The 262,875-nt window shown below is 37.8% G+C and overlaps 13 protein-coding genes, 1 long non-coding RNA gene and 1 pseudogene across 70 annotated transcripts; 8 read left to right on the forward strand and 7 right to left on the reverse strand.

The window, feature by feature from the left end:
• Positions 1-124: 124 nt before the first annotated feature.
• On the reverse strand, positions 125-9,413 carry synpo2la (synaptopodin 2-like a). The gene is made up of 4 exons (XM_011484281.4): positions 8,958-9,413; positions 6,053-6,204; positions 5,204-5,913; positions 125-4,084 (listed from the first exon to the last, which is right to left on the reverse strand). The coding sequence occupies exons 1-4, from the start codon at positions 9,057-9,059 to the stop codon at positions 1,494-1,496; spliced, it is 3,555 nt and encodes a 1,184-aa protein (XP_011482583.1). The 5' UTR covers positions 9,060-9,413; the 3' UTR covers positions 125-1,493.
• Positions 9,414-12,261: 2,848 nt separating this feature from the next.
• On the forward strand, positions 12,262-13,963 carry LOC111948836 (uncharacterized). The gene is made up of 4 exons (XR_002874823.2): positions 12,262-12,403; positions 13,141-13,369; positions 13,498-13,657; positions 13,754-13,963. It is a non-coding gene; the product is annotated as an uncharacterized LOC111948836 (long non-coding RNA).
• Positions 13,964-22,508: 8,545 nt separating this feature from the next.
• LOC101156275 (arylsulfatase I) lies at positions 22,509-26,801 on the forward strand. Its single transcript, XM_004077286.5, has 3 exons — positions 22,509-23,005; positions 23,513-23,845; positions 23,928-26,801. Exons 1-3 carry the CDS (start codon positions 22,698-22,700, stop codon positions 25,009-25,011), a joined length of 1,725 nt encoding a protein of 574 aa, XP_004077334.2. The 5' UTR covers positions 22,509-22,697; the 3' UTR covers positions 25,012-26,801.
• A 6,266-nt stretch (positions 26,802-33,067) lies between these two features.
• On the forward strand, positions 33,068-88,273 carry camk2g2 (calcium/calmodulin-dependent protein kinase (CaM kinase) II gamma 2). 31 transcript variants are annotated; one of them, XM_023963757.2, is made up of 22 exons: positions 33,068-33,276; positions 34,219-34,313; positions 57,470-57,529; positions 60,439-60,493; positions 61,049-61,114; positions 62,534-62,606; positions 66,297-66,399; positions 67,304-67,387; positions 67,851-67,945; positions 70,431-70,553; positions 70,734-70,817; positions 70,888-70,930; positions 71,535-71,594; positions 73,973-74,013; positions 74,597-74,629; positions 76,478-76,549; positions 78,345-78,389; positions 78,879-78,933; positions 82,925-83,000; positions 83,135-83,229; positions 83,524-83,775; positions 85,094-88,273. In XM_023963757.2, the coding sequence occupies exons 1-21, from the start codon at positions 33,212-33,214 to the stop codon at positions 83,754-83,756; spliced, it is 1,656 nt and encodes a 551-aa protein (XP_023819525.1). In that variant the 5' UTR covers positions 33,068-33,211; the 3' UTR covers positions 83,757-83,775; positions 85,094-88,273. The 31 variants fall into 31 exon arrangements, with proteins under 31 accessions (XP_023819525.1, XP_023819526.1, XP_078788188.1 ...); XM_023963758.2 differs by having other exon boundaries at positions 78,879-78,924; XM_078932062.1 differs by lacking the exon at positions 85,094-88,273 and adding an exon at positions 84,766-84,822.
• A 1,223-nt stretch (positions 88,274-89,496) lies between these two features.
• Positions 89,497-135,218, reverse strand: ccdc88ab (coiled-coil and HOOK domain protein 88ab). 23 transcript variants are annotated; one of them, XR_002874696.2, is made up of 39 exons: positions 134,530-135,218; positions 134,334-134,434; positions 127,470-127,578; positions 118,232-118,301; positions 114,136-114,194; positions 113,318-113,401; positions 113,079-113,219; positions 112,285-112,457; positions 109,859-109,940; positions 109,312-109,470; positions 108,898-109,044; positions 108,676-108,820; positions 107,961-108,139; positions 106,903-107,040; positions 106,053-106,236; positions 105,829-105,959; positions 105,405-105,698; positions 104,905-105,087; positions 104,173-104,451; positions 103,870-103,994; positions 103,322-103,460; positions 102,742-102,918; positions 102,487-102,648; positions 101,559-101,836; positions 101,335-101,478; positions 100,823-101,009; positions 100,596-100,741; positions 100,365-100,457; positions 100,085-100,287; positions 99,859-99,906; positions 97,503-97,580; positions 95,914-96,150; positions 95,750-95,803; positions 94,877-94,963; positions 93,717-93,806; positions 93,165-93,442; positions 92,607-93,060; positions 91,015-91,121; positions 89,497-90,492 (listed from the first exon to the last, which is right to left on the reverse strand). XR_002874696.2 is itself a non-coding variant. In XM_023963111.2 (38 exons), exons 1-38 carry the CDS (start codon positions 134,590-134,592, stop codon positions 90,446-90,448), a joined length of 5,748 nt encoding a protein of 1,915 aa, XP_023818879.1. In that variant the 5' UTR covers positions 134,593-135,218; the 3' UTR covers positions 89,497-90,445. The 23 variants fall into 23 exon arrangements, 17 of the variants coding, with proteins under 17 accessions (XP_023818879.1, XP_078788187.1, XP_078788178.1 ...); XR_013647844.1 differs by lacking the exon at positions 93,717-93,806; XM_023963111.2 differs by lacking the exon at positions 91,015-91,121.
• An 8,347-nt stretch (positions 135,219-143,565) lies between these two features.
• On the forward strand, positions 143,566-152,321 carry pnpt1 (polyribonucleotide nucleotidyltransferase 1). Its single transcript, XM_004077043.4, has 28 exons — positions 143,566-143,866; positions 144,038-144,098; positions 144,512-144,586; positions 144,831-144,936; positions 145,024-145,073; positions 145,157-145,220; positions 145,303-145,350; positions 145,796-145,909; positions 146,711-146,897; positions 147,273-147,324; positions 147,424-147,481; positions 147,555-147,651; positions 147,749-147,851; positions 148,029-148,099; positions 149,063-149,099; positions 149,197-149,263; positions 149,341-149,430; positions 149,559-149,612; positions 149,964-150,073; positions 150,185-150,256; positions 150,460-150,523; positions 150,595-150,678; positions 150,750-150,833; positions 150,910-151,016; positions 151,147-151,202; positions 151,277-151,355; positions 151,559-151,606; positions 151,687-152,321. Exons 1-28 carry the CDS (start codon positions 143,664-143,666, stop codon positions 151,834-151,836), a joined length of 2,391 nt encoding a protein of 796 aa, XP_004077091.1. The 5' UTR covers positions 143,566-143,663; the 3' UTR covers positions 151,837-152,321.
• A 173-nt stretch (positions 152,322-152,494) lies between these two features.
• ppp4r3b (protein phosphatase 4, regulatory subunit 3B) lies at positions 152,495-161,374 on the forward strand. 2 transcript variants are annotated; one of them, XM_020709436.3, is made up of 16 exons: positions 152,495-152,950; positions 153,471-153,526; positions 154,141-154,239; positions 154,634-155,257; positions 156,335-156,412; positions 156,783-156,899; positions 156,986-157,102; positions 157,469-157,600; positions 157,943-158,045; positions 158,111-158,167; positions 158,910-159,068; positions 159,170-159,339; positions 159,415-159,554; positions 159,688-159,833; positions 159,918-160,054; positions 160,138-161,374. In XM_020709436.3, the coding sequence occupies exons 1-16, from the start codon at positions 152,809-152,811 to the stop codon at positions 160,243-160,245; spliced, it is 2,385 nt and encodes a 794-aa protein (XP_020565095.1). In that variant the 5' UTR covers positions 152,495-152,808; the 3' UTR covers positions 160,246-161,374. The 2 variants fall into 2 exon arrangements, with proteins under 2 accessions (XP_020565095.1, XP_004077092.1); XM_004077044.5 differs by having other exon boundaries at positions 158,126-158,167.
• A 719-nt stretch (positions 161,375-162,093) lies between these two features.
• Positions 162,094-173,089, reverse strand: cfap36 (cilia and flagella associated protein 36). Of its 2 annotated transcripts, XM_011484301.4 has the most exons (11): positions 172,732-173,089; positions 172,342-172,406; positions 172,105-172,206; positions 169,406-169,520; positions 169,235-169,322; positions 164,543-164,702; positions 164,163-164,250; positions 163,888-164,066; positions 163,465-163,623; positions 163,120-163,233; positions 162,094-162,871 (listed from the first exon to the last, which is right to left on the reverse strand). In XM_011484301.4, the coding sequence occupies exons 1-11, from the start codon at positions 172,919-172,921 to the stop codon at positions 162,788-162,790; spliced, it is 1,344 nt and encodes a 447-aa protein (XP_011482603.1). In that variant the 5' UTR covers positions 172,922-173,089; the 3' UTR covers positions 162,094-162,787. The 2 variants fall into 2 exon arrangements, with proteins under 2 accessions (XP_011482603.1, XP_004077093.1); XM_004077045.5 differs by lacking the exon at positions 163,120-163,233.
• A 556-nt stretch (positions 173,090-173,645) lies between these two features.
• Positions 173,646-237,303, reverse strand: LOC101156763 (inactive phospholipase D5). Of its 2 annotated transcripts, none has more exons than XM_078931893.1 (10): positions 237,051-237,303; positions 194,260-194,396; positions 185,123-185,309; positions 182,985-183,093; positions 182,654-182,781; positions 180,937-181,134; positions 179,973-180,109; positions 179,667-179,832; positions 179,483-179,573; positions 173,646-177,299 (listed from the first exon to the last, which is right to left on the reverse strand). In XM_078931893.1, the coding sequence occupies exons 1-10, from the start codon at positions 237,204-237,206 to the stop codon at positions 176,755-176,757; spliced, it is 1,854 nt and encodes a 617-aa protein (XP_078788019.1). In that variant the 5' UTR covers positions 237,207-237,303; the 3' UTR covers positions 173,646-176,754. The 2 variants fall into 2 exon arrangements, with proteins under 2 accessions (XP_078788019.1, XP_011482606.1); XM_011484304.4 differs by lacking the exon at positions 237,051-237,303 and adding an exon at positions 226,021-226,424.
• Positions 217,502-220,843, reverse strand: LOC111948783 (uncharacterized). The gene is made up of 4 exons (XM_023963365.2): positions 220,683-220,843; positions 219,468-219,623; positions 218,256-218,552; positions 217,502-217,935 (listed from the first exon to the last, which is right to left on the reverse strand). Exons 1-4 carry the CDS (start codon positions 220,699-220,701, stop codon positions 217,619-217,621), a joined length of 789 nt encoding a protein of 262 aa, XP_023819133.1. The 5' UTR covers positions 220,702-220,843; the 3' UTR covers positions 217,502-217,618.
• Positions 220,976-223,573, forward strand: LOC111948782 (uncharacterized). Its single transcript, XM_023963364.2, has 4 exons — positions 220,976-221,354; positions 222,172-222,285; positions 222,589-222,796; positions 222,906-223,573. The coding sequence occupies exons 1-4, from the start codon at positions 221,173-221,175 to the stop codon at positions 223,377-223,379; spliced, it is 978 nt and encodes a 325-aa protein (XP_023819132.1). The 5' UTR covers positions 220,976-221,172; the 3' UTR covers positions 223,380-223,573.
• A 9,287-nt stretch (positions 237,304-246,590) lies between the features above and the next one.
• LOC110016510 (SLC35A4 upstream open reading frame protein-like) lies at positions 246,591-250,925 on the forward strand. The gene is made up of 3 exons (XM_023963077.2): positions 246,591-246,728; positions 248,674-248,772; positions 248,867-250,925. The coding sequence occupies exons 1-3, from the start codon at positions 246,714-246,716 to the stop codon at positions 249,059-249,061; spliced, it is 309 nt and encodes a 102-aa protein (XP_023818845.1). The 5' UTR covers positions 246,591-246,713; the 3' UTR covers positions 249,062-250,925.
• On the reverse strand, positions 250,748-254,075 carry LOC111946286 (HLA class II histocompatibility antigen gamma chain). The gene is made up of 8 exons (XM_023963076.2): positions 253,977-254,075; positions 253,799-253,902; positions 252,365-252,534; positions 252,140-252,210; positions 251,798-251,828; positions 251,482-251,685; positions 251,232-251,273; positions 250,748-251,101 (listed from the first exon to the last, which is right to left on the reverse strand). The coding sequence occupies exons 2-7, from the start codon at positions 253,879-253,881 to the stop codon at positions 251,233-251,235; spliced, it is 600 nt and encodes a 199-aa protein (XP_023818844.1). The 5' UTR covers positions 253,882-253,902; positions 253,977-254,075; the 3' UTR covers positions 250,748-251,101; position 251,232.
• A 451-nt stretch (positions 254,076-254,526) lies between these two features.
• LOC111948737 (SLC35A4 upstream open reading frame protein-like) lies at positions 254,527-256,786 on the forward strand (annotated as a pseudogene). Its single transcript, XR_002874692.2, has 2 exons — positions 254,527-254,637; positions 254,732-256,786. The product of XR_002874692.2 is annotated as an SLC35A4 upstream open reading frame protein-like (transcript).
• Positions 256,609-260,093, reverse strand: LOC101160435 (HLA class II histocompatibility antigen gamma chain). Its single transcript, XM_004077049.5, has 8 exons — positions 259,838-260,093; positions 259,660-259,763; positions 258,226-258,395; positions 258,001-258,071; positions 257,659-257,689; positions 257,343-257,546; positions 257,093-257,134; positions 256,609-256,962 (listed from the first exon to the last, which is right to left on the reverse strand). The coding sequence occupies exons 2-7, from the start codon at positions 259,740-259,742 to the stop codon at positions 257,094-257,096; spliced, it is 600 nt and encodes a 199-aa protein (XP_004077097.1). The 5' UTR covers positions 259,743-259,763; positions 259,838-260,093; the 3' UTR covers positions 256,609-256,962; position 257,093.
• Positions 260,094-262,875: the final 2,782 nt, after the last annotated feature.

Consider the following 262,875-nt stretch of genomic DNA (forward strand, 5'->3'; position numbering starts at 1 on the left):
GCAAAATTGCTCTTGTAAAATCAAATATTTTCTTAAATGAGAGAAGGAAGTTCTGCCAAAAGAAATGTGTGTTCATTTAATGACCAACAGGGGGGAGTATTAAATCAGGATTCTCACAACTGAAGGGCTTTCAACTGTATTTTATTTCCTTAAAAACAATCTTTTTGCTCTAGTCAGTAAAAACTACTATTCTGCAAAAAATTACAAACTTTTCGCATTTATTGTTTAAATTAACTTGTATATCTGGTTACATAATACTAGAAATCTACAGTTTCTGTGCAATTTGTTGTTTAAGCCAATAAAACAAACAAGCTTGAAGACAAAAAAAAAACCTTCTTTAATTCTTAACCAATCATTTACAGATGAAAGTAGCATTCAGTTAATTTCTTGTTACTTTTTCTCATTAACATTCCCATCTTTCAATATACAGTTCTATGATACCCCTCCATATTTTCTTCACAAACCATTGTGAATGAACAGACACTAAACTACAAATCTCCCTTCCAATAACATTTCTAGCTTTTATACAAGTTCCACTAATCAAAACCTTTCTTGACCATTCTTAAGTAATATCCACAGGCTGTGGGAATTAAACTTGTCATTCATAGCTTCATAACATGTTATCACAGATATGATTAAAAAGGGGATGTTCAAATAGGGCAGAAACCTTACCATCATAAAAGAGGCCGGCATATATCATCTTCCCTTCACAGAAACGTTCATTCCTTGTGCCTTATTTACAGTCATTCAACTTCCTGTTACAACCAAAACACAATTTAAGCAAACAAAATACACATCCTTCATCTGTATTATGCGTTTAATAACAAAAATGTACATGTATTTGCAGCATTCACACTGGACATAGAAAAACCGTGTGACACTAAAAAGCAACTGGAAGAGGAAATATTAAGTGACAAGCCGGGTATAGCTTTAGTGACAGTTAAGTCACTTGTCAAATGTGACTCGTGTGAGAAAATAGCATTTTGCTGTAGCTATTATGAGCATAGGTATTTGGCTCAACCTTAATGACCCCACCCTTTAAAAATCTTGTCTTCACTCAAGATTCAAGCCAATCTGAGGTGCTTAAAAACATCCATTTTGTTCTCACCTATAGACATGCAGACAAATTCATATTACATTCTTATGAAAATGGAACAGCAATAACATGTAAAACAAGCTTTGCTTCAGTACTTGATCAAACATATCCAGAATCCCGTCAAAATAACACATCTTCAAACATAAGGTATCTAAGAATGTTAACTGGAGGTCATTTAGTTGGCCACAGGTGTCTGTCTCTATGTGTAACCTATAGCGGGGCAATACTTTCTGCAAACAATAATTTCTCAAACTGAATTTTTTTTCCTGTATAGAAATGCCATTTTTTTTAAATACCCTTAAGTTTAAAGTTTCTGGTGATTTGTTTAATTTGAACATTACCCACCTTCATCTTATTAACAAAGCATTTTCTATATCATTAATATGCTTTCTGTTGTTCAGATTGCCCCTGGCTTCCAAACACGTGGTTGTACGCCTCCCTTGGTGGCAACAAAATGTGGTTTTGGTGCCTGAACTGGGTTGGGTTTGAGTGGAGGTAAAGATGCAAGGATGCTGAGTTCAGGAGCACTCTGAAACTGCTTTGCTGTCCGGAGTCCGGTGGTGTGTGACACTGGAGTATAAGGTGTGGGGACTGCGGGGGGCAGAGGGTGGGAAATGGGCGTAGAAGAGAATTTTGGGAGGCTTGGCAGCTTTGATGGTTGGGGTTGGGATGATAGTGTGTTTGGAGGGTTCACTGCTTCTGGAGTTGGAGCGTAAGAGGGCGGAGGTGGGGATGTCATGCCAGAATGACTCAGACGTTCTCCAAGGGTTGTAGCTGAGCGCGGTGCAATGACTTTTGGTGCCAGAGTGGGAGCTGACATGGGCGTTGGTGTGGAGAATCGCTTGATTTCATAGACACGGGCTGTTTTGAGAGGAATCTGCCGAGGTGTTGTTAATGAACTTCCCACCATTGTTGAGTAGTTACCTTGCTGGGCCTGATAAGAAGGCATAGCCGACAAATTACTAACACTGCCTCCATAGTTGAACATGGCAGAGTTTAGCTGATAAGGCTGCCGTCGCATAAAATCCAGAGCCTTGATCCCCTCTTTTTGGGAGCCCCCTTTCCCCTTGCTATCTGACTTGTTTGCATCCCTCTGAGGCCCTGTTGGAATAGAGGGGGCCATAAGTGGATTGTACCCAATAGGTGGAGGTGCACGTACATTTGGAGAGTATTTCCATTGAGAGGGAAATGAGGTTCCTTCATAGACCTGTTGTGTATTTTCAAAGCTCACATTTCTCTGGGAAGGGATTTCAGGTGGTGTGTCCACAACATACCTTCCCATGCGGCTCTGCCTTTTGGCAAACAATTGGGCCCCCTTCCCTCCTGCTTGAAGAGTCTGTGGGTTCTCATGGATTACGCGAGGTTTTGGTGCAACTGGAGGGGGAATCCTTTCTGTGTCCGCCTCCCCACTCCTCTCCTCTTCCTCACCATCATAGTCTTCTTCAGTAAATGACTGGCCATGCTTGTGTCTGCTGGATCTGTCATCCAGGTTCTGCACCATTGACAACAGCTCTGGATTGGGGGAGTTCTTTTTGGCATCTGGTATGTTGAACATAGGCTTGGGTTTTCCACCACGCCGACGAGCCTCCAGTAAGATACCAGTGCGTCCAGTAGGTGCTGCTGAAGCTACAGCTTCAGGGTTGGAGGCCACAGGCATTTGAGCCACTGGAGGTTCACAGAACTGTGGTGGTGCATGAGCTACTGGCACTTGAATCGTAGGTTCTGACACAGTTGGGTTAGTTGATCCAGGAAATTGAGAAAAAGGAGGACCAGGGATTGGACCCAGTGTTGCTTGAGGAGGCGCTGGCACTGATACTGGATTAACAATTGAAAATCTAGCCTTTTGAGCACCAGTGACAGTTGGGGAAGACTGCATTTTCTCTGCAAAGGTAGAAAGGGCTGGAGGATGAGAGGTAGCCAGGCTCTCTGGTGATTGGACCATAGAGCTTTGAGGGACAGAGTATGGTGTTGTGAGCATTGCTGGTGGATCAGGTGGTTGATAGAAACTAACTGATGGAGCAATAACGGGTTGTTCTGGGGCAGAGGAGACTTGTGGTGGTGGTGCCACAGCTGCTGATGCAGGACGTTGGGATCTTTTTGTGACTGTAGGTCGGAAGGTTACAGGGGCTGTTGCTGCTCGAATGCTGATAAAGCCAGGCGTGAAAGGGCGTGCTGTTCGGTTTAGAACGTTACTCACAGGTTGTTCAGGTTGAGGTGTTTCAGCAGGTGGTGCAGGACTTGTCAGAAATGTCACAGAGGCATTGACTGGTTTAGATGACACAGGTGGAGGGGACATTACCATACTTACTGTGCTAACTGCTGTGTAGGATAGGTCCCCGTTAATCATTCCATGTCCTTCACTAGCCACTGGAGCTTGAGTTTGAGATATTAACGGCAGTGTGGATGTTGGGCCAGGTGGCAGAACTTGCTGAAACTGAGGGTTTGGTTGAACTTGGATCTGCATTCCTTGATGCACTTGAGACATCTGAGAATGCTCCTGTGCTTGAGATTGTGGAGGAGGTTGAGGTTGAGCTATCTCCACCTTTTTGGTATGCTCAGCTACCCTTTTTCTCTGCTGCTCAAACAACTGTGCACCCTTGCCCACAGTGTCACTTAAACCAGGACTCGTAGCATCCCCTACTTCATTCCCACGTCCTTCTGTGCCTGCTGTAGCTCTCTTCTCCAGCTTATCCAAGTAATCGCTATCCCAGGTTGGGTCTGGAACAGCCGAGAAGCCTTCTTCATCAAATTCTGATTCACTTCCCTGAAAAACTCCATCTTCCTCTTGTGAGTCCTGACACTTGTCCTCATCAACACTACCAAAGCTAGTAAGAGTGTACTTCTTAGAGCGTTGTCTTCTTTTCTTGAACATCAGCACCCCCTTGGAATGAGGGTTTGGGGCATCTGTTAACAGAGATGCAATAGTTCGGCACTTGCTCTTGGCTTCCTTTACATGTTTGTCTTGAAGTGTGTCTCCACGGTTCAGTTCTGCAGACAGAAAAAGATGTAAGCATTAGAAATTTATTCCTGAGTATAACATGAGTAGGTTTAGAGCCTCTTGAAAAAATTAAGGTGAGTAAATAACCTATTTTATAATGATAAGTTTAATCCATGAAATTACATTGACATGCATGGTTAAAATTCTCTGAGAAGCTTAAGAAAAGTGATGCTACATAGTCTTGCTTTAAATACATCCAACATATTTCTTATTTTGTTACAGTTTTGACTTTATCACGAAGAAAAAATGCTAGTTGGTGGGAGTTGTTAATGTTGTCATGATGAAATCCTAGAGAAGGATGCTAGATTGTTCTACAGTGATTTAATTGATTTTTTTATCTTCTGTCAATACTTCGTTAAAAAAACATTTACGTGAAATATTACCAAACATTTATCTTCTTTTGATATTTTATTCACAAAGACAATGCTTAACTGTTTTTAAAGTAACTAATAACTTAAGTGACTAACCACATTTTCAAGCTCAGTGCAGCATCCTTATAGCTTGTTCACCTTCCATCAGGAAGACAAAAGGCACATCTATATTTGGTATGAGCCTCAATTAATGTAATAAGGAGTGTTAAGAAACAAATTATGTGAATCAGAAAGAAGACTGAGCAAAAAGAGAAATATATATTTTTTCCATTTAGTTCACAGTGCAGCGTAAAAGTCCAAAAATAATGCATTGCCAATTGACTCCTATAAGCAGCTCCATTGCTCACTGTTTAATCACAGCATTATTTTTATGAACATCTACAGTAAGCATCATAAGGATGTATACTTTCCAAGTAGATGTTTCCATTTCCAGAAAGCCTTGTTAAAATTTAGTAGCAAGAAATCTTATTCAGAGATTGAAAGTATAATGAGTTTGGTCGTGAAATTTTGGAGCCTAAATTTAAAAAGTTGGTCTTTGGTAGTCTTTATAAAATATTTCAGAACAGTGTCTTGTATTTTGTGATTGCAACAGTATTCATTTATTTCTCTTGTGATTATGGTGCAGCCAAGATGTTGTTAAAGTGAAGATTCTGATATCCCTGTCATAAATACTCAAAATAAATCAGTGTTGTGCTAAGCACTGTCCTTTTCAGGAACCAGGTCATGAGTGGTACTTACTGGCTTGTTTGGCCTTTTCCATGTATGTTGTTGTCAGTTCCTCATCAATGGGTTTATCCACAGGACCCACCATGGGCACAAGTTGGTTGCGGGAGCCAAGCAATAGAGCTTCCTTTGCTTTCTCAGGGGATACCAGTGGCACATTGGCCCGCTCTAAAAAACCACTGTCTTCTTCTTGTACTGCATCTCGTGGCCCTTGGTCATCTGCTGAGGAGATGATGGAGGAAGTCTCAGTCGATGTCTGGGAGGACCACATTCCTGGACCAGGAGGTTTGTAAATGACCTCCTTTCTTGCAACCCCTGGTAGACCCCCTCCTCCTTCTCTGTTTCTATCTAAAATGCGTGGCAAAATTTGCGCATCAGGAGCACTGTCATAGCCGCTCATCTCTGATGTCTCCCCGCCCTCAGGAGATGCGCGCCCTGCTGGTTTTCCAGGATTGGAATTGCTAGGACTCCTTCTTTTCTGGCGTCGCTGCCTCTCATAACCAGCAACATCTGCATCACTGTCTGTCTCTCCATAATAGGCCTCACTCCCAGGCGGCGATGTCAAGCCACTGGTCAGGGAGGAGCGACTGCGGTGTACCTCACGGACAGGTGCATGGTGGGTTTGGGTTGGTGATATTGCCTTCAGGACTGCTCGATACTCCTTGTCAATACGAGGAGATGGTGCTCGGGCAACAAGCACTATAGAATGAAAAGCAGCTGGTGCCCTGAAGAAAGTTAAAGAATTTAGAGTTTTGACATTAGAACTTGACATGTCATTCTCTAAAGCAGCAAAACCAAAAGCATTATCTCAAAATTATTGTTGTTTATGTGTCAAAGCAAAACAATTTTTTCTGTGCCTCTGACCTTTTAACACGGATATCTAATATCCCAGGAGAGCTATCTATAAGGTTCATGGCCTGGGCATGGGATAGCAATCCACATGGTTGATCATTGATGGATACCAGTTCGTCAGCCTCGCGCAGTCCAGCCCTGCATGCTTTGCTGCGTTTTCGTACCTGGAAAGAAAAAAAGTTTCCCTTGTTGTTAGTCGTGGTGGGTTATTAAAAAAATCCACTTTTTGACTGATGAGAGACAACTGTGTTCTTTCTAGGGATTTAAGGACAAACATATTTTGAGTTTTTTGACATTTTTAATATTTTATTAATTCATTTTGAAAGTTTAGTGATTCAAAATTTGAATTTTGTCACATTCACCATAGCCTTAACAAATCAACATTTAGTTTCCACAGCTTTGGAATTTGTTTATCTTTTGGAACCACATAGATGAAAATCATAAGCCTGAAAGAGCTTCACAGCTGCCCAGTCTTTGGCATAATGATTTTATCTTGATGTGTACATTTAATTTTACAGCTCAAACACTTTGGTGTTACACACTTTAACAGGTACATACTGTAATAACTTGTGACCATTTTCTATGATTAGCTATATGTGCCCAAGATCTTTTAGGACTTTGGCAAGTCTGTTTAAAGACTGGCAAAATAATTTGTTGTCAATTTGGGCTCTGGAAGTTTTTAAAGACCAAACTGCAGCCCTAATTGCTCTGCATACAGTAGGTTTTGCATGAAACTGCAATATATGTCGGAGTTAAGAACTTGTTGCATGAGTTGCCTTTACTAGTTATCCTTTCAGCTATTCTGGTTTGCCTGTAATGAAATCCCATGTCCCCATTTAACTAAGCCTTTGAAAGCGGCCTGTGGTTGCTTGTGACACAGGATGTCAAGTTATGTGTTCAGTCAGTCACCCCGTGGTTGCAAATCAAAACTGTTATAATGTCTTTACATGCTTGCTCACATACAGGGCATGGACTGATGCAGAAATAAATCACTGAAGTCACATAAATATACTTAAAACAATCACATGAAAGCTTGCAGGCAGAAAGTTAGACTTCTGTTCTACAAGATACCCCCAACTGCTCCTTCAGTAAGAAATTGACTTGATTTAACAAATCCTCTTTAGCATGAAGACAGAAACGGTGACCAGTGGTCAACTTGCATTGCACAGGTAAAAATTTTATTATCATTAAATGAACAGCACTGCAATGCTAAATATTGTTTGTTAATCATTCTTCTATGAGCAGCTGTGTATTGATTTTTCAGATAAAAACGCGAGATAAACACCAATCTTTAAGCCTTCAACTGCCTGTTCAGAAAATTGCAGTGCCTTGAGTGCATTACTCACTCAAGGCACTAAGAAAGGTTAAAAAAAATTAATTGAATTTATTTATTCGGTTTACTTTTCAAACAATTAAAAATGTTTACATTTTACTTGTGCTCTCCATTCTTTGACCATCCATTACCATTTTTTTTTTTTTTGCTCGGGGTCACAGGGATTGTGGAGTCTCCATCCTGCCATTGGGTAAAGGCGCTTTGGACAGGCCATAGATATAGAGAGCTACCCACTGAGAAAGGAACCTAAACTTTCCAATTAACCTCTCAGGCATTTCTTTTGGGAATGCGGGTGAAAGCTGGAGTTGACATGCATGTAAAGCTAGGTCCTTCAAAGTCCACAGAAATACACCAACCAGAACTCTAACAAATGTATTTTGCACTGCATTGTCCCACTCTTTTTAAAAGAAACTTGAAGACATATTTTGACAAAATTTTAGAAGAAAAAGTGGTCAAAGTTTTGTCTCATTCTTACAGAAGACCGGTATAACCAGGCTTGCATGTGATTTTAACATAATTTCATTACAAGATCTTTTTTTTCTGAGATTCTGCCTAATCATATAAAAGCAAGCTTACTGTGAGGCAGCACACAATGATTGTTGTGGATTTGTTTGGGCATCAAACAAAAATTCTTCTGGATTGCAAAGCCAGAATAAAACTATTAGATTCATAAAAAATAAATAAAATTGATTATTTGAATCAAATTATTATTTACTTAGAAAATGCAGTATTATATTTTTCTTATGAATGAATCCTTTATCTTTTAAAGTATTTTTTGTATTTTCTTCTAACAAACTAAATAGCTTCTCTATGAGTTTTATTACAAAAATGTAAATTTTGTCTAACAGTGTTCAGTTTAAATCACATACAAATTGTTTTTCTAACCAAATAAAGTTGATTTTGGAGCTAGGATTTTCAAAAACAACTTGATATTTGTTGAAATTGTGTTGAATCAAACCAGATGCATTTCTGAATTTTTGAATTGAAATCATGGTTCATTAATTTGTCCTTGATACCCAGCTCTAATCTTTATGACACTAGAGGGTCAAATCAAAAAAGAATTCCAAAAACTAATGGTGCTATCTAAATGTGGGGTTCCTCTTGTCACTATGAAATACCCTTGTCATTAAAAGGTACACAACTTTAACAGGTTTAACAACATGCATGCAAACAAAGAAAATAAAAGAGTGTGAGTATGAGTTATGGGTTGGTTTACTGAAACCCGAAGTGATCTTTATGGATTTTTTGTGTGAAAAAAATCATCTAAAATTAGATATATTTTGACATTCATCACCAACTAACTAGACATCAAGCTTCAAGTTCATCTAATCAATCATCAGTAAACCTTAAATATGTTTCTCTCTCTGGATTATGACTCACATGCAGGCCTTCAACTAACTTGAACAGCAGCCACTATTACGTCTCAGTTATGTTCACAGCGCCTTACATTTCCACTTAATATATCTCAGCTAATGTTTCGTTCCTTAAAATGAAGCAGTTGATTCTAAAACAGTTTTTTGTTTCCCTCTGATCACCTATGATTCTATTCAGTATTGGCTTCTGTCCCATGAAAGAAATATTTACCTTAGCCACCTGGAGTGGCTTCTGATGTTCCACCCCTCCCTGGAGACGAAATCCCCATGGCGCTCCACCAGACAGTGTAATGACGACTTCCTCTGCAACCATTCTTCTTTGTAGGTCGTCTTTTTTTTCTTGCTTGTTTTCTGTAGTTTTATTTGAGCTGAGGGTTCACCCCTCAGTGCATTGTCTCCATGATCAGCAGTCAGGGCACCTCACAGAGCTCTGACCTGCTCTCAGCCTTCTACGCTGTCCGGGCTCAGTCTTCCATCTGAGCTCCCAGTCCAGTCCTCACATCTGCACAAACACATGCACACACACGCCCCCACTGTCCTGCCACCCGTGCCCAGAGCAGGACGGCCATCACAGCCAAAAGAAAAAGCGAGGGAAAGAGTAATATTAAGGTACAGAGGGAGGGGAGCTCTGTGTCAGCTTACACTGAGGAATGTCTGCCCCAAACGGGCAAGAGGAAGGTCCAGCTGAACACTTGTCCCGTCACTCAGCTACATGTCACTGGGTTGCTGATAGCTCCTCCAAAAATAGGTCACTACCATCATCTTTATGGCTTTGCTTGCTCTTCTGCAAACCAATGCAGGGTTAGCATTTAGAACATCCTCACTGCAGTATTTCACATTTGACATTAAAGAAGTAACAGTTGTTGCTGCAAAGAAATTCCATGTATTTACGTAAGATCACTTGTTGAAGTCCACTGAAAGTTGCTGATAGAAATGACATTAGGGACAACAAAAAGACTGATTTTAGCAATGGTTGATCCTGCAAACCGCCCTGGATATCATGACATTCTAGACTTTGCCATAGGGCCTTCTGTGTAAAACTGATGCATTCTTTCGAGAACTACAGTCCACTTTGTTGGCCATTGCAATATTTAAAAATAAAGTCAAAGCTGCTACTAAATCTCAAAGAAGATACTGATTGAAGGAAAGGATCAGACAAGCTAGAAAAAAAAAACAATTTATAAGGTCAAAAGTAAGTACACTATTATTTGTGCACTCAGTGCTAGAATGCCCCAACTGACATTAAAATGCAGGCAAGTGCAATTCTTATATTTATTTGTCAAGTGAATAAAACGTGATAGTATATGTTTTCTTTTTTTTTTTTTGGCATTTTTTAGTAATCTTGGATTAACGTTCTTCACCCATGTCCTCTCCTAGACTTCTACTTGAGTTAAAAATTAAAGAGCAGTATAATATGAAAACTCCAAATCATAAAAAGTGTCAGTCTCAAGTAAATTGTCTTTTCACTTTAGTAAATGACAGACCTTTAAAGCTTTTTGTTATGGCCACACTGCTATTATCAAGGCTGCAGGAGGGTAGCGATGATAGCTGTGCGCTTTGGCAGCTTTGCTCTGCAGCTGTCTCTGGAACTCATGATAGCTGAGATCAGTCTTCAGTCAGACACCTTGAAAAAAAAATCTTTCTCTTTCTGAGGATGATGATATATAAACAGATTGTTTAAAATAGACAAACACAGAGTAAATTTTTATTTATTTAATGTAAAATCGCACTGGGACACTAAAAAATAATTCTCTAATCAAACATGCACTATCCCTTTTAAAAAATTACTCCCCCTAGTGTTTAAAATTAGTCTGATTTTTAACCTTCAGTGACTTTCACGTTGTTCTTCTTTTCTTGAATATTTTATTTCTTACAGGCAGACAAAACTGTCTTTAAAAATAAAAACTTTTCTTTTCACTAGGTAGCAGCGAGGTGAAGTAAAGGGGTGCAATGTGCATTTCAAAAAATCCTGTGGATTGTTGCCCTAATTTAGGAAATTAAAAGGGAGTTTTTCCTTCAAACTAGAAACTCGAAAGGCAGGAATACTATTTTGTCCTTTTAGCTTTTCTCCTATTAAGTAGTTAATATGTGAATATTTCTTCCTTTAAAGTTTTCTAATAAACAACATTACTGTAAGTCTAATTTCTCCTTAAAATTCCTGCTCTCCTCCGCTCTGCATACTTAGAGAAAAGGTTTTGGAGCAATGTGTTGAGTATTTTTAGTCATATGTCGTGACATCTGTGTCAGTGAGTTGACTATTGTTAATCTACCCTGAATATCACAGTCCAAAATTTTTTACTAATCTTCTAAACCTGCTTACCCATAGCAAAGCAAAACTGAAGATGAGATCTCGTTTCTGTCACATTTACGTCTCCTAGACATAAATGAGAACTGTTTGAGACTAAATTGCTTTTCTCATTCTTCTCAAACATTTCTCCTGAGAAATAAGTCTCACAGTGAGCACTGTTTGAGATCTCAAAATTCTCTCACAACTGTCTCTTCTCCAGATCTCAATTGAGAGAAAAATGAGCCATATTATGTTGCGCTCAAGTATGTCTCAATTTGATATCCTTACTTCCAATTCCTATCTCATTTACGTCTCAGTGAAAGACATCAATGGTTCTGTCTCTCGTTGCTCAATAATTTAGATCTTGTTTTAGCCTATTTTTTTATTGTCTCAGCAAAAAGAAAAATGAGAGTAGTACAAGCCCTAAAATGAGTCTTATGATGACACCATTACAGTTCATCTCGAGAAAATAATATTTTTTATTTTATTTATGTTCAACCTAAAAAAGTTGTTTATTGCTTACATATTTATATAACTTAATTACAATTTCAAGAAAAAAAAGTTAAATCATTAAGACGGTCATGTCCTCAAAAGACATATTTTTGAAACTTTTTAAAAAACATGAAATTTCAAGACAACGTTGCAGTGTCGATTTAAAAAACTTTTTTTTTGACTGCTTAGATAAACATAAATGAACAAGAATGTATGTTGGGTTAATGATGCTAGGTTTAGTTAAACACAAACACACGCATGCACTGGCACACATGCATGCACGCACAAGTGCATATACGCACACTTATATGTTGGTGGGTATAAAACATTTAACACATTGATGTCTGAACTAAATAAAGGACATTTGGGATCATATTTGGATCACCTTAAAGTGAACAAAAAATAGATTTTACATTTGAAACAAACAAATAAAATACACAAATAAAAATAATCAAATAAATAAATCAACTTTAGGGTGGTACAGATTTATGGGGTTCAGTTTGAGTTAATTTATCTTTGTCTTTAACAATCCCCCTTCATGCAGCCTTACAAGCTGAAAATATTTTCTGTTTTCTTGATTTTAGTCTGCATCATATTGAACAAACAGAAGCCTGGAGTAACCCGATTTGAATTTTAAACTGTATCACAGCCTCACTTGACACAGATTTCTGATTGGTTGATCACAGTGGGAGGGAAAAGTCTGTGGTTGACGTCACCAACGGGCCGGAATCTGCAAGCGGGAGAAGTGCAGAGAACGAGAGACTTCTGACGAGCGCTTGTCGTATTTTTTCTGCGTTTTAACAATCCGTGGGATGAATCTCCAACATTTTTTTTGCTTGTCTGGAAAAGATTCAAGTAAAATGTTTGAAGTTTGCACGGTAAGTTTGCGATTTCTTTCCTCCAACTCTGAACTCAGTTGAATGCTAAAGATGTTTTAAGCTAGCTCCGCCAGTAATGCAGACGTCTGGGCTACTCGCGGTGGCTTTGGCTGTATAAGTAATTATTACATTTTACAAAGGTTTACTTGTGCTTTTTGTAATAAAAAATAGAGACATTGAAGAGTTATTTGCAGTGCAGAGTTTACAGAATGAGTCTCGATATTTTTCCAAACGCGTGAGTGCTCAGTAACTGTTGGAAGACATTTTGCTCTTCAGTTAAGGGTCTGCAGGGTTCATCCCATTCAGTGTGACGACACTACAAACCATTTCCATTATTGCTAACTTCAAAATGTGCAGTTTCACTGTATGTTCAATTTTTACGCTGTAAAATGCTTTTATCTTGTTTAAAAGATCATCTTGCAGACGTTTGGCCTGTCATGTCATCTTTTGAAACTGGTTATGGACATGTGTTTAAATAAAGTCATCATTAACTGCTCACATGTCTAGAAAGCATAATCTGAAAATTTAAGTATGTACTGTATAGGAAAACATGTTCTCAGCCCTCTGTGGTGGAGATGTTTAGAGAGCACAGATGTAGCCAAGCCAACAAATGTCAACACTGATATGTACGAGGATTTTAGTGAATCATAAATCATATTTAAAAACCTTTCCAGATCTTACTTTGTGCTGTATAAAATGTGTGTACATCATGTTTTTTTTCCCCTCTCTGATTCAAGGTGATCTAAATTCTACACGTGAAAATGAGTGAATCAGAACCCATGTTCCTCCACACTGCCATTATGGAGGTCCTACCAGAGCCACAAAAGACATCCTGGAAGAACACTTGCAGTCCATTGGAATAAATGGAGTTGTATGAGGATCTACGATTCATAGAAGAGGCTGACTTGCTGCCAGCTTTGAGACCTCTTCAAGCCCGGAAACGTCTTGCTCTCTGGAAATTGAAATGTGAGTCTCAAACATTACAAATGAGTTTTTGTAATGCACAGAAGTGGATATGAATATGAATGGGTAACACACTGACAGTACAGTGTAAACTTAATACACTTATACTGTTTGTTTGTTTTTTGTTGCAGACCAAACGCCAGAGAACAGCACATCGTCATCTGTTGAGACCTCACCAACACAATCACCATCACTTTTGTTATTGTCACCGAGGAGTTTGTCATCCACATCTTCCAGAAGCCAAGGACTGTACATACATTGACTGGGAGGACAGCTTTGAAATTCCATGGAGTAAGTTTTCTGAGGAATTTGTGCAGTCTTTGGAGAGTCTTTGGAAAGAGACCTGGCCCAAGACAAGGAAGGAAATGGTTTGCACTCTTGTTGCAGAAATGATGAAAGCAAGACGTTTTTCCAAACTCTAAAAGGCTGCAGATGATGCGGGGAGAGCAGAGTGGCTGCTCAGAAGAGATGAGATGTTAAAGAGATGCGCTTTCTTCTGCTCTGCTACTTTAATGAGGAGGATGCCATGTTCTTGTAGAAGATGCAGACGAGGTCCAACTGCAGCAGGTGCCGTTGACTCCAACTGTTATTTATGTGGTAAGTAAAGTTTCAAATGCTAAATTATTCTAAAGGTTTTGTCTTTGTACACTGTACATGAGTGACATGTTTACTTTATCCATTGTTCTGTCTTTAGGACAGTCTTGCTTTTCCCCAAGGAGGTTCATGCTGAGTTGGAACTGCTCCATTGTACACAACAACATTGCAGCTCTGTGCCTGATGTTCAGAAGCTACTTCTGCTTTAACAGTCATTATCCAACTGAGCTGGCTTCAACCCTGGAGTTTCTGCAAAGGTACATATTTATGAGTGCTGTCATGCGATTCATTTTTGGGTGTGGTTAGTTAATCATGACCTGCAGTTAATTATTCTAATTAATCTTTTATTAATCTAACTCTGGGCTGCTCATCCCTGGTCCTTGAGATCTACCAGCCTGCCTGTTTTCCAACTCTCCCTGAATTGCTTGCTGCTGATTACCTGGACCAGGTGTGTTCATTCAGTCAGAATGTGGAGACATCTGGTTGAGCTGATCAACAGCTAGCAGGGCTTGGAGATCTGGAAAACAGGCAGGGTGGTAGATCCCAAGGACCAGGAATGAGCAGCCCTGGCTAACCTAAAATTTAGCTTTGAAAATCCTTATTTTGGGGTAATTTGATTTAAATAGCAAGATTGTGTCACAGTAAAAGAAATAAAATACAATTTAAAGGGTGGCTTTATGAAGTTTTCTAAGTATAACAGACTTTTTTCCAATCTTTACTTTTGTAACACTAAGGGATAATTCTTCAGTCTCAAACAGAACAAAGACCTAAGCCAAAGTGCTCTCATTTAAAAAACTAATGGAAATATTCTGAACAATCCAAAAAATATTGACCACAAAATTCTTAATCATAGCATAATATATATTCGTTGAAATATCTTATTCCACAGTTTGCTGTCTGACACTATCAGCCCTCAGCGTCCCAATTAAGACATGGGTATTATTTTTCCCTTGTTAAGAGCCAACCATGCAAAATGAGACTTGATCATTTCTTAAATGTTTGATCTGGACTGTATCATGAAAAATGAAATGAAACAGATTTGAACCTTATTTGTTAAATAGTTAATGCCCATAGTATGCTGCATTTCAATTATTTTAACTGAAACAGATGTCCTCTCTAGCGACGTGTGGCTGCTTTAAGGGATGACAGAAACGTAATCTTATGGTAGCATTATGCAGCTGCTTTTATAAAACTACAGTTTGCTTCTAGCTTGAAGTGTTATCTTTGTTTGTTATGTGCGGTCTATTATCAATTTACTCATGCCAGATTTTAATGTTCTTGTCTTACAGCTGATGTCCTAAGATGTGCCACTCTACCTGGTTGGGAACAAATTGAAGAGGCCAAGCTCAAGAAAGCCTTTGTCAGCAAATGTAGGGCAGAGCAGGTTCTAAGGCTACTGCTATGATCTACAGTATGCGGACTGGTTTCTCTTCCATCTTTTTTCTTATTTTTAATCTTAATTTGGTTCTCAAGTTGGTTCATGGATTTGATAGTCTGCAAGTTTCAGAGAATGTTTTTATGTTTATGTTTTTATAATGTTTTTTTTTTCAGTGTCTTGTTTAAAATCTGGAAGTATTCATGACCAGCGTGTCAACCAGATGGAGTACGCCACAGTTCATGTACTTAATGCATTTAATATTTTAAAAAATGTGTAATACTGCTACCACAATTCAAATGCTGTACTGATGATGGTGCTGCCCAAATAAAGTGTAAAGCATTTACATTTCTAGTATTGTTTTTACTGTTACTGTATATCAGTGGTCTCCCATCCTGGTCCTTGAAGGTCACTGTTCTGGATGTTTTAGCTGTTTTCCTGCTCCAACAGATCTGCTGCAGTGGTTGAATTGCCTCCTCAAGTTCTGCAGGAGGTGGTTAATCACCTGTTGATTCACATCTGGGGAGCAAAGAAACATCTAAACCCTACTGGATGGTGGCCCTTGAGGACCAGGATTGGTGACCACTGCTATAAAAATAAATGATCTTTTCTTTCTCAAATACATCTCAAATATCATTCTCATTAACGGCTTTGGTTAGACATTCAAGAGAAATGATTAAGACATGAAAGAGACATCAGACAGACAACGATGAGATCTCTTTTAGGACTCATTCTTCTCAGATTTGTCTCATGAGCGTCTTAGGTTCGTCTCTCCCACTTCTCATTTATTGCTCTAACAGTTGTCTCAACTCAACCTCATTTGTCTCAGTGATGTCTTTTCTCATTATAGCTTAACTCTTGCTCCTAAGGGACCCTTAGGAGCAAGAGTTAAGAAGCAAATGATCACAGAATGATACGAATATGAGACGCTCAAACTGATCTCAAGAGACGAGATCAAGCAACATATGAGCAACAGATTTTTCCTATGGGTAGTCCTGAGCAGAGACTGTAGGAGGAAGCCAGAAAATAACCCACACATGCACAGGAAGAATTTACAAACTTCATACAGATTAGACCCATTCAGGGTTTGAACCAGGATCTTCTTAATGTAAGACAATGGTGAATCACCAAGGACTGTTCTTCAGGAAAAAACTCAGAAAACTTTGCAACTTCTGTGCCGTTCTAGTTTCCAGTGCAGGCACGTGCACACATATAGGGCCCTAGGGGTGCTTGAGCACCTGCCCTTTTTGCCTTGTATTGAAAAGCGTCCCACTGGCCTTTTTTATTTTATTTTATTTGTATTAGCATTAATAACCTTGTGACAGACTGGCGACCTGTCCAGGGTGTCGCCTGCCTTCGCCCACAAGTTGCCGGGATAGGCTCCGGCAGCCCCGAGACCCCGAAAGGGACTAAACGGAATAGAAAATGAATGAATGAATGAATGAATTAGCATTAATAAATTTCTGTTAAAGATTCAAGAAAAAGATTATGCTGAACCCCTCCCCTCAACATAAAACACCTGGGGAATTTTCAAAATACATGAACAGTATTTATGGCGAGTAAATAACTTCCTCACTACCAGTCTGACACAAAATGTTTCATTCTTTCTGATTAGAAACACCATCGTTAAACATTTAATAAATTAACTTGAACGTGACAAAAACCGTAGAAAAACAAAAAGCAGATGAGCGGACAATGTAGAACTTTATACACTTCTACTAACTGAAGACAATTAACAGAAAAGAAGACAACTGTGGATAATTCGCATGAACTTGGAGTGACTGATGGAGGACAGAACATGACCAAAAACACCACTGAAAAACTGATCTACATTGCAAAATCCTCAAACAAACAGTATGATAACAATAAATATGACCAGTTTCAGAACTCTGGGGATTAAAGTTGTAGGATGTCTGTATTTAAAATAGTACGACCTGTGTTAAACTTGATTCTAAAATCCTGTGTAATTCCCTGTTCTAGAGTGAATAGCAGAACCTTTAGTTATTGCATTTAAAAATAGATCCCTTCAAGTGTTTATTTAAAAGAAAAAAATTCAATAGACAGATCACAGATCCCAGGACTTTTTGAAATTCAAATTCTAAAAAAATCAAAGATTGAAATCAGATTGAAGAAAGACTGTTCTAAATCTTAGCCTACAAGCTTCTAGCATGGTCATGCAAGGCTGGCACATTCTCCACTTCTGCAAAAAGCATGAAAGTTTACTTCATTGCACTTCATTTTAATGTACAGATTTTATTGAACTGCAACTGTTCTTATTCAGTTTCATTTAGTGTCTCTTTGTAATTTTCTTTTGAGTGTTGTTAATTGCTTATTGGTTTGGACCTTTATTACTTCCAACCCCTGTATGTTTACACTAGAGTTGGAAAAGAGCTTTACAAATAAAAAATGGAGTTAAGTCAATTGTGCTTTAGATTCAATTCATTTATATGCAATTTTAAAAAAGTACCGTACTCTTCTTTTCCTTTGGACTGTATTTTTAATGGGTTTCATTTAGAATGAAAGATGCTGTAACATCAAATAATTTTTGTTAGGTTGCATGCACACCTTGTATGCACAAAATATCTTATGTTGGTGTAATGTGTTAATTTAGAGTTATTAAGCCCACATTGTGCAATTTGAAATCTATTTGCAAGGCTTGCCTTAAACTGAACTTCAACCCTGTAGTAATGCTGCACTCTATTTTCAGTTGTTGTGTTTCTACCCAAAGTGTGCAACACTTAGCCTCCGGGATTTTTTTCAGGATATTAAATAATTGATTCAGGTCCTGGGTGCTTGTGCTTCTGTTGCAGTCTAAAGTCTCTCATAGAAAAGGTCAAATGACAGACTAACTGCTTTCCTGAGAAGTATCTGATCTGTCATACACAGAAAGAAGCAGTGATGGCACTATGAAAAAGAAGCAGCTGTAACAACTGCAACAGTCTCACAATTCAGCTCAAGCCTTTACGGTTGTTTTAAACATGGTTTTATTGCACAGTACTACACTGACTGCTGTGTATCAGTCAGGACTTTCTAGCTTTGCCCTAATATTTTCATAAAACCCTCTGGTTCTTCAAACATATTGATGCTTCAATTGCAAATTTGAGTCATTTTCCTTTGCAAAAAACTGCCTCTTTAGTGAGTTTGCCCACCCCTCTCCTATATGCTGACCTTCTGATCCTACTTTCTGACACACCCCAGGCCTCCCACTGTCCTGCAAGATATGATCCCTGAGTCATCTGCTGCATGACACAGATGCGGCATTGCGCCAGGTGGCCTCTCTTATCCTCCATGTGCTGTCACCACTGAGTCAGGCACACGGACACACACCTTTAAACTCTTACAAAACAATGCTCCCGACCATCTGCCGAAAAAAATATGTTACACAACAGGTCACTGTAACCACACTCTGATTGGTCAAACTGCACTAGGAGTTAACATTTTTTTCCCTGTTGCTGTGCTGGTTGTGATGAGATTCCTTGCTGCTTACAAAATTGGAATTGAGACAACCCAAACATTTTCTTGGTATTCCTTAATGCCTACTTTTTTGCTGTTGAAGTATGTACATTTATCAGTGGCACTATAGCTCAATGTTAACCATAACCATTCACTGAGTAAATACTCACAGATATGAGGAAAAATTGCTTTTATTGTTTTATTTTGGGGACATTGTTTGCTGCTTTTTTTTAATCTGACAGTTTCAGATATAAATATGGGTCGAACTGCTAAGACGGCTCAAATAAATGTTAGCATTTTAACAGTTTAGTCTGGTAAGCATGATTGAATAAAAAAATCCTTTCAAAGACATGTGAAAGGCAGCTTAATCTTTGGAACCTGTTCATTTTAGTTTTTAACATTTGTTTCAAATAAAGATTTAATTCCAGATGTACTGCTTAATAGCTTTAATGTTTGAGTCATCTTTTTCAGTTAGCCACACATCTTAAGTTACATCCCAGTATTTTATCACAATGACTCAACCTACTCCTTGAAAAGGAGAATTTCATTTTTACATGCACTACTCTCTTGGTCCTCATGATGGCACCTTCTACTGAGTTTGTCACCACACACCAAAGCACTGAAGCCTCTGAAATACAATTCATGTTGTAGGAGCCAAACAAGCCTTTCCTGTTCAATGGAAAAAATCAAATCAGAGGGGACTGCTTTAGCGGGGAGGTTTTGTCAAGACAACTACTGCTATGCAAAGTTTACCCAAAAGTTTGTCAACATGACACAAGACAGCCAGCATCTCCTGTGAGAGCTGTGTGTAACCTGCTCCCTCTTCCTCACCACGCCTGTCCATCATGACAGTTTAAAAGAAACAGGAGCAAATTGACTTTTTGCCTGTTGAAGGATGGCTTCCAAGTATTTGGGCTATGGTTTCTGTCAGCATCACCTTCAAATCCCAGTGGAGGTGGTGATATATGTTTGATGTCTTAGAGTTCAGTATCTGTCAGAGAAGAGGTTCACATAACTTTGGACTATCTTGTCTTAGATTACTCTGTGTATGTTTTAAATTGTTTGTAGCATAAAGTAAATGATTAAGTTAGTTCAAAATGTATTCTCAAAGGAATTCATACATTTAGTATACACTTCTGTGAACATGCAAAACTATTTTTAACATACTGTTCAGAGAAAATGTTTGCTTTATAATGCAATCATGCACGCTCTGGTTATTGAAACCAGCTTGGATGCTCCAATAATTTTCCTTTTTGTCAACATCTTTTTAGAATCTTTAGTTAAATGGCAGCACCTTTTTTAAATCTATATTCCATACCAACAAAAACATTAAGTTCTCACACTCCCTTTCAGTCTTCAAGCTCCCACATCAGATTCCAAGTATACAGTATCACGGATCAATGCTTGAAATTAATTTCATATTTAGTGTGGATCCCAAAAACAAAAAACAACAATTTTATTATAAGTGAAGAAGCTGACTGTTATGGTTTATCACCTGAAAGCATTGTTGAGACTCACACAGCCACAAAGACACTTAGCCCAACAGTGACTTCACATGGTGAGTCACCTCATTCGTCGTCATGAATAAATCACTCCCCCTACTTTTCCTTTATGCTCCACAGTACTGGCTCTTCTGAACCACACAAACGAATTACACACCATGACCACACGGTGGGACGTCGTCTTTCACACAAACGTTAAAGAATTCTCTCTGTGTTTTAACAAAAAAATGTATTTCTTAAGATTTGGTATTTTATGCAGATGTCTGCCGCATGGTCTCAAAATAACACAGTGAGTACCTCAAACAAGTTGAGTTTTCTTAAGATCACTGTTTTCTGTTAAAAATTAAATCTGAAACCAGACTTGTGTTTGAAAGCATTTAAAATGCAGAGGACCCCAAGCATCAAAACTGTGAGTTGAAGCTCTGCTTCATTTGTTATCCTTTCTCCCTGAGTTCTCTCAGTCAGCTGAAAAAGGAGCAAAATTGCTCCCCATGCTCTTCAAGAAGACATTTGTCACTTTCCATTTCTGCTGCCTTCTTCCCCTCTCTATTCTCCCCTCCTCTTTGCGGTAAAACAGAGTTCACGTCGCCCTGCATTTCCCTGAGGCACACTGATGTCTATGCCCACAGACCCCGACGCCTACACAAAAACAAGACAAAGTGACTGCTCCTCTTATGGCACTTTGTTTGTGTTGCACTCCCTCTCGTCTTGGACAATAAAGCTTTCAATTTCCCCATTGGTTATCTCCTTTTGCTCTCTTTTTCCAACGACAATTTTTCTTGATGTCAACTGATCTTTTATACTTTCCTGTTTCCAATCAATTCCCCTGCACCTTACTCCACCTCCTCAATCAATCACTCTCTATTAAGGGAAAAAAAGCAAGTAAAATATCCCAAAGGAGGATCCAACATGAGTTTGGAATGGATTTGTGTCTAAAGCATTGATTTCCTGGGAGGATTATGGGAGGTAGATGGCCATGAGGTGAAGGCTGAGAAACCCCAGCTGCTAATTCACATTTTAATCACAAAGCTGGATGTTTCAGATGCCTAAAATAAGTGGTAAATAAAAGTGAATCCACGTAATCATTATTATGATGCTCTTGAACAGCTGTTGGCTGTAAAGACTGATTTCAAACATGTGATTCAGTTTTTTGGTTATAGCAAACAAAAAACACAGGTTGCATCTACAAGTGTTTCACGTATACAGACTGCAAAAATTTTAGAGATTTCTAGTCATTGGCTGTAAAAGCACGGCACAGTCTGCACTTTTGCTTTATATTTAAACTGTAGTTCCTCGTTTTATTCCCGTCTTTTTTACTGTTTCAGAATAGCAAAAAAGGAGAAGGTCACAAACAAATGTTTTAGACTCTCACTCTGTAACCCTCCTACAGGAAAATTTCACCCTGATTAAACTCTCTGGTTCATATTTGCATGAACAATTTCTAATGTTTTCTTCCAGGTATTACCAGACTCAGTTTAGTTTCTTGCAATGCAGCACAAATACAAAAGAAGTTCAATTATAGATGGCCTGCAATGGCACGTGGAGTTGTGTTTAGCTGTTGTAATTTAACCATACCAGCACTTCTGTATGTCCAGTAGCTTTCAAAAATACCAAAGTTGCTAGTTGCCAAAAGAAATTTGGCAGGTTCCCACAAGTTAAGTTTACTTCAAAATAATGATTTAAAGTTTTTATAACTTATAGCAAACTAAGATTTAAGATGACATTGAATGATTGTTTCTGCTTACGAACCAGTATACAACAGAAACCATTTCATTTATAAATTTTCCAAAATTAAAAGTAGTCTCTCTGTGATGAACCTTCCAAAGGTACTTCTCTGAATTATGACACAGAAAAATCCTTTTACTCATAAATATAAAATAAAATATCAAATAATCTAATAACTGACTTGCAAATTTATGGGTTGTTTTTTTTGGTTTCGTTTTGGATTTTTTTTAGTAATACATGCCAACTTACAACACTCTCTAAAAAAGTCTGTTAGTGTTACAATTCCCATTGCCTTATTCAGATCTAATGTTTTGATAAGGATTTTAGACAAGTTTTTTACCTATGAATCTATGTGATTGGATATGAACAGGATACACTTTTCTGTTGTAGAAATTTTGTTTCTTAGGACTTTTTCTCTGAGGTGTGTGGGAGTTTGTAGGAATGTAGCAACCTACTGCAAAAAGGGAAAGCTCCCCATCTCTCCTCAACATTCACCACAGTCAACTTGATGTTCCTCAAAGAGCCACTGATTTTTTCTTCACCCTCCAGTCCAGCTTAAACCCACGACACCAAGAATATAAAGAGAAAGAGACCCCCCTTGGCTTGGATGGAAAAAATAGGAAAAGTGGGCAAACTCCAAATTCTTTAGAAGTTAAACTGAACGAGATATTTGATCGTTTTTATGAAGATGAAAGGAGACATCAGCTCTGAGCTTTTCCTGCTGGTGGGTATGATCCTGCTCAATGGTTTTGGTTCCTTGTGTGAATGCAAGTCAATAAATGGAAGTCTGGACCCAAAGGAGGCAGGAAAATTCAAGCCTCATCTCATCTTTATTATGGTGGACGACCAAGGGTATGCAGACATTGGATATCATGGCTCAGACGTCCACACTCCTGTGTTGGACCAGCTGGCAGCAGAAGGAGTCAAACTTGAGAATTACTATGTCCAACCCATCTGTTCACCTTCTCGCAGTCAACTCATGACAGGGCGGTGAGTTTCAAACTCTTATTTTTTTTAAATATCATTAAACACACATGATTTTGCAATCATGTGACTGCAGTGTTTTGGTTTTCAGTCATTTTTATAAACATTTGGATACTTAATTATATTTTATGTGTTTGTCATGTATGACATTATATTAAATCTTCTTCAAATAAATTACAAAATGGAAAAGATGATGGCAGCTTTGACTGATATTTGCAACCATCTATTTGATAATTTTTAATACTATACCTTAAGGAGTGCTTCATTCAATAAAGTCACCCAACACTGCAGCATTTACATTTCCTGTCTGTGGCTTCTTGACTGAAATTTTGCAAGTTACTTGAAAAAAAATACAAAGAAATGAATAATTGTCTTGATGTGATAACTTTTTAACTAAATACTTTGACATGATACTGTAACAATAGGTGAACTTCACAACTTTGTTTTTGGATTAGATTTTCCTTCAGAGTTTAAATAAACTGTAATTTAAATATCACTCCTGTTTGATGACAGCTACCAAATTCACACTGGACTTCAACATTCAATCATTCGACCGCGCCAGCCTCTCTGTCTGCCTCCAGACATCCCCACCCTACCTGAGTGTTTGCTTAAAGCTGGATATCACACACACATGGTAGGTAAATGGCACCTGGGATTCTGCAGGCCAAGCTGCCTGCCCACGAGGCGTGGTTTCCAGAGTTTCTTTGGAACTTTGACCGGCAGTGGAGACCACTTCTCCTATCAGAGCTGTGATGGTGCTGAAGCTTGTGGATTTGACTTGCATGATGGTAGCAGACCTGCCTGGGAAATGAGAGGGAACTACTCCACTCTGCTCTATATAGAGAGGTAAGAGATGTGTTAATCATGTACACTGATAAAACAAACAAAACCACTCAAAGCTCAATATATTTTCCTTTTGTTGAACCAGAGTGAAGCAGATCCTGAGGAACCATGACCCAAACACACCGCTTTTCCTCTATCTGTCCCTTCAGGCTGCCCACACCCCACTTCAGGTACCTGCTCATTTCCTGAACCCATATAAGTCCCAAAACAATCGCCATAGGCGCCACTATGCAGCCATGTTGAGCTGCCTGGATGATGGAGTTGCACAGGTTGTCAAGGAATTGAAGACTACTGGAATTTACGATAACTCTATACTGATTTATTCATCTGACAACGGTGGGCAGCCACTGTCAGGAGGAAGCAACTGGCCTCTCAGAGGAGGAAAAGGATCCTACTGGGAAGGGGGCATCAGAGCTGTTGGTTTTGTGCACAGTCCTCTACTGAAGAAGAAAGGTGTCATCAGCAAAGAAATGATTCATGTCTCTGACTGGTATCCCACATTATTGGGACTTGCTGGTGCCTTGCAGTCCCACAATGGTCTTGATGGACATGATGTCTGGGAAAGTATCAGTGAGGGCTCACCCAGTCCTCGCAGTGAGATCCTGTTTAATATTGACCCAGTTTCAAGGAGACCTGGGGAGCCTTATGAAAAAGCACTGGTTCTCAATGGCTTTGGAATCTGGGACACAGCTGTAAGGGCTGCATTAAGAGTTGGCGATTGGAACCTTCTGACAGGAAATGTTGGCGATGGTGACTGGATACCACTGCAGTCGCTTACAGGTGGTCCAGAACGATGGCAGAAACTCGAAAAGCGACGCAACAAGATGGGGAAGTCAGTTTGGCTCTTTAATGTCAGTGGAGACCCCTACGAGAGGTCTGACCTTGCAGAGCTTCATCCAGAGGTGGTAAAACATCTGCTCACTAGGCTGGCAGAATACAACCAGACAGCGATGATAGCCAACAACCCTCCAGATGATCCAATGGCTGACCCAGAGCTTCATGGAGGGGTGTGGAGTCCCTGGCTAGGTCTGGAGGGGCAAGAGGGAAATAAAGAAGAAAGCAGTCCAAGGAAAGAAAAGGCAACGAAGATTAAACACTGCAAACTGTGCAAATTAAAAGCCCTCTTTAAGAAAGTGGGGTCTCGTCTGCAGAGGAACAATCTATTCTAAATTTTCCTTGTTGCAGCATAATTGCACTGAAGGCTGTGGGAAGCTTCAAGTGTACAGAATGCTGTCTGTATTTTTAAGCTATTTTGACTGCTGCACTCAAATACACAAAACAGTTAAAAAACAAGATAACATGGCAGAACAGACAGTTGTTCAGGTATTTGGTAGTCATGTTGTAAGTCTGTGCAAATAAAGGAACATTTTTTTCATTTGTCAAACAAGACTGACAGAAAATATGCTTATGCATTTCTGAGGATTGGTATCTAAACAAGCAGCCAGAAAGACAAAGCAGTGGCAGACTGACTCACTTCCTGTCCTGTGGTCAAAATTCAGCACAAAGATTGTTTGTCACTACTGTACTAAGCAGGGAACCATCTATATGTTACTGTCTGCTCGTGCTTGCACACAGCAAAAACAATATGGCAGCAAGGCCTGAAGTGAGATTTCAGTGTCTCATCTTGTCATCATTCAACATGACCCTTTCAGGATGGAACATAGACCCCCACTGGGAGTCCAATGTCATCTTACCCATTCCACCCCTTTGCCCTATCTCTGACCAACACACAACGTCCCCACCCTGGAGCGCTGACAAACCAGGCAAGGATTTTGTAGCTAAGTTTTTTTTTTGTGTTTCCTGGACATCTACAGGTTGCCATGCTGTTACTTAAAGCCCAAACATGTGTTTAAATTAATAAAATGATAAATTGCTGCAGTCGCTGTTGTGATATTATTAATGGATCTGAGCTCAAAAACAGAGGTCATTCAATTTGAAAATAAAACAAGTATCTTCCAGACATCTATGGAAACAATCAATTGATGATAAGGTTACTTTTGTAACAAGCAAAATTACCTCAAGTGCTGTAAAATTTGTAAATTAGGTCATCAAAAATGAAAAGACAATAAATTTGTCAGCAGAAAATATCATTAAAGGGTTCGAGGGGTTCGAATCCGGGCTGCTCCCTGTTCCCTTCTCTGCTTCTGTGCCGGTCCCAAGCGCGGATAAATTGAGAGGGTTGCGTCAGGAAGGGCATCTGGCGTAAAACATTGCCAAGTTAACCATGCGACTCCTCCGCGAAAGAGAGGTTGTTTAGCTGTGGCGACCCCTGATGGGACAAGCCGAAAGAAAAAGAAGATAAGGATATATGTCTAGATGTTTGAATTTTGAACACTTGTAAAATTAGGTTTGATTCACTTTTTACAAGCTTAACCCAAAGATAGCTAAAGGTGTCAGCCTGCAACATGACTATAATTATGAGGAAGTGGATGTAGGGACTTGATGCCTCCCACAGTTCGCATTAAATGAAATAAAGGCATAACCTGAAAATAACTCTCCCTGATTCAGTCTGCCAAAAAAAAGGTTATAGCCACCCTTTTGTTATTCTAAAACACAAACATTGGAGGGGATATTTCAGTTTAAAGAAAAAGATGCTATTTTATGACAGAAATTTACAGCCAAAAGATGTTTTTAGACCCTATAAATAAAGCAATATTAGTATTATGGAGTTGGTTTTAACGACGTTATCTCTCATAAATGAAATTTTTTAAAATAGAAAAACATTTTCTTTTAACTACTGGTATCATAAATGCTTTACAGTAACTGAGTTGAAGGTTAATTCTGGGTTTGAAGTTGTGACCGTTTAAACTAATTCTTGTTTGCGGTTTTAATTTAAATGTGTAATTTAAATCTACATTTTGTGTAAAGCAGACTCAAGCTCATCCATGGCTTCCATTCTGGTTTACAAAAATATCTGTTTGTGACTTTCTGTTTCTATAAAAACATAACCTCCAGTGGACGTGTCTGTGGATGTCATTCTGATGGTTTTGGACCTGTGGCCCTCCCTGCTGTACTATGATGTAACTTGATCAGAGGTGGTCCTGTTGATCTCAAGCAGCATGTACAATATCTCAGTAAACAACTTTAACATTGTTAGTGTGTGGCAGCTCAGTGAGAGGGGTTCAGCCACCAGGTGTGTTTCTTAACCAGATCGTCTTTCTTAACTAGATTGCATGTGGAGATTTGGAAGATTTTCTAGGTGTGGATGTGTTAGGCAGTCCCACACATAAGTGCATGTTTTTTTTCCCAGTGGGGTGATAATGAATATTCAGCTGTCCTTCTCCAACATCTCCTCTCCCTCTGGTCACTTCTAGCACCATCCTCCTCCCCCATCTATCCCTCCCTGTGTTTTTTTTCTTTTTCCTTTCATCCCTCAGCTCTGAGCTTGTTCCCCTTGCAAACCATCCTCCTCATTTTTCTCACTTTGCTCTGCATCCTACTCACTTGTTTGTGCTCATTTAGAATATGGAGTTTGAAGGATCAGTGGAGTTTTGCTCTGAGCTCTGCGGCATGTGATTAAATAGGAAGAGTGGAGGAGGGAAGAGAAAGCTCCTTGGAGGCTGGAGGAGGCTGTTCTGTCTTGAAGTGCTTGTAGATCAGATTAAAACATCTTCTTTTGCAAAGAAAAAAAAAATCTCCCCTGCAAATACTAGTCGCAGCTCACAGCAGATTAAAACAACAGGATAGAACATGTTTTATACGTTACTGTCTGAGGTTCTTAGATCTAAAGGTAATTGGTTTCTGTTTTTTTCATCAGTGCTTTTAAATGCTTCCAAAAGTTTAATTGTTTTACAAAAGGTTGAACAATTTAACATTCAAACTGAGAAGTGTAAATTTACAGAAACATAAATCTCCTGAAAAATAACAGTGTTTGTCTTGTTGATGAATAAATATAATGAACGTCAATGAACAAAAACAGAACTTCGTTTAAAGCGCTAATCGATCAGAAATACCATTAAATTATAACTCATATAAATTTTTATTTTAGAATCATTTGATAACAATATTAGTATCTGTTTATATAACATTATTGTTAATATGTTTCTATGACTGAAAACATCTGGTATGATGGTGATGGAAAGCATCACTATTATTTTTTGCAAAAATGTTGTTTGAGGTTTTAGTATTTTTTGGTTTAGTCACTTGGAAATTACTGGTTTCTTTTATATTTGTGTGTGCTTTTCTGTAAACAGCTGAAATGTGATTTGTGTTGGTAATTACAAATCAAAACCATTTGCAAACGTAAAAGAAAGCTGTAAAACTGAATAAAATTGGCATAATTGGCACAATATTCATTCACACTGTGTTATCTATTTTTGCGATTTCTTTTAAGTGTTTACGTTTTTGATTCTATTAAGCTCATTGTCAGCATTTTAGCCGAGGAGACCAGCAGATGGAAGAGGACCCATGGTGTAACTTTAGAAAATTGAGATTCAGCCTCAACAGTACCATGACATCAATGGTAAAATGTGAAAATACATGTGTGGTGATTACAGGTACTAACACGTCTGCAGCAGCAGCAAGAAAAAATGTTTTACAGAAAACAATAACTGTCAATACAAGTTGTACAAACGTTTCATAGAAAGTTGTGAAAGCGTGTAAGGCAGCTGCAGGTTTTATGACACTACATCTAGCAACGCAGCAAGACTAAAAAAAGGTGAGAATTGCCAACAAAAAAAAAGCACAAATCAAATATTAGTTAGAGAGCTTATTTTTTTATTGACATTTGAATTTACACTGAAATTATAAAATATTCCAAAGATAGTCTTTACACATCCAATTCCCAGTGAATGGTGATGAGGCATGAAAAGATGGTACTGCCAAATCCTGTTTAATGTGTCACTTCAGCATTCTCATGCTAGCATACACTGCTATCCACAGTGTAGGAGGAAGCTTTCATATTCACTGTTGCATAATTAGTAGAATAAGAGGCTACAGCTGCAGATCTTAAGATCCTCTGTTCCATTTTTTTTTTTAGTTAAAGGTTTGTCATGAATCTGTCTTACATATTAGTTGAGCTGTTATTTTCAGGTCCCATACTGAACATAAGTGCTGTCCTTTCTGGGCAATAATACTGTGTGAGAGTGTCAAGACCATTGGAAAATGCTAAAAAGGAGCCTCTGGCACCATTACCCAGCTCCCATTAGGAGTCACTACCACACTATTAAATACTTTCTTGGGACAATGTGATGACCTGGTAATTCCCAGAGAAAGGTAATAGATTCACTTTAATGGGATGTCCATGACAGACTGATCCCAGCGTAGCTTTAAAAGTTAAAAGATTAACTGACTGCCAACAAATGTTCTCAGTATACAGACTGGCAGCAGCCACAAAGGTTTGACTTCAGGGTGTTTGTGGACACATAAATGCTTTAAAGCCATGAAAGTCTTGCGATGCTACAGCGTGAGGGAGGAGAGATATGAGAACCCTGCGCCAAGTTGGAAACATTCTTGTCCAATGAGTCAACGCTTTTTGGCCTCAGTGACTCCACAACAGTGCTGCTACAGTTCTTTGACTCTGGAGGAGTTACTGGAGCTGAAACTGACACTGAAAGGCGACTTTTTAACACTTTCTGTTCTCAGGTGGCAAGGCTTTGACCGCACGACTGCATAAATATATTAACCAATTCTTTCAAAGGTTTAATGGGCACTGGCTTTGTCCTGTTAAAAAGAAATCCATTTATTCGATTAATTCCATGCCCTAATTTGTAATATTTATGATATAGAAGACTTACAATTTGCTCAGAAACTGCCAGGATTCTGGCTAAAAATGGCATAACAATAGTTAAAAGACCACTTTTACTGATCAAAATATGACTGGACTAAAGGTTCTGTCCTTATTTTACAAATGTCAGGCCTGAAACACTCATGTAACAAATTCAGAAATCCAACTACTCCATCTCATTTATGAATGTACCAATTTTTTGGTCTTAGTTAAGGTTTGGTGATAGAGACAATGCTATAATTAAAGGCCCGTACACACCGGGACGAATATTCGCCAGGCGTTTTTCGCCACGTTTTTTGTGTTCACACCCAGGCGATTTTCGCTGACGATGAGTGGAGTGAACATGCAATTTCATTCCCTGACGTTAGATGGCGCTTAATGTAAAACAGAAATACTCCTGTACACAAGGTGGCGCTGCGCAACTTTACGCTTCTTAAAGTCGCTTTTCACTCAGAAGAAGAGAGCAAGTATTTACACGCTTGTCAGAATCAAACAAAGAAAACATCAATATTTCAAGCACCAGTAGCTCCAACTGGTGCTTGGTTCGGGGATGTTTTAGAATGTCCGTCATTATTGCTTCGCGGCTGTGTAGACGCTACTTGGCGTCTATCTTCTTCGCTGGTATGTGTGCTCAGCAAGGCAGTTTTGTGTTTGAGCGCCCCCAAGTTGTGTTTTACTGTAACTTCAGAAGCTCCAGACACGTGAGCAAAAGCGCCGTTCTCATTGGTCGAGTAGATTTCGACGCGACGCGTCGAAAAAAAAAAACGAACCCGAGGCGTTTTTTTTTTTTTTGACGCTTTAACGCCTGGCGTTTTTTCGCGTCGGTGTGCACACTCTCGTTGGTGCCCTTTGTTTAGTCACGAGGCGTTAAACGTCGGCGAAAATCGCCGGCGAAATTCGTCCCGGTGTGAACAGGCCTTAAGAAGATAACAAAATTAAAGGAGTAATGTCTAATATTATGAGTGACCATGTCTTTCACTTATTTTTTTTCTAATGTCCATCACTTGGGTGCAGGTCTCCTAGCTGGAAGTTAAGTCTCACAAATTTTGACATTAACTTTTCCATATTTGTATTTTTACCACAGTGCTAGTTAGTTTTTATATTGTTCACGCATTCTCTCACTTGGCAGTCATAGAGCAGGGGCAAAAACTTCAGATTACGTTTCTGTAAATTATCAAGATAATTCTTTTATTGGGACATTTAGGCATTGAATAACTAAATTGTTATTTATTTATTATTTGTTCTTTTTATTTTTATTTAGTCTGTGGAAGTGCAGGCGATGTAAAGACTCTTCTAAGCACTCGCAACTGTTTTTTTTTTCTTTTTTAAGCAAAAAAAAAAAAAAAAACTGCTCCTGGAACAAAGAATGTACAGAAAATTGAGAAAAAGTGAGTTATCTTTTTAAATGAGAGGACCAGAAGCGTGTACATTTTTAAAAGGCAAAAATGGAAAATAAAAAATAAAATATAGATTAACAGCAATTTTGGAATATAAAGCAAAGTGAGGGGTGGGGTTAGTTTGAAGATAAGGACTGACGTGGCAGCTGGACTAAGCAACTTAGTATTGGCAGAGACGACATCACGTGAAATGCATGCAATCAGTTTTATAACCAACAAAACACATACTGTAAGCCTGTAGGATTGATGGACACATTCCACAGCTCTGTACAAATGACTGCCTTCAGTCTTGTGCTGGACTTTTGATTTACTGCTCAGCTTTCAGGACTGTTTCCCATTTTGGCAATTCTGTCCATTCTATTACTCACTTGCTAAATCAATTCTACACCCCTTGACCTCCTCTCCACCCTCAAAGTTCCAGTGCTATCTGTTATTAAAAATCAACCTGGCGCTGCTTTCCAGAGGTTGCAGAGGGCAGTATTTTAAGAACTGCAAACCCTGGAACTCCTGCTCAATGTGGGTTTGTGTTTTGCTACACTTACATTTAGAATAATTAAAAAATTAAGGGCCCCTCTTGAGATATTTATGACAATTCTCTTGATACCCCCCAAAAAGCTCCTAAAGGATCTTATAAATTCTTCATCTCTTGTTCAGTGCTTAAGCTGGTAGGTAGATTTGTGGCTATAATTTACTTATATTTTCCTATTTTTAGCACAACATCATTTTTTTAAAGTAAAAGAAAACCTGAAAAAATGTGTGTTGAACAGACTGATTGACTAAAACATCTACTGAATCTAATGTTACAAAAATGTTTGGGCACTACTTCTTTTTTAAACATGGGAAAAATGTTTTAAAAAAAAGGTTCAATGACAATTTCATTTAGGATTTAGAAAAAGCAAGAATTGAAACATCATAAATGGATTTCTGTTTAAGAGACAGGAATTTGCCATTCACTCATAAAAACTAAAGTGTAAAATATGTAATATAGATAAAACTGAAGGAAAAAAAGAAAGAAAAACTGAGTCAACTTTATTAAACAACAAGCTTTTGCTTGCAGAAGAGTCTGAGCTAAAATGCTGTTTTTACAACGTTGAAAGGATCATATGGAATCATATAGAATGTCTGCTTTTTATGGAAAAAGTTTGTCAAAAATCTATTTTGTGGTCATAGTCAGGGAAATAATTAAATAAAAAAACATTGCAGCAGTATATCTGAATGCATGCTTGATGCGTTCAATTGCTGTTTTGGTGTCAAATTTTCCTCGGAACAATTTTAGTTTGAGCTGGAAAGGGTAGATTTCCAGACTGAGCCTCTATGGAGTTAATTCAGTCTCAATAATCAGACTGAATTAACTCCATAAGCCTCGATCTGCGGATCTTGGTTCATCAGAGAAGATCTCGCGCGGTTTATGTCGCACCTATATGGCTTAGATCAGAGATCGAAAAACAAAAACGACATCTCACTTCTCTACCTTAGTGCAAGATTTTTCGTTTGGCAGTTGAAATTTAAACAAATCTAATCATTTTACAATAAAACCAGTTCAAGACATAAAATGTATATCAAGTCACCAGTACTTTACTAATAAGTTGGGATGATTATTAACATTTTCAAGAACATTTTTAAATCAAACTTTAATGTGTTATTTCATTTTTCATTTGTCTAATTCAGAAGCTTGATTTTTATATTTATGCTTTTACATTACATTACAATAGCTATATATTTGCATAAGTTTATTAACTGTGTTGGGGTTATGGATAAATACACAACAGCTTTAAAAACATGAAAAAATCAGTATTTTTCCCTGAGCATATTAGGTAATTTATTTAGACACGTTTTTTAACCAGATTACAAAATTATTTTTTAAATGTGTCTTTCTCAGCTTACTTGAGCAATGTGAGGATGATAGTGTAGGTGTGGTTAATATTATTGATTGCGAATAAAACCCGAAAAAGGTTTTCTTGATGAGCTACACTGTACATTTTTGATTATAAGTTCCCTCCTCTTTTTATCCGGCATTAAAATGTTTTAGTCAGAAACGTAGTTAATTTTGGTTAACACTTCACTTCCGCTTTAAAAAAATGCATGGGGTGAGTACTCTTACACAGAGAAGATCTTTGTTACTACAGCTACTCCTGTCAGTGCTCCCTCCCCTCCAATTCCCTGCTCCTGTCTGAGCGCGAGCCTGTCTTTCCCCTCTGAACCTTCACGAGTTCTCCCGACACCCGCGCGCCCCCTTCTCCAGTCAACATGGCTACAGTTGTAACCTCGACACGATTCACGGACGAGTATCAGCTGTACGAGGAGCTCGGAAAGTAAGCGACCGTCAACAGCCGCCGCTTTCTGGTTGCTTCAGTCTTCGTGTGTGTATTATTCCTGTGTCGGCGTGTGTGTGTGCACGCTTGCCTTTTTTTGTTCCTTCTCTTTTTCCGCGCTGCCATTGTGTGCGTTTACTTCAGTGTTGACAAGCCTGGAGAGGGGCTGTCAAAAAAGCAGGGAAGACGAGGCAGCGTCCAGTGGAACAAGAATAAGCTGTCAGCAGGTTCATGTTAGCGCTAGTAAGGCTTGTGTTTAGTGAAATTAATCCGAAAGGCGCGTGTTTAAAGCTACAACGCACTATTGTATTATTATTGTTCTTATTTTATCGCCCAAAAGGTGAGAGACATCCGCCTCTTGGACCAACGTGTTTGTTGTTTTTTTCCAGGTGTCTGTGTCCACATCTAGTTTGCATTTACCCGCTTCGGAGCGGCGCCTGTTTGGTGTCCGTTTCTGAGCGGACTGCAGCTCTGCTGTCAAAATAAAAGCGGCCATGAGGCTTTGCTTTTGGACTCGACTTTTGTTTTTCTTTTCTTTTCTATCAAATGCTGGCTTGAAAGAGGACACGTGTGCCTCTACAAAGCCACTTTGTAACGTCTTATCTCCGCGTGTGGCTAATAAAGCTGCCCCACCTACCACCCCCGTGCAAAAACTGCAGCCCATCTCACTGGATACAATGTTCATTCTACCCTAGTGCCTTCATTGTTGTGCATCCCCTCTGCTGCCAGCTAATGACTGGCTGCTTCCACTATACCCCCCCTTCTCCTGTCATGCACTTGTAGACAGGACCTATTTTTATGCAAGACTGTATTAATTATGCATGGAATTTCTCTGTAAGGGTATGTGATTTGTGTGTGCATCATGAGACAGCCATGTTTACATCTCGCTGACTCTAATGTGCTGACTGATGTATAATTGTTTGTCATTCTTTACTGCGTCAGGGGTGCCTTCTCTGTGGTTCGACGGTGTGTCAAGAAGTCCACCAGCCAGGAGTATGCTGCAAAAATTATCAACACAAAGAAGCTATCAGCTAGAGGTAAGTCCAGCAGGTAGCTGTTGCTTGTGGTTTCCCGCGGTGTGGCATGATTCTAAGTGAAAGCTGCCAACAGGTAGCTGTTGTAGCTCATTGGAGTTGTCTCACTTCCTTAAGAGCAGTGAGCCTGGCACTCTGTCCTATCCTTGTCACTTCAGATCCCTGAAAAGCTGGAAGCCAATTGGCAAAGCTGAGCTGCTGCAGACCAAGCCGTACAGAGGGGTTCATTGGGCTTTGGCTGTACTGTATAACCATCTTTGGTTTGTTACTGTTGGTCTCTAAAGGACTGTGCACACTCTGTCTCAGGCCTCAAATATTCTCAGCAGTTACAGCACTTTTGCTGGATTAAATAAACTTTGGTTTACTGTGATACCCTTCGAATAGGGAACACATTTGTTTGAACAATACCTGGCATCCTTTGATCAAAGACTGATGTCTTCAACAATCAAAGATCTGCACTTTGGCTGACCGGGCCTATCAAGCTGTGCCTGTAGGATGCTTTCCCAGAGTCACTGAGGGTATTACAGAGTATTTCAGAAAGCATCTGAAAACATTATTGTATTACGTTGCGTGAATTGTTTTTTAAATTGCAGTTTTTAATTATTTCATTTGCTAATCATACTTTTTGATTGCTATTTTAGGTATTAGAGGATTTTGGATGCTGTAGCCCTTTAGAGCAGTGGTTCCCAACCTTTTTCAGGCCCCAGACTGGTATAATGTCAGACAATATTTTCATGGACCGGCCTCTACTAGGCTAAAGTGGGCTTCCAATTTTTTTAAGCTTACAGTTTCACTCAACTTTAGAGGGTAAAGTTTATCTTCATCCTCTGTAAAATATCTGCAGCTGGCACAATAGATTTAATTTAGGAACCTTTAAAATGTGAAATAGATTTCCCCTAAGCCCTAATTGTCAAAGTGGAAGCTAAAAAAAACGGAGGCCAACGTTGGCCTTGTCCAACTTTTTTGGTGCAACAGATAACATGCATTTAAAAAAACAGACACTAAAACTGGTAATTTCTTAACATAATAATAAAGGTGAATGGAAGGTTTGAGCAACTTTCTTTGCAGCATCTTAGTAACATTCAACAGCCTATTTGCAGTTGTGGGAACAACTGTTGCAATAAATCCTAATTTCGAGTCAAGACTCCTGGTTTTTGTCTGTTAAGTGCAGTTTTCTTTTTTTTTTTTTAAGTCAAAGGGTAGTCTTCTGAAACTTTCCAAATCCAAAAAGTTTGTTTTTTGTGAACTCCGCTAGTTTGGGGTTTCAATATAGTGGTCAGTGGAGCCACTTTAAGGAAGTAGTGGATAGATTTTAAATATGTGACTGAGCGACTTAACATGCATCAAGAATCCGTTGGATGTGGTTGAGTGAATCCAGTAGTTTTCCAACGTAAAACTTCATTTAGAATCAGATTATAAATGAAATGAAAAAAATGTAAGTCGTTTTTTTTTTTCTTTTTCATCTGCGGCTCGGTACCTACTGTCCCACAGACTGGCACTCGTCCGCGCCCTGGCGGTTAGCGACTACTGCTTTAGAGGTTTCAATGTAAAGATCATCATAAATAAAATCAATTATTAATTTATGATGGTGGTTAGAAGTCTGTTTATTCTTTATCCAAATAAAGAGCAGTGTGAGCATCGGACACTCAGTTGTGAGTTCACTGCTTTTCCTTTGAGGACCTGTGGCTTTAGGAAGGTAAACCAACGTCTCATGTTTGCTGTGTTTCTGCAAACTAGAACGTTTTAGAATTCTGGCTTGTGCGTTTCATCGTCTGCCTGTTTAGCGCGGTGTGTTTTGGGATTTACTCTGCCGTGTAGCTGAGTCGAGCCTGTTTTGTTTGAGCTTCTGTGGTTACCGTATATATTTGCAGATGTATTATATTGAGCCCCCTCATGTCCTGTATGCATGTTGAATGTTCCTCCTTGTAAACCATAGATCAGGTTGACTCTTGATGTGAGTGCTGGATCAGTACCATTCTTAACTGTGTAGGCTGCTCTATTTTTAAAAACTGAAGACTGGATTGCTCTTTTTATTCCCATATCTTATTTTATTTTTCTTCATTTCTGTACAAAGATCTTAAAATCTTCTCTGACCAGCGGATTTGGATCAGGGTCGTGTGTATGTCTCAGCAATGGTGTGGAGCTTGTAGCCCAGCAACAGCAGGGGTGAAACTCTTCATCCGATAGGCTGTCTGGCTGTGAAAACGATGACTGCGTGGCTGAGTGTCATTGTGGTCACAGTTCACACCCTTACACACATACAGATGATGTCTCTTTTCTCATTTGCAATACAGTTGCACTTGCAGGGGGGCAAAACAGTATTCGATAATATTCAATAAGTGTTTGCTGATTCTGCAAGTTGTCTCTCTTGAAAAAGATTAGTTTGATCTGTAATGTTCATCATATGTCTCACTTCAACTGTAAGAAAGAAAGAAAGTCCCACTTTCTGTCACACACCTAGGTGTGCGAAATTTGTTCTCTGCATTTGACCCATCCCCTGCGGGAACGGTGAGCTGCTGACGAGCCACGCTCGGGAGGCAGTAGCGTTAAGGTCTTGCCCAAGGGCCCTCACTGGGTGGTGCTAATTGCTCGCCATTGATATGGTAATTGCCCCATTACAATTGTTCATTCTTCTCCGGGAATCAAACCCTTGATACGTTACAAAAAAAAAACAAAACAACAAGAATCCAGGAAATCATGTTATGATTAAAAAAAAAATCATTTGTATGGTGGTACAAAAAAACAAGTACCGTATTTAACTTTAAGAAGCAAAAAATTTTTTTCCTCAGAGACCAGCATCTTCTTTAAGAAGTTCTTCTATTCTCTACTTGTTACCTGTATTAGCAGCACCTGTTGGAATTGGTAATTTGTATAAAAGACACCTGTCCACTCCCTTAAGCTGCGTTCCCACTGAACGCGTGGCTAATTTGTGTCGGCCGCCTCTTTTTCACTGTGCGGCACATTGCTCTGCTTGCCGCCTGCCAAAAAATGTGTTCCTGAGTTTGACGCCTAAGCTTGACAGTAGACCATTAAAATTCAAGAGAAAACTTTATCAGATTAGTTGACATTTAAATAATCTACGGGTAAGATACTAAAATTTGTTAGCAGTAGCCTACAGAAATGTATAGATCTGATTGATCAGACCCATCAAACACCGGAGAATTGCATTGAATCAGATTAGTTCTACTGGGCCCGCCATTCCACTGTGCAGTGAGCCTCTTTGGTTTTATCTTTTCTACATGTCGTGGCCCAGAACTTTCAATTTTACATATGAAACATCATACTTTTTGAGTAAAAATATTGTTAATATCATAATTTATGTTTTAAGACACGAGTCATAAGCTACTAGCAGTTAAAATCTATTTTTATTATCAAGAAGTTTTCAGTCAATTACAACTTTCACTGATATCATTATAAAAATACATAAGAAGGCACAAGTACTGTTTCATGTTTTTTGTCAGGAAAGTGAGGGAACAGAGAAGAGAAAAACCAACCATCGGAGCAGTTTTAAGTTCCAATTCTACAGTATGGAAGATACTTAACTTTCTTCCATCAGCTGAAACTGCTAACTAAACAACTGGTCACTGCATCAAATTAGCCGTGGATGAACGAGCTCGACCAGTTTCTGAGCAAACAGTAACAAAAATCCAAACAAATATCCTCTTCAGACTTAAAAAAACAGGATTACTTCTGATCCCTATCACTATTTATGGAAAGTAAAATGAGTCATTTGAGGCATTCATGTAAAAACATTTTATAACATTTGCTAACTGGCTAATTCATATGTCAAAGTCTGTACGTCAAAAACAAAAAAAGTGTAGCTTTAAGGTAATGTAAAATTGATATTTTCTAGTAAGTGGTTTCATAATTCTTTACATTGTATAATAATGAATTGGATTTATCTGCGCTTTTCCAGACGTTTAAAGTGCTTACAATGTGTCCATTATTCATTCACTCCTATTTCAAACTTGGTGATGGTAACTACTGATGTAGCCACAGCTGCCCTGGGGCAGACTGACAGAGGCGTGGCAGCCAGTTTGCGCCTACTATCACCAGGACATTCATGCACATTCACATACCAGTGAGGCAACACTAGAGGCAGGGAAGTTTTGGTGTCTTGCCCAAGGACACAACAACAGATGACTGGGGGAGCGGGGATCAAACCACAGACCCTTCGATCATTGGAAGACGTGCTCAACCTCCTGAGCCACTGCTGCTGTAGGTACCATAACCGTTCGGCCTGGAACTTCCGTTCGGGGTCCTTCGGGGTTCTTGGACTAATGCTGACGTCACATTATGTGATTGTCTGTCCGTTGGTCAGATGAGGTGTCAGTTAGTGATTGGTCTGGACAAATTATGATACTACCATAGAAGAAAATATTATGAAGTCTGTTGTAAACAAACAGAGCTCCGATTATGATTATTATTGAATGCATGTTCGCTTATAGTTTTTTAATCCGTGCGCCCAGTGCTTTATTATTGGTAGAACGGACCCTGTAGAACAACATTTAGCTGTGCTAGCAACATTTTCAGCCACGGCTGAACTTAAAAACTGGAATAACAAGCGGATTGTGGCTAAATCTCTTTATAAAAATTACAACGAACATTGTCAGACACAATTTATGAGGGAAAATAACTTTAGGTTACAAACAGGAACGTGAAATGAGAATTTGTAGAGCCCCAGCAGATCTCGAACCTACGTAGTTTGTCCAAGTGGGGTTACCGTAGTGTGACGTTACCTTCAGTCGAAAGGACCCCGAACGGAAGTTCAAGGCCGAACGGTTATGGTACCTACACCGCCCAATAGTAATTCAGAAAATGTTTATTCTTCATATTCTTTGGAAAAAAAGAGAGAAGTGTCTGTCAGTGGAAACCTGTTGACGAGCGTTGAGAATCATTTATTAGACAATAAACAGAAGAACATACAATACATGGTGAATGTGTCAGTCTTGAGTTCACTGAACGTGGGAGACTAGGCCTTTCTATTTCTTTCGAACAAAACTCTTCATAAATGTTCATTTTAGCTTTTGAGTTAAACCTTCAAACCTTTAGCATGATGACACTTGGTAACACTTCATAGTACTGTGAAAAACATGAAAGAATAACTAAGCTTTCATGTGAAAGTGTCACAGTTAAAGCAAACAAGGCAGACATGATCTACAGGTGGTACCAAAATAACCTTTTTTTTAGGAAAGGCTCTGATCCCATTGGTATGACTCTCTATGAAAGATTCAGTCAAATACAGAATCAAATGTAGGTCGCCTGCATTTCAGTACCACTTGCAGCCTTCTACTACTATACATGATGGGGTAAAATGTAACAAGAAGGGTGTCCTAAAATCTGCCTGAGGTCACCTTATCAAGATTAGCAAAACATCTGTCATTTTGAGTCGGAAAGACACACTTAAGAAACTAATGCAAATGCTATTCAGAGTCAAATCCAAATCACGAAGAATGGTGTTATTTTTAGCTACAGTAATGTGCCGTGTTTTGTGTTGAACTGCAAAGTGAGAATATTTTTACACTGGTATTAGGTAAGGCGTTTTGATGTGACTGAAAAGAAGGGCAGAAAGGGAGAGACTGGCAGCGCTTGTCCTTCTGCTGAATTATTGAGGCACAAGGCAGCTTCCTTCTTACCCAGCACAGACGAGAGCCTAAGATTGGCCCCTATACTCCTTTCTCCACTTCCGCTTTTCATCTCTTCTCAGGCGTCTTATCTTTTGGTCTACATTTTTGTTTATTCCCCTTCCTTTTCTCCAGAACTCCTGTGCTTTCCCTCTTTTGTACGTGGGTGCCACATCGAAAGCCACGCACTGCAGGCAAACTGTTTTTTTTTTAAACCTTTTGGTGGGATTCTGGTATGTTCGCTGTAGGCTGGTTGGCGAGGGACAGATAAACGTAGCTGCGCTGTGTGGTGAATGTTTAATGGGACCAACTGTGAATATTTAATGTGAGGAAGAATGAGGGAGTCGTATGTGAAAACAGAAACATAAAGATATGTAAACAGAGTGAAACTATCAGGATTGTACCCTAATAAACGGTTGTAGCTATGGTCTCGTCACAGTGTGTGCTTTTTCATTTTATCAAGTCTGCAAGCATTGTACATGAATTTGTGGGTCTTTTTATCTTGCCCTCTTTTTCACTGTTGTTCGTTTCTGTCTGAATGACATATGGCTAAATTGGAGGCCAAATTGAATCAAATTTTTATATACCAACAGGGTTAGCCAAAAGGGGGATCCTTACTCTGAAGAACGTATGATGTAAATTTGTCGCCAGGACGTGAGACAAAATTGTTTTCATTTATAGTAATAACTTTTGACCCAGGTGAGTAGTATGTTCAGTCAGTAATACAATGGTTGGTTTTTATTGTTTTGTTTGCCATAATGTTAAAAAAAGTAAAAAAAAATAAAAATAAAATGTAATCCATGTTGTATATTTAAAGGTAAAATAAAAAAACTGGTTTCCATCTATTAAATTGTTTGGTAGGGCAGAATCAAAAAACATTTCTTTAGCAGAATTGTGTGCGGTTCCTCTTCTTAAAAAAACATTGACAACATTAGGTGTCTTGGACACTTGAGCTCACTGATGCAAAGGTTGTTCTGAAAAATAGGCAAAAAGCTTAAAAACAAGTTAAAATATTTTTCCCATGTTACCCAGAAATGGTTTAAGCCGATTTAGAAAACATTTTCGGAACCTTTTTTTTTTTTTCCAGTTTTAATGGATAAATGATTTAATTGTTTTCTGTCAGTTAAAATGAAGCCCCCATCATGTCCTCTTAATTTTACAGTATTCAGTGTTGAGATCAAAAGTCAGTGCCTGAGGACTGATGCGCTCCTAGTGATTATTTGGTGAATTTCCTTCAGTTCCTTTTGTTTTCCAATGAGCCTTAGTTCTGAAGTCAGTTAGTTACCACTTAAAGACTCACCCATCCTAAAATGACCCAATTATTGGATGCTAAGCCAAAGTTGGGTTTTAGCTGCGTTCTATTTTTTAAGATTAAAATTTGACTCAAGTGTCAACCTTAAATCATTAATTACTTGTGCTCTACTGCAGGAGCAATTCGAAAGTTTCTATAGTTAATTTACTGTGTTAAAACTTTGTTTTGAATGTTTTTTTCATTCAGGACATTTTATTAAGTAAAATATGTTTGGATGTAGATACTTATTCCATGCTGGGGAAAATCGAGGAGAGATGGAGAGGTCTGTCATTTTGTCATCTCTGTAGTTTTTTGTCTGCTGACAGCGATACTAAGTTTAACACACTTAGGTGTGTTACAATTATTCTACATTTATTAAGGTGCTTACACTGTAAAAAAAATAAAAATAAAAAAATAAAGGTCGAGGGGCTAAATCTTTAGGTTTTACAACTCAACTTAGTTTTACCATACCCTAATTTTTTCAGAAATTTTTGTTCAAGAAAATTTGGTCACAGAAAATATTAATAAAAAAAACACTTGAAATGAATAAAACTGAAGGAGAAAAATAAAAAACAATAACTATTGCATAATATTGGCTGCATACTCTAGAGCACAAAGTTAAAGTTGCAAAACCTGGATTTTTTAAAATCAGTATTTTTATCAGCTTTTAAATATAAAAACATATCCTGGATTCTTTTGGGAGGTATATGGTAAGGAAGTTGGTCATTTGTCAAACATAACCCTTTGAAGGACACTAATGTTTAAGGGGTTTAAAATCAATGACTGAATTTGTTTGTTTTAGTGGCTGAAATAAGGTGGAGGAAGTAAATGTTTTTAGGGCGTGGAATAAATCTTTCTGTGAGGTTAGTTGGAGTTGTTATTTACTTCAAAATGTAGTTAATGGAGATAATGCAACTGGTATTAGACTGTTGGGACTGTTGAGGCTTTCAGCCACGAAGGATGAGTTTGTTTTGCAGGGAGAAAATATGGAGATTTGCTGCCTTGAGAAGTTTCATAATTAAATTTGATGCAAAACATTTAAATTAAACAATGTTTTTTCTAAACAAAGCAGCAATAGGCTGCATGACTTCTAATGTAGAGGAGTAAATATGAAATACACCACAAGGTTTCTAATAAAACCAAAAACATAGTCTCTGCGTTTGGTGCTGGTTGGTGATTTGAATACAAGTTACTGTGAGGTTGAAATAGTTGCTAAAAATAGAAACGCTGTTTGTATTGGCTTTCTGTTTTTATCCTTGTTTATTTTTAGTTGTGTGTGTGTGTGGGTGCACGTCGGTGACCTCATGGTTTGTGTTGCTGCTGCTGACATAAAACCTTACGGACTTACAAACATAATTTACTAAGGTCTATATCCCAAATAGCGATTCACATAAATGCACGCTAAAATATGGCTGATTGTGATTCTTTTGCTCAGATTTATCTGTTTATAATATACATTTAAAAATATTTTGCTTTATAATTTTATATCTGTCATCATAAACTGAAGTCATTTAAGAGGATGTTTCAAACATGGACTTCCTAACACAGCTTGCATTCAAGTTAAAATAGTTCCTGGACTCAGTTTCCATTGCCAAAGAATGCAAATAAATGTTCTCACCTTGATTTAGTCTTTGTTTGCTTCTATACACAGTAATCTCTGTAACAGAGATGGAAGCAGACCAAAAAGCTAGAAAAGAAATCCCTCACTCTTTTGGTAGTGACAACACTTTTGTAAGAAACATCTAACTTGGTCGGATAGATCAGGTGTGCTGTTTCCATCCTTCCATTTCCTTGAGCACCTAAGGTCAAGTTAGAGTCACAGGATTGCTTTAGCCTGGCCAGCTACTGATGGGCAAAGACATTTTCTGTCTTCTTTTTTTTTACTTCTGTTATGTTAGGGTTGTAAATTTGTGCTCGCCAACAAATTACCTGTAGCAGGTATAGCTGCCACATTGCAAATGGATGTTTGCACCGAATTTGTCTTGTTTCTTAGCCCTCCTTTTGGTGAATTTCTTTAATGGTCCTCTTCTGCCATCCAAACGCTAGGTACACAAGCACACACAATACGAGAACACTACCCCTTATTTCACTTCTGTTAATTTTAATAATATTTCTTTATGTTAAATGTAGATCAGACTAAACCAGCCATCATTAGCTGGAGAAAACCAGAAAGTTCAACGGAAAGAGTCTATTTGGAGATAGCAATGTCCTAAGACACTGGGTACTCTGATTCTGGTGCCATGCTGAAGAGCTGTTCTGTGTGTCCCCAGTATGCTAAAGCAGCGGTCTCCAACCTTTTTTGCACAACATACTGGTTTATTGTCTGACCATATTTTCCAGGATAAATACAACACAATCAAATACAACTTTCAGAAAAACTGGTATTTTCTAATTATGGTAATAGTCATAGTCTCACTGACTAGTTTACGTCTTTCTGATCCAGTATTGATGTATGAACAGGATTAGAACAAGTTGATGTTTTACTGTTTCCCTTAGGAATCGAAATCCAAACCACACGACCAATTTTAATGGGCATTTCTGGCCATTTAAGGATGTGCTGATTGTACATTTAAACAGGAGCTTTAAACTACACCAGAGGTAGTTTTACTTTAAATTTTTTTTACCCTTGTGACCTATAAAAAATCATTTCCTTTTTGTCTTATCTTTTCTCAAACCAGTTTTAGGAATAGCAGAACAAAAAGGAATCGTGTTACGAAAACACCTGAGACTTTTGCTTCATTTTATTGTGAAAAGTTGCTTTTACAGTGTTGTTCACATCATTTCAAAATAGTTTTTTTAGAGTTGCACTTTACATTATCATTTAAGTAAAAAAAAAAAAGAAAAGGGGTTATTAAATATGTTTGGGATTTTTACAGTAAAAAAAACAATTTCAACTCAGTTACATTTTTTGTGTGACTTTTGGCTTTGGATGGTTTGACAATAGCTTATTGGCCATCTTTGCGCTGGACCAATTTAACTCATTAGTGTGACTTTTTTAAACATAATTTCTGTGTCACTTCAGGTTAGACCCATGGATTTATTATGGATCTAAAGTCTGTTTTCCCACAGTGGTTAAGCCTAGACTTTATTTCATTGCATATTTGATTGCCAAATCTAAAAGTTTCAAGTGAAGTCATGACTTTGAAAGTCTTGCTGAAGAAAGATGAATCAGATTCAAAGAGTGTCAGTTTGATAAAGAACTTTGGCTGCTTTGTGGACACAAATGCTAGATGTTACGTTAACACTGGGCATGTGTGGGTTCAATAACGCACTAAGTGCGCGGTTTCATAAACATGCTTTTAGCATACGGTGTTCACACGGGACAAGCAGGGAGGGGGTTCTTCTTCTTTGTTTTTTCATTGTTTACTAGCCACCTACAGTTGGACTAGGCTTGGTCAAAACGGTGCAAATCTTGCCAATCTTGCTCCAGGCTTCTACTAAATGCGACTCCCTGATTCGTGAAAGTTCCGCTGTTCAGCGTTCAAGCAGTGACAAGTTCAACTGGTTGAACAGACTGAAAACAGACTTAAACAATTGCATAGCAATGCATGGATTCGACAATTTGGAATGCAGAAGCCAGAAACGCAGGTTTACAGGCGTTTACATAGACTTTTCATTGGAAGGACTCTGTCGAACACCAGTTGCAAAGGTCGGTGTGAACATAGCTTAAGACATACCAGTATTGTCGAATTATTATTGTTGTTGTTTTTGCTTCTTAAATCCCTTCTTCTGCATCAGTCCAATCATATTTGCCCTTTACTCCGTAATGTCTGTCTCCTAGTTGGCTAATATTAGTCCAGTTATGAGAAAGTTCAGCTTAAAGAATGACACTTTGCATGTTGCAACATCTACACAGTGTGTGCTTTTGATTGATTATTTTACAGCATGCAAAGCTGGTTTCATTGAAAAACGCCGCTTGCATGGTGGTAATTACATGGAAGTGCAAATTCGCACACGCATTCACATAAAACGCCTTGATCTCTTTAAATATTTGTTCACCTTTTGTCCATACAAGGGTTCTGGGTGCAAGGCTACAGTTTTCCCAGATGCAGGATGTTTGATAAGCAGATAAAAACTCTACTAGAGGTGACCAGTTTTGCTGATTGTTGTCCTGTTTTTTTTGCTTGCTTTTCTTCCTTTGCTACATCAGTGTAATGATAGCAACTGGTGCTTGCCTTCTGGCTGTTGGTCAAGTTAAAGTCATTTGATAATCTCACTTAAATCTGCTTTGTAGCATTAACACAAGACTGGAGGACTCCTGAGAGAATGCTCAGCACAGTTTGGTTTGGTTGAAGTGTGCATTCCCACCAACTGGCTCACTACCAGAACAGTTGGTGGATTTGTGTCTGCTTCCAAGGTTGCAATCCAAACATCCCTTCATAATAAAAGTCTGCTCACTGTGAAAGTGCTAGTCAAGGCTTTTGGGTTTGACGTACTGATCTTGTCTGCTTGCGATGGACGTTTTTTAGACCATCTAATAGATTGTTATTACAGTATACCATAGAAGGAATTGTAGTTATCTGGAATACATTTAACATATTTTTATACATTTAACAGTTCATTTTTTATTGTTTGATCCAAAAACTTTTTATGTCCCTTAATTCTTTTGAAATTCAATTTCCTGGATTGATGCTTAATTCTATTAATACTCTAAACTATTTTTGATTCTTTACGAAGCTACTCTCTATATATTATAGTCATGTTACTCTGGGACTAAGAGAATGGGAGTAAATACAGACTAAGGTGTGACCACGCATTGTTTAACATTACTGTTTACAGTTAGTTTTTAACAAGCTGCTTTTACAAACATATTGAACAAGGCTTTATAGCTGTTGCTTTTAACACTTTAAAAAAAAAAAAAAACTGGTCACATTTTTACAATAACACAGAGAGTGCATTTGACTCAGTCTATATTTTACAAATGAGGCTGATGTCTCCTCTATAATAGAATACAAGAAAGACACAGTAAGTCACAGTTGTGAGTGTGAGGTCTGATCTGTCAGATGTGACACATGTCCCTTTGGAATGAATAACTTCTCATGTGTGATTAGCTATCGCCAAGCAAGTATCAAGGCTGCACATCAATTCTGGGGACCTTGGCAGTGATAAGTGCTGACATAAATCTTTCCAACAGCTGTAGCTGAATGTATTTGCTGTAGTGGTTGTCCATCACCCATTTGGGACTCTTTTTAGTAACATTTCTCATAATAAAAATATTGTACAAATGCATTTTTTTAAGTTCAATATTTAAATTAAATGTAATTACTGTCATTTTAGCATTTATTAAACACCTTTCACCCAGCAGAAACCTGCTAAATAGCCCATAACATTAATATTGAAACCTGGCATTCTGTCATTTTATTTTTCTGTGGCTGTTAACTCACTAGTTTAGCAAACTGCTTTGTTTTAAACCCTTAAGTTAAGCTTGTTATTTCCTGCTGAAGAGTATTGTAGACCTTTAAAGTGGATTAGACCTGTGACGAAAGGAACAACCACATTCTATACTGATTACAGCAAATGGATTGGGTATGTCTGAAAAAAATCAGATATTAAATGGATGAATGAGATTGCAAGTTGCCTTTACTCAGTGTGAGGAAAATGTGCTTATTGTAGATGAAATCCTGCACATACAACTTAAATGCTTATAAGCAGGTCAGGGTACAGTTCATCCCAACTAGACAGAGTAGTTTTAAAACTATAAATGTTTTGACCTCATGTGCATTGATCAGCTGCATCAGAGTTGTTGTGACTTTAACATCAGACATGTTACTGAGAATCATTTTGAATGAACTTATTGGTACTTCTGCAGAAGGTTCTATGTCAGTATACTTATCTTCCACTGTTGAAAAGACCTTTAAGTCTTAACTTGCTGAATGGCCTTTAACTCCAATTTATTATTTGAAAAGATAAGTGACTATAAGAACATTAGTTTGGGTTCATTGGACAAAAATGATGAGATGATGATGCAGCACTAACGCTGAGGATTTTCTCTGTTCAAATCAAATGAAACACGAAGGTTGAAAAAGGTTTACATTCAGTGCTGGTTAGGGCTGCACGATATGAGGAAAACTCACGATATGCGATATTGGTAATTAATATTGCGATAACGATATAAATTGCGGTATATAAACAAATAGCAAAAAAAACAAAAACATAATTTCCATTTCACTGCAACAGTTTAAAAATTATACTCCAAATGACCCTTGTCGACGTAGGAGGCAAACATCAAACATAAAAGGGCTCATCTGATTGATCAAAAACGTAAACGGGTCCTTCTGATTGGTTAAATGCTTAAAGGGCTTTATTTCATTTGTTCAATATTTCAAGCTGCCATGAGTTTGTTTTAGCACATTTAAGGTAATCATTTATTGCGATTTTTGCCGTCTTTTGCGGTATGCATATTGTACAGCTTGATTTCGCGATAACGATAAATTTGCGGTATATTGTGCAGGCCTAGTGCTGGTAGGCATTTACACAAGATTGAGAAGGGAATTTATATATATAAACACATATATAATAAATTCCACTGATTCCATAAGAGAAAAGCAAATGCACAACATGTAATGATTAAAGAAAAATGCGGATGACCTTTTTATTAAATCTTCAAAATGGAACACAACCCTACAGGGTACAAAAGACAGAATTCCAATTCATTTATAAACCGGAATAAAAACAACAAACATAATTGTGGAGATTTTTGTTGCAATGAATGGCTTTATGCTATATACTTCCAGATGTCACAAAAGTTGTGTTCCAATTTAGTCTCTGAGTAAGTCTTTTCAGAATATGTAAATTTAACCAAAGCTACCCTGAAGTTGAGCATTTAAATTTACACACTCAAAGCAGCAAACTTTGCATTACTCTGTATAATTGCCAGTGGGGTGATGATGGTGTGCTGATGCTAAAGTGAATTTTAGACATCGCAGAGTGAAGTTTAAACACAACTAACACAACTATTATAGCTAAAATTTTGGCTATTTTAAGTAATTTCATTTGGTTCCACTGGTTGAGTTGTGACTATGATCCAGCCAGGTCTGTCTATTGGATCTTCCCTTCAGATCCAAGTGTTGCTAGCCACCATTTAGTAGACTGCTAAATAATAAAATACTTAATCAGAGTGATAGAAGATAAGGGATTTTAAAGTCTTGGTTTGATTTCATTGTACATGCACATCTGAAAAAGAGGTAATTGCAAAAGAAATACCAGGTTACTACTGTTTGGTCGGCAGATATAACCAATAAATTCAATTTTTATTACCTTTTTTATGATTTTATGTGCCATCCATCTTTTACTTCTCCATTTCTTCTTGTTTTATTTACACCATTGCTTTTTTGGCCTGTGCACCAACGTGACACTTGCCTCCTCACATCCATACACAGTTTGCTTGTGCTCAGCACTTTTGTGGAATCTAATAAATTCCACAAAAACATTGCTCAAATTTTGCTTCCATCTTCTGTCTTCCATCACCATCTTTAATCGCCCTGTGTTTCTGTGGGCTTGTATTGTGTCATTGTTTTTCTGTCTCTGCTTGATGATGCAGGCCGAGCCAGGCCAATGTGATTCAGGGTTGTAAGCCGGTTGAGGATTGGTTCTATTTATAGTCCTGTCTGCTCTGTGTCACATTGACCCTTAGTCTGTCTCTTTTTCTCTTTTGTTGTGCTTGTTGATTTTTTTTGTCAGTCTGCCACTCATATAGCTCATTATCTGAGAGCTGTTACCCTAAAATGTTTTTCATGCTTGGCGTCTCAGTAATTGCAATTTCTTTGACATGATCTCACTTTAATTAGTTCATTCTGTCTCAAAAATGTTTTTTTCCTTGAAATTAGGTTGTAAACTAAATAAACTTTTCCTTAAAAAAATGTAAACCAGCTATTTAAGGTAATCAAAAATACTAGCAAAGTCACTAAGAAGGACAATGCTTGTATTTCATGAATGATAGTATTAAGATTGATCATTTTTACGAATAACCATACTTTTTGATACTTTTTGATAATTTAAGAGAACATATTGCATAGCCTTTGTCTACTTGCATGCTGCGGGCAACGAGTTGCAGCTAACACTTGTACAACACACAAGTATGAGTCAAATAGGTGAGATGTTCTCCTGCTATGCACATTTTTCTATGTATTTTTTTTACTCCCCCACCCTCAATCCCGCCGACTGTACAAGGGGCCCGTAAGTCCTGTTGACATGATAAGTGAATACTCCTTGCAGGCCCTGTACAGGTTTGCCCCTTTGTATCCACAGATAGCCCATATCTGGCTGTAAGAGCAGTTGTGACTAATGGTTTATTAACAACTCACTAGAGTGTGTTGTAAGGGCACCATACCACAGCATCACCTGTGAGTCATAAGTGTGTGCAACTTACATTAGTCTTACAGCTACCTTATGATACACTTACCAAGTTTCATTTTCAGCAAGCTTTAAGGAAACTGCCAGACACATCTGCAAGAGACACCTGTGCTGCTCTTGTCTATAACCCTCCACAGGCTTGGTTAACCCAAAAACCCACAGCACCCGTACAGGTGCATGTGATTTATGTATTTAAAGTGACCTTTAAGCACGTACCTTGAGTTGTCTTTTGCTTTTGTTTTTCAGCTGATTTTTTTGTTTCGTTTTTAAGAAAAATATAGAAAAACAAGTTATAGGTGTTGTATGAGATGGTAAAGAAAGCTCATTCAGTGATTTGTGGTTTAAGTGTTGGCTACTCAATTAGGAAATGCTAACCATTATCCTAAAAAACATGCTGAATATGATTTATTTTACAGCTTTGAGTCAGCAGATAGACTAGTAACTCCACGCTTTCAATTTGGCTTTGTTGGTTTTTTTAATACTTAGTGGTCTAAAATATTTCTTATTAAACTGTGGCTCAACTATAACACGTTTGTTTCTTTAAGGTGGAAACCTGAGCACCTAGCATAACTTGACAAGTGTGTGTCAAAGGTATGTAGAAACTAAAGAACCTTGGTGCCCTTAAAATGACAGAATGGGTGGAGGGACTGAAAGGTAAACAAAGTCATCACTTGGACCCAATTTTTGTATTCATGCCAAAATAAACACTTTGTGGAGGGTGTTGCATTCCAAAATTTTGTAATTATTTTAGTGCCGTTGGTTGTCATGTGCTTTACTAAAGTCATGTCCCTTAATTTTCTCAAGCTTTATTTTTTTCTTAAAAACCTGTTAATATATATTGTGTATGTTTTTTTGCATGATTTGGTAGTAAATTTAAAAATAAAAATATTTGAGTCCAGTTAATGGTTTAGTGTAGAAAATGTCTTTAAATTGTGTTCCTGCCATCATTCCTGTGCATTTATATTGTTTTCATCATGTATATATCAGAATTACATTTTATACATTCTTCTGCATGCACCTTGTACTATGTATTCTTTACCATCAGAATAGCTTGTAGTGCCTGATCCCTTTGTTAACAGCTCTTTTTTAATTACAACACAAGTTTGTTTTTCTGGAATTTTGGCACAAGCAGCATGTTTTTTAGTCGGAGGCACACCCAGTAGTCTCCAATGGGTTTGTTTAAAGGAAAGTCCTGTGTAATTACTAAGTGGTCTGAAGCAACAATGCTATGAGCTATGCTTTTAGCTGAGTGCCCATGGTGTTTTCAGTGTTTTGAACGCTGCATTGCTAAAAGTTTAAGATGGAAGCCGTTTACAATCTAATGGCATTTCCGAAAGGAAATCATGTTTATGACATTACTTGAACTGACCCAACATTATGTATTTCTACTTGTTTAGTTTACTATTTAGTTTTGCCTTTTTCCTGCCTTTAATATGACAGTTTTTTTAAAAGCATATGAGTAATAAAATAAATCAAACCGCTATCTTCAAACAGCAATCTTTTGTTTTTAAGGATTTTCCTCAAAAAATACATGAAGTAAACGGCAGAGGTGGTTCTGCATGCATTTATGTGTTTAATCAGTGAGTGTATTATCATGGTGATACTCAACTATGCTCACGTTTGCTCAGATCTGCAGGTAAAATCGGTCCATGGCAACTGCTGTCTGCATTGGCTTCAGCTGCTCAGTTCATGACATGTGCTTAAACATTTGTGTCTGTGTGCGTACACTGCAGTCACTACTGTAATATAACAAGACAAAATATTTGCATTTATTTAAAACATTTTTTTTTGTTATCTCTGTGCATATATTTTGCAAAGATGGAGAGCTCTGTCCATCCCATACCACAAATGTTTTTCTTAAACATTTTTGAACCTTCATTTTTACCAAGAAGGTACATTGAAAGTGAAAACTCAATTTTAAGGAAGCTCTGTTCACGTTTGCACAGTTCCTAATTCATACTATGTTCAGTCCAACCACAGATCAACCTGTGGTCATTGAGCAGCTCCAATGGAGCACCTTAGCCACCACAGTGCTGTAAAAGGTTTAATCCTGACTGTGTTGGAACTTGTTTTAGGTTTTTATGCAGCTAAAGAGTGTGAAGTGTGAAGACCACAGGTCACAAAATATTATTAAATGGTGCAAACCCGACCTTTAAGATCTGGAAGGACCTGATTTTGTTATGATTGACCAAGATGCTGGTGCCTTTCTTAAGAGAGAAACAAAAATGAAACAATCACACCACGTGAAGATCCTCCCCAACCTGCCCAGTTGAAAGTGTATATATTTACTAACTCTAACTATAAAGTTATAAATTCCTCAAATCAGTAATTCAAAGTTTTTACCTCTAATACGTTGGAAATTCAGCCTTGAACAAAAAGCTCTGACCTCTGTAAAATGAATCCCCAGTGTGACTTTTTTTACCACCAGCTTGCAAGGAATAAAACTGATTTTACTCATTTCAGAATCCTGACAATAATCATCCCCTACATTCCCTCAGACTGGAACCAAAGAGTCATTAATCATAATAGTTCCTTTTTTAAGTCCAAACATGCCAAAATTGACCAAAATGCCCCACCCTAAGGTATAGATTGAGACCCTATAGGCGTATTGTTCTGAATAAATGTAGATTTACTAATTGTATTTATTTACCTTAATATGGATAAGATCTCTCCAAAACCAACATTAGAGTTACTCTTTTCCATTAAAATAGCAAGTGCATAAAAGCTGCCACTGCTGTCACGCTGTGGCAGCTTGTGCTTGTTTTTCAAATTCAGACATGAGGCACCTTCAAAGTGTTTTAACTTCAGTAGTTATGCTACATGTTAGATCAAATATATATCAGTTAATGTCCATTAAAAGCTCCGTCCTCGTACTGTTGTAAGTCTCTTTTTCAAGGCCACAGCTACATATGGATTATGAACAAAAATGTCTGTCATTGGCAGAAAACTAAAAAGTGCAGTGGTTACTTTGACACCAAAGGTTTAAAGCCATCTAATTACTAAAGTTTTGGAAAGGCATCACTTTCCTTTAAAGCTGGCATAAACTCTGTTTTGCTGTCAAACTGTGTGATATGAAGGAGCAGAGGTACTTTATGGGCACACCAATACTCGTGCTTGACCCTTTTGCATATCTATTTTTATTCCTTACCTTTCCAGTAAGGAAAGAAAATCTGCATGGATTATTTATTTATGTTTTGCACTTACAGTTCAGCGCCTACTGCTCTATTGTTCACCCTTGAAAAACACCATGGTGGGTTGTTGTTGTGAGCACGCAGCTGTCCAACTGCAATAGTAGAAGACTTAAATAAAGGTTTAACTGATACTTAACCTAAACATGGACCACATAGAGAGATTTAAGGTAAACTTTGAGCAACTGTCACAGCTGCCTACATAAATGGTTAGAGCCCAAACAGAGTTTCAAGGAAATAAAGTAAAATATTGTGCAAATTAGAGAACTTTTCCAAGTGATAATTACATAAAATTAATATAAATGTTGAGACTGAAAACTGCCAGAGGAATAAAAATGATTTAGCTAAATATTTGAGGGCTGGAGCTATAAGGTAAAACAAAACCAGAGTTGTCTGATAAAATGTTCTGGTTTGTTATGTAAAAGAAACTTTAGGCAAAAGGCCTGTGGAAACAACACTAAAAGTAAAACAGCTGATGGACCGAATTTAATATTAGCCATATCAATAAAACACTTCATTGATTTAAGTTCAATTTGTAAAAACACAATCAATTTACAGTTTGATCCAATATCAGTGTGTTTTTCTCTTTTAAAAAAAACAAACAATTTTATTTATTATTGAAAAACACTTTTCACCTAACAATTGAGTTAAACTGAAAAAGACAGAAATTGAATTGATAGAAGGATTAATTATTGCAATTAAAACTATCTAAAAGTAACTTTTTGTCAGGAAAAATAAATAAATGCAGTTACAGAGCCAAAAGCTTTAGAACACATCCACATTTTTGTTTTTGTGAGGATTCTGTGGTTTAGTTCCTGACAAATTGAACTCAAACTTGCATGTTTGGTCATCCAGTTTGGCTTCCAAATGATGAGAGAACTATGTATTTTCAAATATTTTTCTAGTTGGGGTGTGCGTTTTGTCAAAACTGTCACCAGTTGTTAGTTTGGAGGTTTTTTTGTGGTTTTAAATAAATTGGGTTTAGTCATTCTACTTTAAAAACTTCAAAACTATCAAAATAGACATGGATATTGTCAAGTTTTATTTTCCTTTTTCATATTAATGTACATTTGAAAGGTTATTTTGTTTGTCCTATCTTGCACATAAAAAACAAGCAATCTGCCTGCAGATTCAAGTTTAATAAAGCTTTTGTCTCAGACCAGCAAATATATCTGACGTCCATACCAGACCGCTGGAGCTCTGAAAATAAGGCTGGAGAATGTCTGCAGTACTACTTTGCTTCTTTATCCACTCAGCACACTGCGCTGAACTAAACAGTCTGAATAAAAGTTTTGGAAAGGGATGCTCTTCTAGAAGCAGATTTGAGCTGTTTAGCATAGCAGGTCATGGGTTGAGGGTCGTTTTAGTTACATGTAAGTTACATGTAACTTCTGTTTTTCAGAAGTTACATGTAACAGAGTTCACCTTCTCCCTATTTAGGCACATTGTTGCAGGACAGTTGAAAAGTTGAAACTGGTTTTTCTCATTTGAATACCAAAATCTTGATTAATAAATGAATAAAGCTAGGAAAGTAAAAATCATTACTGGCTTTTTAGTTTTTGGCTCTTCTTAACTCAAAAGATTTCTGTTAACTGACTTGTCATGCCACTCTGTAATCACACATGGTCATAAATGACAGATTATCATGGTGTTATTATGGGATTGGTTTTACTCAGCTTCAATGGAATATAAAACCATGGTTCTTACTCGTTCTTTATATAAACTCTTCTCCCATCCAACAGGACCATTTGATTGACAGGAAGTTTTGTATTAAGCCCAGCTGGAGGATGGTGTGTTCATTGCAATTTCTGTTTCTCCACAACAGTAGAAACTTGTTGCTTTGTTCTTTTGTCATCTTGTCTTTCACTCATCTTGCCCCTTTTTATGTAGCTTCTGTCTTTATTATTAAAGACGAAAAGTGGACTGTCTCCTCCTTTAAAGACCCAACCAAACACTTTAAAAAAATGTTCCTTACATGTTTAAGATCCTTTTTTTTCTGCATAAAATAACAAGTCTGTTTTCATTTTGTCTGACAAAGTATTTAAATCAGGACTGAAACAATGTTTTTTAAAAGCTTTGCATTCATGTATGGTTATCTTTTTTACAGTTTCTGAATCAAGTCTTTTTAGTTCACAGTGTGGGAAAAATAATTGTGCAGGCCCTCAATCAAAAATGCGCATCACTAAAAGTTGGGATGTTGGTTTTCAGAGTTTTATTTTAGCACTTTATTAATATGATGGCAAATCTACGTTTCATTTTTTTTAAACAAGCCGGCTTTGGCCCATGTTTCTACAAACTATATTAGAGCAGCAACATTTAAGGAGGTCCTAACTTATAAAATATCACTTTTATATTTTGCTGTAAGTTTTCTTTTTTGCATTTAAATTTTCTTAGAATTATATAAGAATAAATCAAGAATCAAAAACAACAGTAGAATAAAAGACTAAGATGTATGTAATCCTAAATTCTTCTGAATTTACTATTCTTTAGTTTTTGGTTTTTTCTTAATATTTAATATTTTCGATAGTGCAGAGGAGGGGTTTAAACAAAATCTAATCTCTAATCGGATGAGTTGAGGACCATACACAGTGGAAGCCTTAAAACACTTTTGTTTCGGGTTTATTCAGACTGGACCCCTATTGGCTCGCTTAAAAAGGAACCAGAGTTCATTTCCCCTGATAATCCAGAACAAATTTTAAGTCTGAATGCACACAAGCGGAACCTGGTCCAGGACCAAGAACCACTCTCGCATCCATCTTTTGAAGTGGTCTTGCTTTATTTCCCATTGAGTTTTTCTCAGTTGGAATAGGCTCTGTGCTCAGAGCTCAACAACTGGACCAGACTACCACCATAGCAATGCATTACAACAGGTGGTAACAGAGTAGGAAAGAGGCAACAATGAGCAACGGACAAATGTAGACCAGCTAATGAGACACAGCAACTCATTGAAATGTGGTCAGATGAATGCAGGCTCATTAAAAGAACTTTGAACGTGACACATTTAGTCTCAGTAGCTTAGCTTTGTAGCCATTGTCTCCTCAGTAACCGCCTTGCAGCATGCCTCCGCCATACAAAAGTAGCATGTAAAAAGTGTTGTACCTGACGTTGATACAGGCCTTTAAAATTGGTCAGCGAAATATAAAGTTTAAATGGTTGAACTATCCCGATAAGCATTACAAAGCTTAGGACTTCCATTATTCTTTCTCTCATTGCTTTGCTCCCGCTCTTGTGATTCCTGGCCAATTCTCGAACAGAATTGTCCGAGTGAAAGCAGTTGGAATACACACCAAGCGCAAGGTCCAGAACTCGTCTACCCGGTTTGGACCAACGGATTTTCCAGGCTGAATACATCCTAGCCCAATGCATCAGGAGATGTGTGATACAGGAAACTGCTTTATACTTTAAGCTGCTTTTGACATTCTAGAAATCTGTTAGAAGCCTTCAGGTTGATCTGATGGAGTGACTTATTCGTTTTGTTTAAAATAATACTTTTTTTCTTATTTTGTTCATTTGAATGTTCAGAATCGATGAGTAGAAAGCAAAAGGGAGTTCAGTAAAATGCTTTTTTCTGCTGAATCATAGAAGAATTTGATAACATGAAACTTGCTGATTATTACGCTAGATTAAGTACGCTGATAGGTGCCTGTGTATTTTATAGAGGAACATTAACCGATGCTAATACTTTTATTTTATCCTTTTGGTTTGAAGAATTTCTGGATTTTACAGAGTAGACAGATGAAGGAAGACTGGAGAAGAGAGATAATCAGATGTTGTGGTTTCATAACCTATTTTTCATCTGAAATGTTTTCATCAGTTTAAATGCCTTATTTAAATTTTAATTCAGGATAAATAAACTAATAAAGTCAACCTGAACAAGGTGACTGATGGGTTTAAGAATGTCCAGTGTCACTTTATTCCTGTCTCACATGCTCAAAAAAGGTCACTTTTGTTGCCAAAATGTGTGGTGCCCATCTGTCTGTGGAAACAGCAGCTGTTTGGTAACAGGACAGGGAGGATGAACACGCCTTCTGCACTGGGGGTCTTGCACTGCATCAGTGTGCATTACCTGTCTTAAAGCCAGTCTGTCAGATGCAAACAGCTGCACGCTCGTGGAGGATGATCTTTTTCTGCCATCAGAATCATAAACAAGACATTGATTACCTTTAGGTAGAAGCTACAGTCTTAATTTCTCTAAGGGCAAAAAGCTTGTGCCTATAGATACATGTGTGTATGAATGCATCACTGTGGTTGTGTGATGGTGTGAACTCACACTAGATCCCTGTCATAGGCTCTTATGTAGTCTGGGTTCTCTTCCATGAATCAATTTAGCCATTTACTGCATCACTAGTTACTTTGGCTGCAAATGTAGTATTTTAGAAAAATGGATGAGTGATGATGAAGAGGGAGGATTTTTTGTTTTTGTTTTAATTCTTAATTTCTCAAGCACTTTTCTCCATCCTTTTTAAACAATCCTATAAATCTGGGAATTGTATTTAAAAAGTTGCTGAAGATGATTGGAAAAGGGTTAAAGTTGTTGGTGAAAGAAGGATAATGTTGCTTATTTTTAGCTTTCCAAGAAATGTGAAGTGATTCTGGCTGCTATTGCTCACATGCTGGTTTTGATAGTAAGATTTTCACTTCCTTATTTTTTCTCAGTGATGTTGAATAATCTTTCTTCAACTCTCTGCTGTCATCTGTCTACAGATCATCAGAAACTGGAGCGGGAAGCCAGAATTTGTCGTCTGCTAAAACATCCAAACATCGGTGAGTCATCCTTGGGAGCCTTCTCAACAATGTGGAAAAGCTTTGATAAATCTAATTATGGCTTTTTTAGTGACTTTGTCTGATGTTTTTCAAAAACCTCAGCTGTTTCTTGATCTACAAAGTAAAAGTTTTTTTCACTTACACCTTAAAGAACTTAAACTTCTTTAACTTAAAGAAAACTGTTTTGTGTCATTCTACTCCATCAGGAAAAAAGGCAGATCCTTAATGAAGGCCTATCACCTTTCTGATCTTTTAACTAAGTGTTTAGTTTGTGTGGTCAAATGTTTAAACATGCTGGTTACCTGATCTTTTATTGTGCAACATATTTGCACGATGCAACGGGACAGCAGCCAAGCAGACGGCGTCCTTCTGAGCTCCAACGCACAGTCAGCTGGTGGTTTTACTCTGTTTACACCTTTTTCTGTATCCATCACTTCTCCATATTATCTACATGGTTGTTAACATTTCATAGGAAGAAGGCACTTCATAATACCAAAAAGGAAGCCTTCTTGTGCTTTTTTGTTGTTTCCAAATGTGTGTTTGAGTTTGAGAGAAGTTGTGACAAAAGGACAAGGCCTCTTATAAGGAAGGAAATGACAAAGTACCTTTGAGGCAGAACTGCTATAGTCTTATCACAGCATGCAGTCCACATTAGGCCTGTTCACACCGGGATGAATTTCGCCGGCGATTTTCGCCGACGTTTAACGCCTCGTGACTAAACAAAGGGCACCAATGAGAGTGTGCACACCGACGCGAAAAAACGCCACGCGCCAAAGCGTCCAAAAAAAAAAACGCCTCGGGTTCGTTTTTTTTTTTCGACGCGTCGCGTCGAAATCTATTCGACCAATGAGAATTGCGCTTTTGCACACGTGTCTGGAGCTTCTGAAGTTACAGTAAAACACAACTTGGGGGCGCTCAAACACAAAACTGCCTTGCTGAGCACACATACCAGCAAAGAAGATAGACGCCGAGTAGCGTCTACACTGCCGCGGAGAAATAATGACGGACATTCTAAAACATCCCCGAACCAAGCACCAGTTGGAGCTACTGGTGCTTGAAATATTCATGTTTTCTTTGTTTGATTCTGACAAGCGCGTAAATACTTGCTCTCTTCTTCTGAGTGAAAAGCGACTTTAAGAATCGTAAAGTTGCGCAGCGCCACCTTGTGTACAGGAGTATTTCTGTTTACATTAAGCGCCATCTAATGTCAGGGAATGAAATTGCATGTTCGCTCGGCTCATCGTCAGCGAAAATCGCCTGGGTGTGAACACAAAAGACGTGGCGAAAAACGCTGGCGAATAACGCCTGGCGAATATTCGTCCCGGTGTGTACGGGCCTTGAGACTCACACACAGTCATGCAGGGCGTGATAAGACCACAGTAAGGAAAGTTTTTTGGTCTCTTTTTTTTCTTTTTTCCTGGTCTTTTCTAGATTCAGGGCGAGACCTTGGTGTGTTCTTCTTTTTAAAATGGGGCTTTTCTAAAAAACAGTCAAATGGCACATTTTCTTTTAGAATTAATCAGATGTTGACATTTGAAACCAAACTTTAACATTAGCAGCTTTTGAATCTGTCTAAGGTTCAAAGATGACGTTGTACAATTTGCCATTTAACTTTAAGCGTGTTAGCCAGACATGTAGGTCATCCTGCTTGTTGAACTAGGAGGGAAGCAATTAAAGAACTGAGCAGATTGACAGTAATTATACTAACATGTTCGGTGTTGGAAAATTTTGTAAAACATTTAGTGTCTGGTTACGAGCTGATATCGATCAGTGACGTCTACTTGCACGTCATTCATGTTTTGTTTTTGGAACTTTATCTCCTCTACAAACTAAAGTATTTCAGTTTTAAGGCAATTGGAGACAATAAAATGCCACTAAGACAGGAACAAAACCGATTTATTCGAGATTTTGAATTCAAAACACGAGAATGAAAATATGAGATGAAGTAAAATATAATGTTGTTAGGTTGGATTTAAAGCTAATACATACCTTTCAGAATATTAGAAAAATGTTATGCTAAAAATGATGGACAAGTGATTTATTTACTGATCATTTTACAGACCCTGTAAAAAGATAACTGTGGCTGAAAAGACGAACTATTTAAAATGATAATCGAATGTAAACACAGTAATGTCATCCGCTACATGACACATAATTACGGTAGTTTGACTCATTTTGTGATTCAGTATTTTATGCAGCAGTACATTTTTATCTGTCATGAACCTATAAAATGTTTTTAGGTTAAAAAACAGTAGTAGATAAAATGCAGTTTTAGGATATAAATGTTCATCATGTTTGTCTATTTATTTTTGCTTTAATTGTCTTATCAAATATATAAAAAGAGGAGCAATGTTGCATTTATAAGAACATGGATTTACCTTAATTACATATTAAGTTAGAGAAAATAATAAACCTTATCGTATGATGACAAATCATTTTGATCACAAAATTCCTTGTGCATTTAATTTGTTTAGTAGTAGCTAGAAAAAAAAGTACATTTTGGGTTTAATAAAATAAAAATGAAATTAAATCCCAATTCAAATTTGTGAATCCTGCTTAATGAAATTGGTAGCTGAAATCCAGATTTACCATAAAGTTCTTTTTACAAAAATGTTCTGACAAAGTAAAAAAAAACCTAACACATTTGTACAAAATCTACCAATTCTTTTTAACAAATGCAGAGCAGGTTCTGCAACCTTAATGTTTTCATGTAACTTTTTCAGATTAAATGAAAACATGTATCTGTAGAAAAATACTTGCAACTGTAATCTACGCTGCAACTGAGTAAAAGGAGAAACCATAGATACTGTGACAGTTTTCATGGGTTTCTGTGCAAAACTTTATTTGTAAAAGCAAAGCTGACCTTGGTGTCTGGTTTTTTAATTGAGGACTTTCTCTGTGTTTCTTAGTACGACTTCATGACAGCATTTCAGAGGAGGGCTTCCATTACCTCGTCTTTGACCTGTGAGTAAATCCCATTAGTGCAGACACATGCGCAGCTGCTTTTCTCTCTCTTAAGTACCAATTAAATAATAATTGTGTAAAGATGTTTAATATTGAGAGGCTTACGTCATTCTGTTTAAAAATCATGGAAAAAAATTGATCCAGGTTTCCCTTATTGGGCTTTAAACAAGCTATGCAAAACAGAAAATTAAAAGAATATTTATTTTTAGCAGTGCTCACTTTGTTGCATTTGTAAATCCTGCTTTATTCAGAGCACTGAAAACATGCAAACATTTGCTGACATTTTGGGTTGTGGTTTTGTTTTGTGCCTTTTCATGTAACAAAGATGTTTATCAGCCAGAGACTTAAAGGGGCCTGCATTATCAACAGCTTGCCAAGTGCCCTCTCAAAGCCCCAGTCTAAACATTTTACACATAACTGGGGGCTTGTCTAAACACAAAAATCACAAAACAAGTGAAGCTTTTTATTTTTTTAAAACCATGTATTTAAAAACCTGTTGTTGGGATGGTTGGAATCAGGAAATCTCTTGAATTTGTCTTTCTTGTTTCTCTGCAGTGTGACTGGAGGGGAGCTGTTTGAAGACATTGTTGCTAGAGAGTACTACAGTGAGGCAGATGCCAGGTAACATCAGGCTTCCTTCCATGTTGTGGCAACACTTAAAATAATAGTATGACCAATGGGTTCACAAATGTAACCTCTATTTTGAAATAAATATATTAGAAATAATTGATTTACTTGAAATTTTACTAGAAATGCACATCAGAAAGCCAGTTGTCAACTTAATTCATACTGTGTAAATACATATTAAACAACATATACCATTTTCTAGAACAAAATCTCATAAACAGCATGACCATTTTTCAACTACAGAAGCAGGGTTTGCTTTTTTTGTTGACAGCCGCTGTTAAGTTTTGTGCTGCCAAAGCAGCAAAGTTGAGTTCTGCCGCTTGCTTTTGCTTTGCTGCAGTTTGTGCTCTTGGTTTCTGTCTCTTCTGGTATTTACCCCCCTTTCCAACCAAATGACTCAGGCCTTTTAAATCTAATTTCATGAATAAGTGATGGCAAATCTGCCCTTGTGCTGAAATCTTATTTTGAGTTTGTTGTCAGATGTTGCGGTGTGGTTTTGCAGTGCATTGCTAACCTGCATAGCTAAAGAATACCCCAAAGTTATTGTAGATCTGTTTTTGTTTTATTAGGTTAAAGACCTTAATAAAGTTATGTAAAATATATTTTAAAGGAAATAAACTGTTTTTGAATAGAGATACAGATTCTCATTACTATTTTCCTAATTGCACAAACAGTGTAAAGTTGCATAGAAGTAAGTAGAGGATGTAGATAAAATGAGTTTAGATTTTCTGTGTGTGTGAGAGAACTGGGAGAGAAATATGCTGAGTGTAGTTTGGAGTCCATTTTTAGCCTAATTTGGGCAGATCACTGAGAGCTTTTTTCTTCCTTTCCTTCCCAAAACATTTTTTCTTTCCTTCTGCTGCTGTCCCGGACTTCAACTTCAAAAAATGTCAAGCTCGATTTAATTTTAAGAGACAATAAATAGCATTTTAATGAGGCATCCGACCTGCAAAGGTACAGATTTGCTAACTCAGGCATAAGCTTACATAAGTTTTTCTCCTGCTCACTCAGCCCTCTTCGATTTCTTTCTCACATTTGTGCCCGAAGCGTTTTACTTCCAAAGTTAATTTTCTATTTATAGTGACAGTTTTAAAGTGTAGCATCCTTACTTTTCTTGTGTTTGGTGATCTTTATAAACTCTTAAATGTCCCAAAAAAAGTTTTATCCTCTTTTACTTTGTTTTCTCTTGTTTTGTCAAAGTGAAATGTTAGAAGCAAAGATTAGAAATTAAAATCGGTTAATTACACAATACCCCATTTCTAATAATTTATCACTGTGATGAGATGCATCTAAGGACCTTTTTTCCATTATTATTTTATGTGATTCCTTTCTGTCAATGCTTAATTGTCCCTTAGCTTGCATCATTTTGTCATCCAGCTGCTGTGTGCTGATGGCTCCCCCTTTGTCTTTCAGCCACTGCATCAGTCAGATCCTGGAGAGCATCAGTCACATCCACCAGCATGATATTGTACACAGAGACCTCAAGGTGAGCAGTTCAAAAAGAAAATTGATCCTAAACACCGTCTCATCTGCAGAAATTGTTTAGTTTGAGTCATGCGGGCCAGTGTGTGCACACCGCTGCACACACGTCATGCTGTGACGTTAAGAACAACTTGTGGGATCAGCGTCATCGCTCTCTTAAGGAGATTTCTGTTCTCCTCCTTTTTTCTGTTCTAATGCCATCTGTTTGTCTACTGTCTTCCTCTTTTTTGTTCTCCCCCGCCCCACCCCAGCCCAGCCGTTTACTCATTGCACCCCCCTTTCCCTCATCTTCGCATGGCTGAGGAATGACGAAAGCAGACCAGATGCTATTAATAGCAGGTTGGCGAGTGAGATGACGGCCAGTGACGAATTTCCTCCTGGCAATCTTGTACGCCCTTAGCAGAACAGAACCTCGCCAGCTGTGTGGTTTTAGTTTTTATGTGGCGGATAAAGGCATCAAGAGAACTTAAAGGGCTCTTTGGCTTTTCCTGAACTCCACAGTCCTCCTAAAGTAGACCAACACAAACAATTGCTTTTGATGTGAGAGTGCACTTATATCCTTATTTTTAAACGATGACAGATGATGAGACCACTAAAGGGAAAGTTTTATTTTAGTCTTAATGCACCACTTTGCATGTGATGCAAGCTGCAGTTGTGCTGCACCATGGCTGTTATCAAATTAAATAAACAGAGTTAAAATAATCATCTATAACGTTTAATTGACCAGCTGTTAAGGCCGGTTTATACTTCATAGGGATTTGTAGTCACTCGGGTCGCATTGGTCACAAGACAATCGAAAGAAAATCACCCCAATCGCTATGAAATGTTACATGAGCTAATTACACTATCTGCCATTGGAATTTTACACCCGTAGTACAGTTGCGTACCGTACCATTTAAACTGAATTTATTTGTCAGCGATTGGAATACACAAAGGCGAATCAAAGTCGATCAAAAATTGCTGTTTCCACATCCTAGGATTTTTAAGACAAGGCTGCTATTACTGGATTTTACATACAAGAAGGGTCAGCATGGCATGGTTGATTTTATTCTGTTTCTAATTCTCAGTTACAAAAAAAGTCAATACAACATTTTCACTGCATATCTACTTTCTAATGCAATTATAACTTTAACTATATTCAATTGAGATATAAGAGCAAGCGACGCATAATTTCAAATTTAACTTTTTTAATGTATTGTTATTTGGTATGTTAAGGCCCGTACCACCTACTCTGTCTGGACCATTAGTTAACCACAAACTTATTCATATAGATGTAAACATCAGCAGAAAAACTTGGCGTATTAAAAAAAAAGCTTTATATAAAAATAAGAAAGAATATCCCAGTATATTGCTGTATATTTGTGAAAGAATGGGCCGCTCTCAGGAGCTCGGTGAATTCCAGCGTGGAACTAGGATGCCACCTGTGCAACAAATCCAGTCGTGAAATTTTCTCGCTCCTAAATATTCCACAGTCAACTGTCAGCTCTATCATAACAAAATTGAATAATTTGGGAACAACAGCAACTCAGCCACAAAGTGGTAGACCACGTAAACTGACGGAGAGGGGTCAGCGGACGCTGAAGGGCATAGTGCAAAGAGGTTGCCGACGTGCTACGCAGTCAATTGCTCCAGAGCTCCAAACTTGATGTGACCTTCAGATTAGCCCAAGTGCAGTACGCAGAGAGCTTCACGGAATGGGTTTCCGATCAGCTGCATCCAAGCCACACATTACCAAGTGTAATGTAAAGCAGCAGATGCGGTGCTGTAAAGCACGCCGCCACTGGACTTTAGAGCTCTATAGCAGTGGAGACGTCTCTGAAGAGGACTTTTCCATCTGGCAATCTGATGGACGAGTCTGGGTTTGGAGGTTGCCAGGAGAACGATACATTTTGGACTGCATTGTGTCAAGTGTGACATTTGGTGGAGGGGGAATCATGGTGTGGGGTTGTTTTTCAGGACTTGGACTTTGCCCCTTAGTTCCAATGAGAGGAACTCTGAATGCGTCAGGATACCAAAACATTTTAGGGTAATTCTATGCTCCTAACCTTGTGGGAACAGTTTGGAGCGGGCCCCTTCCAACATGACACAAAGCAAAGTCCATAAAGACATGGATGTTAGTGGCTGGTGTGGATAAACCTGACTGGCCTGCACAGAGTCCTGACCTGAACCTCATAGATAATTAGAGCAGAGACTAAGAGTCAGGCCTTCTCCACCAACATCAGTGACCTCACCAATTCGCTTTTGGAATAATGGTCCAAAATTCCTATAAACACACACCTCAACATTGTGGACTGCATTCTGAGAAGAGTTGAAGCTGTAATATTTGCAAATGGTGGAGCGACATCATGTTGAACTCTATGGGTTATGGGGTGGCACATCAGTTCATATCAAGGCAGGTGACAGAATACTTTTAGTAATGTAGTGTCGAAAAAGAGGAAAAAGCTGCTTTGTTTTTAGGAGGATTGCATTGAGGTTTTAAGTAACAGGTTGCTGGTTTGATTCAAGTAAGTTTTTGGATCATAACCAATTTAGTCCTTTCCCCCCATCTCACTGTTATTACAAATAAACCTCTGAAGAGGAAGTGGGTTATTAAAAAGTCTTGTCACATTTTGTCACACACAAGTCTTTTGTTTGAAACGTATTACGTAGCTTTAAAACTAAGTCATTCTCACCTCATGATTTGAGGTCTTTGGTGAGTTTTTACAATATTATCTTAAAATGTACAAAAATAAGGCAGAAAATCAAAACTAATTTCATAAGTTCCAACTAAAATAAAGAAATAAAACTCAACAAGATCTGCATGTAAAGTGGGGTCATGGAGACACTAACTATGTAAGCTAAGCGTGCGCTGCAGAAATGACAGCCAGCGCAGGCAGGCCTCATATGCTTTGCCTCTCTTACATCTTAGGAGGGGTACTCTCTGTTGGGAAAACGCAAGAATTATAGGCAAGGAGCTGAGTGCTGGTGGCAGGCGGGGTTGCCACGGCAACAGGAAGGGGGGGGGGAGTCACCCGGCTGCTGCAGTGCCAGTGTAGGGGAGTCATTATGCCAACTCCCATCTATCTATCTCTGTCTGCCTCTGTTGCTCGCGCCACATTTAGTTGTTTTTTTCTATTGTTTGAGCCCTGCATTGTGGGTGGGAGTTGGGGTGGGGGGTGAAGGAGGAAGGAGAAATGTGGCGACATGGCGAAGCATATACATGAAAAGAAAAGTCATGGTTGCAGATCCATCGGCAATCAAGCAGAACGTAGTTGGAGATGACCTGAAACTAATCAGAGTTCCTGAGTTTGAACGAGAGAACGATGGAGATTATGAGACAGTATTTAGTTTTCTGTTATTTATTTGTGGTGCCTTTCTGTTCATTTAACATTCTTTTTTGATTGTTTGTTTGTTTTAAGGTAGACCTGAGAACTGAGATATTTTATAAAACGTTTATGTTATTGTCTTGAAGATGAAAAAAACAATATTAGCAATTTAAAGAAACCTCTGGAGCCACCATATCTAAAGCTGCTGCCAACTAATATCATTTAATGGTTTTGTGTGGAAGTTGACACGCTGTAAAACATTTTTTTCCTTTAGTGACATCCTGTTGTCTGAGGAACTATATTTAGAAAAGATTTACATGGAAAAATATGTATTTATCAATAACAAAAAAATGTGCGTGCTGTGCTGTCAAATTGTTTGTGTTCTCCAGCCTGAGAACCTCCTACTGGCCAGTAAGATGAAGGGAGCAGCAGTGAAGCTAGCAGATTTTGGTCTAGCTATCGAAGTGCAAGGCGACCAACAGGCGTGGTTTGGTAAGATGATCTTTAAATCCTGTTCTCTGAACTTCACTCACATTGGCAGCATAAAAAAAAACACTCGATAAGGGAACTGGGAAGTTACAACTACAGGCTGCACAATGTGTAAGCCTTTATTTTGACAAAATAATTAGACAAAAGCAGAAGCATTTTTTCCATTAAATAGTGTGACACTTGTTTTACTATTCTGAACAACCTTTCTGTAAAACACTGTTTTGAAACGGTCCCGCTTGTTCTGATTTTTTTTTTTTACCATAAGTAGCATTCTACAATACAGCCAAACACTTACCGGTAACTATTATTTTGCGGCTGCACTGGTGTGTGGAAGTGCATGAATGTTCCTGGTGATGGTCAGAGGGGCCGTAAGCGCAAACTGGCAGCCACGCCTCTGTGGGTTTGCCCCAGGGCAGCTGTGGCTACATCCGTGGTTACCATCACCAAGTATGAATGAGGAATGAATGAATAATGGACACATTGTAAGCAATTTGAGCACCAAGAAAAAGCGCAGATAAAACTAATCCATTATTATTATTATTATTATTATTATTATTATTATTATTATTATTATTATTATTATTATTATTATTATTGTTATATCTTACTGACTTGCATCAAATTCACATTCAATTTTGAAGCAAGAACCTGTCTGTGATTGGATTTACTACTTTCATTACTGGCAACTGTTAAATGTTTTCTTTTAGTTGATTATTGATAGTACTATGAAAGGATGGACCATGTAGAATCAAACAGTCCTTGTAAGTACAGGCAAAGTAACCAATTACACTGAGACCCTAAATCACTTTGGTAAATTTAAGAACATGTATGTTTATGCAGTCAAAGTTTCCTTCTTTTATAGCATTAAAAAAAAAGATCTCATAAGGGTGTTTGCGTTTTTTAACAGGTTTTGCTGGAACTCCGGGATATTTGTCCCCAGAGGTGCTGAGGAAGGACCCATATGGAAAGCCAGTAGATATATGGGCGTGTGGTAAGTTTTTCCGTTTTTAGTTTACACAATATTTTCCTGTTATAGAATATTCATTTTTCCCCTATTACTGCTTCATTTTCTGATTAATGCTATCTAATCTTTGTTTATTTGTTATTGATTTTTCTTCTGCAGTTTACCATTTAATTAAGCACAACTATAATAAATAATGCACTCCAATCTGCAATTTATCCACCAGTAATTCCTTTGATGCCACAGCAGTGTAATCGTTTGGTTCACTTGTTGTTTAATGATCCCTTAAATGTCTTGTTGTAAAATCTGTGTGTGTTAAAACTGAGGAGGTCAGCTGACATGTTTATTGATTAGGCTACAAGCGTGACGATGCTGGTTCTAAGTGGTTTTGATGTTTGTTTTGTTTTATTGACATGTTTTTTGGTATTTGGACCTCTAAAACTACACTAAACACTCAGTGTGTATACCTACCTGTTGACTTCTGTGCACATAGGTGTCATCCTGTATATCTTGTTGGTGGGTTACCCCCCATTCTGGGATGAGGACCAACACAAACTGTACCAACAAATCAAAGCTGGTGCATATGATGTAAGTAATTCCTTCTGATATTGAGCTGCTGCTGTGTCTTCGTACCCCCTCCATGTGTGAGCTGTGTGCACACTGCAGCTCCATGCAGTCTGGATCCAGTTTACATAGACTAAGTACCTTCCAGTGATTATTTTTGGAAAACACTGAAGGTCAATATGGCATGGTGGAATGTATTCATATTTACCTGAAGCACATACCTCCCTGTATAATGTTTAGCATTGGTGTGGCGCTCATGTCTGTTCATGCAGGACTCTTCAGATTTTCACATACCTGAAATATCTTTTTACACGACCACTCACGTCTTAACAATAGAAGCTCACACTGCCACAGACCTTCTATTGATTTTATCAAAGCCTGACTAAATACAAGGTTTTCACCAGATTAAAGTGTGAGCTTTGGACTTGTAGCAATCTCTATAAACCCTTTTACATTTACTTACATTTGTAAATGTCCTGAAACTATACAATGCATGTTGTCATCAATAAAGACTCTAGCTTTAGTTTAAATCTTTTTAGAACCAGAAAAAATAATTTTAGAATTGATATTTAATCACTAGGGAACTTTTACCAAAAACGACTTTTAAGTTTTTGCAGTAAAACGCAGTGTGAGATCAGCTGTTTTTCCCAAGGACTCAATCACTGATAAAGGCCAGGATTTGAACCCTTGACAAACTGGCCGTCACAAGCTACGTTCACATCACTCTCGGCAACGCTAGTTCAAGTGACTTTTCCAATGAAAGTCCATGAAAGTCAATGCCTAAAAGGGCATTTCTGGCTCTGCATTTATAACTCTCGTCTTAAGTTTTTGATTTACTTTTTTCCGGCTCTACGTACAAAACGCGTGGCCATTGAACGTGTGTTGCAAGTTAAACTAGTTGAACTTTGACCAATCAGGCACTCGGAATTGGTATTGACGTTTGGATGGCGTCCCCTTTAATTCACAGAAGTGCCAACCGTTTGAAGACTGACCATGGAGGAGAAATTAATAATTGCAGTTTGTAGTCCGGACGGAATTATATAATAGCAAGTCTTTCATATATCTGAATAAAACTGTGAAAGAAAAAGCCTGGAGCAAATTACAAGATTTGACACCTACGCTTGCACTACATGTGCTTGTAAACAGTAAAAAAAGAAAGAAGACAACGCCCCTCCCTGCCTGTCCAGTGGGAACCCCATGGGCTAAAAGCGAATTCAAGAACCCCCATTTAGGGCATGCCCATTGTGTACATAATTAGACAGTTTCTCAAATCCTGTAAGCAATTATTGTTACGTTATTAGTCACAGCACTGAAATGTAAGCTGTCCAACGTTTTAGAGCTATGCATGTGTTGTTTTCTAATGTGTTTTTATTCCTAAAGTTAAAGTGACGCCACAAAAAATCATCAGCCTTAGTTATTCCATCAAACTTCTCTTTGGTCTTTCTCTGAACCCATCTCCTGGTACCGCCGACCTCCTTTTACCAACATAGTTGCTGTCCAAAGCCCGGGAATATCAATTCTGCAAAATGTGCTCAAGATTTTGACAAAAAATGACATCTGTTGGTTAGGTTTAGATTTACTAGTTAAACTTAGAGGCCTTGTGGTAAAGTGTCCGCCCTGAGACTGGAAGGTCTTGAGTTCAAATCCAGACCAAGTCATACCAAAGACTTAAAATGGGACCCAATGCCTCCTTGCTTGACTCTGTATTAAGGGGTTGGATTGGGGAGTTAAAGCACCAAATGTTTCCCAAGCGTGGCTGTGTCTGCAGCCACCTTTGCCCCAGTGGGTTGGGTTAAATGCGGAGAACAAATTTCACACACATTTATGAGCTTGACAGCTAATGAGACTTTAACATTTGAAAGATGCATTTCCTTATAACCATTAAGACCAAAACAGCACTAAGAGAAATGCTTTGAAAAGAGACAGAATTATAATAAATCAACAGGTTTGAGTCTTAGTTTTCAAGGAAAAAGATGCTGCTTTGTCACTAAGCTGCAGCTGCAGAACACTGTTTCTCCATCCAGCAGGGCTTTCTGAAACGCAATCCTGCAGCATTTACTTCAGCGACACTTCAGTGTTAAAACACTTTAAAAAAAAAGTTTTTTTAAAAGCCTATTCTGTGTGGATGACTGTTTCTGACCTCTGGACTCCACTGGATGCTGTAGGAACTCTTGCAAAAATGTCGGCAATTCCCCAAATTCTCCGAAGCACATTTGTGAAGCAGCTCTGTGTGCTGCTCAGCTCAGAAGATCACTGTTGGCTGCTGTTTGTGAGAGCCACATGAGGCTGAGACACATTAAGGCAGACAGAAAGTCATAACATGGGAGTGGCTCGGAGAGTCCAGTCCACTTTCAGAGTAAAACGCCCAACGGAAATGCAGCCCTGGCAGTCTACCCCATCACTTTAATTACATTGGTGGCTCCATAAGCAAAATGACCCGTTAAAAGGTTGTTGATCATCTTGTTGCTAAGCTTTGTATGATTCACACGTTGCCTCTGTCTTCTTTAAGTTTCCTTCTCCTGAGTGGGACACGGTGACCCCTGAAGCCAAGAACCTAATTAATCAGATGTTAACTATCAACCCTGCCAAAAGAATCACTGCTGACCAGGCCCTCAAGCACCCATGGGTCTGCGTAAGTCTTTCTCTCCTTCCTTCTAAATGGCACTTCTCCGGCGTTTTGAATATCAGGGTTTTCAGTCATCTAGGCATTATTCTCACATGACACAATATTAGACAATGTACTAGAAATTATATCTGCAACAATATTCAATGCTCATTGCTTGTTGTCTGAAGTTGTGTTTTCTATGTGCAGCAACGATCCACTGTGGCTTCCATGATGCACCGTCAGGAAACCGTGGAGTGTCTGCGCAAATTCAACGCCAGGCGGAAACTTAAGGTAAGTGCTGACTCAGCTGGATCGGCGCAAATGAGTTCATTTGTGGATTTATGGATTTCCTTCTCACCAGGGAGCTATTCTCACAACAATGCTGGTGTCCAGAAACTTTTCAGGTAAGTTTTGATGGCTTTATAATTATCTAGATAAAAACTTAGTCACTTTAAAGATCCTTCATCCTCTGTCTCCAGTTCTCCGTCTGCTTTCTTTAATGACATAGTTTACATTTCATCATGCATTTTTATTATAATTAGCATTTTAGTCACCTCTGATTAAACGTTCAATTTGAGGGGCTGATACTGGCCCAGCAAGCGGACGCGTTCATGCCTCTGCGTCCACAAGATTTCATGTAAGCAAAGTAGCTTCAGTGGATTACCATTAGGCAATTTGTAGAGTGTAGAGAGCAGACATACCACACCTCTTTACTATTCCATTTTACAAGGAAAAGTGCCCACTAAATGAAGATGACATAATTTGTTTAGGAGGCATTTTAGTGCTGCAAAGATTTTCCATTCGCTTCCTTAGGAAAAAAAAAAGGATGTGGGAGTTACAAGAAGTTTATCTTAGAGGTTCATGAGCAGCTCTTTCACCCACAAAGGGGCCTGGCCTTCCGCAGAAGCACTAAGTCAACTTAAAAAGCAAATAGTAATACAGAAAAGCAGCTTTGCAGGCTTTTTGTCCCCACTTCAGTGGCAAACTGAATCCCTCTCTGTCCAATAGTGGGACGGCAGCATACCAGCCCTGCCGCTACCACCAGCACTGCCGCAATGGCACAGGAAGGTACGTTTGCTGGAGGGGGCGCTGGGAGTCAGGAACTTGCCAAATTCCTACTCATGCTACTGGCATGTGGCCTGTGTTGCTTGACCCCCCCCCCTTTCTCCCTACCTGCTGCCTGCTGCCTGAACACTGATGAGCCTCTTTTAAACGGGTCAGCGTCTGCACTGGGGCATCATGCACACAAAGATAAAAATGGAAAGTGCAGATGAAGCTCAGCTCTTGACCTTTTGGTACGGACGCACCTCTTGATGCTCTAATGAGCGCTCCTCCCTCCCTTTTTGATTTGTTGCTTTAGACTTCAACGGTTGCATTCAGAATGACCGTCTGACCTTTCAACAAGCACAGCATCCACTTGTCAACACTATTCATCTCTGAATCCACAGTACAGTAAAATAATTTAGATATGTCCAGTCATTTACAGATAAATTATAATCTTTTTATTCAGGATGTTGTGTTGTTGTCAGTTTTGCCCCCCTCAGCCAGTTTGTACCAACAGAACTTATGCCTGGCTGTGCTCCCTTCGCATGGCCCTGGCAAAAAAAAAAAAAACCCAGCCACAGCCAAGCATGTCATTGAGCAAACTGTATATATGGCATCCTGCATGGGAAGCTGGATCAACAGAGTCCAGTGTCATTTTGTTAACAAACTCTCTCTGTCCATGTGGTCTTGCTTGCCTTGTTTTTGTGTCAACTTGGACAAAAGATATCAAGTTTAAGGGGTCTTTGTGCTTCAAACAAAGCGCTGGCATGATCATTAAAACATTTTGAGAATTTACCTGGGAGGTGTAAAGCGTTGTTTTGTGTCAGGAAGGCTCATTTTAACTGGCACAGAATCCCACTTTCACATTGAAACTTCTAAACAACAAAACCTCTTTCTAGAGTTAAAAAAAGCAAGAAAAGGAACTCTGATACTCTGATTAATAAGGAAATTGGCTTCAATTAATAATTTGGATCAAAACCTAATTTAGTGGCATAAAGTTCAGAAATCATTCATTTATCAGCAGCTTTTGACACTTGACATTCTCCTCCCATCTATAGATCAATCAGGCTTTTTCTTTTAAACAAGTTTTTACTTCAACGCTGGAGTCTAATCTTTTGAATATTTGTTTGAAGCATACTGAACCTTTCAAGGTGTCGGGGAAACTATACCCTGCTGGTTGAAGGCTCCATGTTCTAGAAATGTCGTTTAATCAAGGCTGTAACCGTTCTCTGCTGCTGTTGAGCGGTTCCTGTGGACACCCTGGCCTATTTGCATGTTGTTTTAAAGGGACGAAGGTGTTTCCACGCTGGTGACGGATGACACTTCAGTTTCATACCTTAAGAATGCATCAAACTTTAACTTTTGAGGAGATACTTTGAAGTTGCATGTAAGATGTTGCTGAAGAGACACATTTGCTGCATGATCACCTCAGTGGAAAAGAATTAAGAATGTCTTTTTGTCTAAAACTCTGCTGGTTTCTGCTCTGAATGTAGTTTTTGTTGAAAAATCACTGCTGTCTTACTTTTTTCATTGCCTTCTTCTCTCTTAAAAATGAAAGGTAAGAACAGACAATGGGAGTTTGATTTCCAAATGTGACTTCCATAAAGAATATATGTTTACCTTTGCTTAACCTAACCCTTTACCCAAAATATACAAAGGTTATTGAAACTTATATGACCTTATGATAACATTATGATCAAATAATAATCAGTGCCTGGTCAGGTTTAAATTTTATACAAATCTATTTTTTTTAATTAAACATTGATTTGTTTTTTAACTGACACCTTAGTTAAGAAGCTCAGTCATGTTATTCTGCAACAAATTCAGGTTTGTGTTCACCTCGGCTCCCTGACCCAAAGGGTTTTCTGAATTTGCTTGTAATTTAGTTGTTTTGTCTCATTGAATTAAAACATATAAAAGGATATTTGATTAATGAGAAACTAAAAAACCTGAAATATTAAAAGCAAGAAAGTCTCAATACAAAAAAGTAGTCTGTTCACCCGTTTAATTGAACTATTTCTGTTTTTTTCCTTTTTTTAAATCTAAGTTTAAGTTTAGATAGTACTCTATAGTCTATACTCATTTTATTTAAAATGTTGACAGCTTGTCAAATATTTTACCTGACCTTTACTTGAATTATATTTGCTTCCTTCTTTTGTCTCTGATCAAATTGTTTACAGGTCTCCTGCAGTGTAGAAAACATTATTGTCTGAGTAAAATTCCTGTAAAGATAGTGGTTGTCTTTGTTCTAACCTCTTTATGAATAAAGAACTTCCTTGAAGATAACCTCAGACCTCAGAGAGACATCAGAGTTTCCTTTTAGCCAGAAATCCATGTTTTATCTTATCTTTTTTCTTTTGTTTTAATCACTCAAATTTCAATGTTCTCTTGTTTTCTTGCAGCATGCAAAACCTTACTAAACAAAAAGTCGGACGGTGTGAAGGTAAGCTTTCTGACCCAACAAGGCTTTAGTTTGTCCTAATACATTTTTTTTTCTGCCATATTAACTGCTCCTTCAAGTTTAACCTCTCTTTACAAGTTTATTGTTTTTAGTTTGTTAAAATATTTTACTATTTAGGGTAAGAAGGGAATTAAAGAACAATTGGGTATTTGCAAATGAATTCACAGGTACAAGCATTTTAAAATAAAGATACAAAGAATTGAATAATAACCCTAAAAATGTTTTGTTTTTTTAAATACTCTGAGGTTTCTTTTGATTGACAGTCGGCTGTGTCAGTGCATGCAGTGAAAGGCTGTGTTCAGCAGGAAACGACACAAACACAGTGATAGAAGTGATAGCACGCATTCACACTGATCTTTATAACTTAACCTCTGGGCTCATTGTCTCCTCCTTGTTTAGCCTTCCTGATGCCGCTTTGTCTCATTTTTGCTTCTGCAGCCGTGTTGCTTTCGTTTCCGGGGATCAAACTGGCAGCTTCACTCTTTTGCTGTTGTGATTAGTTCTTTGTTTTCCGATGACCCTTTATTATAATTTTTTTCTCTTCCTCTTTGTTGCTGTCTGTCAGAAAAGGAAGTCCAGCTCGAGTGTTTGTTTGATGGTGAGACCGGTTTCGTCCTTATCCTTCTCGGTTTTTTATTTTTATCTGTTTTTGTTTTTTTGCGCTACTCTCCTACAATCTACTTTCTTTTCTATTGCTTCTTTGTCTTTTCTTCTTAAAGCAGTGCTGCTTTTTCAACTATTTTGTCTTTCTGCTACATTCAACGCCCCCCCCTCCCTCCGTTTCATGAGCGCCACCAAAACCGTTTCAGCTCTGATAAAGGGCAAATATCCACATCCGTCCTGTTATCCTTCTCTAAGATCTGATTAAGGAAAGGATCAGACTCTTTCATTTCATCCCAACCATCACAGGAGCAGAGGGCATCTTGTTCATTGCATAAGACCTTTTTTTCTCTTTTAACTTGTAAGATATTTATATTATTACTTTTGGTTTGAAGGACCTCAACATTTCTTGAAGTAAATCCATTTTCTTGGCAACATGAAATTTCCAAGACTAGACTACAGCAACTAATCCTAGAATTAAACTCAATAATCTTAACTATTTCTTCTGATACAATTGACCTGCTTTTATCTGAACTACTTTGAACCTATTTGCAAGATTGTTAACCACTGGAAGTCTCTTGGAAGTGTTAGATTTAGGCTGTTACATATTTATTTTTGCTTTTTTGAAATCAAAACAACGATACATGTTGGATGACACATTTTCCAACAATTTTGGCAAAAAAGCACACTTTCAGGTCAGAATTTAGAATAACTTTGTCCTCTAAGATTTTTTGGGGGTAAACTCTCAAAACATTTAAATAAGAAAATTGTCTGTGGGTGGTGCTTTTAATATAAACGTTAAGATTAAATAAAAAATTCTAATAAAAATTCTAATAAATGCTAGTATTTCCTAGCTGGCTGCACTGGATGACAAAACGTATCTTAATGTCATGCTGAGTATTTGTTCATAAAACCTCTCAGAGCTCTGCATTCAACCTTTAAATGAGACAAACTCTTAGTTTCAGCTGAATATTTGCTTTTCCTTTCGCCTCCAGTTAACCCGAGGTTGAAGGAAGAGTTCAGTTTCAAACAAGTGTTTCTGAAACACACTGAGGATCATCTGCAGAAACGTGACCTCTGTTGTTTCCTGGTTCCAATAGACTCTAGAGCAACATCAAACTGTAACCTGATAAAATTGTTTTTAGGAGAATGCAGTCGATGGAATTAAATTTTTGGGATTTAATTGCTGTAAGACTTAAATGCTGTTTAATTTTTCTGCATATTTTTTTTTTCTTTTGTCATTTGTCAAACACGTGTTTTATCACTTAGATCGTAGATTTAATGACAGTTCTGCATGAGTTAAGTGAAAAAGAAACAGTACACACCTCCACAAATATGTGAAAGGCTCTTCTTTCACTGCATGCACAGACTTGGACTGCTGATCATTAGGAATGCTTTGCTTTGAGAATCATCTGTTTTAAACTAGTCTTAAAATGAACGTTTTCTTTTTTTTTACTTAACTAATTTGCATATTTCTCAAACACTAAAAGAAAAGCAAAACAAATGTGAAAATAGGTTATTAAACTACATATGTTAAGCAATCCTTCTGTCTGTTTTTGTGAGATAATTGAATGAATAAAATGAAACATTTACCCATGAGCTGCCTCAGCAGAAGAATTATGCATTTGTCTCTTTACATGCACAAGTTAGTATGGTGCAGGGGAAGTGGACAGATGTGTTCAGATAAATATTTTCTTTCCCACACATGTAACTGTTTTTCTGTGACCAGAATAATTCTAGAAGCCTTGAAATCTCTCTGTTCTTGTTTTAATCTTGGGGTGACGCTTTGAGGGTTTTCCGTTCAGTGGGAGTCACCCTGTGTTTGTTCTTTTTGCCTCGGTTGCAGCCAGACAACAGTAAAAACAGTGTAGTAAGCAGCAGCACCAAAGACAGCAGCATATCATCGTCTGCACTAATGGTACCACATCTGTTTTTGTTTTGTTTTTATCCTGCTTTTTGTGGTGTTTTTTTTTCTAAATTATTCCCACCTCCTCCATGTTTAGTTTTCTTCTCATCTCTTTGTGCCATTCTACACTAAGAAAAGCCATCCATCTCCTTCATCATCTTTCGCTGTTGTTCTCAACACAACTTTATGTTGGCAGTTAATTTGTGGTCAGCTTTAAAGTGGAACGACTGTTCTGCGACTTTGAGAGCTTTTCTTGCCTCCTGGTTTACCCCGCACCTCCTGCAGGCTTATTCAAATGGTACACAACGCTGACAGTTGGATAAATCGCTTTCATTTTGTGGAACAGCGGCAGACACTTCAGTCAAGCTCTGCTCAGCCACCATATAGGTTTCCTTTTTTGTGTTAAACGTCTCCTGAGCCTTGTGGGCGGTTTGTCTTCAAAGTGGATGTTATTGTGATTTAGTCAACTGCAATCTTTTAACTTGTCCCTCATCAAAGTGTACCATTTCACAAAGTCCTGCTGAGGGTTTCTGGGTAAAAAGGAGTGTGAGAGGACAAGTGATGGGTTATAACTGCAAGAGGATGCAGTCCCTTAGAAGTGATGGTGCTACATATTTTAAACAAATGTTGAAAATGTGCTACAATTAATTGTCAAAGCAGTTTAACTTTAATTTTTTTAATTTCCTTCAAAATTGTCCATAGAAATACATGCTGCTGCTGATGATTTTTTTTTATAACGAAAACAGCAGCATCTACTTTATTAATATGTAGAATTAAAAGCAGGAATCGTTTACATCCCATCATATAATCTGCCTGAAAGATGGATTCTAGTTGTTGCACATTTGCTGTCACATATTTTTCTGCTCCATAAAGTCAAATCAATGATAAACTTAATCACAACAATAAATGGGGAACTCTTCTAAGGGTCACATTGACCCTGCTGGAGCCTTCATACATTAAAATGACCAGTCTGATTGACTATTGCACCTTGATTAGCCCATTTTTTGGGGAAGGGGAGTAATTTGTGGTCCCAAATCCCTCTGAAGGGGCTGCATGTTCAGAGGTTGACTCTAACACTTTTGCAGTGAGGTTCCAGTAGAGCACTGTTGGCGTTCTCTTACCTTGTCCGTCTTGAAGTGCTTCATGCCAAACGTTCTGGTGTTGAGGGCTGCGGATGAGGGTTTGGACGCACAAACACACAACAGTGTGCACAAACTAGTGTAATGTTGAGTTGTGCAGATTATAATATCAATAAAGTTTCTGGAGGTTTTTTTTCTCCTGTTTTCTGATGTAGCAGCTTGGGGGTCACAGTCTTAAAAACAAAAAAAAACAGACATTGATGTATTTGCTTAAAAATTACATTATTCATCTAACTGCAATGTTTTTTTCTGTAATTGTCCACAAATACAGGTAAAAGTAAAAAAGTATGCTTTTTTGAGCCTTACAGTGATGCAGATGCTCTTCCAGAAAGGGTGCATGTTGGCATTAGATACATCCTCAGGAGACACCAGAACCCTCCTCCCAGCCCTCGTGGGGTGAATTAGCATTTTCCTTGTGTTCTTGGCTGGTTTTGTGCATTTTGTACATCCTAAAATGACCTCAGTTCCATCTGGGGATGGGGCTCATCTGCTCTGACTTCTTACTATAGAATCTCAGCAGCTCTGTGTTGCAGTACTGTTCTTTGTTGTGGTGTGTGCATACCAGTTTGTTTTGTACCATGAAAAAATATTGCTGTTGGCATCATATGCTGGTGCCCCCCTCATCCCCCCTCTCCCTGCATGGTAAAGTGTCTCCTACCTCCCTCCAGGAAGCCCAGACCACGATTGTACACAACCCAGCTGATGGCACCAAGGTAAGCAGCTCTTTCTCCGCGCTGACGGCAGAAAAAATTCTCAAATCACACGGTTAAACACACGGTGAAGCAACATTTTTCCGTTTGTGTGAAGCCAAGAAACAACTTCCCCACATTAACACGTGGCAAAACCCTTTATATTTACACTTTACCATGACGTTATGCTACTTAAACTAAAGCCTCTCACTTCTCTATAAGTCAAAACTTAAGATTTTACCTCTTCCACATTTTGCTGCTCCTTTCCTCTGATGCGTATCTGGATCTGCGCTCCCATCACTGCTGTTCGGCCTGGTTTGTGCTCCTGGGAGGGAGTCATGCACCCTTTCATCCGTCTGTTAAGTTGACCCTGTGTCTTTGTAATTGATGTGTCTCACCTTCAAACCGGTTTCCAGACGATCTTCCTTTGACCTGTGTCCGAACATTTCCTCCTTTCATCCGGTCTGCATGTGTGTGTCCATGGCTTTTGTCTGAACCCTCTTTGTCTGACAGGGCTCCACAGAGAGCTGCAATAATGCAGAAGAGGAGGAGATGAAAGGTAGGAAAGGTATTTATCCAACTTTCACCTATTTTGCATGCTCACTTAATGTCATTTTCTGTCCAGATCAGACAGAAAATGAAAACAATAATACATTTTATTGAAAAGCGCCTTTCAGGTGACCCAAGGATAAAAAAAATGTGTTGTAAAGAGGAGCAGGAAAAGAGATTTTGAAAAGATGAGTTTTAAGTGTGGAGCACAATAGATTCTGTATTACAGATATCGGGGGGGAATTTCCACACTTCAGTAGCAGCATATGAAGGCTATGATCCTCATTGGGGGGGGGGGGGTTAATGAGATGTCAGGGAAATAGCTGAGAAGGTCGTGAAAATGTTAAAGAATGTAGGGACACAAAAAAACTGTACGTCTGGTTGTGAGGGGCTGTAAGCTAGCGGGAGAGCATGTAAACAAAGAGCTCTCAGCAACAGGAAGGTGAAAGGAGGTGGGGTTGCCCTGAGCCATTGGTCCTGGGCTGCTGCTCAGATGGCAGGTTTTTAGAGGAATACTCAAATACCCCAATACTTTGGGGTTGTTTATAGTGAGGAATGAACATTATAATACACTTAAAAGTTTTTTTGATGTTTATTGATAAAGACCCTTTTATTTATGCATGCCTGCTCTACAGATGTCTTTTTCAGCAAAGAGCTTTAGTGGAAGCATGACGATGTCCATGACAATAGTTGATTTATTTAATAGTAAAACTGTATGTACGGGGAACTGGAATGTTATAGCTGTACCAGCTGGACCATTTTGTTGTCAGAGCCCCACTCTGTCCAGTTTAAAAATCCCCCATAAAATTCATCACCTCCTTCTAATGTTTTACTAAAACAAACATTGCTTAAAAAAATATTTTTTCCAAAAGCAGTTTGATAAAATAAAAGCTAATGAATCTGACTGGATGACAAATCAGCCTCATCCTCTAAATAAAAGTTAATAAATAATAATTAAATAATGATAATTTAGTGGGAAATCACTAATTATGAAGGGCTAATATAGTTTAGTTTGTCTACATGAAGGAAAAAAAAACATGGTCATTATGCAAATGACTGGGATTCACTTCTTTTGGCATTTTTATTTTTTGGTAAATTCTGACTCTAATGTGTTTAATTAAAAACATAAGCGGTCATAATAGCAGTCACCCTGGCAGTTTTTAGCAGGAGGATCTGCTAATGATCCAAAAATGCTGCCTTTTCAAACCACCTTTTCATCTGGAGAAAAGAAAAAGCTGTAAAAGTGTTGATGCTGCAGTTCATTGAGTAGCAACTTCAAGCTTTAATGAAACATTGACAGCCTGTAAATGAAAGAGAGATTTTGTGGTACAGGTGAAGTCACCCATCTGACATACAAAAAAATTTAAAACAGAAAATGTTTATCTGAATTCCATCTGAAAAGCCAGAAAATGAAAACCTTTTGCTGACTGGCTTTGATTTCTTTTACCTAACATTTGGGCAAAAGTACTTAGTAGGAGGATTGCACCAGCAGTTTTTTCCTAAAATCTTGGTTTCATAATTAGTGCGTTTCTGTGGGAATTTGTGCTTGTTCACTCTGAAGAGCATATTTAAATGAGACGAGAAGACTAGTTTTTGGTCTGAAACTCTTCAGTCACATTTTTCTGTGCGCTGCTGCAGAGATGGGCTGCATCAGTCCTTCATGGCATCCTTTTTGGGATGTGAGTTCATAGGAACTTCCTCTGTGTTAGTCAGTGGCGGTTCTACACTAACTTACTCCCTGGGCGAGTAACCCCACCAGCGCCCCCCCCCCCCCCCCCCCCCCCCCCCCGCACACATACAAAATTTGACAACATCCTGTTGTGTTCCCTATCTTCTATTTAGCCATTTTACTCAAAAAATGCATGGATTTTCTAGACTCATATTACAGGGGGGTCAAACTCAGTCACACAGAGGCCTAAGTTAAAAACACGCTTAAGGTTTTGCCTGAAGAAGATAAACATTTACTGAACACACTAAAGCTAAACTTTTAAACCTTTTAAACTGAACTTTTTGAACATAAATATGAATAAAAACAGGAACATTAATCCAGAATAACTCAAGTTAAACCTTAAATAACTTGTAATATTTTGTTCTCCATAGAAATATATTCTGTCAAAATTATACAAATATGAACATGCTGCAGAACAAAACAAAGAAAGCCTGGAAATATTAATAAGAAATTACATATCAAATAATTCCATTTTTATGCTCTTTCATCCTTCTTTAGAGCATTTTTTTAGAGCTGGACTCCTGCTTCATTTTTAGCAATAATTTCTTAATGTGTGACGTCCTGTGTGTGTCTTTGTGAAACATATCAGAGGGATTAGATCTAAAAAATAAAACTTATTGTGATTAATATGTTTAGGTCTTATAAAACATTAAAGACTAAATCTTAGAAATCATCAGTGGGATTACTCCAAAAATATTTGGCATTTCCCTAAATTTGTGCAACACCAACAGTAGAAATCCTCCAAAAAACCTCAATCCATATAAAATGGTCTGCGCTCACCCCCCCCCCCCCCCCCCCCCCTTCCCCTTCCCTCTCACACGCGGCTCCGTCTCTATGACGGGAGGCGCAGCTGCGGCCCAGAGTTGATTGTCAGATAGAAAAAGACTCCCCTCACACCTGTTAGTGTGATTCAGCCAGCCACCGGCGAGTTGCGCTCCCCTCTCGAGTTTTTTTTACTTATGTTCCAAAGACTACCGCAAAGAGGTGTGGCCGCAAGCGTCTTGCAGCAGAGGGCGGTGGTCACGTGCGCATCGGGTCTGCTGTGTCGGAGCAAAGAATTGTGGGAAATAATCCCCATTGCCTGCTTTTGTCGAAATTGGGTTGAGCACGGATGTTTGTTCTGCCTAAATCCTTTTCATGTGCCTGTTTTACATTGTTTCACTCTAAATTATTCTTTTTTTTTTTTTTTTTTTTTTTTTTGCACCATAAGTGTGAAGAGGAAACAGGAGGAAGACATTATTAAGAGTCTGATGTGTCAAAATAAAAGTATTAAGTGTCGGCTGCTGAAGTAATTTCAAATTAAATCTTCAAGCTACCTCTTTGAATATTGTATGTAGCACATTACTCGTCGGACACGGCCAATGCCGCCCCCTATGAAGTGCCGCCCTGGGCGACCGCCCACATCGCCCATATCAAAAACCGCCACTGGTGTTAGTCCCACTTTCCTGGTGAGGGCAGTGACTGCTGTTGAGTCTGCTAAAACAGATCATCTGCCCTCTGACCCCTTTCCATGAGTTTATCTGCTTTTACTCTCTCATATTCCACCTGCAGTGCTGTGAAAATAACGTATAATAATAACACAAAAGGGAACACATCAAGTGTTTTGGCCCGCCCTGTCATTAAGTGCTGCCATCTAGTGGCAGCCTGGCATGTTTGCAGTTCATAGCTACCTGTTGAGATCTTTTGTAAAAAAAAAAAAGAAAACAGTAATCTCTGTTGCATGTGTGGTTTGGATATATATGATCATATATAGTAAAGCTGAGCAGTCGGTCTTGTCATCTTCCTGTATCTGCAGCTAGATGCCTGCAGGAGGCTGTTTATTATCAGATCTGTCTGCCGCCTTTGAGTCGTGTAATCTGTGGTTTTCTGTGCATCCATAAAGTCATCTCTGCTGGTTTGTCTGAAAAGCAAAATATAATCATTCATTGTTTGTGTTATATATTTGGATTTTCTCCACTTCAGGGGTTAATTTTTAAATTTTTTATTGACAATTTTCCATCCCTTGCAAAGTTTGGCATAAATAATAAAAAAAAACTTTAAACAATGCCTGCTTGGTGTTAAACTCTCTGTGATTTCTGTTTTGAGTTGTTTTCAGAGGGTGTGGTGTGTTTTTAAATGCCATGTCACTTCTACCAAAGGCAGTGAGCTCATGAGAGTTAATTTCAAATGTCAAGCAGTACGGCGAGGTGTTGTGTGGGATGTGCACGATCGATCTGCTGATGACTTCTGACAGTTGTAACCTCTCTGGGTCGCCTGTCCCTCCTCTCCTCTCTGTTTTCAGCGCGTAAACAAGAGATAATAAAAATGACGGAGCAGCTGATAGAAGCCATCAACAATGGGGATTTTGAGGCCTACACGTGAGTTAACATTTGAAAGATATTCGTAAAAACTTTTGATCAACTGCATCGAAGTAAATCAATGAATTTAGTGTCTTATTGTCTGGACATTTGTGGACTGCTGGATCATTTGTTGCTGTATTTTCCTCCAACAGGAGAATCTGTGACCCCGGACTGACTTCCTTTGAGCCGGAAGCCCTTGGAAACCTGGTGGAGGGAATGGACTTTCACAAGTTCTATTTTGATAATCGTTAGTACCATTTCTACGTTTCACCTTTCCAAACAGTCACATTTGAGCTCATTGAATCTGGAGACACTTTAACAGTTTTAAGTCACATCAGTGTTGCTTTGGAACCATTTTTCTCTAAACCAACAATCGAAAGATTGTCGTTGACATATTAACTACATATTTAATTAACTAACAGTTAACTGATGCTGCCTCTTTATAAAGTTTCAATGTAAATATTTTACCCTCCTAAATGGTTTTTTCTGATAGCTGGGTATAGTTAACAAGCTAACATGCTAATGATCTTGGTCTCTGTAGTTCTCAGTAAAAACAGCAAACCTGTGCACACCACCATCCTCAACCCTCACGTCCACCTCATCGGCGAGGATGCCGCCTGCATCGCCTACATCCGCCTGACACAGTTCATCGACGGTCAGGGTCGGCCGCGCTCCTGCCAGTCAGAGGAGACGCGTGTGTGGCATCGCCGTGACGCCAAATGGCTGAATGTGCACTTCCACTGTTCAGGATCACCGGCTGCACCCCTGCAGTGAAACAACCACCGAGGCCCAGGTACAGCCGTTTTAAACTCCTCCTGGTTATTTAAGTATCCGTTTTTTCTTTTTGTATGAAACTGTTCTATAGATGCACAATAGAAAACACATCACTGTGAGGCAACAAATGCTATGTCCGAATTCCCACCCTAACCCCTAACTACTAAAAAACTAAATAGTGTGGCACTATATAAAGACCTGAAAGTTAAAAGCAATTCAGACACCATGCTCATTACTTTGTATTTTTATTTTAAACGGCGGATATGACGTCATCAATTTCACAAAGTTAAAATCTAATTGATATGAGCATTTTGTGAAGATTATGAGTCCACTGTCTTCTGAAGATAAAACGTTGATGGTTTATTTATTTGTAAAAATTGTATAAGCGCAATGCATTGTGGTCTATATTTGCTGATGTAATTAGCATTGATGCACACTGGTTTTTCACAGACTTCTGGGAAATTTCCAGGGCACTCAATTTTGGAATTGTAGATTCGGACAGCACTACAAAATGGCAAACGCACTATATAGTACACAATGTAGTGAGTAGTGAAGGAATTCAGACACAACCAAAGTGTTGCCTTTTTGTCTTTGTTTTTTTAAAGGGACAAAAGTCCACATATTTTTTGTAAACTTTTTTCTTCTAACCTGGAGCAGTTCTCTTGGAGGAGCAGCATTTACTTTACTCTTCACATTGTGGATCGTACCACTTCCAGGAGGGACTTTAAAACCAAAGACTTTTGCCTTTGTTTTGCATTTTTAAAATTAAATTTTGAATAAGAAAAAAAATGATTTGCATTTTAAATTGGTGTGAACTTTTTGGTATCATAGTTCAAATAAAAATTCATTTTACAATTCAATATTTAAAAAAATTACTTTCTATTCAAATTTCAAATTTCATTTGAAATTAATTTAAATGTAATGTAAAGTGTTCCCAGTGGCCCTTTAATTATGATGATGCTGTTCTTTTTCTTATAGCCGAAATCAAAAAACCTGTGTTGTTTTCTAGGACATAGTTTCTCCAGACTGCCAGGACTTCATTAGAAGTTCACCTGTGAGTTGTGGGTGGGCTGATGAACATAATTTTTTTTTATGGAGGACTGAATTGTAGTTCTTCCTATTGAATTCTAAATTACTTAATGCATCTTCAGATTGGAAGCCTGAATTGCATATTGAAATGTCGATTGCAAAATGTTTCTTTCAAACTGCATGATCAAATAGCAACTTGAATTGTCAACTAAGAGTTGAGTACAGCTTTTATCTGAACATGACTTAAATTGAAATCCTAGCTGTGTGTGAAGCTCATGTCCAGGACTGATTGTCTTCTCTCTTCACAGGTCTGCCTAAACTGCTGGGAGTGTTTCTTCTCCTCGGTCAGAGTCCAGTCTGAATTTAGCTCGGGAGAAAGCCGTTTGGAAAACACTTAACGTTGGGGAAACCATAAAGCAATTTTCAAAAGTTAGAATACAAAAGAAAAAAAGCATTCTAAAAGAATAAAAATGACCAATCAAGACAAATCCAGTCCATCCTCAGCTCACAGGGGCTTTGCTGACATCAGCCCCTCTTATGGATGGTGCATGCTTTAGACGGCGACACAGGGGGTGATGCTGCCAGCTCCTCTTCTCCCATGGCATTTGTTTGCCCGTCTTTGTTTTGTCTGTCGTGTGGAAAAGTATTATTGTGTTGAAAATATATATAACATTTGAAAAAACAAATAGACTTGACACACAGTGAGTATGACAGACCGGCAGCTGCATCTGGAATTGTGTTGTTTGTCTGGACAGCTGCAGTTGTTTAGTTCATTTTTCAGTTGAGTGGCACATATTAATGTAAGGGTGGGGTTTATTGGGGATGGAGAACTAAAATCAGCTTAATATTAGACTTTAGAGTCAGGTAAGAACATCTAAAAAACCTATTTCAAAGGGATTTAAGCATTGTGGTCTGTTACTGAAGCCACCTTTGCTTTTACCGCCATTTTGTATTTGTCATTAAATGCTTTGTTTTATCTCCTAAATGATAGGATAATATTTTAACGTATTTTGGGTTTTGATTCAAAAGGGGAATTTATTTAAAACTCTATAAAATCTATATATTTATGTGGGGGTAAAAGGGTGAGAGTGGCATGAGCGGGTTTTTGTTTTCTTCCAGACCCTTTCTGTGAGGTCTACAGGTGTAAATATCATAAATTAAAATAATTGCACACGTACTGCATGCACACAAACACACACATTAGCCTGTGCTCTACTTTTGATGGTGGAGACTGGAGCTTCAGACACAAAGTCCAGGCCAGCTCGCCCTGAAGTTGCAGAAGGCTTCAACCTGCCTGGCCTGCAGTGTTTCCAACTAAACACTAGGTGGCAGCAGTCAGTCTAAAGCTCCACACATTCTCACCACCTTCTTCCATGTTCCTGTGTGTGCTGCAGGTGATGCATGATGTACTTGATCTAACGGCCTGTACTGTTTCTGCACAGACACTTGAGACTTGATGCTGTTGTTTGCTCTTCTGGGAGGGAATCTTTCTGCAACTTCAGGTTCTGCTTGCCACCCCCAGCCCTACCTCTATCCCTCTACTTCCATCATTCCTGTTGTCATCGCCTTGCTTTTGTGACGTTTGAAAACCAGTCCCAATTTGGTGTGTGACGATGATGATGTCACCCTTCATCTCTGGTGTCTATACGGTGTTCATGAATTTTTTATGTGGTCCGTCTAAGCTTGCTGTACTTCTGTGTGGAGCCTTGGCGTTATAAAAGCGTGTTAAAAATGAATGCAGCTGATGGGAATGGATGAAAAAAAAAAAAAAAAAAAAAGCACGATGGGAAGAGGGCTACGAGACCTTTTGCGGATGGCAATCAATGCCTTTGGTCCTCCTTTTTATTCACTTTCTGTTGTAAATGTTGTAGCTAAATGTTTAATGTTGATCAGAAAAAGGAACTGGTGAGAGACTGAGATGACGTTCACAGGAGCACCACAGCCAGACCTCCTGACACAAACACGGAAGCACACGGGATCAAAGAGGGGAGGAGGACATGCATATCTGTTGGTGGTGGAACTCTGCAGCACTGTTGTTTCTCTGTCGTATAGCGTCGTGTGCGTGTGTGACCTCGTTCCAACAGAGGGGTGACGCCCTTCTGTTCAAGACTACTTAGGCTGTTGCTGGTGTTTCATCCGACGCTTTGGACCCTCACGTCATCTGTCCATCCTATGATCAGCCTGTGCTCCTAAGTGAAGTGACTCATCTGACATGCCATGAAAACTGTGCCCCCCTCTCCAACTTTGTACCACAATGACCCAAAACTTATCGTGTATCCCAGCACACAAACTGGTTGTTCTTGCTACCATGCTAATAAAATGTATTTCCACACATCCTGTTGACATGGAAACTGAAAACAAAGCTGCAGCAGAGCAGGTGGATTCTGGATAGAAATTCCATCCTTATACTTTTTCTATAATAGATCATGTTCTATAAATTATAATTTCACAAGTGCTGCTTCCCTTACATGATTTTAGCATTAATTACAAGTGACAACAAAAATTGGATTTTTATGTACCATTAAATTATATTTACCATTAGCCAAAGAAGCCAACAGCCAAAAAGAATGATTGGATACGTTAATTTGGCCAAAAACCACGGCTGTGCCCTTAAAGTTAAAATATTTAACTGTCCACTCCCCTGCAAAGAAGACTTAATTACTAAATTGATAATTGTAAAAAAATATATAAGTAGATCAAACTTCACACTTTAAGGATGTGAAAAAACAAAGGTTTTGAAAGAATCATGCTTGAACTTTAGCATTTGTTAGTCTTATTTATTGTGCGAGGTGATGTTTTTAGGGCGCTTTTATTGGACGTACAAAGGTGTCTTGATTTGTGTCGTCAGCCAACACAAAGCCTTTGTGTGGAGGTTTCTTTGTAGTACAACTATCTGAGCAGATTTCTAAAAGGCAACCATTTGTCGAAATATTTGGCACTTTTTTGGTTAGAAAAAGTTCAGACTTCACAGCACAGTTAAGAAATCTAACAAAAAAAATCCCCTCGATTTGATTCTTTCAATATTTCTAAACGAAAGGAACCAACAACAGGAAAAACATGCCTGTGGCTTCAAACTGTAGCAAGAGTTCAAATATGTCAGCAAATATCAGCTTAGATTAGGTCAAAAATGTGAACTGAAATTTGGGGGAAGAGATGTTTAAAAAAAAAAAACACATTTGTACAGTTATTATATATGCAGCTTTACATGTGGATGAAATATGCATGTCTATACTTTCTGGTGTTTTTTCACTGTTTACTTGATAAATGAACATTTACGTTGTTTGCATCCTCTGGGTTAAAGAACTGCCTCAGATGTTTTAAGTTTAAACACATGGAAGATGAGCAAAAGCCTTAGCTTGTACACACCCTTTTAAAAAGGTCAATTTAATGCATTGTACCCTGACAATAAGAGGGGGCTCTATGTCCGAACTCAGTTTGGATGCTGGATTTTTGCATGACCATAAAGTTAATAAAAGTCCTACATTAAACTGTTCTAGTGGATGTATTTTTTTTAAAGGTTTGTTGCTGCAGACTTACCAGTCACACAAGTTCGTTTTTAGGGATAAAAAAATATATTAAATGAAGAGTTAAAGAATATTCAAAATTTTTGTAAGGAGCCAACATTTTATGACTAAAGTAGATGACAAAAGATGAGATACTTGATGAAAGTAAAAAGTTCTTGGGTAAAAAAATGTGGAAACCTGAGAAAATAGCAGAAAAGAAAATTTTTAATTTATAAAATAATATGAATACAATTACATCCATATGAAATTGAATTGAAATAATGTTTCAATTGATCAATTTGAATTCTTAAAACTATTTGAAATTTTGTAATAGCAAATGTTGCAGCTGACGTTTTATGTGTGTCATGACAATAATTACCAGTAGATGGCACTAACACCTTAAAAGTCCTGGAAAAACTTATCCCATGTTGCATTTTACCGAGATTTGAATTACTGTACATTAAATCACGAGTGAGGTAATAGCTTTGTAAACAAAACGACAATGCAAGTAAATCATTACCCTAATCCTTGGCTCCCCTGATGGACTGTAATAATTCCAGTCTGCAGCCGAACTAAAGGGATCTCTAATTTGAATGCTAAGTGGAAACACCTGTGCGCGCACGCAACCAGTGCGCGCACGCGGTCAAAATCAGTTTACTATCAAGACCAAAAAACTAAAATGTACTTTAAAAGAAAAAAAAACTCCAAACGATATTTTTATAATGTATACCGAAACCTAACTCAAATATCCTGTTCATACGCTAAAACAGTTAACCCTTGTGCTATCTAAGATGACCCCACCCTTACATTGACCTGTACTCCCTACCATGACAAAGGTGGATAAAGGTCGAAAGATTTCATGTAATCCATGGACACCAGTGAAGATCACAAATCATTGAAGAAAAAAGGTTCAGCGCACTGTTTAGTGGGTCTAGATGACCCTACTACCAATGTCAAAGTGCCTAGGATAGCACAAGGGTTGACCTAATTGCATTCTGGACAATGAAGTCAATAATAGCAACCGCACTGTTTTCCTTAAAAATCGATCGCAGAGCATATTTTCCCCAAAAAACTTTATTCCAGTCTTGAAATGATATTAAAACAGTTAATTCGTGTAAACATGAATACTATCAGATAAAGGGCCTAAGAATCCTTTGGCCTACTAGTGTTCCCACCAGATTGTGGTGAATAAAGACACACACACACACTAGTGTTGATAACCTTTAATTAGATTAGATGAACTCATGTAAAAGTGGAAAAAGGGGAAAAACACTGGGTCTCATGTTCCACACCATAAATCTGCACTTCCATGTAAGCAGGCAGGTCAAAGGTCACCTATACGTCAGTCAGATTAATGAACAGCACCTCGCAGAAATGACTTCATGGCTTCCTGTTAAAATTGTACAGCAGAGCAGATTGAAACATTAAATGACTATGTGTACCATCTGTTCATTATCTACAACTAGGAAGTGAAGATATGACTGTAAACCGTTGCTTTCTGGGTGACCTGAAGCTCTCTCCTCAGACCACACTCCTGATGGTCAGGCAGTAGATTCCAGTCGCTGAGCTGTCCATGGCTTTTTATCCAAATGCATCTCGTTGAACAAAACAGCAATCCACTTTGATTGTATTAAGACAGTTGAATGATTGCTTCATGCAGATGATCCTTTTAGTCTGTAGCCAGAAGTGTTGTGATGACATGCACTGTGCCTTCTGCCCGTTAAGAAATAATTGATGAGCACAGACAGCATGGGGCAGAAAAAGAAAAAGTCCTTCTGACTTTGCTGTTGTGGGAAAGATCTCACAGGAAGTCATCCGTCTGGTTTAGGACTGCCGTTTTGGCCGTTGTGGAACATTAGCACTTTCATCTTTTTCCACAGAAACTTGTGGGTTTTTGGGGCCGTGCCACACTGAGTCACTAAGCAGCACACTGTGCCACAACAGTTTTTTCAGGATAAGGAAAACTCTATTAAACCAACTTGTGTTTTTACCATTAGTACGTCATTTCCTTGATTCAAGGAAGAAAAACAAAAAATAAAGACTGAAGCCACGTTTCTCCACTGAAGTGTCCCGGATTTTATAATAAAAGATAAGAAAAATTAAAATAATAAAAAGGTGGAATTGGGAAGTACAATCTTTTCTCACTGAAGTCAGTCTTCACTCATTCAGCTTCAGACACAGCTCCAGGGGCCACCTTTCTGAGTCTGATGCAGTCAGGAAGAAGAGGACAGAACAGGAAAGAAAGAAGAAATGTTAGAAAAAAAAGGACATTTGCAAAGAAAGAAGTCTGAAGGTGAGAAGTTGTTTAGGTTAGATATCAAAGGTAAGCATTGGGAAGCGGCTAGCCTGGGTCAATGCTAAAGTAGGAAGGATTTCATTGCGACACCAAAGCCATGCAGGAGGGAGGCTGCAGCCGTCATCAGCGGCAGAGGACACACCATGGAGGGGGAGCCGCGTTTGCTCAGGAAGTCTGGGAGAAAAAACTAATGTGGTCCCATATGTCATGCAGACAGGACTCCTGTCAGGGTCTGAGGAGGTGCTTTGGCACCACAGGAGCAGGGAGGGAGGAGTTGGAGGGCGGTGGGGGAAGCAGGGGGAGCAAGTGCACAGCAGGATGAAAGACATCTGTTACACCACATTTTAGGCTTCCATGGAGGTTAGACCGACACCCCCCCCCCCCCCCCCCCCCCCCCCCCGCTAAAAAACCCCACTTCCTCCTCACTCACCACGCGCTCACAGCACGGAAGCACACAGACGAAAGTGGGAGGGGCGAGGTTTTAGCAGCCGTGCTGCGGCTCGCCGCTCCTGCTTTTAGACTTTCTGCCCTCCACATCTGTAGGACAAAGGCAATGGGCGTGTTACATCTGTACAGGGACGGGAATACCTTCATTTTTGTTAGATTTATATAAGATAGGTACAATAAAGACAGTTCCAAACCATAAAGGAACACAAAAAGTGACAAATAAATAAGGTTTTAGATGCTTTAAAAAAAAAAGCAGTGCTGTGGAACAAACATCCATCAATAAGTGTTGATGCATCAGAAGGATTAAATAGGATTAAACATTAGAAAATACGTTCTCACCCTTAACGGACAAAAGTCTTAAACCAAAGCTGGCTTCCAACACTTTTTGTCTTATAAACTCTCTAAAGCTGCCAAAAACTAATACTAATTGAGTTTGAGACTTAAGACATCTGTGATCGGTTTTTCAGTTTTCCCATCAGATCACCAGCTACAGAGGTCAGCAAAGATTCATCACATCATAAATCAGAATGAACAAAACAAAAAAGAACTACACACATCAACCCAAACAAAAAAGTGACAAACGTGACACTCATCCGGACCGCGGGGATCGAATGAGTGTTTCAGGTCAGACTGACAAAAGCCATGCAAATCAGTCAGCAGTGAAACAGTGAAAAACAATCTGAACATCAGGAACCGGAAACTGAAGGTGAATCTATTATCTGACACTCTGCAGGACTTCAGTGTCACAGAAAAAGCTTTTGTGGGCTTTGATGTTCAACTCAATTATTGAAACCTCCTATAGCTACCTTTACATTTGAAAAGAAATTGGGGGAATCTTCCAAATCAATGTGTTTAAGTACAAGTGTTGTCATCTGAAGTCTGTGCAGCAGATAATAGCATACGCTTGTTCAGTAAAACAATAAGATTTTAACAAAATAAAATTAAAAGCATGACAAAAAGGTGTGAGCAACGTTCCATCAAAGTTCCAATTTGATAACAAATAGAAAAAAATAAAAGTCAGAATTTAGCACCATGTCAGACAGGAAGTGACCCAAACAACAGAAATAATGCGGGAAACTCATGCAGAGAAGGATTTCCCCCGTCAGCGAGTCATTCAACAGGAGAGGAACCTGCTCGCCCGTCACACACAGCCGTACTCAAACCACAGGGACTGGTTGTCCTCTGGACTCGGGTCCAGATCATTCACACCACTGGGATCAGAGCCCTCATCCTTTTTGTTTGCTGAACTGGATCTCATTGGGCCATTGGACTGGCTGGGAGCAGCCTGGTTTTGATTTGAAACAGGAGGGGCGCTCTTATTTGTAACAGGAGGCCCACTGATGTTGCTGACTAGGGTGGGGTTCAGAGACAGGAAGGGGAGAGTACTGCCAGCTGACTCACTAAAGATGGAGTCCATGAACACGGACTCTACAGTGAAGGAGGGACCAAAAAAAGACTCCAGGGTGGAGAAGTCGGAGTCTTCCAGGCTGTGGCAGGGCAAGCTGACTGACTTAGGCATGGGGGCCACTGTGGTGAGGGGTGGCTTTAGGCGGGTGCTGTTGGGGTGGTACTCACTGGGTGTCGGCTGGGACTTGACCCCACCCTTGGGGGAGGCAGAGCAGGAAGAAGCATCCACAGACACTGGCTGGCGGTGGTCCTTGGACAGCAGGTCGTGGATGCTGGTGCGGCGCGTGGTACCCTCCGCTGTGGAGATGACACTGCTGGCCCGTGGCAGCGTGGAGGAGGTGGAGTCCAGGCGTTCAGAAACTGATGTAGCTTTGCTTTGTGAAGACAGGCTGGAGCGGACCGGAGCCGAGCCTTTGACGCGGGTGCTCTCCGCCTTTCTCAGGCTCGGCCGACCCGGTTGCCCGAAGGATTTCGCTGGGCGGTCGGTGCTAACTGGCGCCGCTTTCCCACTGGAGGAGCGCATGATCCCCCGGCCTTTGGTAGAGGTGCGCTCTTTAGGCACACGCTCAGATGAGGTGGAGAGGCGGGGAGAATCCACTGTGAGGTTCTCCTGACTTCCGGACTACAGCAGACATGAGAAAAACACAGTGAGCGAACAGAAAAGCTTTTCCTGGTTGTGTCAGTCACATGATGAAAGCTGGACTCTGCTTGGACCGCCTCGCTCACCTCTGCAGGATCGATCCCCTCATCCAGGAACTGCTGCAGGGAAAGCACCTCACTGGGGGATGCTGTTTTCTTGATCTGCATCTGGCCCAGGCTGCCTCCGGCACTGGGAAGCTCCAGAGACCTGCGCGCCAGCAGGGGGCTCTGGTGGGTGGAGCGGGAGGATGTGGGCTGCTGGACGGGGCTGCTGCCGCTGCTGGACCACACTTCCTGGTCGAGGCTCAGGCTGAACTCCCCGCTGCTCTCACTGTGAGGCCGGCTGAGGCTGCCATTCAGTGTACCTGTGTGTGTGTGTGGGGGGGGGGGGGGGGGGGGGGGGACAGTGAACTCCACACTTATTACTTTAATCTGCAATGTTATATTGATACACTGTGGAGACTAAAATGTTCAGGTTGCTTTGAAAAGGAGGTAAAAAAATGAGCACTAACCCCCACCCCAGAACAAACTGAGTTGATCAAATCACTATGCAGAAAGTTTCAGTGAAAGAATTAAATACAAAGAGAAAAAGAAGTTAGTTAGCAGGAAAGGAAGTGGGAGAAGGGTGGACAAGCATACCTTTGCCCTCCAGAGGAGAGGTGAGGTACAAGTGATTGTGACTATTGCTACTGGTGGTCCTGTTGCTATGAAGACTGGAGGGTCTGGAGGCTGGGTGAAGGGGCAAGAGGGAAGACCAGCAAACATTTGCTGTTAGGTTTCAGAAAGGCTTAAAATATCCACACCAACAAGCACTAACAGCACAACACGCAGGGGCTCGGGAACAGTTGGACGAAGGGTTTCCTGCTGGGGCAGCAGATGGCATGAGGCGGGCCAAGGGGCAGGAAGAGTGGCTCACAGCCAGGCGGTCACACCAACATGTCCATCGTATAAACAGACAGTTAGAGGGGCCTAAATACATGGACGGACTGCCATAAGGGACAAAAGGAAGCTGAAGAAGTTTGTAATGAATCCCAGAAAGTGACAGCGTGTCAGTGAGTTAGTAACAAAACAAAAGAGAAAAGGAGGACAAAGAGCAGACGAGACATGGCAGTGCGACTATGCCCTTTATTGTGTCCACGAAGATCATTTCAACTGGAAACCAGTGACTGTAGAACCGCTCGTGCCTTTGGTTGTCAGAACATTTGTGCCACCAAGTTAGAGGTGCCTTTAAAGCCCCACTCCGATGAAAATTGTGTTTTTAACAAGTTCCTTTTTTTTAACATGCATTACTGAGTATTCCTTTATTTAAATAGTTGTGAATCAGTTTAAAAAAAGTAATGGTTATGTAGAGAATACAGTGGGTTGGTACGTCTTCTTTTTCCTCCTCTAAGCTTGCATTTGGCTCAAACCTGAACAGCCAGATAGCTCCAATATTGCTTACCATTTTTGTTTCGTTTGGGATTGTGAGGGGCTGTATGCTAGTGGGAGAGCATGTAAACAAAGCGCTCCAAGCAACGGGGAGGGGAAGGGTTGTTGCACGCCAAAAATCCGACCCACAGATTTAATATCAGTCTAATATCTAACGAATTACTGCCGCTCTGTAGAAACTATGACCCAAAAACTGCAGTTTTTTTATTTTGCCTAAAAACGTCATAACCAGAATTAAAAGACCACTGTGAGCACTTTTACAATCCATCAAAAGAGGATCGGAGTGGGACTTTAAGGAACTGATAGATGTTATTGGTGTTACATCAAGAAAACCAACCCAGTGGCCCAAAGATGTGGAAATGGTGACTTACTACAGATGCTACAGGGTACTCTGCACAAAACGCTGGGCTCTGCAGGAGAGGGACACAGAGCATGTGCACTGCTGTACCCCTGCAGGCCTGATAAGACACATACACAATGCAGTATATCCACATGTTGGCATGCTTATTAACCCATCACAACCTGGAGAATGTGCACAACCTTCATTACGAATCCTCAGAGGGTAAAATAAGTTTTTATTTCTTACGTCTGACAACACAAAACAGACAGAGTTCATTGATTTCTCATTTTTATAGCCCTAACATTACATCAACATTAGGAGTAATGTCTGCAGTTTGAGTGCAAATGGTAGCCATTATGGGCTACAACAGTAAAATGTCTACGGTATTTCATTTGTAAGTGCATTCTGGAAAATGATCACATGGGTTGGGGGTTCAGACACAGGACTTGAAGCTGTGTCTGTAAAACCACTTTAACTGAAAGCAAAGGGAAACACACTTGACACAATAAGGGGGTCATGAACAATCGTTTTTTTGTTGTTGTTCTTAAAAAGGAAGGAAAAAAATTGATTTGTAAACCAAAAGTACGGACTCCTCTCTGGTGTAAATGTGTGGCAATAACTGTTAAACAAATGGGTCAACTCCATTTGAGCAGCAGACCCAGGAAAAGCGCTGTAGATTATCTTCTTTGGATAAGATCCTAAAGTCTGAATTAGAGTCAGTCCTACTTTCAGTGGAGGCAGATTTATTTCCCCCCTAACTTCACTTAGATGGAAATAGATTAGTGGATCAAATCCGGTTTAAAGTAAAACTGCTGAAGACAGAACCTGGCTCTGCCTTCTAGTTTCTCCTTTCGGTCAAAGAAACTTCCCAACCCTCTGTCCCATGGGCACGTTAATGTCTTACCTTGACTTTTAGGATCATCTGAAGAACCAGCAACATCCTCGCAAGAGATATTACCTAAGGAAGTAAAGAACAAGCTGAACTGAACCCTAAAACACACACATTCACTGCCTCATGCTTACAATATTGTCCCTAAAGTTCTTGAATCACAAAAGCACCAATCTAACCTTTGACCTGAAGCCGGTTCTTGGCTCTGCTGCGTCCTGCAGTGGGCAGGGTCAGGGCAGCGCAGTCGATGGCGTTAGTTGAAAAGGCGAGCTCCTTCATGTGCTTCCCCCCTCTCCTGCTGCTGCTCACTACCCCAGCTTCTGTGGCTTCAGGCCCGTCCAGATTGTCGGTGCTGCCAGGCCACTGTGAACCTGGAGCACCTGCCACTGCCATCGTCTGGAGCAAGTCATTCATGGCTGGATGGGTTTAAAAAAACAAACAAACATACAAGTAGGAACAACATATAAGTTAGACAGCAAGTCTAAATAATATGAAGTTCAATATTTAAAGCTAGTTAAAAAAGAATTTATCTTATTTTTCATTAAGTAATTGGCTTTTCTTTAAGCATCAAAAATGTAAACATAGAATGTAGTTTCTTCTTCTATTTGGGTCAAAACTATAGGGATTTGTTTGGAATATAGTCAGTATGCTGTTTAAGCAGTTAGACGTTTACTAGTATCATGATGCAAATATTGACATATCATGCCATAAATTGATGATTCACACACGTTTATAATGTAATCTGAGAGTCAGAATTGGGATGAAAAACTTTTTTTAAACTAAGGGTCATTGGTTTCAATAGAAGACAGCATGAATCCATGTTTCTTTATGTTTATGTTCAATTCTAATCCTACCATGTTAATGTTGGAGCAGAAATAAAGACACTGTGAGACAAAAGCAATGAAAGAAGCAGGAGAGCATGCAGAGCTGCTCCGAGCAGCAGCAGTGAGCGAGGTGAGTCCATGTCAGCAGAATAAGATCTGAAATGCAGCACGCTGACAAAGCAAGACGGCAAGAGAAGAGACAGAACCAAGGCTCCATTTCAGGTCCTTCATGGTGCGTGAGAGAGAGAGTTACAAACAAGCCGATGGCTGTGGTTCCATTTTTTTTTGGCATGCTGCAAAAACAAAAGTGGAAGCAAACTGTTGCAGGCTTGTGAAAGACAGGACCACAGTGTCTCCTACCATCTCAGCTGAACAGCCAACCTGACAACTTCAAAAAGCCTTTCATTCATTCAAAAAGACAAAATGACCCCACAGATGACACCAAGCGGCACGCTGATTCATGTAGCGACAAAACAGTTTGCTTTGGATACAATGCAAAAAAACAAGACAACACAACACAAAAAAGAATACCATGACTCACATCCATGTCCCTTATACCTACATGTGATTGTTTTTAAATGTTTTATCAATACATTATGACAACGAAGTGAATTTCATTGGTGAAGGCTTATAGGTCTACAGGGAAGGGTGGAGCATAATGCGTTTGGCAGAGGAAGTGATGTAGGCGTGGTCTTTACTAGGAAAGAGTTGAGGAAAAGCAACTGATGTCACCAGGAGCAGCGTGGGGGAACAAAACAAGAGAAATCTACAAACTCTGACCAAACTGTTCAGTCACAGCAGCTGGGAAGGAAACCTGAGCTGCTCTGTTATCATCCCACAATGCTCCCGCCCTGACATCAGCGGCTTCGTCCTCCTTTGTTTCTCGCAGCACACCACAATAGGAGGGAGAGGAAGGCTAGCGTGACGGCTATCGGAGGTCTTACACATGGAGCGCCGGTAGATGGCCTTGACCTTGTCTTTGTCCTTGGATCTGTTCCTCATGAAAGGCAACCTTTTTATAGCTGTCAGAGTGCCGCCAGAGACAGACGGACAGTGAGACGGACAGGGGGAGGGAGAGTGACAGAGCAAGCCCAGGGGAGGTAGAGGAGTAGAAGAAAAAAAATAGAAAAAGAAGGACAGAACAGACGGATGTGGTTAACGTTAGCACATTTGGGGCCAGGGAAGACATGAGCAGAAAAAAGCTGAGTTCTGGACACTCAACTAAACAGACAATACAGACCGATGATCAGATCATTAACTAGGCTTTCCTAAAAACTGTACAGTAATAGGAATTCTATCTTTTATTAATATTCTATTAAAAATAAGGTAAGAAATATACTGAAAAACGGATATAAAATGTTGTTTAGTTAGAGGGAAGTTAAATGGCTTAAAGTCCCCATCATGTGTATTAAATTTTACAACTAAGATTAAAAAAATAATAAAATAAAAACCAATTTGTACATTTCTGTGCAAGTTTCTCAAATAAACAGGAAAGCCTCTGACTAACTAAGTGTAAATGCGGAAAAATACTGAAGAGATGAATATTATACAAAAACATGTCAACAAAAAGAGGAGAAAACAAAAACAAAAGCATGTTGCATGTTATGGGAACACACACTTTCACATTCTATCGGCACAACACTTTCCTTAGGGTAGCGGTTCTAAAATCTGTTTACCGCACCTAAAACTGGTTTCATAAATGACATACTACAAACGACATAACCATACATGAAGAAACCTAGATGAGACATGGACGACAAACCGTATTAAAGGGTGCAATAGGGAGGGAGGGGACCATAAAGAATAAACTGCAGCTAATGCTGCCATTAATTGACTGCTAGGAATGATTCGTGGTACATTTGCACGCCGACCTACTAAACTAAACTAAAAAAAAACTGCAATTCTAAGTACCCCATAAGAAGCTCTGAATGTGAAGAACCTGTTGTGTCAGGATTAAATCTGAGCCACAATGAATTGCACCATTTAATATCTATGATGCTATGGTAACTTATGTCTGTTTTACAGGTGAGCAGCACAGACCAACAGGTCAGTTCATAAGGGCCTCTAAGCTTTTGAAGGTATAACTCAAACAGATGTGGGGCTGAAATACAGCTGTAGAAGTTGATGTTTGAACCACACAGGGTGCTCTTGATTCACGTGATTATTAATTATTAAGCTGAACATAATAAATATCAATATCAAAAGAGAATGTGGTACCTAACCTTCAGTTAAACAATATCATACAGTTGAAAATAATGTTTGAGAATGACAAGAAAAAGGCAATGGAAGATAGACTGACCACTATAAACAAGGTCCCAACTGAATCAGAGGACAAGTTTCTGAGAGTTAACATCTGCGGGAGCCAAATACAGGAGAAAGCTTCAAGCACAGCTCAACTGTGAGCTTTGTTAGCAGATCTCAGATTGAGCTTTGAAGAGAAGGCTCCAGCCTACAGTTCTCTGGTAGAAATACACCTAGAGTTATCAATTATGATAACAGATAGAGCAAAATGATGGTAATCGGTTTAATCTGCAGTCAGAGGGGTTTATAACCAAAATAAGCTTAAAGCACAAAATCTAGCTGCTGTTCAGAGGCCGAGTTAATTGCATTTACACGTAACCTATAATTTTTTTAAAGAAATCTTCAAGTTTATGTTTAATGGTAAAAAAGGATTGCCAGTGCACCATAATGATAGAAAATGCTGTCTGATCTGGCTTTCTTGTATTCTTAATTCAGGTAAATTTTGCTGCGGCAGGAGGATCTTTTCGACTAAGGGTGTATTTTATTTTGAAGGGCTGCTGTCAAAAATAATATTAAAATCATAAAACTATTATAACTCAAGTATTGTAAATCTTTGAAAGCTATAGTCTGTAAAAAAAAAAACAGACCAAATGGCTCTTTTAGAATTAAAGGTTGCAGACAGCCGACTTAGGTCTAAAACTTGATTCCCACATTTCTTTTTCCAACATTTTAGAGTGCATTAAGACATTACTCTACACACTTGCCAGCTGGAATTGAAAACACTGGACTGTTGTAAAACTTTGGACCTGTTGTGTACTTTCACTGACACCAGTGATTTGCTTATTTAGCAATTCTTTGAACACAAATACGACAGCAGGAATCAAGTGCACCCATTCTGTTCAAGGCGATATTTCACCAGTCAACCTTGTTTTTCTGCGCAGCTCAGCTGTAACCTCTATGACTGTCGAGTGACACAGACAATGGACTCACGAAAACATGCCCCCAGAGACATGACAGTCGGATCATAAGCCCCGCCCTCCCTCCCAATCCGCAGCATACCATTGGAGGAACCCTGCCCTTGGGCATGGGACTGCTGCCCTCTCCTCCCTTTTTTGCAGAGAGATAAAGAAGCAAATGAGCAGTTAGGAAGGAAAAGCCTCATGTCAACATTCAGATATACTGTACAAACCCACTAAAGCAGGACAGTTTGACAGCCTGGATGTTTCAAGGGTGCAGAGGAGCCTTTTAATCAGCCTTTTAAACAAAAGCTGCAGTTGGTACTCACTGATGCTACTTTTCTGTTTCAGAGTGTCATCCAGCGAGTTGGAGCCAGAGCCGATAGATGAGCTGTCCTGGCTGTCTATGGGAAGCGTCAGGAAACCGTCACCGCATTCTGAGTGAGATGGAGTCAGCGTGAGGGAACGCATCCTCTCCCGACTCTTCGGCTTTATTAGCTTTTTCATCTTCAGAGTGATCCAGTTACCACGCCTACAAGAAAAATCATGTCATCTCAAACACTGTGTTGACACGTTTCTGTTTGTTTTTCATTTGGAACCCTCAGTTACCTGCGTGGTGGTGAAGGGTCATAAAATTTGTATTGGTCCATGATCTTCTCTTCTAGCTTCTCCTTTTGCCTCCTCAGCTCATTTAATTTGTCGCTAAAAAAATTCAGAGAGGAAATCAAAATCTTAGTATTTGTGTTTCTTCGCCTGAAACCAAAATCTCTCTTGTGATGCATTTAGACAGTTTTTTTTGTTAAAACAGATTCAAAAAAAAAAGTTTTGCTCTGGATTTACATGTATTGTCTTTGCTCAACATGGAACAGGTCCTTGCTCTCCATCGTTTGTTCCAGAAGTGTGCGATTCTGTAACATGAGGGTCTGGATTTGGTCCAACAGATGGCGGTTTTCTTCCTCCAAGTTTCCTTTGAGTTGGCTTAGTAACTAAAATCAGAAAAAAAAGATTGTTTTAGAGGCTGGAAAAAAAATTCATGGAAACATGAAAGAAAATGATGCTCTACTCACTTCACACTGGTTTGTGAGCTTGGTGGAGGTGATGTCCAGCTGCTGGTACTGCTCCTTCAGTTTAGAGAACTCAGCTTCCAGCTTGGTTTGCTCCAGTTTGGCACTGTTCAGCTGGCTTTTTATGCTCTTATGATCCAGCTGAAGATTCTCATTGTCCTTCAACAGCTGACGATAGCTTGAATTCAATCTGAAAAGAGGGACATTTTATCAAATGACAGCAGGATCATTTATTTTTAGATTTAGATTTTCCTCCTGTGCACAAAAAGAGAAAATCTCTAGATTTGAGGATTGTCCTAGCCAAAGACAGGATACTTTCTAGTAAAGGAAAAATAGAATTGTCTTGATGTTGAGGAGTTCTTTAATTTCACAGATGCCATAAGATTTGGCATTAAAGCATGTGTAGGTGGCTCATACACAACAACTTAAGGGACTGTGGGGGTTTTTCATCATGCAAAAGAAAACAGTGCCTATGATTTGTTCACAAAAAGCATTTTGACATAGTTTCCCCTGACCTTTCATTCTCCTCTTTAAGCATTTTGTACTGGTCAGCTGTGGCCTCGTGACTCTCTTTTTCAAGAGCCATTTTATCCTGTTGTCCTCTCAGGTTTTTCTCCAGCTCCTCCAGATCCCCCTTTCTCTGCAAAAGCTGTTTGTACCTGAACACAAACATGCATCAAAACATGTTTTTGACTCAAATAGGATTAAATAAAAGGATTCCCCCTGAGGCAGGACTTACTTGTCTTCTAAGTCCCTGTGTTGTTGCTCCAGGCTCTTGTGCGAGGTCTTCAGGCCACCATGCTTCCCAATTAGAGCTTCATATTCAGCTGCCTGCCTTTCGTGGAGTGCTGCCAACTTCTCGTGATCTCGGAGCAGCAGCTCATAAGTAGCTCTCAGCTCCTCTTTGTCTTTAAGTGCTCCATCTCGCTCTCCCTCCACGCCGCTTTGCTGGCTCTGCAGCTGGGCATTCTGGGCCATGAGAGCTGCACCCTGCGAGCTTAGCGTGGAGTTCTCCACCTACAAAGAAGAACAGACAAGGCAGAAAAGATGAAGGCTTTAGAAAACTAAAACAAATGTAGTTTTCCTTTTTAAATATTAGTAGAGAAAAGAAAAGTAGTTGCAGTTTAGGTCAGCAGGGGGCACTGTTGACCTAAACTGCACAGTTCATTTTTTCTCTCGGTGTGACATTTCCTCTATAAACATGGCAGGAAAATTATTCTTTTCATGTTCTTCTTAAAGTCACAGTAAATTCCCAGACTCAAATCCCTCTTCAGTCATAAATAGTGTGTTTGCTCACACCTTGACACAAAAAACACACACACACAGTCCACATGATGATGCATTTTCTGTGTCTACAAAGGTTTATCCCTGCAGCACACACATAAATAGCTGCACACAGCTCATTTTTACAAAGACAGCAACATACACATTGAACATAGAGCTATATTAGCTGCTACTATGTGGTTACTGTAAACTGCTGAACTTAAGAAGAACTGGAAGACAAAGGCAAACTCCAATGAACAACAAAAGGCTTGTTATTAATATTTAAAAGCTGCTTCTGACCTAAGAATGCAATCATCATATGCTTTATAAATCTGTTTGTGCATACTGAAGTCTTTCAGAAAGTGGTCATACACTGCTACCTGGAGGTAATGAGATTTCTTTACCTGCAGCTTCGCATTCTGGGTCTGTAGAATTGTGTTGTTCTCTTGTAAAGAGGCAGTCTGTCTCTGCAGGGCGACTATCTGAGCTTGCAGGTTGGAGCTCTGAGTTTCCAGTTGTTTGAGCTGGCTCCTCAAAGCCACTTTCTCAGCCTGCAGAGTTGCATTCTAGAGAGAAAAAATAAACGTTTGATAAAAAACAGTCACAAGTGAGATGGAGAAACCCACAGAAGGCATATCAAATAGGCAATATAAACTTACATTCCTCTCCACCTCAATGAGTCTGTCTTTCACTTTCAGCAGCTCTCTGGTGGCTTCATGGCTCTCTTTCGCCCATTTATTGTCAGTTTGTGGGTCTTTGCCTCCTTTAGGGGGGGAGCTGTGAACCATCCTCTCCTCCTCTTCCCTCTGACGCAACGCCTCATAGTTTTTCTTTACCTTGGATGAGACAAGAGCGAAATGAACTCCGAAGTTTGACGATTCCTCAGTAAATTATGATCAACGTAAGCATTATGTAAATCAAAAGAGCAGATAATAGCATAAAGGTATTTATAGAAAAAAAGTTTAATCAAAGGAAGTATTTCTAAACAAAGGTTCATGCGTCTAACTGTACATTTTGTAATGTTTGGATTGCCATCCCATTCAGTTGTTCAGACTTCTGCTGATTCACGAATAGATGACTGAATAATGTATCAGACCGGGAAATTGTTACTAGAATTTTTGTTTTTACTGCAGGAAGGGAATGAAATCATCCACTAAAATCCACACAGTTACAGATTTGAGTCAAGATGCATTTGTTTTGATGCCTGTAGGAAACTGGGTGTTTTGCTGTTTGACTAACTGTTTTCAGTTCCTGCCGCAGTTGCTGGTTGAGGTTGGAGGACTCTTGCAGTCTGGCCTCCAGAGAGGCGATTTTCTCCTCTTTAATCTCCAAAGATGATTTCAGAGTTGACTCCAGTTTACTTTCCAACAACTTAAACCTAAGATAAAAGGCAAAAAATACTTGGATAAAAAGATCACAACAAGAATATCCCAAAAATCATATAAAAGGTTGCTTTTCATGCCGTAGCCTTGCTCATTTATGAAATGTGATCAACTTCAGGAGGAGTTTATCACTCAAGCACCAAGGGCTATTTATTAAACATACTACACTTCTACAATAATCCGAAAAATCAGTTGTACAAAAAAAACAAGATCACTCCTGTTTATCTTGCACCAAAGTCTGCACCAGTGTCTGAAAACAAGCCCAAAATAGACAATCTTTGACATCCTAAATTTTTAGATCACTTTTACTTATGTAGCTCTCAAATAGGAAACAGATTTATGATAAAATAAATAAATAAACATAAATAAACATAGTAGCAATTGTAGTTTTGTAATAAGAGATACCTGTCATCTGAGCTCTCGTCATCAAGCAGCCTATCTTTGGTTAGCCCAATCTTCTCCAACTCGTGCGTCAGTTTCTCTAAATCATTATTAATCTGTTGAGTGCGAAGCTTCTCACTGACAAGCTCCTAAACACACAATCAGTTTTGAACACTTCAAATGTAATAATCCACAAAGACAATTTTTTAAAGAAATAGTTAATCCAAAGTAAATTCAAACAATATTGTTAGTAAAGTTGTGATTGTTACTGTTCACATGAATGTGCATTACTTAAAAAAAAAAAAAAAACATAAATAAAGAGCATACTTCTCTGAGAGTCATCAGTGTCTTCTTATCAATATTGGTCAGTTTGACCAGCTCCTTGTTCTCTTTCTCCAGCTCTTTGACTCTTGTGCAGGAGTCCTTGAAGAAAATCATCTCCTTGCCCATGGTTCGATTCTCTTTTTCAAGAGAGGAGATTCTGTGGTTGCAGTCTTCCAACTTGGAATCCCGGATCTCAGCCTGCTGCCTCAGCCGCTTGTTCTCCTTCTCCAGAAGCTTTTTGTCTTTCTCCAGCTGGGAGCTTTCCTGTTCCAGATTCTTGTTCTGGGGAAGGACGGCATGTAATGAAGCACAGATGGGTAAAACAGCATCGGATGGGATTACTTATGGTCTAAATGGCTTGTACATGGATGTTTGGCTAAAGTGAGCAAGGTTTAAATCAAAAGCCAAAAAACCCCAAAATAATCTGGGATAATCCATCTCTGCAGGGAAAAATTGGCTGTAAAATCATCAAAATGAAGTTAAACTGATTTGCCACTTCTGCTAACACTTCTTAAATATTATCTTCTTAACTTTTTCTTTTGTTTAAGATTTGTTTTTAAATGATCATCAAAGCAGTTTTTAGTCTGTCTCAACTTTAATTACTAAACTGCTCTCATTATCCTCACAATAAAACCATTCAGAAGAAAAAAACAACACAAGTTGTCAAGCAAAACTACATGTTTCCGTAAGGCAGAAGAATAAGACATTTTTTTCCTTTTCTGAACGTAAACTTACCTCTTGTTCGAGCTGCTCAAGTCGTTTGCTGGAGATCTTGAGTTCCTCCAGGTTTCGCTGGAGCGTCTGATTCTCCGTTTCCACGTCTTGCAGTTCAGCCTCCAGCTGCTGGATCTTCTTGCTGCTGTTCTCTAGAGCTTTCTGCAGGCGCTGGTTCTCCGTATCTAGGCCCTGGTAGCTCACCTGGGAGGAGAACAGCCAGATTAGAAAATAAAGTTCTCCATGGTCTACTTGTGCTGGTCCCTAGTGGCCCCATATTCCAGAAGCAGTTTAGTGCTACCTCAGTGGAAATATTTCTAAATGGAAATTTTTCACAATGTTTAGTAGAGAAAATAAACCCTTATTTTGGTAAGCATAACCCAGGAAGACCACAGCATCTCTTTAGACGTATGAATTAGACACACTTTATTTTTAGGCCCCTTTTTGTTATTTACACAGCTGTATTTAAGCAGGTCTGAGGACTCCGTCAGCAAAAGCACCTCTTGTCTGGCTTGGCTTACCTCTAACCTCTCAGTCTTCTTAGAAGAGGCTTTGAGCAGCTCCAAGTTGCGCTTCAGCTGGCTCTTCTCGCTTTCCAGCTCCCTGTTCTCGGCTTCAAGCTGAGCAGCTTTGGCCCCCGCTGACCGCAGGCTCTCAGCTGAGCGCCGGAGCTCCAGGTTTTCCTGTTCCAACTGAGAGTTTTCCTTTTCCAGAGCCTCTAGCTGGAAAGCTACGTTCTTCAGAGCATCCAGTTTCTTTTTGAGACGGCGGCCCTCAGCTTCTAGTTCAGTGTTCTCCTTCTCCAAAGATGATACCTACAAGTACCGGTAATCATCTTCAAGCCAAATAATTTAGACTGCTGAATGATTATATTATAAACTTTTTTTTAATTACTGTCACACATCTAATGACAAAAACAGGAAAAAGAAATATTAAAAACCAGACCTTTTCACAGGTGATTCCAAGGCTGGCAACTTTTTTTAGAAGGCTCTCGTTGTCCCTCTCCAGTTTCTGGATCTGAATCTCCAGCTCCTCTGCTCTTTCACCTTTGTCTTTCATCATTTCAAGATCCTTACCTGCATAAAAAAATGTCTTAGTCTCACAAAACAAAAAAACTGTTTTTGAATTATTGCTGAAAGTATTCCTCAGACAGACTAGATATCACTCACGTAGCTGCTTCCTTTCAAACTCTATTTTATTCAGTTTGGCTGTCGTCTCGCAGATTGACTCATGAAGAACTCGATTTTCTTTCTCAACATCCTTGACCCGGGCCTCCGCTCCGACCTGGGAGCGCTGACGCAGGGATGACATAGTCTGGCTCAGGTGCTTGTTTTCCTGCTCCAAACCCTTCAGCTGGAGAGCAGACAGCAGAGGTTTAAATCATCACCTGAAGCTGTGTTTAAACAAGCAGCTGCGTGTTGAAGGAAACTGATTCACGTGACTACTTGTACTTCATAACACGCACAATGAAAGAGAGCAGAAGGGATTTTTTTTAGATCAGCTTCATAACAATAAACCAGGAGGTTATCTCAGATCTCCATGCGGTGACAACCAGCCTGATGGCAACTCCTGAAGTAATCCGAGAGGGCAGATCTGTTTTCTTTCTCTCTCAAGCTCATCAAAGCCGGATTTAACAAATCAGATGGTTAGACTAATCAAAGGTGTCAGATTTGGGTCTAACAGCTACAAAGTCTCCACAGACACAAAGTGAGCGGCTGCCTCTGGGCCACAGACTGCTTCACAGTCAATAAAACATTAATGACAGCAAACACTAGATAATACGCTGAGCCAAAAGCAAATCAATAACAAGACTTTTCTCAGTTAAACTCAAACTTCAATAAATTACACTGAGCTTTGAGTACAAATGTTTGTATATAATCAGTTATGAAAAAATGAATTTTGGATCATCGTGGAGGGTGTCCTATATTTGGCAAATACTTTTTAAAAAGTACTGATATAATGAGCATAACTTTGATAATCTATGAATTACAATTTCTGAATAAATAGGTGTGTTTGTACCTGTCTCTCAGAGTTTTCTCTTAGAGTTTCTAGAGTCTTCTCTAGTAAAGCTTTCTCCTTCATCAGGTCCATGCTGAGCGTCTCTGCGCTCCGGAGAGACTCTCTATCTGCCATCAGCTCACTCTCCAGTCGCTCCAGCTGTAAACAAAAAAAATAGATAATTTTAAAATAAAGTGAAAAATAAATGAATAAATAAAATAAATAAATTAAAATAAAATGATCAAAATTATAACAGAATTATAACTGTGGAACAGTTGTTTATTTTATTATTAAAGTTGGGAATTGTTTCCTCCAGTTGCAGAAGGCTCAAAGAACCTTAGATGAACTTGCAGAGTCATCTATTTTTCACGGTTTTACAATCTTATAGAAGGAATCAAATTTTAATACAAAAACAGAACCCGTTTCATTATTAAGTCTGCAGGAAATAAAATCTAGATATTTTCAGGATTTAATGAGATCGTTTCTATGCCACGAGTTTCCAGTTAGCTTTCATTCTCTAATTTGCTTCAGCTTGAGTTCAAGTCACTGAGAAATAAATTCCCCACTCTTTGTTGGTGACAAAAACTTCGATTTATTTTGCTCAGGGAACACAGGAGAGTCTTATGTCTCTGAAAATAGCTGGGAGACTTTCTTAGCGAGGGGCGTTTGAGTGTCGAAGACAGGAAAAGAGAAGACAGTGCAGGGGTGACTGGATTTACAGCTTTGCTTTTATCCTCCTATCCCCCTCTCTGTCCTCCCTCTCCTTTCTCCTCTTTTATTGCTGTAGTCAGCGTGAGACAAAGTCTACTGCTAAGAACAGGGAGGATGCAACAAAATACTGGTTCAAAGATTATTACATTTCACACTTTTAGATGCATTTTACTACAGAATTATTGAGTTTATTTATAAATAAACTCAATGAATTTGTAAATTCCAATAGGTATTTCTATATGCCAAGTTAAAGGCAACAAAACCACAGCTTTCATAATAAGCACATTTTATTATCCCATACACCTTATCTCTATAAAAAAAAAGCTGCCAAGACCTGCACAAAGAAACATCTAATCTCAATTTCTTACTTTCTGGTTTAGTTTCTGGTTCTCTTGGTTGACTTTGGCCAGCTTTGATATGGTTTCTGCACTGCCTGCTCCTCTGAGCTCCTCCACAGTCTTCAGTAAAGCCTGATTGTCTTTCTCCAGTTTCAAGAGTCGACTTGAGGTCAGATCCTTCACCTCTTCTCCTAGAGACTTCTGTGGGACTGTGTGAATGTTAACATGTTAGAAAATAATAGATCATTTAGGTAACAGAAGACAATTAAATATTAATACAATATTTCCACCAAACAAAACCCAACAATAAAAAAGAGCATAAGTAATGAGTCCTTTGGTCAAACTCTACATGTCTTACAGCTTGTAAAGCCCCTTTTAACAAACAGCCACCCACACAAAGTCCTTATCCAAATCCTAATTAGTTAAACCTCTTAACACTCCTATGATCCAAACCTACAGCTTAGGTACAGCTTCAGGAGCCACAGAATATTAATTACAGTAGAGGCCTTAGTCAGGTGGAAAGAAAGCACACTGAAGCTGGCAAATCCAGATGGATCCAAGTGGGACCATGCCAAGAATTAGAGACACAGACCAAACCCGAGTCTGCCAGCCATCTGTGGCTTCTAACCTGACCCATTGAGGTGACTGTCAGCTGTTTGACACATTCATTCTAAAAGTTTTTTTCACAGCTTTTTCCCCAATTCTCTGTGTTTATTTTAATCAAACCCCGGGATCGGCAGCTCACCCTCAGTCAGCTCTGGTGTCTTTGACAGTTGCTCTAGCTCCCAGCCCAGGTGCAGGGACTCATCCATGCTCTGTTTCTGGGCCATCTCCAACACAAGATTCTCTTCCAACAGCTCCTCCATACGCTTACGGTCCAGGTCACGCTCCTGAACACAAACAAGTAGATTTTCCAATAATAAACAAAGGCTGAGACAGCAAAGATTCCAATAATCTTCTACCTTACCATCTCCATGTCGTGAATCTTTGATTTAAGCTGCAGATTCTCTTTCTCTAAGAGATGAAGTTTGTCAGACCGGGTTCTGCAACCATCTAGCTGCTCTTCTAGCATGGTCTTGGTCTCAAGCAATATTTGGTTATCCTCCTTTAGCTCCTATTGAAACCCCAATGTTAAAATGAAAAGGCGGTATTAAAAAAGATCATTTCAAGTATCCCCTCTTGGGTAATCTGATTCGATTTAATGTTTAGAATTAGACTTTTTATGTTTTGAATACAGATTTCAGTCAACAGTTTTCACAGTTGACCGTGTCCTTTGTTTCAGTCATATGCTGCTGTTTTATGTTCTCAATATGACCATTAAAACAATGTTGATAAGATTTAAGTTGAATGTGCTTTACAATCAGTTCATACAGTTTTTTACCTCCACTCTGGCCTTGAAGAACTCAATGTCATGGAGTCTCTCCTTATACCGGCAAAGATCGCTCTCCAGTTTGTCGACTCGTATGGCTTTTTCTCTGAGTGCATCCAGCTCATCTCGGTATGCCCGAGCCGACCGCGCGTCTGATAACAGCTGATAGTTCTGCACATATGAAAAACAGCAGAGATACAGAACATTATGTGGACATGTCACTGCGTTTGAGCTTTTAAATGACAATCTTTGAACAACAATGAACCAACTTTCCTGAACAAACTCCAAATGCACACGTGGTCTGTTTTTAATATTCTTACTTTATGCAGTCTGTTTACAGCAGTCTGCCACAGAAATTGCTGCTCGCTTTAAATCAAAAGCCATGTGAGGCTGTTGCTAAAAATAGGACTAATAGCTTGTAATGAGCTAAGTCGCTTGCCATCTCATTAAAGTCAGGCACAGTTGCAGGAACAAAGTCACTGGAAAAATAGGAGGAGAAAGTGGAAGACAGTGGATTGTTGAATGTTTGTGTGAAGGCAACTATAATTTGTGGTCTCACATCCTGCTGGAGTCTCTTAAGTTCCACTTCAACGTTCTCCAACTCCTGTCTGGTGTCCAGAAGCTGCTCACTCTTTTCCTCCCTGAAAAACATTGTTTGAACACTGTAAGCATCCCTGATAATAAGCTTTTAAATTATTAAGGAGATTAGATATGATAAACAGAACACTGTTTTATAAAGTCTAAACTTTTTAAAGTCTTTTGTACTTTGCTGTTTGGAGATGAGTGTTTCAGGTTGATTCTAATGATGCATTTAGCATTAAAACATTGACGTTTGAGTAAGGAAACACATTTCAAAGGTAAAAAATACACCTTTTTGTAATGACTGCTAAATACGCGCCAACCAAGCCTTTGTTCTCACACCACACAACAAAAACAAAACAACAAATGACAAATCTTGTGACTTAATAAAAAGGTTATCATATGCAAATGTGGCCTTGAGGTCATAACTGTTCACATGCTATAACCGTTTAATATTTTACATCTAATGATCATTTCCAAAACCCATTCTGACATTTTAATAATATAGTCACAAAAGTTTTCATCTCCCAAATTTCTTTCAGTTAAAAAAAAAACTTTATTGAAAATGTTTAAAATACAGAACTGCTCCTCATTTAGTTTGATTTCTTGTGTTCTAACCAAACACAAATGGTAATGACATTGCTGACATTGCTAAAATGTTGTGTACGTTAATGTTTCAAATACAGTTTGTAGTATAAAAGGAGAATGTCACAAAGAGTTGAAAGTAAACAACATTCCTGAGATGCTTCCCAGTGTTTGCATGAAATTCCTTCACTTAACATCAGATGGTTTATTTAATCACAGATCTTCTGAGGGTTTTGCTGCATCTCAAGAGAGACAGAATTTGTTTTCTTCTCCTCTCTACAATCCCCCTCCCATTTACTTTCGTAATAATTGCATAAATTAAACATTAATTCTGTGACTTCTTCTCTTCTTTAGTGTTTTTTTCTAAACCATTTCATCACTTGTGCCAAAAGAAAAAATACACACAAATAATCAAGTGCAACTCTTAGCTTCTTAGATGGTTTTGCTGTTTCCATTTGTAAAAATGTACCAAATCTTTTCAAGTTGCAATGTTTATATTTCTTTTTTTTTTTTTACATAAATGTCTTTGCCTATTGCAAAGTTCAACTCAGTTCAATTTTTCTGATTCCTTACAACACTATAGAGAAAAATTGGAAGCTTAGCTCAGATGAGATGAGCGTTTATAGGTTTACCAAATAATTTAAAGACCATATTTAAGATTATGATAATGGTAATATATTTATAATGTTGCTTTTTTGCAATAACAAAACAGGGACATTGGCATAGGTAGCTTATGTATGGCATGCAACAAATTAAAGTCACAAGTACCGGTTCTTAAATAGGGGCACCAACAAGCACTCTATTGTTAAGAGTGGAATATATCCCCCTGATGTTCTTCACTTCAGACCCATTCACACAAAAGAGGTCACAGACAGATGGTGGCAGACTCACAGATCTCAGATCTGTGATCTGCATCGACAGTGAGATTCTGTGCATGCTCCTGTAGTCACAACAAACACCACCCACTCTGTGTATGACTCCAGAAAACAGTCATAAGAGCAGGCTGCAATGACAAAGACATCTTTGAAGGTTTTCTACTTTGTTGTAGCTTTGTCACCTTTTGAAAGAAGCACAACAGAATGAAGTGGACAATGCTTTGCTGGAGTCAGCTGACTGGGACGTTTTAGTCTTGGTCAGAAGGCTATGATTTGGTGTTGGTTTTTATTTGGCCCTTTCATACTTGTTTAGGCAAAAGCGCGACTTCTAAACAGTCCTGCAAAAAAACACTTTTACAACTTTACAAATTAGTTAGTTTTGATGATTAAGCAAGAGAAGAATACTTTCCCTTTAAATATTTCGTTATTTTTGTATGAGGTTTTACAGAAACAACAAGAGACTGAAGGATTCCAAAACACAGTTCTAATGATCAGTTAAGGAACGTCACACGCTTCTTTGAAGCCTGGGACTGAGAGTTTGCTTCTCAGATCACATGAGAAGGTAAAACATTAGCAAAGTTGGAATGTCAGTGTTAATTTGTGCTTACAGATGTTTTTAATCATTATATCAGCTCTTTACTTATTCCTTAATTTTCCAAACTAAAATTCACCAAGAGTGAGTTCTAATTAAACCAGTTTTTATTGACAAAAATTCTTCTTTTCTGCATTTCTTTCTCTGACATTTTCCTGTTTTCTCCTTTAATTTGATTTTTACACAAGTTAAATCTTCACACTGTTCCTGATTGGTTGATAGTAACTAATGATTCCCTGTACAATTTGAGAAAATTTCAATGTTTTTACAATATTGTAATTAAATTTCAAATCTTGAACATTTTGCTTTCTGTTTTTAAATAGGTGCAGCTCTACCAGTGGCTGTGGCACTTACAGTTCCTGCCGTAGGCGTCTGATTTTAGCCTTGGCGTCGGCCAGTTCCACTGAAAGATGCTGTCGACTTTCTGTTCTTCTGATACTCGGGGAGTCTCCAGGAGACTGGGACGTGCAAGAGGCCAGTGGGGATAGCTGTACACAGTCCCTCTCCTGGGTTAATTCCACAATGGTCTGGAGGGAAGGAAACAAAACGAAGGCCAGATGAAGTTTTGCAGAGATGAAACACAACAGTTAAATTTGTGATCCTTCAAAAACTGGGACTCAAACTTAACAGCAAAGAGAAGCTCTACAAGTGCAGACAAACCACTACCAGCTCCCATAAAGCTGTATGCAGAGATAAAAGGTACACAAAAACCCACACACTGCCTATTCTTATCTGGTACCCTCGACAGGAAATAGGATTTTAATTGAGAGCGGCTGTGGAGCTCAGTGATAATCTGGAGGCTATTAGAATACTCCACATTCACACATCAACGGACCACCACACACAATCACACAAAGTAATTCTACTTTATCAGTAATGAAGATCTTCACCCCATGGGTTTGAAATTCCATAAATGACGCATATAGTCAAAGTAAAACACACGCATAAACACAAACTCCTCCATCCATGACAGTTAACAGTTTCAACCATTCCTTCCTGTGGCAGCTCTTTTGTGGTCAAAGGAAAAATTTCCACATAACTATGCCAGAACAGCCTTTGATTTTCATCAGCAAATGCACAAAAGGGAAAGAAAGAAAGAAAGAAAGTTAACTTAAAAAAAAAAAAGTCCAATGAAGTCATTGCGTTACCTCCAGCTGTGTGTCCCTTTCATCCACCAGCCGTTTGAGGTGGAAAGCCAAGTTTCTGGAGAGATTGTCCAAGTCTTCAGGGGGAACGTTTCCGTTTTCCAACCACTGGAGGTCCATCACATTCTCCTGGTTATGAGTCACCTGAGAATCAACATGATTACATTTTTAATACAATTCTGACAGAGTGGTAAACAACAGTTAACCAAAGAAAAAAATACAGAATAAGAGAAAAGAAGCACCTCTTGGATGTGGGATGCTATAGCAGCTTTGGTCTCAAAATCCAGAGTCTGGATCCGCTCAATGTACTCTTCCTTCTTCTCACACTATTAGCAGAAGGTGCAGAAGTGAAAGTTACCATATTTATATTTAAATGCATTCAAAAAGGGTAACATTTTTTTCAGATCTCAAATAATTCTAGATCATCAGGAGGACAGAGGACTGCACACTGAAAGGAGAAGTGGATCAGATAGAAGTTTCCAGGAAGCAGGAAGATAATAACATCTTTAAATGAAAGCTAATCTATGGATCAGGTGAAAATCTCTGAGAACATGAGATTCCACCAGAACAGGAAATCTAGTTGGGATCTCAACTATCTTGCACTGTACGACGATCAAGACAGAAGTGTCCATGGGCTTCATGTAAGACAAAATGAAATTGAAACAAACTGCCAGTTAATGGTCCTGTCAGTAAACCAACTGGGAGTTCATTTGAATTGATTGTTTTTCCAGCCAAAAACACAGATTCCCTTCATTCACTACTCTGTAAACTTTGTGTTAAAGTTGGAGATGGTTTAAGGCCAAAGCAAACAAAAATCTTCATAAAAATAAAGGCTGGGCTATATAAAGCATTACTGTAAAATAATTAATAAAAGAATGAAAGCCAACCAAAGTATCTTGTTCTGTTTTTACATTTAAATGCATCTTTGAAAATAAAAAGGTACAAAATCTTCAAGGAGGACAGTCAGCTCTAACAAAAAGGTCTGATAAGTTTGCATGAAAGCTGAAGGAAATACAAATGTATAGCTATGCAGATGAAATATATAAAAGTGAGCTCCTACCTGTACAGCACAGCCAAGAAGCAGCAACAAAAGTTTTCCCATCTCATCTAGACCTTGTTCTAAAAAAAATAAATAAATAAAAGGAAGTGATGAAGAAAGCTACTTCAGGGAAAGACAAACTGCTTTAGTATGAAACAAGAACAAAATCATTATAGAAAAGAGCAGCTGTTTACAATAAGTCAAATGTTGATGTTTTTATTTACTTGTTTAATACAAGATCACTGTACTACAGAGCCCCTAAAGGGCAATTGTAGTAAAAAAAGTAACGTGTGCGCACCAGTTAGTTTTGGGTGCACACCAGTTACTAGGTAATTTGCACACAGAGAAATGTTCCCAAGTTACCTGGAAATGGCATTACGTGAGCGAATTGAGTTTTACTTTACTTTTTGACTCGTCTACAAAAAGATTGCAGCTTTGCTTGCTTACCGTCACAATTACATCATCTCTGAACGTCATCTTAAACGAGTTTTAAAGTCAATTGATTTGTTTCAAAAAAATGTCCAAATTATATTTGGCATTTGGATTCTTACGGCAAACCAAAGCCATTTGTTATTTGTATTAATGGCTGTTAGTAACTGGTAAAAAATAAATAAATAAATAAATAATAATAAGTGGTGCGCACCCGATACCAACTGGTGCTCACCCATTCGTTTTTATATTTTTATCTTTTTGCTTCAAAAATTTTTTTTTTCTTCAATGGCCCTTTAGGGGCTCCGTACTATTTTATTTTATCTATAAAACAGGCTAAAGCTTTCCCCCTTTGAATCCTAAGACTTTGAAGTGTTAAAACTCCTCTCAAAGGTAATCTAGATAAATGAGAAACAAACAGGTCAATACATTTATGGATAATGGTTAAAGTGCCAGCTGATGTTGTCCAGACAAGATTATAGATTACATCTGATATGTTTTTTAATTGACAATATATACTGGGATATATAGTGGGCAGGCAGATAGAGGTTTTAGGATTCTTTTGATGTTGCGACATCTTGTCAAAAACCCATTAGACAGCTGTTTGCCTGCATGACAGGCTTGAGCTCATCTGAGGGATTTGAGAATGAACACCAGCAAAACAGGTGGCACATGTGTGTCGGTGCGTGTGTGCACGTGTGAGTGTTAGACTATGAAGTGTGACATATGCGCACTCCTCATACTTGTACATTAGATCTGAATTATCTCTCAATGTGAGTGCAAGAATGATAACCATGGTAACAATCAGGCCCAGGGGTTAGCAGGTGGGAACACAGGTCAGCTCTGATGAATTAGTAACGGTTTTCTAAGAGTAAGGTAGCTTGTTTGCCGCAGGTCAAAAAGGGACATTCAAAGGAGCAGAAACCTGCTTTAAAAAATAAAGTACACTGTCGATAAACCTGAACTTTTCTCTTTGTGGAGTTTTTGAAAAATACACATCAATAAAGTCTATATCTATTTTTTTGTTATTAAAATCTTTGAATAGTTTTGAAATTAAAAGTTTTCCTTTCTCAGCAGAAGTCCTGGAAAAAACATTTCACTGACTAACACAGTACTGTTTTTTGCGTTTTACTTTGACTCATATGAATGAGGAGGAGGATTTTTATAAGCCAATTATGGTTTGTTTGGGGTTTTTTTTGTTTGGTTTTTTGCTATCAGACAATTCCCTGCATCCTCCCCAAGTTTAAAAAATTAAATCAATTCCTATTATGCCAGTTTCTGCCAACAATGCAAAAAGATAAAACATCATTAATCATTAGCACCTCCATTCATATCATTCCATTTAATTAAATTCACATTAAAAATGAGCAGATTTAGGTCTACAAGGATGATGACAGGGCTTAAAAACACTCCATTAAAGCCACATAAACCCACTCTACTCAGAATGGAAATTCAGCTGAGCACATTCACTGCTAGAGATAAGGAAGCTCACAGGATGCATAAATTATAAACACAAAAATGGAATAGCAAGAGGACAAAATGTAAGGAGAGACTAGGTAGAAAAAAACAGAAAAGAGGAAAAGCAGTATAAACCTTAAAGAACAAAAAAGAAGGAAATAATTGTGTTACTATGTGAGGCAGAAGCCAGATTTAGAAAAAAAGGTTGAAAGAACTTAAAAATCACACCCTCAGCTTCCTTCCTCTAACTAATAACTTGTATTTTTTAACCAAACTGACAAGTATAGGTTTTCCTTCTTCACATCCTTTTCTCCTATTTGACCCTGTTAGCAGGAAACAAGGTCGGAAGGACTGCGGACAACTGTTTGCAGTGCAGTGCCATTGGTAACAGTAAACAAGGGAAGGCAGCTTTTTCCTTTGACTCAAACTATGGTTCCAGAGTTAAATCCTCCCAAACCTAATGAAATCTGTGGCTATGATACAACTCCTGCATAAAATATGATATTGCAAAGATGGCAAGGAAGACATTAATAAACCAATGACAAGGACTTATATGTAGCTTGTACAGTAGTTTATAATCGAGCAGATAAGATCCTAATTGGTGGCTCCTATCAGTAATTAAATATTAATATCTCTTCTTTTTGATTACATAAAAAGACTTCAACCTGCTCAACTGTTATTGAACTGAAAATGATGTATCTTTAACGCATTCTTCACATTTTTGGCGTAAAAGAGAAGGTTTGTGAACAACATAACAGCTGACAGGCCAGAGATCTGAAGAAACTCCCCGTTTGTGTGTCGTGACATGTAGATACAAACATGGCGACTAAACACACCTTGCATGCATAGGAGGCGGTGCTTCTGTCCATCTCACTGTGCGTGTTTAAGCACAGCAGACTAGGCTGGCTTAGAGCCTGGGGGGGGGGTATTACAGTGCACTCCCACTGTGCACGGCTGTGAAGACACCCTCCCCCCATACGCCAACTGAACACACACGTGCACTTATAAGCAGCGGTGCCCCCCCCTTCTTCCCAATGGGAGCATAATAAAAGCCACATGTCCGATGACTTTCAGCTGGCAGCTTCTGAGCCACGCTCTTCCTCACTGCTGCTTTGACAAGCTGACTGGCTGACTGATTCTCTAACAAGCTAGAGGGTAAAGGGCAAAGAAGTCCTAGAGGTATGCTGTCTAATGCGTTCTGACTGCTCCCAAACACCTACCTGGAGTAGCCATGCAAGCACTGGTTCAATTATATTTTCAGTCAAAATATATTAAGGGTGTAAGGATTTTTTTGACTATAATTCATATCAGAATTTGTGGCTGACAGTACGATTCATAGCACAATCGTGAACACACTCACTATCACGTGAATCATCCTTTTGTTTACCCATGTGAAGCAGAAGACAGTCAAAAGTGCTGAAAGGATGATTACGCTCGTCATTGGTTCAGGGTAGGACAGACATCTATCAACATAATATGCAACTCTGCTCTGCATTCACTTTTAAGAGCTGATGATTGGATGTGTACAGAATATTCACCTCAGAGTGGACAACCTGGTGCATGTTTTCATCACATGGCTCACATTTTAAACCAACAAACCTTTTATTAACAGCAGCTCAGTTGTGCTTTCCAGTGACCACCTGCTGCCAGTTTTGTTCTCTTCTGTGACTACATCCAGGAATATCAAGTAGCATCTGGGGCTACTTGGGTCAAGCTGTTTAAAAGTGTTATAATAAACACTAAAGTCTTCATATACTGGAGCAGTGTAGCTTCCAAGCTGCTCAGACGGATCAGATAGCACGGTCGGGGTTCAGCGGGTCAAAGCTTTCCAGCAAAATGGATGACTGAGTCACCTTATGTGATAAATCACCACACACTCCCTATGGCTTAGTGTTTTAAATGACCAAACAAACACAGTTTGTGAGAGTCAAAATTAAAACGAGTTTTTCCTCAAAACTATAACTATTGCTTATGGGTTTAAATAAAAGCTTAAATGGGCAAATAAAAGGGAAAACGTTTAATCTCTAGCAAACATATAGTAACAAAAGTTATAGTGATTGACAAAAGTTGTAAAATGAGCTTGTCTTTGTATATTGCATGCACACTTAGTGTTGGAGTCAGACGTCTAAACCGTTGATTTGGAGGGCTCAAATGGAAAGTTCTACAGTGCTGTTTGAAGTCAGACATTCTGCAGTCTTGTGGTTGTATCATTTTTAACACTGTAACTTACCAGAGAGAGGGTTTCGCCCCAGCACCAGCACATTTGGCAAAGGCATCATCACCAGCTGCTGGAGGCTCTCCTGCCACACAAACAGATTACATCATAGTGTTTAGAAGAAAGAAAAAGGAGTCTAAGGAGTCATTAACTTAACTGCTCCACATAAAGAATTTTATTCAATGGGGCTTGGGAGCTCAAGATTTTATTGTTAGTCCAAAGTAAAAGAAATATCTGCAGAAAGCCAGTAACTATTAGCAACATAAGGTTGAGAGCAAAACGTAATTTTATCGACCATATCTTTAAAATAATCTAAAGATTAATAGTAATTAACGTTTACACTATGTTAATGATGATGAATACAGTTAAGCCAAGAGACAACTTGCAATAATCACGAACATAGATATAAAAGCATGGCAGTCAAGTTAGGCAAAATGTAAATAAATAATCAAAGCCTTTGATTACAATTTGACGTTTCAAACAGAACCAGATTAATGTTGATCTAAATCCACTGCTTTCCTAACAGTGTAGACATCTACTGTTAATATGTTTAACTTACTGCCAAAAAGGTTTCTTGTTCATTTCTAAGGCAACTAGATCTGAATGGATATGGAAGGATCTTGTTGAGCTGTAGCCACATTAAATTCACTTAAGTTAAATGTTTTGTGTTTAGCTTTACCAGAGTGTAACTGTGGGCCAGTTTAACAGTTCTGAGGATTACACTGAGGTCTTAACAAAGAGGTTTATATTGGTGACAGCTTTTATTGAAGTCTCCCTCCTGCTGTAACCATCTGGCCTGTACATATTGCTGAATGCTGACCTCATCACATGCCGTTCATTTCAAACTTGCTGCACTTTCAATAAGTTGTAGCTTAACAGAATAATCTTAACCCATAAGAACCAAGACCAATTTTTTCTTAATAATAAATTTACCAGTATGTGTATTTTGCCACAAACCAAGTGGACCACAGAACAAATTTCAGTTATTTTTTGGTTACACTGATGTCACCATGGGTTCTTATGGGTTAAATGACTACATCTACCCTTTACTTTTTGAATTTCTGCAAGAATATAATAGTATACAAGTAATATGTTTAAGCAACCACAGTTTACAGGCCAAAAAATTTAATTTAATTTAGATAGAATGGACTATTGAGCGGGATGTTTTTAGACCATTTGCACATTAAAAATATTAAAGTTACCATTTGAGAATAAAAGAATAACAAAATACAGTTTAAAACAGACTTAATATTTCATATTTAGACAACTGTCCTGACACAATTACACAAAAGGTTTTTAAGTTTTGAAACTGATTGTTTGCAGAAATGAAGCTCCAAGCTCAAGAACCTGGTTTCGTGATTTTTCCCTCAGAGGGGAGAAGAGTACTGATCTGGCAAATCTATCTTCCTGACACCTTTGAAAAGCACTTGAGGAAAAAAAAAATCCTGGTCCATTAATATGATTTATTTTGAATGATCCTACAGAATTAAGGAAAAGAAATGTGATAAATGTTAACCTCAATCACAGAAACAGCACTTGTGTTTTTTATTTCAGTGTCTTAAATTGTACAGGGATAAAAATCTGGCAGGAAAGATTAAATATTTAGACGGCTGAGAAAGAAATCACAAAGCTGTCGCTGTTACTAAAGACTGAGACAGATGGTTTCCACAAGTGTCAGACAAAATAGTTGGTGTGGCACCCAAAGACATCTGAGCATAAAGTCGTGTCAGCTTTGGGCAAAATCAGACAAATCCTGTCATGAGGAACTATAATGCAGCTCCAGTTGAGGGGTTGAAACACACTAGCTTTTATGTAGTTATTTCCACATCACAAGGATAACTAGTGGTTGGGTGGTGTGGCAGCCAACATTTAAACAACACATGTAAGAGTGGTGTTTACTGTCACATAAAAAGATAACAGGTTTATAAAGAATCATGCATTTCAGTGACAGCTTGAACTTGCAGTGTTATGTTTTAGAATTTTTGATTTAAAACAATTTAATAAATTTGTTTTCTCAGAGCCTCGGGAACTATAGAGGGATCACATCCCTGATACCTATTTAGTATTTGTTAATGTGTCATATTTTTTATTTGAAAAGAAAACAATAGATTTATGAATTTTAGAAGCCTTGTTTGAGAATCTTTGGAAAAACATCATCAGTCACAAAATCAACAGAAAAGCTCAATTGGTGATTAAAGACCCATTCCAATGAAAATTGTGTTCTTGGTGTTTTGAACATGTTCTTGTAGCATTTGAAAAATCTTGTTACGTAAAAACTAAAACTACAGTCTGCAGAACACAAGCTCCCTGCCATTCCCTTCTGATGCATCCACTTAAAGACAAATAGATCCATTAAGGTCTTCGTTTTCCTTGTCTGAGCTGGCATCTGGCACTAAAACTGTATGGCGGGATAGCTCCGACATTGCTCTACATTTTTGTTATAGCAGTAATGTTGGGGTTGTGAGGGGCTGTAAGCTAGCGGGAGAGAGTGTAAACAGAGGGATCATGGGAAATGAGCGTAGGGTTACTTCCGTGCCAACAGTCACAATTTAGAGGCAAATTTCTAATAAACACCTGCTGCTCTGCAGAAACTATGTCCTAGAAAACGACAGATTTTTTGGTTTTGGCTAAAAACAACATAATCATAATCAAAAGACCACTGGGAATGCTTTACAGTAGAGGATCGGAGTGGGATTTTAATGAGTTTTTAGTTCCAGTAACATTTCATCTTTACATACACCACAAAGGTTTTTGTTTTGTTTTTTGACTTACAAAAAATGTATATAGCAGACAATCCTAAAGATTACATAAATATTTATGGTTTACAATACAGGTAACTGTATTGTAGATAAAGTAAACTGTATACTTACTAATACACAAGGTTTTAGCTGTAATGACAAAATATTTTGACATTCCTTAAGGATTATAGTGAGACGATTAAAGGTAAATCACAGCAGTGTACTCTTGGATTAGCCAGAAGTAGCTGAGCTGTCATAAATAACATGAACAAAACAGGAAGTACACTCAGCAACACCTGTCTGACCAAATCATGGAAATGTATCACAAACACTGTGAGCCATACAAACACAATGCTTTTAAAAAATGACCATGTAAAAAGGGGAACTTTTGACAGTTTTTCCATGTCAATGTCACAAAACAGGAATGTGGAACTGAGGATTTTGAAAATAAATTAAAACATGGTTTAAATAGAAATGATGGAGATGAAGGGAATGAAAGGAAACAAAAGGGTTGCCATTTCAATTCCATTACTCAATACACAGGATGGATATGCCTTTCATGGTGTTTCCTTTTTACCCCATCCCCCTTTCCTGACACTTCATTTATGTGTTATTGATTTCAGCTAGATTTAAGCCCTCAACAGTGGATCCTTTTTCGTCCCACTGAGATGTTTAGTTTTAGTTGACTGAATGAATTGGTGGTTAAAATGGGGTCCACAAGTCTTTCTAAGGTTTCTACTATGAAATACGGCTGGCCAAGAAATCTGAGCTCTGTTTTTATGCAGCTAAATAAAAATAAAAAAACAGTTGCACATGCCATGTGCGCTGAGGCGCCAATTACATGTAAGACAAAAGGTAACTGTATATGTTACCATGAGGAGGCATGTGCAGGAAGTTTAAATGTTTGTGCTGAAGTCATGTCAGCAAAAATAATTCAAAGCCGTAGCATTTATGTTTGACAGGAACTGTCTGTGAACTAGACTTCCCTGACACGCATCTCTCCAAAACCAATTTCCACCCCTCCACCCAAGCACAAGTTCCGCTACTACCCAAGCTTCAACAGGGGGCTAATTGTGCTGTTGCAGAGAGAGTGCCTGTGTGCCTGAACCCTCAAATCCTGAGTCACACCCATTCTGCGGCCATAGAATGTTGCCATAGAAACAGGGAGATGGGTTTATTCTCGCAATGCTCTAGAGCACGACATGACAGTAATGTTTCTCCAAACACACAAACACTCACTCTTGTTGCCCTCTATGGACTTCTGCCAGCCAAAAAACTGCAGAGCCTCTGAGCTAAACTGGTTCATTTACCACCAGTAATAGGAAGGGAAATAGTTCTGCTTTTTCAGATCTTCACACAAAACACACATTCAATCTCTTTCCTTTCAATGTTTTGATTGAATGCAAACAAAGCTAACCCCACTGTTTAGTGATGTAACAAACCTTCAAAAATGCCAAGAGGTTACTGGCCCTGTGATAATAACTACTGAACTTTTTTCAAAAATTGACTTAAACAGTTCAGATGGATATAAGTCAAGTGTGAGGTTAAAAAGCACCATAAGGATGGAATTTTTTTTTAAATCAGCTGCAGAGTTTATTATCATCATCCATCAGTGTTTTGTCGAATGATACTGCAAACATTGGTGAAACATGGGTCATGTGTGTTGTCAATTTTAGCATCTAAGCTTGAAGTATTAATCAAATGTGCACTTGCAGTTTTAAATAATAATATGATTCTCACTTGGATTTAAAACCTGCCTACTTGTAATGTTTCAGCATCAGTTTATAGGGGAAATTATTATTAAAAAAGCATTGTAATGTTATAGCATAAATACAACTGTTGTCAAATACGTCAGAACATATTAAAGATTTGGTTAATTCAAACTTGTCTTTAACAAACTTGTCTTTTTTTAACAAAAAAAAAATACCGTAAACTACAATATGAAGCCTGTCTGAGTTTGAACATTTGAACCAAAATACTGCATCAGATAAAACAATGACAACAGAACAGATGTTTAGTTCATGAAAAAGGAGAACTTGCAGTTTCCCGTTGATACTCTGCAAACACCTAAAAGCAGCTTCCTTTTAGCAAACGAGAAATGGCCGTACTTCACCACTGCCACATATTCCACTTTGGATGTCACAAGTGCAAACAAAGAAACATTGGCCAGTGTGCATGCAGTGGCTTCACAACAAGTAGAACTCTCAGTAGGAGAGCAATGAAAAAAGTAGTTTGGTTTGTTTGAGTTTTGGAATAATTCAGTACTTTAAGTACAGACAGCAGGAACAACTGTTATCTGAACTAAGAACTACAAATATTTAGAACCGTTAGGCTACAAGATACAAAAATGAAAAGAAGGAAACATTTATGGCTGAGGTCTCAAGTGAACTTTGAGTTACTTCCTACATAACATGAACATTAAAGTATATTACTGCATAACGTTTCATGTGTAATCAAGAGAATAAAAAGCCTTTGAGGAACTCTAGCAAAAATAAAATGGGTCAGATAAGGTTTTTGGATAAACAGAGTTCTTTAAAAGGACATCTTGCTGTCCGTATGTTGATTCCTTTACTAGTTTATTTCTTCAAAAGGACACGTTAACCATCAAGCACATTAGTTTTTGTGACAAACACTTAGTCTTATGTCCCAAATAACTGATTTGACCATGACAGATGCAGAGGAGCAGCAAGACAAGTCAGGAATTTCATAACTAATTAGAAAAAAATGAAATATTAATAATACTAATAAGAATAAAGAGACTTTTTTTCCTTCATCTTTTCAGATGTTGTAAATATAATTTATCATTTTGTTGAAAATTCAAAAGATTTTTTTGAATCAGAACAAAGAATTAAGAAAATCTGTTTTAATTATAAATTAAAATACTAAAAAATAATTTGAAAGTAGAGAAGATTCAATGTGAGAAAAATGTGTTAAATATGAATTTAAAATATCTTAGTGCAACTATGGTGAGATTATTTTATCAGAACTTTTTGTAGTCCATAATAAACCAATGAAACATAAAGTGTAGTTCTCAGGCAATGCTCTGAAACCAACCAAGTGTCCTCTCAAAGCTCTGGAGTCTTATACACTCTCCATGAATGGTGGCCTCTGTTACCATTTAAACCGTCAAAACAGGAGTACCAACACTGTGCCACACCCCCAACTTAAGCAGTGGGGGAAGAGAGAGGACCATTTATTTCTAAAAGTACCATCTAGCCTTTTGAGTGCCTAAGACTGTTAAACATAAACCTCAGCCAACTAAAAATGAATATGTGAATAAGAGTTTCAAATTAATGCAGTCAGGTGTGATTTAAATCTCTTTATATAAAGGAATGTCCTTGGAGTGACTTAAACTCTAAGCAACAAATCCATTCTTTATCCAATCAACTTATCAAATAAAAATTCCAAAATAGGTTAAATGTGCCATATATCCATGTATCTCTCTGTAACAGATATAACGTGTCCCTGGAAAAACTCTGCCTGTTGGTATTTCCCCACTAGAAACTGCATTCACAGACAGTTTCTGGTTCTTTCAACTTCATCTGATCATAAGACTCCAAATTCTAAGACCAAAGCTGTCTAGACATCCTCTCACTCAGTCTACCGGTACTTTAACAGAACAATAGCAGGCTCTGAACCAGTATAAGTTGATGTGGAGAAAAATGCCCAAGAGAGCTTGTACCGTCTTATGAAAACCATCACAAAGACATTTGTCAGGTACTACTAAAAACTGTTTTAAACATCTGCCTTTAATGGTTTAATTCTTTTGTTTCCCTCGACAACAGATCATTTGAGAGGCAGCAATGGCTCTGATGTAATAAACTCCTTTAGTTTTCCTCCCAGGCATGAAATATAATGCTCTGACAGAAGGGGGAACATCTGTGGACATATGCAGGAGTGTTTTCCAAAGGCAACATCCCACTGAGTTTGTGTGTGTCTGAATTTCTTTGCATTTCAAGCTTTAAGCTAAACACCATCTTCAATACTACCTGTAAAAATAGTACCGGTAGTCTTTTTCAATTTGGATTCCAGATTACAGCAAATTAAAAGTAGTTATACCATGGTCCGGGTGAATACTCGATTCTGATTGGCTGCTGGGTATGCGTTAAAACCTGATAACCGCATGGTGAAAAAAGAAGTTCCGGTCGGCTAGCTTAAATGATTTGTATCACTGCGCCGGCTTCTGTAAAACAACCTTTTGCTTCATCATCTGGGCAAAAACAAGCGGTAAGCGATTAACTTTCCCTCTGAATTGATGCTTTATTCAACCCATCGGGACGATCAGCATATATCTATCGCCGAATCTTGACTGCAGCGGTGGTGCTGCGCGACGCGGACTATATGTTATATATATGTACTATATGTAACGTGATGCGGCGATTACGCTGTTTATGAGAAAAGTGATCCAAATCGAAAAAAAAACAAGAATAAAGTACTAAAACTGATTGAAAAAAAAATTTTTTTTAAATGACCATGGTATAAGCGGGTTAATGGCCTTCGAAGTGTGCGGTTACTACTTTTTAACGCACTTCGCGGAAGCAACCGTCCGACGCGAAGGCTTCCACGGCGTGCGTTAAAAAGTAGTAACCGCACACTTCGTCGGCCATTAACCCTTACATAAAACACAAGGGTGGGTTTTTTCAAATCTGAAAATGAATATTCCATGCATGTCTTTTATGATGCTTCACAGTAGTAATAAATGAATCTAAATCCTTAGCTTGATTTAGTTTACACTAACTTTAACTATTTGTCGGAAATGTGAAACTTCATGAAGTTCACCAAGAAGAGTGCACATTTGCCTTTGTTTCAGATTTGAAACTGAATTTCAGGTTAAAAATCAAAACTAAGAGAACGGCAAAAGGTTTGGTGTTTCTCACCTCCTGAACATCTCCATCCAACTTTGCTAAAAGAATGACAATGACTACACTGTTTTTCCCAACATAGACTGCTATGCTACAAAGATGTCTCACTCCCTCCCCTTTGTTCACATGCTTGACCAAACACATTATCAATGCTTGTTCCTTTGACCCTCCAAGCAAATAAAAATGTTGTCTTGTCTTTAACATTTACGGTAAATCATAAATAATACCATTTGGTTTTTAACTTTGACCATTACATGAGACATTTTTGAGGAACTATATTTTCCTAAGGGGATATAGAAGCTTTGTTCCAGGAATGCTTTACTAGCTGGTGCAAAAAAACTAGAAAAACGACAACAATGGGGCAGTTGGACACACAGCAAGGGATTTAAACCTGAGGGTGGTCTCCGTCAGGCTGAACCTGCAGACACAAGCTTCTGAACAATAGTGGGACTCAAAGGTCAACAAGGCAAGGCCAAGCACAGAGGAATTAATCAAATGCAACAGATGACCTAGAGTTTCATTGTTGGCTATGTGCACCTAGACCTTAAACCACACCAATTGCACTGTAGAATGTCACCATAGCGACACGAGTTTACCCACATTATGTTTCAAACTTTGTCCCACAGAATCCAATGACTAGTGTTGCCATGATGAATAATCATTTACCTTAATAATCATTTATCATGCAGCTCCAGAACAGGAGAGACTCCTTAAATCAAGCGTGACACAGACATTTTGGTTGCCTAAAAAACCTTACGTGGAGTTCTGATCCAGCAATTCTTGGCAGGTCTCTGCTTACACTGAAAATGTACACAGCTGTCTCACAAATGTTCTAGGTACTACCTTAGACAGACTTATGGTAGCATAATTTGCTAGTACACTGATGTTTTGCTTGTTTTTTTTTATTTTGTTAATTTTTAGCATTATTTTTATTTTATTTTTTTTCCAATATTTACTTGTATTTTATTTATTTTTCATTAGACGTATAAGAAGTGTTGAAGCAGTCTGCTCAAAGCAGGGGTTGTTATTGGTCTATGTTTCACATTGATGAGCTGAGCTCATTGACATTGAATTAAGTTCCTTATTTGTAAACTTAATTCACTTTGAAACTTTTTTAAAGCACTAAGCACGATGCGAATTAAGTTATACGACAAAGTGCTAAAAATCTAAAAACTTTTTATACAACTATACTTTTTTGGACAACTGCAACAAATATTTGTTGGCGGAAAAGGGAAATGGGGGACATCCTGACGTAAGATAAACATAAAACATATCTGATATTTCCACCCCAGTTTGAAACATATTACACCACCACATAAGTGTGTTTTAGATTACTGATATGTTTTTATATTTACTGAGTCATTTAACATATGGATAAGAGCCACAATCCAAAGTCCCACAAAGACACATTTGTCTCTTTTTGAGCAGCTAAAGCCTTAGCCATATGTTTGAACTTAAATAAAAAAACATGCTCAGCCAAGATAAAGCTAAAGGAGGGGGGCAGAAAACTCCACCACCTCAGACATACATTATATGAGTACTTACCTTAAGTACTTTCTATTTCATACAGACATTGCTGTTTTAACGTTTCAACAATGAACAAATGCAAACAGAACTTTTTGAAAAAAACAGTGAAACAAGGAAAAATCTTACCTGGTAATAGGATTTTATCTGTCTGATGAGAATGGAAAGGTTTTGGATGCGCAGTGTGGGGTCATTGTTGACTTTTTTGTTGGTCCTCTGCACAGCAGCTTTAGGGTTTCTGTGAAAAGACAAACCTACTTTTCAACAACAATAACACCTTACACCTTACTTAAACATGCAAGGTCATAAGGTAAAAACACTACTAGATGTGTTCCATAAACACATCTAGTATTGGCTTAAAAGAGTTCTGCTGCAGAATCTCCATACTGCAGGTGATAAAAGTTAATGCATATTTTTTCTTCCATTCAATAATATAGTGCGCTATTGATTGTGGAACATGTCCTTGACTGTCTGTATTGATTTTAAAATCCAGGATTATAAAAACACTGATTTTCCTCACTAACAAAGATGAGCAGGTTTTTTAGGGTTGGGTCCAACAATCTAGGAAAATTTCCATTTTGATGATCCAACTAATTCTTCAGCTTTCATGTGATGAGTTTGTATAGTTTATTTGAGTAATGTAAAAGATAAACCAAAGTACATCACAGTAGTTAAACCTATCATAGGCTAGATTCATTTATAGCGCTTGTTTTCCTGATAACCTAACTACAAAGAACATAAAGTTTATCCACTGACCTACATAAAGGGTCAAACGACAAAACCCTTCTCTATCCTGAGAATAGGGGAAGTAAGAGGGACATTCATAAATGTTAGCATGCAAAATGTAAATTATGCATTAGAGCCAAAAGAGAAAAAACACAGTATAGCTGTACAGATGAATTTGGAGTTTACAAAGCACTTTAACATAAAGTCTAGTACATGATCTTCTGTTAGACGGAAAAGCCCTGTTGGGTTGTATTTTGAGGATATGCCCTTAGTATGCGTGTATTCGATTTTGTTGTAAGAAATATATATACGTTGGGTCACAAAAATCCCAAGGTCATTTTATATTAAAAAAATAGGAACAAAAAAAAGGAACAAATAAATTCTTGTCATCCTGTCACAATGTTTCTGTCTTGAGATTTACAGTCAGCAGATTAGTTAAGATAACTTGTGTTTTGATCAATTTCCATAATAAACACTCAAGAGTTATGACATGAGAGGACACAAAGTTCTTTTATATATCTAAATGAACAACCATGTGACCTTCACTGCTCCCCCTTCTAGACAGACATCCCCATTTAGGGCTCATTGTAGGGGGTCTATTTAACAATTTAATTATAAAACACAAAGGAGGCCATAATCCTATCAGGACAATCGGGGTAATGTGCTAAATGAGGTGTGTGGGGTGGAAAAATGATAAGTCCCCCCACTCAAACATGCCATCCCCATCATAAGCAACAACAACAATAAAAACATGCCACAAAAAAAAGAAACCATAACAATGTTTTCAGATGCTACAAATCCAGGCATGGGAAGAGGTGGGTGCCTTGTAATTCAGAAAGTGAGTAAATATACGCATTAAAACAGCAATGGCTGTAGAAATTTCCCAAATGAATCCTTGCCCGCTACCCCACTAATACACCTAACGCTTTAAAAATCACAGATAGATTAGTAATAAAAAAACAAAGCCAGATCAACACAGTGCAAGACAGACCACTAGTCAGCAAGTTAGCCAGACGGCAAGTCAATAAGCTGGTCCATCGTTGATGTCGATCGGCACTGCAGCCTTAGAGCCTCAGGTCACTCAGCTTCCTACCCCCAATTCCCAGCTTTGATTGGCTGAGTAGGTTATGGAGTCGTGTTAACCCATATATGACAGGCTAAATTACACTCAGCTTGGGCAGCCAGGCACATGCCCATGCAGACGCGCACTGCCACAGAAAACAGCTTCAGTGCCCAAATACAAAGGGCAATATGAAGGCCACGTTTGACCACGTGCTGAAGACGAAGCTTACGAGCTTTACTGGAGAAACAGTAAAAATATGCCTGTACCAACAATCAAAAACACAAACAACCAAGCAAAGTTAACAAACATGTTTAAGTATAATGCAATATTTTGCTAAACACAGCTCATCATAAATTATAATGTAGCACTTTTGCCACCTTTAAGGTCCAATAGGCTTTACAGTAGCAGGCCCATTCATGCACACATTCTTACACTGATGGGGAGAGAAGTGCCATGAAAGGTGCTAGGCAGACCACCAGTAGCAATGTGGAGTTCAGTGTCTGGCTCTAGCACACTTTCTAAGAACCCAAGACAGCATAGATTCTGTCTATTCTTTTTCTACTTATGATCAGATTCATACTGTGATTCTATTGTGATTATTTCCCAAACTGAGTAAAGCCAACTGAGTGAGAATGGCCCAGCCACCATTGGAACAGAAAAGAAGACATGGGTAAATTCTATTGTACTAAAGGGCTTTCCACCAGTTTCAGCCTGTTAGCCTCTCGTTCCCATCAACTCATTTCCTTTTCCTCAGCTTTTCACAGTCATTTCTCCTCTGTCTTTGTTTCTAGTGGCCTTTTCCCATTGCTCACTTGTGCCACAGCATCCACAGGAACAGCAGCTGGACTTCCCGGAACTCCATTCCAGCTGTGTGTGTGTGTGTGTGTGTGTGGGGGGGGGGGGGGGGGGGGGGGTATTTCAGCTTTATAGGACAAAATTCATTCTTCTAAAAATAAAATATAAATAATTTTGTAATGTTTTAAAGTAACTCCCGCAGAGTGCACAATGTCAATTATTGTTATATTTCCATCTATACAGGAATTGCTTGGTACTTGAATAAATTTGTTTTTGTGGATAATGTTTCAACACAAATATTTATTAGTGTTATCATGTTGCAATGATGGGAAATCAACCATTTCTGCTTAATTTGCTCAAACAACAATAGGTAACATGTCCTCAAACCGCTAAAATGTCAGAAACAAAAAACTAAGAGTTGCATTAGCTGCAAAGTCACCAGCAAATACAGAAGAAAAAAGTAAGAAAAAAACCTTGTTTTCCTAAAGTTATGAGTATCTTTTTTTTGCCAGACATTGTCCTTTTTCTTAACAAAAAGAGACTAGTGCACAATGATTATGAGTGTTAAAAGATTTGTTTCCAGCTTCACACTGTGAGCCATCGGGATTGGCTTCCAACCATCACTGAGACATGAATTCAAACAGCGGATCTGCTTGCTGAGAGTCCCCGATCCAGCAGGAATCCCAAGTATGTCAGCAATAACCAGCTCAGGAGAAAACCAACAAAGCCTTGAACATGCTATTTAAGATAAAACAGAAAAAAATGGGAAGAGCAGGTCAGGGGAAACAACAGGGTATACAGGAAAAGAGGAGATATTGAAGACACCTTTGGGAGGATGAAAGACAGAACAAAAGAGTAGAGGCTTCAGTATAAAATGGGACTGAAATTTTGGAAAAAGATCGAACTCAGCAAACTGGATAAAAAAAGGGAAAACCAGCCACTATGTGCTCTGAAACTAGCAAACAAATGTCTATTGTTGGTTATTTTAATACAATAGATAAAACAATGTGGTCTTTGAAAATGCATCACCTGAACAGCTTTCTGACAACTGAAAGAAGGACCTAGACCTAGTATAACAAGAACCAGCACTGACCTTACCATTTAAGTGGGAAAGGATCTGCTAAACAATTAATGTCATTGGGAATTATCTTACTTCCCATCAATAATTTGCTTAATGGTTAATGGATGGGAAGTGGTTAGGACATGTGCCTTCAGGAAACCTTCTAGTGAAAATGTAGACACTTCCCACCTGGGAGAAACTTTAGAGCCGACATATGACCCAATAAAGAGATCATATTTCTTAGACCTGCAAACTTAGAGCAGTTCACTTTTTTTTTGTTTCACCAAAACTTTTTCTCTCAGGGCTCGAAAAAACAGCCATTCCCCCCAAAAAATAGAAGAAGAAAAAAACAACCAAAAAAAGAGTTGGATAAGCCACAAAGGCACTTGGCACTAGTTTTACATAAAACACTCTTCAAGAAGACATCTGTTACACTCTGAGTCATAACATAATGACAGACGTAGAAAGGAGCGAGTTATGAGCAATTGATGTTGAAGTGCATCCTACAGAAAGACAACATATTTCCTAATGTTTTGTTTAAGAAGTTATAATCACTTTCTGAAAGATTCAAGATGTTTTTGTACAGATCACAAGTGGATAGGCAACGTCCTGTTCTTTACGGTCACATAGATTTGAATGCGATGAGTGCACAGACTCAGAGACATGCACAGATGTGCCTAAATATTTGGACCAGCAGAGCATGTGCAGCCACATTCCTCTCACATAAGCTTCCAGTGCTCCACAATTTTGCACCTCAATGAATTGACGAAACATTTGACAGAAAGTCAAGGAAAAAATGGGTAATATAACAATGCATTTAAAACAGAATTTAATTTTAAAAAGAAAAATCGGTTTCCGCAACGACAATGAACCAGCATGTGTCTACACCAACTGGCATAACTTCAGCTGGACAGTTGTCACTCTGACAACTATTCAATTGGCACCCACTCGCTGGGCGGGAAAGATAATCGGTTTGACACAACTATGAGGGCAATCTAATTGGCCAGACAATGTCATTCGCAGAGGGGCAGGGGGAGGAGACATTTGAGTGTCGGTATCCCAACCGTTAGGTAATCCTACCATGCAGCCCTGATGGCAACTGCTGCCAGTCGATCTGGCACCTCTGTTACTGACACTAAACATTTAACTAATATTTTTAAAACATTTATAAAAATTGTATTGTGAGCTTAGCATTATATTTTTAAATGAATTTTCATTTGCAGCTTGTTTTCCTAATTTAAACAAGGGAAATGCTGGATGAATATGAAATATATCTTTTAGCTCATCTATTTCAAGAAAAATCTCAACTCAAGTAAGTTAACTTTAGATTGAAAGAGTCTAGAGCAATAAAAAGTAAAAAATGTTTTATATACAACAAAAAAGTCAAAGAATTATCTATAAACCATGAGATTAAGTTGGAAAATCGATGTGTCCTCAAAGCTTCTTTAAATGAATAAAAGAAGGAGCATGAGACAACAATAAACTTGTATATGGCCTTGGTTGAGTTTTTCTCATTTTAAACTGTAACCTAAGAAAAGAAAGAATTAAAGCTTTTTGCAGCAGCTAAAAAAAAAAAACTTTTGAGCTTGTGACTTTTTTTGTCGTTAAATGAACTGACTCGAGCCAGAACATATTACAAACAAAGGCCAGTTTCACCAACACAAGATCTGACCAATACAGTAAGTCTTTTGTGTGGGAGGCAGGCTAGACAAGACGTCTACCAACAGCTGCCTCAGTCCAAAACCAAATTCACAAGGGGGGAGGGAAAACAAAAAAAATAAAACAGAAAAAGCCCCAAATACACATACTCCCCCGCATGCACAGGAGCTCCGCAGAGAAGCATGCAAACAAACACTGAGTGCCACTGTGACCGACAATCCCTGACATCCTGTCAGGGAGTCTCTAAGCTAGTCACAGTTCATTTGAGCTCAGCTTTGGCCATCATCTCCAGGAGCACTTTAACATCCATATAAATTTTACCATCATTTCCAGTCAGGAATCTCATTCAGTACCCATGCAATGCGGCTTACCTCACTATATTGTGTGCATGTCAATAATCTGTTTTAAATTCGGAAACACTCCTGGCACATGTTTTATCAATGAGTTTTGGCAACTCTCTTTTTCATCACAGTCATTCTTCTAACCCTTCTTCCCCTTTAATACTTCAGTTTGCTTTTCCAAGATCCCAAAGGGAATAGAAATGCTCTGAAAATCCATTTTTGTTGTTCTGTTTTTTTAAAAAGGGCAAAGTACGGAGATGATGATGGCCTTCCTCTGCAGAACCCAAAATGACCTCCCTAGACATTTTTCTGTTTAGAAACCACGGAGTAAGTGGAAACAGCTTGACAAAAATAGGGAAAAAACAAGCCTGGGAGAGTGTGCTAAAGGAACTATCTTACATGTGAGATTAGGCAAAGCTGGAGGAGCGAGAGGTCAAGGACAGTAGAAGAGGGCAGAAAGAAACGAAAAAAGAAAGGCGTTTCTAGTTATCAGATTATGGTCAAATATTCTTTTTCAAAATTATATTATAAATTGCAGTAAATCATTCGATTATCCTTCTGCCAATCAAAAATTGGCACTGAGGCTTTGATGGGATCCCATTATCAGTCAAAGAGTACCCACAAAGAGATGAACCCAATCCCCAGGGAACAGGAATTACAGAAAGCTCTGCAGAGTGGCAAGCTGGGTAAACGCTGACATTGAAGTGCGCAGGATTAGTGGAAAATATTTTTAAATTGCCTATCCAGCAGGAAATGTGCAACAGACAAAGGAATAGAAATGTCTGCAGTCATGACATGTGTAGCAGTCAAAAGACAAACAAATGTGCAAGTTCTTTGTACTTGGGGGCGATCCCAATTCATTCACTGTCTAAAGATCTGTAATCAGAGAGAAAAAAACAAATGGGCTTCTGTGTCTGCTTGCACCACTGGAGAAAAGTTCATATCTAAATTTTGAGCTAGAAACCAATATTTACTTGGGGCTATGGTTCCAAATTAATCTGCAGCACAGCAGAGGCACAGATTCTTATGTTGAGAAAATATTAAAGCAGTGCAAGATTCACCACAGGCGCTATCTGTCTGTAATTTCCACCAGTGCAGCCACTCAGTTTTCCAATGCGTGGTCCCTTTGTGAGTAGCCTACATTCACTTCAATGTCAAAGGCTGGGCAGAGGTTGCAGCTCATCTCACTCATGCAGTGAAGGCCACGCCGAAATCTTCTCACCTAATACAATCATTCAAGTAATAAATGCAGCTGTTTGGATTTCCAGAATTATCTAGTCCAATGGATCCATATCAAGGCCAAAGGTAGGGACACGTGGGGTCGTGGAGGTGTCACACTCACTACTCACATCTCAAGCATGATCTCGTTCAGGTAAATCCCATCCACCAGTTCTATATATTCCGACAATTTGTTGGATTCGCTGGCTTTCAGCTGCCCCACCGTCCTCACCTGAAAACAGACCATAACCGTTAATGGATGAAAAGAAAGAGGCCAGTACTCACTTGAGCTGAAGACACATTTGAATATTTAATTAGGGCGCATACCCAGCAGACCAGAGGCGTGAGCATGAACTGCTCCAGCATTGGGGCGAAAACCTCGTTTTCCATCTTTTCTTTTATTCCCCCGTTTTATTCCAGCAGATGTGTGAGCAGCGGGGGACTTTTCTGTCGGAAAATGGGCTTCCTTGGACTAAAAATCATGTATTGATTAAATCGTTGCGCATTTTCCTATAAGGTCACTGGCAAAACGGGCTCGTGAGACGAAAGGGGGGGGACGGGAAACCACAATCTTCACGACACGGCCCAGCTGTTTCAGATGCCAGCGACTGGGGCTTGGCTACCTCCTGGGAAAGAAATTGATTCACATTTTCCCCCAATTTTTCCAAAACATAAACAACAGGTATAAGGTGATTAGGGGATCCGCTGTTTTAGCTAAAGGCAGACCTGCTGAGCCAGGTAAAGTAAACCGGTGGACCGTTAGTGACACCAGCAGAGTACCCCTCCAATACGACTCAGCGACGAAAAATATCCAAGAAACAGACGCGGCGTCCAGAAATTTTGGGCAAAAACTGGGGAGTTTTCCTTCATGCTTGTCAGAAATCCGCTTCCCCGTCGTGCCGCCCTCTCCACTGCATGCTGTCGTTCAAACGCCGCACACCGCTGTGCGCTGAGAAGCTGGGAGGATGCGCGGAGGGCGCGTGGCACCGCCTCCTGCGCATCTCCCTCCGCCTCCCTCGTGAGGAAATGTAGGGCATTGATCAAAGCATCTCTGTCTGCCGTGATTTCCTCTGAGTCATTATCGGTCATTCTTCTTAGTCAACACTTTGATGAAACAAACATTGAAAGTAAAACATGACTGTGGAAATTTGGCTTTCTATAGATATTGCTTTAACAATAATTTCAATACTAAAAAGTATAGCTTAAATATTTTTCCGCATGCCTTTACCATGTTTTAATAGCAGACAGAGATGCTTCAAAACCAGGCATGGCCTACTACTCTTTGTCTGCACTTTTAGAATGCAGCACATGGGAGGCCACAAGGAAGGTAAGATACTGACACCTGGTGGGGTAATGCACCAAGAAATACTGCAGACCAAAGTTATCCTCACTGCTAAAATGCTGAACTGATCTCATTTGAATTCACGATTGAATCAACAATTTGCCATCATTTGAATAAATATCTTATTTTCTTAATTTCCATTCTAAAATCAAATGTTGTTTCATCATTTAATTTTATTTACCCTACAAGTCATTTAAATTAAACAACGATGACACTTTTATCAAAAAAAAAGAAATATTTTTACATTTCACTTTCACAAATTTTACACTGTTTAGTTGCATGTTTGAAGAAATAACAAACATCTCAAAAAATCAGGAACGAATTGCAGACTTAATTGAAGAGGGAAAAAAAAAACTAATTGGAATGGTAATAGAGTTAAAAAATCATATCGCAGAAAAAGATTCGGAGATTGCACAGCTCAAAGGTCGAGTGTCTGACCTGGAACAGTGTTCCCGCATAAATGATGTTGTTATTAGTGGTCTTGCCATCAAACCGTCTTCCTATGCCAGGGCAGTTAAACCAGCAGATGATGGGGTAGAAACAGAAAGACAGACAGAGCAGGAATCAGTGGAACAACAAGTAGTAGCATTACTAAATAAAAAAGGCATTGCCATCAGCAACGACATGGAAGCCTGTCATCCCCCACCGAGGGAAAATGAAAAATACCCCCCAGCACTAATAATGCGATTTTCAAATGGAAAGCATAAAATTCCTCTCCTAAAGAAAGGAAGAAAACTAAAAGGAACAAACATTCACATGAATAAACATCTAACCAAGACAAATGCTGACACTGAAAGCACGGTTTCTCAGAAAAGAAAAAAAATACAATCAATGTGGACAAAAAACTGCAAAGTTTTCATTAAACTAAACAGCCCACCTGAACAGGCAAGTAATCGCAATCAGAGAAATGGAAGAGCTGGATCAATTTTGATAGAAAACGGCAAAAGTACAGTCCTCTCTAACAAGAATAAACAAACAATACACAACTATGGACTTAGACATTGACCCAGATACCCATTTCTTTGACTTTATGAATAACCACTGCAGTTAATACACAGAAGAGGAATACAATAGAAACACAAATCCTAATCACGAACTCTCAATCATACATTTCAACAGCAGAAGCTTATACGCGAACCACCAAACCATTGAAGAATACTTGGGGCTTACACTTCCAGCTTGAGAACTATGACTTTCACTATGTGAATAGGAAAAATAAGCAAGTGGCTCTTTATACACACAACAGTCTTAAACACAAAGTTGTGGAGACAATGTCGGGCTGTATTGATGATGTCTTGGAATATATATCTGTAGAGATAAGTATGGAGAAACAGAGTAACATCATAGTCAGCTGTGTGTATCGAGCCCCTGCTCCAGACATGGAAACCTTCACAAGTGCTATTGAAAACACGTTTGCTGATATTTCCAAAAAGGTCATATTTCTTTGTGGCGATTTTAACATAGATTTGTTGAACCCAAACAATCACACCAAGACAGAAGATTTCACGCATACAATGTACAGTTTAAGCTTTTATCCACTAATCAACAAACCCAGCAGAATAACAACAAACAGCGCAACTTTGACAGATATATTTTCACAACAGAATAAAAGGCGGACTGCTAATGACAGATATCAGCGACCACCTCCCAGTATTTGCTAACTATGAATGCGTTTTCAGAGAAAAAAAAGAGAAAAAGATAGTTTACAGAAGAAAACTAACAGAGGAATCAATAAATGCATTTAAATCAGAACTACAAGCACAAACCTGGAAAACTCTGTATGAAAGCAAAGATGTCAACGCAGCTTATGAAAGATTTTTTTCAGGAGTTTACATCTTTATATGACAAAAACTGCCCAATTACAAAATCCTGTAATAGAAAACAACATAAAACAACAAAACCCATGGATGACAACTGGACTGAGAAACGCGTGCAAAAAAAAGAACAGCTTATTTAAACAAATCTTAAAAAACAGAACTGTCGAGGCGGAGCAGTTATACAAAAAATATAAAAACAAACCAAACGGTAGCATGAGAACATGCAAAAAAGACTATTACACAGAAATATTAGAAAAAAACAAATCAAACACTAAAGAAATTTGGAAAGTACTGAATAGTGTCATCAGGAAACACAAAGAGAAAACAAATTACCCAGACTCTTTAGTTGGTAAAAATGAGATGTGCAACAATATTCAGGACATGACAAAGGAGTTTAATAAATATTTTGTAAAAATAGGGCCAAAGTTAGCTGACGACATAAACTTTTCAAAAAATATCAGAAAAAGAAACACTCGATCACTCCATAAAAAGAAATCCTAACTCGATCTATTTGAGACCCGCGGAAGCAAAAGGAGTTCTAAACAGCGTCAACGAATTCAAAAACAAAACATCTACAGACTGTAATGGAATTAATATGATGGTGATAAAAATGTCATTGATTCCATTGTTGACCCGCTAACCTATATTTGCAATTTATCCTTTCAAACAGGAACATTTACACAAAAAAGGAAAATAGCTAAAGTAATCCCACTACACAAATCAGGGGACAAACACCAACTAACAAATTGCAGACCAGTGTCTTTACTCTCAAAAATACTCGAAAAAGTGTTCCTCACAAGGCTGGAAAGTTTTATAGAAAAGTACAAACTAATATCCGAACACCAATATGGTTACAGAAAAAACAGATCAACATCCATGGCGATTACGCAACTAACTGAAGAAATTATAAATGGCACTGACAATAAAGAGTTCGTAGTAGGAGTGTTCATTAATCTGAAAAAGGCTTTTGACACAATTGATCATAAAATGTTAGTAAACAAACTGGAAAGATATGGAATACAAGGACCAGCATTAAAATGGTTAAACAGTTACATTAATAACAGGCAGCAGTTTGTCCAACTGGAGGACTGTAAATCATCCCTGCTAAATTTAAACTGTGGAGTTCCACAAGGGTCAATATTAGGTCCCATACTGTTCATCCTTTACATTAATCACATACACTTGGTATCAGATACACTCAAATACTTTTTATATGCTGACAACACAAGTATAGTCTGTACAGGGGAGAATCTCAGGGAAATTGTAAAAATAGTAAATACACAATTAGGGAAACTGAAACAATGGTTTGACAAAAATAAACTGTCACTCAGTGTTAACAAAACTAAATTCATGATTTTCGGAAATCGCCACATTCCTGCAGATTTAGAAATAAAAGTTGCCATTGATAACCATGTTCTGGAAAGACTGTCTGAAATCAAGTTCCTTGGAGTAATTATGGACGACAAAATAAGCTGGAAACCACAAATAAAGCAGGTCAGAGCTAAACTGGCTAAAAGCATAGCAGTGTTGGGAAAAACGCGCCAATACTTACTTCCAATAAATTGACAGCAAATGTTCAAAGACAGAGAAGGGAGTTACAATCTAAGAAAACAACTGAATTTCAAAAAGCAGTGCATTCGAACAACAAAAAAGAAAATGTGTCTATCAAATTGTGGTGTGGATTTATGGAATGGATTGGATGAAGGTTTAAAAAAAAAATCTTACATGTTTTCAAAAAAACCAACAAGAAGTCACTAATAGAACTTTATAAGGCCAGAAATGTGTAATAAAACAAAAATGTCACTTTTGCACAGTTGCCCTGCAGAATTGTACCGTGAATGTTTAGTGTACTGCTATCTGTAAATAGCAGTACGCGTATTGAATACGCACATCATCAGGTTTTGTAAAAAGGGGTGGGGGCAGACAAGATTTCTTGAGCCGCAATTAAATAAGCAAGCCCACCACCAAAAAAAATAATTATACTTTGATAATCAGTTGAAAAGACAACAACAAAGGTGTCTAATCCCCCCCTTTTTTAGGCTAAATTGTAGAATATCCTGGTCTCAACTGATTTTAGTTTGGGAAAATTCTGATCTTCTCTGATACTAGTAAAAAAATTCTAATGAATATATACCAAATATTGTCTGCAATTGTTTTTAAATTCAAATTCAGAAAGGTTATTGTTCGTTCAAGTAAAAACAGACATTTTTCTGTAAAGGGGCTTGAAAAAATCTTGCCATGCTCGCAGCCAATAAATACTGATGAAAGAAATGTAATCAGATAAGAGCAAAGATAAGAGATAAAATCAACAATTGATAAATGGTTTGACGGTGTTAATGCAGATGAAATCAAAGCGCAATCCAAGCCAAGTAAGACAGAATTCTGGACATGATGAAGGTAAGGTCGTTTTAGGAAGTACATGTTGATAATGTTTACTAAAGAAGATGGCTTTTCATTTTCACCTGAAACAGTCAAAGTCTTGGCTCAGATCATGCTGAGATCAGATATTTTTACATTTTCAAAATGTATATAATTGTATTTATATATTATGTTAATTTATAATTAACAACAATCATCTTAATCAAGGCATACATGGCTGTATTATTGTATCCTACTTCTGATTCAACTCAAGAAAAAATAAAGTGCAGCACTAAAACAGTTCGGATATTTTCATTATAAACATGGTTGTGCATTGACAACCATGTTCATAATGAAAATGTGCATTGACAAGTCTAAGCATGTATTTGAATGTATTGCCTTTTGTATTTTAGGGCAAAGTTTTTTCTGCAAAAAAAACTGCTATGTGGCAGTGGTCCTGCTTTTTACTGTAATATGTGATGCAGTTAAGAAATCATTTCAGTTGATTCTAGTTCAACAAGCCCATGACTTTAACTGACTTTAACACATCGACAGATATTTTGAGGAAAAGGAAAATCCATTTAATTGCAAATTCAAAAAAGAACAAAAAGAGCAGCTGAGTTAGGATTTTTGCCATTTTGAGAGTCAATTATAAAGTGGTGGTTTCCACCACATAAACAGGTCTCAGGTAGAAAATGATCACAGGATTGTGGAAAAACACACACTTGACTATTTCAAGTCATACGCCTCTTGGAGGCAAGCCTGTCATTATCCAAGTATATAATTTAAATGGGGGTTAGGAACGAATATTAAAAAACTTTCCACAATGTGCAAATGTTCTAAAAAAATTCTATGAAAGTACTAGAATAAAAACTGTAGTAGAAGGATTCTAAAGACAATAATAAAGAAAGCCTGGAAGAGCTCATGATCAAAATATTCTGTAAAACTTTGCAACACTGTTTGTGACTAGAAAAATACTTAGATAAAATCTGGTGAAGATTTTTTCCTGTAAATTAACATTTAGTAATCAACTGGCCACGTGGCGGACTTTCAACCATCCAGGGTTCAACCTGTTGGCCAAAGGTTCAAATCCTTTGCCCAATTGTGGCTGGGATAGGCTCCAGCAACACTATCACCTCAAATGGTGAAGATGGACAGATGGAATTAACTTGATGTCAGTTTTTGCTGTATGAACAAATATTTAATGCATATCATCAATGCCACAGGTTTCCAAGTTCTGTTAGGCAAATCATCTGTAATTTCATTTTTAAAGGTGTTTTGGATGTGAACTTTCTGACAATGCGCATTCATTTTACAACAATACAAAAAACATTGACAGCAATTACTATGAGTTTCCAAAAGTATTTCCCAACCAGTGAGAACATTTTGTGTATTTAATAGTAAATCTGTTCCTATTTCTCAAACTGAGCTTATAGCTTTTCCCAAACCTCACCACTTAAACACACCATTAAGCAATGCTGCACATAATGAAAACCTCTAAAGGTTGCTGCCTGTTAGCCCACACAGAGTTTGTGTCAGACAATTTCCTGCTCTGTCACAGCGAAAGCAGACTTTGTAGTGTCTTAGTGTATTTGTGCGTGTGTGTCAGCATTTGTTTTCATCTGTGTTAGGTTCATTAACCTGACACTCATCGGAATGTTGTGCCAGTTTTGTTGAAATGGGTTGCTTGGTATGCACTTGAAAGAGTTTATTGCAACTTTCATTTACTGTAATAAAACACTACAGTGTCTCTCATTGTGACAAATAACAATGACGGCAGCAAAACAGCTCATGTGAAAACCCACAACACGTACATGTGTACAGGGTTCATGTGAATGTACCTTTTTGTTGCCGTTAGTGTTCACTGGAATAAAAGTAATTGTTCTGTTAATAAGAAAACAGATGAGCTGCACAGTCTCATGCAGATGTAATCCTTTGCAGCTTCCTGTTATTTATTTCTTTGGAATTTACAAGCTGCCGCAAACGTTTTGGTTTGCAGACCACGGGCTGACTAACTATGGAAATATCTCCTTCTCTGCTGAGGTTTAATTTGTAGTTTGCTCATTAAAGCAACATGACAAAGCAGAAATGTAGCCACTACTGGTCGTTAAAAAGATGAACATTGAAGTTATGCCTACAGGTCATGACAAGTTAATTTTAAATACAACCTACTTCTATTCAATTTTGCATATAGAAGTCCTTATTTGAGCCACATGTTCTAAAACTTAACAAGTAATAATTAAGGGGACATCATGTTTGGATAAGAATATCTAAAAGTTAATCAGCCTGCACATGAAAAATTGCATCACAGAGGACTTATCTGTTCAGTGTGGTTTACAGGCTACACATTGCAACCCATAATAATCTCCAAAATGGAAAAAAAAGAAATAGAAAAAATATATATATATGATATCAAACTTGTATGTGTCTTTGTCAGATGTAAATAATGATTTAAAGATTTTGCATTTTCCTCAAGGTGGAAACATCAGATCATCTTTAACATAAGAATATCTCTGCTTCTCTGTAAAAATGCTGGTATATTACATTCCTTATGGCAGACATAAGAAACATTTGAAGATGACAATTATTTTCATTGTTTTAGAATGAGAGAATTTAGGGGAAAAAAAAGTTGTGTTGGGAATTAATGGTGTCACACCCTAACCAGGTTTATTTAAATCAAAACACCTGCAAAAGGTCTCCTAAACCTTTAATGGTCTTTCAGTATGGATTTGTGAGCGGTGCAATCAGGGTGAAGACTGCTGACTTGTCCAGAAGACAGTTATTGACAACCTTCAAAAAGACAGAAAGCACCAAAAGGCCTGAGCTCATCAACAAGCTGATTATTCCCAGAGTGCTGTATTCAAGCATTTTAGTAGAAAATTGAGCAGAAGGTGAAAAGTGTGGTTTAGGAAAAGAAGCATCATTGACAGCAACAACGGCAGCATTAACTAGACTCTGATAAAAGCCCTTGTGAGCGTCAGAAGGAGGTGACTGAGGGTAGAGTCAGAGCACCATGAGCATCATGAGGCACCGGACACAAACTAATACTAGACATGGGCAAAGAATGTGGTGCGAAACTGGCGTGAAGTATCAACAATTACGATCAGTTAAAAATACTAAAAAAATATTTGGGATGGGATTTTTGTGTGTGACTAATGCCACCTAGTGGTAAAAAGTACAACTGCACTTTTTGTGCATCTACAATCAATAACTACATATAAGCGATATAAAAAGGCCACATTTTAAGGTTTTCTTTAGCAAAGGATTTAAATACCTATTCTATTGTGCCAATAAGTATACTTTCCGTTCTGCATTTATTAAAAATCGATAAAGAGATTTATTGACAATATAGATTCATTAAAAGGAAAAAACCTGAGAGTACCCTATATTATTAAACAGCTGTCAAAAAGTGAATGTATTTTATTTTTAGATAATATGCACATTACTTAACACTTAAATATATAGTTAAACGCATTTAATATATGTTGTGAAATAGGAAGTACAAGAAGACTGCAAAGAGAATAGATTTAAAATACATTTTCACAACACTTTTTTTATGTATTCATTTATTTTATTTTATTTTTGTCAATAGTCAGACATTAATATATCAAACAAGCAAACATTAATGCCAGTAGATATATGAAAGATAATAGAAGCATTCCTTTTCAAAAAGAATTGAAAATAAAATCCAAAAGAATATTATAATGATAAAAATAATATTAAAAAACATAAAAATCATTAAATTATAGATCCAAAAGCCCAAACAAACTCCAAAACATTATGAATGTTTAAACACTTTCAACAGATGTCCCAAACAGGAACATTTTCAGCGGAACCCCTGCGTTGAGGGTGGGACGCTTTACTTGTAACACACATTTTTAATTGGTCCAATCAGAAGTCGCATCTTTCTGACGTCATCTCGTACATGTGACAAACCATCATGGATGCCCTCTGACAGCTTTGGAAACTGTAATGTCCTCGCTGTCCACAGAAGCTTCTCTCTCTGTTTGTGTCGTGAATATTTCAAAATGAGGTATTTGCTTTGTTTGGGCCGCTCCTTTTCCTGTCGCCATGTCCGCTTTTGTCATCAGAGTGTCTACAACAGACACTCGAGCCCACGAAGGATCGGAGTGGATCTTGGAGAGAAGTGAGTCGACTAGTCTCTTCAGCTCCTTTCAGTTTCATTATCTGGGAATGGATGCTGCAGTTTTTGAACATTAACTGTTTACGCACCCGGTGTTACAGTTTTCTTATGATTACTTAAAAGCATTTATCCGCTTTATTAAATAAAAAAGACAATATTGTATTTTTCTCATAGGAAACTGGAAATCTCGTCAGGGAAATTTGCTAGATTTGCTGATGGATCCGCTGTAGCACAGGTACTTAAAGGATTTTTATTTTGTGTACTTTCTTGTGCAAATAACAACAACAACAACATGCCTTTCTTTTTGCTAGTAGATTTTTTTCTTTTCCACATTTTTCTTTCAATTATTGTAACTGCCTAGTATCAAACCAAATAAAATGTATTTTATGTTTTCTTCCTAATCCCGTTTAAACTCAGTTTATGACCTAAAATCCTATCAATTTATCGTTAGCAAAATCACCTTCATGTTATGTGTTTGATTTATAACATGACTTAAACCGATTAATAGATAATACATTGTTGGCCAAAGGTACATGCAGGCACCTATAAACTATTGCTATTAATGCCACATCCTTGGTCATGGGTTAAAATACCCTAAAATTCATTTTAAACTATTCTTGTGACTTTTAATGATACGTCATCTTTCAGCTGGGAGAAACCTCTGTGATGGTGACCGCTGTGAGCAAGACCAAACCCACTTCTTCTCAATTCATGCCTCTTGTGGTAGGTCCTCAACTTTTTGAGCGAGAATTCTTTAGTTTTGAGCTCATTTTGGTCATTTAAAATATTATTTTTACTGTTATTAAATGTTTTATGACTCGTTCTATTTTTGATCCAACCAGAGGTGCTTAATGCTCAGCAGTTGTTAAATAACAGCTGGTAAAAATGGCAATAGGAATTGACTTATGATTCAAATGATAGCGGTAAAAAGTTTCAGCAGTGGAGTAACATTCTCCCCGACTGACAGGTGGATTATAGACAGAAAGCAGCTGCTGCAGGTCGCATCCCCACTAATTATTTGAGGCGAGAGCTTGGTACCACTGACAATGAAATCCTCACCAGCAGACTAATAGGTGAGCTGGGACTAATTTAGCTTCAATGCACCATATCTTTCTAGTTTATTTATTTTTACCACTGCTTTCTTTGTTTCTATTGATCAGATCGGTCCATTCGACCACTTTTCCCACCTGGTTACTTTTACGACACTCAGGTCAGTGAGAGAGTTTTGCATTCTTTAGATTTTTAAATAATCGTGACATCATGTATGCCCCTCTTTACATTATTGTCTTAAAGGTTCTTTGTAACTTGCTTGCTGTTGATGGTGTCAATGATCCAGATGTGCTAGCTATTAATGCAGGTAGGATCAAATGTCAGTCATTTCAGTTTGTACACTTCAGAAAACTCCTATCTTTTTCGAAACACCTTTGGTTTTCTTATAGCCTCTGCAGCTCTGGCCCTGTCTGACATCCCCTGGCATGGACCCATAGGTGAGAAATGCAACAAGCAACGTATCACAGGATTTTTTTTCTCCAGAAAAACTAGACTTTAAAGGTTGGTCAAAGTTTCAGTGCTCATCTAAGTAGTTTTTTTGCTCTGAAGCCTGAAAGAGGTACTTGGATGAGCAGTGAAACATCCTCTAGAAGCTTCCCTTATTCTGAGAACAGAAATCCTGGATTTCAAGATTTTGAAAGGTTTATTGTCATATGCACAGTAAGAAACGGGTTTCCCTGCACAATGAAATTCTTACTCCGAATGGTATACAGGAAACTCAAAATTCATGCAAACATACACACAAAAACACAAGATGTCGTGCAAATTCATGGATGAATGAGAAACAGCACAGACCTAACCAGTCATGTCATTTATTCTCCTAAAATCCTTGTAGTCAGATGATTGTTTTGCGGTTTAAGTAGAGCTTGGATGTGTTTACAGGTGCTGTGCGGGTTGGCATCGTTAATGGAGAAGTGCTCATCAACCCCACTAGAGCAGAAATGGCTTCCAGCACGTTAAACTTAATCATCGCTGGAGCTCCAAGCAGCCAAGTGGGTAAGTTGGTAAAGTTCTTACTGGCCTGAGAAATATAACAGTCTTCAGTGGGTACCGTATTGTGATGACGTGCATTCAATCAAATATACATAGTTGGCGCTTTAACTAACTACATGTTTAATGCCAATGGTTATAATGGAAAAAGCCGACGTAAAATCCAATTTGAAGCTGAATTTTCTTCACAAAGCTTCTATCTCTAGAAGAACTAAAAACTTTAATCTCCACAACTACATGACTGTCTTGGTGAAATAAACTGCCTCCAATGCTGCCTTGTATGTCTTCTGACAGATATTTCAGCTTCGCATAGAGCTGCCTAAACATCCTCCGGATGAAATGTGCCAAATTAAAATGAGTGTTGGGATACACTAACCGTTGTAAAGTCTTATTTTAAAAACAGGGTAGATTTCAATTTAGACTTATAGAACATGTTATTGTAAAACCGTTGTGCATAAACCAACCAACTTTCATTTAATCTTTAAAGTTTTTTAAGTGATAATGCGAAATCTGCAGATATTACAAACTGTAGATGCTCTACATATTTATGAGTTTTCTATCAAAAAAATTCCTTGAAACTTCGATATAAATAGTTTAAAAACCTTTAGAGGAACAACCAAAATGCTATTGAACCCGGAGGAAAATTTGTCATACCGGTAATTTATTTAGGAACTTTAGTAAGAATTCTTTTTGGTTTGTCCAAAATTTCTGACACACACTTGAGCACAGACACATTTGGCTTTCTATACCAGTGTTGTGTTTCTACTCATGCTGGTTGCTAAAGATTGAAATATGACTGATTGTCAGTGATGATTGAGGCGTCTGCTGAGAACGTGCTGCAGCAGGACTTCTGCCACGCGGTGAAGGTGGGAGTCAAACACACCCAGCTCATCATTCACGCCATCCAGCAGCTGGCAAGAGAGCAGAAGGTCACCAAGCGCACGCCCATCAAAATGTTCTTCCCCCCAGCAGAGATGGTGGAACGTGTTCAGAAGTAAGTAGGACTCAGCCATGAGTCTTTTCCAGAACTGAACTAGAAAACCTATAGGGAAAGTTCATTAAAAGGGTTTTATGAGAACTCGATGAAGCTTGAGCTTGTCCTATAGAACAAAAAAGTCAGAGTAAATTGTTTTTTTCCAGATCTATTTATTGTCAAATGTTCAATGTATTTTAAAATGCGGCACAGATGAAATGACTGTCTTCTCAGACCCCAATGCAAACATGCAGAAAATAAATAACAATAAAAAGCATAAAAATAGAACAATAAGTAAAAATGGTAAAAGAAATTAATATATATACTAATAAGAACAATGAATCTTGAATTTTCCAGTTTAACACTTCATTTTTTTTGTCTTTTTTTTCCCACCAGGTTAGCCTCTGAAAAGATCTATGCTGTTTTCACTGATTATAGTCATGATAAGGTAGCGAAAAAAATCCTAATTTTCAAGTTATATCTTCTAGAAATAATCATTATGTTAAAATCTTACATTTTGTCTGAATAAATAACATCCTTAACGCAGATTTCAAGAGATGAAGCCATAAACAAAATACGATTGGAAACTGAAGAAGATCTCAAAGGTATGCAGACATTTAATTTGCATTTTGTAGCTGTAAAGGTTTAGTCAAAATATTTTTATCCTTCTGTGTGTAGATGCGTTTCCTCAGGCGGAGCCCTTTGACGTCATTGAATCTTTTAACATCGTGAGCAAAGAAATCTTCCGTAATTTGGTGCTGAATGAGTACAGGAGGTGAGCGGGATCTGCTCTGCTTTTACAAAGTTAATGTCATGGTGCACAGATCTGGAAAAACTAAAACAGGTGTGTGGATTTCGTCTTTGTGTTAAAGATGTGACGGGAGGGAACTGACCGCTTTAAGAACCATCTCGTGTGAGGTTGATCTGTTTAGGCCTCTGCATGGCTCAGCTCTGTTTCAGAGAGGACAAACACAGGTATGTAAAGAGCTTTAAGCCAATCCAAGTTAAAAGGGGAGACGGTTTGAATATAAGAGATAGAACATATAAATGCTTAAGTTGTATGGATGAATATTCGACTTCCTGCTGTAAAAATGTTCTTGTAGTATTTTTAGCAGGGTAGATGTGAGCCTGGTGTTCTTCTGTTCCCTGTAGGTGTTGTGCAGCGTCACCTTTGACTCCCTGGAGTCCAGCATCAAAACAGATATTATCACAACAGCTTTGAGGTAAGGTGGTTGCTTTGTATAATAAATTAAATGATTAACTTTTCTGGCTACAATGCAGCGTAAAATGATAGAAGCAATATGATCTGTTTCTGTAGAACGGATTGGTGAAAACATTAGGAGTGGAAGAAACTGAAATGCTTTTAAAACTTTAAGCTTTGTGTTCATTGTTCAATTTAAAGATCAAGACAGACTTGCATAACTTTGTGAGTGAAAAAGGTCAACCAATATATTTAATATCTAATTCTGATAATATGATTTATGATGAAAGTAACAGTTGAACAACATTTGAATTAGTATGAGTAAAAAATTAGTTAGTAAAAGTTAGTATGAGCAAAAAATTACTTTGCAATACTTTCACTTTTGTATTCCACTGTTTAATGATGATCATATTTTATATAATTTACTATCCTAAATGGCGTTATGGGTCATTAAAGATTGTCTGACAACACAAGTTAGTTTTCATCTTTTAGAAGTTAAAAAGCAAAATACTTCTGTTTTTTTTTATTATTATTATTATTATATATCTTTGTTCTCTACATCGAATTAATCCAATATCTGTTTATTAATCATACATACTTCCAGGAAACAGTTACACCTGAACTTAAGGATAAAAAGAAAACATTTTTTCAAATTTGACTTTATGTTGTGAGGCTCTAAACACTCATCAGAGCATTAGAATTGTTTTTTGAATAGGGCTGGCATTATCTCCCTTTACCACATTCACATGTACGAGAGTATAAACCGTTACAGAAAAAAAATCTTTATTTAGAAAACTGAATCAATTATTTTGTCTGAAAACTTATTAATAATATGTAACTCCCATTTTCACCCAGAAGTTGTATTATTAAAGAGAAAATGAATAATCCTGTTCCTGATCATATCTGAATGCCTTGTTGAGGTTATTTTGTAGTAAATTTTGAACAAATCTGCATCCCTAAAATGCCCACTCTTTTCTTTCTGAAGTGGTGTCAAAGACAAAAACTTCATGCTTCATTATGAAGTAAGTGGATTTTGATTTTTTTTTCAATCAAATACATAATTCGTGGATTTATAATCTTTAATTTGGTGTCAATTTAATGTGTTCTTTTTATGTTCAGTTTCCTCCGTATGCAACTAATGAGATCGGCAAAATGGGAGGCCTGAACAGGAGAGAGCTTGGACACGGTTGGTTGGGATGTTCCGGTCTCGTATTTGGTTCCTTTTTTAGCAGCTCTCACTGGGGGCGTGGCTTGTGTTTGTAGGAGCTCTGGCTGAGAAGGCGCTGAGACCAGTCATTCCCAAAGACTTCCCTTTCACTATCCGAGTCACATCTGAGGTGTTGGAGTCAAATGGTCAGTTTTTAAGACATTATTTCAGAAATATAAAAAGTTAAAAGGAGGTGTGGAAGCTCTGTTGCTCCTGTTGTAGTGTTCTTTTTAAGGCTGTTTTCCATTGTTTAATAACTGTGTTTGCCTTTTAGGTTCATCATCAATGGCCTCAGCCTGTGGAGGAAGCCTTGCCCTTATGGATGCAGGTACCAAAGCCAGACTAAAAGAATGTGCTAAAACTCTCTTACCAGGTGTATTGAAGCACACATGAATCTTGAGAATATTAATTTGTTCTGTTAAATGATTTTTATTTCCTGTTCTGCAATGTAAATGGTATGTACTCCTATAGCGCTTTACTTTCTTTATTAAAGGCCCAAACCTCTTTACAGCCACAGTCCCATTGACTCATGTAAACACACATTTACACACATGAACACAATAAAAGGTACGACATGTAATTTAGATTTATATGCAAGTGTGGATTGTTGCAATTGAAATATTTTTCTGGCACAAAATTCTTTTTAAAAGAAGAACGTTATAAATGTTGTTTTTTCCAGGTGTTCCCATCTCTTCCGCTGTGGCAGGTGTGGCCATCGGCCTTATTTCCAAAGCAAACCCACAGAAATCTGCTGAGATTGAGGACTACAGAATACTGACGGATATTCTGGTACAAACCATCTCAGTTTAACCTACGACAGACTGTTTGGTTTCTGTAAATAACTTGGTTATTGTCGTTTTTCATTGAACATTTGTGAGTGGATTGCTGTTTTCTTAACAGGGAATAGAGGATTACCTTGGAGACATGGACTTTAAAATGGCAGGAACAAGCAAGGGGATCACTGCTTTACAGGTATTATGTTTGATGACTCAACAGAAAAACCTAGCAACTTTAAACAACATGTATTCGGGGCAATGTGGTTTTTTGACCATCTTTTCAACACACATGAGGATCAAATGTAAAAAAAAAACAGTAAAATAAAGCAAAGTGTGTAAAGTTTTTGATTCCCTCTCTTGTACTAAAGTGATTATTTTTTTCTTTTGTTTGACATTTAGGCTGATGTGAAGATTCCAGGTTTACCTTTGAAGGTGGTTATGGAGGCAATCCAGCAAGCAACGGGTACAGAAATCTAGTATTACTTCAGTATTAGTATTTGTTAGCTTTTTAAAAAAAATCCTTTTGTTTTTCAGTGGCCAAAAGGGAAATCCTTGGAATCATGAACAAATGCATTGCAAAACCAAGAGAGAGCAGGAAAGAGAACGGACCAGTCGTTGGTAAATATTGTAAAGGGATCTACACATCTCTTTGGAAATGTTGTGGTTTAATGAGCGCTGGGTTCTGGTAGAAAATGTGCGGGTGCCTGCATCTCGAAGAGCGCGCTTTGTCGGCCCAGGAGGATATAACCTACGCAAACTGCAAGCTCAGACAGGTATTCTGGTAATCGAGCACTGATTACATTTGGATGTGCAGAAGTGTTTAATTTAGTCTTTTTGTTTCCTCTAAAGGTGTCACTATAAGTCAGGTGGATGAAGAAACGTTCTCTGTGTTTGCTCCAACTCCTGGAGCTATGAATGAAGCCCAGGAGTTCATTAGCGATATCTGCAAAGACGATGTGAGCCAACAACAAAATCCAGAATGCATCTGGTTTATTCATTAATTATCAGTTTGATATTCCAGACTATCACTGAACCTTGCCTATATGTACCTAAAGCTCGAGCATTAATGTTGCTTCCCATTTGCAGCAGGAGCAGCAGTTGGAGTTTGGTGCCGTCTACACTGCCACCATCACAGAAATAAGGTAACCTTATTTACTTTTGAGGGCTGAAAGCGAGCCCTGATCCAGCCACTGATGGACATACCTCTCTGTTTTAGGGACATTGGTGTGATGGTTAAACTATATCCAAACATGACGCCTGTCTTGCTGCACAACTCCCAGCTGGACCACAAACGGGTTTGTAAAACGCACTTTGGTGGACTTTTTTAATCTGTTTTTGTTAAACCACACCATCCAATTTTCTTTTATAGAGCACTTAAATGATCTGTTCTGATCTGAAGTGGTGTACAATCATGTAAACAAAAAAGAAGATAAAAACAATGCACAAGTAAATTGAAAATAATCAATCAAATAAAATGACGAAAATGTATCTCTTGTAGATCAAGCATCCAAGTGCTTTGGGTTTGGATGTAGGACAGGAGATACAGGTTTGTGTCAGCTGTTCAAAGTGACCTGTTTTATTGCCACTGTGGGGTTTCTTTTTTTCTAACAAGTGTTCTCCTGACAGGTGAAGTATTTTGGACGAGATCCAACAGACGGCAGAATGAGGCTTTCACGAAAGGTGTTGCAGTCTCCTGCCGCCACTGTCGTCAAGACGCTAAGTGAGAAACAGAGCATTTCCATGGGTTCAAACATCAGCGAAAGATCCGACTTGTGACAGAATGGCACAGCGCAGAGTTTCCTGACTAATCCACCAACTACAATTCGAAAGGAATATTACTTTTGAAGTAGTAATCCCAAGAAAGATGCAACAGATGTCGTAAACATGGCACTATTGGACAAATGAGGCATCTGGCTGACAAGAACAGAATTGTGTTTTGTTTTTTTTGTGTTTTTTTTTAGGTTTGTCCTTGTTATGTCATGTATCAGCAACAATGCTTCTTGTACTTCCACAAATATTTGTGCCTTATGTGGTGGTATGATTACAAGTTTGCAAAAGTCTAGTACTTGCTATTGTTTAGGATTTTTACATTTCATATCTATTGTCCTCTAATATACTGGTATAGAAACAAAAACAAAGTGGGAGAACTTCACAGCATATGTACTTGTTTTTTTTTATTTATAGTCTATGTAAATACACAAATACATGGCATTTCTTAATCATTTTGGAAATAAATAAAACGTTTTTTTTCTATAATCTAATATTGAAATGTATTGTTTTATGCATTATTTGGTAATTGTTTCAAATATTTATGTGACGAAAACTAAATTATTTTTTTTACTTAAAATGCATGAGGTACTGCAGTTCCTTTCCCAGCCATTAAGTTGCGGAATTCCCAGTTGCCTGAAGGAATAAGCCCCGCCCCACGCACGGCAGTTAGCGCATGATTGACATCCGCGATGAAAAAGAGCACAAGATCGGATTACAAGATGGCGGTCCGTGGACGTTAGCAAGAAGGCCATCAGAGTTGTTTCTTTAAATTTCTCAGTTTGAAATCAGACTGTCTATTTGGATTTATAACCGCAAACGTGATATGTTTGCGAGATATATTCGACTACTACTGTAAACGTCAACCTAGACTGGCATGTTTTGTAACATGCAGGTGGGAACAAAGTTAACAGGTCGAGGAAAGCAGTAAACGGGGTGAGGTGATAGCTTAGCAGCCTGCTAGCTCCGATTCGATTAGCCATGTCGGACACTCGGCGGCGAGTAAAGGTATACACGCTAAATGAAGACAGGCAGTGGGACGATCGGGGTACAGGTCATGTTTCATCTACGTTTGTGGAACGACTGAGGGGAATATCACTGCTAGTTCGAGCCGAATCGGACGGTAAGTTCTCTGTTAGCATTAGCTAACTAGCATGCTATATTTTAAATAGCAAAGCTCTTAGTTTGATAGCATTTCTGACTTGGTGGATGTATTTATGCAGTTGGTGTAGCGTTGTGTGTCACTAAATTAATTGTTTTAGACCAATTGGTATATATTTACTTTGAAAACATGAAGTCAAATGTTTGTTTTTCTTTTTCCGGAGAGTCCTCATTTCCAACGACTAGTTGGTTTGGTTGGTCGTAGTAGCATGGGCCCCCCCTCAAAGTCGCGGCGCACACGTTTACACTTGCTCGTTGTAATAAACTTAATCTATTCATGGATATTGCTCTATTTCTGCTACTATTACGTCAGGCTGTATTAATTTGGTTCATAAACTACTGTATTTATTTTAGCTGTTATTCTGATCTTATTTTGAACTAATCATCATTGTGGTTCATACGTCTATTGTTGGCAAATAGTTAATTGGTTTGTAAATAGTTTCATACCACTCTGAAAATTAAGCAATTCTGTTTTTTATTAGGATCTTTGTTGTTGGAATCAAAGATAAGTCCGAATACTGCATATCAGAAACAACAGGTAAGTATTTAATATTTCAACAATTAAGGAGTTTTATACTTGGTTTAATTGAGTCTTACAATTGAAAAGCTATTGCATAATAGTAAAGTTTTCCTCCTCTGTGGTTATTCTGTTGTAAGAAAGTTGGGAATAGATGATGTGTAATTATGCTAGTATACTAAGCTTTTTTTACTTGAAGACTTTGTAATGTGAAATACTGTTATATTTATCATCAGTACAATTGTTCAACCTTAGGAATAACACAATTGTGGTATTTCATTACCACAAGAAAACATATACATTAAAACAATACTAGACATCTTATGCAGGGGAAATGAAAGGGAGCAGCAATAAGAAAAATATATCTTTCTACCCCTAAAAACATTTAGAAGAGGTACATCTACAACTATGTACACAGAAGTATCTTCTTTTTTTACTTTTCTACACCTGTTCAGTCATTTAAAAACAAAGTCGTTGGTTGTATTTTTGTATGAGTACAATGATTAAGGCACACATTCTGGGTTTAAATTAAGCTTTATTTAAAGTTTTAATGTAAAATATGTTTGAAGACAATTGTTGTTGTTGCTATTTTTGTATTTTTGGTAATAGGAAAAAGTTTCATTCTTTTCTTTCAGGACACACTGATTGTTTGGTCAGAAGCGGATAATTACGATCTTGCTCTAAGCTTCCAGGAAAAGGCTGGCTGTGATGAGATTTGGGAAAGGATCTGTCAGGTAATTACAAATAAAGACAGTTCAGCATGTCCCTCCTTCTTGGTGTCCCTTCTCTTTGATGTTTGAAAAACGTTCCTGTCAGGTGGGACTTTGTAACTGTTACTGTATAACGATTGAAACATGTTAAATAACATATATATTTTTTTATAAATAAAGGGATTGAGGGTTTTGGTCTTTTAACTCGTTAAAGTTTGACATTGTATTTTAGCAAAAAAAATAAGTTTATTTTTAGCTGTGGCTCATACCTGCAAGTATCACATACGTTTAGAATGTATAAGAATGCTGCGAGTTTTGCAGTTTTTACTACCAGTATCCCAAGTAAGGGAGTTCATGATTCTTTACTGTAAATTTTTTTTTTTAAATATGTGATTTTTATTTTATTATTTTTGCTCAGGTACAAGGCAAAGACCCTGCTCTGGACATCACTCAGGATCCCATCGATGAATCAGAGGAGGACCACTTTGAGGAAATTCCAGAGACAAGCCACTTGGTTGAGCTCCCGCCATGTGAACTAGGTCGACTTGAGGAAATCGCTGACCTGGTTACCTCTGTTCTCTCCTCACCCATTCGGCGCGAAAAACTTGCACTGGCTCTAATGAGTGAGGGCTACATAAAGAAACTGCTGGGTCTCTTCAGAGTATGCGAGGACCTGGACAACAGAGAAGGCTTGCATCACCTCTATGAGGTTGTGCGGGGAGTCTTGTTCCTCAACAAAGCTGCCCTTTTTGAGGTGATGTTCTCGGATGACTGTATCATGGATGTGGTAGGTTGCCTTGAGTATGACCCAGCATTGGTTCAGCCTAAAAGACATCGGGAGTTCTTGACCAAGACCGCAAAATTTAAGGAAGTGATCCCGATTACGGACTCTGAGCTGCGGCAGAAAATCCACCAGACCTACAGAGTTCAATACATCCAGGACATAATACTGCCTACACCCTCAGTGTTTGAGGAGAACTTCCTGTCCACCCTCACGTCCTTCATTTTCTTCAACAAAGTGGAGATTGTCAGTATGTTGCAGGTAAGGATCTAAACCAGGCTAAAGTGAGTGTAAGTTTCAGTTTAATGTATTTAACAATGTAAATTAAAATGTTTTCTATTAAAAGGGATTCTTTTAAGATGTAATCAACATTCTGCACATTGACTGTTGGACAGTCTGTATCTTCTGTTGTTCGCTACGTTAATGTACTCTCTCCAGTTTCTAATACAAAAAAATTTATGGCAAAAAAATGAAATTGTGATTTTAAAAATGTGTTCTCTACATAAATAGGAGATAATTGAGAGAAACTGAACAGGATAATACTTGTGCTAGTGTGTTTTGCATTATTTTCTTGAAAAGTTCACTGTAAGTCAAGATATTTGTTTAAAAAAATGACAGCGTTTAGAATGTGCCAAGAGAATGAGTTGTTCTACAAAGCTTCAACCTGCTTTGTCATAATGTGTCCCCCTCTATTGTTTCCATAATAATGTCTTAATACATTTTCACATAAAAGTTTAAGATGATCATTTGAGATTTTCATCATATATCTCAGATTTCTTCTGTTTTTAACTTTTTTTTTAATGTTACCTGATAGTAATAGTTTAGTTGTCTTTTATATATATATTTTAAAAATAACTTCCGGCACTCTTCACTGTTTGTATTGTTTCCATGGTGTAATCAGTTCCAACTGATTTCCTGTTTCTTCCAATCTCTTGCATGATCTCTTCCAGGTTTTTAATTTTGATCTGAAATTGCTCAATTTTTTCACACTTCATTTTATTTATTTATTTACTTGATTTAGCCGGCATAATACCAAGGGAGTCCTGGCAAAGAGACAACCGCAGTTGGTTAAAAATACATTAGAACACTTTAATGAGAACATATGGTGTTTGGATTGAAAAAATGACCGTCTCATTTTTTTTAGTATCAATTTTTTTAGAAATTGTGTGTATAGAGCCAACTCTCTGTAAAGTTTTATTTAATAAACAAAAGGCATAGTCAGTGGGCGACAGTGTGAAAGAGAATTAAATATTTAAACCTTCCAGCTTCTCCTTTGTTTTTGTTTTTTTCTGTCATTCTGTTTGTTTATACCTGAACTGTTTTCCCTGTTTTCCACAGGAGGATGAGAAGTTCCTAACAGAGGTCTTTGCACAGCTTACAGATGAAGCCACAGATGACAGTAAAAGGAGAGAGTTGGTAAGTTAATCATCAACATGCTTCACTAAACCCTTTATTTGTTGTTTAAAATCTATTTGTAAACGGCATGGTTTCAAAGATTACATTCCATTATAGTCGAATGGAAATGTTTAATATTTGTACTATTGTTTTTTTGAAAGCATTAATGGTTGGTCTTTAATTTTGAAGTTTGAGTAAATACTGTCTTAGTTCATTTCCTTATTCAATAGTATAGCATTTGTTGAATTTGAATTGTTTTGTTGGATCAGGTGTAATCATTGACATCCGCTGGAAAAAAGCATTGTAGAACAAGGGAAATTAGGGTTAAATATGTTGGTTTTTTTTACTTACTACGTTTTTCTTTTTGTCCTTTTTTCCCTCTCACTTTTAGGTGAACTTTGTCAAGGAATTCTGTGCTTTTTCCCAAACTTTGCAACCACAAAACAGGGATGCCTTTTTTAAAACCTTGGCAAATTTGGGGATTTTACCTGCTCTGGAAATAGTAATGGTATGTCTGTTTTTTGTTTAAAATGCTGGCTTTTGGATGATTCAGAGGAATGCGTGCATCATCACTTTCCAATTTGTTGTTATCAGGGAATGAATGACCTACAAGTACGGGCAGCAGCTACAGACATCTTCTCTTACCTGGTGGAATTCAGCCCCTCCATGGTCAGAGAGTTTGTCATGCAGGAGCCTCAGCAGACGGATGACGTAAGTTTGGATTCATCTGTCACAAGCAAGCTCTGCTTTGAGTTTAACCTGTATCCACAGTGATATTGATTTATAAATGTACTGATTTTTGAAAGTGTTGTGCTGTTTTTACTTTTATATTGTTGTACAAAATAAATAAATCAAGTGGGTTTTAAGTTGGATAATATGAAACCATATTTCTGAAGTGTTATCAGCAATTAGGGGTTTGTTGCTTTTTTTTTAAACCCCATTTCAATAATCCTTATGAAAGTTCATCTATATGCCGTTTTGATTACTATAAACTCTGTTTACTTACTCTTAGAAACATCACAGTATACGTTTCAGATTTTCTTTCCTCATTGTTTTCCCTTTGTGCTTGTGTGTCAGGATGTTCTGCTGATAAATGTGGTGATCAAGCAGATGATCTGTGACTCAGACCCAGAGTTAGGAGGAGCTGTTCAGCTGATGGGCCTTCTCAGGACTCTCATTGATCCTGAAAACATGCTGGCTTCCACCAATGTAAGCTCCACACAACTACACAGAAAAAAGGATTCCTCTATTTTACATGAATGTAATTATTTTTTTCTGATGTTCATTCTTGAAAACACTTTTGGTTTGGTCGGTTTGAGCTTGTAGCTCATTTCAACATTTTTATGTTAAATAATTAACAGCAAATTGTTACTTTTCAACCTAAAAGCCTCATAGATTCGTTGTGAACTCCAGCTGATTATTGATAGTTGGTCTGAAATCTTGATCGTTGACCTAAAGTAAAAAAAAAAAATACATTTGATGAAAAAAATAAAGCTTGATTGTTGTTTTGATTAAATTTTCATGTCTTTTTCTCCTTTCATGTTTTGATAGAAAACAGAGAAGACTGAGTTTCTGAGTTTCTTCTACAAGTACTGCATGCATGTGCTCACTGCTCCTCTGCTGGCCAACACGGCACATGACAAGACCACGAAAGGTAAACTTGGGACTTTGCTGTTTTTCTTCTGCTGTATGGGAAAAGGTCTTGTTTGATTTATGCAGATATTGATGTTTCAGATCAGCAAGACGGATCCACAAAGATCAACCCTGTCTGTCCAGGTGGGTGTTAATGCAGTAAATGTTCCAGCCTGTGTACAGCACAGTTTCTAGAAACGTTACTACTCAGAGTACACAGGTTCGCTTAAGCCAGTGCTTCTCAAATAGTGGGGCGATGCCAGGGGGGGCCGCGCAGTGGTAGCGGTTTCAGGCACAGGTAATACGGGCAATTGCCTGGGGCGCAAATTTAACGGGGCGCTGTAGTGACAGCGGCTCAGTGCTTGGAATAAAATCTGCGCCACTATTGATTTACTCTTATCTGTTATATGACAGAGTTTATAACAGCCTGAAACCTGTGAACTGCCGTCCCTGCAGCTGCTCCTGTCTGCTGTCACAGACAGCGTGTGTGAGAATGAAAGGGGAGGGGTAGTGCGCTCAGGCTGCAGGTTGAACAGCGCATGCGGAGCGCTAGATTGCGCAACACCAGGATCATCACGTGCCTTTAGATTACTCACCTCATGCTAATAATGTCATTCTTTAAGAACTATTGTAGACATTTTGATGACGTCTCTGTATTTTCCATAAATGTATTCTTTGTCTGCCTGTCGTTTAGTTGGTGTCAGTATTTGACATGAAGACAGCAGGAAAACAGCTGCACTATATGATATCATAAATAATCATTTTGAAAAAAATCAGCATAATGTTTTTTACCTATTTCTTCCTTGCAAAAAACTAATTGTGAAGCACTGCCTCAAGCCTTGGTTTGTTGTGTAAGTAAACATAAGTCGTTTTCTTGTTTCTGTAGACAACTTCCAGACAGCTCAGCTGTTGGCTCTGATCCTGGAGCTGCTCACTTTTTGCGTGGAACACCACACCTACCACATCAAGACTTACATCATGAACAAAGACCTGCTCAGGAGAGTGCTGGTGCTCATGAACTCGAAGCACACCTTTCTTGCTCTTTGTAAGTCCATCCAGGAGCAAATGACCTGCAGCCCAAGCTTCCAGTCTTGTTTTCTTCGAGTGTAATGTTTTTCACAATAATGTATTTGTTTTGTGTTTTAGGTGCCCTGCGTTTCATGCGCAGAATCATTGGTTTGAAAGATGAGTACTACAACCGCTACATCATCAAAGGGAACCTGTTTGAGCCTGTCATAAATGCCCTGCTGGACAACGGCACTCGATACAACCTCCTCAACTCAGCCATCATTGAGCTCTTTGAGTTCATTAAAGTGGTGCGTAAAAGCTCCAACTGCAACATGTGTTTGTGTTTGCAACAAAATTAAGATTTTCTACATGTCTTTTTTTAGGAGGACATCAAATCACTCATCGCTCACATTGTGGATAACTTTTACAAAGCACTTGAACCCATTGAGTATGTTCAGACCTTTAAGGGCCTGAAAGGGCGTTACGAACAGGAAAAAGACAGACAGAGTCAGAGACTCAACAGGTGAGCAGTCTGAGATACAGTCCTTTTATTGATGTGATCTGCATCTTCAAGAATTTATAAAAAAATTCTCTTTTTCACTTTTCTGTTACATAGAAGCTAAACTGTTTGGTAAATCTGTTTTCTTCCCCTGTAGATATCGCAGAGATGCGCGATCGCTGGATGAAGATGAAGAGATGTGGTTCAATGACGATGAGGATGATGAAGATGGAGAGTCAACGGAGAAAAGGATGGAGGATGACTTCTCTGACAGCTACGGCAAGTTCATGGAAACCAAAAAGGGTAAGCTGCACTGGCAGAAATATCCAGAAGAACCTTTTTTATTTTTTGTGGATTGCAACTTTATCAGTATCTTTATATCTGCAGGTGCTGCCAACGGAGCAAATGGTGCCAATAATGGGAAGGCAGCTGCAATCCCTCCTGCTTCTCCGGTCGTCACTCCAAACAGCAGTCCGTCGTCCTCCGTCAAAACAGTTGCTCTGCCTCCTACGTGTGTTGTGAAGGTAATACTTCTTAAAATGTCTTCAAGAAGCCATTGTTATCTTTTACTTAAAGGTTTCCTTTTTCTTTCCATTCTTCCCCTTAGCCCAGTCTTGTCGTAGGTTTGGTGGATTATCCTGATGATGAAGATGAAGAAGATGACGAAGAGGAGGAAGATCAGTCTCCAAGAAAACGACCCCGTTTGAGCTCTTAAAGTCAATTTGCCGTTGTGGATGGACACAAAGTCCCTCCAAACCCTTCTCCTTCGGTCCTCGGTCTGCCTGTGCCATCTGTCGGTCTGGAGGACGAGCACCCGCCTTACCCAGAACTCGGCTGCACTGTTCTCCATCTGTTGGAGTTGTAGGGGAGTTCTCCCCTGGATAGGCAGATCATTGTGATCCTCATGGCTGTTGGTTTTGTTTTTATTTTTTTCTTAATGCTTTTTCTTTTGGCCTTTCCTGGAAGAGCCAACCCTCCTAAAAACTAAAGATTCTGCTTTCTTATACCTCGGGAAAACCTCTTTCTGTTCTCCTTGTTTTCATTTTCCCCTGTTATCCTCCAATTTCTACATACCAACCAGAGGCTGTTGGAAGTCTTTGCCAGAGTGGTTCCCGCTTCCACTGCGTTGCTGTTGCAACCGTGGCGAGGAGTCTGTAGCAGCCAAGGATCACACGGCGGTTCTCATGTGAACTTATCGCTCTCCAGCCACACCAATGAGCTCCAGAGGCACAGGAAGCAACACAACCAGCCAGTGTACAAACCATCGAGCTGGCCAGTCAGGCTAGCAGGACTAGCCATAGTAGAAGTAGAAAGCTTGACTGGCTGAAGCCGTGTGTTTGCTACCCTGCCACAGAACCATTTCTTACTAGTTTTATCAGAAAGATGGGTCTAGGCAGCTTAAAATAATACCGACTAGAGAAAGAAAGTGGAAAAAAACGGCAAACTCCTGGTCTGCTTAGTCCACTGGAGCAGGACTCGAACCTTAAAAGCCATGGCGAAAGTTTCAAGTGAAGGCACACAAGACAAACATCGTCTCACAAGACTGTGTTAGCCAGAAGTCCTGTATTTCATGAGTTTGTCAAAGTACTGTACAGTTCTTTTTCTTCCCCTTTTTAATCATTTATTGCTGTGATTTAGAAAGGGATTAGAGACACCCACCTGCTTGTACTTTTTTTTTTTTTTTTTTTGGTCATTGTGCAAAACGGTGGGGGTCACTTTTCAACTCTCTGTCCAGTGTTTTTTTTTTTTTTTGATTTAATGTAAAATACAGAAAGGTTGCAAATGCTGGTTTTGAAAAAATAACATTAAAACTTACAGTAAAGTCACTTTTGCAACATTCTAAAGGTGTCTGAAGTTTGACTTTGTTGAATTAGCTCTTTTTGCTCCACATTCAATGTTCACCTGGTGGCAGACTTCAGCTGTTCTTTTCCTCCAGGTAGATGATAAATAACCTTGGTTTTATCAGACTCAATTTCAGGTTGAAATATTAATTTAGAGATAAGCAAACATCTGTGCAGTAACTCAATTAAAATATTTGCTCTGTTTGGCTAAATGACCATATTTTAGTTTTGAAATTAGAAATTGCTACCATGAGACTCCTTTGTTTAAATTTAAAGTTCTGATATTAAAAAAAAGGAGGAAAAGCCTTGGTAGTCCTGTGTTATAAACAGACTTGAGAGATGAATTGGTGTCTGCAACTGCAGTAAATAACAGGCTTCATGTAGCAACATTTTTCTATATAACTTCTATTTTTGTTTCTAGAGCTTTCAAAAGAAACCCAACATTTAAGTAACTTTGTTTTTGTTTTTCCTGTGAATTAGTTCAAAACCTAAAACAAAAGGGGTTTGTTCTCAAGGAAAACTGTCACTTTGTGTCTTCCTGTCTGTTGAATTTATGACCAATTTTCCTCTAAAACTTGTATCAAGTGCATCAATCCCTCTACCCATCTTAAACATTTGTATATTTGGTATATTTTGAGATTAAAAACATTTTGAAAGTACTTCATCTAGCAAGTTGTACACCACTACCACCAGCTCTTTACACCAACTGCATGGATTCCAAATCATAAAAAAACAGGTGAATTTATTGAATCATAAAGTATCACTACTAGTCAAAATGGAGCTGCATCAAGTACAGACTCCCAATGGCTTTGAAGGTAAATGGTACAATGCTCATGAAAAGCAGCTCTGTTCCCTCAGCTCCATTACAAAAAGACTTCCTTTAAAGATGCAAACAAGGAAAACAAGGCTGGGAACAGGTCCAGGTCATTGGTACTGGAGAACTTATCGACACCCAGGCCAGATGTGCTCTATGTCATCTGTGAGTGAGAAGAAATGTGCATTGCCAACTGCAAAATTTACACAAGTGAATTAATCATAAGTCTATTGCTTTTTTCAAATCGCAATACTTAAAAGGTACTTTAACTAAAAGGTATTTTTAAAGACAAAAATATAAAAATATTCACTTGCACTGGTAAATTTGGTGTTTTAGGGAACAAAAGTCAGCTGCTTAATGGGCCACTGTCCTTTTTCCTACATTTATATGGGATCTATATCTTACAAATAATATGTATTTTACAATATATACATTTTTGTACTAAAGACACGGATGAAAAAACTGAACAGACATGATGATTGGCTTCTTAAAGTCTTGAGTAAAAAAAAAAAAGATCAGCAGGTGAGGTACTCTGTAGGTCTGTGAGGGAAGTGATTGATTACTGGAGGACATTTTTTTGGGAGGTTTTGCATTGTGAGGGATTATTTTTTAATGACTTCGTCTTTCAGCTTGTCAGCCAGGTGTTTTCTTTTCTGCAGCCTTTTCCTCTCCTCTGCAGACAGCTCCTGCAAAGAAAGACCGCACCAGGTACAGACGTTAGCAATGAAGAGCAGCTTCAAAATAAATGTTGACGGGGAGGAGAAGCAGCAGGGAAGACTATTATGATGCAGCCGGGTATGTGTGTACAGGTGTTTCTGTTTCAAAGAGGAAGCTGAGTGTTAAAGTGGTAGACAAAGCAAGGGGGGAAGACACAAGCAGGGTGTTTTTTTTTTTTTTTAGTGGTGTCACATCAGACAGCTTGTGGTCTGATCACCTTCTGCTTGGAGGAGTTAGCAGATAGTTGTGGTGGAGGAGGAGAAGGAGGAGGAGAAGAAGCAATAGGAGGAAGAGAACTGGTCCCGTTCCTCTGGGACTGCCCGACTGCCTCCTGCCGGACCAGATAATGGAAGAGTGGGAATAGAAAAACATAAAAAAGGGGTCAAAGAAAAAAATGACGATTAGGAGGGTACATGAAGATGAGTTGAATTAATGACATGAGAAGAAGATTTTTAAAGTTCTCTACCAAGTAACTGACTGTCATGATAAAAAGGACATTTTTTTTCATCCCTTAAAATTCGTCATGTATGAATAAAAATGTTACGGAACGGGGTGGATGTACCGGAGTGGGAGATGGCGTGGAGCTGGTTGGCGTTTCTTCTTGTGAGGTCGTCTGATTGGGTTTCTGCAGGTCTTTTTTCAAAGCCTGCAGCTTGTCCCGTTGCTGACGCAGATATGCTGCCCTCTGCTGGAGCTGCTCCTGCTGCAATGCTGATAACTCCTGTGCAGGAGCAGAGATGAAGATTGCACAAGGCATGGAAATGCTACTTCAGTTATTTTTTTATTTCAAGTTCTCTGTATGTGAATGCATAACTATCTGATCCAAACTCACAACATAGTATAAAAGGTTAAGAATAAGAAGCCAACAATATAATTTTAAATAGGCATTTTACTTTTGAACTATTTGCAAATCTCTTGATTCCCACAGATCTGCTGCAGCTGACTCCTTACTTAAACTGTAATTTTGTAGCGAGCTCAGTCTCACCGTGTATCCATTAGAGAAGCCAGCTTCCCTGCATGCCTCCTCCAGGTAAGCCTCAGCTGCAGATGGGCCGCCGCTTGGCTCTACAGCGTGAGTGCCGTTAGTGCTGGAGGGCTCACTAGACCTTCCTGGAACTCTGACTGCTGGAAGCACTCTGGGCTGTGCACTGTTACTGCCACAATCTGCACAAACATGTTCAGTTCGTACTGTTTTGTTGGCTGTGGTAAAAAAATAATAATACTGGAAAAGCGCTCTCTGTTGGAGCGAGCAGATGATACCTGATGTAGGCTTGGAAGCAGAGCTGCTCTTAGCTGCACTTTTCTTTTCGGTTTCCTTACTGTCGTCTCTGGCAGGACTGCTGGTGATCTGAAAAGAAATAAACGTAAGTGAGATGGTCCCAATGGTCCCGCCGACAACTCAGACGTGAATTTCTGATGAACCCCTGCTGCTCTGCAGTAACTATGTCCTGACCTAGAAAACCCTTTTGCACTATTTTCCTTTTTAATTTACGGTGGTTGCGATCTACAGTTTTACCATTAGACATCACTAAAGGGAGCACTTTTTGATGGCTGATGAAAAGGTGAATGAAGTGCAGGCCTTCATTTGGCTGATCAAAGTGCAGACACCTGCATAACACGGAGAAATCGGACTCTCTTACCTTGGAGGCGCTGCCCCTTTGGCTGTGAGCGGATGTGGGGCTCTTGTCTTCATCATGTTCACCCACTGCTTTATCAGAACAGGTGCTGGAAGTGGAACCAACCTCTTCCTCTAATAGCCGCCTCCTGGACATTTCCAATTCATACTCTTCTTTGGACTTTCTAAAGATAAATGATGAGATATAGAAAAAATGTTCATTTGCTACGTTAACGATATTTGATGAAGCATTCTGAGAACACATAATATTCAAGAAAGACAATGATGTCTATATGAAAATCAATGCTCTACTTTTATCACAAACTGGATCTAACATTTATAATAAATCACATTTGTTATTATCCAACATGACTTTAGCAAAGACTTCAGCAAAATATCACTATAGGGAGACAAAACTGAAAGGAGAGAAAAAAGGACACCCCATAAGACACCCGGATCTGGCCGATGTTCCATAACTACCCAACAGTTTTTAGTTATTTTATTTCTTAAAAAATACATAAGTAGTCTGTTACACTCTTGTAGATGTTTTATAAGTAAGTATGGGATAAATACAGGAACTTCTTCTTTTACTATATTTCAAAAATTGATTTTTTTTTTTAAATGTAACCTCTAGTTTTGTTTGAATATTGTAAGAACTGTGAATCAACCTCCAGGATTATCATCATTCAAAGCTATCACGGTAGATCATCTTTTAATAACCTTATTATTCAAATGAGATTAGGAGAACAGCTGCTGTAATGCCAAACCAATGTCAGAAAATAACAGAAGTGCAGCTTTAAAAAGAAACTGTGTTGCTCTATACTGGTGTGTGCTTAGGGGTGACTAAGCCTTCTGAAGTTGATTACGGTATACAGATCATGCTGCAGTAATCTGGAAGGGACTTGAAGCTGGATAACCTAGAGCTGATATTTAGCCAAGGCAACCTAGTAAGACAAACTGGATAAAAGTACTATTTTCTCAGTTGCTTGAGGAGTGTCAATATCGCTAACCTAAATAAGCAGAGAGATAAGGAGCTTAAATGCATTTCCACTGTCTTCTCTGTGTTCTGCTGGTCAGGTCGACACAGGCAAAATCCCATTAGGGAGCAAGGATAGGAGCTCTGAGAGCCGAGCATCTACAGACAACTGCTGAAGAAAAAAAGAGCAGTCAGAGGCTGTAAACCTAAAAAAACAATAAGTCTGCAGATTTGAATTGTAGATCTTTTGTGGATTTAACAGATTTTTGATTGGATTTTGTGTAGGATTACAACTTTGGGTCTCCTTCAGGGAAAAATCTCCTTGATTGAAAAATTTCCAGATTGACAATTTGGTATGAGGATAATAAAGTTGCAAGATTGCGTTAATACAACTAAAATAGTGACAATGATTAATATTATCTCACCAGTTCAATAAAAAAAAAAAAAGCTGTAGGTTGCTTTTAAGGATGGATTCAAGGTACTAATAAAGTATCCTAGGTAGAAAAGTGCACATGCCGAATGCAATTCAGGGAAATGATATGTATAGTTCAACGAATCATATAATACAGATGTTTAATATTTTTTATGTTTTTGGAAGTATTGAAGACAATTCCTGTTTGTCTTACATTCTGGGCATGGTATGGTCTGACTGTTGTTTCTATTTTTTTAAGTTTAAACTTTGTTTTTTTGTACAGCACTTTTCGAAGCACAGTTTTATTTTATTTTATTATTTTTATTAAGACCTAATGGAGTCTGAGCTAAAACCTATTATTAATATTATGATCAATATTGCAATTGCGTTTGTAAAATCAGATTGAATCTGTAAATAGATTGCTAAAAAATAGTGAAGCTTTGGTGTCATTTCATAACCATCATTTTTTTTATTCTGATACAGGTTACCTTCCTCGTGCTGTCTGTTTACCTTCATTCATTATTATCCACACTGTTCTGGGCCAATGAGGTCCTATCTCTTCATGATTTGGCCAATCAACAATTTCTCCTTTAATTTTGACAGTCATCTGTAATTTTGTCCTCCAGGCTGCATCTACTTTTGAAAGCATTCCTCCTGCTCCCAAACTTTGCATCTGTGGTCCTCTGCCATGTGTTCACCTCCAATCAGCATCTACACTCAGTTCACTAACGTCGTGTTGAGGCCGCTTCCAGACTGTATGCTCCACATTCTCAGTCAGTGTTCTCCAGGTAACTTATGGTCATGTTTATCAAGATCTCTTTATATGGAGGCAGTGTTAACACCTTTAATGTGCTTTAAGGTTTTACGAGAAACAAAGCAGGAGGTAAGTGAAGGTGAGCTAAATGAGCTGTTATTTTTGCTGTACGTGTTATAGCTTATTGTGGAATATTATCGTTTTCAGAGCTTTGTTTTTCTCCAGTCAGGGAAAATTAGCTCGCTATTTTTTCTATTTAAGAACAAACAGTGACTTAAATGTGAGGTTAATGTCTTTAAAATTGCAATCTGACCAGGTTGGTTTCAAGCTTAAATTGACAAAACAAGTTGCTGTATGAAAAATGAAAAAGAAAGGGTGACTTGGAAGTCTTGTGTGTGTGCATATGTTTGTTTAACTTAGTTGCAGATTGATTTGGGTTCAAATTGTTGGCTCTCTTTGTGTCCAGTTGGTCATCCATACTGCACCCAGAACACTTTGGGCAGCTTTAACAGGAACAAGCTGTGCCTTATCCATTTAGGAACGCTGGAAGTCCTTGAGTTGCTTTGCTCCACAACCCAGATATCAACTCTGCAGCCAGAAAGACACTTTGAGCTGCAACACTTCACACCTGTCAGTGAGAAAACAGTCCAAGAGATTATCTCCGGTCTGAGTTCATCCACATGCTCCCTTGATGTGATACCTCCTAAAATGTGCCCTTAGCAATTTGCTACCACAACTTACTTACATGTTTAACATTTCATTTCAGTTCGGAACATTTCCAAAGATCTTGAAAGCTAGTGTCATCAAGTCTTTCTTAAAGGAAAAAAAGTCTTGATGCCACAAGAATGAACAAATATTGACCGATTTTAACTAGCCCACTTTAGTCCTTTAGTTTGATTGTCAGTGAGGTTTTCCATCTTACTCTCAGCCAGTGATTATGGACCAGTGGACTCACTTTGTCACTGCATTCTACACAATCACTGAAAAAAATCGACTTTATTTTAAATGAAAAGGCCAAAATGTCACCTTTAGTCTTTTCGCTAAAACCTTCGAGTCAGGTTAGAAATGTTGGGGTAATCAAGGACTCTGCCCAGACCCTTGATAGTCGCAATAAATCTATAACTTTATCAGCATTTTAATTTTACCATCTTAAAAAGATTGACGGAATCAAAGGTGTGCTGTCAACCAGAAACACTTGTTAACGTGTTCAATTCCAGCAGGTTAGACCCAATGAGTTCTATCGGTAGAGGAGACATCACGTGATTCCTCATGGGAGGAGAGCACCGCCATCTTGGTAAGGTCAAGTCACTGCTGCAGTGCATGCATGTGATCACATTTTTTGCAAAATACCAGTTCATTGTGCGGGTTTCAACTGCCAAATATTTAGGATTACAACTTTATATAAATAATATATATATATATAAATATGTATCAATATAAATATATGTAAATTATATAAAAGCTAATGAGATGCCACCAAAGGCTATAGTAAACATTTTCATTTGGGCACCGACCAAGATAGCGTCGCGCTCCGCCACTGTTGGCCAGATTTCCCAAGGGGGCGTGTCTCCTATAGCGATATAACTCATTGGTTAGACCACCATATTGGTCCATTCCCTGGTCTCAGTAAATGGGATGCTAAGCAGCTGCAGTTCAGCCACAATGCTGCTGCTCCGGTTCTGAGTAAAACCAGGAAGTAGGACTACATCAGTCCTGTCCTCAGGTCCCTCAGAGCATTGAGTTTAAAGCAGCTCTGCAAGTCTCTGCATGGTTTAACACCAATGTACATCTCCTTCATGTTGGCCCCGAATGAACAGCGGAGAGTCTGAGAAGCTCAGGAAGTGGTCTGATGCGAGAACCTGGCGTCAAAACTACAGAGCAACGTTTCAGCTTCATGGAGGTAAAATGTGGAAAGGCTCCTGATATTGTCAGAGAAGTTTCTGCTCTGACAGAGTTCAAGTCAAGACCTAAAAAACAAATGTTTTTCAATCAGTGTGCGACACCTAAAAGTCTTATTTTTTATTCTTCTCTGTCAACCATTTTTAAATGGGATTTTGAGTTGTAAATATTATTCAAATCTTAGTTTTTAAATTGTGACCTATTTTTTTAAACTATGAATTAGTCCATGTGCTTTAGATATGTTGTCCCACTCAAAAAACAAACAATTTAAAAAAAGTACATATGCATTTTGGTAATACATACAATTATTAATTTAGGTCCACTGTGACCTCCAACTCTGTTCCTTGTGAGCTACCGCCCTGCTTGTTTTGCAGTTCCCCTTCCTTCAGTAATTACTGGTCACCTGAATCAGGTGTGTTCAGTCAATCAGAAACTGAGCTCACTCAATCCAGCTAATCAGGAATTACTGAAGCGGGGTTAGCTGTAAAACAAGCAGGGCAGTAGCACACGAGGATCAGAGTTGGAGATGCCTGATTGAGAATATATGTACATGCATACAAAAAGACCAACTGAGTCAAAATCTTATGATTTTTACACAAAATCTAAACAATAATCAATTTGTGAAGGGATTTTTTTTTATTTTATTTACATAAAAGAAGAAAGAAAGAAGACTCACTTGAGAACCTCCTCAAGGATTTTCATTTCCTGCTGCTGCAACTCTGTCATCACATCCACACCATCCGTCAAACACTCTGGAAGGGCCCCTACAAACAAATACATTCATTCTTTACGGGTCAGTCTGAAGATAAGTGTGTAGATACGCCACACAACTGTCCATCCAGCTCACCGTTTCTTTCTTTTATGACCCTGAGAGCTTGAAGCTGCAGCTCTAAATTCTTCTGAACCATAAGCGAGCGAAACATCTGGAAGTCGTCTGTAGCCAGAACAGGCTGGAACACTGTCTGAGCAACACAAAGAAAAAGATGTACGATGCAGCATTTCTGCTACAACTGACTGAACCCAAAAAGCTTTTGTGAAGTTTAAAAACTCTAAAATACAGTTCAAGTGAAGCAGGACTTTCATCTCATCTTATAATTTAATAGCTGCCATTGAAAGTGGTCTTGAATTTATTGTGTAAATAACTTTTAACCCTGAATTTGTCCTCATCTACCATACCACTACTATTTTGGCAGTTGTTTTTTTGTTTGTTAAATTTCTAATTTAATCATTGTTCATTTCTTTTTTTAATTTTCTTTCTGTTTTTAGGGCACTGTTAGCTGCTGCCACTCAAAATAAGCAAACAATAAAATAAATGCTAAATTAACTTTAAAAGCCCAGAAGAAATTTTTTCTCAACAAAAAAAGCTCATCCAAACCAATTCATTAAAAAAAGGTTGTATTTAAGCCACTTGTTGAACCTGTGGACTGACCCCAATATGTGAAGGTTAGCTAATCTTGTTGACCACTAGCACACTGGCTTAATTATTTACTGTGTATTCCTCTTCCATGATTCTCTTCTTTTTTGTTCTCCTGGTTCTCTGCTCTGTCATGCATTTAAAACAGAAAAATAAAACAGAGCGCTGAAAATAGACTGAGTTTTTAAATTCAGTGAGCATGTCTGTGTGTTTCATTTAAACAGTGAGTTATGCTGTATTTGACCTGCTATCCTGTCAACCTTACAGCCATTCAACTAACCCAGCATAAACTGAGCTATGTTTTCAAACACGCCGATACTTACGGCTAATCTTTTACGTTAACTTCCTGTTTCTATTAAAGGTCGTCCCCGCTTCTAGGCTGCTGCCTGGCAAGTCTTTAATGCCATTCAGTGTTCTTAAAGCTTAGCTGCTTGCCATGCAATTTAACCTCTCCCCCTGCATGCCTCATGCCCCTTGCTTTTTCTACTTGCAACCCCAAACTTGCAAAGAATAAATAAAACAAAAAGTCAGCTCCAGCAGTTCAGCAAAGTTATTTCCATCATGTATATCAGAAAATACATTTTGTGCAACATTTCTGCAAATTTTAATACAACTGTTTTCCTCATTTAATTCCTAATTATTTTCCTTTGAGGCAATGATTTCAGATGAAGAAGCCCTCAAGGATTTAATTTAAATCCTGACTTCAGAATCTGCCAATCTGGCTCAGACGTTTTCTTCTAAAGCAGTGGTAGTCAAATATCGATCAGTAGTGGTACAAACTGTGTCCAGACAAGAAAATCCCTGTTTTCATCCCAGCAGAGGCCTTTTTTGTGTGGGAATTGCATGTTGTCCCTAATACTGCCAAAGCCTTTTCTGAGAGCTCTTTCTTCCAAACACTCGTGAAGATCCCCGTCGTGAACTGCCAGAGTTTGTGCAAGAGGAGTGAGAGTTTGATTTGTGATTGACTGACTGTAGGAATTCAAGAGAATGGTTTCTCTTTGTTGGTCTGATCTGCACTATCACCCCCTCATCTTAGAAAATAAGATAACATCCTGCATCATTAGTACAGAAAATGTGCTTTGCTTCAATTTTGCATGTGCCAACAGGCTTTAAAGCAAAGATGGGGAAGTTAGATTCCAGGAGCGCCATCACCTTTTTAAAAAAAAAGCACTATGGCTCATTACAGGCTTACCTGCCTTTGTTGACACATTTCAGCAGAAAAACTATACTAATTGTCCTAAAAGAGTATCTTAAAGAATACAATGAGAAAAAGAAGATAATAAAGTAAGACTACAAAAACTACTCATAATGTTGATTCATATCTTTGTTTTTGGAAGAATACTACTTTAACTTTACAGAAGCATCTCAACGAAAATTTGTGGAGGTTAATACTATCAGAGGACCTCTTGGCAAAAACCATTACTCTAAACCTTGCCTGATTGGCATCTGGCTGTGAAAAATGGTCGTGCGAGCCGCTCAGTGTGTTCCTCACCTCTCACCCTCACTGCTGTGACACGCCAAAGCCGTCTATCATGCCTCTAAGCAGCCCACATTAAAGACAACAATGTAAACAACGACAACAGGATGAGGCAAACTGAGGTTTACCACACTTATAGTCAAACCATTTTCCCAGACAAGTCACGGCACACAACAGATTTGGGTTTTCTTTCTGAAATAAGCAGATGCAGGGATGGATAATGTTGTAAAGTCCGGACAGGAGCTCTGCTTCTTCATTCGATGAACAATATGCTCACAGATCTAAACACGGTTATCAGTATTTTACGATTGCAGTCGATCAGGAATCTTTTAAAAAGTTTTTTAATGTACTTAATCTTCCAATTATTGGTGTTTTAAAAGTTTAAAATCAGTCAATTTTTTCCAAAGACTCAACATTTCTTCGACATTAAATCTTTACCTTTCATTTGATGTAGCTTTATACACACATTTATATTTTATCACTACCTGAATTTCATCTTGCTTATTAGACCAAAAGACACGTTTACTTTGAAAGGAACGAGACCAGCCACCAAGTTCCCAGCTCAGATAGTCTTATGTAAGCAAATCCCATCCGTGATTTTCAGTTCAGGTTAGCTGGCAGACTGGAAGGGGTGTGCATATGAAGCTTAAAATACCTGCAGAGTTTTGGACTTGGCAAATGGTGAGCTGCATGCGTCCAGAAACTGCCGTTCGCTGATGCCAACCTCCCGCATGTAATTCTCCAACAGCCTTTCCACCTGCAGAAGCAAAGCAGCTTTTAGCCGTCTAGTTTGAGCTAGTCAGCAATCTCAGAGCCAATAATGGGTAATGCAGATGAGTCATTGTGGGGGGAATGAAGAGTTAACATGAAGCAGGGATCTGACCATACTCACCAACGTCTTATACTGCTGGTGGATTTCTGTGTATGACAACTTATTTTCATCTTCATCATCAAAAACTAGGAAATGAACAAGAAAGTAAACAAAATAATAACAAAGGAATGCACATAAAACTGAAATGTTTAGGAAATCTTTCAAATAATCATGGGGGGGGGGGGGGGTCTACAACAATGCCCAGCAGGAATTAGCTTTGCTGCAAACCTTAATGCTAACTTTATTCTGCCTTGTACCTCATCTACAAATAGATTATGTGAAACAGCAAAGCTCGCTAAAATCACAAAATAAGCTAGTCCCAAACAGTAACAAGCTAGCATTAGCTTAGCATCCCATAGCTCACCATATGTAAATAGATCAAATTCAAAAAAGTTGAACGGTCGTTCTCACCCGTGCATTTGTGCTCCATAAAGTCAGTGACAGGAATGACCCATTCCGGACTACCCAGATAGCCGACGATGCTCTCCACAATCCACTCACTTTCATCCTCAGCCATGATGGTGGCCGACGCTGTGTGTAACGTTAGCAGAGAGGCTCGGTCGTCTGTTCCTCTGGCCCAGCCCTGCGAAACCTCCAGCATTTACAACCCATTGAGATTGGGCCGAACATTTACTTCATTTTCCATGAATGTAAATGCTGCGAGAGTCCGCCACTCCGTACTGGCTTCGAGTACATGCGCGACGTCATGAATCTCTCCGAGCGTAGAGACCAGTGACGCCAAACAGGTTGCCATGGTGACCGAAACGTCAACTGCTCTGAGCCAGCACAGACTTGCAGCCCATGGTGTGTTGTGCATGCCACACTTTGGGACATTTATATGTGGAAACCCAGAAAGTCTTGAAAAAAATGGATTGTCCCCAGAAAATATTTTATTTTATTTTTATTAAATTAAAGCTCACTTGTGAAAAATGCACAAGTTAACAGGTTGTGTTCCAAAAGGCTGCTTGCACAAATAAATTCACTAATCTAAAAGGTTACATTTAATCTGGTTCAGTGTTATTCGCCTTCATATACCAAACATGCCAATGTTTGAGATGTATCTGTAAAGCTAAATTATATTTGAGATCTGCACCTAATTTTTAAATGGAACTATATTGTACAGGATTAAATCCTGAATCTGTTAAGGCTGAACACATCTTTTTCTTTTTGTTAATGCTTCATCATGACATGAAGGGAATCCAATATTAAAATGAACCCATACAATTTATAGAATTGTTTGCATCCACCTATAATCTGAACTTTTTCAATGTGTTGTTGAGCCTTCAGTTGGGAGAATATCAACACAAAATGACACAAAACTTTAATAAGATGCATTTTTTTTTATTAAGAGTAAAAATCAAATGATTGGATTATCAGTAGTGTGCATTAACAAGGATATGCAATAAATGTACATTCCTTCTGTTTTGTTAAAGGTATACAAGACTTGGCTATATTTGCATTTCAAGAAAGGCTATCAGCAAACGTACCCAGTTTATAAAGGGAAGGCATGCAAGCAGCAGTCATGCCAAAAAATCTCCAGAGTAAAGGTTGGCGACATCAAAGAGCTTTAACAGTGAAATAAGCCATTTAGTGCGTCCTACATCAGCTGCGTCTGAAAAGAAAAAGAGAGCTGTGACTTAATGAAACATAGGTTTCACAGAGGTTCTGCACAAACTGGTTGACTTTTTACCCTCAATATTTTATTTAACTGAAAGCATTTAAAAGTATTTAGAAAGAATTGTACTCAACAAGTTGTAAACTTCATTAGATTTTTCCTACTCCTTAGATGAAAACCTGTTTTATTTAGTATCTTTTATTTATTAACAAATATATTACATAAGAATTGTGAGCAATTGTGTATTAAAAGCAAATTTCCAACCAATCAAGTGATAGAAGCAGCATTATAATGTGAATCTGACTCCAGACCAGATTTAAAACTATTCAATGCAGTTGTGATATTGTGCTTTACACAAAAAGAAATTGAATCTTACTGTATGCAGACAACAGAATTAGTCTGTTTTGCATGTTATCACTAAATAACTACTTTTTTTGTTTGACAATTTGTAAATATTTAATAGAAGGTGACAGCATAGTTTTGGTAAAAATCTTAGTAGATTCACTCCTTCAGACCCGGTGATGTGCAGTGTATATCAGCCCTGTGACTGAATAGCACACCAGTGTACAGAATAAAAGCAAAGAGGGTTTAGTTCATGAATTCCACTAGATGGCAGAAGTTATCCACGTGGAAAAGGCTAGACTTACTGAGCTGTTTTGGCAGATCACAGTTGTTCTGTATTCTTTGTTAGTATTTGTGACTTTGCATGAGAAATTTTATCTGTACACATCTGTAGAGAAGCTCCAACGTGACCTGAAGCGTAAACAGAACAGGTATGCGCAGCTTTTACAAAAACGCTCTGATAAACCGGGACTGGATTTCCTCCCATTAAATAATCGATTATTGCCTCAGTGCCATAATCTTTCCTGCTTGTAAACATACAATCATCTTTGTTGAGATTCAATAATATATTAATGAAAACACTGAAGAGAATAAAAACCAACGAATGTAGCTAAAATAAATAGGCATTTTCAACATATTCAAGCCAAAGCAGGTCCATAAGTTTTACATTATTTTATATTAAAAATCAGGAAAATCTTTAAGTACAATAAAATAATAGGAATGTAAGTAAAATAAATATTTTGTCACACTGCATTCTGTTGGGGGCAAAGTCAGCTTGGTGTTCTACCATGAGTTAAAGGAATTCGATCCGTTTCACTAAGGACAACAAAGCTTTCATTACATGTGTTACTTTAGCATACAAAATACAAACTATGACAACTAAAACATGTATTGAGAGACTACTATTTAGGTTTCACTGGGAGGGGGCTCATGTTTGCTTGATCAAAGGCTTAGATAGCAAAAAAAAAAGTAAATACATGCTCTACAACCATTAAAAACACTACAAGCACTGTTTTAAAAACTTGTGTAAGGCAGGCTACATGCTGGCATTTAATGTGCACATTTAAATTGATACAAGATTTCTGTCAAGTGTTATGAGCTTACTCATTTCTCATGATCCCACATGTTTACATCCAATTCTGCTAAAGGAATCAATTCTAGACTCAGGCTTTACAGACCAATGTGTCCTTGAGGTTAAAATGTAGCTCCTGCAACTGTTGAGCTCTGTTAAAAATTCATTGCATTGATTTGACTGAGATCAGACAGCCTCTGGCCTTATTTTTTATTACTGCTCCTTTAGCATTTGTGGTCATTAAACTGCATAAAATCCCACTAGGGTGAATTATTAAAAAACAAAGAAAAAGTGATCTTGTAAAGACAAAAAGCTACTATTTGTAATAAAAATGTCCTCATTCATCAATTTTAATTTGTGAAGCTTCCAAAAGGTAAAAAAATGGTTTTAGATCTATCGACTCTAAAGAAGTCAAAGCAATAGTTTTTCTGTAGAACCAGCTCAAGTGTTGCGTCACAGTATGTACAGCTGCATCATCTAACTCAATGACAGCCTTTAAAGAATGAAAACAAAAATAATTGATGTACACAATTCTATAATGCATTATTCCCAAGTACTTTATGTACTTGTGGTAATGAGATTTGAACATCACAGTTATTGATTGTGTAAGTGGCTCTAGAGAGCCCACTATTCAACATCAGATCATCATTAATGAGATGAGTTATGAGTTGTTTTTATCTAAAGATCAAAGCCAACAGTCAAGAATTAATTAAATGGCTTTTCCTGGGCCACATAAGGGTCCATAAATTGGATTCAATGAAACATACTAAACATACAGTTCAGATATTTAAAAAAAAATGATATTGGAGGTGAAGAAAATTATATCAATATATGATATAGAATCTTAATTTGAATTGTTGTTTTAATATGCATGAAGGGTTATTTGCTAAGGGGAGCAGTAGAAAGGCAAAAAAGAGAAAATGATTCTACGTAAGGCATAGAAACAACAGATGGACAATAACAGAAGTGACATTATAACATTTCCTCTGCTTCAGACATAAAAGAGAATGCTGGTTGTTGGTTTATGTAGCTACACATGCTGTTGAAAAGCTGATCAATTATAACTGCCACATATGCTAGGAAAAATATAAAAGTCAAGAAATTCATAAAATCAAAATAGATTTTTTGATAGAGACATACAACATCAGAGAAAGCAATAAATAGGTACGCTCATTAGATACAGTGAGCATAAAAATCAGTCCTGAAAATCACTTTTTGTTTGTTCCTATTTGTAAAGTCAGATTTCCATCATTTCCCCAGTTCCACATCGCTTGAAACCTTTCAGACTACCTAATTATCAATGTGTTTGAGTGCTAAAAACAAAACAAGAATAAATACCAAAACATTCCAGTGTTATATGTCCAATAAAAACTGGAGGCAGTTCTCCAAAAGAGCTGACTGAAAGTCACTGAGAGCCACTGGACATCTCTCTGAAGCCACTGCTCTCAGCTGATTGGCTGGTTGGATCTGTTGGATTGTCTGGTTTATTTTCCTTCCTTTGTAGGTGTCTTTCATCAATCACTTTAACTCGAGGCTTGTTTTGGTAACTGTCTGTAGCTAACAACTGTCCATTGGCAACCTTATGTTGATTTGTATTTTTTGGTCTGATCCCGTGGTGTCTTGTTTTTTCCTCTGTTTCTCCATCGGTTCTGTGATGGGTTCTCATCGGTGCAGGTTTACTTTCATACTGGCTTTTCCTGAAAGGCACTGGTCCATTGTTTAAGTGGCTGGCTTTGGCCGGCCACTTGACATGGTGTCTATTGCAAACAGTGGTGTCTATTTTACCCATCTGAACAGGATGGGTGTGACTTGAAAACCAGTCCCGCTCAAAAACAGCCTGTAACTGCTCCACAACAGTAACGTTTCTCTCCTCTACGTCTTCTGGGTGGCTGATCACAAGGCCGGCTCCTGCATTAAAGGTGAACTCTTTCCCCACCCAGTCAAGGTTACCTGTCAGGAAACAGGCAAACGATAAATACTCATGAATATCCAGAAGGAGAAAAATCAAATTTTGCAGACATTTATCTACGCTACTGCCAAACTTAAAAAAACATTTGAGCTGATTGTGGTAAGATGCAAACAGTGGAAAGAGAAATCACTGTCCGTGGGACGTTCAGTAATACAGTATCAAATTTTAAATAGTGCAGATAAAGTTTTAACCCATAAAACTACTATCTATATATTACTTATTTTGACTGGGTGTAAATCTGAAGGTGTGAACTACCAACCCTAAATGGGAGCATTTACTGCTGGAATCCCAACAAACTGACTGCTTTAGACAGTTTAAACCATGAAGCATCCATTCTGTTCTCTAGATCTGAGTGTGATAGGTGTTTGCCAATGTAATCACATGCTACTTTTTTTTTTTAATTGTAAATGTTCTAATGCTAAACTAAACTAAAAGTATATTTGTAATGTAAGACACCCACTGGAAAGGGGTTCTCTATCTCTAAAAGTTGCATGTGGAAAGTTTATTCAGAATTAAGTGTTTTGTAGCTTAAAACAAATTGGAGTTGAATTACATTGTTAGTAAATCAAAGTTTTTAAGTGCAATTAGGAAGCACATGAATATATTATATACCTCAAAAAGAACATGTGTGCTTCATCTCTAACTTATACCCCATCTTTACTTTGTCTGAAGCTTTATATTCCAGCTAGGAAATAAGGCGTCTTGTCTGTCATTTAGAAACTCAGAAGAGATTCATACCCAAATCTGCCCAGCTACTCAAAAGCAAAGATGAACCTTCATGTTCTCCAATGTAGTATTATGACACTGTAAGTACAAATTGCTCTTTGATCAATAAAAATGATACAGTGTTTTTATTTCACCAAATAATGTACATGTGTCTCCATTTTGAAAAAGAGACTGGGTGCAGATCTGGAGGTACCAGAGACGAAGATCTTGAGGTTCTCTTTAGGAGTGACAAGGATGGATAGGATCAGGAATAAAAAAAAACAACCAGAAGAACTGCTCATATTAGATGTTTCAGAGATAAATGCAGGGAAGCAGACTGAGAAAGTTTAGACAAGTTCAGAGAAGGGACAGTAATTGTGTTAGTCAAAGATGTTGAGGTTGAATTTTCCAGGAAATAAGCCCAGAGGAAAATCATGGGTGTAATGAAAGAAGACATGCAAGTGGTTGGTGTGAATAACGAGAACACTCAATATATAATTAGATGGAGGTAAATGATTTGTGTGGCAAGGGGTTAAGAAGGGGTTAAGAGGCAAAGAAGATACTTGTCTGCATGTGCACAGGCTTGGTTCCCACACCCATCTTTGCTCATAACTGGATAAAGATGCAGAAAAATGCTGATCAACAAAGAAGATGAACTATTTTATGCTCACTTTTAGAATTCCAAATACAACAAATAAATGACAGGAGCAAACAACTCTACAGATTCAAATGAGATGATCTAGAAAATTGTTAAAAAAAAGGAAAAGACAGTTTTGATACAAAAAAGTTAGGCAAAGATATGCTGAACTCACTCCAAGACTTTTCACAGTTGCAAGATTCAAAATATTTGAGTTTAGCACATCCTTTTAAATCTGCCTGCTCTGATAGATTTGTAACTATGGTGGATTAGACAAAACTTAGATAGATAGATCAAGCAATTGTTTTTGATTCTTTACCACTGTTATAGATTTAAAAAATATTGTTTTCAAGTGGCCAAGCATGAACACAAGCTCCAAGCATGCTAAATGACCCACTCCAATGAAAATCATGTTTTTGGTGTTTTTAACATGTTATTGTTCCATGTTTCTCAAGCATTTCCTTATTCAAATTGTTGTGAAGCAGGGGCAAATGAAAAAGTGTTGTTTGAAAAAGCTTGTAGTTGTTACATAGAAACTATAATCTGCAGGCTCTGAGCTCCCTGGTCCTCTTCATTCTGATGAATCCACTTGCTGACAAATAGATCAATGTTTGTCTTCGTTTTGCTTGTCCGAGCTGGCATCTGGATCAAAACTGTAGATAGCTCCAACATTGCTAATATTGCACCGGTTAAAATTGAAAAGTCAAAGTGCTCTCTGATGTTAAGCTGTACTGGTTTCAAATGTTGGAATTTTTCTTTCTTAAATTAGGCTGAAACTTCACTTAAAATCTAACACACAAAGTATAAAAAAAGTAGGCTCACCTAAATAAATAGCTCTCTCTGTCACCATAAATCTGTTGTGGTTTATTCCTTCCAGACTGTCATCCCTTTGGACTCTGGGATTAAAAAACTTCTGCGCAGACAAACACAATCCCACAGTGATGCAGTAAGTACTGATAAAATGTTGCCATAATATTGAAAATTTCCCCTTTGACTTTGAACTTACTGCCTCCAGCGAGCAGTTGGCCTGCTCCATGCACAGACTCTTCAGGGACCAGATGAAGTTCATTGTAAGTGGATGCGTTTTTTCCCAGCAACTTATCAGAATGCGGATGCGCACCCTCCTCAAGATCAGAGCCTCTCTTATGAGACCGTCAATACGAGACCAGTACCTTGGCACACAGACAGAAGAGAGACAGAGAAACACAGGCATGCAGCAAGGCCCAGTCTTTAATCACTTGAATCAAAGTGAGACATTCAACCTCCTTATTGGTGCATGCTAACTCAGTATGATTGGAATAGTGGCTCTAACCTTTGAGCGTTGTCGGCATTGAGAGGAAGGTAATCAGTGATGGAGATGTATATGAAACGACGTGCTTCCTGGATGACCCTGGAAATGGCTTCAAGATCACTACTACGATCTTTAGGGATGAAGACATCTGGGGAGCTCTGTGAACAGAACAGGAGGTAATTAAAAGTGAGATTGGAGGTCAAATGATTCAAAGCAGCTCACTGTGACATACCCTCACAAAAAGTACGTATAACTAGAGATAACCAATTAATGTTTGTCATCACTGAGACTGTGATTTAGCAATAACCAGAATTACTTTTTCACTCGTGTCATCATCTTATTGTTTGTCAAAGTGAGAATTGCCTGTAACTAATTTGTACTTTTGGAAAGGTATCAGGGTTTAGATTTGGTTTTCAGTTTATGAGCAGTAGCTAGCCTGAAATGGTTGCTTAAGTGGTGCTTTTGTTTTTATATTTATCATGCGAAACATGACAGCAAAATCAAGTATTTCCTGGTCAGATGACATGATGATCACTCATCCTACAGAGGAAAACACACAACATCCTGAAAAAGTACTCTGTCAAAAATGTCTTCAAGTCACATGTCCTGGAATAGCCATTAAATAACAGCTTGCGCATTATTTATTTACACTAAGCAGAATTGGTCTTTTTGAGATTTTAATTATCTCTAGGACTTTGTTGTTGTAATTATTTTCTATTGTTTGAATGAATATTTAGAACCTTCTTAAATATTCTCAACAACAATCTAGTTGACTGGTGGAATTTATTTCAATGAAAACTTAGCACGTCAAAGTCACATGCTCTAAAATGCAAAATTTTGACATAGCAGACTCATATTTACATCCAATCTAACAGGATCACGTCCCCCTTTTTTCAGAATTTACTTAGTGTCTTATCTAGACACCTAAAAAACACTGTCCAAAATAAGCTTCAAGCTAAATTGAAAAATAAGCCTCTGCACTTACAGAAATGTAAGCTGTCATTTTTGTTTTGTTCAGTGTCAGATTCAGTGGAGCGTTTCTATTGAAGAGAGCGAAGAGACGCTTGGACCAGAAGGAAGGGATGAACTCCTTATACTCCAGTCCCCAGTAAAGGCTGAACAATTTGTGCAGATCCAGAGCAAGACAGCTGCAATTGTATACCAACACACCAAGCTCCTTTCTCTGCAGATGAAACAAACAAACATTTGTCATTAAAGTACAGCATAAAAATGACACAAACTTGTTTAGCTCTTTCTAATTCTGCCTTTTTTTTCTGATGTCATGGATGAAAAGTACCAAAAAACAGCAAAAACTTTTGACAATCTACTCATTTTCAGTGAAAATGAAGAAATCCATGCAACAAAACACTAGGTCTTTGAAGCTAATTCAAAGTGAGGTCTGTATTTGTTTCACTTTGTCCCTTTCTGTAGCATTTCTACATTTAATGTCCCAATTTTGCATCTTCTAATCTAAATTACCCGTTCTATCTTTACCCAACCACTTATGCTCTAGTAAGTTGCAATTTATGTTTACCGTGACTTCTTTACAAACTCAATCAAAAAGGAAAATCATCCCATTGCAAGTTTAGCGAGGATGAAAAATACATGAAACCCAACAGTAACATAGCCACTTCCTGATGGTTGAAATGACCACATATGAACTTTAAACTGTGACGATAACAAGATTTAAGGGAAAAAAACGGGAAAAAAATCTTCTGTTGTGGGAAAGACGATGAAGAGACAAAATGAACAAAATCCCTTTTTAATTAAAAAGTAGGTTTCACTGGAGTTGCTGCAAATAGAAAAATATAAGCTAAGCTCCTTCGCTGTCTTGCAGCTATCAAAGAGCCTTGGATTACTGGGATCAGGTGTGTTCAGCAAAGCAGAGTGTGGAAGACAACAGTCAGTGAAGGGAAAGCTCTATTCCAGGAGGCAAAGTGAAGGGGAGCTCTTCAGGACTAAGATTCATTCATTTGCACAAGTGTAAGGAACATTTGTTCAGAGCAAAGAGGATAGAGACTTCCAAAAAAAAATTAGGTTCATCGTTCCTTAAAACCCCCCAGAATGCATTGGATTTGCCAACATTTCAAGGATAGGGGAAGGCTGGAGTCACAACCAAATGTCTAACAAAAATGCTACACTGAGAAATATGGCAGGCATTGTTCATAATGTTGCTACAGACTAATATTGTGAGCAAACAAAAAATTGGTAACACTGGTGTCCAAAACTCCTGACTGAAGTGAATGTAAAGGGGTATAGATGTTGTAGGATTTTACATTCCAAGAAATTAACTGGTCAAAGGAAAAACATTTAACAGCAGGAAACAACAAAAAGACAATAAAAAAATTAGCTTTAAATTAAAGACCTACATCTATCAAAAGTCAAAACATGTCAAGCAGAGATCGGGCTGGACCAAAAAAGATGCTGTGGTTTTGAGTTTTTCAGAGCAAAAAATTAGTAAATGATAAATTCCTTTTTGTTAAAGAATAATTTATAAATCCCAAGGCCAAACATGTAAAATCTAAATCTAGACATCGAATCGTCACAATGACTGTCATAGAGGAATAATTTAATTCAAAGGTGCTTGCGCGTATGCTCAATGTTGTGCCATGCATTTTAAAAAGACAGAAAAATAAACTTAATTTATTGTTCAATTTCTAGTAGGATTTTTGTGTTTGCTGTGTGCAGTGTGTCTACATTACTGTTGCCAGAGATCTCCAGTCCATGCTGGCACTCCCAATGTAGAAATGTGTCCGGTCAACCACCCAAAAGGATGAGCTGAGGTTTCCTTTGGTCAGTGCTGTCATGTTCACATAGTGAACCTCAGCATCTATAGATTCAAGTAAGAAGGTGGCAAAAGTAGGTTAAAACATCAGATAATTCAAGGCAAAGACAAGAAAAGAAGGAAAAAAAACATCATTTAGAGAAGGGAGGAGGATGGAAAAATCATGTTGACATAAACAATAGGAGCAAAGCCACAAAATGTCAAACTGCACATGAATAGGGGACAAAAAGCAAAGACAGGTCACTAACCATGTTTGACGAGTGTGTCCAGCTCAGTCGACTTGCTAAGCCCACTAGATATCCTCAGCTGGATTCTTTTGGTTTTCAGCTCCTGCAGCTTTGACAGCAAAGCCATGCCCTGAGACAAACACAGCAAACAAATCATTCCTAACATGCAGATAAAGTTTAGGTAGTTGCTGTTTTAAAGCATCCTGCAACCTCCATCTCTCCACAGCGCAATAATACATGGAAAACGTGTGACCATGAAAACAAAGACAAGCTATATTTAAAATCAATACCCTTTAGAACTGTAATAGCCCGACCGCATTAGCTTACATGCACACATTTGATTAACATCATAATGCAATACCATTTGGAAAAATATATTTAGATGGGGGAGATATGTATTTTCTGCAACAGAAAGCCGTGATTTAAGAACATTTCTAGCTTAACCATTTGATTATACAGGTATAATACGTTTAAATAATATATAATATAATACGCGCTAAACCAAGGCCATGATGTCTAAGGCTATGAGATTATTTTCCTCTATATTTAGTCATAATCTTGAGATTCAATCTCATTGTTGCCTGTACTTATTCAGTAACTCACCCCACTGCTGATATTTGAACTGTTTGATGTTTGAAGATTATTTGATTTCCAAATCCAATTTGTTTCAGTTTTACTGCACTGCATGAAATAGTAAATCTTTTCATAGTACTTCTCGTTCCTCAGATTTTAAAGTTGAGAAATTATAACTTCTATCTCTGTTGCACTACATTATCAGTTCGTTCTCTGGTTTTCTCTCTGGCTTTGAACATTTGCAAAGCAGATCGAGTTTCATGGATATTATAAATATATTAAAATGTCAAAAAAGTGGATTAGTGTGGTCCCCAAATCCAGCCATGTAACTTATCTGAATGTCTCTTTTCAGCAAAAAATGGATTCAATAAGCTTTTATTAGAATTTCCCCAAACCTCAAAATTATAACTCACATGTGGTAAAACTAACAAGTAGTACAGAAAATAATGTGACTTATTCTCCAAGAGGTACTTAGCTTTTGTTGGAACTTGTTCAGAAAATATCATGTATCATACTGTAAGATGAATCAGTTCGATGGAAATATAAATATCATTGTCATCCATTTAAATAAAAACAGCAACATTGTTACTCATTTTATTTCTATATTTTTCAACTTCAGCATTGGGTAAGAAACCTAAAGTTATGGTTTATTACCAGGAGAATTCTCTTGATACAAAATTATAAAGCTATACTTAATGTTAGGTTTGCACAGCCCCCTTTGATATTCATGTGTGTACTGTATCTGTATTGTTTAAAAAAATAGACATGCAGATAGATCTGAATTGCTTGGCCTCAAACATGTGACCTGATAAGTAAACATGATGGTTTTTATGATATATTCAATTTTTAGCAATTAAATTAACCTAATTAAAAGCACAACGAACAATCTTTTTTTTTGTCAGTGTGGTTGTGTATCTGTGTGCCCTGCTGTGACACTGGCAACTTGTTGGAACTAATCTAATGCTTCATATTTTAAACTAAAAATACTTTGTATGGGACTTGCAGCATATTTTGTCATTAAATGTTGCACCAATTTTATATAAACCCTCATAATCTGCACATGTATTGAAATGTGAGCCTGCTTTGTTTTTATCTAAGCTTAGTGTTAAACTATTCCTGTAAATGAACCTTTTCATTTTATCCCAATTACATGCATTAGAGTTAAAAAGTAGGATTTTAATTGCTTGGGTACATGCTTTTTAATATATTTTTTTTTTTTGTTAAATAAAGTATATTACACTATATAACATATGGAAAGAACATATAAGTACATATAAAGTGATTCACAGGACTTGAAAAAACATATCTTTTGCTTTATTTTTACTGGAAAGTAACTAAATTTATAGGAATACTTCATAGATGTCCATAGGATTTGCCAAAAACTACACCTATTTAAAAAGTCCACCTAAAGGCTTATCTTGTATCAGTTTTTGCAAAAGGTAAATGCCTGACCAATTTTGTTATTTTAAATTTTTAATTCTTCATTTTTAAAAATAAAGTTTTGTTTGAATAGTGGGCATTGATTTGGAAATAACTGCTTTTGCATAAGGGCACTTAAGAAATAAATGTTCCAGTAACAGTTTTACCTGTTTTGCAGAAGGGTGGAAGCTGGATTCATTCTCAGAGCAGTTAAGAAGCCAGTCTGGGGAAACGATCTCCACAACTCGCACGGCTTGATCCAGTAGGTGGTGGAGGCCAACTGAAAGAGGGAGGTGTGATGTGCTATTGTCTAAGAAAGAGATGTCCTCTGGAATGTTCTCCACCAGCACTACACTGTAAAAGATAAGGAGAACAAGGCTACCTTTAAAGAATAAAACACAATGTTAATTAACACTGAGCTCAACCAAAAAACTTTTATAAGAAAAAACAGAAAATAATTTCAAGTATTTAGTTTTTCAAACAATAATTTTTTACAAGATGGGTTGTAACAAAATATTGAACTAAAGTGTTGTTCTTTTGAAGACCTTATAAAAATAGAATTTCACTCTAAGTCCTTTTTGTCTGGATTAGTAGCTCATGAAGAGAAATCAAGTTTCTAGTTGCAGACATGTCCTTAGGTGCCATGAAGGCAGCTCAATTGTGCAACTTTTCCTTTGGCACAAGCTGTGAATAATAGAAGACTAGTGTGCAGAGCAGGGAACAACACTGATTCTATTACAGCTCCTCAGTGAAAAGTGACACATTGCTGCTGTATGCTTGTTTGTTTCACAGATACACTACTCCCTGTTCTATCACCTGATAAATTGTATTCCAGCACTAGCAGTTTTGGAGGATTTGCTGTGGCTGCATCCAGCCCATTATCACATGTTTTGCTTAAGCAGTGTAACACTACTACAGATGAAATCTATATTAGTTTGATGGAAGTGCACATTTATGGCTGAATCTTTGAAAATGCATCAACGTATTTACCATCAACTGTAACTTGAAGCTAAAAGTAAATGGAGGGAAAATGTTCATCCCTATAGTGGGTTTTCTCTTTAATGTTTTTTAAAAGAAACATGTCTCCTACTTTTCCAGACTTTCTGTAAATGGCAGAGGCACAAACAGTGAAGTCATCAGTGGATTACCTGTGTAAACCCTGCATCTGCATCCACTCAGAGCTCAGCTATTATGCAGGAACTATAGCTATCACACACCTGCTCCCTCCAACTTAGACTTTTACTTCTGCTTCCAGATTATTAAAAAAGAGATATAAAAATTGAATTAGCCTTTCAGATAAGCTTTTTTAAAAGCTTGGATGAAAAGCTGGCTTCAGGCAGTTGATTTAATTCTTGGATCCAAGAAACCTTTACTGGTACCCTTAAGAACAGAGATTTCTACATCTTAGGCTATGTACACCCTGGGCATTTGACACATTATCTTGAACAAGTGTTTAGCCCATTGTGTACACACTGGACAAGCAGGAAGGGGCGCTTTCTTCTTCTTTTTTATTTTCCTACTGTTTACTAGCGCCTGTCCGCCACCTACAGTTGGAAGAGGTTTGATATGAAATGCTGAAGCAGTGCAAATCTTGCAAATTAGGCATCAAATGCAAATGGCTTGTTTTTTTGCTAGCGTCCTTGCAATGGTGGATATGGATTACTGTACCATCATGTCAGGAGAGTGGCGTTGGTTTATCTTTATTTGAAAAACAAACGCAAATGTCATCAGGCTTGTTGCCGTATGTGGGCTCACCAGATAAATCAGTCATGCTCTGAGTTTGGTGAGTTTCCGAGTACCTGATTGGTCAAAGTTCGACCTCGTTTAGCTGGCAATGCACTTTCAATGGCCATGCGTTTTGTATACAGAGCCCAGAAAACGATCATAAAAACGTGCATCATTACATGTGAACAGAAGAGTTTTAAACAGCCCGAAACATGCATTTTTACACAGACTTTCACTGGAAATGGCAGCTTGAATGCGTGTTTCGAGGGTGGTATGTACGTAGCTTCATGCCAAATACAGAGTATAGCTTTGTTCTTGTAATCCCAAACTCCTTAGCATGATTTTAAGGATGTTAGTTTCAGGCCGGAACAGATCTTTCATCAATTAACTCAGCAGGGCGTTCAAAGATAATCACACCTCTGCAGTACATCCATAAATCTATTAATATAAGTTACTATGTCATTATGATTAATTCTGCCATTAAATTAACTGCCTGGATCAAACAAAGATGTAGTTGGTGCTTAAATAATCATGTATAATACTGTAAGATGAATCAGTTCAATGGAAATATAAATATCATAGTCATCCATTTAAATAAAAGCAGCAACATTGTTACTCATTTTATTTCTATATTTTTCAACTTCAGCATTGGGTAAGAAACCTAAAGTTATGGTTTATTACCAGGAGAATTCTCTTGATACAAAATTATAAAGCTATACTTAATATTAAGTTTGCACAGCCCCCTTTGTTATTCATGTGTGAACTGTATCTGTATTGTTTAAAAAAATAGACATGCAGATAGATCTGAATTGCTTGGCCTCAAACACGTGACGTGATAAGTAAACATGATGGTTTTTATGATAGTATTCAATTTTTAGCAATTAAATTAACCTAACTAAAAGTACAACGAACAACCTTTGCTTTTGGTCAGTGTGGTTGTGTCTGTGTGCCCTGCTGTGACACTGGCAACTTGCTCAAGGTGCCTCCTGAAGGGATGAGCACCAGAAAACCTCTGTGACCTTGAATAACATGAAGCAGGGACAGAAAACAGGTATGCAGGTTAGGATTTTAACTGTCCAGAGTTAAATAATCCAGTCAAATATAATTTCCCCACATCAATATCCAGCTAGATTGACAAATGTGCATCTTTTTATGATTTAATGTGTTTGTGTGTGGAAGTCTGAAGGGTTGTGGGCATTGTGTTTTCTTATTTTTGTGTTTGTGTAAAGGTCTTTGTTTTTTGCTTCTGGTTTTTGGATTGAAAATTGTTTTTACTATGTAAAGCACTTTGTGTTAAGAGTGTATGAAAAGAGCTTTACAATAAAAGTTTGATCTGATCACAGCATTAAAATGGGTTTTTCTCAACACCCTTTTTTGGTTGTGATTTCTTTGTAGTTTGATTTTGTGTGGGACTCATCCTGAATCTGGACTCATTTCATCCTGTGAAGCAGCTGCCCTGAAAAGCCAGACCACTGAGTCAGCCAAAGAGTGACACCTCAGGGTCTAATAATTAAAGATATGCTGGTGGGAGTGTGTCCTGCAGGTCATGAAAGAACGGAATCACATTGGGAGGCCAGTTGTCCAATCTCACTTTGAAATGTTATTTCCAGCTCAAGTAAAGCCAAGTCAGTGATTGGAAAATGGCCAAAGGTCAAACTGTGACCTGTGTCACCCACTGTGATCATAACATGCCAATATCCTTTCATGGGAATGGAAGTCAATATGCTTAGTGAGGCAGATATTGGAAGAATTTCAAGGCGAAACCAGCTCTTAAGGTACCAAGGGTGGCATAACTGCTGTTATTAACCCATATGTCAGTTAGAAGGTCTTGAAGAAAAAAGTTAGAGCTGTAATCAAAGAGGCGCTACCATTCACCGCCTGCATGAGTTGAACAGAAAACAGGACAAAATCCCTCACACTGATAAAATAAGGATGGAGGGAAAGCAGAAGAGGAAGAGCAGCTAATCTGATTGTAAGACGAATCCACTGAGTCTCCTGTACCAGCTGAGACATAAGATGAATAGTCATTCTCACTGGCTTATACAGCCAGACAGGGCTTGGCATTAACACAGAAGAAAACAGGAAGGCAGCAACCGTTTCATCTGCTGAAGATTTATTGATTTATGCAGTTTGCCTGCGCCATGGCTGCTTCTCCCTTTGTGACCCATCTGTGCAGTCATGAGTGCGATTCAGGCTCACCAGCCAGGAAAGCAGTTGTGTAAACTCCATGTCAGGAGTTTGTGTGTAAGAGAACATGTCCATGTGAAGCAAAAAGACAGAGTGTGACTGAAAGTACAAGCTTCCTGAATAATTACTGATACACAAAGTCCTATTTTGTGAGATGAGCACAGCTGGATCATGTCAATGTATTTTATTATTTGGCAATAATCCAGACCATAAGCACAGGTTTAAACTAAATTTAAAAATGTTCCTGCCTTTGTATTATAAAAAAAAATATGGTAAACAACACAGTATTCACGAACAAGCCTTACAGAATGAGCTATATGAATGTTTGTCAGAACTAAAGGATTGAAGAAAAAATAGAGACACAACTCAAAAGAATGAAAAACATGTAGGATAGACCATAGAACCAGACCATAGAACCAGAAGCCCCTCTACCATCTCCCGTAACTCAGAGTTGTCAGCTTGTGGCCTACCCAGTGTGTTTTCAATGTCACAAACAAGCTCCTTTGCAAATGCCATTTTTTGGTCTGCTCCTGATTCACAACAATTTGAATAATTAAATATTCAGAAATGCAATTATAAGCTTAATTTTCTTTATACATACCTTCCATCATGATAAAAATGCTACAAGAACGTGTAAAAAACACCAAAAACACGTCGGTCTTTCTTTAATGAATAATTTCATAACATAATCTTCATGATGCGTTTTGCTATTAACATCTTTGTTGTCAATGTACTGGTGATAGCTCTGAAGAAAAAGTACTTTGAAAGAAATGAACACAATTTCTAATAATTTCACTTTTACAGGTTTCATAGATTAACCAGTGTTCAGTGTCGCAGAAACGTGCCTTTTCTTTCACTAAGCAGCTGTAGGTCACTGCTTTTACGAGCCACCTGATCCCAGATTATTGCGAGCACAAGTGTTGCACCAGACTAGCAATAACATATGCCGGTGTGATGCATATCCAATCAGAGAGATAAACATGAGAAACCAAAATATTTTTCTCTTTTTAGCCTAAGGAGATATTTGTCTTACTATGAAAATGCCATCCATCCATTTTCTTAACCGGCTATAATCCTTTCAGGGTCACATGGTTGCTAGAGCCTTTCCCACCCTGGACACATCACCAGTCTGCATGTTTTTGGACCAGGTTGCCTAAAAATCCTGGGGAGAACATACAAACTCCACGCACACAGGGATTTGAACCATGGTTTTCCCGCTGTAAGGCAAGCGCGTTAACCACTGTGCAGCCCATTATGAGAAGGGAAATCATAACTTATCTTTTAAAATTGAAACTGTAAAGTAGATGCCCCAACTTATTTTCTCTGTCCTTGTTATGCAAGGAAACAGTCTTCATTATACAGCAGATTAAACGAAAATAAGCAGCACATGCACGGCCAATTGACTTAATGAAACAAAAAGCTGCTGGGTCATTACTTCTGCAATTTAGGGCCTTAAAAAGCTTTTTTAATAACAAAATAGCAATGGCAGCCACAGTCCAAGGAGGGGTGATGTGCAGAAGTTTAACTAATTGGTCAAATGTAAGGAAACTAATCACAGTGAGTTTCATTATTAACACTCAGAAATGCCACAAAAGAGCAATAAAAGCATCGGTTTTAATGAAGTACATTTACATTTACACTATGTGGGTACCGGCAAGCCTCACTGCACCCTGATTAATAATGTCTGTCTAACTGTAATAAATCACCTTTTCTATTATGAAGTGTGTTTGCTGTGGGCAAAATTAGTTATGTAATCCTAAAATTCAGTCATTCATGTCAAAGCACAAACAACACATTGATTAAAAATGCAATTGCTAACATGCAGCACCCTGTTAAAATATACACCACTGACTGCATCCTGCCCTATTTTTTTATTTCATGAACACATCATTCACAAATAAATGACTAGCTTTTACCCTTATTTTTTATTTATTATACTCTCCTATAACTACATATAAAAATATTGCAAAAAATTCGTATAATACTTGAACTTATCTCAAATTCCCATCAGTATGAATTGTCCAATGATCATTTGCAGCATCTTTTAAAAGCAAGTTTTCACTTCAGAAAAATGGGACCCTTTTTACCACTAAAATAACTGTCTTTTATCTTTTAGAAACATTTTTACATTTCAATTCACTCCATTTTATTTATCTAGGAAGTTGGATCCCTGTTTAATATAAAAACTGTTTCTATTTATTATGATGCATTATCCACAAAGTTAAGATTGCAGGACTAAGTGCAAGCAGAAGGAAAAAAAAGACTTTCTATCCGTAAAGTAGAATGTAGAGGTTCAGAAAGAAATACACAACAGCCAAAGACTTTGGGGCTAAAAAAAACACAATCTAAAAGTTCAGTTTTTCTTCAGAAGGAAGAAACCTTAAACACATCCCCGAAGCTGTTATTTTTTTTTGTTTTTTTTTTTGCTAAATATGTCTTTTTTTAAGTGGAATATAAGTAGTAGAAAATACAGATTTATGAATCCTGGCTGCAGCTCTATTATTTTAATTTGATGTTTTAAGTAGTTTTAATACATTTTTCAGCAGGTACAAAACAGTGTATCTCAAGTACTGACTAGTACTACCAGGTAATGGCACAATTATCTGCATTTTGTGCACAGCTGCCCCCCCTTTAAACTTACTGGAAAATTTTAAATCCTTTACTGTCTGGTGGGATCTTACTCTACCTTATATAAATTTAAGCTGCTCTATGATGTCCTACAGGTTCTAAAGTACACCAGGAGATTCTCATGGAGCCAGCAGCTAGTTTGGATGTTAAAAAGTGACATTTTTCATTTTAATAGCAGTGACCCATTGACTGTATGAGAGAAATGAACTAAGTGTTCCAAATAGGAAGTACCTGATGGTTCCAAGAAGCCAAAATCTCATTGACTTTAATTGAGAAATATCATCCTAATAATTTTTATATTTTTATATTTTTATAATATATTTTATTTATTGCACAGATTATAAACTGACCAATCAGATGTCTGGATAAAAGGATGTGGGGCCCGTTCTAAACATTTAACTGACAATTTTTCTCGAGCCTACTTTCACATGGGCTTCCAACAAGCTCACTCCTTATTGGCAAGAGTGGTTGCCATAGAAACACTGACTAAGACAGACCTGGACCTATCCCTCGTCTGGCTCCAATATGGCTGCATCCGCACTGCAAAAAACATGCCGACTGAATAGACTTCATTTGGTTCGAGCCAGTGAGTCATTTTCTAAGGGTGACATCACATTCACTTTGTCCAGTTCTCACATGAAATGTTGTGAACTTCTGACTTTCCAAAGCTTTTAGGATGATTCCACTTATTCTATGTGTGCTTTTTTATTTTTCCCATGTACAAAGGTTTACCACATGACAGATTTTCAATGGCTCGAGTGTGTCGTCCATGGTGATTCAATAACAGCTGATGAATATATTCAAAATCTTCTTCCATCTAGCTTCCTCCAACCTCACATTTGTCTCCCATTGTAGCCTTTAGCTTCAGGGGTCTTTCAGAGGAGACCCATTCAGCTTTACAAGTTCGGGTTTTACTTTCAGATGAAGAGAAGCAGGCCTGGTGGAGGGCTCTGAGAGGCTGTTAATGGCCAATTTGAGCAAAAAGATGGTGACAGTAGATGTCTAATGGTGGGGAACCAGTATGAAGTGTAGAGAAAAGGAGCTCTGCAGTATCAGCTGAAAATGTGCTGTTCAACTGCTTTCCCTTTGGACCACCAGGACTTACTGAATTAGATTTTACACAACTCTTCTTATTCTTTCTTTCTTCCCCCATTCGTTAAAAATGTGCAGACAGTAGAAATGTGCCAGAGTGAGGTTTAAAGAAACTTTAAGAACAGCAAATGAATCATTTCAGGGTAGCAGCAGGAGTTTGCAACAAGATGGGGCCAAAAGATTTATGACACTTTGCTGCAAATGTACCTGTTCTTTCAATAAGGCAAGAAAATCTTGCTTTTAACTATACTCTATTAAAAACTAAATCTACTCCTAACACGCAACACAAACTAGAACAGAATCATTCTGCCCTCACTGAATAAAACAGCCACTCTGAACACTATAAGTTTGAACATTTGTAAAATGTAGAGCAACTACTATAAAAAATCATTTATTTTATATGTATTTTTAATGGAAAGTAAAGCTTCTTTGAAATAAAATATACACTGTTGTTTAGTGCATTCTCACTTTTGTAAGACATGTAACTCTAAAATTCTTGCCAAAAAGTTCCATAATTTGGTCAAAAGACTTTCAACAATGATGCATTAATTTTCATTGTTGGGACAGGAAGTAGCTCAAAATATGCTACATGGAACATTTTGTACAGTTTGTTCGTACATGATTTTCTTTCTGTGAACGTTCTGTTATTTGTTGAAACACACCAGGACAGCAGTTTGAATTTATGAAAACTGTCTTGTTTGTTTTATCCAGGAATCCTGCCTCACTAACCTCTGTGAAGTCTATTTTGCAGCAAGCTATGAAAATGGCAATACTCAGAATCTCTTGGTTCAATCAGTAATGTGCTAAATTAGACGTTGGTGCCTGTCTGTTAATATAACGTGACATATATAATGCTGAAGCTACTTTCACACTGCCCTCAAGGGACCGCTTCCACAAAAGGTCTATGTAAATGCCCGTAAACCCACGTTTCGGGCTTCTGCGTTCAAAACTTCAGGCTTTTTGAAAGTTAAACCAGGATGAACTTTGACCAATCAAGGATTCGGATTTGGCAGTAACGGCTTGATTGCGTCCATTTCAATTCACGGAGGTACCAACGGTTTGAAAATCGATCATAGTGGAGCAATAACAAAATTCCAGTTTTGCCCGGCTGAAATTATACGACACCAAGTCTTTCATGTATTAGCTGTAAAAGAAAAAGCCTGGAGCAAGATTTGCAAGATTCTCACTGTGGTGACATTATGCGCAGGCCTCTTCCAACTGTAGGTACACGTGCTAGTATCAAATAGCAATAGTTCAGTGTGAACACCAGATGTTAAGCCGTGAAAGTCATGCGTTGCATCAGTGGGAACATATAGGATTAAAGTGATACAGATTATTCACAGGTTTGAACAAATAAAGATAAGTGTAAAAATTGTTTTATTGGCTTTTTAAGGAAGAGCTACATAATTTTTCTTTATTTATTGATTGTGTGATTTTACTTCCCTTTGTATTAACAATAAGTTTTATTTAAAAAATAGTAATTGCTCTCTTGCAGTTAATCATTTTATGTAAAAAAAAGAGTAAACATTATAGCAAATGTTTAAAATGGGTAAAAACTTTCAATATTTGCCTTAATATATATGTTAAGGTAAAAATAGTAATACAAATGTAAAAATATTTCTGAACTGTAATCATAAAAAATAGCAAATAGGTTTGTGTCACTAAAGTTCACCTGCAGTCCCTGCTGCAGTTCTCCTCTGTGATTCCATCCTCATCTTCGCCCCAAATATCGACTGCTGAGAAAATCAAAGCCACCAGCACGGCGAAGCAGCACACCAAGGCGAAGATCACAATGCACTTCTGTTGAGACTGCAAGGAAAACAAAGAGGGGAAAACTGATTACAAAGATGTATTTTCTGCTCCTCAACATCAGAACAAGATCAAGGTTCTTCAACCTTATTCCTCATTAGCTGCCGAGCTGACACAACTGATTTAGTGTGCAGCTCAGCGGGTCATACCAAGATGGAGGAGAGTTTTACAGAAAAGTGTCGGCTCATGTGTGACCTCGTAAATTCAAACTGATCCAGCAAACATAGATGAAACTTAGAAAACAATAGAAAGCAATGACAGGGACAAAAGAGATAGAAGGTGAGAGAAGAAAAAGATGACTAACATTTTTTTTAGTTTTCAAGGGATTTTTTTCTCCCAAGAAAACAGAAAATTTACTTAGTTCTGAAAAAAAAAAACAATGTTCTGTCAGGGCAGGGAAGATGTGAAGGAGTCACAATTCAAACTGCTATTTCTCACTTGAGTCCATCTGTGTCCCAGTTTAGTGACTTCTACCAACTCAGCCCTTTTGCTTCTTTTGTGCTCTTGAATAATACAAAAATAATGTATTATCACCACAGTTTGGTGAAAAGTGTAAACATTTTGCTGGTTAAAACTGGAAATAAAACATTAATGATAACAAAACATTACTGTTCATTTTATTGCATTGGTATTTACTTAAAATGTTCAAATTGTAATCCGTTCTAAAAAAACAGAACATTTAAAGTCAACGAAAAAAATTTTTTTGCATGTTCACTGGGCCAGATACAGAAAATTTTTAGATTAACAAACAAGCCTTTAAAGAAAGGAGAACACTATCCATTTTTGTTGACAGGAGAAGATAAACTACTCTTACTTTCTATTAGGGATATGTCTGAAGGAAATGGTAGACCTTTAAAGGTCTACCATTTCCTTGTGTTTTCCTTCCGGGTTCCAGCACCTGGGTCTGTCCCGCCTAGCCAGTCATGACAATGTTCTTCTTAAACAAAAATAATTTACTAAACGATCACCTATTTGTAAATGTTACCTATTATTTAAAATATTTTCCAGGATCTTGATACATGTTGGTAAGCTCTGAATGGAAATGTGATTTTGCATATTTAATTGGCTACATCAAACTATTCTATGAAATTGCAGGCAGTTTTCTTTAGGACACGGCAGCTTTATTTGTATATTTCATACACTGAAGCAATGCAAAGTGGTTTCTAAGAACTTACAGCTAGGGTGGATGATTTAAAAAGTGGTACAGAATCATATATTTATATTTAGATCATAGGCTTTGTGTAATTGTAGCAACAGGGTGTTTTCACTGATTATTCTCTTAGCAAGTTGGCACTGTTCAGCAGATGTGACCATGTTTCTGGGAGATGCCTCAAATATTTGTAAAGTAACAATTAATCCATCAAAATATATCTTTTATGAAATGTACCAGAAGAGCCAAACCTAATCATCCACAAACGCAACAGACTGCGCAAGCTATCCCTAAACTCATTATCTGCAGACACAAAAAATATATTACACAGTTCACAATCTCTGTGAGCCAATAACACCCCATCTAGCTGATTGCAGTGAGTTTTGTGAGCAATCTCTGTTCCTGTCGAAATTAAATGAAAGCTGAACGTAGCCAATGAAGCGTCTCCAAAACACTGTAGCATGCTACGATTACTTCTGACTTGATTTCTCAAAGGATGAAAAACTGAGGGAGAACTGTGAGTCTACTATAATCAAGAATACATTCAAAGGCCATAAAACCCTCTTGGGAGATCTTATCAAGACGTTTGAGGATCAGGCTACGATTTGGATGGTAAAAGGTCCCAACATGACCCAAAGCCCCAGAAGGTTTGTTACTTCCCAAACCGTATTTCTTGATGAGGAAAACACCGTACAACTCCAATGAAAGATTTACGGAAAGAGTAATTTACCTTAAAGATCTTCAAAGAAAGTATTCCTTGTTACCCTGTTACCCTCACTGAAGGATTCACTGCAGACTCATTTTAAGGTTTATGACTTTACGACACCGGCATCCATCCAAAAACTCTGCAAAGGACAAGCTGAGATGAACGTTTTATCTTAAAACCTTTTTTTCACAAATAAACGCCTGAAACATTTATTCTTTTAATTTGTTGTGTTTATTGTGAATAAACTGACGTGAAAATGAGTTAACTTTATTCACAGATCTCAACAGGAAGCAGGTGAAACATCTATTGTGTTCTTTGAGATGTCATGAATATTTTAATTTCATATTTGAGCATGAGTTTAGACATTCAACCGTATGTTGATAAACTGCATTTTAAGAGTTGATTGTGTTGAATTTAATTCAAGTTTTGACTTAAGAAACTGCATAAAGTTGATGTTTTGCTACTAGTCAAAACTTCTCAGTTCATGAATTATTTATTAGGAATTTGGGGTTGATGTTTAAACTTTGTTTGAGCTAAACTCACTTTCATTTGAACTTTATGCAAATTTGCAAAAGTACTTCATGATTGTGTTTTTACATTTCCAAAATGAAATGCATTTTGGTATCACCTCACAACACTAAATGCTCAGAACAATTAAGAGAAATAACTTAGAAACATGATATAAAAAGAAATGTTTTGCAGTTTCTGATGAAACATGAAGTTGTTAGATCTGCTGGAGATGTGTGCTTACAGCCATTGGCTGATAGGAAGGCCTCCTCTGAGGTCAAAAAGCTGACCAGCTCAGCTCACCTCTCACAGCTCAAATCACCCCACGTAACTTAGTTTGTGCCAAAATCAACATTTTATTTACTTAATCTTTTTGAAAACTGTTGTGCATTTTCTTTTTCATCATTTTGAAGCTCGTCACCATTTTTGCCTCATATTTTTGAAACTGATCAGACGATCCATTTGAGACTAAACCATAAATCCAGCACACTTGCCAGAAGGCAATCTGCTGTTTTTGGCTGTATAAACCCAGCGGACCACCAGAACGTCATCTGCATTAGGTTGTTCACACAGACAAACACTTACACAACATTGAACTTTACCTGTTTATTTATTATTGTTTATAGTTTCCTGCAAATCTAATATAAAAAAAGGCAGTTGTGTCCATCTTGTTCTTTCTTTTTGATTAGGTCACTTCAGAAGATAATTTAGTTTCTAAAGTGTTGTACTTTTTTTCTATCAGTTTTTAATATAAAATTGATGCATTTAAATCAGAGAGTAGTTTTTCTTTCCATTAAGGAAGTTGTTGCCCCTTTACAAGACAAAGTCAAATTCTTCATTGAATTTGACCCCTGACATGCTACAACAGAAAAGAGAAAGAAGCTTGCGTGGTTCAAAGGCTTCACCCTCTCAAAGCTGATGCCACAAGATAACATGAGATCAGCAGAGGTGGGTGAGTTCACCATCTATCTTAAAAGCTTTTAATTGTCTGCATGGTTTTCAATAACAGTGATGAAATTGAAGGATAGTTGTTCACATCTGCTCATCTGTAGAATGTTGATGGGAATCTGCTGTGTTCTGCACTCATTCAAAAAGGACATGGAGGTCAAAATCAAAACAAGCCCCATTTATAATAACAGAAATAAGATGAGACTTGAAGGTCAGCTTATGTGAAAGTTCAAGCATTTAGCTACTTATTTATTTTTCTAATACCAAAACCATAAGGACCACACCTAACGTCTGGGAATTTTGTGAAAGGTTTATGTTGATACACAGTTTCGTATGCACATGTTAAAGCAATAACTAAATAATACATTAACAATTGGATGTGTTTGTAATTTCCAAAATAGCATCGCTGAGACACCTGACCACAAACTAATTCATGTCACTGCATTTTTGAACAAATCTTAATTTTCTGTAATGTGCTTTCATAATTTGGAGCTAAAGCTAATATTTCTGTATCTCTAAATAAATAATCAAAATATGATTAAAAACAGTTTTTTATATTTTTCTTTTCAATCTCTGGGTTACAGAAAAGCTGTGCAAAGTAAAAAGCCCAGCCTCACACATGCATGCAAAAGATCCTTGCTGTCAGCTTCCTTGTACACTGGCAGAGTTGAAGGTTGGAGCAGAGAAAGTGGATGCTTGTATGCTAAGATTAGAGGACAAGTATAAAACACAGGCTGTCTGCAGTCCTCTGCCAGATCTACATTAATCTCCTCTCATCTCAAGGACCGTATAACTGAATGGGAAGTGGAAAACTTGACTTGGAAGAGCTTTGGAGCAAAATCCTCTGGCACTAGAAATGTGGTTGATTTGACAGTGAAGGGATGTAGAAGGTTCACAGACCTTATTGCTGTAGCAGTAATTCAAACAATTCTTTAAAAACTCACACAAAAACATTAATTTACCATCTGACACTCCATCAACAGGTCTTGGCTGTATTTGTTTCATGAATGAAGTACTGAAACAGTTGTTAGGCCTCCAGAATTTAACAAGAAAGAGAGAATTAAACAGTTTTCTATGCAAGATTAGGAGAACATAGAAAATGACCATTAAGCCTTATGTTAACATTTTGATGTAGGGTAATATAAGTAGAAAAAATTCAGATAATTACAAATATTGACTGATAGGTGTAAATATACACACTAACATGCGCTACAGTATGTGGGTTTAATCTGCCTTCAGTTTTAACAGTTGTTTCATGTCACATTAACAGGAAACCTGGTTCCTGTAACTGGGGCAACTCACAGGTGTGCTCCTCTCCAGCCTCAAGAGAACTGTGGTTCTGCTTCTTTTCCGAACATCTCTACCCTTTCAGCTTTTGGTGAAACACACCTGATTCAGGTGATCAGAAGCAGCTTTAAGCAGTACCACGATTTTTACGAGACACACCTGTAAGGAAAAGGCTAACACAAAGTGTTCCACAAGTCTATTGTTCTTTGAAAAACATCATTTAAAAACAAAGCAGCATCAATTTATAACTAACTGCTGCAAAGCTCTGCGAGGTGAGCTGCTGTTACAGATTGAGCCAAATCCTTTTTGTGCTGAGCTCCACTGACATGGAAAAAGAAAAAGGTCTGTTCCTACTCTACAATTAAAATATCTGAATTATATCAAGAAATCTTTGCTTATACTCTTGACTACAGTTATCTTGGTAATTCAATTCCATGTAAACAGATTAATACCAAAATGATTTGATTTTTTTAAAACGTTTCTGCAGTCCATTTTCAGCATGTTTCTTTTTGTAAAGCAAATGCATATCTTCACTTCAACCAAAAATACTCCAGTCCTAACTTAACAGTCTTTTGTGTTGTTTGGCTTAGGGGTTCATTCTCTGCAAAATGTCTAATTAATATTTTTCTGGCCTTTAAAAAAAAAAAAGTTAAAAAAATAAAGACATTGGTCAAAGAAGTGTTGATACATTCTCTTTATAACTTTAAAAAATATCTAAAAGTAATGTAGAACCTACCTAAAATCTATAGGAATAACTAACATAAATGACAAAAATTGTTTTTCTGGAGCCTGTTTAACTCACAAAAAAGGGAAATAATTAATAACAGATACAAAATGGAAACCTGCAAAACATTTTTAAGTAAATATGGCAGTAAATTACTGCAGGCCTCTTTTTGGTACCTTTCTTCACCTTGGTAACAGGAATAAAAAAGAAATTGTGAACTGTTTTACATTTTAAAGTGTGAACATGATAATTGAGTCAGGCAGAGGAGGTTGAGCTGCAATATGACGGAGCCAGATATCTGGCTGTGCAAATATCTGCAGAGCGCTTTAACACTCATGGGCATATTCACTATAAGAAGCTTAAAAAGGGTAACAATTCTATAAAACACTGACTTTGAAATTGTCTGAGTTAAAAAAACAAAAAAACCCATCTTTTTTTCACTTCATTCTCATTCTTCCACTAGTTTTCACACATGTTGTCTCTGTTTGATATACTCTGAGTCTGTAAGAAAAAAGTCAGGCTGTGTGGTTCCTTTATCACTATCAAGAAGACATCTTCTTTATTGGCCCCTTTATTTTTGTGGACATGCTTTTTGTGTAAAGCCGAAAAGTTCAGTGCAAATAGCAGATTTGATCTATTAGAAAATGTTGTCAGTTTAAAAAAAGGCATTGAGCTGCAATCCTGGAGTCAAAGTGCAGATAGGCCTACTCCTTCATTCCACGATAAAACTGCACAGTTAGAATATGACTAAAGTGACAGAGATAAAGTAGTTTCTTTTGAAATATAGATAAGAGTATCAAGGCCACGCATAAAGCCAATGTTATCTTTTAAATTTTTACATTCATGCTTTCATAGTATGATAAACATTACAGACGTTTTATATTTTTCTAAGTCGGACAAGTTGCAGAATTGGTGACTATTAAAACCTTTTTATGCCCCACTGTATAAGTAAATGTAAATAGGCAAACTGAGTAAATTTGCTTAATTACTTTCTAATCCCAGGTGACTGACATATACTGGAACACATGTTAAAGATGTTTCTAAAAAATATATATTAGACAAAAAAACCTCCAAGATGCTAAATTCATGATCTGCATGATGTTAACCCTGAATAAACATAACTCTGGTATCTGGCTTGCTTTTCTCCTCGCTACCATCCATGATGCAAACTACAAAATAATTATTTATTATTCAGAGAATAGGAATGGTGGGGTAAAGGACAACAATTTTGGAAAAGATCACCTTTCCTCTAGAGAGATTTAAGTCATTTTCAAGTAAGCAGAGAGATATTAGCATTCTAACCCCCTTCTTGACATTAAATGTTCAAAACACAAAGGATTCCCAGAGATCAAATTGACCATTTGTTCAACCAAAGTGTGTAAATATGTATACTGAGCAAACTGACGAATTTTTGTGATGTTCTCCTCCTTGAAACGTTGACCAAAACCTAAACATTAAAAAATAACCCATGCTATTTTGGACCAAGAACAACGGCCACAAATTAAATTTTGTTTTCTTCCAAGCTGTTTCACTCAGCAGCAAACATCCCCCAGTGCCGGCAGGAGGTCACAGATTGCCATCAAAGATCAAAGATGTTGCTTTCTCAGGAAATGATGATGGATGTGATGTGACTCTCAAAATATGTTACTGTCACAAAGATGAGTTCATGTTTGCATTAATAATACAAGAATTTAATTAAAAACAAATTTTGTTTTAATGTTTTTTTTTCACATAGAAATTCATTGTCTTTTCTGAGGTTCTGGCTTTTCTGCTTGAAGACGGATCATCGAAGATGTGGTGATCCCTCAATTATGAAAATTCAATTTAAAGAGATGGCAGTAATGGATGTAAGCTGGTTTAGAAGGAGGCTTCATGCAATCATCCCTGCATCTGCTGTGCTTTCATAAATCCAGAAGCTGCAGAAATCATTGTCGGAGGAAAGTTTAAGCTAAGAATCATTTCTTTCTTAACGCGACAATGAGTGGAAAAACTAAATACAGTAACCTTTTAAATCTGCTACAGTGGTTCACATCCATTACTTAGCCAGGCCAAATCTATGAACTACATACAAGTAGTCTTTTTCTTGCCTTTTTTCCTTTGCCTATAAATATTACAACAGTAACAACTTAGGTTGATTAGAACCAGTTTTCTGTGTGTCCAGGAATTAACTTCCATAAACATTTGCAGCCAGTCAGAGCATGTCATTCATGTGTTTAATTACATAATTTGTAAGGGACCTTTCCGCTTCCAAGAGTGCAGAGTGACTGACAGAAAGAGAGCAATACTTGACAGCTAGCTGCCCTGCTCTTCTTGGAAGTGCTGAGCCGGCAAGTTTCTTTGTGAGTGCATGTGTTGATGTCTGCAGCAAACGAAGGAGCGGCAGTTTATTTTCAGCAAAGCGTCTGGTTGCTCTCTCCTGCAGCTCCTTACAGTTCTGTCTTTTATAAGGTTATTCCTGTCATTACACTTTGTTTACTTTTCACATTGCATATCCTTTCTGTCCATGTCTCTCATAGTTTATGTTGTAATCACGAAAAAAGAAGAAAAAAAACACTCCAAATTGCAAGTGTATGCATGCCTCTCTTTATTATAAGACTGATGACACAAATTGAGCAAAGAAATTGATGCAGCTCCTGCCACTGACATAAGTATTTTTTCTATATAGTTCACCAGTTATCTAGCCATGGAGAACTTTAATATTATTTCTTGGCTTCTAAATTATTCATTACACACTTTATTTGTTTTTATTAAATGCTTAAACTTTTGACGTCATGTCAACTCAAAATGAGAAACAGCATTTGTCAGTTTAATTTTGTGTTTGGTGTGAAGGTAAGATGACATAATTGGAAGAGTAAGAGGACATAAATGGAATCGTATTCAAACACAGGTAAGTATTTAAATTCTGTGTTCGTTAAAAGCATGAAGTGAATTAATTAGCTTCTGCTTCCTCCTGCCAACATCTGGCCTCTTAGACTGGAGTCTCTGCAGACAACCATGAACAGCTCATCCCGTGCCTGTCTATATGAAAGTTTCCGCTGCCCGTAGAAAATGTTTGGTAGATTTATTTTGCTAACTTTCCTGGCTAAGGCCCTACCCTAAATGTCTAAATATTCCAGGCTCAATTCTGAAGACCCCATGCTCAGAAAAGGTGATGCTTATGATGATTAACATTTGATTGAAAGGTTCCTCCTAATAGTGGCCAGATGTCAACAGAATGGAGGAATTTGAGCTCATCTGATTTCAAGGTGAGGTTGATGTTTTATTGCATGCTCTGGAGAGGTGACAATGTAATAATGGCTCCCTGGAAACCCATAAAAGCTGAAGCCAAGGGTGTCAAGAGGACGCTAAAGATATTAAAGTTGATAAGACTCATGTGGAACCATTTTTATTTCAAATGGTTACCTGATGGAACAATGGACAATACTCAGTAAAAATGCTGCAGATGTTTGTAATCAATAAAAGTTGAAGAGAGTGACAATCGATAGTAAAGTAGAAACTATCAGGAGTGTGTAAGTGTAACATTTTACAAATAAATCCTTAAAAAAACACTCTGATAATCTTTTGATCTATTTGAAAAGCCAGTGGTCTTTTAATTATGATTTGCTGTTTTTAGCCAAAATCCAAAAAGATTTTTGTCATTTTCTAGGACATAGTTTCTGCAGAACGGTAGTAGTTCATTCGAAATTCACCTGAGTTGTGGGCAGGGCTGTTGGCGCAGAGCAACCCCCCTCTCCATTTCCCCTCCCTGCTGCTGAAAGGTCAATGAAAATGGCGAGCAATTTCAGAGCAATCCAGCAGTACAGTTTTTAGCCAGATTCTAGCTCAGACTGTGAAAATTAAGATGTACATGGATCTCGTTGTCTGCAAGTGGATGCATCGGAATGGAGCTTAGCAGGGAGCTTCTGGCCCGCCCAGAGGTAACAATTGAGACGTTTTTCAAACAGCATTTTTTTTTCTCATTCATAACGATTTGAATAAAACAATTCTCAGAAATACAATTTTAACCTTAATTTTTTAAAATATGTCCTCCATCATTAAAAATGCCACAAGAACATGTTAAAACACCAAAAATACAGTTTTAATGGGTGTGTTTAACCAGCAAAATGATGCAAGATGCTTTCTCATTAAACATTACTCAGCATTTTAACTGCTATGACTTTCAAAACTTTAACACAGTCATACAAACGTCAAGTTTCCAGCGCAGGAGGGCTGCCAGTTCAGCATCTCCATTGATGGTAACATTAGTTGAATGATGACCAACACATGAGTGACTGAATGTCATTACTTCAACGGATTGATAAGGTCATTTTTGTTGCACACCTTCTGTGCAAGAAGAACTGTTGAATGGCCAAAACAATCCATCTGTTCTCTTCATCTCGTCAGTGTTCTGCTCCAAACAAGCTGTCATGTTGAAGCTGCTGTCTACATGGTGAAAAGTGACAACGTGTTCTCGGTTGTACTGACTGATCAGGTCTCCTGGGTGAAACCAGGGTTACCGCTTTGTCAGATTGATAAGCAGTCAGACAGCTCTGCCTGGCCTGAATCCCAATTAGACAAGACCTGTGAGGATGATGCTGGAGAGTAAGCAGTTTTTTTTAGCTATTCTGTTAGTTTTACATGTCAATTCTTCTTTAAGTCTGATTTTAAGATGTAGTGCAGACAGTGCAGATCTGCAAAGAACAGATCATGACAGTGTCTCCCAGTGCAGTGGGACATATCTGCAAACCTTCAAAGTAAATTATGTTAACACTGGATCATAAAGTCCAGATGCAACCTGGCAAAGGGCCCCTTTTCCATTTCTGGTGAACAGAAAAAATAAATTATCACCTTAAAATGACACTACAGGTCACATCAAAGAAATAGATAACTGACCTGACTCTTGGCACCTGGTGTTGGTGGCTGGAAGCCCAGAGCTACATGTCAGAAAATGTTTCCACTATTATTCTGTTCTTGTGTATTCATGGAACTGCTCACTTTTGTGGATGACAGCAAACAGGAGCTGTATTCAAAGATAAAATCTTAGTCATTTCTTTCTATTTTTGCCATGTTAGGGGGCAAAAGTTAGCTAAGACTCAATGCACCACAGATTAACAGCTGTTGCTACATTAATATAACTTAACAGCGAAGTAAAACATACAAAAGGAGACTGAAGCATCTACAGTATCTGCAGTGTTAGAAATAAATAAAGAGCCTTGCAGCCCATTAGTATAACTCTGCAGAGCTCAAATTTCAACATCTCTCAAAAGAAACTGAGACCGCCAAGAAACTTAAAGAGCTAAATCTACAGTATGTTTATCCGCAAATCCTGAATGACTGTAGACCTCAATATTACATTGGAATGCAATCATTTCACTCATCTTAGGAAGTTAGAATCAAGGGGGAACATCCAGTGTTTTTGTGTGCCAGTCATGAGTACAGGTACATGTCTAGAAGGCTTTGTCAGGAAGGGCACAACCGTGATAAAAAGGTGGAGGAAGTGATAAATGAAGGATTGAGAAATAAAGGGACTGATGTTGTGGAGCAGGAAGCAGGAAGGAGCAAGATTAGAACTGATAAAGTGAGATGGCATTGGGAATGACAAAGAGTGGAGAGGCAGTTGGTCATGACAACTGTTGTTTTTAGTTGGGGAAAGCCTCATCTGTCTCATTCTCTTTCTTTGAATTAAATTGGAAGAGGTTCTTCTACTCACTAATAACACATTTGCTTAATCCTCAGTAGTCTCTGAACTCACCAATGAGTTTGCCAATCAAATTGGCTGCTGAAAGGTACAGACCATTAAATTTTGTTTTCATTCAAAATTTAATGAAAAGGTTAAAAAAGTTGATAGCTTTAAAATGTTTGGTTTAAAACAAATATAACTAAAGTTAAGATATGTAATTGTGATACCCATTAGAAAAAAAAATCAATTGAACTTTGCAGTTTAATTGAGCTTCGCCTAATTTTTAGACTTATTTCATATTGTTTTGGACTTGTCTTTGTTTTGTTTGTGGATTTATACATCTTCTTTCGTTGATCTTATGATACAAAACATTCAAGCAGTTTGATCTAAATTTCTGTGATTTTTGCAATAAAGAATGACATTTTACTGCGAAAAATTATTTTTTTTTGGACAGTTTTAGGTTCATCATGAAATTGAAAAAATAGAGGTTTGGGTTGTAGTAAAATATTGATATCAAGCATTGCCAAAAAAAAAAAAACAGTTTTAAAGACAAATTAACAGAGCAATTTGTGAAACAGAAAAAATGCCCTGGACTACTAAGGGTTAAAGCTGATTTCCTCCAGACATGCGAGGTTTGGTACCTGTCTGAAAGCAAATCTGATGGAAAATAGAGAACAAAAATTCAACAGAAACAAGTTTTCCTCTTAGAGGAAAGTGTTTAGCCCTTCTACTATCTTAGATGCCCCCCCCCCCCCCCCCTTACATTGACGTGTTCTCCCTACAAAAACAAAGGTGGATAAAGGTGGAAAGATTTCATGTAATCCATGGACACCAGTGAAGATCACAAATCCTTGAAGAAAAAAGGTTCAGAGCACTGTCTAGTGGGTCTAGATGACCCAACTCCCAATGTTAAAGTGCCTAGGATAGCACAAGGGTTACGCAGGTAAAGCACATCAGTCATGTGTTGTTGGAAAAGCAAACTGCCACTCCCCAGTCCCTTTGTGAAACATCAGTTTATTTAAAGAAGTATTTCAAGTATTACTCTCATAACATTGTGTAGTTTTACTGCATAACCCTCTAAGTGAACATGCACATAAAAACCTGTCCACACCTATCAGTGGCATCCAAACGATTTACTTTAACTCTGCTTGCTTATGTCCTGTTAATGCATGAACCTGCTGACACATGCAGGATCAGGTAACATATTTCTGCAAAACTAGCATAATCAGCTGCTCCTATCAAGTTCCATGTAGTGAAAACCACTAATAACCCCCACAAAATGATGATCACAGATACCATGTCTACCCCTCTGAGTTCCAGTGTAAATTAAAGACACAGCAGCAAAGCCATCCATCACGTCTCGGGGCAGTTTCAAGTAAAGACAGCTGGAGCCTGTGTCCCAGCAGCTCCAATCACCATTAGATTTACTTGCTGTCAACCACCCTCATACCTGCACAGTAAAAAACGGAAACCTCATCAATTCCCATCCAGCTGGGAATTGTGGTGTCAACTCCAAGACTGTTCTTCCCATTTTTCTTTCACCAACCCTTCATTTTGGGATTTATTTCCTGATTCTTGCTCAGGGGTGAAGGTTAGAAAAATTGAATCCACCACGTTACACCTTTATAACTGGGACTGAGGCATAGAAGCTATGTGTGAAACATGTGCTGAGGATTTAAATTTGCCTGACACAAAAATCATGATTTATTACATCAATTGCAGTGCTTTATTTCACCGGGCCAGCAAACAGGTTCAGCCAGAGTGCAATGGATGTTTGAGGGGCTGAAAGTCAACGCAAGCGAGAGTGTGACTTATGTGCTTCTCCGTGAAGGAAGGCGTAACTCATGGCTTTGGTAATCTATGGAGGTTTCTTCTGCCTCCTGTGTGTCTCAACATATCAGGACTGATAAATGGGAACATGTGGGTGTAAAACCTCAGTGATAGCCAACTCACAGCTCAATTTGAGCTTCTGATGTTAAGGTATAACAGCTTACAGATAATTGCAATCACAGTTTGGGATTGTATGACCCAAGTACAGAGAACATATTGATAAGAATAATTTAATACTTAAAATACAGCTGGACAAAGACACCAACTGAAGCCTCTTGTTTGAAGGGCAATGGGGTGAATCAGCCTGTCTCTTCTTACAGAAAATTTGGGATGTTTATACTTATTTAATTTAGACTTGGTTCTGTTTGAGTTTTTATTGGTCATGCTTCAATAGTATTCTGTTTCCCCTCCATCACTGGCCCAAGTTTTAGTTACTCAGCTGTTTGTTGACTCATAGTTTTCAGTTTGCCTTCTGTTCTCACCCTTTTTTTGTTTGCCCCTCAGCTATAAGTTTGCCATTTTCGGCTACAGTCACAAGCCCAATCTCCTGCATTCAGACTCCTCCATAGTCAAAGGTCAAATTCTAGTCATGGAGGCAGACACCGTAGTGGAGCCGGATATAAAAAGTATTTGTGCATTTTGTAGTACAAGCATTAAATTTGGCATGGCTGTACCTTAGGACCCCCTCTTTCAGAAAAGCATGTTAGCCATGTGAAAATCCAAGATTTTAAAATATAATCTATACATATAATAGTATTTTTTAGTTACCCATTAAGTTTATAGACTGCTTTTTTTTGCCTATTTTTGAGACTGGGGCAAATGGACGTCAAATATTTTTTTAACAATTAAGTGTATGGCCACCATATTTAAAAATCGCTGCCATTTTGGATTTTTCTTTTAGCAAAAAATGCTTTTTTAAAAGTAGAGATCCTAAGGTACATCCATGCCAAATTTATCGCTTGTAGCACAAACTGCATGATTTGTCCGAAATATAGATTTTTGTGACAAGGTTGAATGTTGTAGACATGTTGGACTGGAAAAAAAAGGTCACAACTAGAAAACTTGTTGAAGAGCTTGACTGGGTTTCATTTAAAAAGAATCTCAAAAATCTCTTATTGAATGTAATTTTGTGCAAACAAAAGTCAGAGATGAGATTTAAGATTATAAGGCCAATGGAAAACAAAAGACCAAAATTTAAACATTGACCTCTTAAAGCTGTTTTGTAACTCAGATTTTCCAATCAACGATTTTTTTAGTTTTTTTTAAAAAGGTCTGAATACTTCCATCATTAGAAAACAATGCCATATTCTATGGTTAAAAACGTCAGTATAGAAATTGACACAAACAAAGCAATTTTCCTTTCACTCTAACACTGGAAACTTTCTGGTGACATGCCAAAATATTTTACCTTCTTTTATATCAAACAACTGTTGAATTTGTTATGTGATACATCTTACAAAATGCCTTTTTATGCCTTTCCCATCTTCACAGCATCTCCTCTTATTGAGCCGAGCCCTGTGCTTTAGATCAATATGTCAATTATTGTCCCATTAAAGGAGCTGAGCAGCCCGCTGAGTATGATGACACTTGATCCTTTTGTTAACCCACCCAATTATTCTGACCCTGCATCAGTCAGCTCTGCTCAAGCATTCTTCTTTGTCCAGTAAACTAAAGCATATTGTCATATAGCCCAGAAACAGCATGCCTTATGGTAAGAGTGTAGAAAAAAAAAGGGTTCCCAGAATCTAAAACGTTTTGCTAATGCCCATCAAAAAAGGAATTCCCAAAACAATTAACTACAAAATGCATTTAATTATTCATCACCCAAACATAAACATCAACCACAGAAAAGAGAAACACTTTGTCCTGACACTGTTTAACATTATAGAGCAGTCGGCAAAAACTTTTTCACCAGAGTCCCAAACTGATTTTTAATACAGGGAAAATACTGACAGAGTAATGTATGAAACTCTCTTAGGTCGGCCCCAAGCTTGCTGTGGGCAAAAATATTGATGTTTCATGGAGCCACAAAGAAAGTAAAGGCAAGACGAGAAAAGGGGGAAGATAACTTTTGGAAGTAAAGTTTGCTAATTTCAATGAATCAGTTGCACTGTGCTTATTCTGGTTATTAATAAACTTTAATTACAGCAGATACAAACCAAGACATAATTTTAAAATCACGGATCTTCACAAAAACATTAAAGTCCAATTAGCTGTCATGCATGTAGGTGTGTGAAATTTGTTCTCCACATTTGACCCATCCCCTGGGGGACACAGCCACACTTGGGAACCATTAGGTGGTTTAACCCACCAATCCAACTTCCTAATGCTGAGCATCAAGCAATCTAATAACCAACTCTACTGCACACTGGTGAAACCATTAAATCTCTTATCTCTGTGCATTCATACCTGCACGAGCCTGTAAAAATGATTCTACATCCAACAGTTTTATTGGTTTTCTTTAACTGGACAGGGATACTCTTTTTAATATATTTGATCATAATCATAACTAAGGGATTTGTGTAAATATCTGTAAAATTTGTTCAAAATCAGTTATTTAGTATAATGACAAGATATAAGCACTATTAACATCAACCTTATAATACTGTCACAGCAAAATAGTTTGTTTCATCATCCTTTGAGACTTATCACATGTTTCTCATTTTGCCACTGGAACCATCATTTTCAGCAACAATTACTGCTTGTGCATGCATTGTATACGTGCATGTTTGTGATAGAATCAGCAGGATGTTTAATTACACTTGCTCAGCTTGTGTGTGGGAAAACGGCATTGATGCTGAGGATCCACACACACACAGTTATCCATTCAATTTCAGAAGGTACTTTTCGAGCCATCAGTGTTTCATTAAAGTACTGTCAGTGGACTTACTTAAGTTTGATATCCTGACAAGCCCCTGGCATTTGCTAATTTACCACAATCGCTAGAGAAAGACAAAGGAAGAGTGGTTCATAGTAGGACTTTGTTTAATCTCCTCCTGTTTCCTTCAAACAAACCCATAAGAGCTGGAGTTTAAAAGGAAAGACATAAGATCACAAAACGCCAAATAGGCCAATTTAACTATAAATATTAATGACTTATATTTCTGGCAGTTATTGTGTATAAAAAAATAATATTGTTTTTAAATGGAATGAGTCATGAAATTAACTATAAAAGTCTTAACTGTCCTTATAGGCAAAACAAAGAATCACCACGAAGACAAGATAATGAAATGCTTTCAAGAAATTGCTTTGGCACATTTGTAGTGCAACTATAATAAAGCTGAGCAACATCTGATCACTCTGACCTTTGGAGCAAGCTTCTGGCCACTATAACTTTAGACAATGGAAAACTTTGGAAAGTACAGCAATTTCTTCATTTTTCTTTTAATGCTTGAAAATGTTGTTTTTTTTTAAATTAGATTTATCACTGAATTAGAGGCAGTTCTAACAAAGTGCACTTGTTAATATTAGGGCCATCTCTAAAACAATTTCAGAATGTATTTTCCTTCATCTAGTAGTAATGCATTTATAAACTGTAAATATGTTTTCATCTATTTCCCTTTCAAGTCATTCATTTAGTTTTTTTTAAATCTTTTTTGGATTAGTGTCTTTCCTTATTTTAGATTGACAGTGTGTTAAAGCTTTATTTGTCTGATCAGTTCATTTCCTGCTGCTATAACGAAAGAGATTGAAAGTCTTCAACACTAGATTCCTGTCTTCAACACTACTTCAACATGAGACAAGACAGTGTTAAAGACACACCAATGAAAATTGTGTTTCTGGTGTTTTTGTGGCATTTTTCTAATGATGGAGGACATATATAAAGAAAATTAAGCTTAAAATTGTATTTCTGAGTATTTCTTTTATCAAATCTTTGTAATCCATGGGCTAGCAAAAATGCTGTTTGAAAATGTTTGTAGCAGTGACATAGATGTCGGCAGGCCACAAGCTCCCTGCTGTGCTCCATTCTGATGCATCCACTTGTAGACACTGTAAGCTGGCCAGAGAGTGTATGAACAAAGTCAGAACTTACTGACTTTGGCTTAGGCTTACTGCGTAACAACAGTCCTGCCCAAAACTCAGACTCAAATTTCTGATAAACTACTGCTGCTCTGAACAAACTATGTCCTAGAAAATGATTTTTATTTTTATTTTTCCTAAAAGCGGCATAATTATAAATAAAATGCCACCGAGAACACTTTTAAAATAGATCAAAAATTGATTGGAGCAGGACTTTAAGAAGTAAAAGGTAATGGTAAATGTTGCATACTCATGTAGCCCCCTCCCCCTTTTTTTTTTTACTTGCTTTAAGACCCACAGCACTTTACAGTCACAGTCCCATTCACCCATGCACAAACACATTCACACATTGATGCCCAATACTGTCACCAATCTCAACAACCAGGAGCAATGTGTGGTTCATGTCTTGCCCAAGACACTGACACATGGACGGACAATGAACCTGTGATCCTCTGATTAGCCACACTACCTTTATTGCCATTCTACATCTCAAACACATTTTTATAGCTTCAAAAAGAAGTGATCTGACATTATAACATGATCATACATCTATAGTACATCTTTTCTGTCTGTATTCGCAAACATCAATACAGGTCTAGGTTTGATGTGTGATGCAGGAAAATAGCCATCCCACTGCATCTATTTTTCTTAATCACTGACAAAATCCAAGAACTCTGGTGTTCGCAATGATGAATCTGCACTTTTACAAGTTTCTTGACACAGATGAAGTCAGGACAGAGATCCAGCTCCAAAACTTTTTCCACTATTTATAAAAACTGTCATGTGAGGAAAAGAAAAAAAGTGTTTAATGCCAAGAAAATCTGCTGACGTGCCATCAACTTTTCTTACAAATACTTTGTACTGTTGATATAAGTTGCAAAGTGTGAAAATCTCTGCAGCTTACTTTTACATATTTCTTAAAAAAAAGACTGATATTTTACAGAGAGATCTGTTTACACCTCAGAGTACTTAGCATTTATTTATTTGCAGGAAAAAATTGAAACCCATTTCGTGCATCACAAGAGCTCATGCTATTACTAAACTGGTGTGGTAAAATGTGCTGCAGTGATGAAATGACCCAAGAAGTGTGGAATAGCTATCCATCAGTATAATTATGAGCAAACAGCAGGGTTTGTTGCAGAGCTGCTGAAGCCGCTGATGCTGTTTGTCATGTGATGTACAGTTTTGTTTTCTGGGCAGCTATTGTCAGTGATCTCACACGTGTGTGTATACACTCCAGTTACATCTACCATTTTTTCATTTAGCGAAAGGTTTTATTCAAAGCGACTCACAAACAAAGTGCATAATAAGCAGAAACGGAGATAAGACATTCAAAGTTGAGTGTTTTAATTTTTAGTTTTTTGACATCAGGTAAAGAATAAATGTGTAAATGTGATTTTTTGATTGTCTGCTTAGTTGACTATGGCAGCAAACTGTATGAAAAAAGGAATGAGACCAAGCCAGAGTATTGAGTTTGGTCAAAAATCAAATTACTTTCTGTGTAAGAGGCCAAAGCCTTCCTAACTTGCAGTGTAAGAAAGACTGCTGCTTCCTTACACAATAGCAGAGAGTGAATGTAAAGGTCAACCGATGATTCCGTAATAAAGGAAGGCCTAATAGTATGGATCATAGTCTTGATGAATAAGAAACTGAGATATAAATGGGGACTTGGACTTGAGATTCAGACTTGAGCTGCGTTTAAATCTCAAAGGAAGAGACTTAAGTCTTCTCCACTGACTTGAGAACAATGGTCATTTTCATACTCTGTTTTTCCAACAGGACATCCCTGTCCAGTCTGTCTGTTAGTATGAGATTCACTACACCTTGCATCTCCCTTCATCCCCCTCTGAGATCTTTGAAGTCTTCGCTGGCAAGATTGTAGAAAGGACATTTCTGAACCCATGTAACTGGGACGTGCACAGGTGCCCCAGAAGAGGGTAGGAGTTCCACCAGAAGTCATGATTGTTACTGCGGGGAACCAGGACATCAAGCAGCTAAATGTCCGCTGAGAGACCAGGCTCAACTTGGAGGAGGAAGGCATGTGTGAATCATTGTCGTTCTTTGTCTTCCCAGTTTCTAATAAGACTGCCCTTATGCTTCATGTTTAGAAGCATTCTACTCTTGGAGTGGTGTTTGTTGACTCCAGTGTGGACTGCAACTTCATGGGCGACACATATGTCAAAAGATTCAGCTTATAAAGCGCGCCTATGATTGCACCTTTACCACTGCAAACAGAACTCACAGTTAAATCAGGTGACAACCCCCCCCCCCCCAACTAATTGGTTGAATGGGTAGATATGTTGGAACTGATCACGTTCTACAAATTGCCTCAGAATTATGAACACACATCCTGCTTGTTATGACCAGAGAGAGGAGAAATATCTGGATTTGCTTAAGGTATATTCTTAATATTCACAGTTTAGAGAGGTCTTCAATATGGACAAAGATACCTCTCTGCCTCCTCACAGATCTTATGTTTGCACCAATGTCTTACAATGAGATGCGAACCTGCTAAGAGGTCGATCGCTCTCTGTTAAGCTGTGTTCACACCGAAGGCAATTTGAACATCAGAGACTTCAATTTCCAATGCTAAGTCAATGTACAGATGCAATCGCGGATCCTGCAGCACGATTTGAGCATTGAGCGCGGCACGTTGGTCTTGTAGCAGCAGGTTTTGGGTGTCGCAGTGTAATTTGAGCATCACAGTGGGGCGCGTTAAGAGTTCGAAAATCTGAACTTTGGCAAAGAAGATGAGTCGTGTCAACCAATCAGAGACTATAAGAGCCCCAGAGAAGCACAAGAAAACACCTGATGCAGGCAATCGGCAGCCAGAAAAGAGATTTCAAAAGTAAGGACAATCACCCTTAAATCCTAAAGTTTGACTTTTTGAACAACTGTGCAATCTCTGCCTTACTTAGAGCCAAGCGTCTTAGAGCTGTTTTTAAAGTGATTGATGACAAAACTTTTGAATTCCTTTTTTTAATTACAACATACAGCATGTGTGCAATGCTATCACAGCATTATTACATAACATAACTGCTGATGTTCCCATTCAGTGTGTAGATGGGTAAAAATAACAGCCCTTTTAAAACACCATCCCCTTTCTGCATCCCCCTGTGAATGAAGTGTAATTAAGGTTGCTGCCATCCTTGTTTTCCCTGTTGGGAAAATTTCAAGCAGTTACTGTGTAAATGTCTTTAATACAGAAACACTGTCACCCATAAAACATTTTCAGCGTTTTCCCATATCTCCACATGCTGTTTCTCCTTTGGTTAATTGAAGTGAAGTTAATGCAGTTCCTAATTGAACAGTGACAGCGCTTTAATGAGAATTGGTGCAGAGAGCAGCTGTTGCGTACATGAAACAGATGAGCTTTCACACTTTTGCTGGGCTGTTTCATGCCATGAATCAAGACCACAAATGTAGAGCTGCTGGTTTCACAATGACCCCATCTGTCACTTGCACAGGAGCTACAAAACTGTGAAATTATACTGCACAATATTATCACCACCCTATAATGTAATTCAAACTTTTTTTGATCATGCAAAACAATGCACTCTTGTGAATTCATAAAGTTCTAAATATGTCAAACATTCTGGAAGCAGTAGCAGCCATTTAAGTGTCTAAGACAAAAGAACTGCTGTTTTTCTTTGCATAATGTACAGTCAGTGTCAATAGAAAGATAAATAACAGTGTACATTGTCTGATCAAATTTAAAAGAAGCCTGTGTACACCTTCAACAAATAAATATAGCAAAAAGAATTACATGATTGACCCCGAAGACTTGCGAGTACCAGCTTGTCCCTGGAAAATGTCTCGCACGCTGACTTGAACATGACATTTCTGAGCTTTACGATTCTCTGAAGTGTACAAAATTTTATGTGGAGATTCAGTGGGAGCATCTCGTCAGCACCTCCGTTGTTCAATTTGAAGATGATCAAATCTTTATTGCGAGTGAGTCAAGGATATCCCTGTATTTTTATCACTGGATGAAAAAGATGGGTTTGAGATGATAGGTGTGTAGACAATGCGTAAGCCATATCTGTGCCAGAGAGCATTTCTAAACCACTAATGAAGTGAAATATTGAGGTTGATCTTGGTCCCAAATAGCTGATGGCAGAATCTGAATGAAAACAAGTGTGCAGTTAGTCTGCTAATCAAACCTGCCCTATGCTGTTGTAACCATTTTATTTTGAAAACAAAATCAGATAAATGAGGGCTCATACAATTATTTTTTGCTGCAAGAAATTGTTGAAAATGCAATTTCACATCTAAATCATGCTCTATTGAGTTTATATATCCTTGAGAAATGAAATTAGAAGCTAAAATATTTATTTGTGTTTACTCACATTTTTCCAGAAACATTAGTTTTGCCTGAGCCAGTCTTCTGTAATTTGCCAATCCTAATATATATCTTTTTAAATTTGAGAATCAAGAGATTTTTCTTTCCTTTGTGGTACCTCCTTCACAATCCCCCAAATTGGGGTGTGACGTGATAGAAGTTTAAATCAAAACTTCAGTTTTCTGAAAATGCAAATAAACAGAAAATTATTTAAAAAGTCAAACTTACAGATGACTGATGACTTCATTATTGTTTTCCTCCTTCATTTTCTCAATATTTGCTTTATTACCATAACCAGTCAATAGCAGTATCTCAGCAAGAAAAATCTTGTACCGTATCTTTAAATTTTGCTGATGCATGAGATGTCTGTTTTCTGTTTTCGATGAGTCAGTGCATGACTGGGTGTTAAATTGTTGGGAGCAACATGAGGATGTCCTTTAGCAAATCTTCTCCTTTAAGAGTCATTTGAGAGTGTCTTTACATAGACTCTGTTTAGTCTCTCTTCTAGAAAGCATTCATTCATTTTCTTTCAACATTTTACGCTTTTAATTTTGGGTTTGTGTAACCCTCTGAGGACTCATGCTCCAAATCTAAACTCTTCAATGTCAGGTTTTTATAAACCTGATGGTTGAGAGAGGAATTGAGGCAACTTTTAGTTTTATGCTGTTGAGTTGTTTAAATTAGGAATGTAATCTGACTATACCTGGACAGTGAGTGACAGTAATGGCAGCTGAAACTGCTTACCTTCACATACATGTGATGCATAATGCATCGTTATCCTTTCAGCATTTTCTTCCAGTAAAGGTTGTGCAACTTTAAAGTTCCTAATCTCAGCATTCAGGCAGTGCCTGCCACTATATGACAGGTTCAGAAAAGGTGTATAAGAATCAGCATTTATGCTATATATGTCATACTCTTTTGAGGAAACCCAACAACGTAGTCAGCACAAAACTTATAGAACTAAAGCTGACATTTAAGGAGGAATAGAAACCCTTTCCAATCAGATCTCCACATCCACAACAAATGAGCATCCAGATTGAAATGATCCACCTCTAGGTTTGAACTAGATATGAGATCTTCAGTTTGGTCATTTATGTTGGCACTATCTGTTTACCCTGAAAACATCTCCAAATAATGCAGCAGAGAGGAAACAGAGCGAGGCTTAAACAGACTGTCTGATAAACAAATCTCGGTAACACTTTATAATAACTATCTGTTATAGCTAGTCAACAAATCATTAATAAAATCTTAGTTATTGAGCAATAAATGACTTGCTAAATAACTGTTAACAGTTAGTTAAGGATTTATAAATGTATCTTATAGATAGACAGCAGATAACTAACAAGCTTTTAGTTAGTGAGCTATAAATGACTTGTTACCCGTATATTCATGAGTTCTAACTGTACCTTATTAATTAGCCAGATGATGAAGAAACTGTTAATAAATTACTTACTAATGACTTATTAAGAATCAGTTAATACTTTAAACATGTTACTAGGACGTTATTATAAAGTTGCAGCTATTCCTCGTTTCTTCACTATTTGTAAATGAGGATCAATTCCAACTTTATAATAACGTCCAAATAACATTTACAAGCTAATAACTAACGCTTAACTGGTATATTAACTCACACTTTACAGGTCAGTTGTTAATAGTTTAACCATCTGCTAGTGAAGCTTTGTTGAAAAGCAAATGGGTGGGACAATTTCAAGGTACAAAAATATGTAATATTCAAAATATCAGATGCTTTATCTCATCCTTCTTTCACTAATAGCTTTTTCTGTTTACCGTACTTGACCAAAGAAACACCACAAGTTAAGTGTTGAACACTGTTTATTCCTTTTCCACACATACTGAGTCGTCACATGGCAGATCAGCAGAATAAAACGGAATTTTAGAACTTTTTGAGCAGAACAGAAAAAAACAAATGAATCTATAACAAGCAATTGGCACTTTTGCTGTAGAACAATTAGAACTCAATATATTTGGTCAACCGGACCTGAGCAACACTGAACTACTCTGTGACACCATCCCGCAGTGTTTCAATACCTAAGCTTTCCTGGACAGAGGAATCAGTTTTCCCTTCTTCTTTTGATGTTCAACATCCCTCAAAAGGTTTGGATCACTATTTATCACTTCCAGACATTTTTTTGAAAAGTCCTGAAGTCGTTGCTGTGGCGTGTGGGCACCCAGTAACTCCTTATATGTCTTTGGGGCCACCACAGCCAATTCACAGATCGGAGCATTGCTGACAATGGTGTTTCGGTCAACACCGACCTTCTGATATGCCAAACTCAGCTTTCTCCCTTTCTTGTAAGCCTTTAGGACTTTCTTGTATCTCTTGATGACCTCTTGAGGATGACGTGCTGAAACAGATAGAAATTTAAGTACAACAAACATACAATAAGTGAATAAACACAGGGACACAAACACAGATACTATGCGGTTGCAAAAAGGGATGAAGACTACACAAACAAGGCAATTGGAGAGTTCACAATACTATACCCACCAGGACATACATTTAAAACATTTTTTCACACAAAAACAGAAAGAAAGCTAGACAGACATAGAAAAAGATAGATACAGACAAACAGAGACACAGAGAGACAGATGTGATGTCTCCATGCTCGACACCCTGACACACATGAGGGGAGTGGCCTTTTTGCTGTCCTGTCTTTACGCTTACCTCTTCGCCTGCTGTGTTCCCTTTTTGTCTTCTTTTTCTTTCTTTTGTCCTTTTTTTTTTGACTCCGGTGGCGGTGCATCTTTTTGTTCTTGCGTTTTTTCTTCAATTTCTGATCTGAAAAAGCAGTTGATGAGGTGCTGGATGAAGAGGAGCTGAATGAAGTGGAGCTGGATGAACTGGAGCTGGATGAACTGGAGCTGAATGAACTGGAGCTGGATGAACTGATGTACGAAGAAAAAGAAGATGCACCAGGAGATGTGTTGGCCGAGGAGGATGAGTCAGTTGTCCCACTGTTATCTGTGTGAACAACATGATAGAAAACACAATTCAATTGTTAATTTGAAATTATTACCTATGATAATACAAGTCCACTCGCATACATTCTTTTAACATTTGCATTTCCCAAGACTTACTATTTAATTAATCAGCATCACTGTGGGTCATCAGTTGAACAGATGTGTTTGCTGTTAATCGATGCTACAAATAGGCTATTATCTTTTAGGAACTAACTGTGCAATAACACACTTGTGTTCCAATAGACCTGGCCAATAAATTAATTTGATCAATTAATTCAAATTTGTAGTTCAAGATTTTCCCATTTTTTTGGGAGAATCTGGCCTCTATTTACCCAGCACTCTGCTTTCTTGGAGTAAATCTGTCCTTGTTTTCTCTGCATGTTTTAGTTAGAGTTTCCAGTTGCATGACATTAAAAATGTCTTCATGCCATTTACAAATTAGTTTTAGATCATTTCATTTTCTTAAAGTTGTCATTCTCGTCAGCTGGTCCAGACTACAGTTGATCTTGTGGGCGATGCATGGGGGTCTTTTTAAGTGACATGTTTTGCTGCTGTGCTAAAGGAAACAAAAACAACTTATTTGTGATAGGAAATGAAACACATTATTGATGGTGGCTGGTGAGTCAAAAAATAAAATTTGGTCACTGTGGTGGTGACTTTAAACTTGGAGCATCAAATCACACGCAGCAAAATCCGTTTGATGGTCGTTAGCAGAAGAGGGAGTATGAGGACAACCTAGACAAAGTTTTTTTTTTTTTGGCCATAGCGCCGAGCTCCATGTTTTGATGAGGGCCTTCTCACAGTTAAATGTTGCCCTTTCTTTCCCTTAATATATATATTTTACAAAGCACCAAAGTATTATTGCCAGGTGTGCAGTCCTGTTTCAAACAACAAACAAAACTGTGGGCCCACTTACTTTGACCAACTTGTTGGCAGAGGGAGTCTCTCTCCTTAGTCAGGTCACTGATTTTTTTGGTGACTGTGTGCTGCTTCTTCTTCTTGGCCTCACGTTGTTTAAGCTCTTTCTTCTTAAAATGCAGAAATGCTGTTGGAGCTACAGTTTCCTCAGTATCTGAAATGATACCATAAAGAACAAATTCTAATTAGAAAAGCCAGGTTAGGGTAAATGTATAAAATATGACCTTTAAAAATAATGTTTTGATGTTCTGAAGGGTTAATATTATACAAATATCATACAAGAACGGCAGAAGAGCTTAGATAAAATCCACCAATAAGCGAATTAACAAGAAATGGCTAATGAAGAGCAAACCTTCATTAGCCAAATGTTGCTCTTAATTTTACTCCTCCATCGTCAAATTTGGTCATATTTGGCACCTAGTGAGTTTTTAATTTTGGACCCCGCCTGCATACTTTTATCCTTGGAGTGTTTTTCTTGTTTCTAAACTGGACGCTGATGTTTCTTTAGATCCTTTGTCCATTTTTCACAACCTGGTATAGACTTTTCTGTCTGTCAAATACCCAGAGTCATGATGAGTGAGATGATGGAAACAAATTCACTTTGATGCAGACTCGTCTTTTTCTCTGCTTCCACTTTTCATAAAATCCAGTAAACCCAATAAATTACATTAATTTATGGATAAAAACTATTTTTTTATTTAGAAAGCAGCTGCTGGTTTGTTGCGGGATCTGGAGTCATAAGCGGTGTCTGAGCTCCTCCCCGGCTCTGTACCTGTTCAGATGTTCACGTCCTCTGCAGCCAAGTTGGTTTGCCCCGCGCGTTAACCCCCCCCCCCCCCCCCCCCCACCCACACACACACACACACACACACATACGCGCGCGCCGCGCACATGCGTACGGGCTGCTCCAGTGTATTCTTCACAGAGTGCAAATACTGTAATTACAACAAGTACACACGACAGTAAGGGTGCCCTTGCGCACATTTCATTAACTTGGACGTGGAAATGAGCGGTTTTAGTCTAGAAAAACTGCGGGGGGGGGGGGGGTACATTTTTGGGGTGCTCGTGGCACGAGTCGTGCAGGAAGATTGTGCCCTAGCCAGTGGCTTCACTAATATGGTTGAATTGTGTAAAACAAACCAATAACTCCGATGTTTAATCAATCTCAATCAAGCTTCTTTTCATTGAAAGAAAAGATAACACGTTTGCTTACCGACACCGTCATCGTCCATGTGCACATCCGGCTGGTCCACAGTTGAAGTTTCCCTCTCCTTCGAAATTCCCGCTGTTGACTTTTTCCGACAGTACCTGGATTTATCGCGGTAGTTTGCGCATTCCCGCTGGGGTTGGACATTTTACCAGACCGTGTGTTCATCTCTATGCCTTGAAATCAATTTAAAGAACTTGCTACGTGACTCGTGAGTGAAGGATGGGCGCATCTGTCTAGGTTGTCGCCGACTGCAACTAATCAAAATGGGCCTACAACGGTGATTGACAAGTTGATAACCAGCCGATATGATGGGGGAGGCCGCATGGCACCGCCCTCAGCCCATGAATACGAATATGATTGGCTTGGTTTATCCTCATCACACCGATTTATTATAGTTTGCAATTCAAACGTAATCTGGCGGGAGTTAGTCACTGAAGCTCAAGGAATAGTGTGGTGAGTGCGCGGAAAAACGGAGGATAAGAAAACTAAAATCATGCCTGGTTTAGCCACTGAGCTAAGACAGCTTATCGAAGGAGAAACTAAATCTACAAGGAGACACAAAGTCTTAATCAAATGGCTGCAGAAGAAAAGACTTCTAAGAAGACGGATGAGATGCAAAGAATGCAAACACAAGATGAAATTCAGGGAATCAGTCTGTGTGGATAACTATGCATGGTAAGTTTCTTTTTATTGAATAAAATGACAACACACATTGATAATTTGTTAAAGAATTTCTTGTGAAAATTAAATCTATTTATTGTGCTAATAAAAGGGCATCTTAACTCATGTTAAGATTAAGGGTAAACATGCTGACTATTGTCCTTCTTGCCAAATTTTTGAAAATCATAATACATTTTTTTAACTCCTCAATTTATAACCATCTGCCTTCTGCCCCTGAGGTAGTAAAGTTGAATTTCGGGATTCATCAGCTGAGTCATCAGTTGGGCAGCTTCTGTCCCGATGACTCAGAGCTTCAGTTTCAATCAGTTTACTGATTTCAACATGGCGGCGCTTGTCTCAGGAACAGTGGTGCACCTCGTTTCGTCCATTGTTTTTACAGTTTATGAGTTAACGTCAGTGTCAATCACAGATCCAAACCATATCTCCCCAGCTCAGCCTACCTTCACCAGCCCCACTCCTTTTTTTTGTTTGTTTTGCATTTTTCAAATCATGGGCTGAGAGTGGAGTCAGCATTCAACTGCCCTGTTGGGTCACCCTTTAATTTCTAGATACACACTACTATAAACTACACAATGTACATGATTACAATACGCTAAAAGGCTGTGCATATCTGCTATAAAAAATAACAACACCATTGAAATATATTAATGTATATGTTATTGGGGTTCCTTGCACTAAATATTTCTAGTTGGGCTTTATGGCCAAATACACATTACTTTGGGGGGTCCTTGACTTGAACACAGATTTAGAATCACTGCTTTGGCCACTACCTTGGCCTATGTCATAAGTATTTTTATTTGTATATTTTCAGGATTTGCAAACACCACAGCCACAAAGGAAGGAAACTGAAGAGGTCTGTTAGACACAAATCTATATTCAGCAAATCAAAGGTCTCCCTCTTCAACTGGATGCGGTTTCTCTACAGGTACACTATTGCATTGGTATTTTATTTTAGAATGTCTGTCTTTGACATAAAGTGTTTATTTCTATAGAAATACAATATAACTATGCTGCCATAAACAATACTTGCAGACTGTACTTACTAAAATGTTGCTTTTCATCTTATGTAGCATCTCTAGTCATGAAGATAAGTGATTGGAGTTATTTCACTTCTGTGATTTATTTTGCTAAAAGTTGTAATTTACACCTTAAATTTTTGGATTTTTTGTCTATCAAACCAAAAAGGAGACAAGAACTGTGGTGTAATAATAATTTGCTCTTTCATTAGATTTGCACAAGGCCTGCGCCTACGTCAAGTGGACATGATAAGTGACGACATTTCTGGGAGCTCAGCAACACTGTCCAAGATGGCTCGAAAGCTGCGAGATGTTTGCACCACTGCAATGGACAGATATCAGCAAGCAAGAGGCCAGTACATCGGGGGGCAGGAGCAGTTTGTCACAGTTGATGAGAGCCACTTTAGACATAAAAGAAAGGCAAGCAGCAATCACTATTATGTAATAATGCAAATATACAAATTATTGAATGACAGATATTTTTTTGGTTTGATGAAGAATAATTCCTAATATTTCATGTTTTCAACAGTATGGACGGGGACGAATGGCTGGTGGGTGGAAGAGGAAGAAGTGGGTGTTTGGGATGCTAGGTGTTGACCGGAGGGGGAGAAGACATGCTAAACCTATTCTTCGCTTGGTTGAGAGAAGAAGAAGGAGAGATCTGGTGCCGCTTATAGCTCACCATGTTAAAGTAGGCTCTACAATAATAAGTGACGAATGGCGGGCTTATCACAATGCTTTACCTGAGCTAGGTTACACTCATTTCACTGTCAATCACAGTGTGTCATATGTCGATGCCCAAACAGGTGCACATACTCAACACATAGAGAGGGCCTGGAGAACAGTTAAGGAAAATGTGTGGAGACTCAGGGGAAATCGTACAGAAGAGTTACTGTTAGACCATCTCAGAGTTATTGAATGGCATGAGTGGCTTGGCCGTCAACATCGCAAAGGGCCGCTAGGACGGGTAATCCATGACATTGCTGTGATGTATGGACATTAAAAGATCTGTTTGACCAGCGTTCTGCTCAAAAAGTTCTAAAATTCCATTTTATTCTGCTGATCTGCCATGTGACGACTCAGTATGTGTGGAAAAGGAATAAACAGTGTTCAACACTTAACTTGTGGTGTTTCTTTGGTCAAGTACGGTAAACAGAAAAAGCTATTAGTGAAAGAAGGATGAGATAAAGCATCTGATATTTTGAATATTACATATTTTTGTACCTTGAAATTGTCCCACCCATTTGCTTTTCAACAAAGCTTCACTAGCAGATGGTTAAACTATTAACAACTGACCTGTAAAGTGTGAGTTAATATACCAGTTAAGCGTTAGTTATTAGCTTGTAAATGTTATTTGGACGTTATTATAAAGTTGGAATTGATCCTCATTTACAAATAGTGAAGAAATGAGGAATAGCTGCAACTTTATAATAACGTCCTAGTAACATGTTTAAAGTATTAACTGATTCTTAATAAGTCATTAGTAAGTAATTTATTAACAGTTTCTTCATCATCTGGCTAATTAATAAGGTACAGTTAGAACTCATGAATATACGGGTAACAAGTCATTTATAGCTCAGTAACTAAAAGCTTGTTAGTTATCTGCTGTCTATCTATAAGATACATTTATAAATCCTTAACTAACTGTTAACAGTTATTTAGCAAGTCATCTATTGCTCCATGACTAAGAGTTTATTAATGATTTGTTAAGATTTTATTAATGATTTGTTAACCAGCTATAACGGATAGTTATTATAAAGTGTTACCCAAATCTCTTAAGTTAAAACGTATTTTCTTCAGCAAAGAAGCGTTCGCTGACCATCGGAAGAATACGTTTCACATAGTGAAAATCTGCTAACTGGTCTCCTCTGCTGTTTTATTTATCATGTTGGAGCCAGTAGTTTGTTTTCCATGGATACAATTTCAGGTGCTATGTCTTCTACCTATCTTTTCCCTTTTTTGCTATGCTCCTTTGCCACTTATGTGTGTCACCCTGTGTGCATGCAGAAATACTAATTAGATCTCTTTTGTACAAAGCCAGTGCTATGAACAACATTACAATGATGTCTCTTCCTTTGTCTTTCTGACCTTTTTTTTCCCCTTATGTCTCACTTCTCCTTCCTATTTGCCCACAAATTGGCTGATGTTTTGGGGGTTGTCGGCTAAACTCGACGTGTCCATTTGGGCTTACAGTCCCACATGTCAGTCTGTACTTTGTGCATCCATGCCGAAAGAGCGATGGCACCAGGAGACGAAAAGAAACATAGATAGAGAAGAGGACTGAGTGGCAAAGACGGCCTGATTCAAGAGCAAATCATAAAGATCAAATCCTAAAAGAACTGGTATGTTTTTAAACGCTGCCTATAATGTCAAATGACGCATGCATTTAAGTAAAAATGGAACTTTAAATGTGTCTGAGGGTCTGACTCATTCACCGCTCACTCTGACACAACAGCTGGAAATGTTCAGCCCACAGGAAGCTTCAAGCATACAGATCAGTTACAGTATTTGAGAAAAACCATTTCAAATGCATCAAACCAACAGAAAATAGTTTATTGTGAATTTTACAAATTAACTAAATAGCCTCAGCCTGATTAGGATTGCTCCATATTCATACCAATCTACAGTTTTTATGATCAAAGTTAACCAGCTTTCTAGGTGTAGATTCTGTAACGATAAATAAATACTTGTTAATTTTTTTTAAACATTTAGCCCTCGCTTTAGTCAAAGTTCCTCTAACTTTCCCTCAAAACCAAAACGTAATGACAATAACATAAATCTTTTTCTCAGATAATATCTGTTTGCTTCATGTTTCTGAGTGTTTACAGTTATTTGTAATGGTTAAACCCTGCAAATATGACAAATCTGTCTTAAACGTGTTAATTTTTTTTAAATCATTTTTTTTAAGTGTTTTGGCTGTACCACAGAGCCCCTCTGTGGTTTTAACACGTGACACTGCAGACATCCTGTCCTGCAGTTCAACACGGGTCCAATCTAATCATAGAAAGACAATTGTTTTTTTTTTAATACTGCATGGGAAAAAAAAGAATACGCTCTATTGTACTTGATACCCTCAAATCCTTTTCATAAACATTTTCACATTTAAAGTTTCTAATAAATAACACAAAAACAATAAATAACCTAATGAATAATTAAATGATACTGCATCCTAACGAACGATGTCCAATCAAAGCCTCTGCACAACTTCTGATTTGATTTATAAATTCATAATCAACCACAGAAGCAGATTCAAAGCAAAGACTTTTTTCCCTTGAAAATATTACTTTGCTGTAAACACCTCAAAGTACTTCAAAAACAGAATGAAACATTCTCAAATTCCAATCGTCTTCTCGTTCCACTTTAAGTCCAAAAGTTGTGCGCAAACACTGAAAGGTGTGCTGAACACATTCATCTTCGAGTCGTTTCTCCTTTAAACAGCAGTGCCACACACAAAGCTCCCTTTATAACCTCTTTGCTTTCCAAGAAGGGAAATACACCAGAATATCATCAGCGGCACTCTTATCCAACTCTCCGCAGGCACACAAACCCACAGGGATGCATCAAACTTAATCACCTGGAACATGTTACTGTCGATGGAACGCAACTGCAGACAGTTTTAAAGAAATATGTGTAAAGCAGCTCACCTTCATGGCGCATCCCTCCAATGTTTGTCTGCCCTAAAACACATGTGCCGCTCCTCGTGCGTGTGAGGTCCATGTGTGTGGAGTCCCAATCCGCTGCTGCCCCTCTACCCTCAGAGTTACAAGGGGAGGGGGGACTCTTTCCCTCTGCTCAGCACAAACAACTGGGTTTGTAGATGCACGTGCATACATGTGAGGAGTGTATGCAACAAACTAAGCGAAGGACCTGCCCCTCCCTGAACTCTGCTGCAACTGCATGAATGGAAACTACCAAGAGAGGGAACAGACACGCCTAAATTTTGTCTACCTATGCACCATCTCTTCCTGTTTGCCCATCCTTCCTTCCATCTTCTTTGGTGTCTCACTTTCCTTTTCTCCTCTCATCATATGGAGTGTTTTGTCCACCTCCTTCTAATGCTTCCTCTCTATCCGTCCCTCCCTTCTTCTATCTCACCACTCTCTCCCTCTAATGGCAAGCTCACATTTCTGCGCTCTCCGCCACTGAAAAGGGAAAATAAAACAGAGAATAAATAAATGTTCAGGCTGCTTTCTTGTCACTCTCTTGCAATTCTTCTGTTTTGGTGGCCCCTTTTGCCTCTCTGTGAACCCTTCTCCTTCTTGTGTATGTATAATTAACCATATATCTCTCACAGTATGGTCTTTTTTGCACAACAAAGTCAGAAAATAGCAAAGATTTTGATGCAAAGGAACAAACAATTTACAAAGCCTTGAGAGCTATTTTTAACCAAGACACTGAAGGGACAGAGGAAGAAACAGAGAGGCTGTGTGGGATAATCTCAAAGAAATTTTACACAATTTAAAGAGTCAGAGGAAAACGTCATCACTCTTTTTGCACGCATAAAGACATGGTTGAAATGTTTTCACTTTTGACACAGGAGTATTAACAGTGCAGCTGTGTGCTGACACAGAGAAGTCAACAGGGGGTGGCAATGCTCTTCACAGATATCCAACCCAGAAGGGAAAAGAATAGCAGCAGGGACTTTAGGGTGTTTACCGACTGGTTGAAGCACAAAAGACTACGTCCATCTTTAAATTCAGCCTCAGTTTAGTTAACATGCAAATCTAAACATATTTGTTTGAAACAATCAACAAACTTCAAAGATGAATTTCAAAGATGAAAGTTATATTTGCAGAAAATACTTTTTCAGCAAAGCAGTGTGGGGGAAGATGATGCTGCTCTATAGTGGCTCCAAAGAAACAAGGAATACAGTAATTAAAGTTCTATTTTGACTTGAATGATTCCACTTTCACTACAAATGTACAACATCGTCATATCAGCAAACTTTAAAAGATGATTTTAAAATATTCACCCATCAGTTGATGAGTTCTTGACTTAAAGACCCACTCTGATCATCTTTTGACCTATTTTAATAGAATTGAGAACCAATACGAACAATGCCTGGACATTAAGCTATTTATTATCAAACTTCAAGAGAAACATTTCTTTCAAAATATGATGATGGACAAATAAAAAAAATTGGAATATTAAGTTATTGAATGAAATGTTAACTGTGGAAAAAGAGAAAATATAACTGTTTTGAATATTATTTATTAATGTGTGAACAGTAGATGAAGGTATTGGCTTAAATAAGCATTGGCTTCTATTTATCCCCTGACATGCATATGAATGTCCCGGTGATGGTCAAAGGAGCCATAGGCACGTCAACCACAGCTCTGTCGGTCTGCTCCAGGGTACATCAGTAGCTAACCATCTCCAAGTGTGAATGAATAAGGGATACACATTATAAGCTCTTTGAACATAAAGAAAAATCCAGTTCATCATTATTTTAGTGAGTCCATTGACCAGTTATTTGAATAGCTAGGGAAAGAGTCAACCTCTTTCATCCAGTCATATATTTCATTTTTCAGCTGTGTGTTTCCCTCCACCTTCTTGGTATTGCCTGCTCAGCATTAACTGGTTATTAATGTCTTTTGTCCACATTATTGAGGCAGGTGTGGAAGCACAAAAAACTGCCTGAAAAACAAAGGTCTTGGCTGATTTGAAAGTAAACTCTGTTGGGATTGTCCTGTAGTGTAAATAAAGAAAAGCTATCCAGTAAACTCAAGCGTGAAAGTGACCAAAGAGAGCAAACGAGGTATATGTTATGCGTTTTGAGCAGAAGGACCAAAAAAAAATTTAAATCAAGAAAAGTTGGAAAATGATTTAAAAAAAAATGCAATGATGATCCTTTGACAGAGGCAGCATAGCTAATGAATCAGTTCTTTTTATTCTAGTTCTACTCCCTCTAGTTCTACCTCTGCTCTCTGAGCAAATGTAGAGTTTGGTCTTATGATTTAAAAAAATATACATCTATTTACTGTTTCACTTTGTCTTGATACCTCTTTAACTAGTTTAGTTGACTCCACTTTAATTCAAAAGTGTATGTCAGCTTTAAAAGTTTTAAATAGAAAACATCACTGTTGGATAATGTGCCTTTGGATGTGACACAAACATGTTTTACCTCATGACAGCTAAAAACATTTATCCTTGCTGTGGTGATGCAAACACTAGAAATCTGGCTCAAATTTTACATGTCAAATGTAAAAAAGAAATAACCAGGTAGACTAACAGTATATTTTAATGCAAAACATCTCAACTTCTTCTATATTTGAGAAGAAGATTTTGCAATCCGGTGCTAAATCATTCAGATTTCAGGAGAACATGACTGTTTACTGATAGTTGAGTACTCCAATATTCCAAAATGCAATATAAGCAACAGAACCCGTCTGAAGACTTTAATATCAGCTAAGTAGTTTCTAATATATAAAAAGCATGTATACCTCTAGACCTTTCCCATGAGTCAAATGTAGCATTTTGATGTGGGTGAAAGTGTATCAGGTGTAAAAGGGAGATTTACAAAAGAGCAGATGGAGATTATATCTAAGACCCTTACTTTGAAAAGACATTCAGGTAGAAGAAGAAAATGAAAATCCTAATTTGCAAAGTCCCCTCCTTGTTTATGTCCTCCTTTGTTACACAAGAGCACCCTCTGCTGTTTCCACAGTTTGAACTTTACACTTCAGTAGATACTGTTTAAAATTTTTAATTTACTGTAAACTAAGAAATGTAAAGTTTAAAAGCAAAATCTGCATTTGATCAGAGAAGAAGATGAAAGGCACTGTTACCACACAGACCTGTACACTATTTCAGCATCAACACCTTCACTGAAAAATCTGAAACTAATTGCACTTCCACAAGTATTAGTTAAAGTCTGAGTTTGATTCTAACACTTTTTGGAATGTGACTGATTCCTCTTCAAAGCACAGATGGACAGAATTGAAATTTTCAATCACAGAAAAAGCATGTCTCACAAACATAAGTTCCTGCTAAAATGAACTGAGACTCCATCTGTACCAAGCTGACAAACGAGGAGCCAAGCACCTTGAGCATCAATTTAATTGGTCTCAAGGACCAAACAAAGCGAGAAGAGAAGAAGATCGATGATGTGAGATTTAGGCTGCAAGGATCAAAATTCCCAACAGCAAAGAAGAGTTGCAAACGCACAAGAAACTTGCACATAAGTATGCTATTTGTTTCTCTCTCTTAAAGCCTGTTTTTATCAAAAGTCAACTATTAGAAAAATGTCCCAGAGAAGAAAGGCATCCAGTCAAATTAGATCTTTAATTAACCAAACATAATATATAGTTAGATTCTTTTTTATGACAGTTCATGCCTTCAAATTGATGGACAAATCAATGCCAGGGATTACAGTTTTGCAATACTTGAAACTCTTAAAGTCTTTAACAGCCTTTGGGTCAGAACTGAAGTTTTGTTCAATTCGCAAAAAAATGTCCTCAGAAAACTGAAGCCTTAAGGCCGTGTCACACTGCCGCTATGTACAATCTGCGAATTGTCCTTGCATGACATTTCGGTCTTCCATGATACATGCGTGATATAGATAATTCATACGTTTTTCTTGTGTTCGTCATTTGTCGATGTGGGCAGATGTCATTCGAGGGTCTTTACGTGAATTCTGCTTTGAGCTGTTCAAAACTTTTGGTCAGTTGTTTTTCATGTGTAAATCACAACAGAACCACGTTAAAACCACAGAACAAGTTTGGGTAACACTTTATATTAAGATTCCTTAACAACCTTTGTTAACACATTAACAAGCATTATAAATGAATTTATAGGGTGTTAGTAAGACATTTATTAGTACAATAAGTCTAATAAGGTTTATTAAATTACTTAGTTAACACATTTACAAGCATTATTATTAGGATGTTTTTAAGATGCTAATGATGCATTTACTGAAATTATAGGTGCTAAACAAATGTGTCAGTGTTAATAAGCTTAATAAGATTTATTAATAACCTTTGTTAACAAATTAAGAAGTATTACTATTGTTTGGGGTTCTAGTAAGATATTTATTAGCATTATAGACGCCTGACACAAGCCTAAGTGTTCATACGCTTAATAAGTTTTATTGACTAACTTAACAAATTATTAGGCTTTATTAATGTGTCAGATGCTTGTAAGATATTTATTAGCATTATAGATGTCTTGCAAATACCTGAAAGTGTTAATAAGATTTATTAACATCTAAAGTCAGACCATTGTCTTCTAAATCCATATTACTAAACTGCTTATAAGCTTTACAAATGTATTAATTAACTTTGTTAATAGTTTATTAATTGTTTTGCAGCACCTCACGCTAACGACCGACCGGTACAGAATCAAAGATGGGCGGGGCTTTTTTCGTCACCTGTGTGAAAGCAAAGTAAAGGCCTGTTCACACCGGGACGAATTTCGTCGGCGATTTAACGCCTCGTGACTAAACAAAGGGCACCAACGAGAGTGTGCACACCGACGCGAAAAAACGCCAGGCGTTAAAGCGTCAAAAAAAAAAAAAACGCCTCGGGTTCGTTTTTTTTTTTTCGACGCGTCGCGTCGAAATCTACTCGACCAATGAGAACTGCGCTTTTGCTCACGTGTCTGGAGCTTCTGAAGTTACAGTAAAACACAACTTGGGGGCGCTCAAACACAAAACTGCCTTGCTGAGCACACATACCAGCGAAGAAGATAGACGCCAAGTAGCGTCTACACAGCCGCGAAGCAATAATGACGGACATTCTAAAACATCCCCGAACCAAGCACCAGTTGGAGCTACTGGTGCTTGAAATATTGATGTTTTCTTTGTTTGATTCTGACAAGCGTGTAAATACTTGCTCTCTTCTTCTGAGTGAAAAGCGACTTTAAGAAGCGTAAAGTTGCGCAGCGCCACCTTGTGTACAGGAGTATTTCTGTTTTACATTAAGCGCCATCTAACGTCAGGGAATGAAATTGCATGTTCACTCCACTCATCGTCAGCGAAAATCGCCTGGGTGTGAACACAAAAAACGTGGCGAAAAACGCTGGCGAATATTCGTCCCGGTGTGTACGGGCCTTTAGAGGCCATTTCAATTGGCTGAAAGTGAGCACGCTGTTTTGCTGATGAGTTTGATTGACAGATTCATTAGCCAATGGTGACATTAGTTAACCTGGGCAGGTTAGCGTGTTAGCTTTAGCATGGCTCCTGTAGGTTTTTTGCTTTCGGTCTTCAAAAATGACTGGCTTGTGCAACTTTCTTGTGGACTTTGAAGCAAGGCAACAGTGGTTGAATGCAGTTGGCATTGAATGCAGAGAACTGTCTCCTGGTGATGGGATTTGCAATGAATGTTTCACTCAGGATAGATGCTAATACTTTATCCTTATTAGCTATGATGCTAGTCATCCAACACCAGTATATATGTTGTTTTTTTTTAATTATTTGTCTGAATTAAATTTTTATATATCTTTTACAAAACGATTTGTGTATGTTTAGTCTGTTTTAATGTCATAAAGTTCTTTTTACAATCTTTATGCTTTGTGGTTGTTTGTGCAAAAAACGTCCACACTTAGATGAGGTGCTGCAAAACAATTAATAAACTATTAACAAAGTTAATTAATAAATTTGTAAAGCTTATAAGCAGTTTAGTAATATGGATTTAGAAGACAATGGTCTGACTTTAGATGTTAATAAATCTTATTAACACTTTCAGGTATTTGCAAGACATCTATAATGCTAATAAATATCTTTCAAGCATCTGACACATTAATAAAGCCTAATAATTTGTTAAGTTAGTTAATAAAACTTATTAAGCTTATGAACAATTAGGCTTGTGTCAGACGTCTATAATGCTAATAAATATCTTACTAGAACCCCAAACAATAATAATACTTCTTAATTTGTTAACAAAGGTTGTTAATAAATCTTATTAAGCTTATTAACACTGACACATTTGTTAGGCACCTATTATGTCAGTAAATGCATCATTAGCATCTTAAAAACATCCTAATAATAATGCTTGTAAATGTGTTAACTAAGTAATTTAATAAACCTTATTAGACTTATTGTACTAATAAATGTCTTACTAACACCCTATAAATTCATTTATAATGCTTGTTACTGTGTTAACAGAGCTTGTTAAGGAATCTTAATATAAAGTGTTACCCAAGTTTGAATAAACAGCAAAAAGAAAACACAGACTCGTGCTTCAATGAACGTCTTAACTTTGACATTAAGGAGCATTGAGAAGAAGTCCCATCGCATCAGCACCACGGTCAGCGCCCTCACAATGCTTTGTTTTGGCACCAGAAACTGGGAGGAATGTGAGATCGCCTTTGCAAAGCCGTGGAAAAACTGTGACTGACAAAAAAAAAAATGAAAATCTAACACTGTGAAAAAGTTTTGCAACAGTTATGCAACAGTCACCACTGTAAAGGGAAACTTATGTAATATGTGTCGTGTTGAAGCTCATATTCCACTGGGACACTGTGCAACAGCTGTGCAATAGCAATTTAAGTAGCTTCAATTCAGATATTTTGAGGGTTTTTCTGTGACAAACGATCACCAACTGAAAGAGTTAACTTATTGTGTGTGTTTATAAAATAGTCTACAAATATGTGAAAAGAAGTTCCTCTCATTTTTTCAGCCACACAATACAGTAGTAGCCAATCTGCAGCTATAAATATATATATTTCTAGTATGACTTCAATAACACTATTGCTCATAATGTCTCAGCCCACAGCATAAACAAAAAATGGCAGATTTTGTTGATATTAAAAAAGTCATTCTTATTTTCTCTCACAGTAAAAACCCCTCTGGGTCTGACATAGTTTAACCAGTATAACATTGGGATAGAGGCACCACTGCTGTGAAATAGAAAATACAATCAATGTAGGAGGTGGAGAGGCTGCTCCTCTTCCAGCTGCCAATCCCCAAATTCCTCTGGGAGATTTCACTGTCTCTGGTGTAATCTGTTTCTGCAGCCTGACTGTCATCTGGTGATCCATTAGAGCAATCGTATACACACAAAGTCAATGAACAAAATATAATAAATCACAAATTTAAAATAGAAATTTGATAACTTGAGTACATTGTTTGCATCTGGATCCAGAAATATATAAATACTTCTTAACAATGATGCATAGAGAACAATAGAAAGCAGCGTACACTTTCAGCCACTAACCAAGGTTCCTTAATAGCACATGGTCCATTAAATGCACTCAAGTAGTTGCAGAAAAGCAATTACAGTGATTACAGATGATGGGAAACATCACAGATTTACACAAGCAGGAGGAGGCCACTGTGAAGCCACATGAGGCAGTGGGAGCAGCTGTTGAAGATGATGCAATAAGGCCATGGAAAACCTTGAATTATTTTCAGGATTGTGTTTTTCAGTAGGTGAGGTGGGAGGCAGGTAGGTTAAAAATGATCTGTATCTAACATCTATAAAGAACATGAAGCACTGCAGAATGGGAATCATCACTAGAATGTAGAGAATTAGAATGAAATAGGAGCAACTACATAATAACGGGACAAAAACCAACAAAAATTGAAGGGATATTTATGTAAACACAGACAGTGTAATGAGCAACAAGAAACAGCTGTGAGAATGACAACTAGAAATCAGGCGTGAACATCTTAGGAAATAAATTCAACCATGAGGGGTAAAGGTGAATAAAACAGGTTTAACCAAGACACAACATCCAAAATATGTATGCGTTTCTATATTTCAAGAAAATAATGAAAAACAAATTCAACAAAAACTCCCAGAAAAAGAGAACACACAACAATAAAAGTTTGGGTGACTTTTTGGGCTACAGAGGTAAAAAATAATGACCTCATCATCAACATGAGTCAGGGGAATGTGAAAAGGGGTGTGGATTACAGAAGATTGAAAAACAAACTAGAGGATTTGCATGTTCTACTGCTAAACAAACTAGACAAGGTTGGCCGTAAACCTCTCCCATCTCCTAATTGGTCCTCGGCCTTCTCAGCCTTTAGCACCCAAACTGAAAGCATGACCTATGGTCAACCATGCCATTTTGAAAATAATCAATATCAAATGGGAAGATTTTCAGCCTAGTCTTAAAAATCAAGACTCTCTCCCTAACTGGAAAGGGAGTTGATTCCACAAAAAAGGAATCTAATGAGTGAAAGCTCTGCTCTGCCCCCCTCAGTCTAGTTTTAGAGATTTTCAGAGCAACTAGCAATCCTGCAGACTGAGAATAACGTGCTCTACATGGAAAATATGAGACCAGGAGTTTAGGTAAAGAGCACATTTTAAGACATGCATTTTTTTAAAATTCAAAATTCAAAGAAAGCTTAAATACCAAAAAAATGTAGCCATTGGCAGATGTGACCCCTGATTCAATTCTTTACTTTGGGCTCCCAAAAGCTTAAGTCTGAAACTGATGCTTAATACTATTTGTCAGTGCAGAATCAGTGATGACGTTGAGGTGAAAACTGCGAACCAAAACCTAGTGTTTTTTTCAGTACAGACCAGTGATCATTCAATGTGCAAAATTTTCCCAGCACAGCAAAGAAAAACCGACTGATCAGAGTAGTGTCCAATAGAGTCAGGCTCCCATGGGTTCTGCTAACTGCATGATAGCTTTCAATGAAAATAATAATAATGATACATTTTATTAACCTTTAATTAACCTTTCAAGACACTCGAGTACACTTTACAGAGAAAACACAGAAAACAACAGCAAATGATAAATTAATTCATCAGATATGGTGGAGATTAACTTAGGTGATGTATCGAATTTTAAATAGATGTGTTTTGAGTTGTGGTTTGAAAATAAATAGTTTGTGTTCCTTATGGAGGGAGAGAGTTTCAAGGTTTTATACATTCTTCAAGAATAAATGAAACAGTTTAATAATCATTCCTTATTATCAAGAACTTATTGGCAATAAAATGCTCAAATACATTTTTAACAAGCAGTAAAAAGCTTAGATCAAAACACCACAACAAACAACTTGATGCAGTCTTTGAACTAGCACATTAATCTCTATGTCAGATCAATCTGGCGAGTTTGCACTCTGATTGCATCCTTTACTTTGTAGCGCAAGTAAATTGTCAAAACAGTAGTGAGATGTCAATCCTCTCTGTTACGTCCCAGGACGTTTTGCTTTGTGTGGTTTTCTTTTTGTGTGTCTTGCAAATGTCAGTGTGCAGGTGCCGGACTGTGATTGGTGTGGTGCTCCAGCACTGGAAGTGGATTGGCTGCCAGAAGTCACTCCTGGAATCACACCTGCTATAAAAGGAACCAGGAAGAAGACCAAAGGAGGCTTATTTGACATTTCCCACCTCTCCCAAAACCAGCTATATAGAGTTTAGAGATGTAGGAGTGGACTGCCATTTACTTTGACTCATGTTTTCTCATGTTTATGTTATGTTAGGGAGGTAAGTTGTTGTCTTTTGGTTTATGTTGTTTTACTAGGTAAGATTTGGGTTCTTGTTAGGTAGGTCAATTTTTGTTTGTTATTTTGGCCTAGGTCCACTCTGAAGTAAATACTCTAGCTCTCATGTTTCAATCAAAATAAATCTCTTAACTTGCTTTAAGTGTGCTGGCTTTTGAGACTGGAGGGAGATGGGGCTTCATTTTTTTTGTGTTGCGTCCTTTTTGGGCCACTAGAAGGGGGGGCGTAACACTCTCACATAGATGGAGAGACAATGCATTAAAAATGCCTGTCAGAACATTTTAAGCATTTATGGCTTTGTATGTAAAAATAACCACAGATTCCATCAAATTAGTTCATGTTTTTTCATGCAACTCTGATAGAAATTTGTGACTTCTGCTTACAGGATGTAAACGCCGACACAGGACTTGTAAACGTGTTGATGATGAAGTTGCAGTTTCAATCAACTTACTATGAAAGTGAAATGCTATTTTATTGCACTCTGACTTTGACACACCCTCCCATATTCAACGTCTGCTGTCAGCAGATCGGGTTTTCCTCTTACGTGAATTTATTTATGTTATAAGATAGACACGCTTAATAGAACCAATTAGAAGAAAGATTTTGTCTGGGGTTGTGCAGACAAAATCATTGAACATTTCATGAAGTGTCTGTGATCTGTATGTGAGTGTTGAAAACTGCTGTCATGCAGGCTGCATGAATGCAGAGGTCTGCAAAAAGGACTCTGGCTGTTTTATCATCCGAGATGATTATGTAGACAACTTGGAGGAAGCCCTCAGACATGGAGCTGTTTCCCCTTCAGCATCAAATATTCAGGACTCTCATTTCTCACTCTTTTTTTCTCACACATCACTACATCCAGAAGCCCCTTGCAGAATGCTTATTCTGTTTACCTGCAGGCAGAGAGTCTCCTGAGGACATGCCAACTTCTGTCTAATAAAAGACAAAGAGCTAAGTGCTGCAAAGTACTAACAAAGTATATATCTTATGAGGAGACAGTAGATTGTGCAATCTAGAAAATTCTGCTTTGTGTCATGGACTTCCAGATTACTTTTAAAGCTGCATTAAATCAAATCATTACTCCATATCTTTACATTTTTTTAAATATTCAATGACATATAGTATCCTGTTTTTGCACCAGCATCCTGTAGCTTAAGGTCAGACATGTTCCCATATATTTTAATAATCCTTCTGTGATTTCCATCGTACATCTTTATTTAATGTAAAGAATTAAATATTGTTTTAGCCACACGCAGTCAGCTGTATTTTGGGACTTACATGTTCCAGTTTCTCCCTCCTGCGAAGCCAAACACCAGCTGAGTAGTCCTGCTGCTGAACCGCCGTTATTATGGAACTGGCTGGAAGTCCTGCGATTGGAAAACTGAACCCTGATCCTTGACTCTTCAGGTCATGACCACCAGTTGGACCCTTCATCTCTCGTTGCTCGATGGAATAGGAGAATCAATCGTGCACTTATCTCTGTCCTAATATTCAAATGGCTTGTTGGTCTCCTTTAAAAAACGTGCACCGCTTGCATTTTGCTGTCTTAGGTGTTTTGCGTTCAGCAAAAAAATGCAATAAAAAACATTTGCGTAAAAATAACTTTTTTAAGTTGATTCCTGCTTGACTTCAGTTCCAGATTCTCCAAAAAAATATTTGACAATTAACATTAAAATTCATGGACAAATAGATTGAGTAAAGAGACATTATAAGCTGGAGTTTTGGTATATAAAGAAATAGTTCTGGCTTTCATCATACCCTTGTATTTCAAATGTGGGAGTATCCATTTCTCCATTACTCAAGGCATGATATCCTCCTCTAGTGGTCCCGCCTTAAAGAACATCTTCATCTTCTCAATTTGCATATATATGCTCCACATGACTAGATTTAGTCAATCTGTTAACCTCAGCTCCCAGCAAAGAAAGAACCCCAGGAATAAAGCTCAGGGTTTCCACTGATCCTGGCATCTCTGGTGGGGAAGTGTGAGGAAGAGGATATAGGGGAAGGGAGGGGTAGAGGAAACAACATATTGAAGTAGAAAGAGAGAGGGACCAGAGTTATGGTGCTGCTGATGCAGCATCAGAGAGGGAGGAAAGACCCATGTGCAAAACTAAAAAAAAAATTAAATAACTAAAATTTAAGGGATGTAATTAAAGAGTAAAAGAGTAAAGACCTCACATCTTTATCTCTGGCTAAATTCTTTTCCTCTTTTATTTTAATTGAGTGTCCTCTTTTCTCTGACATTTGACATTTTTTACATCACAAGAACTTGAAAAAAACCATTTTCTCCTCCTAACACATTCTTGCTCTCCACCGCCTTTTACCGCCTAAAGCACACAAATGTTTCCATCTGTTGCTCTCTTTCACCCAAAATTAAGTTCTTGCAATGTTTCTTGAAGCTTCTGCATAGATGACATATGTACATCTTACCACCCCTTCCACATGCACACGCGTGCACACCTTGGCACATCCCAGCAGAGTGGTGCAGTGGGGCTGCAGTGTCTCTCTTCTCTTACTGTGGCTCACTAGAAGCAACAGAGCCTAACACCTTTAATTGGCTCATATCTGGCACCTGGGGAAACTCATACTGCACAGATGCAGATGATCCCAATCTCTATCTTGGTATGGAAATGTTTCCTGAAATCCTGGTTCAATCATAATTGCAAATCAAAAACTTGTATACTTTCCCAAAATGAGACACGGGCATCCTATAATGTGACTGTGTAAAAAGAACCACGTCCCCCACTACATACTATCACTACGTAGTGGGCAAAAGCAAGCAAAAGCTAAACAATGATTTCACTGAAGGCAAACAGCCAGCCTACTGTGACTGACCACAATGAAAGCAATCCATTTAAAATAAATTCCTGGACTCCCTGCCACTGCCGTGAAAGTACACTCAGTCTGCCAAGCACAATTATGCAGATGAAAAAACTAAAGTGGAAATTATGTGTTATAGTAAGAGTAAACCCCAGAAACATACATTTTAAATACTTTTTAGAGTTTTATTTTGACACGTGCAGACAGAGGAATGGAGTCTGCTCATTCATTCAACTTAGTCAGTTTATTATAGGCTACACTGACATTTATGACATCTTCTGCCTTGTTTAACCTTTAAATAGCTGTCATCAAATTCAATATAGGATTTCACTTTAAAATATACATATTTGTGGAAAAACGTAAAAGAGAAGGCCAGAAACAAGCATCAGCTATTATTCTGCCTGCTAGTAAAAGTATCACAAAACACAAATTAAATCCTTTCAGGTAAAAGAAAAATATTACATTTTTAATTCTTAAATCATAATAGAAACATTTTTAAGGACTAAAAACGTGATTTTATCATCTCTGTTTTTGAATCAATAACCTCACAGCAAGATGGCAGATTTGTGGTTTTAATTTGAAATGTGCATTAATGGCAGAGCAGTTTGTCACGGAGAATGTGACAGTCAGGAACCTGAACCGTTCTTTTACGATCTATAGTTTATAATAACTCTTTTAATACCTGTCACCTAAACAATATATTTGGACAAAAAATCAATTATAATGTTTGATCTGTCCCTTTCACCTGTTTTCAGACTGATTTTTGAAGCAATTTATTTGGATCCAAATTGCTGAGTCATGCTCTTCTGTCATCAAGTATGCATCAAAGCATTGGCTCTCATCTACTCCTGCAGTTTTCCCTTCACATCCTCCCTTTGCCAGAAGCTGTAGTAGTGGCTATCAGTGAGAACACTGGCTGAATGTTAAACATTGAGGTCAATGAGGGATCTTTTACTGAACAAGAGCCAACAGTGTCCATAACAACACTGCCCCGTACTTAAAGGCTCCCAGGATTAAGCCCTGGAGAAAGGTAGCACTTTATTCTAAGAACCGCAAAGATGTCTGATTGATGAAACGGTCTTGTTTTAGTAAGTCGGATCAAACGGCGTTCCCAGGTGGAAACTGAAGAGAGACAGGAAAGCACATAAAGGAACCTGGAAAACCTTGGCAGCTTTTTTTATCATTTTTCTTTGCAAAGTACAAAATCTTCACAAGCACAGAGCAGACCACATCATCAACGCTCTGTTAAAACAACAACAATCTAAAGGCAGGGACACTATTTATGCACCTGTCAATACCCCTATATAGATGTAATGCCAGACTTCCAGTGTGTGGTCATTACTGTTTAGTTGGTTGTCAGGATCGAACACATAAACTGCTTAGTTTGATTTTCCAGCTGATGATAAATGTAGAGCAGCTCATAAAATTCAGGTGCAGAGCAAGACCGGGTTTTCTTCCTTCCTTTTTTTTCCTACATGTATTCCATGTTTAAGTTTAGTACTTTTCCTAACTCTAAGGGTGGATTTAGACTGGACACAGAGTTTGTTTCCCCCAATAATCTGGAACAAAGTTTCAGTATGAATACATCCAAGCGGGCCAAAACAGGACTGACAAGACACAGCTGAACATGATCAGAAGAGATTGGGACCAGGGAAGTAAAACCATGACAACAGCAACTCGTTGAAATGTGATCGGATGAATTCAGACTCATCAAAACAACTTTTATTGTGGTCCACTGTTTTCCCTACAATCTATATGTCTTAAACACTAATGAGCGTACCTTCTTAGCTGTCTTTTTACCAGGAACCTACGGTGGCCCAGAAGGGTCACAACACAACACATTAACTTTACACACAACACATTAACTTTACACACAACACATTAACTTAACACACAACACATTAACTTTACACACAACACATTAACTCACAACACAACACAATAACTCACAACACAACACAATAACTCACAACACAACACATTAACTCACAACACAACACATTAACTCACAACACAACACATTAACTCACAACACAACACAATAACTCACAACACATTAACTCACAACACAACACATTAACTCACAACACAACACATTAACTCACAACACAACACAATAACTCACAACACAACACAATAACTCACAACACAACACAATAACTCACAACACATTAACTCACAACACAACACATTAACTCACAACGGAAGTAAAGCAGCAATGGAAGTGCTTTTATTCTGAAATTTCCACTGGGCTGAGTGGCTAACTGCCTAACAGGAAGTAACGTCACAGTGAGCTGTGGAGGGAGCATGTTTCTTCTACAAGAGAAGCTACACAATGTTAACGCACACTCCTCCGTGCTGCACTCACACCCCTCTCTGTGCTGCACGTGCTCCGCTCCTCTCCGTTCTTCAGCCCCCTCCTCTCACACTCACTTGGTCCCCAACACCCCCCACCCACCCACACACCATCCCAGTCCCTGCACGCGCTCCTCTCCTTTCTTCCCCTCCCTCTTCCTCTCACACATTCGCACGCGGTCCCCAACACTTGACACGACAAATGTGGAGAGATCGCACTGTCAGGCTTTAATGAACACAATTTCTAAGAGGCGGGGCGTTGCACTCCCCCAACAACAGGTTAGATGACAAAACCCGGTCCATTAAGCTCTGCCGTTCACGGAGCTTCAGTAGAACTCCAAAAGCCACACGGCCTAACGTAGGCCGCTATTATATATTCATGAGTGGGAAAGAACCTGCTGAACCGACCCTAAAACCGCCCAAATTATGCATTTTTGACCGCAAATTTACACCCAAAACCGCCCAATCTAGCAACGCTGTTGCTAGCTTCTCTTGTAGAAGAAACATGCTCCCTCCACAGCTCACTGTGACGTTACTTTCTGTTAGGCAGTTAGCCACTCAGCCCAGTGGAAATTTCAGAATAAAAGCACTTCCATTGCAGCTTTACTTCCGTTGTGAGTTAATGTGTTGTGTTGTGAGTTAATGTTTTGTGTTGTGAGTTAATGTTTTGTGAGTTATTGTGTTGTGTTGTGAGTTATTGTGTTGTGTTGTGAGTTAATGTGTTGTGTTGTGATTTATTGTGTTGTGTTGTGAGTTAATGTGTTGTGTTGTGAGTTATTGTGTTGTGTTGTGAGTTATTGTGTTGTGAGTTAATGTGTTGTGTTGTGAGTTAATGTGTTGTGTTGTGAGTTAATGTGTTGTGTTGTGAGTTATTGTGTTGTGTTGTGAGTTAATGTGTTGTGTTGTGAGTTAATGTGTTGTGTGTAAAGTTAATGTGTTGTGTGTAAAGTTAATGTGTTGTGTTGTGAGTTAATGTGTTGTGTGTTAAGTTAATGTGTTGTGTGTAAAGTTAATGTGTTGTGTGTAAAGTTAATGTGTTGTGTTGTGATTTAATGCGTTGTGTGTAAAGTTAATGTGTTGTGTTGTGAGTTAATGTGTTGTGTGTAAAGTTAATGTGTTGTGTGTAAAGTTAATGTGTTGTGTGTAAAGTTAATGTGTTGTGTTGTGACCCTTCTGGGCCACCGTAGGGAACCGCCCTGCAGCATGTATCCAACGGACCAAAATGAGTAAAACGTGTTGAGCCTGACGTTGATTCAGATTTTCAAAATCTTGTGAGCAAAACATAAAGTTTAATTGAACTAAAAGCGCAGGACTTCCATAAGTTCTGCCTCTAGTTGCTTTGCCCCGCCCCGTAATTCCTGACCAATGAGTGAAGAATCTTTAGTCACATGGTTTTGTTTACAAGCTTTACTCAGAAACAGAAAAGTCCCCTTGATGTCAATCTGAATACAGACCAAACGAAAGGTTCAGGACTCGATCCGGACCAAATTAAACAACTGGGTCTGGACCAGCCACATAACTGCAGTAAGTCAGACCTGTTCCCGGTACATGTTAGACACTAGCAAAGTTGCTCTTTATCACCAGTTCTGTTCATAGAACAGGTAGGGAATTTCAAGGTGCAGCCAGGGGGCGGAGGGGGTCTGGTTTGGGTCCACAGTAATTCTTCTCTGCTCTTTGCAGATGATGTTGTATTGTTGGCTTCATCAAGCTGGGACTTTCGGTGTGCATTGGGGCAGTTTGGGGGAGCCAAGTGTAAAACAGCTGGGATGAGGGTCAGCACAGCTAAATCTGAGGTCCTGGTTCTTGACCAGAGAAAGGTAGTTTGCAATCTCTCTGTGGGTGGAGTGTCCCTGCCCCAGGTGGAGGACTTTTAATATCTTGGGGTCTTGTTCAAGAGTGAGGGAAGACCGGAGCAGCGTCCGTAGATATGCGGTCGATGTACAGGTCCGTTGTGGTCAAGAGAGAGCTGCGCCAGAAAGCAAAGCTCTCAATTTACTGGTCAACCTTTGTTTGAGTCATTACCGAAAGAACAAGGTCCCGAATACAAGGGGCTGAAATGAGCTTCCTCCATAGGGTGGCTGGGCACTCCTTTAGAGATAGGGTGAGAAGCTTGGTCACCCGCGGAGCGCTCGGAGTAGAATTGCTTCTCCTCCGGATCGAAATGAGCCAGTTGAGGCGACTTGGGCATCTGGTCTGGATGCCTCCTGGACGCCTCCCTGGGAAGGTGTTCCAGGCATGACCCACTGGGCGCAGTCCCTGGGGAAGACCCAGGACACAATGGAGAGACTGTGCTCGTGGCTGGCCTGGGAACGCCTCAGGGTCCCCCCAGTGGAACTGGAGAAAGTGGCCAGGGCGAGGGAGGTCTGGGCATCTTTGCTTAGAGTGCTGCCCCCGCGACCCGGTCCCAGATGAGCGGAAGAAGATGGATGACCGTACTTTCCCAGTCTGTATACACCCTAAATTTTATTCTTAAGACTTTGTTTGGTCTACTTTAAATTTAAGAAGTAGAGGAAACCTAAATGTTTTGGTGTTTGATAAATTGTGGCTGACTAAAGACAAGACATGGCAAAACAGGACAAACCTGATTTACTGCATTTGTGGGCCATCATTTAGGTTGTTTTTTTATTTATTTATTTTACAAAAACTTTTAACATCAATGTTTAAAGAAAATTTCTATGAAAAAAAATTAGCTTTACTGATTACATGTAAAACTTTAGCAGGTTCAGATTTTTGGCTTTAGAAACGATCTTGAGTAAACACTTTTCTGAACTTCATTTTTCTTCTATTTCATACTTTCTTTCCCCCACCTAAAACTAGCTCATGTTCTCTGTGTATTTAATCTGAAACACTTGAGGCATAGTTTACAAAATTATGATGGATTTTTGCTTTTGTTTTACAGGAATACAGATTTTTTTAACATAATTGCACTGATTAAAAATGTCTACAAGAGATGATTAGTTTTACAATTTTGTGCAGAAATAGCTTAAAATTAGTGGGGGGTTTTCATTTCTAAAGACAAACTAAATCTTCTTTTCCAAAATATGTGTCAGTTAAATATTATAATTCACAATATAATGCTTTAGATTCAATGTAATGAAAAAATCTCTTGTCAAAATCTGCAGATATGCCATAGAAATGCATAAAAATAAAAAAAAGTGTCCACTGCAGTGAAAGCTATTACATGAAAGATAGGACACTTCATGACTTTGAAACATAATGGAAAGCAGGACTGGTCTGAAACCCTGACACAATAATTTTTACTCTTCACTGGTCATAACCTCTGCCCTAAAATAGACTATGTGATCTCTGACATTAGGATTTTTTTTTTTAACTCCCAAGGTGACGAGTTCTACGTCATTTTAGGACAATAATGCTGTGCAGGTGCAAAATGAACCTCATGACAACGTGACTTTGAACAATATTTAAAGTGTCACCAAAAAGTAAAACTATTCATTCATTTTCATTCATTCATTTTCATTTTATTTTTCCACAATGCGTCGAAAGCAACAAATCTCACAATACAGAATGTGGAAAAAATGGACATCCCTGAAGCAGCTGCTTATTATTAGGGGTCCAGCTATTCACATATCCATAAGTTTAAAAAATATTTTTTAATACATATACATCATGTCTGAGTGCATCACTGAGTTAAAATGATAATCTAATAGCATATAATTCTCCCAAACAAAAAACAAACAAACCCTGAGCTGCCAGTCAAGAGGTCTAAAGGAAGACCAACAAGGAGGTTTACATGAAGGTATCTGGTGTTAGAGTAGAGGATGCAGAAGACAGGGTTAGATGGAGGAAGCTGATTCGCAGTGGTGACTCCTGAAGGGAAAAGACGAAAGGAAAAGAAGAAAGAAGACAAAAGCTGAGACAGCTGGGATGGACCTTGTTTTTGCTATTTATTTGGCAATATCTTGGAACATTTAGAAAGGCATTTTATAACATGAATTTGGTGTGATATTTTAATTTGAAACGATAACAGCTGCATTTACAATTAGATAAAAAATATTACATAGTACATTTCCATATAAATTGGAATACTAATATAAAATAAAGATAAATCTTGGCTTACATAACAATAGATTAAAAGATAATGGCAATAAAACAGTAGATTTTCTTGCTAAATATCATTATGTTCATCAGTTATTTTGCAGCTTATTAAAATCAATCTGATTTTCTATCACCAACAGTATTAGAATCTAATTTTTAAAACTCTGACAATCCAAGAATAAATCTTTCTTCTCCTAAAGTTTATGGTACATGGAGATACATTACCATTGATTCAGATCACTGTAATGATTACACTATAATCTTCCACGACCTTTTATTTTGAAGAGGTTTCCAAAGATTAGTCAGCCAAAATCAATAAATCCACTAAATCACCAACAACACTGATGATCAGCAACACCTCACCTCCATTGCTTCTGGCTGCTCATATAAATTTGCTCTGTAAGAGTGTTGAACACCTTCATCTGCAGAGGTGACCATAAAGGTCTGCTGTGCATATCTGCTTGGACCTAAAATAACCCAGAACCGGGACAGTCTAATTGATTCTGCCCTGCAATAAAAAATGATTACAATATTTTTCTATAGCATTATTAAACAGCAGAATTGTATTTAGAAATCAACAATGTATGCTATGAGAAAACTAATAATTATAAATGTATTTATTTAATAGACTTTTAAAGTGTGATCACAGATAATTTTTACTTGGCTCCTTCCTTCTTGTCCTGTCTCTCAGTCAGATAGGAATAACTCAAGTTCTCTATTAAGTTTCTAATACATCCTGACTCCTCTTTCTCAATGTCTTTCTCGCTTCTTGTGGCTCCAGGCAGCACATTACTTTCACAGCCTCTGCAAATCACATTACTGCCCAGGCATTCAGGCTCTCAAAGCACTGCGGCCAAAAGAAAAACAAAACAAGAAACTGGCATTTTGTTTCAGATGGGCAACATATCTTGCAGTTGGTATACTTTTTTGAAAATAATCTTGATTGAATATTTTCTGCTCTTTTGTCTTTTTTTGGGGGGCTCATGAAATCCCGAGAATGTTTACCTTCTCAGACTAATGAGCCTATTGCTGCTTCTGTCTCACTAGTTAATCTTTTCTGAAATTAAATTAGTGGACCCTCTGTGAAGCTGAATAGTACAAAATTTGGTCAAATAAACACAATTTAGCAAGACTACAAACATTCAACTGTTGCTATGACCATAAAAATCTAAGCCTGTTGAAATTACGCAGTTTTCCATTACTATTTCTCCAAACATGATCTGATAGTAACAACGTTAGGCCCAAATTTGGAAAGTTAAGACTGTTTTCCAGTAGTTTGCAGTATAGTAATGTTCAATTTTCTTTCTTAATTGAAGAAAAAAATTATATTTCTATGGGAAAAGCATATTCATGATAAATGTATTTTTTGTAATGAGGACATAACAATTGATCACGTGTTGATGAAATGCAGGACATTCACTTTTCAGATATGTTGAAGGAACATCTTGAAAAGAAAATAATAAATCTGGAAATTAAATATATTTTAAGAAACACCCGCAGTAATATGTTTGTAATTTAATTCATAAGGAAGACAGGTAGATACTTGAATTAAAATGTAGTAGACGTGTATGTGTTTACACTCCATACCAGCAGGTGGCGGTAATGGCCCCACACTGCTGTGTGCTCTCCAGCACAGAACTACACAAGAAGAAGAAGAGCATTGACTGGAAACACAAGTCTGGAAACCGTTGTTGAGTAAGAGGAAAAATAATGGCAAAGGACAAGGTCAGATTCAGACTTTTAACGTTTTATCTGGTTTACGTAGCACCAAACCGTAAATGTTAACTTCAATTTCCTATAAAAACCAGTAAACATTTTCGTTTCCTGATAAGATTATGATGTACACTCAACAATATAGCATTTAGCTAGTTTCCTAATAGTGTGAACAGTGATATCAAACAGACTCTGATATTTACGTCAAACCTAAAAGTATTTCGATGTTTGAAGCCTATGACGTGATTTGTAGAGGCCGTCACTGCGGTTTTGTCAGTTTTGCCGCAATTTTTCCCGATAAAAATAAAATAAAAATGTAGACACATATCTAAATGGTTGTTGATCTAAGTTATTATTGCTCATGTCTTTCCTATGTTGAGAGAATTTGAAAGTGATTAAAAAACGAGGCGTGTTTTTAACATCAACTCTATAGTTTAAACGAGAAATTAAACGTGTGCACACGTGGGTGGTTGGTTAGGAAAAGAAGGAAAACTTCCGGGTACATGATGTATTGGTAGTGAGATAAATAAAAATTTACCCGAGTTTTATTGATAGTGTGAAAATTTTTCTCTATTATTGGAAAAGGGAAAAAAATCGATTTGTATTATGTTTCAATTACTATGTAATAATTTCAAAGCACACAAACAACATATCTTAAAGCTGATTAATTCAATTATTTTTTTAAAGTTGACTTTCATCGCAAAAGTCTAAAGTCTATTGTCTTTAGCAAAGAGAATTGTTTGGGCTTTTACTTATACACTATCCCTTTTTTAACCTGAAAGAGTTGTTTATCAATCAATCTTGTTTTATAAAGCACTTTTCATATAAAAATATAACACAAAGTGCTTTATATTAAAACAAAACAAAATACATAATAGTAAAACAAGCATAAAAAAAGCCCCCCCCCCCCCCCCCCCCCCCCCCTCCTTCCTATACAACCCCCCACTTCTTTCACACCTCCCACCTCCCTAACTGATCTGGGAACATAATGAGAAATAGGCTGAGCACGAAAACAAGATGTTAGAAACCCTAATAATTGGAACCTCCCTCTCTGTGAAGCGCTGCATGACTAGCCATATGCAGCATCACAGGCGGTGACCGCTCCACCACAGCTAAGCAGTGATGCAGATTCCCATCCAGAGCCGCAGCGGCTGAACAGCAGCCGACCCAGAGGGAGAGGTCCATACTGAGGAAGCACCGGAAATGAAAATGAGAATGAAAAAGAAAACATATTGATAAAAACAATAAACAATAAAACATTGCAATAAGGTAAATTACAATTAAAATAACACATTATAAATCTAGTGTAAGTTCATAAAACAATATAAAATGGATAAATAAATTAAAATAAATGAATAAATAAATAAGGGTAGAAGAAAATTAGCTGAAAGTTAGGTTAAAAAGATGGGTCTTTAGCCTTTTCTTAAAAACTTCAATAATCTTTGTTTAATTGCATATTGCCACACAGTTGAAGAAATCGGAAACATTTCAGGCATTTACATACCGTTAGGCTGCATGTTCAGGCAAGTAGAGTCCAAGTAATAACAAACTATTGGATTGTATCTTGTTTTTTCAACATCATTATTTTAAAAAAGCTTATATTTTTGATGGGGTATCCAAATCCAACTTTAGCAGCCAAACATTAGATCCAGAAAGTAATATGTACTTTCCTGTTAAGTGTTAAAATAATGTTGAGGCAGAAATGTATTTATTTTTTACCATTTGGCTGCATAGTTAAGTGTTGTGTTTTCCAGTGATACATCAAAACAAAAGAGCTTTAGAATATCAATAAATTGTCATTTTCTGTTTTTTACAGTTCAGTATTTCTATTTTTGTGTTCAGGTGAAAAAAAACCTAAAACCTTTGCTGTAAAAAAAATTAAATCTGTATTCTCAGTATAAAGAACCTCTACTGTACTGTTTTTTGTTTCTAATCATGTTACTGTATGTGATTGCAGGATCCTTTTAACCAGCTTAAGGATCTGGTGGAGCTAAAGGACCAGCTAGAAGATATCCAAAAAAGAGTAGAAGATGAGATACATGCTGGGATTCCTCCGGTAAGACTCCTGCAAGCATAAGTATTTAAATGCTGTTAAGAATTTCTAAATTATGTTTACAGCCAAACTTGTCTAATTTTACTTCTTTTTTCAGGGTGGTAGTCTCCTGGCTTCACCTTTCTTGAAAGGTTTTCTGGCTGGGTACGTCGTTGCTCGGCTGCGCAACTCTGCACTTTTGGGTGTGGCAGTAGGAACGTGTACTGGTGTCTATGTAGCACAAAATTATGCTGTTCCTAATATTGAAACTACAATCAGAGACTACATACGCAACCTTAGAGGACAAAAGTAGGAACAGAGGAGAAAAAAAGGGAGTTAAAAGTGCACGGGGGGGGGGGGGGGGGGGGGATTAAACAATTTTATTCTGAATATTTAAAAATGCTACGGCACAAGTCAAACCAATAGAACTATCTTTCATTGTTTTGCTTAACCATTGTAGGCTGTATTTCCAGTCCTGGAAATTTGGGGCATATTTCCATAAAACATTTTATCCAATTTATTAGCAGTATACGTTTATGAAATTGGCCCTTTAGTTTTTGCTTGTTGGAAAACCTGGCTTCCCATCTCATGGACGTTGTCTTTGTTAATGTGTCACAGCACATTTCAATGTTTTATTTTTTTTTGGTCCAAAAAATGTGTACAAGATGTTTTTGACAGTGTTAAAGGTCTACTCTGTCCTTAATACTGCAGATGTTTTGTGTTTCTTATTATTTTAAAATTTCACGCCAAATATCCCTGCAACTATGTTGAATTTTCAAACTGCACAATTCCAAAAGTGTCAAAGTTTTTTTTTCTCTCTTTTTTAAAGCTTTATTGTTCATTATAATTCTCTGAGGATCCATGGATTTCCTAAAACATATACTAGTGCCTACTCTGGGTATAACTGGATTTTACCCATATGACGTGTGCAATATTTTTTTTAAATATTGTAAAAAGTTTATCTTTTGCCCTTTTGGACAGCTAAAGAGGGTGATTTAAATATCATGCAATCATTTGTACCTCAAACTTCAAAAGGCCTGTTGGTAAAATATGTGACTTCTTTAAGATTTAGTTTGAATTCTGTGCCTAGTGGCTGTCTATTTGTCTAAAAGAGATGCAGTGAATTTAAAAAAACTGTTTCTTTAACTAAATTAAACAAAATACATCTAAGATTGACCACAGACTGAAATAAATATTTTCTCTAAGTGATCATTTTAATCTCAGTAAACATTTGTGTATCATTAAAGTTCATTAAAAAGCCGTTTTTTTTTTGCTACTGTTTTCCAAAGGTTGCCCCCTGCTGGCCAGCTGAATGCTGTCCTTTAAGCTTCAATTTTCAGATTTTACTCATCATATTCAGAACATGAATATACACTCATTTTATTGCACTCACTAATAAGATGATGTTTTGATTGCTAAACTATGTACTTTAAGGATAAAATGTTTAAGTTACACTAAAGATTAACCTATGCTAGTGTTAAATAAATATAGGGTCAATCTAAGCTCTATCAATGTTTAATTTTTATCATACAATTTTTAGGATACTATTGTTTGAAGTAAAATAAGAAATATTCAAAATATTCCTAAACAGAATGCTGAGATTATTTTTCATAGTTGGTATGTGTTCATCCTCTTCCCATGCTTTTTGAACTTGTCTGTTACTAGTATTTGTTAAAAAAAAAAAAAAAGTCATTAGAAAGTGAGATGTTTGAGGCTCCTATGTGCTCTGGATTATTGCTTGAAGCTTCCATAGGGAAATAACTGTACTGTATACATGCTAACTGGAACAGAACAAAGTGCCTTTGGACAATCATTGTGTATTTTTGCATGCTTTGTTTTTTTCCCATCCATTTCATGTGTGAAAACATTTTCACTTCTTTTTTAATCTGTCACTTTCCTTTGACGTGACAGTGCTGTTTTATTTTTTTCCATGTATACCAATACAGAAAGATTCAGGTTTGGTTGAAACTTTAACAATATAAAGACAATAAAACAGAAACACTCTGTAACCATTTTATTTGGTTTTGTTCAAATAAATGGAGAAAATCCAATTTTTTTTCATGTATCCAGGAAAAAATGTGTGCATTTATTGAAGCTTTTCCATTTTTAAGACATGAAAAAAGAATGATAAAATGTTACTTGACAAAACCTGAATAAAACATGTTTGCAACCATAAACGCTTTAATTTATTGATTTTAAGAGGTGATAAAAGATGCTGTTTACAAAGACTTAATAGATACATTTCAGAAAGAGAAATAAGCCAATAGAGTGATTAAAAAGGTTTGCCTTTCTTTTGAAGTACATCAAAAATGGTTAAAATAAGGTTGAAAAAGTGTATATTGCTGTCAAGGTCCTAAAAACAACAGAAAACAAAAAATAAAGGATCATTTTCAGATATCTATAATAAAGCAGTTGTAACTAGCATGACGACAAATATCACATTGAAAATACATCGATGCTGGTTTAATTCAAGAGATCATCACCTCAGTTCTCGACATCCATCATAGCCAAAGGCATCATGCTGCCTACAAAGACAAAAGTTTGAAAGTTAGAAGAGCAGTGGAAAGACCCAAAGGCTTGATGGCTTTGATTTATTTCGTTTTTTCTTCCTTAATTTTACAAACAAGATCAAGTCCCACAAAAACACTGAAAAGAAACACCTACAATTTTACTCCTTTCTGGCCAAAAATGCAAATAGTTGAATTATTTTCACATTAAAAATATCTTCCTCACCAGAAAAGACACGAGTGGAACAGTGGTTTGATCCCTCAGATCCTTGGATCTGCTCTCCGTTGACAGGGTTCACACACCAGCACAGAGTCTTAAAGCACTGCTGAGGCATGTACTGTCCTCGACTATCACAGCTGGGCCGGAAGCCTGGCACCGACACTGTCTTCAGACCTGCAGCCTCCTGCTGGCAGGCGGTGAGGGGAGCATCTGAAAGAGCAGCCATTTTTAAATCCACTGAGGAAGTGAGCTGCACACGCGTGCACGACTGAATGTCACGCATTACCAGAGTTAAAACTTCAAATTCATATGAAAAACATACCGGTTTTCTCTGGAACTCCGGCTGGAATGTTCTATGAGATGAAACACATGTAAGAAGACACATTTCCAAAAACCATATCCTTCAAATGTATTTATATATTTTTACTACAGTACTAAAATGAGAGAAAGTATGGAGGCAGCAAAATAACTGAACTGCAACAAAGAGGCTAGTTACTGATATATTTATGAACCCAAGCAAAACCATTTCAAAATTTATCTTTTTGAGGAAACAAATAATAAAATGATTTTATGAAGTTATGTCAAAATTTAAAAGAAAAGATAAACAGGGAATGTTTAACACTGGAACTATTTAATGATGTAAGCCTGAAATACAGGCTTTTACCTTCTCCATGGAGTCAGCAATCACATCGCTGAAGGTGTTCATAGACATGTGCATCCGTGCAGGCATAGCGGCTGAGAAGCAACATGGCAGAACAGGACACTTAATAACTTTAAAGTAACTATTTCAAAAAAAAGAAATTATTCGCACAAATTCCAAGAATTTGCAGAAATATTTGATTTTGTTCATCCTGCACGTGAACATCATCATACTACACTGCCCTCTCACCGGATTTGCCGTTTGTCAGCTGCGTCTTCATTTTGTTGTTGTCTTCCTGCAGAGATTTGATGTCACTGTTCTGGCTGAGGAGAAAGTAGGCGATTGCTGCTTGACCCACGATCAGAACACAGGCTAGAAGAGTGAATCCCGCCACTTTATAGGCCCGGGATGAGCGGGGGCTAAAAATATAAGACAGAAATCAGAAAAATGAAGGGGAATCAAGTGTCTTTTGATTTATTAGGGCTACAACAATTCGATGAATTGAGTCAATTTTAGGTCAGTTAATCGGATCCCTAAAAATACACCAATATCAACTATGAATGACCACAAATAATGATTAGATCGAATCGTTAAAATGAATCGTTACACCCCTGTGATTCATAATTGTCAGATTTAACTAATGATAACAAATATCTGTGACTGTGAGCGTCATAAGGAAAAAAGAAAGGAAGTGAGACAAGAGCGTAAGTGTATGAGGAACAGCACTTTGGACCCAACTTGATAGAAAACAAAACATTTTAGGAAGTGGGGAACAAAATGTACAGACCAACTTCTAGTGAAATAAAAAAAAAGTGACCATACAGCTACCATACATTTTCCCAAGATGTCATCCTCTGAAACTATTTAATTATACACACAAAAATAAGACTTTTTTTATTAGGTTTCTTTTAAAAAGTCCCTTTCGTTCAAATTAAATGTGTTTCTAAAATACTACAGCTTTCCATGAATCCCTAAACCTGAGTTTCAGATATTTTATGTTTTTTGACTGTTATCTTTTGTATTCAAAAGTATCCAGTGGTTTTTCTGTGTTTTTTTTTTACACACAGATTTATCAAACTCATTACAGAAATGATTACATGCATAGATAAAAAAAACAAAGTTTCATTTGCTTACTTCAATACATTGAACATTAACTAAAGACTTGCTGAGCTTGATTTATTGCTTGAAAAGGAGTGGGAAGAAGGGAGTTTATGTAATCCAACCCCTACTGAGTTAATTGATCTTGTGCTTTTCCATAGTTTGTGTAATCCGGTTCTGATCAAATAGATTCTTTTTAATTAACAAAATCTATTGATTATTAATGATCAATTATCTTCAGTAAAAGTAATGGTAACCAATATGTAATAATCATTGTTTATCATTTGAACACATTATCACATTAAACCAGTAATTATTGCTAAAAATTGCAGATCAAGTAAAGAAAATCGACATCGTATCGATTGTAATGTAAAACATTTCAGTAATCATTATTGCACATTTATTACACACAATACATTGTTATATTACATGTAATTGTCATAGGTTGTAATTCAAAGAGCTTTGAATACGGTGCATATCTGAGCAACAAAAATTTGTTTGCTGCACACTTAACATCTGTAAATTGGTAACACAAAAATTAATTATTTTTACAACCAACTTTAAAGGTGTTAACTGGGCCCTTACCGCTCTTCCGGGGCCCCAACATCGACGGCGGTGTGGTTGGAGGCTCCAACCAGAGGCTGGGTTGGGGTGTCAATGTCAGTCATCTTTAAGAATTACAGCAGAACCTGTGGACACAAATACACTCACAGATCTCTGATAACCTCAGAAAGAATGGACAAAGACCTGAATCCAGACCAACCTTCCTGCAGACGAGCTGTTTCCAAATGGCAGTGACTTCTGTCAGAGTAACTTAACCTTTCTGAAAGAAGCGGGTCTGAGGGAACTGAAAGCAGACGACATTTACATACCGTTAGGCTGCATGTTCAGGCAAGTAGAGTCCAAGTAATAACAAACTATTGGATTGTATCTTGTTTTTTCAACATCATTATTTTAAAAAAGCTTATATTTTTGATGGGGTATCCAAATCCAACTTTAGCAGCCAAACATTAGATCCAGAAAGTAATATGTACTTTCCTGTTAAGTGTTAAAATAATGTTGAGGCAGAAATGTATTTATTTTTTACCATTTGGCTGCATAGTTAAGTGTTGTGTTTTCCAGTGATACATCAAAACAAAAGAGCTTTAGAATATCAATAAATTGTCATTTTCTGTTTTTTACAGTTCAGTATTTCTATTTTTGTGTTCAGGTGAAAAAAAACCTAAAACCTTTGCTGTAAAAAAAATTAAATCTGTATTCTCAGTATAAAGAACCTCTACTGTACTGTTTTTTGTTTCTAATCATGTTACTGTATGTGATTGCAGGATCCTTTTAACCAGCTTAAGGATCTGGTGGAGCTAAAGGACCAGCTAGAAGATATCCAAAAAAGAGTAGAAGATGAGATACATGCTGGGATTCCTCCGGTAAGACTCCTGCAAGCATAAGTATTTAAATGCTGTTAAGAATTTCTAAATTATGTTTACAGCCAAACTTGTCTAATTTTACTTCTTTTTTCAGGGTGGTAGTCTCCTGGCTTCACCTTTCTTGAAAGGTTTTCTGGCTGGGTACGTCGTTGCTCGGCTGCGCAACTCTGCACTTTTGGGTGTGGCAGTAGGAACGTGTACTGGTGTCTATGTAGCACAAAATTATGCTGTTCCTAATATTGAAACTACAATCAGAGACTACATACGCAACCTTAGAGGACAAAAGTAGGAACAGAGGAGAAAAAAAGGGAGTTAAAAGTGCACGGGGGGGGGGGGGGGGGATTAAACAATTTTATTCTGAATATTTAAAAATGCTACGGCACAAGTCAAACCAATAGAACTATCTTTCATTGTTTTGCTTAACCATTGTAGGCTGTATTTCCAGTCCTGGAAATTTGGGGCATATTTCCATAAAACATTTTATCCAATTTATTAGCAGTATACGTTTATGAAATTGGCCCTTTAGTTTTTGCTTGTTGGAAAACCTGGCTTCCCATCTCATGGACGTTGTCTTTGTTAATGTGTCACAGCACATTTCAATGTTTTATTTTTTTTTGGTCCAAAAAATGTGTACAAGATGTTTTTGACAGTGTTAAAGGTCTACTCTGTCCTTAATACTGCAGATGTTTTGTGTTTCTTATTATTTTAAAATTTCACGCCAAATATCCCTGCAACTATGTTGAATTTTCAAACTGCACAATTCCAAAAGTGTCAAAGTTTTTTTTTCTCTCTTTTTTAAAGCTTTATTGTTCATTATAATTCTCTGAGGATCCATGGATTTCCTAAAACATATACTAGTGCCTACTCTGGGTATAACTGGATTTTACCCATATGACGTGTGCAATATTTTTTTTAAATATTGTAAAAAGTTTATCTTTTGCCCTTTTGGACAGCTAAAGAGGGTGATTTAAATATCATGCAATCATTTGTACCTCAAACTTCAAAAGGCCTGTTGGTAAAATATGTGACTTCTTTAAGATTTAGTTTGAATTCTGTGCCTAGTGGCTGTCTATTTGTCTAAAAGAGATGCAGTGAATTTAAAAAAACTGTTTCTTTAACTAAATTAAACAAAATACATCTAAGATTGACCACAGACTGAAATAAATATTTTCTCTAAGTGATCATTTTAATCTCAGTAAACATTTGTGTATCATTAAAGTTCATTAAAAAGCCGTTTTTTTTTTGCTACTGTTTTCCAAAGGTTGCCCCCTGCTGGCCAGCTGAATGCTGTCCTTTAAGCTTCAATTTTCAGATTTTACTCATCATATTCAGAACATGAATATACACTCATTTTATTGCACTCACTAATAAGATGATGTTTTGATTGCTAAACTATGTACTTTAAGGATAAAATGTTTAAGTTACACTAAAGATTAACCTATGCTAGTGTTAAATAAATATAGGGTCAATCTAAGCTCTATCAATGTTTAATTTTTATCATACAATTTTTAGGATACTATTGTTTGAAGTAAAATAAGAAATATTCAAAATATTCCTAAACAGAATGCTGAGATTATTTTTCATAGTTGGTATGTGTTCATCCTCTTCCCATGCTTTTTGAACTTGTCTGTTACTAGTATTTGTTAAAAAAAAAAAAAAAGTCATTAGAAAGTGAGATGTTTGAGGCTCCTATGTGCTCTGGATTATTGCTTGAAGCTTCCATAGGGAAATAACTGTACTGTATACATGCTAACTGGAACAGAACAAAGTGCCTTTGGACAATCATTGTGTATTTTTGCATGCTTTGTTTTTTTCCCATCCATTTCATGTGTGAAAACATTTTCACTTCTTTTTTAATCTGTCACTTTCCTTTGACGTGACAGTGCTGTTTTATTTTTTTCCATGTATACCAATACAGAAAGATTCAGGTTTGGTTGAAACTTTAACAATATAAAGACAATAAAACAGAAACACTCTGTAACCATTTTATTTGGTTTTGTTCAAATAAATGGAGAAAATCCAATTTTTTTTCATGTATCCAGGAAAAAATGTGTGCATTTATTGAAGCTTTTCCATTTTTAAGACATGAAAAAAGAATGATAAAATGTTACTTGACAAAACCTGAATAAAACATGTTTGCAACCATAAACGCTTTAATTTATTGATTTTAAGAGGTGATAAAAGATGCTGTTTACAAAGACTTAATAGATACATTTCAGAAAGAGAAATAAGCCAATAGAGTGATTAAAAAGGTTTGCCTTTCTTTTGAAGTACATCAAAAATGGTTAAAATAAGGTTGAAAAAGTGTATATTGCTGTCAAGGTCCTAAAAACAACAGAAAACAAAAAATAAAGGATCATTTTCAGATATCTATAATAAAGCAGTTGTAACTAGCATGACGACAAATATCACATTGAAAATACATCGATGCTGGTTTAATTCAAGAGATCATCACCTCAGTTCTCGACATCCATCATAGCCAAAGGCATCATGCTGCCTACAAAGACAAAAGTTTGAAAGTTAGAAGAGCAGTGGAAAGACCCAAAGGCTTGATGGCTTTGATTTATTTCGTTTTTTCTTCCTTAATTTTACAAACAAGATCAAGTCCCACAAAAACACTGAAAAGAAACACCTACAATTTTACTCCTTTCTGGCCAAAAATGCAAATAGTTGAATTATTTTCACATTAAAAATATCTTCCTCACCAGAAAAGACACGAGTGGAACAGTGGTTTGATCCCTCAGATCCTTGGATCTGCTCTCCGTTGACAGGGTTCACACACCAGCACAGAGTCTTAAAGCACTGCTGAGGCATGTACTGTCCTCGACTATCACAGCTGGGCCGGAAGCCTGGCACCGACACTGTCTTCAGACCTGCAGCCTCCTGCTGGCAGGCGGTGAGGGGAGCATCTGAAAGAGCAGCCATTTTTAAATCCACTGAGGAAGTGAGCTGCACACGCGTGCACGACTGAATGTCACGCATTACCAGAGTTAAAACTTCAAATTCATATGAAAAACATACCGGTTTTCTCTGGAACTCCGGCTGGAATGTTCTATGAGATGAAACACATGTAAGAAGACACATTTCCAAAAACCATATCCTTCAAATGTATTTATATATTTTTACTACAGTACTAAAATGAGAGAAAGTATGGAGGCAGCAAAATAACTGAACTGCAACAAAGAGGCTAGTTACTGATATATTTATGAACCCAAGCAAAACCATTTCAAAATTTATCTTTTTGAGGAAACAAATAATAAAATGATTTTATGAAGTTATGTCAAAATTTAAAAGAAAAGATAAACAGGGAATGTTTAACACTGGAACTATTTAATGATGTAAGCCTGAAATACAGGCTTTTACCTTCTCCATGGAGTCAGCAATCACATCGCTGAAGGTGTTCATAGACATGTGCATCCGTGCAGGCATAGCGGCTGAGAAGCAACATGGCAGAACAGGACACTTAATAACTTTAAAGTAACTATTTCAAAAAAAAGAAATTATTCGCACAAATTCCAAGAATTTGCAGAAATATTTGATTTTGTTCATCCTGCACGTGAACATCATCATACTACACTGCCCTCTCACCGGATTTGCCGTTTGTCAGCTGCGTCTTCATTTTGTTGTTGTCTTCCTGCAGAGATTTGATGTCACTGTTCTGGCTGAGGAGAAAGTAGGCGATTGCTGCTTGACCCACGATCAGAACACAGGCTAGAAGAGTGAATCCCGCCACTTTATAGGCCCGGGATGAGCGGGGGCTAAAAATATAAGACAGAAATCAGAAAAATGAAGGGGAATCAAGTGTCTTTTGATTTATTAGGGCTACAACAATTCGATGAATTGAGTCAATTTTAGGTCAGTTAATCGGATCCCTAAAAATACACCAATATCAACTATGAATGACCACAAATAATGATTAGATCGAATCGTTAAAATGAATCGTTACACCCCTGTGATTCATAATTGTCAGATTTAACTAATGATAACAAATATCTGTGACTGTGAGCGTCATAAGGAAAAAAGAAAGGAAGTGAGACAAGAGCGTAAGTGTATGAGGAACAGCACTTTGGACCCAACTTGATAGAAAACAAAACATTTTAGGAAGTGGGGAACAAAATGTACAGACCAACTTCTAGTGAAATAAAAAAAAAGTGACCATACAGCTACCATACATTTTCCCAAGATGTCATCCTCTGAAACTATTTAATTATACACACAAAAATAAGACTTTTTTTATTAGGTTTCTTTTAAAAAGTCCCTTTCGTTCAAATTAAATGTGTTTCTAAAATACTACAGCTTTCCATGAATCCCTAAACCTGAGTTTCAGATATTTTATGTTTTTTGACTGTTATCTTTTGTATTCAAAAGTATCCAGTGGTTTTTCTGTGTTTTTTTTTTACACACAGATTTATCAAACTCATTACAGAAATGATTACATGCATAGATAAAAAAAACAAAGTTTCATTTGCTTACTTCAATACATTGAACATTAACTAAAGACTTGCTGAGCTTGATTTATTGCTTGAAAAGGAGTGGGAAGAAGGGAGTTTATGTAATCCAACCCCTACTGAGTTAATTGATCTTGTGCTTTTCCATAGTTTGTGTAATCCGGTTCTGATCAAATAGATTCTTTTTAATTAACAAAATCTATTGATTATTAATGATCAATTATCTTCAGTAAAAGTAATGGTAACCAATATGTAATAATCATTGTTTATCATTTGAACACATTATCACATTAAACCAGTAATTATTGCTAAAAATTGCAGATCAAGTAAAGAAAATCGACATCGTATCGATTGTAATGTAAAACATTTCAGTAATCATTATTGCACATTTATTACACACAATACATTGTTATATTACATGTAATTGTCATAGGTTGTAATTCAAAGAGCTTTGAATACGGTGCATATCTGAGCAACAAAAATTTGTTTGCTGCACACTTAACATCTGTAAATTGGTAACACAAAAATTAATTATTTTTACAACCAACTTTAAAGGTGTTAACTGGGCCCTTACCGCTCTTCCGGGGCCCCAACATCGACGGCGGTGTGGTTGGAGGCTCCAACCAGAGGCTGGGTTGGGGTGTCAATGTCAGTCATCTTTAAGAATTACAGCAGAACCTGTGGACACAAATACACTCACAGATCTCTGATAACCTCAGAAAGAATGGACAAAGACCTGAATCCAGACCAACCTTCCTGCAGACGAGCTGTTTCCAAATGGCAGTGACTTCTGTCAGAGTAACTTAACCTTTCTGAAAGAAGCGGGTCTGAGGGAACTGAAAGCAGACGACAGGGAAAAACCCAGTCTCACTTTCTAATTTCTGATTGGCTGCACCGGATGACTCATCATCTGTTACTAGGAGCAGAGCTCTGGGACACTTAGCAGTTCTTGACAGAGCTGGTAAAAAGGGTTCACAAGTTCCAAAACTTCTTCATGTTTCTGCAGTTAAGGCTTCATTTAAATCAAAACATTATTCTGAAGGTTAATTTAATGAGTTGGTTTCTTTACAAAAACAGATATACCATGAAATACCAGGTTGTTCCTTTCATTTGTGAGCACTTCAGTCAATTTAGCATCCCTCTAGCAAAGCTTTACTCTAAAATAATCACATACTGATAAACAATACAAAATTTGTCTGGTTTTTTTACAGCCTTCTACATAAAAAGATGGAAAAATAAAGAAATTAAAAAAAAAACATTAAAAATGGAACAACAGGAAATACATACAAACACAAATGAAGTGTTTAAAAGTGTTTAACATTACCCCACAACAGTACCTACAACTCAAAAGCAGTTTGAAGGTTGTTCGTCTTTTTTTTTTTTTACATTTATTTTAAACAACTCAGTTGTGCTTTAAACATTATAGGCTTGAAATCCCTTTTTGATGTGATCTCTAATCCTCCTGTCTGTTTTTCTGCTAAAACATTGTTCCTACTAATTAAATCTTGTAGTTTGAAATGGCTATACTCGATATTCCAACACCAAGAGCAATGTGATATCATTTTAATTTAAATTAAATAAAGAAGAGGTTTTGTGCGGTTTCGAACGTTAAGCTTAGTACTTCCCTGTTTGCATCAGAAACTGCTAAAATATTTTGGGAATTTTCAAGTTGATCCTTTTTGATCAAATGTTGTCAGTTCAGTCTTGCTTAATTTTTCTGTTAATGTTTCCTATTGACAGACATTTTGAATCTTATATTAATGTCTTTCTTTTTAATTCTTTCATGCAATTTATCTTTGCTTTTTGGTTTGACTTTCGCTTCTTGCTGTTTTTGTTTCATTGACTCTGTTGTGTGTATGTAGTCCTGTCTTCCCCATTCGGCTTGTCAGGTTAACTTCCTTTTTTTGTAGCCTATCAGTTTCTAAACGTAAAATTGATTTTCCCTTTCTTTGTAATTCCCCTGTGTGAATCCAACATCCGCTTTTCTCATTATTTCTCAGCAAAACCGTAGAAAACGTCATGGATGGAGGTCTGTAGTTTCTAAGAATTGAGACAGTGGCTCCATCAGATATGCACAAAAACAACCGTTTTTTTCAGTCTTAGCATCCAGGTAGCCTCTGAGAAAACACTTTATTTTTTAGCTTTTTCATAGCTTTATAGATTTTAGGACAGAAGCACATACTTCAATCATTAAAATGCAGATGCAAAAAACATAAATATAGATATATTGTTCACAACTAAACAATAAAGGCTTCCATTAATAATTGTTTCAAATCATGCTTAATTAGGGTTTAAATGTGTTAGGGTAAGCTTACCAAAACGAAAATAAAATTTAAACATTTTTAAAGTAATTTTATCATTGGTGGATGACTTTTGCTCAACTAGACAAAGATGACATTTTCTTTTTTGCAATATATACAACACATTCCTTCAACATTTTTGCTTACAAAAAAGAGCAAAAGTCTGTTAGATTCTTGAAAAATATAAATTGCATTTAGAACAAATACATTTGGAGATACTAACAGGGCCAGTGTAAAATACAATCATTAGATCTAAAGATATTTTTAAAAATGGGCACAAAAAAAGGCACATTTAATTAACAAATAGGGACAACAGTCCACATTTCAAATGCTGCATTTTGTTTTCAGATTTTTAAAGGATGCTTAAAGTCATGTTTTTAGTTGACCTATTTGTTGGTATCCTATTTTGCCATCCAGAAGATTTTTTTTTAACATTTAATGAATTCAAAATTTTTATTATTATTGTATGCTGGTTTTGCTGTAGTTGTTAAATGAAAAAAAAAAAAAAAACGAAACTAAAACAACTAAGACACATCTGCATCTGGAGGGTTCAAAAGACAAGAAAAATGATATAAAGTTCTCACTGGTGACATACAACAGGGGTGTTTTGCGCTTAATAAAATGTTACCACCAAAAGTTGTTAAACAGAAGAGTACAAAACATATTTAAGCAACAGAAATTGACATCCTTAGATTCAAGCTTTAACACATAACAACCAACAAGATGTACATAAAATACATTATGGGCACTAGAACTAGAATGGTCCACATCATCACTGGACTGAATAAGATGTCAGGGAAAAGTCCCATTTTTGTCACAAGCAACTATGGGGAAATCTTTAGTCTGCATTTGAGCCATCCTCTGTCGGAAGATAGCTCAAATGCTTATGTGGTTTAACTACTCCCTCTTAGTAAAGCTGACAGTCAAGCAGTTTTTGCTTTTATGATGACCTGACTATTGATTTAAACCAACCACCTCCCAGTCTCAGGACAGACAATGAGCTGGTTGAAACAAACAAGTGTCTGATCGCTGTGAACTAGGGGTGTAACAATTAATCCATTAATCAATATACTGATTTCTATTCCCAAAATCTAACCAGATCGGTTTGTCTGAGGCAAGTTGTGAATTGAATTGAATTGACCGAAACCATTAAAAAGTAATTTCAAAGAGATAATTTGAAAATCAATATTGGAACAATACAATTTGGATTGAGGCATGGTAGGTTCATTTTACTATAACGTAGAAATGATTAAGTGCCACCACAGAGGAAAACACACATGTGATGGCAGCAAAAAACGGTCAATCCATCATTCCAGTCCATTGTGTGGAAATACTTTGAATTTAGCAAACATCTGTGACCATTCAGTGTGGTATGTTCTAATAATGTTCCCTTTGGATTATTGTAATGTGGAAAAACACCAGTGATCTTAACTTTTTCAAACTAAAATGGGAATGGATTTGCCATCAACTTTAGTTTACTTGTTTGTTTG

Source organism: Oryzias latipes, chromosome 15 (genome assembly GCF_053564925.1).
Source record: "Oryzias latipes strain Hd-rR chromosome 15, Olatipes_Hd-rR_3.1".
Classification (NCBI taxonomy): domain Eukaryota; kingdom Metazoa; phylum Chordata; class Actinopteri; order Beloniformes; family Adrianichthyidae; genus Oryzias; species Oryzias latipes.

What these genes read in the sequence shown, in the direction of transcription:
- synpo2la (XM_011484281.4), bottom strand. Translation starts at nt 9,059, where the DNA reads ATGGTTGCAGAGGAAGTCGTCATTACACTGTCTGGTGGAGCGCCATGG. An exon ending in AGCCACTCCAGGTGGCTAAG is followed by an intron (nt 6,205 to 8,957) that starts GTAAATATTTCT and finishes TTTTCTTTCCAG; the next exon opens with GTACGAAAACGCAGCAAAGC. An exon ending in TTAGATATCCGTGTTAAAAG is followed by an intron (nt 5,914 to 6,052) that starts GTCAGAGGCACA and finishes AACTTTCTTCAG; the next exon opens with GGCACCAGCTGCTTTTCATT.
- LOC101156275 (XM_004077286.5), top strand. Translation starts at nt 22,698, where the DNA reads ATGAAGATGAAAGGAGACATCAGCTCTGAGCTTTTCCTGCTGGTGGGT. An exon ending in AGTCAACTCATGACAGGGCG is followed by an intron (nt 23,006 to 23,512) that starts GTGAGTTTCAAA and finishes GTTTGATGACAG; the next exon opens with CTACCAAATTCACACTGGAC. An exon ending in ACTCTGCTCTATATAGAGAG is followed by an intron (nt 23,846 to 23,927) that starts GTAAGAGATGTG and finishes TTGTTGAACCAG; the next exon opens with AGTGAAGCAGATCCTGAGGA.
- camk2g2 (XM_023963757.2), top strand. Translation starts at nt 33,212, where the DNA reads ATGGCTACAGTTGTAACCTCGACACGATTCACGGACGAGTATCAGCTG. An exon ending in GCTAAAACATCCAAACATCG is followed by an intron (nt 57,530 to 60,438) that starts GTGAGTCATCCT and finishes TGTGTTTCTTAG; the next exon opens with TACGACTTCATGACAGCATT. An exon ending in AAAAGTCGGACGGTGTGAAG is followed by an intron (nt 74,014 to 74,596) that starts GTAAGCTTTCTG and finishes GCTGTCTGTCAG; the next exon opens with AAAAGGAAGTCCAGCTCGAG.
- ccdc88ab (XM_023963103.2), bottom strand. Translation starts at nt 134,592, where the DNA reads ATGGAAAACGAGGTTTTCGCCCCAATGCTGGAGCAGTTCATGCTCACG. An exon ending in GGGGCGAAACCCTCTCTCTG is followed by an intron (nt 114,195 to 118,231) that starts GTAAGTTACAGT and finishes TATTTTTTTTAG; the next exon opens with AACAAGGTCTAGATGAGATG. An exon ending in AGATGATCCTAAAAGTCAAG is followed by an intron (nt 94,964 to 95,749) that starts GTAAGACATTAA and finishes GTGTCTTATCAG; the next exon opens with GCCTGCAGGGGTACAGCAGT.
- pnpt1 (XM_004077043.4), top strand. Translation starts at nt 143,664, where the DNA reads ATGCCCTCTGACAGCTTTGGAAACTGTAATGTCCTCGCTGTCCACAGA. An exon ending in GCGATATCTGCAAAGACGAT is followed by an intron (nt 151,017 to 151,146) that starts GTGAGCCAACAA and finishes TCCCATTTGCAG; the next exon opens with CAGGAGCAGCAGTTGGAGTT. An exon ending in ATGTAGGACAGGAGATACAG is followed by an intron (nt 151,607 to 151,686) that starts GTTTGTGTCAGC and finishes TTCTCCTGACAG; the next exon opens with GTGAAGTATTTTGGACGAGA.
- ppp4r3b (XM_020709436.3), top strand. Translation starts at nt 152,809, where the DNA reads ATGTCGGACACTCGGCGGCGAGTAAAGGTATACACGCTAAATGAAGAC. An exon ending in TTTGGGAAAGGATCTGTCAG is followed by an intron (nt 154,240 to 154,633) that starts GTAATTACAAAT and finishes ATTTTTGCTCAG; the next exon opens with GTACAAGGCAAAGACCCTGC. An exon ending in AGCCTCAGCAGACGGATGAC is followed by an intron (nt 157,103 to 157,468) that starts GTAAGTTTGGAT and finishes CTTGTGTGTCAG; the next exon opens with GATGTTCTGCTGATAAATGT.
- cfap36 (XM_011484301.4), bottom strand. Translation starts at nt 172,921, where the DNA reads ATGCTGGAGGTTTCGCAGGGCTGGGCCAGAGGAACAGACGACCGAGCC. An exon ending in TATGGAGCACAAATGCACGG is followed by an intron (nt 172,407 to 172,731) that starts GTGAGAACGACC and finishes TTCATTTCCTAG; the next exon opens with TTTTTGATGATGAAGATGAA. An exon ending in CCACGCCATCTCCCACTCCG is followed by an intron (nt 163,234 to 163,464) that starts GTACATCCACCC and finishes CTGGTCCGGCAG; the next exon opens with GAGGCAGTCGGGCAGTCCCA.
- LOC111948783 (XM_023963365.2), bottom strand. An exon ending in CTGCCAACAAGTTGGTCAAA is followed by an intron (nt 218,553 to 219,467) that starts GTAAGTGGGCCC and finishes TTGTTCACACAG; the next exon opens with ATAACAGTGGGACAACTGAC. An exon ending in GGAACACAGCAGGCGAAGAG is followed by an intron (nt 217,936 to 218,255) that starts GTAAGCGTAAAG and finishes TATCTGTTTCAG; the next exon opens with CACGTCATCCTCAAGAGGTC.
- LOC111948782 (XM_023963364.2), top strand. Translation starts at nt 221,173, where the DNA reads ATGCCTGGTTTAGCCACTGAGCTAAGACAGCTTATCGAAGGAGAAACT. An exon ending in TGTGTGGATAACTATGCATG is followed by an intron (nt 221,355 to 222,171) that starts GTAAGTTTCTTT and finishes GTATATTTTCAG; the next exon opens with GATTTGCAAACACCACAGCC. An exon ending in TGGATGCGGTTTCTCTACAG is followed by an intron (nt 222,286 to 222,588) that starts GTACACTATTGC and finishes CTCTTTCATTAG; the next exon opens with ATTTGCACAAGGCCTGCGCC.
- LOC101156763 (XM_078931893.1), bottom strand. Translation starts at nt 237,206, where the DNA reads ATGAAGGGTCCAACTGGTGGTCATGACCTGAAGAGTCAAGGATCAGGG. An exon ending in AACTGCAGCAGGGACTGCAG is followed by an intron (nt 185,310 to 194,259) that starts GTGAACTTTAGT and finishes TATCTTTTACAG; the next exon opens with TGTAGTGCTGGTGGAGAACA. An exon ending in AATGCCGACAACGCTCAAAG is followed by an intron (nt 179,833 to 179,972) that starts GTTAGAGCCACT and finishes CTGTGTGCCAAG; the next exon opens with GTACTGGTCTCGTATTGACG.
- LOC110016510 (XM_023963077.2), top strand. An exon ending in TACATGCTGGGATTCCTCCG is followed by an intron (nt 248,773 to 248,866) that starts GTAAGACTCCTG and finishes TTCTTTTTTCAG; the next exon opens with GGTGGTAGTCTCCTGGCTTC.
- LOC111946286 (XM_023963076.2), bottom strand. Translation starts at nt 253,881, where the DNA reads ATGACTGACATTGACACCCCAACCCAGCCTCTGGTTGGAGCCTCCAAC. An exon ending in GTTGGGGCCCCGGAAGAGCG is followed by an intron (nt 252,535 to 253,798) that starts GTAAGGGCCCAG and finishes TTATATTTTTAG; the next exon opens with CCCCCGCTCATCCCGGGCCT. An exon ending in TTGCTGACTCCATGGAGAAG is followed by an intron (nt 251,829 to 252,139) that starts GTAAAAGCCTGT and finishes TTCATCTCATAG; the next exon opens with AACATTCCAGCCGGAGTTCC.
- LOC101160435 (XM_004077049.5), bottom strand. Translation starts at nt 259,742, where the DNA reads ATGACTGACATTGACACCCCAACCCAGCCTCTGGTTGGAGCCTCCAAC. An exon ending in GCTGACAAACGGCAAATCCG is followed by an intron (nt 258,072 to 258,225) that starts GTGAGAGGGCAG and finishes GTTGCTTCTCAG; the next exon opens with CCGCTATGCCTGCACGGATG. An exon ending in TTGCTGACTCCATGGAGAAG is followed by an intron (nt 257,690 to 258,000) that starts GTAAAAGCCTGT and finishes TTCATCTCATAG; the next exon opens with AACATTCCAGCCGGAGTTCC.